Here is a 288,358-nt window from a genome sequence, read left to right as displayed (position 1 = left end):
GAAAGAAGTAAGATAAAAAAGGGCACATACTGTGTGATTACATTTGTATGAAATATCCAGAATAAGTAAATGCATAGAGACAGAAAGATTAGTGGTTACGTAGGTCTTGAGAGCTGGGCATATGGTAAGTGAGGAGGAAAGAAATAGTGATGGTAATATGCAGGGACTTTCTTTGTGGGAGGGTGATGAAAATATTTTGGAATTAGCCTTTATTGTACGACTATCTAAATCATGTATATATCTAAATGCCAAAAATAAATAATGGCATAAGTGAGTTTAATGAGGATATAATTTCCAGTTTCAATATATAAAAATAAGTCATTTCTATATACCAGCAACAAACATAAAAAGAGCTTTTTAAAGATGTCTTTAGAATAGCATCAAAAATAGGAAATATCTAGAAATAAATATGAAAAATATATGTAAGACCTCTCATCATAAAATATATAAAACTTTGTAAACAGATACTTATTAATTAGACTTTAATCAACTGAAGTCTCTGTCCATGTTTACCTCTCATGAAGTAGAAAATACAACATTTCTTTAGTATTTCTTCCCAAATTGATTCTTTTTCTTTTTTTTTTCGCTCAGTTTGCAGCATGTGGGATCTTAGTTCCCTAACTAGAGATAGGACCCATCGCCCCTGCATTGGGAGCTTGGAATCTTAACCATTGGACCAGGGAAGTTCCACCAAATTGATTCTTAAGTTTGATGGAACTCCAGGTTTATTTTGGAGGAAATTGACAAGCTAATTGTAAAATTCATTCAGAAACTCGGAGGGTCAAGGATAGCCAGAACATTTTCCAATAAGAACAATATATCTAGTAGTCTCATATTTTGAAACTTACTGTTAAGCTATGATATTTACAGAAGGTGGCGATGGCACGCCACTCCAGTACTCTTGCCTGGAAAATCCCACGGATGGAGGAGCCTGGTAGCCTGCAGTCCATGGGGTCGCTAAGAGTTGGACACAACTGAGCGACTTCACTTTCACTTTTCACTTCCATGTATTGGAGAAGGAAATGGCAATCCACTCCAGTGTTCTTGCCTGGAGAATCCCAGGGACGGGGGAGCCTGGTGGGCTGCCGTCTATGAAGTCACACAGAATCGAACACAACTGAAGCAACTTAGCAGCAGCAGCAGCCGTAGGATAAAAAAGTGAACTGTAAACTTTATAATTTTTACTGCTATTGTGAATGGTGTTTTGCAACAGCTTGCTTCTGGTGTTTACAAATACAACACATTTTGATTTTTCTCTAGCAATCTTACTAAATTATTTTATTAAAATTATAAAATACCTGTACAGAGGTGATTATAAACTTACTGAGCGACACTAAGGAAGATTTCAATATCCAGAGAGATAAACCATCTTCTTAGGTAGAAAGACTCAATATATTAAAAAAAAAAAAAAAAAAGAATCTGCCTGCGATGCGAGAGACTGGGGTTCGATCCCTGGGTTGGGAAGATCCCCTGGAGAAGGGAATGGCTACCGACTCCAGTATTCTTGCTTGGAAAATTCCTGCCCTGGTGGCTCAGATGGTAAAGAATCTGCTTGCAACGCAGGAGATCCAGCTTCAATCCCTGGGTTGAGAAGGTCGCCTGGAGAAGGCAATGGCAATCCACTCAAGTGTTCTTGCCTGGAGAATTCCATGGACAGAGGAGCCTGGCTGGTTATAGTCCTTGGGGGTCACAGTCAGACACGACAGAAAGACTTTCACTCATGGTATGTTAATTTATCTCAACAAAGCTGTTGTTTTTTTATTTTTTAAAAAATAAATTAAACTCTTGATTTTATTCAACCAGTGTTTTGCAGACACACGCCTCTCCCATCCAAGGTTCTCATCCAGACACCAGAAACTCTGAGCCCTTGGTTGGGAGCTGCCTAGTAACAGCAGGTGGGACCCACACAGAGTGGAGTGGCAGAAGGACCCCACACTTTTATTTGGCAGCACAACATGGCCTGTGGGATTTTAGTTTCCCGATCAGGGATCCAACCTGAGGTCCCTGCATTGGAAGCACAGAGTCTTAACCACTAGACTGCCAGGGAAGTCCCTGTTACTTTTTTTTCTAAGACTTCATTTCCTTTCTATTGCTGAATAGTGTTTTATAGTATATATGCACCACAATTTGTTCAAACATCACCCATTGAAGGACCTTCAGAGATACTTCCAGTTTTGGGCTATCATGAATAAAGAAATATTGCTTGATATGAAAAATTTTAAATATACAAACAACTCTTATTTTCATATTAAATCCACCCAACTTCAGGGGACTTCAAGCCAAAATAATAGCAATAATAATAATCAGTTAGCACTTGTGTTTTTAAAAATCATTTTTATTAATAAAGGCTGAAATACTTCATTCTTTATTTCTTGACTTTACTAAAGCTCTCGTGGCTCAGACAGTGGAGAATCTGCCTGAAGTTCAGGAGACCTGGGTTTGATCCCTGGGTCAGGAAGATCCCCTGGAGAAGGAAATGGCTTACCACTTCAGTATTCTTGCCTGGAAAATCCCATGGACAGAGGAGCCTGGGGGGTTATAGCCCATGGAGGAACATGACAGAGCAACGAACACTTTCAAGGCTCATATACCTTAAAAATTAAGGTTTATGACACATGCATGCTCTGTATGCAGCCATTCTCTGCTTCATCTAGTATCAAGGCCCAGGGTTTTATTAGGGCTTCCCAGATGGCTCAGTGGGTAAAGAATCCACCTGACATGGGTTTGATCCCTGGGTAGGGAAGATCCCCTGAAGCAGGACTTGGCAACCCACTCCAGTATTCTTGCCTAAAGAATCCCATGGACAGAGGGGCCTGGTGGGCTATACAGTCCATGGGGTCGAAAAGAATCAGACACGATTGAAGTGACTGAGCACAGCATACATATGGCCTTTTCACATGTTGGAATTATTTAGTGGATTGACTTTTACTCTTTATTATCTGTCTCCTCCACAAGAATGTACACTCCATTATAAGGGAGACTATGTCTGTCTTTTTCAGCATTTCCTAACATATTGCCAGACAATATTTCTTCTTGAAAGAAGAAATAAGTGAATGTGTTTGGGGCTTATTTGCATTTATATGACAAACACCTGCATTTATAGATCTCATCATTTAGTGAGTTATCTATCTTTGAGGGAGCGCTATTATGGCACCATTTTTTTCTGGTTGTCATAGCAACCCACTGGCCTCCAGAGTTACAAGTTAATTCTGACGCACTTATTTTCCCAGAAGTCCAACAGTATTTTCAATTATGAGATAATGACGCTATTATAAATCACATTTCTCATACTAAAAGGGGCATTTGGGGTTTTCACTTTATCTTTTCTGAAAATGGCAGAGAATTAGAAAGGAAACAAGCCTGTCCATACTGATAAATGCTAGGAAGAGCAGAACAAAACAGTATGAGACACATCTTTACTGCTAATCCTTTCCTATTTCCTCCAAGTCCTCCACCTTTCCATAAGCATCATGAATTTTGTTTAGTTTCCTGTTACCATCAAAGTTTTGAAAAGTAAATACTACAAAACAAACTCTAAAGAGTTCTGCTACAGCTTAAATATTTTCTTGTTTCTCTCCTTGTTGGTATTGCTTTAACATGTCCTGTGAAGGGGCTTCTCTGGTGGCTCAGCGGTAAAGAAGCTGCTGCCAAATGAAGGAGACACAGTTTCAGTCCTTGATCCGGGAGGATGCCACATACCTCGGAGCAGCTAAGCCCGTGCGTGCCCCACAACTGTTGAACGTGTGCTCTAGAGCCCGGGAGCCGGAACTACGGAAGCCCCAGAGTCTAGAGCCTGAGCTCCGCAGCGAGAGAAGCCGCCGCAAGGAGAAGCCCACGCAGCACAACTGCGAAGGAGCCCCCGCTCACCACACCTAGAGAAAAGCCCTTGCAGCAGCTAATACCCAGCACAGCCAAACATAAGAGCAAATAAAATGAGTTTGAAAAATGTCATGTGAAGTAACTTAAGAGTCTAACAAAAACTGAATTTTGCTCTGAAAAGTTCCTAGGTGAGGTATTTCTCTCTCCCTCTCTCTTTACATTTTAGGGACAGGCACTGAGAAGTTTTTTATTTTATTTTATTTTTTTTATCAGGGTATAATTGCTTTACAATGTTCATCAGTTTCTGCTGTACAGCAAAGTGAACCAGCCACACGTATACATATAATCCCCTCTTCCTTAGATTTCCCTCCCGTTTAGATCACCGCAGAGCGTTGAGTTCCCTGCTCTATACAGTCCGTTCTCATCAGTTATCTATTTTATACATAGTAGTGTATATATCGGAGGAGGCACTGGCACCCCACTCCAGTACTCTGGCCTGGAAAATCCCATAGACGGAGGAGCCTGGAAGGCTGCAGTCCACGGGGTTGCTGAGGGTCCAACATGACTGAGCAACTTCACTTTCACTTCACTTTCATGCACTGGAGAGGGAAATGGCAACCCACTCCAGTGTTCTTGCCTGGAGTATCCCAGGGACGGGGGAGCCTGGTGGGCTGCCGTCCATGAGGTCGCACAGAGTCAGACATGACTGAAGCGACTTAGCAGCAGCAGCAGCAGTGTATATATGGCTTTACATGTGGCGTAGTGATAAAGAATCTGCCTGGCAATACAGGAGACACAAGAGACAGGGGTTCAGTCCCTAGGTTGGGAAGATTCCCTACAGTAGGAAGTGTGGCAACCCACTGCAGTATTCTTGCCAGGAACATTTCATGGACGGAGAAGCCAGGTGGGCTACAATCCATGGGCTCTCAGAGAGGTGGACATGACTGAGCCCAACAGTGTATATATGCCAACCCCAATCTCCCAGCCCATACCTCCCTCTCGTCCGCCTTTGGTATCCATATGTTTGTTCTTTACATCTGTTCTTTACATCTGTCTCTATTTCTGCTGTGTAAACAAGTTCATCCAAACTATTTTTCTAGATTCCACACATATGTGATAATATATATTTGTTGTTCTCTTTCTGACTTACTTCACTGTATGACAGCCTCTAGGTCCATCCACTTCTCTGAAAATGGCACAATTTCATTCCTTTTTACAGCTGAATAATATTCCATTGTAAGGATGTGCCACATCTTCTTTATCCCTTCCTCTGTCAGGGGATATTTTGGTTGCTTCCATGTCCTGGCTACTGTAAATAGTGCTGCAGTGAGCATTAGGGGGCATGGATCTTTTTGAGTTATGATTTCTCCAGATATATGCCCGGGTGTGGGATTGCTGGGTCATGTGGTAGCTCCAATTTTAGTTTGTTAAGAACCTCCCTACTGCTCTCCACAGGGCCTTGCACCCGTTTACGTTCCCACCAGGAGTGTAGAGGGTTCACTTTTTCCCACACCCTCTCCAGGCTGTATTGTTTGTGTACTTTAATGATGGCCATTCTGACCTGTGTGAGGCCATACATCATTATAGCTTTGATTTGCATTTCTCTAATAATGAGTGGTGCTGAGCATCTTTTCATATACTTTTTGACCATCTGTATGTTTTCTTTGGAGAAATGTCTACTTAGATCTTTTGCCCAATTTTTATCGGGTTGGGTTCTGTTTTGTTTTGATATTGAGCTGCATGAGCTGTATGTATACTTCGGAGATTAATCCCTAGTCAGTTGCTTTGTTTGCAAATATTTTTTTTTTCTATTCTGTGAGCCGTCTTTTCGCTTTGTTCATGGTTTCCTTTGCCGTGCAAAAGCTTTTAAGTTTACCTGGGTCCCATTTGTTTATTTTTGTTTTTATTTTCATTAATTTAGGAGGTGGATTGAAAGAGATCTTGTAATTTCTGTCAAAGGGTGTCCTGCCTCTGTTTTCCTCTAAGAGGAACATTAGTATCTAGCCTAACAGTGGCACTGGAGGTAAAGGACCTGCCTGCCAGTGCAGAAGACATACAAGACGTGGGTTCAGTCGCTGGGTTGGGGAGAGCCCCTGGAGGAGGGCACAGCAACCCACTCCGGTAATCTTGCGTGGAGAATCCCACGGACAGAAGAGCCTGGTGGGCTATATAGTCCATAGGGTCACAAAGAGTCGGACATGACTGAAGCTACTTAGCAACACACAGCCTAACATTTATGTCTTTAATCCAATACATGGATAGTTTCTTTGGATAGAGCTGGATCTGTAATATCCATGATGGCATGGTTAAGTCTCTCTTAGGCTTCTGTACTGGAACTCTTCCCTTACCCCTCTGGTTGCCATATACTTTACTGTTCTATGTTCACATCATTTCTGTAGCTACATTATGTTCTAAATCAGACTCATAGTAAAGTTGTGTAGTGGGACCTCTGTGCCTCTTTAAGGTTACATATCTTCTCTGATTATTTTCTTTGCAACTGAAGTTTTTGAGGGCCATGTGTATATATACCAGAGGATTTCTCATCTAAAACCAAGGAGAGCAGAAGGAAGTGGGACTGAATGTGTGTGTGTGTGTGTGTGGTTTTTGGTTTGGGGTTTTTTTGTCGGTGGGAGAGGGGATGTAAGTAACAGAACGGGCTTCCCAGGTGGCTCAGTGGTAAAGAGTCTGCCTGCCGATGGAGGAGATGCAGGAGAGCCGGTTCGATCCCTGCATTTGGAAAATCCCTCAAAGTAGGAAATGGCAACCAGCACCAGTATTCTTGCCTAGAAAATCCCATGGACAGAAGAGCTTGATGGGCTACAGGGAGTAGCCGCAGGGAGTCAGACAAACTGAGTGACTGACTACGTGTATTTCCAACTTTTTGTGTCTTTGGGGTTGGGGGACCTACATGTTTTTCTGGCCTCCATACACTAGGTCTTTACCCATCACAAGCGTATCGTTAACCATGTATCAGTGATGTGGTCATCTTGGTATTAACTTTTGTGAAATATCACTATGCAGAGGGGACAGAGAAGGGCATCTTTTATGATTGTGTATATGATGAATTTCATAAATTTGGAGATGGATTGACTATATGATTTTGCATATAAGTTTAGTGAAATATCAAACATAATCCATCCTGTTTCACCATGATTGGAACATATAAATATTGAAAGATTAATTACTATGTTCAGCTGAATTTAAAGTGGAAATCCTAAAACAAAATCTTGGCACAAAAGTGTCAAGCAAATTTATTCTTTGTGTGTAAATGTAGTAATTGTACAAACTTGTGCAAAATTTATCTTTGGATATCTTAGTCTCATTAAATAAATAATATATGATAGCCTATGATAAAATGTTTAATATAAAGTAGATAAAAAACATTAATGCCTCATAATATTATGGAGAAAACGTTCAACATAAAATAACAGGTATTAGTCAGACCAAAAAACAAGAAAATCACAACTTGAATAAGAAAAGACAATCAACTGATTTAGCATGTCAGATGTTAGAATTATGTCAGAAAGATTTAAAGCATCCATCTTAAAGATGCTCTAATAAGGTGCTATAAATTCTCTGGAAATAACTGAATACCGGAAAATCTCAGTAAACAAAGTGAAGTTATTTTTTATGTTTTTTTTGAAGTTATTTTTTAAAAGTTCAAATTATAAAATTAGAAAATACCATAACTACTCTACTTGATGAGCCAAACAGTACAGTGGTGATGACAGAGGACAGAATCAGTGTGTCCTTCAGTCTGTATCAGTGCATATCATAGAATCTGCCCAGTCTAAAGAACAGGAAAATAGACTAGGAAACAAATGAACAGGACCTCTACGCTCTGTGGGACACTAGCAAAATGTTCAAAATTTGTATCATTTCAAGTACCACCAGGGAAGGAAGAGAATAGAACTGAAAGAATATTGGAAGAAATAATTGCTGAAAACTTCCCAAACTTGTTAAAAGACAAACCTATGGATTCAAGAATCTGAGCAAGCCCCACGTGATAAAAACCTAAAGAAATTCCTTCGAAGATACATCATAATTAAGCTTCTTAAAACCAAAGCAAAAAAAAAAAAACAAAGCAAAGGAAGAAAAAAACCCTTGAAAGTAGCCAGAGGAAAATGACAAATTACCTGTAGGACAACATCAATTTGAATAATGGAGAATTTCTCTTTTAAAACCAGGGAAAGCAGAAGGAAGTGGTATAAAATGAGTGTGTGTGTGTGTGGTTTTTGGTTTGGAGGTTTTTTGAGGAAAAGAAAGTGAAAGTGTTAGTTGCTCAGTCGTGTCTGACTCTTTGTGGCCCCATGGACTGTAGCCTGCCAGGCTCCTCTGTCCATGGGATTCTCCAGGCAAGAATACTAGAGTGGGTTGCCATTCTCTTCTGTAGGGGATCTTCCCGACCCAGGGATCAAACCTGGATCTCCTACATTGCAGAAAGATTCATTACCGTCTGAGCCACCAGGGAAACCCTTTTTTTGGCGGGGGGGTGGGGGGTGGGGGCAGTACTCCTGCCTGGAAAATCCCATGGACAGAGGAGCCTGGAAGGCTGCAGTCCATGGGGTCGCTGAGGGTCGGATACGACTGAGCGACTTCACTTTCACTTTTCACTTTCATGCATTGGGGAAGGAAATGGCAACCCACTCCAGTGTTCTTGCCTGGAGAATCCCAGGGACCGGGGAGCCTGGTGGGCTGCCATCTATGGGGTCGCACAGAGCTGGACACGACTAAAGTGACTTAGCAGCAGCAGCAGCAGCGGGGCGGGAGGGGTGTGGTGGTGATGTAAATAACAGAATGGGCTTCCCAGGTGGCGCTAGTGATAAAGAATCTGCCTGCTAATGCAGGAGACACAAGAGACATGGATTTGGTCCCTGGGTCGGAAAGATGCCCTGGAGAAGAAAATGGCAACCCACTCCAGTATTCTTGCCTGGAGAATCCCATGGACAGAGGAGCCTGGTGGGCTACAGTCCATGGGGTGGCAAAGAGTTGGACACGACTGAGTGTGCACACACACACACACACAAATAACATTTATTTTCTCAAAGTTTTAGGGGCTGGAAGTTCAAGATCAAGATGCCAGCAGGACTGGTTTCTGGTGCTGTCTCTCTCCTTGGCTTGGAGATGGTGGCCTTCTAACTGTGTCCTCACGTGATCTTTTCTCTTTTGCTGTCTCTTCCTCTTCTTTTTTTTTTTTTTTTTAATTGAAGGATAACTGACCCACAACACTATTAGTTCCAGATGCACTACATAATGATTCAATATTTGTATGAATTACAAAATGGTCACCATGATAATACTAGTTATTATCTGTCATCAAAGTTATTACAACATTATTGACCATATTCCCATGCTTCATCCCCAGTACTCATTTGTAACTTCTCTATCTCTTCCTCTTGACCTTACGTGTGTCCTTAAATAGGAAGAGTCTCTTATAGGGAACATATAGTGGATTCTTGTTTTTTAAAATCCTTTTCATTGGTGACCTCAATCCATTTATATTTAGAGTAACTGTTGATGTTAGGGATTTACTGATGCCCTCCTAGTCATTGCTTTCTGGCCTTTTGTAGCTCCGTCGTTTCCTTTTCCCTCTGTTTCTTGCTTGCCTTTGTAAATTGGAGATTTCCCAAAGTGGCATGCTCTGTTTCCCCTGTATCATTTGTGAGCCCGCTCTAGGATTTTGGCTTTTTGCTTTCTTTATTTACTTTATGTAATTGATTAAGTTTTGGCCGCACTGGCTCTTTGTTGCTGCACTCGGGCTTTCTCCAGCTGTAGTGAGCGGCGGCTCCTCCAGTTGTGGTGCTCGGCTTCTCATCAGGGTAGCCTCTCTTGTTGCAGGGCATGGGTTACAGGCTGCAGGAGCTCAGCAGTTGTGGCTCATGGGTTCCGTAGTTTTGGCGTGCAGGCTGAGTTCCCCCAGGGCGTCTGGAATCCTCCTGGACTAGAGATCAAACCTGTGTCCCCTGCAATGGCAGGTGGATTCCCAACCGCTGGACGACCACGGAAATCCCACTCTAGGTTTTTGCTTTGTGGTTACTATAAGGCTTCCATAAGATTTCTGATAGATAAAGCAGTCGATTATAAGCGGGTAGCACATTAAGTTCGATCACATACCAAAGCTCCACCCTTTTTGCCCCACCCATAGCGCCGAAGAATTGATGCTTTTGAACTGTGGTGTTGGAGAAGACTCTTGACAGTCCCTTGGACTACAAGGAGATCCAACCAGTCCATTCTGAAGGAGATCAGTCCTGGGATTTCTTTGGACGGAATGATGATAAAGCTGAAACTCCAGTACTTTGGCCACCTCATGCGAAGAGTTGACTCATTGGAAAAGACTCTGATGCTGGGAGGGATTGGGGGCAGGAGGAGAAGGGGACAACAGAGGATGAGATGGCTGGATGGCATCACTGACTCGATGGATGTGAGTCTGAGTGAACTCCGGGAGTTGGTGATGGACAGGGAGGCCCGGCGTGCTGCGATTCATGGGGTTGCAAAGAGTCGGACATGACTGAGCGACTGAACTGAACTGAACTGAACTGATTTATATTTTTGATGTTTTAATTTACCTCTTTTTTCAATTCTATATCCATTAATCAATTTAGTACCTATGGTTATTTTATTACTTTGTTCCTTTAACCATTTTTTTTTTATTACTTATTTATTTTTGGCTGCAGTGGGGCTTTGTTGCTGCGCTCGGGCTTTCTCTAGTTGTGGCGAGCGGGCTCTTGGTTGCGGTGTGCGGGCTTCTCATCCTGGTGGCTTCTCGCTGCGGCTCAGGGACTCCAGAGTGTGTGGGCTCAGTAGTTGTGGCACGTGGGTTTAGCTGCTCCATGGCATGTGGGATCTTCCTGGACCACAGATCGAACCCTTGTCCCCTGCATCGGCAGGCAGATTCTCAACCACTGAATTGAGAAAGTAGTACTGGTTAAGTCCTCTTTAACCTTTATACTACAGTTAAGGGATTAATACACCATCTTCTAATTCATTGGAAAGACTGATGCGGAAGCTGAAGCTCCAATACTTTGGCCACCTGATTTGAAGAACTGACTCATTGGAAAAGACCCTGATGCTGGGAAAGATTGAAGGCAGGAGGAGAAGAGGATGACCGAGGATGAGATGGTTGGATGGCGTCACCAACTCAATGGACATGGGTTTGGGTGGATTCCGGGAGTTGATGATGAACAGGGAGGCCTGGCGTGCTGCCATCCACAGGGTTGCAAAGAGTCGGACATGACTGAGTGACTGAACTGAACTGAAATCTGTATATACACCATTACCAGTGTGTTAGATACTTTCATATGTCTTCATTTCACTAATTAGCATCTTCTCCTTTCAGCTTTAAGAACTCTATGCAGCATTTACTTCAAGACAGGTCTGGTGGTGGTAAACTCCCTCTGCTGTTGTATCTCAGAAAGTCTTTACTTCTCCTTTGTAACTTTGCTGGATAGAGTATTCTGGGCTGGCATTTTTTTTCATCAATACTTTGAATATGTCATTCCACTCTCTTGGCCTGAACAGTTGTTCCTGGAAAATCTGCTCACTGACTAATGGGGTTCAATCAGTTCAGTTCAGTTCAGTTCAGTCGCTCAATCGTGTCCGACTCTTGGCAACCCCATGGACTGCAGCATGCCAGGCCTCCCTGTCCATCACCAACTCCCAGAGTTTACTCAAACTCATGTCCATTGAGTTGGTGATGCCATCCAACCATCTCATCCTCTGTCATCCCCTTCTCCTCCTGCCCTCTATCTTTCCCAGCATCAGGGTCTTTTCAAATGAGTCAGTTCTTCACATCAGGTGGCCAAAGTATTGGAGTTTCAGCTTCAGCATCAGTACTTCCAATGAATATTCAGGACTGAGCTCCTTTAGGATGGACTGATTAGATCTCCTTGCTGTCCAAAGGACTCTCAAGAGTCTCTCAACACCACAGTTCAAAAGCATCAATTCTTCGATGCTCAGCTTTCTTTATAGTCCAACTCTCACATCCGTACATGACCACTGGAAAAACCATAGCTTTGACTAGACAGATCTTTGTTGGCAAAATAATGTCTCTGCTTTTTAATGTCCAGGTTGGTCATAACTTGTCTTCCAAGGAGCAAGTGTCTTTTAATTTCATGGCTGCAATCACCATCTGCAGTGATTTTGGAGCCCAAAAAATAAAGTTTGTCACTGTTTCCATTGTTTCCCCGTCTATTTGCCATGAAGTGATGGGAGCAGATACATAATCTTAGTTTTCTGAATGTTGAGTTTTAAGCCAACTTTTTCGTTCTCCTCATTCACTTTCATCAAGAGGCTGTTTAGTTCTTCGCTTTCTGCCATAAATATGGTGTCATCTGTATATCTGAGGTTGTTGATATTCCTCCCGGCAATCTTGATTCCAACTTGTGCTTCATCCAGCCCAGCGTTTCTCATGATGTACTCTGCAGATAAGTTAAATAAGCAGGGTGACAATATACAATGGGGCTCATTTGTAGATTATAATCTTTTTATTCTGGTTTCTTTTTAGGATTCTGTCACTGTCTTTGATTTTTGGCAGTTTCAGTATAATGTGTCTTGGAGAAGGTTGTTTTGCATTGAGAAAATAGGGTGATCTCATGAACTTGGATGTCTGATTCTCTACCCAGGATTGGGACATACTTGGCTATTATTTTTTTATTCGTTTATTTTTCATTTGGAGGATAATTGTTTTACAATGTTGTGTTGGTTTCTGCCATAGAGCAATGTGAATCAGTCATAATCATATACACATTCCCTCTCTCTTGAGCCTTCCTCCCGCCTGCCCCCACCCCACCCCTCTCGGTCATCACAGAGCACAGGCTGGCCTCCCTGTATTAGAATAGCTGCCTCTGTCTGCTGCTGCTGCTGCTGCTAAGTCGCTTCAGTCGTGTCCGACTCTCTGCGACCCCATAGACGGCAGCCCACCAGGCTCCCCCATCCCTGGGATTCTCCAGACAAGAACACTGGAGTGGGTTGCCATTTCCTTCTCCAATGCAGGAAAGTGAAAAGTCAAAGCGAAGTCGCTCAGTCGTGTCTGACTCTTAGCAACCCCATGGACTTCAGCCTTCCAGGGTCCTCCGTCCATGGGATTTTCCAGGCAAGAGTACTGGAGTGGGGTGCCATTGCCTTCCCCAGCCTCTCTCTAGCCATCTAATTTATACATGATAGTGTGTATATGTCAGTGCTATTTTCTCAATTCTTTAGATAATTTTTTTGACCACTTTCCCCACTCTTCTGCTTCCAGAAGCCTAATTATTCTAATATTTGTATTGTATATTTGATAGTGGTTTACTCACTGAGTCGTGTCCGACTCTTTGCGACCCCATGGACTGTAGCCCGCCAGGCTCCACTGTCCATGGGATTCTCCAGACAAGCTACTGGAGTGGGTTGCCATTTCCTTCTCCAGGGGATCTTCCTAACCCAGGGATTGAACCCAGGTCTCCTGCGTTCCAGGCAGATTCTTTACCAACTGAACTACAAGGGAAGCCCATGGATTTTTGCTTAATTCCCTTTCATTATTTATATTTCTATTAAATATCTCATTTTGTTCATGTATTATTTGACTCATTTCACTGAACTGGCTACTTGTGTTTTCTTTTAGTTACTTGTGTCTCCTCAAAACAGCTGTTTTTAATTCTTTATGTGCCTCTGATTTTGGTTATCGGAGGATCGTTATCTTTTTTTTTGCAGGACGTGTTTCCTTCTCTCTTGTGTTCCTTGTAGTTTTGCATTGCATTTTGCATTTTGCTGCTTTCGAACTGGACGTAGCAGAGGGCTCTTAACATCTTTACGGGTTGCCTGGCGTTGGGATATATCGTTTGCTGGTCCTATTACATCAGAGGTTTTCTCTGACCTTGACTGGGCACACCTGCTTTGCGCTTCTTGCTGTCTCTCAAGGCAGCATTCTTAGGCACTTTTTATCTTCTCCAGCTGTTTTTGTTTGTTTGTTTTTGACCACACCAGGCAACTTGAGGGATCTTCGTTCTCGACCAGGGATTGAACCCCAGCCCATGGCAGTGAAAGCTCTGAGTTCTAACCACTGGCCCACCATTCTCCGGGCTTTTATAACTCACCAGGCTAGCTGCTGAAAACTGCTCCTCCATTTTCCAGCAGGTGGAGTTACAGCTCAAGTTTGTGGGTTCCTCCTTTGTCCATAGACCTGTTTTACTTTTTGAACAGCACTGCCAGACAGAGCTCATGCTCATTGCTGTGTTCAGGAGCACACATGAGGAGCCAGCCACAGATCTGCGGGAGATGGTCATGGCCTATATGGGAGAAGAATCTAAAAAAGAGTGTATGTATGTACAACTGATTCACTTTGCTGTACAGCAGAAGGTAGACTATGCAGTCCATGGAATTCTCCAGGCCAGAATACTGGAGTGGGTAGCCTTTCCCTTCTCCAGGGGATCTTCCCAACCCAGGGATCGAACCCAGGTCTCCTGCATTGCAAGCAGATTCTTTACCAGCTGAACCACAAAGGAACATTTCATGCAAAGATGGGCTTGATAAAGGACAGAAATGGTATTGACCTAACAGAAGCAGAAGATATTAAGAAGAAGTGGCAAGAATACACAAACGAATTGTACAAAAAAGATCTTCGCAACCAAGATAATCACTATGGTGTGATCACTGACCTAGAGCCAGACATACTGGAATGTGAAGTCAAGTGGGCCTTAGAAAGCATCACTGTGAACAAAGCTAGTAGAAGTGATGGAATTCCAGTTGAGCTATTTCAAATCCTGAAAGATGATGCTGTGAAAGTGCTGCACTCAATATGCCAGCAAATCTGGAAAACTCAGCAGTGGCCACAGGACTGAAAAAGGTCCGTTTCATTCCAATCCCAAAGATAGGCAATGCCAAAGAATGCTCAAACTACTGCACAATTGTACTCATCTCACACGCTAGTAAAGTAATGTTCAAGATTCTCCAAGCCAGGCTTCAGCAATACATGAACCGTGAACGTCCAGATGTTCAAGCTGGTTTTAGAAAAGGCAGAGGAACCAGAGATCAAATTGCCAACATCTGCTGGATCATCGAAAAAGCAAGAGAGTTCCAGAAAAACATCTATTTCTGCTTTATTGACTATGCCAAAGCCCTTGACTGTGTGGATCACAATAAACTGTGGAAAATTCTTCAAGAGATGGGAATACCAGACCATCTGACCTGCCTCTTGAGAAACCTGTATGCAGGTCAGGAAGCAACAGTTAGAACTGGACATGGAACAACAGACTGGTTCCAAATAGGAAAAGGAGTACATCAAAGCTGTATATTGTCACCCTGCTTATTTAACTTATATGCACAATACATCATGAGAAACGCTGGGCTGGAAGAAGCACAAGCTGGAATCAAGATTGCCCAGAGGAATATCAATAACCTCAGATATACAGATGACACCACCCTTATGGTAGAAAGTGAAGAGGAACTCAAAAGCCTCTTGATGAAAGTGAAAGAAGAGAGTGAAAAAAGTTGGCTTAGAGCTCAACATTCAGAAAACTGAGATCATGGCATCCGGTCCCATCACTTCATGGCAAATAGATGGGGAAACAGTGTCAGATTTTATTTTTCTGGGCTCCAGAATCACTGCAGATGGTGACTGCAGCCATGAAATTAAAAGACACTTACTCCTTGGAAGGAAAGTTATGACCAACCTAGATAGCGTATTCAAAAGCAGAGGCATTACTTTGCCAACAAAAGTCCATCTAGTCAAGGCTATGGTTTTTCCAGTAGTCATGTATGGATGTGAGAGTTGGACTGTGAAGAAAGCTGAGCGCCAAAGAAGTGATGCTTTTGAACTGTGGTGTTGGAGAAGACTCTTGAGAGTCCCTTGGACTGCAATGGGATCCAACCAGTCCATTCTAAAGGAGATCAGTCATGGGTGTTCATTGGAAGGACTGATGCTAAAGCTGAAACTCCAGTACTTTGGCCACCTCATACGAAGAGTTGACTTGTTGGAAAAGACTCTGATGCTGGGAGGGTTTGGGGGCAGGAGGAGAAGGGGAAGACAGAGGATGAGATGGCTGGATGGCATCACCGACTCGATGGACATGAGTTTGGGTGAACTCCGGGAGTTGGTGATGGACAGGGAGGCCTGGCATGCTGTGATTTATGGAGTCGCAAAGAGTCGGACACGACTGAGCGACTGAACTGAACTAAACTGATAGCAGAAGGTAACAGCATTGTAAATCAACTATACTCCAATAAAATTAAAAAAAAAAAAAGTAGAGCTAATTGTCGTTCAAACACTCAGTTGTATCCAACTCTTTGCAACCCCATGGACTGTATCACACCAGGCTTCCCTGTCCTTCATTATCTCCTGGAGCTTGCTCAAACTCATATCCACTGAGTCGATGATGCCATCCAACCATCTCATCCTCTGTCACCCCCTCTTCCTCCTGCTCTCAATCTTTCCCAGCATCAGGGTCTTTTCCAATGAGTCAGTTCTTCACAGCAGGTGGTGAAAATATTGGAGCTTCAACTTCAGCATCAATCCTTCCAATGAATATTCAGGGTTAAATTCCCTTAGGATTGAGTGAGATTCCCTTAGGATCTCCTTGCAGTCCAAGGGACTCTCAAGAGTGTTTTCCAGCACCACAGTTCAAAAGCATCAATTCTTTGGCACTCAGTCTTCCTTATGGTCCAACTCTTACATCCATACATGACTACTGGAAAACCATAGCTTTGGCTAGATGGACCTTTGTCAGGAAAGTACCAATACTTAAAGGTTTATAGCTTATATTGTATAGAATTCATTCAATTGCTAGTTCAGTCCTGTTCATTTCAGTTCAGCCGCTCAGTTGTGTGCGACTCTTTGCAACCCCATGAACTGCAGTACACCAGGCCTCCTTGTCCATCACCAACTCCTGGAGTTCACTCAAACTAACGTCCATCAAGTCGGTGATGCCATCCAGTCATTCATCCTCTGTCATCCCCTTCTCCTCCTGCCCCCAATCCCTCCCAGCATCAGAGTCTTTTCCAATGAGTCAACTCTTCACATGAGGTGGCCAAAGTACTGGAGTTTCAGTTTTAGCATCAGTCCTTCCAATGAACATCCAGGACTGATCTCCTTCAGAATGGACTGATTGGATCTCCTTGCAGTCCAAGGGACTCTCAAGAGTCTTATCCAACACCACAGTTCAAAAGCATCAATTCTTTGGTGCTCAGCCTTCTTCACAGTCCAACTCTCATATCCATACATGACCACAGGAAAAACAATAACCTTGACTAGCTAAAGAACCTTATAATCTGTATCCTGGAACTGCTCATTGTTCTTGAGTGAGCCTGGTGCAGTAGTCATAGGGTGAAGTACTCCTAGAGGGTCTCGGGTGAAATTCCTACAGAAATTCTGGGTGCAGTCAGCAGAAACTGTGTTCCCTTAATGCCCTTTGATATTCTTTATCTTTCCCCATCTCCTTCCCCCCAGTTATGCATGTCCCACCTCAGTACTCTGGGTGCTGGAAAGAAATGGGTTTCAGCAGTAGCCTCCTAGACAGCTGGAGAAGCTAAGCAGGCAAACACTGCTTTTCTCTCACCGCTGTGCAAGGTGTTGCCGATGGCTGGTTCCGCAGTGTTATCTGGGGGAAGTGGTGGCAGTGGCTAAGTTCCTATCTCTTTCCTATGTGTCCAGACTCGTGTGTGTGTGTGTGTGTGTGTGTGTGTGTGTGTGTTGTGTGTATTTTGCTGCAACAGTGTGCTGGAATCTCACCTTGGGAAGGTTTACTTCAACAAAGTCTCTGTTATCTCTAGGTTTCTGCCCAAGTCAGCACTCTCCAGATTTTACCAGCTGCAACCTAGAGGGGTTGTGTGCATGCGTGCTAAGCCCTTTCAGTCATGTCCGATTCTTTGCGACCCTCTGGACCATACCCTGCCAGGCTCCTCTGTCCATGGGATTCTCCAGACAAGAATACTGAAGTGGGCTGCCATGCCCTCCTCCAGGGGATCTTTCACACCCAGGGATGGAACCCGCGTCTTTCAGATCGCCTGCATTGGCGAGCGAGTTCTTTACCACTAGCACCACCTGGAGGCAGGTTCACCAGCTCTAGCTTTGCCTGCGGCCCCTGCCCAGGGCTGTCTGCCTATCACTAGATGCACAGGTGAGCAAGTTATTCCTACCGTGTCCCTTGGCAGATGGGGCTGGATCCTTCAGCTGGCACACAGGAGCTTTTGTCAATGGGTGGAGGACTGACCAGTGATGTCTTACACCACTCTAATGCTGATGTCACTCCCCAAATGAACTTTAGAATCAGTTTGTTGTTGTCCAGAAAATAACTTGCTGAGATGTTGGTTGGAATTGCTTGAATCTATAGATCAAATCAAGAAGAAGAGTTGCTGCTTTTATTTTAAATGAGTATTAACAAATTATGAAGAATTTGAGTCACTCAAGAACAATGAGCAACTCCAGGATACGGACTATAAGTTTCTTTAGCACTTGAGTGAATTCTATAAAGTATAAACTATAAGCGTTAGTCACTCAGTCATGTCTGACTCTTTGTGACCCCATGGACTGTAGCCCACCAGTCTCCTCTGTCCATGGGATTCTCCAGGCAAGAATACTGGAGTGAGTTGCCATTCCCTTCTCCAGGGGATCTTCCTGACCCAGGGATTGAACCCAGGTCTCCTGCACTGCAGGCAGATTCTTTACTGGCTGAGCCAACAGGGATGTTTAAAGTATTGGCCTTGGAGAGAATAGCATGGAAATGTATACACTACCAAGTGTGAAATACATAGCCAGTGGGGATTTGCTATATGACTCAGGGAACTCAAACCAGGGCTCTGTGACAACATGGGGTGGGAGGTGGGAGAGAGATTCAAGTGGGAGGGGACATATGTATTCCTGTGGCTGATTCATGTTCATGCATGGCAGAAACCCACACAGTATTGTACAGCAATTATCCTTCAATTAAAAATAAATGAAAAACTAAAGTGTTGGCCCAAACTCTACTTTAAAAAGAAATTTATTGGAATATAGTTGATTTACAATGTTGTGTTACTTTCTGCTGTACAGCAAAGCGAATCACTTACATACATACATATATCCACTCACTTTAGATTCTTTTCCCATATAGGCCATTACAGAATATTGAGCAGAGTTCCCTGTGCTATACAGCAGGCCTTTGTTAGTTATCTATTTTATGTATAAAATAATTTATACTTTGTATATAATAGTGTGTATATGTTGGTACCAATCTCCCAATTTATCCCCCCTACACACACCTTTGCCCCCTGGGAATCATAAGATTGTTTCCTACATCTGTAATTCTATGTCTGTTTTTTAATAAGTTCTTTTGCACCATCTTTTAAGATTCCATCTATAAGTGACATCATACGTGTCCTTTTCTGTCTGACCTACTTCACTCAGTATGACCATCCATCCATGGCGCTACAAACAGCCCAGCTCTACTTCTCTGGTTCACTTTTTATTCTTGTTTTTCTTTTAGCTTAACTGAATAAGCATCAACATGCAGTCTAATAAGTACTCTATTGTGTCGTTTTATGGAAACGTCAGTGATCAATAAAATATAGTGCTTCCCTTCAGAAGCTTCCAACTGAGTTCCTATGAAAGTAGTCAACTATACAACAATGTGGCATGATATATGTCTTAATTGTTCTGAGGAATGTTTTTGAGTGAATAGGGCAAAGTTTATTATTTGAAACATTTCTCAGAGAGGAAATACGTGCCAGAGAAGACTAGCTGAAATATTTTCAGCCCTGTGGAATTAAGTGCACTCGAGATATTTTCTGGAGAAGGACATGGCAACTCAGTCCAGTGTTCTTGCCTGGAAAATCTCAGGGACGGGGGAGCCTGGTGGGCTGCCGTCTATGGGGTAGCACAGAGTCGGACACGACTGAAGCGACTTAGCAGCAGCAGCAGCAGAGATATTTTCACCAACTTTTTTTATTTTTTAATTTTTCTTTAACTTTTTATTTTGTATTGGGGTGTAGCCTTATTAACAACGTTGTGATAGTTTCAGCTAAGGGACTCAGCCAAACATACACATGTACCCATCCTCCCCCAAACTTCCCTCCCACCCAGGCTGCATTGAGTCCCGTGTGCTTACAGTAGGTCCTTGTTGGTTATCCATTTTAAATACAGCGGTGTATACATATCCATTCCAAACTCCCTAATTATCCCTTCCTCCCATCCTTCTTCTGGGCCACTATAAGTTTGTTCTCTAAGTCTGTGAGTTTCTTTCTGTTTTGTAAGTATCATTTCTTTTTAGATTCCATATATAAGGGATATCATATGGTATTTCTCCTTCTGTATCTGACTTACTTCACTTAGTATGAAAATCTCTAGGCCCATCCCTGTTGCTGCAAATGGCTTTATTTCATTCTTTCTTAATGGCTGAGTAATATTCCATTGAATGTATATATATACCGGAGAAGGCAATGGCACCCCACTCCAGTCCTCTTGCCTGGAAAATCCCATGGATGCAGGAGCCTGGTAGGCTTAGTCCATGGGGTCACTAAGAGTCGGGCACGACTGAGCGACTTCACTTTCACTTTTCACTTTCCTGCATTGGAGAAGGAAATGGCAACCCACTCCAGTGTTCTTGCCTGGAGAATCCCAGGGACGGGGGAGCCTGGTGGGCTGCCGTCTATGGAGTTGCACAGAGTCGGACACAACTGAAGCGACTTAGCAGCAGCAGCAGCAGTATATATACCACATCTCCTCTATCCATTCTTCTGTCGATGGGTGTTTAGGAGGCTTCCATGCCTTGGCTATTGTAAACAGCGCTGCAGTGAACATTGGGGTTCATGTATGTTTTCAGATTATGCTTTTCTCCAGATCGAAACCAGGTCCCCTGCATTGGGAGCAAGAGTCTAGCCACTTGACCACCAGGTAAGTCCTTGTAGATTCTTCAGTAATAGCCACTCTGACCAATGTGAGGGGGTGCTTCCTTGAAGTTTTGATTTGTATTTCTGCATGAACATTGCCTTTTTGAGCAGTCCAGCAAAGTTGTTTTGTAGAACACTTTACATTCTGGATTTGTCTGGCTGTTTCCTCATAGTGTTTGTAACTGTATGTTTAATTTTATGTGTCAACTTGAGTGGATCACAAGGTGCCTGGATAGTTGGCTCAACATTTTTTCCAGATATGTCTATGAGGGTGTTTCTAGAGGAGATTAGCACTTGATTGGTAGACAGTAACCTATATTGCCCACCCCATATAGATGAGTGTGTGTGGCTCAGTTGTGTCTGACTCTTTGCCACCCCGTGGACTGTAGCCTGCCAGGCTCTTCTGTCCATGTAATTTCCCAGCAAGAATACTGGAGTGGATTGCCATTTCCTTCTCTAGGGGATCTTCCCAACCTAGGGATCGAACCTGTGTCTCCTGCATTGGCAAGCGGATTCTTTACCACTGCACCACCAGGGTGAAAAGGTGTTAGTCGCTCAGTCATTTCTCTTTGAGACCCCAAGGACTGTAGCCCACCAGGCTCCTCCACCCACGGGATTCTCCAGTTGAGAGTACTGGAGGGGGTTGCCATTCCCTTCTGCAGGGGATCTTCCTTCCCCAGGGATTGAACCCAGGTCTCCTGCATTGCAGGCATATTCTTTACCAGCTGAGCCACCAGGGTAGCCTGCCACCTGGGTAGGTATCATCCAATCCACTAAAGGCCTGAATAGAAGAAAAAGGCAGAGGAAGAGAGAATTCATTCTGTCTGACTGAATTTAGGCATCGGTCTGCTCCTGCTTTCTGGCTGGGGTCTGTGCCATGAAGAGCTTCTTTTTCAAGTCTTTGGACTCTGCCTTGAACTGCACCACTAGCTTTCCTGGCTCTTTAGCTTTATACACAGCAGCTCCTGAGATCTCTCAGCCTCTATATTCATTCAATCCATTCCTTTTAATAAATCTCTTCTTCTAACAAAAGAATATGACAGTGAGAGCGGGACATCCCTTCCAAGATCAGGGTATGGAGAAAAGTGTGACGTGGGCTCCATCTCTCTCTCTCTCCGTCTCCCTCTCTCTCCTTTCATGCTGGGATAGCATGGAATGGGCAGAATCTAAGGCCCTCATTCCGACAATATTTAGGAAACTGAAACCTAATAAAAATTTTGAGAAAGAGCTCGTAAACAGACTCTGCAGCGCAAGTGCCGTTTGGAGATGACCGCACCCCTGGCCTACAGCTCGTTAGGACCTCATGAGAAACACGGAGCCAGGAAAAGCCACCTAAATCTTTCTGAGGTTTCCTGGCGGCAGAAACTATAGGGTAATAAAAATTGCTTATTTTAAAGATGTCAACTTAAGTGTTATTGTTTTCCAACAATGAACATTTACCCCAAGCTGTTCAGCTCCTGGTTTTACATTCCACTATTATTGCCTGACTCTATGTTTACAAGCTGCTATTCTTCTGTAAAGAAAGCTTTCTTTTATTTTTTCTTTATTTTTTTTCCTGAGTGGAAAGATAATTACATCTTATTTTCAATCAATATTGTTACTTTCTCTTCAAAAACAAGAAGGCAGATTAAGGGTCCCCAGGTTTCAGACTCCCTCACAGAAAAACCAACAAGCGACTATGCAGGCAAGAACACTTGTGTGGGGACTTCCCTGGTGGTTCAGTGGTTAGGACTCAGCCCTTTGACTGCTGGGAACCTGGGTTCCAAACCTGGTGGGGGAACTTAGATCCCACAAGCTGTGTGATGCAGCAAAAAAAAAAAAAAAAGAATAGCTGTGTGAAAATTCTAGATCCCAGCAGGGAGGATGAAGAACCCCTTGAACAACAAAACTGAGCAAAGGCACATTAGGAGGGTGTGAAGAGTGGTTTCCCGTTGACCACCCTCTCCCAGCCTGGCGCAGCGCCACACAGACAGCGTACGCCTGGGTCTACAGTTTCTCCAGTGGGGAGAGCCCGAGGTTGACATCCAGTTTGGCCAGGATTCTGGAGGGCCTCCCCAGAGGGCACACTTATGTCTCATCTCCCAGGAAACACTGGGGGAATCAGCAGGGCTACACTAAACAGGGTCAGCTTGAAACCAAGCGGGAGAACAGGGGACCCGACAACCAGTGCAGGGATCACGTTGTGGCACCGTAGTGTTCCTGCTGGTGATGCACTGAGCAGAGCTCCCCGGGAGTGATGCCATCCCCCCACATCTGAGCCAGGGCTCCCCGGGAGTGATGCCATCCCCCACATCTGAGCCGGGGCTCCCCAGGAATGATGCCACCCCCCCATCTGAGCCGGGGGCTCCCCGGGAGTGATGCCATCCCCCCACATCTGAGCCGGGGGCTCCCCGGGGGTGATGCCATCCCCCCACATCTGAGCCGGGGGCTCCCTGGGAGTGATGCCATCCCCCCACATCTGAGCCAGGGCTCCCCGGGAGTGATGCCATCCCCCACATCTGAGCCGGGGCTCCCCAGGAATGATGCCATCCCCCCATCTGAGCCGGGGGCTCCCCGGGAGTGATGCCATCCCCCCACATCTGAGCCGGGGGCTCCCCGGGAGTGATGCCATCCCCCCACATCTGAGCCGGGGGCTCCCCGGGAGTGATGCCATCCCCCACATCTGAGCCGGGGCTCCCCAGGAATGATGCCATCCCCTCCATCTGAGCCGGGGCTCCCTGGCTGGCCAGAGAACACAGTCAGTGGTTCTGTCCAGTTTTGGTATCCAGCCAGCAGTCCAGCGCAGCCAAGGGGCTCATTCTACCACCCCAATTGGACAGGGAGTCGAGCTTGCAGCCTTGCCCAAATGCAGAGCATGGTGTCTCTCCCCAGGCACCCAGGGCAGCCTGAGCAAACAGCCTACACGTTATCCCTGTCCATCTGTAAAGCCCCACCTTCAGCACCACATGGATGATGGCCTATGGCCCTGCCCATTTGTTGAGCAGAGCCTGGGGCCTCACCTGGACAGGAAGCTGGGTTGGCAACCCTGCCCAGTCGTGGAGCACAGCCTATAGACTCCCCACCAGGGAACCCAGATGGTAACCTTGTCTGACAGCAGAGCAGAGGCCCACCCACCCCTGCCCCCACCCCCGCCTTAGAGCACAAGAAACAGCCCTGCCCTATTAGACCCCGAAGCAAGCCCTGCTGGCCTGTGGGGGCTGCCAGCTAATACCCACTGAACCCCAGACTGGGTGGACTGCTGAAGGCTTTCTCTGCCAAAGTGAATGTGTAGACCCTGGAAGAGGAGCCGTCTTCCTCAAATAGGCAGATACCAGGGCAAGGATTCAAGAATCACAAGTAATCAGGTACACAAGACACTGTCAAAGGAAAGGAATGAAGCTCCACAAACCCTAAAATATGTAGAATTATGAATTGTATAGGGCTTCCCAGGTGGCGCCTGTGGTAAAGAACCTGCCTGCCAATGCAAGAGACATAAGAGACGCAGGTTTGATCCCTGGATTGGGACGATCCCCTGGAGGAGGGCATGGCAACCCAACATCAGTATTCTTGCCTGCAGAATCCTGTGGACAGAGGAGCCTTGCCGGCTACAGCCCATAGGATCACAGAGTCAGACATGACTGAAGGGACTTAGCGTGTATGCATGCGTGAATTGTATAATAAAGAATTCAGAATAAACTCTTAAAGAAATTCACTGAAGCCCTCCCCCCAAAAAAACACACATAGATAACTAAATGAAATAGAAGAATAACACATAAACAAAATTCCAGCAAAGAAATAGAAACCATCAAAAAAATCAGATTAGAACTCAAGAATGCAATGAATGAAATGAAATATCCAGGAGAGTTTCAACAGTCAGATGAAAGAAATGGTGAACTTGAAGATAAGTCTTTTGAAGTTTTCCAGTCCGAAGATCAAAGGACAAAAGGAGAAAGAGTGACGAAAGCATACAGGACTTATGCAATACCATCAAAGGCCGTGTCATTGGTTTTATGGGAATTCCAGAAAGAGAAGAGAGAGAAATGACGAAAAAAAAAATCAGTATCTCGTCTGACCACGATATTATGAAGCTAAAGATCAATAACAGGGGATAAATTTGAAAATCCGCAAATATGTGGAAATTAAACAACGTGTTCTGAACAAATATGGATCAAAGAAGAAATCAAAAGGAAAATTAAAAAAAATTAAGACTAGCAAAAATAAATATACAAAATACCAAAACTTGTGGGATGAAATGAAAATAGTTCTTTTTTTGGGGGGCCCAGCACAGCTTGTAGAATCTCAGTTTCCCAACCAAGCTTTGAACCTGGGCGACAGCAGTGAAAATGCTGAGTGCTAATCACCAGACCACTAGAGAACTCCTGCAATCAGTTCAACAGGGAAGTTTATAGCGATGAATGTTTAAGAAAAACAAGAATCTCAAATAAACAACCCGAAATTGAACTATACCTCAAGGAACTAGAAGCAGAACAAACTAAACCAAAAGAAGAAGAAAGGGAATAAGAAAGATTAGAATAGAAATAAGAAAAATAGAACAGAAATAAATGAAACAGAAACTAGAAAAACAGACCCCATAATCAAGTGGGAGTTATCCCTGAGATGCAAAGTTGACTTAACATACACAAATCAATAAATGTGATACAGTGTGTTAACAAAATGAAGAATTAAAATCATATGGTCATCTTAACCAATGTAGAAAAATATTTGCTAAAATTCAGATAACCTGATTAAAAAATGGGCAAGGACCTAAATAGACAGTTTTCCAGAGAAGACATACAAATGGCCAACAGGTAGCTGAAAAGGTGTTCAACATCACTAATCTTCAGGGAAATGGAAATCAAAACCGCAATTAGATATAACCTCATGCTTGTTGGAATGTCATCAAGAAGATGAGAAATAACCTGTTGACTGAGGATGTGGAGAAAAAGAGAATGCTTGAGCAGTGTTGTTTGGAACTTAAATTGGTACAGCTAATATGGAAAATTGTATGAAGGTTCTTCTAAAAATTAAAAATAAAGCTACCATGTAATCCAGAAATCCCACTCCTGGTTACATAAACAAAGGAAATGAAATCAGTAGCATGAAAAAATACCTGTACTTATATGTTCATTGCAGCATTATTCACAATAGCCAAGAAACAGAAATACTAAATGGCCATTGATGGATGAATAAATAAAGAAAACGTGGCATATGGGGACAGAATGTTATATTACTCAACCATGAAAAAGAAGGACATCTTGCCATCTGAAACACGGACGAACCTGGAGGACATTCTGCTAAGTGAAATCAGCCAGGCACAGAAAGACAAATACTCTATGATATCAGTTATAAGTGGAATGTATTGATGAAACTCTCAAACTCGTAAAGCCCAAGAGTAGTATAATGCTGGTTGCCAGTGGTTGAGGGTGAAGAAAATAGGGAGAGATTTGAAATGATACATAATTTCAGTTGTAAGATGAATAAGCTCTGAGGATCTAATGTACAGCATGGGGACTATAGTTAATAACAGTGTATTGTGCACTTGAAATCTGCTAAGAGTAAATCTTAAGTGTTCTCACCACAAAAAAATTTTTAAACATTTGAGATGTTACTACTCACTTGATTGTAGTAACAATGACACAAAATATATGAAATCATCATGTTATACACCTTAGCTAGGACATGGAGGCAACCTAGATGTCCATCGACAGACAAATGGATAAGGAAATTGTGGTACATATACACAGTGGAATATTACTAAGCTATAAAAAAGAACACATTTGAGTCAGTTCTAATGAGGTGGATGAAACTGGAGCCTATTATGCAGAGTGAAGTAAGCCAGAAAGAAACACCAATACAGTATATTATCGCATATATATGGACTTTAGAAAGATGGTAACGACAACCCTATATGCAGGACAGCAAAAGAGACACAGATGTAAAGACCAGACTTTTGGACTCTGTGGGAGAAGGTGAGGGTGCGTTGGTATGAGAGAATAGCATTGAAAGGTGTATGTTACCGTATATAAAACAGCTGGCCAGTGCAAGTTCGATGCATGAAGCAGGGCACTCAAAGCTGGTGCTCTGAGACAATCCAGAGGGATGGGGTGGGGAGGGAGAGGGGAAGTGGGAGGGAGGTTCAGGATGGGGGACACATGTACACCCATGGCTGATTCATGTCGATGTATGGCAAAAACCACCACAATATTGTAAAGTAATTAGCCTCAATTAAAACAAATAAATTGACTAAAAAATCATATTGCACAACCTTAGTATATATATATATATAATTTTTACTTGTCAATCATACCTCAAATAAAGCTGGGGAAGGGAGAGAAGTGTATTAATTGTCATGCATCTGGGGATTTTCCAGCCATTTTTCTATCATTGATTTCTAGTATATGCACAGCGATGTGGGGATATATATATTTGGCCATACTTTATGGCCTGCAGCTTAGGGGCTTCCCTGGTGGCTCAGAGGATAAAGCATCTGCCTGCAATGCAGGAGACCTGGGTTCGATCCTTGGGTTGGGAAGATCCCCTGGAGAAGGAAATGGCAACCCACTCCAGTATTCTTGCCTGGAGAATCCCATGGACAGAGGAGCCTGGCGGGCTACAGTCCACGGGGTCGCAAAGAGTCGGACACGACTGAGCGACTTCACTTTCACTTTCATGGCCTGCGGGACCTTCATTCCCCGAACCAGGGACTGAGCCCAGGCCTGGTGAGTGGAAGCACCGAGTCCTAACCACTGGCCCACCAGGGGATTCTTTTTTATGATTTCTATTCTTTCAAATGTGTTAAGGGATGTTTTCTGTTTCAGAATGTGGCCTATCTTCACATATGAATTTGAAAGGAATGTATATTCTGCTGTTGAAGATGGAGTATTCTTTAAATATCAATTAGAGCCATTGATTGATGGTGCCTTTCCGTTCACCTGTATCCTTACTTCTTTTCTGCCAGCTGGACCTATCAATTACTGACAGAGAAGTGCTGAACTGCATTTTATGTAAGTCCATTTCTCTCCTCTCCTGGCATAACAGTCTTCTCAAAAGTGTTTTCAGTGTTTTTTCTATAGTTTGCAATGTACATTTAAAACAAATTTAAGTCCACTTTTAAATGCTTATACCCCTTAGCAATTCCTCCCTCTCTTCCGTTAGAACATTGGTGTTATCCATTTTATCTATTCATACAGTTAATATGACAATACCCTGTTGCAGTCATTCCTGTGAACATTTATCTATTAGATCAATTCAAAATAATAAAAATGATTATTTTAACTACATTCATTCCTTCTTTCACACTCATCTTTGTGAGATGCAAGTTTCTGACCTATATGATTTTCCTTTGCTCTAAAGAACTTCTTTAACATTTGTTTTTTTAATTGAGATACAATTGACATGCCATATTGGGTAAGGTTAAGGTGTGCAACATGTTGCTTTGATATGTATGTATTACAATCAGGTTACCACGTAATGCTAACACCACCATCATGTCCCATGATTATAATTTCTTTTTTTGTGGTGAGACCATTTAAGATTGAATTTTGTAGCCAATTTGAAGTATATAATATGGTATTATTAACTATAATAATAAAGCTGTGCATTAGATCTCTAGAATTTACCAAATTTTTCACTGCAATTTGTTTCCTTTGACTAACATCTCCTTAAATCCCCCACTGTCTCTGAGCTTCCTGACCTGTGGTTTAGTGTCTGACGGTAAGCTGGAGAAGTTCTAGGTTATTACTGTTTTCTTCCTTTATTCCCTTCTCTCTCTTTTCCTTCCACTATTCCCCTGTGTGTGGCACATTTTGTAATTGTCCCACAGCCCTTGTAGATTCTGGTCCAGTTTGTTTTTCCAGGCTTTATTCTCTTTTCTTTTCCGTTTTCTTTTCTTTGAAAATATCTATTTATTTGACTGCACTGGGTCGTAGGGTCTTAGTTGCAGCACGTGGGATCTTTCGTTGACATGTGGGGTCTACTTCCCTGACCAGGAATTGAACACAGGCCCCCTGCTTTGGAATGGTGGGGTCAGCCACTGGACCACCAGGGAAGCCCCCTCAGTTTTCAGTTTGGATTGATAAATCCTCAAACTCAGTGATCCTTCCTTCAGCTGCATCTAGTCTCCTAACAAGCCCATAAAGGCCTTCTGCATTTCTCTATTGGTGTTTTCGACCTCTATCATTTCTTTATTTTCCTCTGTTTCATTAAGGTTTTTTCCTGAAGTTTTATCATGTTTTGTTTGGAACACATATCTGGGTGGCTTCATCTTGCTCGACGCTCTGAGCTGCTTTCTATGCATTAGGTGCCGCAGTCACCTCTCTCTGTCTTGCAGGGTTGGCCTGTGTAGGAGATGAGAGCTTTATTGTTCGAGCTGCGCTAGCTCTTCATTGTTTCCCCATTTCCTTGTGAGTCAAGTGCTATTTCATTTTTAATAGCTCCCAGTGGTTGAGGATGTGCCAAGACCAGTCAGTGCCAAAGGAGAGGATCTTAGTCGCACCTAGGTTCAAGCTGATTGGAAGCCAGATCCCCAGGGAAGTGGCTTTTACAGAATGCAAATATATACAGTCCTGTGGGGTGACAAGCATAAGCCCCACCAGCCACTAGAGCCAAGGGATCCACAGGTGTCCTCTGGGTGACAGTCACAAAAATCAGGGCTCCAGACAAGTGCATTAGTTCCTTTCTAGGAGAAGCCAGTCAGGTGTGGGCAGGCAGAAAGTGAAAGAAAGTGAAAGTCGCTTAGTCATGTCCGACTCTTTGCCACCCCATGGACTATATAGCCCCAGCCAGGCTCCTCTGTCCATAAGGATTCTCCAGACAAGAACACTGGAGTGGGTTACTATTCCTTTCTACAGGGGATCTTCCTGACACAGGATTCAAAGTCAGGTCTCCTGCATTGGAGGTGGGCTCCTGACTGTCTTAGCTACCAGGGAAGCCCAGGCAAAGGGAGAGTAAAAGGTGGGGTCCCCTGGCTGACATTCCCTGAGCCCCTCCGTAGCCTCTTGATGCCTCTGTGTGTGTGTTAGTCGCTCTTTGTGACCCCCTGGACTGTAGCCCTCCAGGTGTCTCTGTTCATGGGATTGATTCTCCATTGGATTTCCAATGGGTTGGGTTGCCATTTTCTTCTCCAGAGGATCTTCCCAACCCTGGGATTGAATCCAGGTCTCCTGCATTGTAGGCAGCTTCTTCTGAGCCACCAGGGAAGCCCCCTCGATGCCTCTAGATGCGTGCCACACAGCAAGCCTGCTCCTAAATCAAAGTTCCAGGACAAGCAAGTTGGCCTCTTTCTCCGAAAGCCCTGGGGTGTATTTCAGGCTGCTCTCTGCGTAGTACCCTGGGGGTGGTGGCCTGCCAAGAGCTGTCTATCGGATTGCTAGATTCTTGTGCATGCAGGAATACAGGGGCCCCTGGCCGCCAGAGCCAAGGAATCAAGCTGCCAAAACCAGAGGACCAGAGGCAAAAACTGGGGCACCAGATAAGCATAAGAGCTCCTCTTGAAGAGATGCTGGCCCACTGGAGCTGAGCAGAGGTAAATCATGAAGATAGCATCACCCTCCAAGATCTCAGCAAAGGTTTAAGGTCAGCCTTAGATGTGCCTTTCATTAGAAGCCTGCCCCTCAGGCAGCAGCTATGATGATAAACTGATAGGCCTCTCCCACAGAAAGACCAAGCTTCTGGGTCTGTTGCCTCTGACCATGCCCCAGGGATGGTAGAGGTTTACGAATTCTTTCTCCTGGATTCCTGCTGTAGGACTCCTGGAGCAGAAACCCCACTGGCCCCAGAATCAGGTGACAGAGGTGTCTTCTAGAAGCAGCCGCAAAAGTCAGGGACCAGACAAAGGTACAGGTTCCTTTTTGGAAGATATTGGTGAGCTGGAGCAAGACAGAGGGAGAAGGCAGATTGCATTCATGGGTCTCCATTCCCCAAGAGCATCTCCGTAGGCCCATATAAGTGAGTCAAAGCAGAAGCCCATCCTTTAGGCCAAAACTCCTGAACAAAGAAAACAGGTCTCTTTCTCAGAAAGTCTGGAGAAGCCGGTGCGGCTCCCTGCCAAGAACTGATTGTTACAGTCCTGTGGGGCCTGAAAATGCAAGTCCTCTCCTTTGGCACTGGCTGGTCTTGGCACACCCTCAACCACTGGGAGCTATTAAAAGTAAAATAGCACTTGACTCACAAAGGAATGGAGAAACAATGAAGAGCTAGCGCAGCTCGAACAATAAAGCTCTCATCTCCTACACAGGCCAACCCTGCAAGACAGGGAGAGGTGACTGCGGTACCTAATGCATAGAAAGCAACACAACGTCAAGCAAAATGAAGCAACCCAGAAACATGTTCCAAACAAAGCAAGATAAAACCTCCAGGAAAAAACCTTAATGAAACAGAGAAACGTAAAGAAATGATAGAGGTCAAAAACACAATGCAAACGAGCGGGTGTGTGTGCTTAATTGCTTCCGTCGTGTCTACCTTTTTGCGACCCCAGCGACTGTAGCCCACCAGGCTCCTCTGTCCATGGGATTCTCCAGGCAAGAATACTGGAGTGGGGTGCCATTTCCTCTTCCAGGGGATCTTCCCGACCCAAGGATTGAACCTGCATCTCTTCCATCTCCTGCACTGGCAGGCAGGTTCTTTACCCCTAGCGCCATCTGGGAAACCCATATACAAGCAAGGGCTCTGGACATATGTAGAAGTCCCCCTTTGGGAGATACTGGTGTTCTGGAGTGCAGCATGGTGGAGATCCACCTACCAGCAGGAGCAAGGTGGCGGGGGTGGGGGGAAGCAAAGATGGCATCCCCCGAAAAGAGGAAGAAAGAAAGAAAAGCGGTAGAAATGAAAGAAAAAAGAGGGAGAGCGGAAGATGGCACCTGCCAGCCTCCATCCCCGGAGTTTCCCAGCAGGCCTCTGCCCCTCAGGCCAACATGGTCAAAGCAGCGAAGTCCTTTTCACAACAAGCCCGGGCCCTTTTCAAAGGGCTGCTTCTGCGCTGGGCCCTGGCGCCGTTGGGTCAGTGCACCAGCCCTCAGTTTGCTAGAGCCGTGTGTCTCCTGTGTGGTCTGCCCTGCTGGTTTTCAAAATCAGATGTTGTGGGGGCTTGTCTTTCAGGAGCAGGTCTTAAAGGCCGGGGTGTCCAATATGGGGTACAAATCCTTCACTCCTCAGTGAGAAGCTCCAGGTGTTGAGATCCCCTCTTTGCGGGTACCCGCGCTGGGGGTGAGGGGCTTATGGTGAGACTGTGTCTCTGCCTCTCCCACCTGCTTCGTTGTGGCTTTTCTTGTTTACCAGGTGTGAAGGGTTTCTCTGCTGGTTTTTAGGTTTCTTTCAGAGGAAATTGTTCCACATAAATTTGGTGTCTCAAAAAAATGGTAATAATAAAGGGACTTCCCCACTGATCCAGTGGTTTAAGACTCCATCTTCCAATGCAGGGGGCACTGGTTCAATCCCTGGTCAGGGAGTTAAGATCCCCCGTGCCATGCAGTGCGGCCAAACATTAAAATAAGAAGAAATTAAAAAGAAATAAAAATCAATTCAGTGTGTCCATGGGAAGAGGTGAGGTCAGGATTTTCCTATGTAACCGTGTTGAATTGGAACCTCTACCACTTCTTTTTTGTTCTTTCTTAGAATTTGCTTCTCTCTGCTCACCCATCAGTTGCCCAGTTCCTGCATGCTGTCAACCTTGTCCTTAGAGCCCTTACCATAATATTTAGAGTTGTTTTCAATTCCTGGACTGATAAATTCCAACATTCCTTTCATATCTGGTTCTTATGTCTCATCAAAGTGTGGTTTTTGTGGGCAGAGGAGCTGAAGTCATCATCAAGTGTGAAATATTTAAAGCAGACACACAAGCGTTTCAGCAGTGCAGACAATATAACTCTGTTGCTGTGGATGACGGAACTGTTGGCAAAACATGTCTTCTGATATCCTACACAGCAAACAAATTTCCATCTGAGTATGTACTGACTGTTTTTGACAGCTATACAGTCAACTGTTATGATCAGTGGACAGCCATATACTCTTGGACTTTTTGATACTGTAGGGCAAGAGGATGATGACGATCTGAGGTACCCACAAACAAATGTAGTTCTAACTTCCATGGTGGCTCAGATGGTAAAGAATCTGCCTGCAATGTGGAAGACCCAGGTTCGATCCCTGGGTCAGGAAGATCCCCTGGAGAAGGGAATAGCTACCCACTGCAGTATTCTTGCCTGGAGAACCCCATGGGCAGAGGAGCCTGGCTGGCTTCAGTCCATGGAGTCACAAAGTGTCGGACACGACTGAGTGACTAACACTTACCTACTTAGATATATTTCTAGTCTGTCTTCCACTGGGCTCTTCATCCTCATTCAAAAATGTGAGAGAAAAATGGGTGTCTGGGACTTCTCTGGTGGTCCAGTGGCTGAGACTCTGTGCTTCCAATGCATGGGGCCTGGGTTCCATCCCTGGTTGGGGGACTAGATCCAGCGTGGAGCAATGAAGACCCGGCACAGCCAAATTAATACATGTTTTTTAAACAGTGAGTGTCAAAGTTAACTCACCACTCCTTTCTTGCTTGTTAGGACCCAAACTGACCTCAGAGATGACCCCTCTCCTGTTGAGAAACCTGCCAAGAATGAACAGAATCCCATCACCGCAGAGACTGCTGAAAAACTGGCCTGTGTGGCCTGAAGTTTGCTAAGTATGTGGCGTGTTCTGTACTCACACAGAAAGGCATAAAGAATGTATTTAACGAAACAATTTTGGCTGCCCTGGAGACGCCAGAACCGAAGAACAGCCACAGGTGTGTGCTGCTATCAACAGCTCTCCAGGAGTGTTTCTGCATAGCTGGTGTCCGCATGATCCTACAAGCAATGTTTCAATCAAACTAAGGGTTACAAATTAAAATTTGTTTGTGCAATAATAACAAAACTGCACCTACTTGCGTGTACTTACGTGAGACAAGGCCCATAGATATGGCCTCCTTCCCTCTCTCAATGCCAGTGAATTTTGAGTAGTTGTGGGTTGTCAGAAAAATGATCAGTGCTAGTTTTTGTTTTGTTATTTCCAAAAAGATTTGTTGCTGTTGCTTTGATTAAAAGCAAGGCATGCTTGTGATGGCTCTGGAACAGATTAATGTGGGTGGTTGAAGGTGTTCCTGAGTTCCACTCGGGAGAGCAGTCTAGGCTGTGCGTGCGACTCTCTTCGAGCCCTCCAGGCTCCTCTGTCCATGGAATTCTCCAGGTGTGAATACTGGAGTGGGTTGCCATGCCCTCCTCCAGGGAATCTTCTGACCCGGGGATCAAACTCACATCTCCTGTGTCTCTTGCATTGGTAGGCAGATTCTGTACCACTAGAGCCACCTGGGAATCTTGGTGTTTTTTTTTTTTTTTTTCCTTTTCCTGGGTTGTGGTGCAGGAAGTGTGTATAGGATTTGGTTTTATTTAGTCTTGTGTTTTTAATTCATTAACCATTGGACAGTCCTTAAAGGGAGGAGGACGGACTGAGTCTACATGCTACTTCCTAAATTTAGTTTAGAAAACATGTTCCCCACATGGTACTCTCAGAAAGGAGTACAGTAAATGCCTCATTTAATAATATAATCCTTTAGGGGAATTCCCTGGCAGTCCAGTGGTTAGGACTCGGTGCTTTCAATGCTGTGGGCCCTGGATTCTATCCCCGGTCAGTGAAACTAAGATATATTAATACATACTCTGTGAAAGTTGCCTTTTCTCTTGAGCCTTAAGCAGGTCCAGTGTTTAATGAAACTTATGAAAGTGGGGAGAATCTGTCTTGCTCCTCCCCTGTTCTAGGATGCACTGTATATGTGTCTGTACCTCTCAAGGAAATTTGTTTGCCATTAGCTGATTTTTTAAGTTACTTTCTTTTTTCACTGATAAATGTAGAAAATATTGTGCCTTTTGAAATACACAAAATGGATTGAGTGAAAGTGAAAGTTGCTCAGTCATGTCTGACTCTTTGGAACCCATGGACTATACAGTCCTTGGAATTCTCCAGGCCAGAGTACTGGAGTGGGTAGCCTTTCCCTTCTCCAGGGGATCTTCCCAACCCAGGGATCTAACTCAGGTCTCCCACATTGCAGGCGGATTCTTTACCAGCTGAGTCACAAGGGAAGTCCAAATGGATTGAGTATACAATTAAAATACATTTTTTCCCCGGTCCAAAAAAAAAATGTGGTTTGGCCTTTTAAATTTTTCCTCAATAGCCAGACTTGATGTGCTAGGTAAAAGGAACTGCTCTAAATAGGCCTGTAGTAATGTGGTGGCCAGGCGGGGCAGGGGAAGTCCTACTGGTCACGATGAGGTTTCAGCCTTTTAGGTCTCCTAGGCTCCTCAACTGTGAACTTCTAGTGTTTTTATTTTTTTTATTTTTTTATTTTTTTACTGTCTTCCTTCCCCTTAGGGTGATATTCCCTGGTGGCTCAGATGGTAGAGTCCCTGCTGCCCTCCCCGCCACCCCCCACCCCAACTCCAGTATTCTCGTCTGGAGAATTCCATGGAAAGAGGAGCCTGGCAGGCTATAGTCCATGGAGTTGCAGAGGAGGACACGACTGAGCGACTTTCGCTTCTTTGCCATGGATAGGACTGAGTGGGCTGGAGTTGTGTAGTTCCTTTTTCCCACTTGAAGGCTATGGTTAAGTGGAGTTGGTTATTTCTCCGCCCCTAGGTGAGGCTCTTATAAGACCCCAGCAGACTAGGGTCTGATTTAACTAATTTCTCCTGAGGGCAGGCCTCATTAAGAGAGAGCCCTGGGGTATTTAAGAACAGGTTCCATTTCCCCTCACCCTTCAGAGGTATGAGGGGATTGTTCTCCCATGTTTACTGTGAAAACTCTCAAGCTGTGGGAGTCAGAGGCGCCCCTGCTTTGACTGGATTCTCTGGCGTTTTTTAACTCTACAGTTATGCACACTGAGCGTCTAGCAATTTAGCAATTGTACTTCGAGTCTTCCGACGTCAGCCCCGGTTCCTGCCACGGCCCTACTCCTGGCTCTGTGCTCGGGTAAGCCAGTAGTCTGTGTTTTCGCCTCTCCAGACTTGGCAGCATGCCCTGTGTCCTCCCTTCCCTCCAGGATCCAAGAAGAGTTGTTGATTTTCAGTCCATTCAGCCTTTTAATTGTTATTAGGACAGAGTGGTGACTTCTAGGCTCTTAACTGAGAAAGGGGAATGGTTTTCCTATTTTTCTTTTGCTTGCGGTTCGGAACGTTCTATCAGAACCTAGAAGGGAGGGTTTGGGGGTTTGGGAGAGCATACCTCACTCTTTTTTTAGTTGCTGGAGAAAATACTGAGCTTCCACCCTCCCAGCTGCGCGCGTGAAGGCGACCCCAGAAGGAATAAGCCTCTGCCTCCTCCCAGGGTGCCTGTTTTGCAGTTTTTTAAACTGTGAAACATAAAGTACATGTTGTGCTCCGTGTAGGTTCGTAGCAGTATTGTTGGTTAGGACACAGTGTAAGATCTCTTCCATTTTGGGTTCAAGATTGGTCTCTGTGTTTCTTTCCAGAAGACTGAATCTCCAATTTGGAGTTCATGTAGGGGCTATGGTGGGAAAGGAAACCTGTCCTGTTGATGATAAATACGAGTGTAGTTAATAAAACAGTATTTAAGGATAGACAGTTTTTTAAAAATTTTTTATCGGAGTATAGTTGATTTATAATGTGTTAGTCTCAGATGTATAGCAAAGTGATTTGGTTATACATATATAACTTCAGAGTCTTTTCCCATGTAGCTCATTTTCCAAATAGGTTGTCATAGCATTCTCTGTGCTATACAATAGGTCCCTGTTAGTTATTTATCTATTTTATATATGTGTGTGTGCTTAGTCACTCAGTTGTGTCTGGCCCTTTGTGACCTCGTGGACAGTAGCTCGCCAGGCTCCTCTGTTGATGAAATTTTCCAGGCAAGAATACGGGATTGGTTGCCATTACCTACACCAGGGAATCTTCCTGACCCAGAGACTGAATCCAAGTCTCTTGTGTCTGCTGCATTGGCAGTCAGATTCTTCATCACTAGCATCACCTATAGTACTGTGTATAAATTGATCCTAAGCTTCTAATTCATTCCTCCTTCCTCCCACCTTTCCCCTTTAGTAACCATTAGTTTGTTTTCAAAATCTGTGAGTCAGTTTCTGTTTTGTAAATAAGTTCATTTGTATAATTTTTTACAATTAGATTCCACTTATGAATGATATCATATTTGTCTTTGTCTTACTTAGTATGATACTTTCCAGATCATTCTGTGTTGCTGCAAATGGCACTATTTCATTTTTTTTAATGGCCGAGTAATATTTTATTGACTAGATATACCACATTATCTTTATCCATCCTTTGTCAATGGACATTTAGGTGGCTTCCATGTCTTGGCTTTTAAAGATAGTGCTGCAGTGAACATTGGGGTACATGTATCTTTTTGAATTATGGTTTCCTCTGGATATACACCCAGGAGTGGGATTGCTGGATCACATGGTCACTCTATTTTTAATTTTAAAGGAACTTCCATACTGTTTCCATAGTGCTTGTACCAATTTACACTCCCATTAACAGAGTAGGAGGATTCTCTTTTCTGCACACCCTCTCCAGCATTTATTGTTTGTAGACTTTTGATGCTAGTCATTCTGACGAATGTGAAGTGATATAAGGATAGATACTAGATTAGATCAAATTAGGGTCACCCACTCCAGTACTCTTGCCTGGAAAATCCCATGGACGGAGGAGCCTGGTAGGCTGCAGTCCATGGGGTCGCTAAGAGTCAGACATAACTGAGCTACTTCACTTTCACTTTTCACTTTCATGCATTGGAGAAGGAAATGGCAACCCACTCCAGTGTTCTTGCCTGGAGAGTCCCAGGGATGGAGGGGCCCGGTGGGCTGCCGTCTATGGGGTCGCCCAGAATCAGACATGACTGAAGCGGCTTAGCAGCAGCAGCAGCAAGTTTCAGAAGAGGTAAGAAATCTTCATTGACCTGCAGTATTTTTTCATAATACACAATTATTCATAAGGGAATAATCAGTGTTGCCTGGAAGGGGAAGGATTTGAGGATCACTAGGACCAAGTGCAAGATTTTGGGTAGGTTGGGTGCCTCAGGTGGTTTGGCTAGTTTGAATTTAAGAGCACAGTTGGTCTGCTTTATTTTTCTAGAGGATGGAGGGTGGTGGAAGTACTTGTTGAATATCCTGAGTGACCTGACTGTTGAAGTGAGTTCCTCTGTCACTAGAGAGGAAGAAAGGAGCCCCCATATATGGAAAATTCTTTCTGGTACCAGCTTAGCTACAGTTGTGGCAGTAGTCGCTTTACAGAAAAAAAAAAAGCTTCTAACCATCCCCCAAACAAAGATATACAGGTCCTTCTTTTTTGTGTGTATAGAAAGGGAAAAGGGTAATGAGTAACTGAGGGGCCCAGAGGTGGGAGAAGAGGATAGAGTTTTTTAGATTTCAAAACACTGATGTGGAAATCGAGTCCACTGTTTAGTGGATCAGTGTTGTTTTCTCTGTTATGGCATAGAAGGGAGAGGCAATCATACAAAAACAAGGGATTGGGCTCAGCGATAGCTACCTAATCCCAGAAACTCTCAGGCTTGTTTTTTGGTCTCAGGAAAGGGGCCTTTTTCCTCTTTAAATTTTTATTGGAGTATAGTTGCTTTACAGTGGCTTCCCTGGTGGCTCAGTGGTAAAGAATCTGCCTGCCAATGAAGGAGACGCTGATTTGATCCCTGGGTTGGGAAGATCCCCTGGAGAAGGAAATGGCAACACCCTTCAGTATTCTTGCCTGGAGAATCCCATGGACACAGGAGCCTGATGGGCTGCAGTCCATGGGGTGGCAAAAGAGTCGGAGACGACTGAGTGACGCAACAGCACAAGAGCAGAGCTGCTTTACAGCGTGTGTTAGTTTCGGAAAGGTGAATCAGTTATGTGTATGCCCACTCTTTTTTAGGTTTTTCTTCTCACTTACATCACCACAGAGCTATAAAACAATAGCTTTCAACAAAATCAAACCAAGAGATGGCAACACCCCTCCCCCAAACCAAATTCAAATCCTTCCCATGCTACTGTGGACACTTGTCTGGAGTACACGGATCAGGAGCTGGACTCCAGCATAAACCACTTCAGGGACACTGCACTGGGGCTCAGAAAGCCTCAGGACCTGGGTGGAGCGGATGGGGGCCTAGAGATGGATTTCCAGTTCCATTCCAGTAATGGCACCAAAGTGCCATCAAAGACAAAAACCAAACAAAATGGTAAAGAATCTGCCTGCAGTGCAGGAGACCTGGGTTCAGGCTCTGGGTTGGGAAGATTCCCTGGAGAAGGGAATGGCTACCCACTCCAGTATTTGCCTAGAAAATTCCATGGACAGAGGAGCCTGGCAGGGCATGGTCCACAGAGTCACAAAAGAGTTGGACACAACTGAGCGACTAACACAGTGGCACCAATCTGTCAAAGACAAAAGCCAAACATGTAAGGAAACTGAGTTTATTCAGACTGTTGCCATTATGGAGAACAGTTTGGATCCAAAATCGGAGTGAGTTTGCCTTAGATTTTTTTTTATAGGGAGGATATAGACAAATTATAGGTAGAGTGGTTTAGTTAGAAGTGCTTTAATAACTTGGGGACGTCTTGGTCAGCTGACAAGGAAATGTGTATCTTGGTGTCTAGCTACTTTGGGTTCATTACTTTTTTTTTGGCTGCACTGCAGGGCTTGTGGGATCTTAGTTCCCCGACCAAGGATCAAACCCATACCCCAGCGAGCTGAGTCCAGTGGTTAACTGGACCACCAGGGAGTTCCCCTCCCGCCCCCCCGACCATGGGTGGTGCCCTTCTAATCTGTTAATCATTAAGACATCATTAAACAAAGGACTGGGAAACAGAGACCCTGTGTTTGGCTTTGTTGGTAGGTTCAGGCAAAAATGGAAAGGTCTGTGTTTAACCTTCTCACAGGTGCATGAGGGAATCTTCTGTGAGCCTTATGGTAGTCGTGAGAAAGAGTGGACAATGACTCTAACATGAGTCATATGGGAAAAGATGGTTTACTGTGGTTGCTGTTCAATCACCAAGTCGAGTCCGACTCTTTGTGACCCCCATAGACTGCAGCATGCCAGGCTTCCCTGTCCTTCGCTGTCTTCCAGAGTTTGCTCAAACTCATGTCCACTGAGTCAGTGATGTCATCCAATCATCTCATCTTCTGTCACCCGATTCTCCTGCTGCCCTCGATCTTTCCCAGCACCAGGGTCTCTTCCAATGAGTTGGCTCTTGTGTGGTTACCTATTTCCAATCACAAAATGGTAGGATGATTTCCAGGGGGTGGGAGAAGTTGAAGCTATTTCTTAATTATCAATGTTTTTCTGTGGTACAGGGATTAGGTATAAAGTTCAACACTGTCAGTTTCAAGGTGGATTTTTTTTTCATTATGATCTAGTTGTTTTGGTAGTATTTGTTGAAAAGATTGTCCTTTCCCCATTGAATTTGTTGCTGCCAATGCTGCTGGATTTTCCAGGCAAGAATACTGGACTGGGTTGCCATTTCCTTCTTCAATACTGGAATGGACTACCATGCCCTCCTCCAGGGGATCTTGCCAACCCAGGGATTGAACCCAGATCTCCCTCACTGCAGGCAGATTCTTCACCGTCTGAGCCACCAGGAAGCCCTGTTGCAAAGACTTTCCTTTCCCCATTGAATTTGTTGCTGCCAATGCTGTGTTTCTAAAATTAAAACTTTAGTTCCTCAGTTGCATTAACCACACTTCAAGTGTTTAAGAGCCACATGTGGCTCATGGCTACCATAATGGATAACACAGAAACAGAACATTTTTATCATCACAGAAAATTTTATTGAACAATGCTGCTATAGGCCATATAGCACAGTGTCTAATAAATATTTTGCTTTTTTGTGAAAAGCAATTGAAAGCAAATAACACTGTTAAAGGCATATATGAAAAAGTTAAAACTTGATGACTGAGCACAATTTATTTTGAGGATTTTATAGTGAGGAACTCCGGGAGATAGTGAGGGACAGGAAAGCCTGGCATGCTGCAGTCCATGGGGTTGCAAAGAGTCAGATGTGACTGAGCCACTGAGTAACAACAACAATAATGAGGCATGGAGAAGGAAATGGCAACCCACTCCAGCATTCTTGCCTGGGAAATCCCATGGTCTGAAGAGCCCAGTGGGCCACATTCCATGGGGGTTGCAAAAGAGCTGGACACAATTTAGCGACTAAACAACAACATAGTGAGGCAATGTTGACAAATACAAATATAAAAACACTTTTGTAAAGCATACATTAGACCAGACTAATTCAAAGGATGTTTGGGCATGTATGATGCTGAGCTCTTAGGAGCTGGCTCGGTACAAAGTCTCTTTGTTACATATTTTTATTTAAAATTCTCCTTAATAACTAGAATTCCAGAATCTTTAATTTGGGGATGGTAGAGAAAGGAGCTGTATTGGACTAGTTATGAGCATTTCTATTAAGAGAATTAATGAAAATACTTTAGCAATACTTAGAACAGGAAACATAGACTTTATGAGACCACCAAAGCATCTATTAATATTCCTGATTTGCATATTTGAGAGAATTCAAACCTAGTGCTCTCTGGCACCACAACTGAACAACCTTGTAGATATTGCTAGATGTTTAAAATATCAGATCCTTCAGAATTTTTTCCAGAGAGGCAAGTTTAAAGGCTGTACACTATAAAATCCAAACCACTGACAATACCAAACGCTAGGGATGATGTGGAACAATAGGCTGCTGCTGCTGCTAAGTCGCTTCAGTTGTGTCCAACTCTGTGCGACCCCATAGATGGCAGCCCACTAGGCTCCTCTGTCCCTGGGATTCTCCAGGCAAGAATACTGGAGTGGGTTGACATTTTCTTCTCCAGTGCATGAAAGTGAAAAGTGAAAGTGAAGTCGCTCAGTTGTGTCCGACTCTTAGGGACCCCATGGACTGCAGCCTACCAGGCTCCTCCATCCATGGGATTTTCCAGGCAAGAGTACTGGAGTGGGGTGCCAGAATGCTCATTAATTGCTGGTGGGAATGCAAAACAGTAGAGCCACCACCTTGGAAAACATTTTCACACTTCCTTACAAAGTTAAACACAGTATTAGCGTGTGATCCAGCAGTCACACTCCTTGGTGTATACCAGGATGAGTTGAAAACTTATGTCCATGCAGAAACCAGCACGAGTGTTTACAGAAGTTTTATTCACAATTGCAAAAATTCAAAGCAAACAAAATGCCATTTAGTAGGTAAACGGATAAGTAAACTGGTATACAATGAAATATTATTCAGAAAAGAAATAACTATCAAGCCATGAAAAGACATTTGAAAAACCCTGCAGGTTTGTTTAAGCTTTTTGGGTTTTGTTTTTTTTAATAAATAGATTTTAAAATCAGATTTTAAGGTTTATTAGAAAATTCAACAGAAAGCTTTATTAATCTGAATTGAATATTGCTAAGTGAAAGAATATATATTGCAACTGCATGATATTCTGGACAATAAGAACCAGACAATAAGAAAATTAATGGTTCCGAGGGGCTGGGAAGCAAGGACAGTTCAGTTCAGTCACTCAGTCATGTCCGACTCTTTGCGACCCCATGAATCGCAGCACGCCAGGCCTCCCTGTCCATCACCAACTCCCGGAGTTCACTCAGACTCACTTCCATCGGGTCAGTGATGCCATCCAGCCATCTCATCCTCTGTCGTCCCAGGGAAGCATAAATAGGTTGAACAGAGGATTTTTTTAAGATTGTGAAACTGTTCTGTGTATTATTGTCATGATATAGGCACATGACATTTATGACATACATGTAGGTCATACATACATGTACATGACATACATGTTATGATACATGACATACATGACATGCCTGTACAACACAGTAAATCCTAATATAAACTACATGTTTTAATTAATGATAGATCACTGTAAGTTCATAACTTTTAACAAGGGCATACACTAATGCAAGATGTTGTAAACATGTGTAACTGAGAGGGGGTGGAGTATATGAGAGCTTCCTGTAGCTTTCTGTTGGATTTTCTAGTAAACCTAAAAACTGGTCTTAAAAATCTATTGGTTAAAAGCAAAAACAAAAAAACTTAAAAGGTATCTCTGCAGAAACCTGTAGGGTTTTTCAAATTTCCCCACAGGCTCATGGTCTCAAATGAGAGGGTACTTCATTCTTCATAAACACTAGAAGAAAAGCTAAAAGTCATTAAGCCTTTATATCATGGGTACTGCATATAAGTACGTTACTCTGCTAATCAACAAATATTTATTCAAAGCAAGGAGAGCCAGCCTACGCGATTTAATGCGTATATCACCTACGCGATTTATGCGTGTATCATCTACGCAATTTAGTTCGATTGACATACGATGCTATAGTACCACTGCCATTAACGTTTTTAAAAAACAAGCGGCAACTCTGAGAGAAGCCAGACAACTGATAAATACAACAACAGGTATTTAGTCTGAATTCCAAACCCAAAGTTCGAAACCACAAAACTGAACCGAAGCGAACTATTTCTAACTCCGTCATCCGAAACAATGAACGGGCGACAAATCTCGCGATGCTATTGAAGTTACTACTACTCCCGATAAGCAAAGCGGTTTCCGTGCCGCAACCTGTGCCGCAGCAGGTGCCGCAGCCTGTGCCGCAGAGTCCGCGGGGTCCCGGCATGCCTCGAGGCGCGAAAGGCAATCTGGGAGTCGTAGTTCTCCTGGATGCCTAGTGGTGTTGCCAGCGCGGCTGTGGCGGATCGCTCGCTTCCAGCCAGTAGGTCCTCTGAGGGCGAGCTGAGGCGGAGAAAGGGCGTGGAACTGGAACCGGGTGAGTCGGACGCGGTCTACGCGATCGAGGGAGGCGGCACCGCGGCAGAGGGCTGACTCAAATAAATGGACCAGTGCTGCAGTCTCTTCGGAGACACCGCGGTCTTAGCGTCAGCGAGAAGAGGGTGAGGAGGCGCCAGAACCTGGTCCTTGCACCCGTTCTCATCTTTCGCTCCCCGCCGCTCTCTCCACCATGCAGTCCCGGGAAGAATCTTCGCGCTCTCGCCGCCTCGCCAGTCCCCGCGGTGGGAAGCGCCCCAAAAGGGTTCACAAACCCACGGTTTCAGCTTTTTTCACGGGCCCGGAGGAGCTGAAGGACACGGGCCATTCTGCAGCCCTGCTGGCCCAGCTCAAGTCCTTTTACGACGCGCGGCTGCTCTGCGATGTGACCATCGAGGTGGTCACCCCCGGCAGCGGGCCCGGCACCGGCCGCCTCTTCCCCTGCAACCGTAACGTGCTGGCGGCCGCGTGTCCCTACTTCAAGAGTATGTTCACCGGCGGCATGTACGAGAGCCATCAGACGAACGTGACCATGCACGACGTGGACGCCGAGTCCTTCGAGGTGCTGGTCGATTACTGCTACACCGGTCGCGTGTCCCTGAGTGAATCGAACGTGGAGCGCCTTTATGCAGCCTCCGACATGCTGCAGCTGGAGTACGTGCGGGAAGCCTGTGCCTCCTTCCTAGCCCGCCGCCTTGACCTGGCCAACTGCACGGCCATCTTCAAGTTTGCTGATGCCTTCGGCCATCGCAAGCTGCGGTCGCAGGCGCAGTCCTTTATAGCCCACAACTTCAAGCAGCTCAGCCAGATGAGTCCAATTCGCGAAGAGTCCCTGGCAGATCTGACCCTGGCCCAGCTGCTGACCGTCCTGCGCCTGGACAGTCTCAACATCGAGCACGAGCAGACCGTGTGTCATGTGGCGGTGCAGTGGTTGGAGGCGGCTCCCAAGGAGCGGGGTCCCAGCGCTGCAGAAGTTTTCAAGTGTGTCCGCTGGACCCACTTCTCTGACGAAGATCGGGGCTACGTGGAAGAGCTGCTGACCAACACCGTGGTGAAGAAGTACTGTCTGGACCTTGTTGAAGGGGCCCGGCAGATGCGGTATGGTGACATGTTGTGCAAGTCTCTGGTCCCCAAACCAGAGAGCAGCGGTGTTAGCAGTGGCAGCAGTGTTGTTAGCTGCGTTGGTGGTGGCGGTGGTGGTGGCGGTGGCGGTAGCAGCAGCGTTGTTAGCATTGTTCTTAGCGGCGGCGGAAGCAGCAGCTCCGTTGTGCCCATGTCTGATCATCTACCCCAGAGGTTAGGTGTGTATGCCAAGAAGATGGTGATCTTCTTTGGCCATCCCAGAGATCCCTTTCTGTGCTGTGACCCATACTCGGGGGACATTTACAAAGTGCCATCACCTCTGACCTGCCTTGCTCACACTAGGACTGTGACCACCTTAGCTGTCTGTGTCTCTCCAGACCATGACATTTATCTGGCCGCCCAGCCCAGGAAGGACCTCTGGGTGTATAAACCAGCCCAGAATAGTTGGCAGCAGCTTGCTGATCGCCTGCTCTGCCGGGAGGGCATGGACGTGGCATACCTCAATGGCTATATCTACATCCTGGGTGGTCGGGACCCCATTACCGGCATTAAACTGAAGGAGGTGGAGTGCTACAGTGTCCAGAGGAACCAGTGGGCGCTGGTGGCTCCGCTGCCCCATTCCTTTATTTCCTTTGACCTGATGGTCATTCAGAACTATCTGTATGCTCTCAACAGTAAGCGCATGTTCTGCTTTGATCCCAGCCACAATATGTGGCTGAAGTGCGTTTCTCTGAAGCGCAATGATTTTCAGGAAGCCTGTGTCTTCAATGATGAGATATACTGCATCTGCGACATCCCTGTCATGAAGGTGTACAATCCAGTCAGAGGAGAGTGGAGGCAGATTAATAACATCCCCTTGGTGTCGGAGACTAACAACTACCGGATTATCAATCATGGCCAAAAACTGTTGCTGATCACCTCACGCACCCCGCAGTGGAAGAAGAACCGGGTGACCGTGTATGAATACGATATGAGGGGTGACCAGTGGATTAATATAGGTACCACATTAGGCCTGTTCCAGTTCGATTCTAACTTTTTTTGCCTCTCAGCTCGCGTTTATCCTTCCTGTCTTGAACCCGGTCAGAGTTTTCTCACTGAGGAGGAAGAAGTACCTAGTGAATCCAGCACTGAGTGGGATTTAGGTGGGTTCAGTGAGTTGGATTCTGAATCAGGGAGCTCAAGCTCTTTATCTGATGATGATTTGTGGGTTCAGGTAGCCCCTCAGTGAAATGCACAGGGCCAGCAGAGTGTGTTACAGATAAATTGAAACACTAAGGTATTTTTACTGCTTTGAAAAGTATCTTAAAGAGATACCCTTTCTCTTTGCTGGAAGAAAAAAAAAAGAGTTGATTAATTTCAAGTTTGGCTTAGAAAGGGTATTGTTTGAAATACTAATATAATATTACAGAATTTAAACATCTTTAAAAGAAATCAGCCTATTTAATAATTTACTGTTCTAAAAGTCCAGTGTGGATTTGTTTGGTATGTTTATGTTTGACAATATAAGTTAATTGTAATCAGTAGTCTTCTATGATTAAATCTTACATTGTCTTGTGCCACAAGTGTTTCAACTTGAATTTTAATTTCTACACTAAAAAACTGATTGGATAGGAATTATGAGGGTGGGAAAGCATATATTTTCCTTCAGAGCAGTGTAGTAGATTTCCAAAACTTTAAAGTAGTGGGTTTTTACAAAATGTGTTCTAAGAAATATAGTCTGCTAAGTTTTATTTCCATTTTCTCGTCTTTTGTGGGGAAAAAAAAAATTATATATGTTTAATGTGACTAAATGGTGATTTCACTTGTGACAATGTATAGAATGGTCATAAACTTACCAAAAGTAAAAACAAAAAAACATGATTCTGTTTGAATAGAAATTTCAGTTTAAATCTGTAACCTAACATGTATTTGCAAATAGTGAGCAATTTTCCATCTAAAAAAATTCCATTCTAATAGTGTCACCAATTATCTAAAAATCTTTAAAAAAAATTAACTTGCTTTGTAGGTTCATATTTTAAATCTATACTTGACAAATGCTTCATTGAATCAGAGGAATAATCCTTTTTTTCACTGGACATGATTGTGAAAATTTTTATCCGTTGTCTTAAAAAGTTTATGTGATTCTTAAAATATTTTGGCTGTATAGTTTTGGTGTTTATCTTAGATTTGTCAACAAGGTGTGATTATTCTTTACTGTTTTGTGAGTAATATTGGTTTTGAAAGTATATACCAGTTAAGAACAGTATTTTATTGAAATCAGTAGTTATTGTGTCTATCAACTCTCAAAATCAAGTGCCAGCAAAGAATTTTCAAACTTTAAGTCGTGTATAGAATTGTTTTGTGTAGCACTGAAAAATTCTGTCCATTTTGTAAGTCGCTAAATGTTATTATCAGCTCAAAGGTATTTTTCTATTAAAAGTTTACAGTTAAATAACATAAGTGGATGATAGCATTTGGGGCCAGTAGTGAAAGTATATTTCGTCTAAAATATTTCTCTATGCAGTGGTGTACAAGGCTATTTTATTATGGTATTTGTACCCGTCCTGTGTTTCTCTATGAACCCTGCTTCAGTCTTTGTTTCTGTCAACATATGTAAGGGAAAGAAAGTCCAGAAACAGAGAATAAATGACACAAAACTTACATTGTTAAATACAAGAAAATGTAAGTGTTTACCTCTTGAGGTTTTATTGGATATAATTGTCATGATACATACACATGATAAGTGACCAAATGCTTATGATGTATAACTTTTTCTACACGCAGTCAGAATTTCCTCTCTGAATCTTCATTCAGTGACATGCTAATTCCTCTTCTGTTTTTTCTCCAGTGACAGAGTGTTAACATTTCTTATACCCTGGCAGAGAGTACAGAGGAATGCCATTTTTCTGGTAGGGAATGGAATTTTTTATTGAAATACCATAGGATGAAAACAGAAAGAGGAGGACATAAAAGGTATTTTTACAAGTTGTTCTTAGACATTTTAATAGGCTGTTTGAAGATTCTACAAGACATTCCTGTTCAACATTTTTAGTGAAGTAAGATGCTCACTTGTCCAACCAGTATGTGTTCCTTCAGAAGGGCAAACCTGCTTTGAGTTGCTTAAGGCTAAATTTTGTTTCATTTGACATCAGGGTGTTTCTGGGCACTGTCCTTAACACAAAGCTGTTTCTCCATAGGATTATTTTTTGGCCAGCTTTTTCTTTGCTAGTTACTTCCTGTTGATAGCTTTTCCTTTTATCAGGTCGAAATAGAACAGTGATGATCTCAACCAGGTCTTAATTCTGCAGAATTAAGGTTTTGCAACTGATAAAAAACATGTTTTCTGCTTGTCATTTTCAACCTTTGGTTTAAAGCCTAAGCTAAATAGTGGTGATATCTTGGTTTACAAAGAGGTTTTCCTAGGAAGAACTTTGGTTTTGTGCTATATTTGTGAACTAGAGAATAGTTGTTAATCATTATTTTATGGATAAGTGATTTGTATGTGATTAGTTACAATAAAACATACTAGAATCCAGGCTTTTCTGACTTTTCAATTCATTGTTTTCTGCTAAATGTATAAAACCCTTGCTTGTACAGTGAATGGCAACTGCTGCTGCTGCTAAGTCGCTTCAGTCGTGTCTGACTCTGTGTGACCCCAGAGACGGCAGCCCACCAGGCTCCCCCGTCCCCGGGATTCGGGATTCTCCAGGCAAGAACACTGGAGTGGGTTGCCATTTCCTCCTCCAATGCATGAAAGTGAAAAGTGAAGGGGAAGTCGCTCAGTCGTGTCTGACTCTTAGCTGCCCCATGGACTGCAGCCCACCAGGCTCCTCCGTCCATGGGATTTTCCAGGCAAGAATACTGGAGTGGGGTGCCATTGCCTTCTCCGGAATGGCAACTAGCAGTGTTGAAATCTGTTCTTAACAGGAAAGTACCCTTGTCCCTGTTTTCCAATTAATCAGCACATCTTTTAGTAAATATGTTTATAGGCCTGCTCTTTGTAAGCTTCAGAATGACCTTAATTATCTTTTGTATCTATCCCTGTAGGCTGAAAAGCTTTGTCAAAGGACCCAAATTTTTTCAAGTTCTTTTAAGTTCAAACGATAAGTGGCATTTGGATTTCCAAAAGGATAAAGCAGAAGTATTTGTACCTGATCTTGTTGAGAATCTGGGGAACACTTTTGATCTACTTCTAAGAAAAAGGCCGATGTCATAACATCCCTGAAATCATACAAGTATGACGACTTCTGGAGCTCATCAGACCTAAGATAAGAGCACTCATGACAGTCTCTCCTCCCCACACTTGCATAAAAGCTCTAACCCTTTTTATCATTTTAACTGAACTTAAAGGAACATTTATAATTACAAATACGATAAAGCCAGGAAGTGTTAGGAGTCAGCTTTGATTATAGAAAATGTGAGTGTCAGTAGAAACTTGAAAGGATCAATGGCATTTTTACAACCAACTAGAGGGTTCAGTATATACAAGCCAGTTGTTTGGGTTTTTTTAAATAATAAAAAACAAAAGACACTATTCACAGAAGTTGCCAAACCTCTGGAATACCATGGAGAATATCATGGAGGCAGTAGGTTTGTGCAAAATAGGAGCAAGGACCCCTCTCTTTTACTCTGAGCCATTGTCACTCACCCATTTCATCAAGCTTGCATTCCATCAAACATTTTCAACTTTGAGGACTCAATATGGTGCAAGGCAAAGGAGAGGGGGAGGTGACAGATACTGTTGTGTAACATTTCATCCATATCTGAGACATTTGTCCTGAAACAGCCTCATCTGTGGGGAGTCACCTGTCTCTAATGGAGTCACCGTTTTTCATTGTCACTTCTAAATCTAAAATTGATGCATAGAATCTCCGTATCAAGAATATTCTTTTGGGCAGACCATTAATTGTGGGGGAACAGTTTAAAAGGACTTTGTAATTGTCAGGCAAAGTACTTTTTCCAAAACAGGTATGTTTGTGCCATGAAGAAAGAGAAGAGCCAGAACTCTTCAATTGTATACAGCATCACCTTCATTTAGATCATGTTAAGAAAATAGAATTTTTTTTTTTTGTATATTGTGACTGAAAAATTCAGCCATGGCACTTACTTCAGGTACAGCTTGCCCCAGAGTCTCAATATCTTCAGGGTTTTCTTTATACAGAGAATATATCACGGGGTAATGTTTTCCCTTGCTTTCTACATTGGTTAGAATATATTGGTAATAGATACCCATAATTGTATAAATATGAAGTTTCTCCTATGAAAGGCCAATCTGTTATTTTATCTAGAAAGTTGACTGAGACCCAGGCTTTTCTGTTTTCTTGTTCTGCTACCCTCAGGGTGTTGTTCTAACCCACAAGGTCCAAGCTGGTTCACCCTTGTGTCCACATTCCAGCCATTAAAAGCAGAGGAAAGGGGAGGGGAGGGCATGACCCTTCCGTGTGAGGGAGGTTATGAACACTGCTTCAGTCACATGACATTGGCCAGATCCTAACTCCAGAGACATACAGAGCTGCAGGAGGGCCTCAGAGAGGTAGTCTTTGTTTTGGGTCAACATGTATCTAGTTAAATTTCAAAGGTTCCTTCCTAGGGAATGGGGGGAAAGGCTGTTAGATTAAACAACAATATTACACCACCTGTCAGGCCAGGTTCTGTCACATGGCAGCCAGGATGATCAGACCATCCCAGGAGTTACTGCCACCAAAACAATGTGGAGTAGGCCTCCCACCCCAGAAACACTCAGAGAGCTCCCTGGGCTCTTGCTGCTACTCTGTACAGAAAAGGCGAGGGTGCCTCATCTTGTTCTAATTAAGAAAAGCCTCCTAGACTCAGTGTGTGCTAGTACCCTAGATCATGAGCCAAAGTCTAGTACTCATTGTATCAGGGAATGTTCCAGCTTCCTAAAAGGAAAGAAAATACCGAGACAATGGGTCTGAATAATCAGCGGCAGTATTGCGTCTGTTTAAAATGTGAGGTATCAGACTTCTGTGGTGGTTCAGTGGTTAAGAATCCACATGCCAGTGCTGGGGACATGCGTTCAATCTCTGGTCCGGCAAGCTTCCACGTGCCTCGGGGCAATTAAACTTGTGTGCCATAATTGCTGAGCCTGTGCTCTGCAGCAAGAGGAGCCACTGCAATAAGCCCTCACTGGCCGCAGCTACAGAAAGCCCGCACAGCAATGAAGACCCAGTGCACCCCAAAATAAAAAACAAAAATTAAAAAAATAAAATGTGGAATATCAATTATACAGTAATGATGAGAATGGAATATTTCTTAGAACAAAATGAGCTATTTAGCAACATTCTGGCATTTTCTGTGCTGTGCTTCTCCCCCTCTGTTGAAGCTCAGACCAGTTAGCCATAATAGTCTATTTAAAACCTCGTGTGTTGCTGAACTTTTTAACTGACTTCAGGTTAATCACAGTTCATGCAATATACACATATAGTGTTATGTTTTGTGTTTGTGAAAACTTCAACTGCCAGAGAACACTTTGAATAATTGTATCCATCAAGTATGTAACTGATCATCATCATTTTCATTACAAATAGCCATACTTATTTTTAAAACACCTTCAAACAGCCCTTATTTCCATATGTAACCCTAATCCCCGCCAGCAAGAAGAGTAAGTAATACTTCTGTTAGTAGTTGTATTTCATTAGAACATTGTTGTTGTTCAGTAGATAAGTCATGTGTGACTCTTTGTGACCCCATGGCACACCAGGCCTCCCTGTCCCCACCATCTCCTGGAGTTTGCCCAAGTTCATGTTCATTGAATCAGTGATGCCATCCAACCATCTCGTCCTCTGCCACCCTCTTCTCCTTTTGCCTTCAATCTTTCCCAGCATCAGGATCTTTTCCGGTGAGTCGGCTGTTATGATCGTAGTTTCTTTAATGTTAAGTTTTGAGCCAGCTTTTGCATCTCCTCTTTCACTCTCATTAAGAGGTTCTTTAGTTCCTCTTTGCTTTCTGCCATTAGAGTGATTACATTAGTACATTAATGAAGACTATAAGACCCCATTCTCTATTTAATTTCTTGTCTAAACACAAGATTTTTGATGTATGCTGTGACTGGGCTCTTCCCCATATTCTGTGCTAGCTACTGCTTGGTGAAGGACAGGGAAGCCTGGCCTGCTGCAGTCCGTGGGGTGGTAAAGAGTCGGACACGACTGAGCAACTGAAGAACAACGACATTGCTTGTTTAGTATCACAAGTTCATTACTTTCTTGGGTGGCCTTCTTACATGCTGTCATTATTCCGTGTATTGATTTGTTTGCTCTTTATTATATGTCTCATGCACTAAAATGTGCACTCTTAGAGAAACCACATCTGATTTTTCCACGGCTGCTAACCTAGCGCCAGGTATATCGTCAGCATTCAGTGACTGTTTGTTGAACAAAGAAATAGATGTATTTTGTGCTTGTTTGCATTTATATAAGAAACACTCACATTCAGAGCTCTCATCTTTTTGTCAATTTTCCAGCTATGAAGGAGAGCTATTATTAAACTCTTTTGTCTGGTTGCCATAGCAACCCACTGGCCTCCAGAGCTACAGGTTATTTCTGATGGGCATATTCTCCTAGACAACCAAATACGCAGTATTTTCAATTATGGAATAATGATGCTATTATAAATCACATTTCTGACACTATATATTTCTCTGTCTTTTATGAAGATGGCAGAGAATTAGAACGGAAACAAATCTGTTGAGATCAACAAAGGCTAGGGGAAATAAAGCAGTATGACTCGTATCTCTTCTCTCAATCCTTTCATATTTCCTCTAAGTTCCCCACCTTTCCATAAGCACTTGTGAATTCATTTGGGTTTTCTAACCAAGTTGTTAAGGAAGTTTGGAAAGTTAATTGCTACAAGACAGACTCTGAAAAAGCTCTGTTGCAGCTTAAATACTTTCTCATTTTCTCCTCCTTGCTTTTTTGTCTTTTTTTGCCTATGCTGAGCCTTGCTGGATCTTAGTTCCCAACCAGGAATCAAACCCGTGACACATGCAGTGGAAGCACTGAGTCCTAACCGCTGGACCACCAGGGAATTCCCAGTCCTTGTTGGTTACTTAACTGTCATGTTAAATTAGCGAATAATAGGCTTGCAAAAGTTGATATTTGCTCTGAAATGTTTCAAAATCGGGCTTTCCCCCAACCCTGTTCTTCTTTCCACATTTTAGTGGCAAGAACTGAGAAAAGTTTTATTAAACTGGGTTAGTCATCATAGAAAAACTCATCAATAAAACAGGATTTCTCCAGCCCATTCAATGAGCCATGAATGTAATTTCTAAGTGAAATAATCTATTTTCTTCTTCTTTTATTGGCTGCTCAGCTTGTGGGATCTTAGTTCCCTAACCAGGGATCGAACCTGGATCCTTGGTAATGAGAACTCAGAGTCCAAAGCACTAGACTGCCAGGGAATTCCCAGCAGAGTTGTTTTCTAATGGTGGATGCCTTAAGGGGATTTTCCATGCTAGGGGAAATCCCCTTAAGGGGATTTTTCTCTGTAGGTTCTGGTCACATGTTGTAGGGAGGGTCAGGCACCACCTAGTTCCAGGTAGATCCTATAATAAACACTTCCTCTGTGCAGGTCTAATGCCTCCTTCCTCTGTGCAAGTTTAATTCTTTTCTTATAACACAGTTGTAATACTCACCAGTAAACAGTCCCATAACTTTATGTAAAAGAAGTGATATTGCATTTAACTTACCTGTTGGGCTTTGACTTTATAAAAATGTAAGACTTTAGTAAATTCAACCATCTTTAACAAATAGTATTATAATGGAGATACTGTCAGGAGGATAAAGAGAGAGATGTGTGATGGTATCAAGTGTGATGTCAAGATTGCAGGTTTTGGTACCTGAACAGCCAGGGTATTTTGATTTACATATTTTAAAGAACTTTATTTTCATCTTCTAGAAATTTCCAGGCATTGTTATTATTTTCAGGAAGCTTTGAATCCTACCAAACATGATCTCAGAGGTCAAAACTCCGAGACAGATGAGCCCAGATATCTGCCTATTGTAAAAATTGAAAATGGCCTAGTGGAAGGGAAGGTTTTATCAGGGGAGGATCAGATGTCCAGCCACACAGATCTTGCAACAATTTTTGATGAAATCACTTTTTCCCAAATCTAGTTCTCTTCTCTAGAAGTTAGGATATTCAGTAATTGCTGTACCTTGATTTAATTGGATTTGGGTACTGAATCAGATTAACCAGACTGTAAAGAAGCAAGTATATAAAAGTCATCGATACATATATATATATATAACTTATATATATGTAAAATAAATATATAAAAATAATATATAATTATATATAAAGTATATAAAAGTCATGGATACACTAACTTGCAGTTAGAAAATAGAGCTTTTGCATTTAGGTGGGAGCCCCCACTGCCCAACTCCTCCCTTGTGAGTGAAGAGTTTGGATCAAGTATCGAGTGCCCCAGGTTTCAAGGATGCCACCCAAGAGCCTGCACCCCAAATCACATAGCTTGGGGAGACTTGGGGAGCCAGCCACCCAGCCTTGTCATCTGCAAGTCCTCCAGGACCACGTTAAACAGAGGAGCAATTTCAAATGGGCATTCAAGCACTTCCATGGCTAGTCACCTCCCAAGGTCAGCACTGGGGAAACAGGCAAAAACACCCCCTCTAGTTTCTCCTGGAAAGGCGCTTTATGGCATACTTTCCCAGCTACTGCCTGAAGGTCCAGCTTCTAACTGGCCTTTGTGTGGATGCCATCTGGGATTCTCCCAGGAGCCCCCAAGCACTGCCCCTGCGTGTTCTCTAAAACTTGCTCCAGTGATAAAAACCAAGTCTCCAACTTCTCTGTGGAAGGAGCTTGTCTACACACGCAGCACCCGAACTATCTTTGTGCCACCTGAGGGCCCAGCTCCCACATCGTCACCTGGCTCTGGGAGCCAACAGCACCCAGCTTTCACAACTACCCTGGGGCCACATGAAACTAAGGGGCGGTTTGACACAAAAATGTCAGCCGGCTCAACACAGAGGGAACTGACAAAACTGCAAGGCTCTCAGTTTCTTCCTAGAAGGTGTTCGAATACTTTTTCAGCTTCTGCCCAAGGACTGGGCTTCAAATTAGCCCACATGCATGTAATTAGTCACCATCTGAGGGACTGAACGGGCTTGTGGCGACTTCTTATGTCTTCTTCCTATAGCTCACCCCAGCCGTGAAGCCAAGTCTCCAGATGCACTTCTCAACATGTCTAGCATGCCATCTATTGCTGCAAGCTGAGGGACTGGCTGCTAAGTCTCCGAGCTCTGGGAGCTGATGGGGTTCAGCGGTTAGTCCCCTGGGACCACAGAGGACAGAATTTTCTATGGGTACACAGGTGTTTCTGGCAGGGATTCCCTCTGGCTCAGCACAGAGCAAGCAGGCTGAAATACCCAGCTCTTGGTCTCCCTTTGATCGGGGCTACAAACACTGTGTACCTAACATCCTGACCTTCCCAGTTGCTGCCTGAAGGTCAGGCCTCCAATTGGTCTGCACTGGGGACTCGAAGGGACAAACATTTAATATAGTCCTCTGGGAGCCTGAATGTGTATGTGGGTATTTCCCATGCCTTTGGTGCAATATCTCATCTTGGCACATCCTAATCTAGAAGCCACCAAGAACAAACACTGACTTGCTGCTGCTGCTGCTGCTGCTAAGTCGCTTCAGTCGTGTCCGACTCTCTGCGACCCCATAGACGGCAGCCCGCCAGGCTCCCCAGTCCCTGGGATTCTCCAGGGAAGAACACTGGAGTGGGTTGCCATTTTCTTCTCCAATGCATGAAAGTGAAAAGTGAAAGTGAAGTCACTTAGTCATGTCCGACTCTTAGCGACCCCATGGACTGCAGCCTACCAGGCTCCTCTGTCCATGGGATTTTCCAGGCAAGAGTACTGGAGTGGGGTGCCATTGCCTTCTCTGAAACACTGACTTAGATAAGCACAAAAGTTGGAGAGGCGACCAGGTGTTCAAGTCATGCTGACTGACAAGATTTATCTTGAACACATGGCCACTCCTTCGCGACTGGTGAAGGGGAATCCCCTGGTGGGCTAGTGTTTAGGGCTTTGAGTTTCCACTGCTGGGGGCCCGGGTTCAATCCTTGGTTGGGGAATTAGGATCCTACAAGCTAAGTAGCAAAAACAAAAACAAAAAGACTGGGAGAGATGACTGCTTTATTTGATGAATAGAAACCAGCACAGAGAGTCAAAGAAAACTAAGAAACAAAGGAATATGTTCCAAACAAAAGAAGATGAAACCCCAGGAAAAGACCTTAATGAAATGAAGATAGATGATTTACATGATAAAATGCTCAAAATAATGGTCATAAAGATGCTCACAAGGTCAGGAGAAAAATACATGAATAAACAATGCATGAATTTCATCAAAAAGAAAACATGAGATACTATCTTATCTTAGTTATATTTTAATTAATAATTATTTTAAATAAATTGATTTTATATGTGATCTTATATATTTTAATAGTTTTATTGAGACTAAGATCATGGCATCTGGTCCCATCACTTCATGGGAAATAGATGGGGAAACAGTGGAAACAGTGTCAGACTTTATTGTTTTGGGCTCCAAAATCACTGCAGATGGTGACTGCAGCCATGAAATTAAAAGACGCTTACTCCTTGAAGGAAAGTTATGACCAACCTAGATAGCATATTCAAAAGCAGAGACATTACTTTGCCAACAAAGGTCCATCTAATCAAGGCTATGGTTTTTCCTGTGGTCATGTATGGATGTGAGAGTTGGACTGTGAAGAAGGCTGAGCACCGAAGAATTGATGCTTTTGAACTGTGGTGTTGGAGAAGACTCTTGAGAGTCCCTTGGACTGCAAGGAGATCCAACTAGTCCATTCTGAAGGAGATCAGCCTTGGGATTTCTTTGGAGGGAATGATGCTGAAGCTGAAACTCCAGTACTTTGGCCACCTCATGTGAAGTGTTGACTCATTGGAAAAGACTCTGATGCTGGGAGGGATTGGGGGCAGGAGGAGAAGGGGACGACAGAGGATGAGATGGCTGGATGGCATCACTGACTCGATGGACATGATTGTAAGTGAACTCCGGGAGCTGGTGATGGACAGGGAGGCCTGGGCGTGCTGCGATTCATGGGGTCACAGAGTCGGACACGACTGAGCGACTGAACTGAACTGAACTGAACTGAATTCATATACCATATAATTCCCTTACTTACAGCATATAATTTAATAGTTTTTGTATATTCAGGGTTGTGCAACCATTGTTATAATTAAAATGTTTTCCCTTCACTCTAAAATAGAAACCCCGTATCCATTAGCAGTCATTTCCCATTTTTCCTCAACTTCTCCCCCTTCTCCAAGACCTAGACAACCAATAGTCTACTTTCTAAATCCATATAAAATAGAGACACAGACACAGAGAGTAGATATGTGGACACAGTAGTTGGGGGGATGAGGGTGGTGGTGAATTGGGAGCTTGGAATTGACACATATACACTCTGTGTGTGTGTGCTCAGTTGCTCAGTCACATCCTACTCTTTGTCATGGACTATAACCCACCAGGCTCCTCTGTCCATGGAATTTTCCAGGCAAGAAATACTGGAGCAGGTTGCCATTTACTACTCCAGGGAATCTTCCTGATGAGGGATTGAACCCTTGTCTCCTGCATCGCAGGTGGATTCTTTACCACTGCACCACCCGAGTGGAAGCCCGAGTGGGAATCTGCTGTATAGCTCAGGGAACTCAGCCTGGTGCTCGGTGATGACCTAGAAGGGGGGGTTGGGGGAGTGGGGGGAGGCTTGGGGGGAAGAGGATATATGCACACTTACAGCTGATTCACTGACTTAATGGACATGGGTTTGAGCAAACTCTGGGAGGAAGTGAAGGACAGGGGAGCCTGGCGTGCTGCAGCCCACAGGGTCACCAAGAGTCAGACATGACTTAGCAACTGAACAACGACCATATTTTATTATACATCCTCATTTGATGGACATTAGGGCTCTCCCTACTTTTCGGCTATTATGAATCATGCTGCTATGAATATTCACATACAATTTTTTGTGTGCATGTATACTTTCAGTTCTCTTAGGCATATATGTTTACCTTTCTGAGAAACTACCAAACTTTTTCAAAGTTGCTGTACCATTTAGCAATTCTATCAGCAATGTAAGAAGGTTCCAATGTCTCCACATTAGCAACTGTTATTTATCTTTTTTATTATAGCCAACCTAGTATGTATGAAGTGCATTCTCATTGTGGTTTTGATCTACCTGGTATCAAATGGCTAAAGACATTGAACATTTTTCCATGTGCTTCTTGACCAATTGTATATCTTATTTAGAGAAATATCTTCTCAGATCCATTGTTCATTGTTTAATTGGATTTTCTTTTTATTAAGTTGTAAGAGTTAAGCCCGCCTGGGCTTCCCAGGTGGCACTAGTGGTAAAGAACCTGTCTGCCAATTCAGGACATGTAAGAGACGTGTGTTTGATCCCTCAGTTGGGAAGATCCCTTGGAGGAGGGCATGGCAACCAACTCCAGTATTCTTGCCTGGAGAATCCCATGAGAGGAAGAGCCTGGAGGGTTGCCGTCCATGGTATTGCAAAGAGTCGGACGTGACTGAGCGACTAAGCACACAGAAGAGTTCTTAGTATATTCTGGATACTATTGCCTTATCAGATGTGTGATTTGCAAATATTTTATTGCATTCTGTATGTTATATAGGCTGTTGTGTCCTCCTCAAAATTCATGTGTTGAAGCCCTAATTCCCCAGGACCTCATTTTGTGTCTGTATTTGGGGATAAGGCATTAATGGAGGTACCTAAGTTAAAAATGAGATCACCCGTAGGATGGACCCTAATCTAATCTGGCTGGTGTCCTTATAAAAAGAGGAAATTATGAGACACATAAAAATATAAGGGATGAGGGTGCACAGAGGAAAGTCCACGTGAGCATGTATTGCAATGGTGGCCATCTGCAAGCCAAGGAGAGAGAGCTCAGTAGAAACCAAACTTTCTGGCCCTTGGGCCTCTAGCTTCCCAGATTGTGAGAAAAAACATTTCTGTTGTCTAGGCCATCCTGGCTATGGTATTTTGCTATGGCAGCCTTACAAACTAATATGTATATTTTGATATTGAAAGTTAGGGCTGTTTCAAATACTTGAAACTGTGAAAGTAGCTTTGGAACCGGGTAGTGGGTAGAGGTTGGAAGACTTTTGAGTTCATGTTAGAGAAAGCCTAGGTTGCCTCAAGAAAACTATCGGTAGAAATATGGATGTTAAAGATGCTTCTGATGAGATTAATGCAGAAAACTCAGCCTCTGTGTTCTAGTGCTGAATAGAATCTTGGAGTCAGAGTTTTGGGTGCAGTAGAAAAGAATAGCTTTATTGCTTTGCCAGGCAAAGGGGTACACAGCAGGGTCCTGGCCTCGAAAACCATGTATCCCCACCTGGGAGGATTTGGGGAGAAGTTTTATAGCTAAGGTTCAAGGGTGGGGTTGCTGATAAGATTAGGATGTGTGCAGGGCCTGTACTCCTTTTATCTGGTCTCAGGTAATCTTTTCACTAGGTTTCTCTGGTTCCTTTAATCTGGCCTCAGGTGGTCGTCTTTGGAGTCAAGAACGCTGATACGTTAGGCATGCGTGCTAAGTTGCTTCAGTTGCTTCAGTCATGTGGACTGCAGCCCGCCAGGCTCCTCTGTCCATGGGATTTTCCAGGCGAGAACACTGGAGTGGGTTGCCAGTTCCTCCTGCAGGGGATCTTCCTGATCCAGGGATTGAACGCTCATCTCTTTTGCCTCCTACATTGGCAGGTAGGTTTTTGTTTTGTGTTTTTTTTACCACTAGCACCGCCTGGGAAGCCCATCCATTTGTTGGGGGGTTCTATAAAAGGTTTAAAGACGTTGTTGTGTGCATCCCTTGCAGTGGAACCAGAATCCTACCCCAAGGCTGCACAGTTGGCTCTTGGCTGTTATTCCCAGGTCTCTGCATACCCTCTTTCCCTGATTAGCAGCTATTTGAACCTGCCCTTTGGGACTGATGGAAGGTCATGGCAGCTGGAGTCTATTCCCTACAAACAAGGAACAGGGAACAGAGAAAGACTTCTTCCCTAGGATCCCCATAGGGCCCTACTGGGTTTCAAGACCTCAGAGGAAAATAAGTGTTAGTCGCTCAGTGTTGTCTGACTCTTTGCTGCCTCATGGACTGTAGCCCACCAGGCTCCTCTGTCCATGGAATTCTCCAAGTAAGAATACTGGAGTGGGTAGCCAATCCCTTCTCCAGGGGATCTTCCCAACCCAGGGATCAAAGCCATGTCTCCTGCATTGCAGACTGATTCTTTGCCTACTGAGCTACCTGGGAAGCCCCAGATGGAAATAAGGAACATGTTATTGGACATTGGAAGAAGGATAATCCTTTTATAAAAGGGCAGTGAATTTAGCTGAATTGTGTTGGAGTGCTCTGTGGATGGTGGAAACATAAGTGATGACCTTGGCAGTTCAGCTGAGGACATTTCTAAGCAAAGGGTTCAAGGTGCGACTCAATTTTCCCTTGTTGCTTACAGTAAAATGTGAGAGGAGAGAAACTGAAGGAGAAAATGTTAAGCAAAAAGGAACCAGAAAGTGAAAAGATCTGGAAAATATCCCTTTTGCAAAAATATGAAGAAGAACATTCCAGAGATAACATCAAAGGTACAGCCAAATAATCCCTTGATAAAGATATGGTAGACATGAGTCCTGGATTCAGTCAGCCTCATCCCTCAGACTCCAGGAAAGGGACACAGTTCAGTTCAGTTCAGTTGCTCAGTCGTGTCCGACTCTTTGCGACCCCATGAATCGCAGCCCGCCAGGCCTCCCTGTCCATCACCAACTCCTGGAGTTCACTCAGACTCACGTCCATCGAGTCAGTGATGCCATCCAGCCGTCTCATCCTCTGTCGTCCCCTTCTCCTCCTGCCCCCAATCCCTCCCAGCATCAGAGTCTTTTCCAATGAGTCAGCTCTTCACATGAGGTGGCCAAAGTACTGGAGTTTCAGCTTCAGCATCATTCCCTCTAAAGAAATCCCAGGGCACAGTGGAGAGAGGCTATTGAACTTCTGAGATTCTCAGAACGAAGGGACGACAGAGCTAATCTCTGTGAACACACCTTATCTTTCAAGAAAAGGGAAGAATGGCCCTGAGGGTGATTTGAAAATGGAAAGGACAGCCATTCCCACCGGTCTCTGCCTTTCAGCAGGCCAGGATGTTCTGGGCCTCAGAGGTGGGGCTGCTCCCTGGAATTGAAGGGGTGGCGCCCGCCCCGGTGGGCCTGAGGTGGGAGGATCGAGCCCAGGAATAATATTCTTGAGCTTTAAAATCAGGGAATTTTTTTCAGGCTTGCTTGGGTCCCCTGGCCCCTTCTTCTTTCCAATTCCTCCCTTTTGGAACAGGAATGTCCATTGTATGCCTGTCCCATCATTGTGTTTTGGAAGTAGTTAATTTGCTATTACAGGTTCAGCGCCAAGGAGGGCTTTTTGCCTCAGAATGAATTAAACTTCAAGTCTGTCTCACACTTGATTTAGATGATATTTAGGGAAACTTGGGATTTGAAACTGCTGCCACAATGAGTTAAGATTTTTGAATTGTTGGGATGGGGGTGAATATATTTTGCATGTGGGACAAACATGAATTTGGGGATCCAGATGATAAGCAGTTATGCACTGAATAATGTCCCCCTAAAAATTATATCTGAAAGCTTAACTCCCAGTACCTCAGAGTATGACTAAAGTGAATAGCCATTCCCTTTTCCAGGGGATCTTCCAGACCCAGGGATTGAACCCGGTCTCCTGCAAGGTAGGCAGAGTCTTTACCGTCTGAGCCACCAGGGAAGCCCCCAAATTTATATCTGAAAGCTTAATCCCCAGTACCTCAGAATGGGACTGTATTTGAAATAGGGCCTCAAAGGAGGAAATTCAGTTAAAAGATTGAGCCCTAATCCAATCTGACTGGTGTCGTTATAATCAGAGGAGATTAGGATGCACGAAGAAACATCAGGAATACACAGCACAAGGAAAGACCAGGTGAAGACACAGAGAAGGCAGCATCTTCAAGCCAAGGAGAGAGGCCCAGAAAATACCAACCTGCTGGCACCTCCATCCTGAACTGAGAGGAAATTCATTTTTGTTATTGAGGCCATCCTGGCTGCAGTGTTTTGTTATAGCAACCCCAGAAAACTAGTACACCGCTGGTTATCTTTTCAGTTTTGTGTGTGTGTGGCTACACTGCGCAGTCTGTGGGATCTCAGGTCCCTGACTGGGGACTGAACCTGTGCTCGCTGCATTGGGAGTGCAGAGTCTTAACCCCTGGACTGCCTGGAGAAGGGATTGGCTACCCACTCCAGTATTCTTGCCTTGAGAACTCCATGGACAGGGGAGCTTGGCGGGCTACAGCTTGTGAGGTTGCAAAGAGTTGGACGTGACTGAAGGACTAACACTTTCATTTTCACTACATTGCAACACTCAGTTCAGTGGCTCAGTCATGTCTGACTCTTTGCGACCCCATGGACTGCACCGCGCCAGGCTTCCCCATCCATCATCAACTCCCAGAGCTTACTCAAACTCATGTCTGTTGAGTCGGTGATGCCAGCCAACCATCTCATCCTCTGTCGTCCCCTTCTCCTCCTGCCTTCAATCTTTCCCAGCATCAGGGCCTTTTCCAGTGAGTCAGCTCTTCACATCAGGTGGCCAAAACGCTCAGAATGATAGACATTACCCTAAAAATTGATCAACCAGTTTTGTCTGTTTCATTTCCACGGCATTCCTGATAGATTCATATTTTGCTTGAATACCACCAGTGGCAGGGAATTCATTATTTTGAAGAAGGCTCTCTCTCTCTCTCTCTTTTTTTTTTTTTTTGCTGCACCAGATGATTTGTGGCGTCTTAGTTTCCACACCAGTCATGGAATCTGGGACTCCTGCAAGTGGAAGCTGGAATCCTGACCATTGGACTCCCAGGGAACTCCCAGAGAGTTCATTATTTCAGTCTTCTAAATTTGTGTCTCCTTGCTTGGATTAAGAAAAGAAAAGGAAAAAACCCCGCAAGAGTTTCCAAGTTGAGGAAGAAGATGGAGTCTAGGATTTAGGATACCACTGGATGTACCACCCATCCGCTAGCCTTTTTATTATTTGTTTTACGTGAGGAACACTGTCAGGCCATCTGCTGAAAATGGTGTAGATTATTAGCTGTACCGTTGACTGGAAAAATCAGGTCAGCGAAGATTTCATGAAATGATTGCATCTGATAGTGCTTTTCAATTTTGAGACCTCCTGTGTCATTATTTTAAACAACCCAGCGATGATAAGCCATAATGTGAGTAAGTAGATAATGATTCCGGTAGGCCACATGTGATAATTTAGCATTATGGTTAAATTGCCTGTGAAGCACAGGAGCCCATAGGAAAGTAAACATATCATACTTCTCTTTGAAGCAAATATTGTTGTATCAAAACAAATCAGAAAAATTAAGAGTATTATAATAATTTTAAGTTTATTTTTTCACGCTATACTTGAGGAAAGATGGATTCAATTCCAGGAGAATGAAGAGGTCTCATGAGGGTTTTCTAGTTTTAGAAATAGACTATGTGTGGAACCCTGTTCAGGACTCTCTAATGTCTTATATGGGAATAGAATCTAAAGAAAGAGTGCATATATGTGTATATGTAACCGACTCACTTTGCTGTACATCTGAAACTAACACAGCACTGTAAATCAGCTGTGTGTGTGTGTGCGTGTGCGCTCAGTCACATCTGACTCTCTGTGACCCCATGGACTGCAGCCCTCAGGCTCCTCTGTCCATGGGATTCTCCAGGCAAGAATACTGGAGTGGGTTGCCATTTCCTTCTCCAGGGGATCTTCCCAGCCCAGGGATCAAACCTGAGTCTCTTGCATTGGCAGGTGGATTCTTATCACTGAGCCACCTGGGAAACCAATACTCCAATAAAAAAATAAAAATAAATTTTAAAAATAAAAGAGATAGATTATACAGATTCTTTTTGGAGTAGCAAGTTATATCCTAAATGTTGGGCAAAATTAAATTCTTTATATGTATATTAAGGAGATATTCAAAGACAATAAAATTTAACCACTCAAAGCAAAACATTCCTGCATTTTTCAGTCTATTCTTGGTTGGTCATTTGCTTGCTTAATTTGAAGATTATTTCCTTTTTGACTCATATATGTGTTTTGATGCTTAACCAAGGTCTTTACCTCATCCTCGTCTCATCATGGGAACAATTAAGATTTTATGGATCTACAATTACACGTTTCTTTCATGTTCCAGTTTGAATTACTTTCATTTTGGCACACTTCCTTCCAGCCTTCTATTGAAGATGTTCTTTTACATGGATTTTATAGATCATCCTATAGACATGATTTTGTATGATTTTGCCATACTATCTTATTTCAAAGAAGTTCTCCCAACACATTTGTACATGTGTGCAAACTAATATGATAAAGAAGCTATATATACAAGGATGCTTATTACAGTATTTTTAATTACCTTATTGCTGTTGTTCAGATGCTAAGTCCTGTCCAACTCTTTGTGACCCCATGGACTGCAGCATGCCAGGCTTCCCCGTCCTTCATTATCTCCCAGAGTTTGCTCAAACTCATGTCCACTGAGTCAATGATGCCATCCAACCATCTCATCCTCTGTTGTCCCCTTCTCCTCCTGTCCTCACTCTTTCCCAGCATCAGAGTTTTTTCCAATGAGTTGGCTCTTCACATCAGGTGGCCAAAGTATCGTAGCTTCATAGCATCATATTTAAAAAGTCATCAATGTTCATCAACAAGCATTCAGATCCTAAACATATAAATACAAATTCAGTCAACAGACATTTATACTACAGAATCTTGTGCAGCCATTAGAAAGAATGAGGCGGGTCTGTGTGTCTTGATGTGGAAACTTGTTACCGTAGACTTTGTTGATGTTTGGAGTGTGTGGCCTCTGAAGCCCCTTCCTGTTTGGATAACCTGAGATTGTGAAGTCTCCCAGGGACCAGGTTTTTTCTACAAAAGTGAAAAAGTTTGAGGGCAGGTACTTTCTCAGACTCCTGGCAGAGAGAGCTTGTAGGCAAAATTCACGAGCATGTACAGTATTTTATAGGACTTTGAGTCCCAAGAAGTGACACAAAGAAGCAGGGTGTTTAGAGTTCTTTCTGGTCATGGCAGCAGTGGTGGAAAGAACGTCTGTGTTCTTGGGCTGGAGGGTAGCAGCATATTAACAGGACCCTTTAGTGGGACTTTTCACTTTCAGCATTTGTATTACACATTTCTGATAAGGGTGGATATTGGGATTATACTAAGTGAATATGTCAGACAGAGAGAGACAGATACCACTCACACGTGAAATTTAAAAAATAAATGAACAAAACAAACATAAATACAGACAACAGAGTGGTAGTTACCAGAGGGGCAGAGGTTATGGGAGAGGGCGATATGGATGAAGGAGGTCTTTTATATGGTGACAGATGGTAACTAGACTCAGTGCAGTGGTAGAGTATACAAATGTCGAATTATGGTAAAGAATCTGCCTGCCATGCAGGAGACACAGGTTCAGTCCCTGGGTCAGGAATATCCCCTGGAGAAGGGAATGGAACCCACTCCAGTATTACTGCCTGGAGAACCATGGACGGAGGAGCCTGGTGGGCTACAGTCTGCAGGGTTGCAAAGAGCTGGACACCACTGAGCGACTAACACAATTTCCACACACATGAAACCAGTATATTATATACCAATTTTACCTCAATTTAAAAAAGAAAGAAAAAAACAGTAAAACAAACAAACGAAACACCTGGTATCATGTTCAGTTTGTTCAGAATTCAATGAGTGCAAAGTCCCCCTGCCCCGCTGCCTGTTTCTTCCAGTCCTTCTTATCTCTGTTCCCTAAACACCTAGTTTTCTTTTTTTTTAAAGCAGTCACTTTTTAACAATTCCATATATTTATTTTTGGCTGTGCTGGGTCTTTTTTGCTCTTTAGGCTTTCTCTAGCTGCTGAAAGCGGGGGCTACTTTCTAGCAGTGCAAGGGCTTCTCTTTGCGGTGGTTTCTCTCGTTGCAGAGCATGGGCAACGGGCAATGGGCAATAGGCTTGCAGGCTTCAGTGGTAGCGGCATGGGGACTCTGTAGTAGCCCAGGCTCAGTAGTTGTGGCGTATGAGCTTAGTTGCTCCGCGGCATGTGGGGTCTTCCCAGGCTAGGGACCGAACCCATGTCCCCTGCATTGGCAGGCAGATTCTTTACCATTGAGCCACCAGGGAAGCCCCTAAGCACCTAATTTTCTTTTCCAATGTTCTTAATTTTGTGTGTGTATCCCTTCAGAAATATTTTATGGACTTATTACAGTGTATATATCTTTTTCTTTCCCCCATTATTATTATTATTATTAACTATGGTAGCATCATACTCAGAGAAGGCAATGGCACCCCACTCCGGTACTCTTGCCTGGAAAATCCATGGGCGGAGGAGCCTGGTAGGCTGCAGTCCATGGGGTTGCTAAGAGTTGGACACGACTGAGCAACTTCACTTTCACTTTTCACTTTCATGCATTTTGGAGAAGGAAATGGCAACCCACTCCAGTATTCTTGCCTGGAGAATCCCAGGGACAGAGGAGCCTAATGGGCTCCTGTCTATGGGGTCGCACAGAATCGGACATGACTGAAGCGACTTAGCAGCAGCAGCAGCAGCAGCAGCATCATACTATGTAAGTTGCTTCTGATCTCGGAGCACATTCTATATCCTAAGTCAAGAGCCTGTTCACTCTTTTTTGATGGCTACAGAGTAGACATTACATTTATTGTTGTTTAGTTGCTCTATTGTGTCTTACTCATTGTGACTCCATGGACTGCAGCACGCCAGACTTCCCTGTCCTTCCCTATTTCCCAGAGTTTGCTCAAACTCATGTCCATTGAGTCCGTGATACCATCCAACCATCTTATCCTCTGTCACCCCCTTCTCCTCCTGCCCTCAATCTTTCTCAGCATCAAGGTCTTTTCGAATGAGTCAGCTCTTCACATCAGGTAGCCAAAGTATTGGAGCTTCAGCTTCAGCATCAGTCCTTCCAATGAACATTCAGGGTTGGTTTCCTTTAAGATTGACTGGTTTGATCTCCTTGCTAGTCCAAGGAACTCTCAAGAGTTTTCTCCAGCGCCGTAGTTCAAAAGCATTAGTTCTTTTGCACTCAGCCTTCTTTGTGGTTTAACTCTTAAATTTGTACATGATTACTGGAAAAACCATAGCTTTACAAATGTATTATAATTCAATCAGTTTGTACTGGTGGACATTTAGGTGACCTACAATCTTTTGCTTTTTACAAATAATGCTGTTGTGAATACATTTGTATTTGTTATCTTCCATGCCTCTGCCAAAATACCTGTAGGATAAATTTCTCAGTTCAGTTCAGTCGCTCAGTTGTGTCCGACTCTTTGCGACCCCATGAATTGCAGCATGCCAGGCCTCCCTGTCCATCACCAACTCCCGGAGTTCACTCAGACTCATGTCCATCGAGTCAGTGATGCCATCCAGCCATCTCATCCTCTGTCGTCCCCTTCTCCTCCTGCCCCCAATCTGAAACAGATGGGAATACCAGACCACCTGACCTGCCTCTTGAGAAACCTGTATGCAGGTCAGGAAGCAACAGTTAGAACTGGACATGGAACAATAGACTGGTTCCAAATAGGAAAAGGAGTACGTCAAGGCTGTATATTATCACCCTGCTTATTTAACTTATATGCAGAGTACATCATGAGAAACGCTGGGCTGGAAGAAACACAAGCTGGAATCAAGATGGCCGGGAGAAATATCAATAACCTCAGATACGCAGATGACACCACCCTTATGGCAGAAAGTGAAGAGGAACTCAAAAGCCTCTTGATGAAAGTGAAAGTGGAGAGTGAAAAAGTTGGCTTAAAGCTCAACATTCAGAAAACAAAGATCATGGCATCCAGTCCCATCACTTCATGGGAAATAGTTGGGGAAACAGTGGAAACAGTGTCAGACTTTATTGTTTTGGGCTCCAAAATCACTGCAGATGGTGACTGCAGCCATGAAATTAAAAGACGCTTACTCCTTGGAAGGAAAGTTATGACCAACCTAGATAGCATATTCAAAAGCAGAGACATTACTTTGCCAACAAAGGTCCATCTAGTCAAGGCTATGGTTTTTCCTGTGGTCATGTATGGATGTGAGAGTTGGACTGTGAAGAAGGCTGAGCGCCAAAGAATTGATGCTTTTGAACTGTGGTGTTGGAGAAGACTCTTGAGAGTCCCTTGGACTGCAAGGAGATCCAACCAGTCCATTCTGAAGGAGATCAGCCCTGAGATTTCTTTGGAGGGAATGATGCTAAAGCTGAAACTCCAGTACTTTGGCCACCTCATGCGAAGAGTTGACTCATTGGAAAAATTTCTCAAGGGATATGCATATTTGGAATTTTAATGAGGTTTTATAAAGTTTCTCCTCAGTAAATTTGTACCAATTTATGCTTTCACCAGCAATGGGTAGCGGTGCCATTCCCCCAAGACGTGTTGTTAGACTTACTAATTTTGCTCTGACTTTATTTTGACCTTTAGTTCTGGCTGCTTGAGAAATTTTGGTCTTCCTGCACATTTTCTGAATTGGTTCTTTGCCTTCCCAACAAATTCTTTTTTCCCAGTCTTTGTTCCTTACTTTATTTTTTCTTTCTTTACCAGAGGAAGTTTCTGTTCTTTGCAACCAAGAATCTGAACTGGTTTGATGTCTGTGTTGCATTGTTCACAGCAAAACCAAGTCAAGGAATAATATGCTTATGTGTGTGTGTGTTAGTCGCTCAGTCAAGCGACCCTACGGGCTGCAACCTGCCAGGCTCCTCTGTCCATGGGTTTTCCAGGCAAGGATACTGGAGTGGTTTGCCATTTCCTTCTCCAGAGAATCTTCCTGACCCAGGGATCAAACCCAGGTCTCCTGCACTGAAGGCAGATTCTCTACCAACTGAACTACCAAGAAGTCCTAATATGCTTATGGTGATTCTTTTTTTTTTTTTTTTGGTTGTGTTGCCCAGCTTATAGGATCATAGTTCCCCAACCAGGAATGGAACCTGTGTCCCATCCCCTCCACTGCAGTGGAGTCCTATCCACCAACTGCCAGGAAATCCCTGGTGATTCTTATTTTCATGAAAACAAAAATCAAAAACAGGGACTTCCCTGGTGGCCCAGTAGCTAAGACTCTGCGCTCCAATGCAGGGGGTCCACGTTCGATCCCTGGTTGGGGAACTTGATACCACAAGCCGAAACTAAAGATCCCATGTGCTGCAACTAAGACCTGACTCAGCCAAATAAATAAATATTTTTAAAAAATCAAAACAAAATCACATGCATGTAGGTGTCTAAGAGAAATACCCAGAAGGACACATCCTGAACAGTGGCTGGTTACTTCTGGATAGAAAAGTGGACCGGGGACTCCCTTTAGGAAAACACTTTAGATTTCCCCCTCATACACTTGATTGTGGTTGACATTTTTTACAATGAGAGTGTGTAATACTTTTTGAGATCTTAAATTAAAAAATTAGGACCTTAAAAACTCTTCTCAAATGTCTCAAATTGCAGTGCTGCATTAATTTGCTTGGGCAACCATAACCCAATACCACACACTGGGTGACTTCCACAGCAGGAATTTATTTCCTAAGAGTTCTGGAGGCCAGAATTCTGAGACAAGGTGCCAGCAGAGCTGGTTTCCCCTGAGGCTCCTCTCAGGTTGCAGATGGCTGCCTTCTTGGTATGTGCTGGTTTGGTCTGTCCTCTGTGGTTATGCATACCCAGGGTCTCTCTCTGTGTATCCTAACCTCCTTCTTATAAGAACGGTAGTCATGCAGATTATAGCCCATGCTAACTGCCTCATTTTTAACTTAGTGAGTGAGTAAGTCCCTCTTTAAAGGCCCTGTTTCCAAGTTCAGTAATATTGAAGTACTAGGGGGTTAGGGCTTCAATATATTCATGTTGGAGAAACACGATTCTATTCATAACAAATGTCATTTAAAATTGGTCAAGCTAGACACTTCCCTGGCAGTCCAGTGGTTAAGACTCTGTGCTTCCACTGCATGGGTTTGACCCCTGATCCGGGAACTAAGATTCTGAATGCTCCCCTGTCCTCTGCCAATATAGATAAAAAATAAAATTGGTAGAGTTTTTTATAGCTTTAACATGTAAAGAGCTTACAGTCATCACTCCGTCCACCACAAGGAGAAATAAGTTGAACAAACTTTAAAATCAATAACTTAGATCAATCAGAAAACTGAGGTCAGAGGACAACCCACAATTCCCTAGACTGGAGAGACAGATAAATACAGAGAACAGAAGTCAGCTTACCTGAAATACTGTAAAAAAACACTGGAGCCAGGACTTACAGAAACACTCAAAATGTAATTGGCAAGTGGCTGGAGTGTGGATTTGTTTAGAGTTGACTTCTGGGAACCCAGTCTTTGATTTTACCTCTGAGAACATTATCAGTTCTCACCGTGAAGATTCCCAGTGGCTCAGAGGGTAAAGAATCTGCCTACAATGCACAATTCACAGGAGACGCAGGTTCGACCCCTGGGTCAGGAAGGTGCTCTGGAGGACGAAATGGTAAGCAACTACACGGTATTCTTGCCTAAAAAAATCCCATGAACAGAGGATCCTGGCAGTCTACAGTCCAAAGAGTCACGAAGAGTCAGACACAACTGAGCACGCATGCACCAAAGGTGCCTCGTAGTGAGACCATAGTGAGAAAAGTTCCCTCTTGTTTGGCCAGGGAAAATTAACTCTTTTGAAATGTGCAAAAGGGGAAAAAGTAGTGTTTTGAAATACCCCTGAGAGCTTCACTTTTGCACATTTTTTTTTTTTTTTTTCACTTTTGCACATTAAGACCAGCTGTCAAGGGAAATTGTTTTATCAGAGCCATAGCTAATGTAGGACGAGGGAAACAGCCAATTCCAGTCCCCTCCAGTCTCCCGTGTCACCTAAGTGGGGAAAAGGGGAAGCTGAGAAGCATTTGTGAAGGTCACAACCCAGGGCAACAGGCTCACAGAAAGACCGAGACTTACTCATCAGGCAGGTTATAGACTGCTTTCGTTCCCACCGTGTTGATGAGGTTCCTGTATAGTAACGGTGGGTCACAGCTGAAAGAAAAGCAAGGCTCACATTCTATTGAGGAAGGATTTCTAGGGGACTCTCCCTGGCGGTCCAGTGGTTAAGATTCAGCATTTCCATAGCAGTTGGTGTGAGTTCAATCCCTGTTCAAAGAACTAAGATCCCACATGCTGTGCAGCCAATAAAATGAGATAAAGTAAAACAAAATAATAAAATAATCCAATTTTTTTTTTTAGTAAGACAAAATAATAATCCAATCTTTAAAAAAAAAAGTGGGGTGGGGAATTTCTAGAGAAACCCAAGACAACAGGGGAAACAAAACAAGGGCACTTGTGCAAATTGAAACCGCTGACACAGCTTTGCGTGCGTGCGTGCTAAGTCACTTCAGTTACCTCCAACTCTTGCGACCCCATGGAGTGCACCCTGCCAGGCTCCTCTGTCCATGGGATTTCCCAGGCAAGGATACTGGAGTGGGTTGCCATGTCCTTCTCCAGGGGATCTCCCAGACCCAGGGATCGGACCCACGTCTCCTGCGTTGGCAGGCGGGTTCTTTACCACTAGTATTACCTCAGAAACCCACTTACAGCTCTAGGAAACATAAAAACAGTGCTTAACTCCTAGTGAATAAACATAAAATCGCGCACTGCAGCTCTGCTTACTTCTTTCTTTTATCCAATATACCTTATGTGGCTTTCAATGGAAAATTAAAAGGCACGCTAAAAGATAGAAACACAGTCTGAAGAGACAAAGTGAGCAGCAGAAACAGGCACAAATAGGGCAGAGGTTTTGGGATTATCTGAACAAAATTTAAAATAACTATGATTCATGTGCTAATGGCTCTAATGGAGAAAGTGGGCAACATGCAGGAACAGATGAGTAATGTAAACACAGAGATGGAAAGTCACCGAATCCAAAGGAAATGCTAGAAATAAAAACACTGTAAAGATGGGCACCTCCCTGGCGATCCAGTGGTTAAGATTCTGTGTTTCTAATGAAGGGGGCATGAATTCAGTCCCTGGTCAGGGAACTAAGATATCACATGCCACAAGACGTGAACAAAACAAAAAAAACCAAGAACACAAGACACTGTAAAATGAAGAATGGCTTTGATGGGCTCATCAGTAGACTGGACATTGTCAAGTTAGCAGCTAGCTTGAAGGTATGTCCATTTCACGTCCCAAAGTGAAATGCAAAGGAATAAAATGAAAACAAGCAACCAATCACAGCCACAACCCTGGAACTGAATATCTGAGACCAGTACAATATTAAGAGTGAATGCTAATGGAAGTTACAGACCGAGGGTGATTGTGAGGTGTCAGCATGGGTCCATCAGCTGTAAACCGTGTCCACTCGGTGAAGGATATCCGTAACGCTGGAGTCTGTGCGTGTGTAGGGACAGGTCCACAGAGGAACTCCCTGTACCTTCCTTTCAAATTTGCTGTGAACTTAAAAAAACTGTTCTAAAAAAATCCGTTTTACCTAAGAAAATGGAGGCACAGAGGGATTAAATAACTTCCCTGAGTTCTTACCAAGGTCCATTTGGTACAAAATAGGATTTGGCCAATGGTTAGTCTGGCACGAAATCTTTTGTCTTTAACCAGCACACCTTTCTTTCTTTTCTGAATCTTGCTGCTTTTTTTACCTAACAGTGTATCTTGCAGATCAATCCAAAACCACAGGAAAGGCTCTCTCCCACTTTATTTTTTATTCTTGCTGCAGTCTGAGGGACCTAAGTTCCCTGACCAGAAATCAAACCTGTGGCCCCTGTATTGTGAGCACAGAGTCTTAACCACTGGACTACCAGGGAAGTCCCCAAGGAGAGCTCATTTTAGAGCGCTTTTTAATTTAACCAGTTATATATATATATATATATATATATATGTAATATTTTTTCTTTTCCATTATGGTTTTTAAATATTTTTACTTTTTTAATGCCTGCTTTTTATTGACTAAAAGATATTTTAAAATATTTTTGAGCCTAATATGATAACAAATTTATTTGACAAAGCAAATGTCCTATCCACTCTGGTTTATTATAGGAGATTGAGTGTAGTTCCTTGTGCTGTACAATAGGACCTTGCTGCTTATCCATTCTATATATAATAGTTTGCATCTGCAAATCCCGAACTCCCAATTCACTCCCCCTGCCACCCTGGCAACCAAAATTCTGTTCTCTATATCTGTGAGTCTGTTTCTATTTCCTAGGAGATACGTTTGGAAAAGATCCTGATGGTGGGAAAGATGGAGGGCAGGAGGAGAAGGGGGCGACAGAGGATGAGATGGTTGGATGGCATCACCAACTTAATGGACGTGAATCTGAGCAAACTCCAGGAGATGGTGGAGGACAGGGAAGCCTGCTGTGCTGCAGTCCATGGTGTCACAGAGAGTTGGACACGACTTAGTGACAACCATAACAACAGGGTAATCTTATTTGGCTTCCCTGGTGGTTCAGTGGGTAAAGAATCTGCCTGCAAAGTGGGAGACCTGGGTTTGATCCCTTGGTTGGGAAGATCCTCTGGAGAAGGGAAATGCTACCCACTCCAGTATTCTGGCCTTGAGAATTCCATGGACTGTATAGTCTGTGGAGTTGCAGAGAGTCCAACACGACTGAGCGACTTTCACTTCAAGTTTATTTGTGTCCTCTTTTAGATTCTGCCTATAAGTGATATTGTATGGTATTTGTCTCTCTTTCTGATCTACTTCACTTAGTATGATTATCTCTAGGTCTATATATGTAGATGCTAATAGCATTATTTCCTTCTTTTTTTATGGCTGAGTAATTTTCATGAAAAAAAGTGTTAATCACTCAGTTGTGTCTGACTCAGTGTGACTCAAAGGACTGTAGCCTGTCAGGCTCCTCTGTCCTTGGTTTTCTCCAGGCAAGACTGCTGGAGTGGGTGGCCATTCCCTTCTCCAGGGGGGTAGCTTTCATGTATATATATGAAAATGCCGCACCACATCATCGACTCGTTGATGGACAGTTAGGTTGCCTCCATGTCTTGGCTATTGTGAATAGTGCTTCTGTGAACATAGCGGGTGCATGTATCTTTTTGAATTACAGTTTTGTCTGGATATATGGTTTGTGGGTCATATGGCAACTCTTTTTAAAGTTTTTTTGAGGAAACTCCATACTGTTTTCCATAGTGGCTGCACCAATTTGCATTCCCACCAACAGTGTAGGAGAGTTGGTTCCCTTTTCTCTACACCCCCTTTAGCATTTGTTATTTTTAATGATGGCCTGGTGTGAGATGGTACTTTTCGGACTGGTGTGAGATGGTACTTCATTGTAGTTTTGATTTGCATTTCTCTGGAAGGAATGATGCTAAAGCTGAAACTCCAGTACTTTGGCCACCTCATGTGAAGAGTTGACTCATTGGAAAAGACTCTGATGCTGGGAGGGATTGGGGGCAGGAGGAGAAGGGGACGACAGAGGATGAGATGGCTGGATGGCATCACTGACTCTATGGACGTGAGTCTGAGTGAACTCCAGGAGTTGGTGATGGACAGGGAGGCCTGGCGTGCTGCGATTCATGGGGTTGCAAAGAGTCGGACACGACTGAGCGACTGATCTGATATGCAAAATAATGTAATAGAAAGGTAATGGAAGAAAAGATATCAAATATTTAACTTCTGCAAAAATCTGACTCTTTGCGCCCTGTTCTCTGTGGAGGTTTTATTGTTGTTACTGAGCTGTATGAGCTGTTTGCAAATTTTGGAAATTTAGCCCTTGTTGGTTGCATCATTTGCAAATATTTTCTCCCAGTCCATAGGTTGTCTTTTCAGCTTGTTTATAGTTTCTTTTGCTGTGCAAAAGCTTTATAAGTTTGATTAGGTCCCATTTGTTTATTTTTGCTTTTATTTCTATTTCCTTGGGAGACTGACCTAAGAAAACACTGGTATGATTTATGTCAGACAATATTCTCTTCTAGGAGTTTTATGATGTCATGCTTTATGTCTTTAAGTCTGTGTCTTAATGCTTTAAGTCTTCAAGCCATTTTGAGTCCTTGTGTACGGTATGAGGGTGTGTTCTAACTTCATTGATTTACATGCAGCTGTCCAGCTTTCTCAACACCACTTGCTAAAGAGACTCATTTCCCCATTGTATATTCTTGCTTCCTTTGTCAGAGATTAATTGACTGTAGGTGTATGAGTTTATTTCTGGACTCTGTTCTATTGATCCATATGTCTGTTTCTCTGCCAATCCCACACCGTTTTGATTGCTCTAAGTTTGTAGTATTGTCTGACGTCTGGGAGGGCTATGCCTCCTGCCTTGTTCTTTTTCCTCAGGATTTCTTTGGCAATTCTGTGTCTTTTATGGTTCCAAGTTAATTTTAGGATTATTTGTTCTAGTTCTGTGAAAAACATCATGGGTAATTTGACCATGAATCACACTAAATCTATACATTTCTTTTGGTAGTATGTCCCTTTTAACAATATTAACTTCTCCAATCAAAGAGCATGGGATATTTTTCCATTTCTTGAAAACCTTCAATTTTCTTAACACTTTATAGTTCTCAGCTTATAAGTCTTTCACCTCCTTGGTCAGGCTTACTCCTAAGTATTTTTACTATTTATTTATATATTTTTGATGCAATTTTAAAAGGGATTTTTTTTTTTTTTTTTTGCTTTTCCTTTCTGAATATCATTGTTAAAGAAATGCAACTGATTTAACCAGTTTTATATTGAGAGACACTAAGGTTGCTTCCAATCTGATTTAGGAATAATGTTAGATTAACCTTATACCTGTCATTTCTAGCATGTGTGAGAGTTCCTATAGGATAATAAATTTCTTGAAGTGGAATGACCCGCTATTACATTAATAGATATGTGCTTTTAAACCTTGGTATTTTGAAAACTTGCTCTGTTGGAGGTTGTATCCATCTGTACTGCTCTCTATATGTATATGTTGGATATGACATGGTAGAAGTAGGTGTGGCCACATGAGACTGAGGCTTGGGAGGACAACGTTTATTATTTGGACAGATCTCAAGAGTGGAGGTGACCACATGCCACTTGGGACTACAGGGCAAGCGCCAGATTCTGGCAGAACACAGGAGCAAGGGAAAGGTCTGGGTCAAGGTCTTTGTTGGAGCTTGCTCAGGAAAGGCAAGGTAGGGGAGAATGAACAATTTAGGATTGGCTAGTCTGAACAATGGGTCTTCCCTGATAGCTCAGTTGGTAAAGAATCTGCCTGCAATGCAGGAGGCCCTGGTTTGATTCCTGGGTCAGGAAGATCCCCTGGAGAAAGGACAGGCTACCCACTCCAGTATTCTTGGATTTTGCTTGTGGCTCAGCTGGTAAAGTATCCACCTGCAATGCAGGAGACCTACGTTTGATCACTGGGTTGGGAAGATTCCCTGGAGAAGGGAACCCACTCCAGTATGCTGGCCTGGAGAATTCCCTGGACTGTATATAGTCCATGGGGTCGCATAGTCGGACACAACTGAGCGACTTTCACTCACTCACTCACTCACTCATTCAGTCTGAACAATTCCAGTGGACTTTGAGCTATAGAAGTGGTCTCTAGTTGCCTGGTATTTGGCCCTGTGATGCCTTAGGGCAGAAGAAATATTGGACTGGTGAGTGAAAATTTGATAAAGGGGTGGTTGGGGCAAGAGATGTGGGATTGGCTGCTGTGTATATGAAAGATGTGCTCCTGGGCAAGCCCTTTGTTCTAAGCGCTAATCCTGGGAGAAGCTGTCTCTCCAGGCTGCAAACTTTTTAAGATGTAGGGACATCATAAAATACAGAAAAAAAATTATTGCATAGGCTTTAATTAACAGCATACAAGATCACCTGTTTTCTCACAACTTCACCAACACTAACAAACTGATGTTTGGTAATCTGCTGAAAAATGACAGCCAGTTGTAATTTCGAGTCATCTATATTTCTTTTTTCCCTCCTTTTCTTCTACTATTTTTCTCATTCACTCCCTAAAAATATTAAGTGCTTACAATAGGCCATGTACTTATGATGTGTGAAAGATCCTGATGCTGGGAAAGATTGAAGGAAGGAGGAGAAGGGGACAACAGAGGATGAGATGGTTGGATGGTATCACCGACTCAGTGGACATGAGTTTGGGTAAACTCTGGGAGTTGGTAGTGGACAGGGAGGCCTGGCAGGCTACAGTCCACGGGGTGGCAAAGAGCTGGACACGACTGAGCGACTGAACTGAACTTTGATTATAGTTTTTCAGTCCTTAAAATTTTGGGGGACTTCCCTGGTCATCTGGGCTTCCCTTGTGGCTCAGTTGGTAAAGAATCCACCTGCAATGTGGGAGACCTGGGTTCGATCCCTGGGTTGGGAAGATCCCCTGGAGAAGGGGAAGGCCTTCTGGCCTGGAGAATTTCATGGACTAAGTCCATGGCGTTGCAAAGAGTTGGACACAACTGAGCGACTTTCACCTTCACCTTCCCTGATCATGCAGTAGTTAAGATTCTGCTCCCAGTGCAGGGGACCTGGGTTCGATCCCTCGTCGGGGAACTAAGATCCCACGTGCCACAATTACAGAGCCTATATGCTGCAACTCCTCAGCTCACACTCTAGAGTAGAGCTCAAGCACCACCAGTAGAGAAGCTTGCGTGCTGAAATGGATCCAGGTGTCCTAAGGATTATCCACATGTACCCACAGTGTTAAAAAGCTTAGGGGGAAAACACCCCACAGCGGCAATAGGGGAAGAGGTCATAGATTATTGGGACTTTTTTTTTTTAAACCCTTACTTCTCTGTTTAAATATATATATATATAATAAAAATACATTGATTTAATAATCTACCTGCGTGCGCGCACACACACACACACACACACACACACACACACACACGGCCTTCCCAGGTGGTGCAGTGATAGCACAGAAGACACAGGACACAGGAGATGTGGGTCAGGTAAATCTCCTGGAGAAGGACATGGCAACCCAGTCCAGTATTCTTGCCTGGAGAATCCCATGGGCAGAGTAGCCTGTGGGCTACTGTCCATGGGATCACAGGGTTGGACATGACTGAGCTTCTGCATATGCATGTTTTAGAAAAGGCAGAGGAGCCAGAGATCAAATTGCCAACATCCGCTGAATCATAGAAAAAGCAAGAGAGTTCCAGAAAAACATCTATTTCTGCTTTATTGACTATGCCAAAGCCTTTGACTGTGTAGGATCACAACAAACTGTGGGAAATTCTGAAAGAGATGGGAATACCAGACCACCTGACCTCCCTCTTGAGAAATTTGTATGCAGGTCAGGAAGCAACAGTTAGAACTGGACATGGAACAACAGACTGGTTCCAAATAGGAAAAGGAGTTCGTCACGGCTGTATATTGTCACCCTGTTTATTTAACTTACATGCAGAGTACATCATGAGAAACGCCGGGCTGGAAGAAACACAAGCTGGAATCAAGATTGCTGGGAGAAATATCAATCACCTCAGATATGCAGATGACACCACCCTTATGGCAGAAAGTGAAGAGGAACTAAAAAGCCTCTTGATGAAAGTGAAAGTGGAGAGTGAAAAAGTTGGCTTAAAGCTCAACATTCAGAAAACGAAGATCATGGCATCCAGTCCCATCACTTCATGGGAAATAGATGGGGAAACAGTGGAAAGTGTCAGACTTTATTTTTCTGGGCTCCAAAATCACTACAGATGGCAACTGCAGCCATGAAATTAAAAGACACTTACTCCTTGGAAGGAAAGTTATGACCAACCTAGACAGCATATTCAAAAGCAGAGACATTACTTTGCCAGCAAAGGTCCGCCTAGTCAAGGCTATGGTTTTTCCTGTGGTCACGTATGGATGTGAGAGTTGGACTGTGAAGAAGGCTGAGCACCGAAGAATTGATGCTTTTGAACTGTGGTGTTGGAGAAGACTTGAGAGTCCCTTGGACTGCAAGGAGATCCAACCAGTCCATTCTGAAGGAGATGAGCCCTGGGATTTCTTTGGAAGGACTGATGCTAAAACTGAAACTCCAGTACTTTGGCCGCCTCAGGTGAAGAGTTGACTCATTGGAAAAGACTCTGATGCTGGGAGGGATGCTGGGAGGGATTGGGGCCAGGAGGAGAAGGGGACGACAGAGGATGAGATGGCTGGATGGCATCACTGACTCGATGGACATGAGTCTGAGTGAACTCCGGGAGTTGGTGATGGACAGGGAGGCCTGGCGTGCTGCGATTCATGGGATCGCAAAGAGTCGGACACGACTGAGCGACTGATCTGATATGCAAAATAATGTAATAGAAAGGTAATGGAAGAAAAGGTATCAAATATTTAACTTCTGCAAAAATCCAGGAAGTTAAAGCTGGTATATTTTCTACTTATTCTTTCAAAGCAAATAGAAAAGTATTATTTTTCATGATTTGATTTACTAAAATTGTTTGTCAAATCTTTCCTGAGCAATCCTTAAAACCAGTCTCTGTTTAAGGCAAACTGACCTTTAAACTTGGGAATACTGTCATCTTACAAAGGTAAAGGAGATAAACAATGCATCAAAGAGAAACACTTCACAGGATAAGGTGGGGTTTTGAAAATGTCTTTAAATTTGCATATTTTATATAAGTTAAATACATGTGTGAAACATAGCAGTGTTCCGTTTATAGTCTTATTATCTTTTCCAACTGAGGAAAGCCTAGTAGCAAAACCCACTGCTTATTAACTAGATGACAAATGGGTTCCAGAATGCACTTCTCCATAATGCTATACATTCGTGAAATACTCAATTAAGTACACTAGACAATACAAGTCTCCAAATACTCTCTCACCAATGCTAAGTTGACACTGATCAGTATTAGAAGAAAAAATAAAAACTATTTAATTGACTTTCATAAAAGTTTTTAATTAGCTATAATTTTCTTACATGTACACTAGTAACCTTAAAAAGACAAATATTTACTGCCAAATGTTAACTACTGTACAACTTATAAAAATATAATCTTAAGAATTTGGAATAATAAAGGGAAGGTACCTATTTCAAATGGATTAAATAAGAAAGGTCCACTTTTTAAGAAATTTAACCAGGAAATGGGAAATTTCCAATCTGTCTGAAGAAATACCACAACTTTTCACCGAGGTCAGAGACCTTACTATTTTTGTTCAAGACTTCATCTACAGAGTTTTAAATAAACCCTAAAAAATATTTTCCAGTACATATAAGGCCGGTGCACAGAGTGCATGACTGGGGAAAAAGATTCTGTTTGAATGAGAAGTTGTGAAGACCAGAGACATATCTTGTTCACCAGTACACCCCCAGTTCCTGGCACAGTGCCTGGCTGAAGCTGCAAATGCCAATGCAATGGCTACTGCTTTGCGCTGAACCAGGCAGATACACCTATCTTCCTTTGGTCCGATTTTCATTCCCTGTTAACCACAACCTGAGCTACAGTCCTGGCTCTTGGTCCTTGACCTTAAGTTGAAAAAATTAAGCAAGATATGCACATACTTTCTATACCAGCCTTTCTGACAGGATTCTCAAAACTGAATCATCATGGGCTATGAATCTTCTCTTTTGTGGTATAATTCTTATTTCTTGGATAATATCAGTATGCAAAGGTAATTCATTTTCAGTGCAGTACAAGTGTGTTCATAAGAGGAAGAATGGGATAAACGTTTTAAATAACAGATACATAGCATCTTATATTATGACATAATTACTAGTTTTTAGACACTGAAGATAATACACTGTATTACAATGCAATGTGGTAGGCTTCCATTTTAGGAACAAAAATCAATTTCACATGAAAAAAGATTTATTTTAAATTCACATAAAATACATTCAGAGTAAGTCTAAATTTTTATCACTTAAATAATGTAAAACAAACACAGAGGAGCTTTTACAGATGTACAGTCTCTATTATGTCCAAAAAACACACATTAAAAGCTTTCTTATAATTATTGATCATCACCTCGTTGCCTTAAATTTCTAGACTTTCCATTTTCAATTCTTCTCTTTTTGAAGACTGGGGCCACTCCATCTGCCACGACTCCAAGAGAAGTGACTGTTTTTTCTTTAAAAACCAGTTGGGGTTCCCCAGCAGCATCAGCCTCTGAAGTTGATACATATTCATTTTCAGCGCTTGGAAGCTCCAAATCTACCTCCTCACTGGAATAGAAAGAAAAAAAATAAAACCACTATTTGACAGTGTAAAACAAACTTTTACATAATATATGAGTCCACCAAAACCTCAAGGTCATCTTTCTAATGATAATACTGGAAATTAGAAGCTGGTCATTTTGGAGAAGGTGATTATTTTAAAATACTGATTTTATAATATTACTTAAGATACTGAGCATCCATATAGGTGGACACACAAGGAAAAATCCCTTCTATTCTTTCGTTCCTACTGGGTATATCATTGAAGGAAACGTTTGTACTTATATATGAGAATATATGGAGAAGGCAATGGCAACCCACTCTAGTACTCTTGCCTGGCAAATCCCATGGACGGAGGAGCCTGGTGGGCTGCAGTCCATGGGGTCACTAGGAGTCGGACACGACTGAGCGACTTCACTTTCACTTTTCACTTTCATGCACTGGAGAAGGAAATGGCAACCCACTCCAGTGTTCTTGCCTGGAGAATCCCAGGGACAGGGGAGCCTGGTGGGCTGCCGTCTATGGGGTCGCACAGAGTCGGACACAACTGAAGTAACTTAGCAGTATGAGAACATATATAAATGAGAGTGTCTATGAAAAGGGATTTTGTGATGGACTGAGAATTCTGAAGGCTTTCACAGCACACGATGAAAACCATGGAATCTCAATGTCCTGGTGTAGTAGGACTATCTACTTGGCTGTTATAATTAATCAGATGACTAGTCCAGAGATCATTACCCGATTAATATGAGCCTATCATAGACTCTACCCTCAACATAGTCAACCGGTCTCTGAAAGAGCATTAAGTCACACCATAGCCATTCATGCCACCCATGAGCTTTTTGAACATGGACCAGGAAGACCATTATATTTACCTCTCTAGTGGCTAAGCATATAAAACTTGTTGGGAACCATACACTGTCCTACTCAGAGAAAGGAGTTCTGTAGAGATAAGAGAATAAGGCCTGCAAAGAAAAGCAGGATGGGAGACGGAAAATCCTGCCAATGTTTCAGGCCTGGTTCCAGTCATCTGTGAGGCCCAGCCCAATTCCTGCCTCTCCTGTGGCTTGTAGGAAGAACCTTTCTGGGAATTTTTGAATAATAACCTTCTTCCTTTCTTTTTTTCTTGTGAGGATGTTAGTTCCCCAACCAGGGGTTGAACCCAGGCTCCCTGCAGTGGAATTTCGGAATCTCTAACCACTGGACTGCCAGGGAACTTTCATTAACTTCTTCTTAAAATTTAAAGTAACTCAAGTTTTTCACTTGAAACCAAAAGATTATCTGGTCAGCATGAAACGAAGAGTGATGACAGGAGAGAAAAAGGAATAAAAAGGTAAAGGGATGATTTAAATGTTAGAAGTCTCAGATATCAAGAGTTGAGAACTCCCCATCTAAGAACAGTGAAGATTAGTAAAGATCACACCCCCCCAATCTCAGAAGAACCCGTGTAATGTAGTCATTCATCTTGATCCTTGGAAACAGAGGAAAACCTTTCCCAGGGGCCAGGAGAAGTCTGAAAGGTAATGGTAGATCTAGAGTAGTAGTCTTTTTTTTTTTTGGCCACACATTTGGGATCCTTTGTTCCTTGACCAGGAACTGAGCCGGCATCCCCAGCACTGGAAGCACGGAGGCCTACACTGGAGCGTTAGGCAAGTTCCTCAAGTAGTAGTCATCCTTACAGGAGCATCCTACTGAATGTACACTACAAACCAGACTATGCACTAGGCACCTAGAGTAGAATAATTCCATTTTGGCTTTTCTAGTGTCTTTTTTAGTACTAGAACGCCTTAAATTTTCTTCCCCCCCCCCCCCCCCCTTTTGGAAACGACCTCTTTCTTCCTCTCTGAGTTTTGAGCTTAATTCAGGTCATGTCCTGTCAGAATTCACAGTGGTTAGCTCAGGAGTGGGAACTGGGTATCTGATCAAAGCTAAACAGGGCCACTTTGGGAACTGGTAAAGCAGCACTTCTTTATCGCTGGAATCTTTGTCAGTATGAGATAAGTCGAGAGCTTTGCTACCGAGGGGGGAGACCTTGCCTGAGAAAGGCAGGCAACTCAGAGGAAAGTGGAGACAAAAGTCAGAGGCCTTCACAGTGATTTCTCATCAACTATGGCTCTTGATAACTGCACAGACATGATTTCTATGTGTTTGCTTAGAATTTAAATTTAATATATGCTCTTCCATTCAATTATCTGAAAAGTACATGTTAACAAGTTTGTTTCCCTCTCACATAGACTGTGCAGAGAGGTCCATGGTGACAGTACTGAGAGATCCTTTCATGGTCCATTCTATATACACATAGAAAGCTCACAGGCTTAAAGGGGTCTCTAAGCACTGTAATAATTTTAAAAACTGAAATAGGAAGCTTGCTAGGACTGCAAAAAACAACATAAAAGAAAATATGTAAATACAAAGAATATAAGAACAAAGAAAATTTCAAATCTGTAATGTATAGTTCAAAACTAGAAAAAGCAAAACGTGACAAAGAAGCTATCTCAATAGATCCTGATGTTATATAACATTTCCTCAGAATCTGACGAGGGGATGCAGGAAACAGGTGTGCTTACTGGAATAGGTCTTAAATCTGATTTGTTCTGAATACAGATGCCTTCCAAACTTTTCTTTACTGTATTAAACATATATGACAAATGCAACTTTTATTGGCTTTTCCTACTTCACTATTTTCCCTTAGATTGCCAACAATGGTGCTTTCCAAGAAGGCTAGCAGCCCCTGAAGTTGATGGGGTATTCATTCTTGGCTTTTCATTATTTTTACAGAGGCTGAGGCTTAGAGAGAAGTTAAATAACTTGGTCAACCAAACCACTACAGCAGTAATATTACCTGGATTAAAACCCAGGCCAGGGACTTCCCTGGCAGTCCAGTGGCTAAGACTCTGTGTTCCCAATGCAGGGGAGCCAGGCTCAATCCTTGGTTGGGGAACTGGACCCCAAGTGCTGCAACTAAGAATTCACAAGCTTCATTAATCTGCATGCCACAACTAAAGGTCCTGCACGCCACAATGAAGACCTGGCACAGCCAAATAAATATTTAAAAAACAAACAAACAAAAAACCTAGGCCTGTGTTGATCTAAAACCTATATCCCTTCCCCTAGACTCCTCTGCTTCCAGGTGAAAGTAAAATATTCCATTAGCCAAGCAAAGAAAGATTTGAGAAATGAAGGGTTTGAGGGCTGGACAAATGAATCTCTATCCAAGAAAGTCTATGACAGACTCACTTATTTCACCATCTTGGTGTTTTGTGTTGTATTTTGATAAAGTGATCAAATCGTAGTATTACTTCCTAACTAGGATTATGGGAGAGAGAAAATAAAGAATGAGTCTGTTTCTGAAATCATGGTCCTAGGAAATTCCTAAGTGGAAGCTAACAGAAGTGGCAATGAAGTAGGGAATAAACCCTTGTGACATAATCAGAGGAAAAGATGTTTGAAAGAAAGGAAAGAGACTATAAATAAAATATATTACAGAGAATATATCTTCCTTTCAAATAAGTTCAAAAGTAATTACATAAGCACTTCCTAAAAACCATAGTCATTTCCAAATTAAAAATGCAAACATTGTAAAGGTTATAGTATCTGAACACAATGTAATAAAGGTGAAAAAACAAACCAACCTACTTAAGAGTTTGAAAAATAAGTCCTTTTGGAAAACCACCAAGTCAAAAAAGTAAGCAAACACATGATATTAAACTGTTTCAAAAACAATGAAATCAAGAAAGCATCTTTCAAAGTTTATGTGATATATGGACAGAAATACTAAGACACAGTGTGTCAGTGTTTAGACACTATTGTGTCTATATTAAGACACAATACTGTCTTAATCAATTTCAGTAAGAACTAAGAACAGACCCCTTCCTCACCCCGTCAACAGTCTTAAGTGTTCACCTGAATAAAGAACAAACACAAAGAAACTTAAGAGGAGTCAGAGGAAGAAAATTACAGAGGTAGAAATGAAGCAGCAGAAAAATCCATTAATAAATGGATATGTAATTCAATAGACAATTAAAAATAAGAGCTGTTTCAATAAGGAAAAACATTTAAAAAACCTTTAGTGGAGACCCCAGTCTCCATCCCCACAAAATGATCAACTATTAGACAGCTATCCTTGAAGAAAAACTGCTTGAGTCCATTTAGGAAACTTAAGCAACATAATGGGATGAAACACCATGAGAATAATTGCAAAAGAAGAGAAGAAACACAACTTCCCTTTGTTTGCATCCTCCCATTCCCCAGGCCGACAACGCTCAGAGACAAGAGGAAACCTCCCAGCTGGAAAGAGTTCCCCTCACCAAGAAAAGACGACAGGGATAAGCCCAGCTGATGCAATCTTTTGGGCCACGTCCTGCTTAGGTTTCATCCCAGCCACGGCAGTGAAGCTGGGACCTACAGAGATGGATAGGAAAAGGGAAAAAAGCCCGGGACTACAGAGAGCAGCCAAGGAGTGGCAGTGACTGCGGCCCACAGTGGCCTGTGCTACGGACAAACAAGCCGCTTCTGCCGCTGCAGAAAGCACCAAGAGGCCTCACAGCTGCTGCGGGCGCCCCAGATTTCAGCAGGTACCTTGGTGCACAGCTATTCGTGCTCGCGGATGCCAGCTGCCTCCGTCCCTCTGCCCTCCTTGCTGCAGTCAGCTCAGGGTGCTGTGCAAGATGGCAGCCTGGACTGCCCTCCCACGGCTGACGCCACGGCTGCTGGCATGCTGGAGGTGAGCTCCTCCAGTGGTGTGCTTGCACGCTGCTGTCCTGCCACCCATCACCAGCCTCCACTGCCCAGAGGGGAGCAATGAACACAGGAGATGATGCCAACAGTCCAGGTCTCTGCAGTTGCTGGTTGTGGGCCTGAATCAGGTCCTGTCTTCTCTGTCGCTGGCCTGCACAACCCTGCTGTGCTGTTCAGGAACCATCCCTGTGGCAGCACACAGGCATTCCCCCAGCCTGACCCGACACCATCCTCCACCACAGTGTCTATACTCACGGGGAGATTGTGCAGCCATGAGGAAGCACCCCAACAGCCAGGGTCCCTGAAGCTGCCAGTGAACCTGTAGCTGACCCTGGCCCTTGCTGCCTGCCTGCCCACTACACACACAGGCATCTCAGCTGGCCCTGCAGCCGAGTCTCTGTACCCTGCCAGAGCCAGCCACCACCACTGCCTGTCCCAGCCGCTGGCTGCTGAACCTGGAAGTGCTCCTGAAGACCCCAACAGCCCCTGGGGAAGCCCTGCAGTGTCTGCTGAGGACCACATAGCCGTGGGATCCTAGTGACTGGAGTTAAAGTGGTGACACACCCCCTGGATCCAGGGTTGCCACACGCCCCTGTGTTTGGTGCCCTGAACCACTAGACAAATCCCATGGACAGATGAGCCTGGCAGGTTATAGTCCACAGAGTCCCAGAGAGTCAGACATGACTGAGTGACTGAGCTCACAAACACCTATTATGTGCCCGTAACTGTTTTTAGTCCTGGGGTTGCAAGCATGAGACTTACAGACAAAAGCTGGATAGAAAAGCCTACAAAATGCCATGAGTAAAAAAAGTAAAAGTGAACAATATTTTTTTGATGAAAATATGAAATACTGAAAACAATATTGTTGCCATAATTTATTTGTAATATTTATATAAATTCTATACTTGTTGAACACTTGCAAATGACTAACTGGGAAAAAATAGGAAGAGACTACTTAAAAAATTTGGAAAAAAAATATAGGGATAAACCATGAGATATCAATATGCATCATATAAAAGGATATATTAAATCACAGTAATTAAATCTTTATGGTACTGTCACAAAGACAGATGGATTAATGGAACAATAGGTAGTCAGAAGCAAATTGGTAAATTTAAGAGTTAAACACAGATTAAAAAAAGGCCACTTAAGAATGGGGAAGAATGAAAAAAAAAAGGCGGGGGGAAGAATGGTACTGGCAGAATTGGTTTGCCAGGGAAGGTAAACAATTATTTTAGAATCTTATCTCATACAATGTTTCAAAATTATTAAAGATGGATTAAATAATTACACAAAAAAGAAGTAAGGCCATACAAATCAGGAGGAAATATAAGTATAAACTTGACTTTTAAATGAAAATGGGTAATAGCAATAAAACCGATCACAAAGGAAAAGAAAAGAAATCAACTAGTTAAACATTACAAAATCCGACACATCTAAAACCATTCTAAGCACAATTAAAAGTCAAACTACAAATTCTTCTACTAATAAATGGTTAGCTTCTGCACTACATAGAAATCTTATGCAAGTAAGGAAAGACTAATACCTTAACAGAAAAATTTGCAAAGCATATGAACAGACAATTCACAGAAGAGTAAATACAAAACACTAATAAATACAGGCATATGGAAAAAAGTTTCAACCTCACCAGTAAATCTACTTAGGAAGTCAGACACAATCTATCACCTGTTAAACTGGTTGATGTTAAGAAAAATGGCTTTTCAGTAAACTTATCACAGGGAAAACAAGATACTCAAATTTTAAGAAATCTCAACTTTAAAGTATAGGTGATGTTGGTACAGGAAGACCATTCTCCTATTGTAAATCACTTAAGAGCCCAAGTAATTAATGCAGTCTATTATTTCTGCAACTTCAATATACATAGTCGATATACTTTGGTCCCTGGCACTATGCAGCATTAAATACATATTTCCTAATATTTCATTAAATAACATAAATAAAACCTGAATATTAACTAAAGACACTTTAATAGTTCAGGTATATTCTGTATGCTATCACTAAGGAATCACTTCTCATCAGCACCGTATATAAAGTTGCCCAAAACTTGCACTCCTCCACCTTGTGAAAAAATATGACTTTTCCATCAAAGTACAGTTTAACAGTGAATAATTTCACTATAAAAGTATCCACAGCACTAGTGTTTTGGAGAAAAACCGTTTGATTCATACAGATACTTTTTTCCCACTCAAAGATATTTTTTAAGCATTTAAGAAACACCAGTGTGAGAAAGCGTGGGTGACGTTTTCCTTTCACTGTGTAAATGATCCAAAGACAATAAGTGATATGAACACATAAGCTAATCATGTAAACCAGGTAACATTTCTACCATGACCTTGTTTAGCTGATAAAACCATTCTGCTTTATGAATAAAAACCTAAAACCTTGGGTGAAGTGTCATAAGCCATTTTCAATACATTAACAAAACAAGGGCTGTTTTCTTGCCTTTAGATAGATTCCATGAAGCATGCACTACATATGCAGACATTTGCTTCTCTGATAGAATAACCATGGTGAGTGTGAAAATACTCATATGTATATGGCATGTTAGTATGGTCAAGAGAAACGTCATGTCTTTGTAAGAATGAAAACAATGCTTAGTTTTACTTTAAAAAATAAACATTAGTTTACATTTTAAAATATTTAGAGAAAATAAAACCACTCTAGAAATGAAATGAGCTACACTTTTTAATGAGCACCGTATTCCTGAAATTAAGTACTACAATTACAGAAGTACTGGGACATAAAATACTTATAATAATATGGGACAGGATTAAGTTATAATTGTTGGATTAAGTTTCAGGTACTTACTGGGACTCAACTTCTGGTTTAATTTCCTGCCATTCTCCATATGGGTTTGGCTTTTTATGAGCTTTGGGTTTTTCTTCATTTGAACCTGATGAACTCTTCCCTTGGGTATTTTTTTCTTTGGGTTTTTCTTCACTTGGACCTGATGAATTCTTCCCTTGGGTATTTTTTTCTTTCTGTGTTTCTGGTTCAGTTCTTTTATTACTATTTTTATTTTTTTCCTGGAATGTCAAAGTCAAGAAATATTAGTAACAAACCTCAAAGAAAACTGCCAGGACCCAAAATTTCTTTAATATAGTCTTGCTACTGATCTATAAATAATAATGCATTAAAACAATAGTTCAAATTTGCACGTAACACAACAAATGAACATGAAAGGACTTCTTTAATGCTTGATTAGGTTTTTCATTATGTCTAAAATGCTAACATACCATGGCCAAGGCTGTTGAAATATACCATGACCCCTCTACCTGTTCGACACTTAAGAGACATACACAGACCTTATTTATCCTCTCTCCTCCACTTCACTGCTTTCTCTCCTTCCTCACATGTCCCACAGTGACCTTCCTTTATACTGCGCCCCTTCTGAATTTAATGCCATGTCACTGGACCCTTCTATACCCATTACCTACGTAAAGAACTTCTGGTGGCTCAGATGGTAAAGAATCTGCTGGCAATGCAGGAGACTCGGGTTTGATCCCTGGGTTGGGAAGATCCCCTGGAAAAGGGAATGGCTACTCACTCCAGTATTCTTGCCTGGAGAATTCCACGATCAGAAGAGGCTGGTTGGCTACAGTCCATGGGGTTGCAAAGAGTTGGGCACGACTGAATGACTAACACTCAGCCAATTAAAGTTAACTGAAATCCATCTGCACATTGAGGACACTGCCAGAAATTGACTGGCCTATACAACTGGTAATGACATGAAATTAGGAAAAGACACATCCCTGAAGGAGAAGCAGCTTCTGCAGAGCCCCTGGGGAGAGCTGGTGCTTTTACGGCACCCCTTCAACTGGGATAATAAAGCCCTGTGGCTCGGTTTAGCTGCTCTGCAAACTGTACTACCACGGGTGGCAGTCCTGGGACTCTGTTTTGTTTGCAATCCTTTGAATGGATGTTAACACATTATCTTATGCTGCTGCTATCACAGAACCAGGACACAGCATCAGCTTTCTCTAGCAATCATGACTGCTTCCAGACCATGTCATTTTTAAAATAAACATTTTTACTAAGGACGTGAAACTTTTTACTTTGCAATAAACGCCTCCTCTGAGACCTGTACCACCTTCTATACAGTTGTCCTCCAAACTTGGTGATCTAATGACCTCTGGCCACTACTCCATGGAAGTGGTGACACTGGTTAACTCAGGCAACACGTTCTCTCTATTCAAACTCTTGTGGTCATCCTAGAGCTGAAAAATTCCCGACCCTCAGTTTTGTGATGCACAAAACCATTGACTTTGGCCTTCACTATATTTCAGTGACCTAGTAAGGTATTTTCCTCACATGTGGCACCTGGTGCATAGGTAGTAGTCAAATATTAAATCCTCACAATTCTGTTCCTGTTAATTTGAATTAGGTCATCACTCAGAAATTCCCCACTTGTGAAATCTTTTTTTTCTTTTTGCTGAATAACATTTCCTTCAAAAATATGCTTTATTCATGATTTTTCTACACTTGATTTTAAAATTCAACAATAATTTGTGAAATCTTACAAATCCAACACAATGTTACTCCGCTGGCTTCCTGGCTCCCTTACTTCTATACTTCCTGTTCAACCTTGCTGCTATCTCTGCTACCTTAATTTCCTGTGCTCTGAGTCTGCTGGTCTCATCTAGACTTCATATTCTTCATTATCAGGCCCCAGCCCACAGAGAATCACTTCACAGACATTCCTTTGCTATCTCCCTTAAATATCTTTGTCCCTATGCCTGTCTATTGTAAAAGATCTAAAAATCTCCAACCTAAAAATCTATCCAACCATCGGTCTGTCAAGTGTTACCACAAAAAGAATCACACAACATACAAACTGATTAGCCTTCAGAATTTATGATATCCAATTTCAGCAGAGACTGTAACACACTGCTAAGTAATGTGCCTCCAGTTATTTCTTCTCCTGGTCCCTTTAGTGATTATTCAAAATAAATATACAGCTCCACAGGGCTGAATTAATCACTGTATATTCATAACATGGAATACTATTCACCCATTATTCCAGTGGATGAAGACTTAATGATGTTTTCTGTGACAGATTAAATTGCAAAGTGATAATAAAACCTTATTACAGTATGACTCCATATTTTGCTTAAAGCAATGTTCAAATCTGAATATAGAAATATTATAGACCAGTAACACCAAGGTGTTTACTGATTTCTCTGGCAAGTGGCCGGATACTTTGAAATATTTTGTTTGCTTGGAGTTAATAATTCTGTCCCAAATTGGATGCTGGGTTACCTATAAACACTGAGATATGTGTTACACAAAAAGCGTTGCTGCTGCTCTTTTACAAACTGGATACGTTCTTCACCCTAAGTTCCACCAAGATTTATGGGGTGGGTAGAGAAGTTGCAGGCAAAGACAAGACCCTAGGGAAGGCTGCAAGCGCCCTCTCTCCAGCATCCTGGATATTCATTCACCTCTCAGGCCAGTACTCAACCATGGATCAATGTTATGTATCTTGTCCACTTTGGCATCCAGGCTCCTGACTGTTCCTAGAAAGGTCACAAAAGCAGGAGGACTAGCAATACTACTGTGTATGAGTGTGCTCAGTGGTGTCTGAGACCCCATGGACTGCAGCCCGCCAGGCTCCTCTGTCCATGGGATTTCCCAGGCAAGAGTACTAGAGTGAGTAGCCATGCCCTGCTCCAGGGGATCTTCCCAACCCAGGGATCAAACCCAAGTCTCTTGCATCTCCTGCAAGAGACTGCATTGGCAGGCGGATTCTTTACGTGCTGTGCCACTGGGGAAGTCCAGCAATACTATTAACACTATTAAAATGTTGGTTTTACTTTCCCACCACGGCTGGGCACTCAGCACCACCACCTGTCAATCCTCTTTCTTGGTTCATTTCCTCTCCCAACCTGGCTCAGGGATTATTTGAGTCTGTTAATGTTGTCAAGCTCCCCAAAGTTCCTCTCAGCAAACAATCTTGATTTCTTTACACATGAGTAAGCTGAGGCTAAAAGGCATGACTTCTTCCCTGACAGCAACTCATCTACAGTCAAGCCTTATAGAAAATGAAAGCCTGACCTTTCCACAGAGAATGAGTAACCTATTCACTTGCCCCTGTTGGTATTCTTTTGGAGTTCCTCTTAAGGAAAACATCACCACTACAGACCTCTCACAATTAAAAGTCAGTATGTAGCCACCATCCTATCATTTAATTTCTACTTTTCATTTCATACCCCCCCACACACACACTGTGCACCACTTTCCATCCTCTTGTAACCTGAGTTTTACCTCCTGAAACTCTGGTCTAACCACTAAAAGGATATCAAGGACTTCCTGTCTGCAAAATTCAAAGGACATTTTTTCTTTTCTAGACCAAGTTAGCCCTTGATGCTCTCTACTCCAGGGCTTCCCCAGTGGCTCAGTGGTAAAGAATCCGCCTGCAACGCAGGAGCCGCAGGTCCAGTCCCTGGTTACCTAAACCGAACTACTGAACCGCTCTAGTTTTCTTCCCTGGAGAATCCCATGGACAGAGGAGCCTGGAGGGCTACAGTCCACAGGGTCACAAAGAGTCGGAAACGACTGAAGCGACTTGGCATGCGCGCTCTCTACTCCATTGGCTTCTGGGATATTGGATTCTTCTGCTTCTCTGCATACCTTTCTAATCATTCTTTCCTCATTCTGCTTTGTGGGCTTCTCTCTCACTTGAAGTTAAATGTTTCCCAAAGTAATTTTTCTAGGTTACTTCATCTGTTCTAAGACTTAAATTACTACTAGTATTTTGATGATACTCAAGTTGACATTTCTAGCCTTAGACATTCATCCATGCATGTTCAGACAGCTCTCTGGATGTTACAGAGGCAGCTCAAACTTAGGAGGTCTAAAAATCAATTTACTATCTTGCTGGTATCATTTATCCAGGTGCCAAAAGTCATGCATATCTTGGTTTTATTTCCACCTTCTACCAGAAAGCTGAAGAGTCTATAGATCTTTTTATAAACTAACAAACTGTTGTAAAGAACCAAGAACCTACCTTAAACTTTATTATTAGCTTCTGTGTTTCTGTTGGGATCTCTTCTTTTTTCTTCTCCTTTCCTGCCTCCTGTTCGCCATCAGACTCACCATGTGAATCTGATGATTTGGACTCTTCTAAGGTGCCAAGTGACTTTTCATTGACTTTACTAGAAGGCAGATCACCGGAGTGTGGAATGAAATCATCAGGTTTTTCCCATCTGGATTCTATTCAACACATTTTAACAGTCATCTTATTTAGTTACCAATTCTATTTAAAAGTAATTTCCAATATAATGTTTCCTACCACTTGCAAGATATTAAGTGACAACACTGCATCTGTTTCACACCATCACTTGATCAAGAAGATAATAAGCATTCTCAAAGATTTTGCTATTAGCTTTCAGAAATTAAATTCAAGCAATCTGGGTTCACTAGATGTTCACTAGATCAACTACAGCCCGAATGGAAAGAGACCTAAAAACTGGGTAATACATTCTGAGGACTCAAAATTTAACCACCACCAATTTCAGGAAACGTGGTAATGGACACACAGGAGATTTTCTGAAATTTACTTATTACAAAATTTCCCTGGGATCTTCACAAAGTGAAATAATATGGCAAGGATCTGAATAAATAAGTCATTTTATCGTAAGAAAAGAAAAAACCCTCAGTTGAACTATACTGCCACCCAGTGGTTTCTTGGGCTTTTAGTAAAATGACAGCAGCTCTTATTATCTTGCAGTTATTCTCTATTTTCAGTTTAATAAAAGTGACTCTAAAATTTATTGTTCAACTGGGAAAGGTTTTTTTTTTTTGAATCAAAAGTAGGTAGTTTATTTTAGTGAGAGTAACTGGCAGCAAAAACCAAGCCAAGAGAGGGTGGTATGATCATGCACGTGTGGTTAAACAACAGATGGCTAATATAAAAAATAACAACTAAAAACCCGAAAATATTCCACTTGGTTGAGTTTTCAGTAAAATCATGTGGTTGAGAGAATACCCTAGTTGGTGTTGCACTAACTGTAGGGCTGCCACATAAGGAGTTTGAGTTCCAGTGCTGTCTGGAGGAAGCCAAGGTGGGGATGTGGTCTTCTCAGCCTGCTGGTGAAGCCATCTGCAAAATTTTCTGAGACTTGGGTTGTAACCTTTCAGATGTAAAGACCTGATCTAGACTTGACCTGTAGCCCCTCTCTTTTAACTATTGTCATACCTTCCTGACTGACCCTTTGAACTTCTCTGTTTAGCCTCCTACAGGATTCTGTGTAGAAACTGGCAACTCAGTAAATGTCTGAGAATTGAGGTGGTTTTTATTCAGTCATTGCTATTGCTATTGCTAAGTCACTTCAGTCGTGTCCGACTCTGTGCGACCCCATAGACGGCAGCCCACCAGGCTTCCCCGTCCCTGGGATACTCCAGGCAAGAACACTGGAGTGGGTTACCATTTCCTTCTCCAATGCATGAAAGTGAAAAGTGAAAGTGAAGTCGCTCAGCCGTGTCCGACCCTCAGCGACCCCATGGACTGCAGCCTACCAGGCTCCTCCATCCATGGGATTTTCCAGGCAAGAGTACTGGAGTGGGGTGCCATTGCCTTCTCCTTCAAGTGGGAAAGTTTTAAGAGTAAAAGGGGCTCTATTCATAATCACATTGGTAGTTTTAAGAGTAAAAGGGGCTCTATTAATAATCACATTGGTCCAGTCCCTTATTAACTGCAGGGAACTTTCTAGCACTAATGAAAAACATTACTTTTCCTTGCCTCTATTTCACACAAGTAACAAAAGAGCTTTCATGAAAAATTTGTTAAACATCTAATATGTACTAGGCACTGTTTGGCGAACCTTACAGACACATGACCATCATGACCTCACAGAGTACACGATCGACTCTACTTAAGAGCAATTGTAGGTTCAGTGACTTGCCCACAATCACAGAGCTAGTAAGGGAGGATGCCCAAAATCACAGAGCTAGGAAGGGAAGAAGGTGTGTGCTGAGCTCACTCAGATCTAGCCCCTGAGTTATAAGTTATTTTATGTCTATACAGATTTAGTGTATCAGGTTTACTGAGATAGAACCACGGTCATCATTGGGCAGACTGGGTATCTACTTGGAGATGAAAAGGGCCTGTTCCTCCTAAAAGACTTAATGTTATGTAGCAATCTTTGGATAGCAGGAATCAAAAAACAACAACAAAAACCATCTCAGAGTTACACCAATACTATAGCTATTTTGGTAAATTTAACTGTAGAAGAAATCAACTATAATTACTGCAGACTAGTTTTATGAAATTAGATAAAATCTTAATTTGAAAGACTTAAATAATTAGGGAATAATAATTACATGTTTTCTAAATATTTATGTAACTGAAAATTATTAAAGTAAAAGTGAAAATTAGACAGTCTTCACCGCTGCTAAAGTAGCTTCAGTTCTGTTTTTTGAAAAAGGAGAGGGCAAGTTGAATGAGGTGATCTTCCAAAGTAATGACTATATTTCTAAAATAATCATGATAAAACCAATCACAGTGGAGAAAGTAAAAATGAGTTTCAAAGTAGAATTTGTAATGCAGTGTCACTTGAGAATAATAATGTACAGCTCAGTATATTATAGAAACCTCTTTGCTTTTCCATTGTATTAATGCTTTTAAATTATAAAAAATAATACATTGGAGAAGGAAATGGCAACCCACGCCAGTGTTCTTGCCTAGAAAATCCTGTGGGGAGAGGAGCCTGGTGGGCTGCTGTCCATGGGGTCGCAAAGAGTCGGACACAACTGAAGCGACTTAGCAGCAGCAGCAGCAGCAGCATACTAAAATTCTCAAGTTCAGACAGTTCACCAGCAGACTAATGAACAGTGTCAGGTACAATTTTAGACAGTTTAAAAGATCATCAAAAGTACTACTTACCCCCTGTTTCTGTATTATAATAATAGGTATAGCCATCTTCACTTAACCCTTCTATCCACACAGTCTTCCCTGTTGCCTAATGGGAGGGAAAAAACCCAACATAAACTGAAGATGTGGTTATATATTAGATAACTAAGACAGTCAGCCAACCTTTCCTTTCCTATGGAAACCTGGGAATTGGTACTGATCATGGCCAGAAAGCTGATTTGTGTTAGTCATGAGCCACCTTTCATGAATGGAATATCTCACTTCTGAACATCTGGACAGTTCTTTGCAGACTGACTGGGATATGTAAATGGAAACTGACTGCAAATCAACTAATAACATTCGCCCTGCATAGACTTTTAGGGTAGACAACACTTTTCCACTTCCATCCACCCTTTTAACAAAAGGATTATAGAAAGAAAGGAGCAAAGTGCCTGGGGGGATTGGGAGGCTTATCTGCAACCAAATCCGATTAACTAAACCCAACAAAAATCCCAAACGCCAATCACTTTAAAGAATAAAGAAAATACTATTAATGTGCTTCAGTTACCTTTTTTAAGTTTCCTTGAAATCCTTCAGGTTTCTCCCACTGAGATGCTTAAAGCAAAATATACTGTATTTGTAAAATCTTTCCAAAATAATTTGGCAAATATTTACAATATATTCAACATGAATATTATGTGTCTGTGGTTTAAAACATAATTCAAAGATAAAAGAAACAACATACACCCTAGTAGTATTGTGCAGCATACATGTGAATGCTATGTAACCAAGAAGGGAGGACAGAATGAAGGATAAGAAGTTACTGGTGCTTCCACAAGAAGTATTAGAGCCAGGTAGGGCTCCCCTTAAAGACTTCTTAGAATTCAGGTTTGATAAATTTTGAAGGCATGAGAAGGCCTTCTGACATCTCAGGGCAGGGGAGAGTGAAAGATGGAATGAATGACTCAAGACAGAACTGAAATACACAGGAATGAAAAACAAGCATTAATAAGAGAAACAGTATATAAAGTAGGATGGTGAAGAAAGGCAGCAAGGAATAGGCTGCAGAAGGGGGAAAATGTAATTAATAAGTAATTACTATGTAAATTTAAGACAATATTTAGCATATAATTACGGTTCACTGCTGAACTACAACATGCACTTCACTAACAGCTCAGTGCAAACTCTCAAGAGATTATTACTGTTTCTGCGTAGTCAAAAATTGACTATGACTAGAGATCTTAATAATTTCCACAATATTGGTAGCCCAAGGTTCTTCTCCTCATTAACTCTCTAGTCTCATTTCCTACCTTCCCAACCATTCTTAACTTTTCTTCTACCCATTCCTTGAATATATGTACCATCCACCCTTTCTATTTCTTGTTCTCTACTTTCTCCATGTGAACACCCCTAAAAGTTAAAATATTTACAAAGTTTTAGCGGGAAAATATAAAGCTACATAGTTTATCTATATTTATAGTATACAAGGAACCCACTATTAAGTCTTTAGTGATGACCTTGAATCACTATGAAAAGGGTACATTTTTAAAGGGCACATAGATGTTTTTTTTTTTAACCATTGTGGCAAAAATGTAAAGTTAGTCTCTCACTGTTGAAGTGTTCTGATAATAACTGAAGTTCTAACACAAAATAAACTGTCAGTTATCATTTTCTACTGTCTTTATGTCTAAATGACGCACCTCCTGTGATAAGATCATAATAGTAATGGTGACCCTCCGAGGTTATGCCTTCTACCCATCTGCCCTTTGAAGGGTCTTTTTTCTTTTTCTTCTTTTCTTTCTGCTGATTTGATGCAGAGGTGGGTGGGACCGTGCTGGTTACTGGTGACACGCTTGGCTCTGAGATCTCTAGAGAAAGGTGAAGGAAGGGTGAAGTAGCTGATGTAAAGTTTTCCTTTCTGGTTTAATAATTTTATTCCAATCAAAAGCTTGACAAGATTCCTTTGGGAACCTGATACATTATTACAAAGCCTATATGGAAAACGAAACATGCAAGAATATAAGACTATCCAGGAGAACATCCCAAAATATATATATAAGTCAGACAAACGATAAATCTTTATAACAAATAAGACAGAGAGTTAATGTTCCTAACAAAGGTCCCTTACAAATCTAACTTTCTAACTCAAAAATGGGCAAAAAGTCAAAGGTAACTCAGAGAATTAACATTATCTTCACTAATAATCAAGGAAATGCAAATACATACAATTGTTTTTGCATTAGATCAACACTGAAATGAATGGCCAAACCCACTGTTAGTCTTATCCATCAGGTATTTACATGGGTGTAAAAAATAGGTAAGTTTTTACGGCTTTGCTTTTTTCCAAAGGAATAGTTATTTCCAACATCAGTTAATAAAATAATTTCTAGAAAAAGTGTAAATCAGCCCAACACTTGTGAAGACAGCTTGATTTCATCAATCAATTTATAAAACATTTGCACTGCAAATCTGCAGTCTCACTTCTTGAAATTGAGCCTACAGATATAAATTGTGACAACGTGCCTGCGTAAGGGCGCCCACTGAAATAGTCTTTCTAACTGCAAAAAACTCTAAGAATCCTAAATGTTAATCAGGAAGAGACTAATTACATAAACTATGGCATTTTAATACACACATATATACACATACACATATATACAATTCAGCCACCAGAAAGGACTGTGCCATTTGCAACAACATGGACGAACCCTAAACACATTATGCTAAGTGAAATAAGCCAGATACAGAAAGACAAATACCGTTATCACTTATATGCGGAATCTAGAAAAGTCAAACTTGTAAAAAACAGAGCAAACAGGGGTAGTTAACAGGGGATGGGGGGGAGAGGGATAAGACTGACGCTGTTTAAGGGTACAAATTTGCAGTAAGTAATAAATAACCCAGAAATCTACCTCACAGTTTGAATACAGACAATGATTATCATACAACTATGTAATATAAATACTACTAGAATGCAATCACATTACAATAAATCTATCACGCTAACGTACTGTAAACCTTAAATTTACATAATGTGTCTAACAGTAAATAAAAAAATTAAAAAGTAAAAAAAATAAATAAAAATCTACTTTCTAGTAGTAAAGTCAATTATCTGTCCACAAAAGGTTAATTCATTATAATTCAACTACATAAACAAACATGATTCATAGTTTTGATGGTATGGATAAAGTGAACTGGGGTTATAAGGCAAGGCCTATTTTTTAAATGAATAGATCCATTTAGCCAAAAAATTAGGATCCATAAAAAACTCAAGTGTCTCTGAAATGAACTACTGGCCTAAGAGCAAGGGCTAGGTAACCCCTAGCGTAATACAGTTGTTGTGAACGGAGGTACTGAAAGATGAAGCTTCAAAAGCAAAATGAAAAGTGCATAAGCAAAAGTCCCACAGTCTAAATAGGGCTGTGATACACAGCCTTATTGATACACAGCCCTAGTGATATACAAAGCACTAGGAGTACACCGAGCGTATAACTTCTCTATGGAAACGGTAAGAGCTCACTTAGTACGACCTGTGATGTTACTTTTAAAACATGCTGGCTGCTTTTTTACCTGACTCTAAGCCAAGCCTTTTCAAATCCTCCTGGTATGCTTTCAGGGCAGCTGCCTCCATTGCAGCAAACTCCTTTGATGCCTTTTCTTCTTCCTTTGCCTTTTCCAGGCTTTTCTGTTTAATCTATGTAAGACACATATAAAAGTGAATGCTAGATAAAGGGCTGATATTTATAGAGAAAAACTGGCAAAGAAAGAAACAAACTAGATTACCTCACTGATCCTCTTCGCCACATTTTCTTTGTGATTCTTTCCTCTTTCATGAAATTCAATGCTCTTGAAAGTTAGAAAAAAAAGACAAAATACAAAGGAAAACTACACATCATAATGTTCACAGCAAAGTAACAGTAAATAGGGAAATGGGACATAACAAAATTGAAGTACAACTGGCAGAAAAGATAAAATTAATGTTCATGCAAACTGGCCCTTTTAATCAAATGATGCTAAGGAACTAAACCACATTATTTATTATTATGCCCTCTGACAAGGTTTCCTTTGGTGCTTAAAATAAACTATGATGACCATATTAACAGAGAAGAATACAAGGTACCCTGGATGACTAATCTAGTGAACATGACTGTAATGAGGGCTCAAGCAAGACACAAAGCCAAAAGAGGAGTGGAAAAAAAAAACAAACACCTCACACTTCAAGAAACACCTCTTGGGGCTTCCCTGGTGGCTCAGTGGTGAAAAGCCTGCTTGCCAATGCAGAAGATGCGGGTTTGGGAAGATACCACACGCTGAGGAGCAACTAAGTCAGCGCACCACAACTACTGAGCCTGTGCTCCGCAACAAGAGAAGACACTGCAATGAGAAGTCCACGTGAGGCAACGAGAGAAAGTCAGAGTGTAGCAACAAAGACCCGGCAAAGGTAAAAATAAATAAATAAACTAAATTAAAAAAACAACGAAAAACACCCGTCAACATAAAATGTCACAACCGATGAGTCTAGAATTTGTACCGCTCTATTTGCCACATTATGCTAAAAAAAAAAGGAATAAACAATGACTCTCAACTTCTCCAAATTGAGAGAAAAGTAGGCATTAAAAAATGCCTTCTAAATTGTAAACAAATACTATTATACAATGTGGTAATAGTACAAAATGTAAAACTCCTATGCAGGGCAATCTAAAATTAGGATGCTGTAATAGAGAACAAAGGAGCTCCTTATACACTGACGAAAAAAGAGCATCCAGATATGCTGTCCAATTAAAAAAAATAAAACTGTGGTGAACGACAGTGTAAACAGTATGTTACCTTCTATGCACGTTGGAATCTACAGAAACATTTAGATACAGATATGGAAACACAGACAAGAAAATGAAAAGAGGGGTAACCTATGAGGAATGATGGTAACTGGATGGATGGGGACTGAGCTGATGAGTGAATATTATTACCTATTTAACAGCCAGGATGCTCTCTAAATTACAAATGTGTTGTATGAAATAACAAATTTCTGGTTAACTTTGCAAAGTTCTGTCAATCAATTCTTACCTAATGCACGTGCTGAGTTACTCTAAAGTACTGCTGTGAATTCCTCTTTAAAGTGTGACTTCGTAAAGCAAATATTCATCCTCTATTTTTCATATCTTGGTTTCCTAAAGTTGGTTTTACTATACAGAGAATATTAAAGGCCCAATCAAAAATAAAATTGTTTCTAGTTAAAGGTTAAATCAATGTGTATTAGCCATTCAAGGAAATGAAGAAAGACAACCCTAGAAAGAATTATTTTCTCTAGGTAACTCAAAAACTTCACTGAATTGCTTGCATACTTCAAGGAAGAGAGGCTATCGGTGATTTATGTAGCTTTGAAAACTTGTGACTTTTTTTTTTTTGGTAAGGATGGGCAAAATCAAACAAGACAGTCAAGAACTTTAGCAACTATTCAAAAAGAAATAAAAAAAGACAAAACTGAAAAATTCCTCAAACTCTTTGTAGATAATAATGTCTACCAAAGAAACATAACACTGTTATAGATGATGTTATTATTCTTTTACCCATCCACCTCTACCAAGTAATAAGGATACAAATATACATCTAAAAATACCCTATCATTTATCTACTATGTACTGCATGAGATGGGGTAAAAAAAAAATCAATGGTGCCTTTCGTTTTATGTCTTAAAAGGTGAATTTGGACTAAAAGATATACTAATAATGTGCTTAAAGTTTGCTATGTTCATATTCCATGACAAAGATAATGATGTCTTTCAAATTTAAGCATTTAGAAATATAAAGCTCTACATCAAATATATTTAACTACCTATAGAGCAGAAATATACAAGAAAAACTACAATAACGTTTCTTTTTACACGTTAAGGACTTTCTGCTTTTACTTTTCTTTGTATACAATACTACAAACAGCACTGTCATAACCTAGGTGTTTCATAAACATGAATGTGATTACCCACTCAATGTCCAGTTCCTGAATGTGACTGAAGGGCCAGAGAGAAATAATTTGGCTTAGTACATAATCAAATTTGGGCTGATGATAAAGAAGGCTCACAACTTTCCTACAAGGAACGAAAACACAACAGAAAATTTTCGATGTTTTGAAAAATCAAGAGCAACGCATATGAAAGTACTTTGTAAGCTCTCAGTTGAGATCAACAAAGAACATCTCACATGAACACAGTATTAGGAGACTCTCTAATAGAGGAATCATCATACAGGCCTATTGTCCGCGATCCAACACTTGCAGTAATCACAGAATTTCTTTGGTTGTGACTTCCAGTAGTCTGCCCTGGAAAAGAAAAAACAAGTTTATTTAGAATCTAAAAAGGTAATGTTTGCATGATTTACATCTTCTTAGAGTCCGAAATGCAAGCTTCAGAATCTTGTTACACACAGCACTGTTACACACAGCATCCTGTTTTATTATTTAGCTGATTGAAAGCAGTCAACTGAAATTCTGTTGCCACTAGAGTAAAAAAGTCTGCAACGGATTTAAAACTCCCTTAAACAAAATAGCTTTTAAAAATGTATCATTTGTTATTGTCATCAGTGTTAAGAAATAAGGAACATGTTGGAGAAGATCATCCATTCCTTTCTGGCATTTTTGGAGGTGAGGTTACAGTAACGGATACTTGAAGAAACTCATAAAGTTCACGTTAAATCAAGTTATTTCCACTCAAATTACTAAACATAAGACGTCTCTGGTGGGAGACTGTGGCTCCTCCGAGACTATTAGTTAATACAGTTTGTTCTTGAGCCTCAAGGCAAGAGACAGTTGGAAAAGCCAACAGATCTCTCAGCTGGCAAGACCAAAAATTAAAGTCTTAAGCTAACCAGGGCTGGCCGCTTCTAGCAGGCGGAGGCGGCAGCGGTGGCCGCAGTTCAACCCTACGGTTTCACAACACCCCACGGTTCAAGCGCCACCAGAAAGAGGATGCTCGCGGCCCCCGACGGTGGAGGCGGCGGTAGCCCTCCGTCGCTCCACGGCAGCCGTCCTACCTGCAGGGGCCGCCAGGCTCCTTGCCGGAGCCCGCGCGTCCCCACCCTGGGACGGGAGAACCGGCTCCGCCGGTCCGCAGCCGGCCCCGAGCGAGTTAAGGGCGTCACGCCCCTGGCCGAGGGCGGGTGGGGGGGAGAGGGGCGGTGGCAGAGGGAGAGACCGGCGGGCGAAGGGCCGCCCGGGGAAACAAGACCTCGTTGTTTGAGAGCCTGAGACCCGACTCACATGACTGGACCAGGCGCTGCGCGGGCCGCCCCCGGCCCCGGCCGAGGCTCGCGCTCTCCGCGCGGGGAGAACCGGGCCCCAGCTCACCACGAGGCCCACCGCAGCCTCGGAGCGCGGGCGCCTCCCGCCGTCCCCGGGGCCCGCGTTCCGCCGCTCCCAACTACGGGTGCCCCGGCGACCCAATCCGCGTTCGCGCTCTCCTCCCCTGCGCTCCTCCTCGAGGGGCGGGCCTCCGGCTCCCGGAGAGGTGGGGTCGTTATAAGCGGGCTGAGGTCGCCGACGAGGGGCGAGAGCGCGACGGGACTTGAGGGGAAGCTCAAGTCTCGCGTCCCCGCGTCAGCTCGCCTTCTTTTTCTCTCTTTTCCCTTCCTGAGATCCAGAACCTCCACTCTCCTTCTAGGCTCGCTGGCTCGGGGCCCGAGGAGCTCGCGCGCCGCCTCCGCCCCGAACGCAAACAGCTGTTCCCAGAGACGTCGCCGCCCTCAACTTTGCCAACTGGTCCGCACGCACTTTGACCGGCGGAGCAGCCCGGACCCGTAGGCTGGGGAGGGGGCCGTCGGCGGAGTTTAAAAAAAAAAAAAAAAAAAAAGGTGAAACAGCTGTTTTCAGGGCCAAGAGTCGCTGGGCTTGGCCGCAGAACTTTTCCTCAGGCGGCGGAGCGACCCCGCCCCACCACTGGGAAGCCCGCGCGCTCCTGCCGGGCGCGCTCCCGGGCTCGCGAGCGCGTGGGGAGCGGGGGAACAGGCGGCGGCGGCGGCGGCTGGGGCGGCCCCGAGGCAGCGGCGGGTGGTGGAGCTGGGGCGGCGGCGGCGGCGTTCGCGCTTGTCAGGTGAGTCACCGCGAAGCTCCTCGCAGCGCTTCCCATATGGTCTAGCGGTTAGGATTCCTGGTTTTCACCCAGGCGGCCCGGGTTCGACTCCCGGTATGGGAACGTGGTAACACTTTTTAGAAACTGACAGGCGAAACCGACTTGTTTTATTTCCAGTGGCTCTGGCTCTTTTTTTCTTTTTTTTTTTTCCTGAACCACCCCCCACCCCCAGGTGATTTTTATAGAGAACGGCCCTTAGAGCCGTGTGGTTAGATCTGAGCTGCCTCGAGTGCGGAGCCGGGCGGGCGGGAGGAGCGGGTGCGCTTAGGCTGCCGCTGCTGGCGCTGGAGGCCGGGGGGCTGAGGCGCGGGGCACGGAGTTTCACTTCTCCCGGGGCCGTCCTCCCGCCGCTGCGGGCCCGGGCCGTCCCCTCCCCAAAGCTCGGGAGGCGATGATTAACCCCGGCCTCGCCTTATCGGCCCCCAGCGCCCCCCTCAGGCCCACACCCTCGCCTCGGACGGTCCCGGGCGACGCGGGGCGTGTTCGTCCTCGCCTGGCTCGGAGCCCCGAGTCATCGCGCCCGGGTTCTTCACTAGAAACACCCCGGCCGCCCCCCGGACCCCCGACACAAAGCAGCCCCCGGGCGGGGTGCGGGCTGGGGACCCCTGACGCCCTCCCGACCGCGCCGCTGCCTCCCGCCCGGCCGCGGGTCTCCCGGGGCGCCCGAGCCCGGCGCCGAGGGCACCCCTGCTTGACATGTGGGGCGCCGGCCGCCGTTCACAGAAAGCACCCCAGACTCGGGAGCCGCAGACCTGAGTGCTTTGGCTCGGGAAGGGCGAGGGCATCCGTCCGGTTCTCCGCGCCCTTCTCGCCGCCCAACACACACGCACACGCGCACGCTCTGCAGAAGAAAAATAACCACTGGGATGAGATGTCTTTCAAGAAGAAATGTAACTTCTCCAAAGGGTCTATAACGTTTTGAGCGCGGCGGCTAGCAAATCCTGGGGTGGTGGGGGGGCTCGAAAGAGAGAAAATTGGCCAGAGCCTGGGGAGGGGATGTTATAACAAAGTTTCACTGTATTTTTAAATATAGAAGCCCTGTGTTTATTACAAAGAAGGGGCAGCTGTGTCAGCAGCATGTGAGTTGTAAATGAAACAAAAGCGTTATCTTAAATGCAAGCTGAAATTAGAAAATGGGGTGAGCTATATAATGTTTAGCCTATTGGGCCTCTGGGAACAAATGAAGCAGGAAGAAGTGGCTCTTGTGGATGGGTTTCTGGGCAGTGCCGTGAGGAGCAGCAGAAACTTCAGTTGTATGTGCCTTCCCAAACTCTTGTTTTGATAGTTTTAGCTGTACTGTGAGTTTTGAAGTAATCTGTTAGTGTGATCTGCATGATTAAGAATTAATTACTTTCACATTGTAAATAAACTTCCACAGCTAAATATGTTTTAGATCGTCTCTATTAATTTAAATATTTGGACGCTTACACCAAGCACCCTCAGATATTTTGAAAGTTGACTGATGTTCAGGTTTTTTTATGTGAGGAGGTTGTGGAGAGAATAAAAGTATATTTTGGCTCCTTTGATCAGTATGACTTCGTGTAGCTCTTTCACTTCTTTACGCTCTGGGTTTGGAGCCATAAATTCTTGATAATGCGTATCACTCACAAACTTTAGAGCTTCAGGAATTGTTGAGCAATTCTTGTGTCGGTAATAAGAGTGGAAAAGTTTTGTTTAAATAGAGAATTGTGTCATTGTTCAGAAACCATTTACTGAAGAATTAGGCTCGAATTTGGAAGAAAGAAAAGAACTCTCTGCCTTAATTGTCTCCATAGTGCTTCATTCCTGATCTTGCATTTCCTAATGACTTGGTGTTATACTCTACCAAATTGTGCTAAAATGGATGTGATTTTCAACTGAGTACCAGCTATAATTGCAAATGGCTTTATATGTACTCGAGGGTATGCTGAGAGGAGTAGTCTGATGACAGTTTCTCTGTGTCCAAGACATAGACTTATAGGGCATCCTTGGTGGCACAGTGGATAAGAATCTACCTGCGAATGCAGGAGACATGGATTTGATCCCTGGTCTTGGAAGATTCCACATGCCTTGGAGTAATTAAGACTGTGTGAACAGTTAGAACTGGACATGGAACAACAGATTGGTTCCATATAGGCAAAGGAGTACGTCAAGGCTGTATATTGTCACCCTGCTTATTTAACTTATATGCACAGTACATCACGAGAAACGCTGGGCTGGAGGAAGCACAAGCTGGAATCAGGATTGCCGGGAGAAACATCAATAACCGCAGATACGCAGATGACACCACCCTTATGGCAGAAAGTGAAGAGGAACTAAAAAGCCTCTTGATGAAAGTGAAAGAGGTGAGTGAAAAAGTTGACTTAAAGCTCAATATTCAGAAAACAAAGATCATGGCATCTGGTCCCATTACTTCATGGGAAATAGATGGGGAAACAGTGTCAGACTTTATATTGGGGGGCTTCAAAATCACTGTAGATGGTGACTGCAGCCATGAAATTGAAAGACGCTTACTCCTTAGAAGGAAAGTTATGACCAACCTAGACAGCATATTAAAAAGCAGATACATTCCTTTGCCGACAAAGGTCCGTCTAGTCAAGGCTATGGTTTTTCCAGTGGTCATGTATGGATGTGAGAGTTGGACTGTAAAGAAAGCTGAGCACCGAAGAACTGATGCTTTTGAACTCTGGTGTTGGAGAAGACTCTTGCGAGTCCCTTGGACTGCAAGGAGATCAGCCCTGGGATTTCTTTGGAAGGAATGATGTTGAAGCTGAAACTCCAGTACTTTGGCCACCTCATGTGAAGAGTTGATTCACTGGAAAAGACTCTGATGCTGGGAGGGATTAGGGGCAGGAGGAGAAGGGAAGACAGAGGATGAGATGGCTGGATGGCATCACTGACTCGATGGACATGAGTTTGAGTAAACTCCAGGAGTTGGTGATGGACAGGGAGGCCTGGCGTGCTGCGATTCATGGGGTCGCAAAGAGTCGGACACTACTGAGCAACTGAACTGAACTGTGTGATGCAAATACAGAAGCCCGATTGCCCTAGAGCCTGTGCTCCACAACAGGAGAAGACACTGTGGTGAGAAGTCCTCTCACTGCAACGTAGAGTAGACCGTGCTCCGCAACTGGAGAAAGCTCTTGCAAAGCAATGAAGACCTAACGCAGCCAAAAAAAAAAAGACATAGATTTATATATTGTTGTGTACCAGGCAGAGTTGGATAGGCCAGTGTCTGAGTTACAGATTTGCTTCAGGAGCATATGGGTGAGAAATCAGTAGAGTCCAGACAAGGAGAGAAGAGCGTTTGTCCTGGACCTTGAAGAATGGGTTGAATTTCTCCTGGTGGGGATTGTGTATCAAAGCTGAGCATGGGGCAGGGGGGACGGCGGGGGAGTATGAGGCAGGCAAGTAGCCTGGTTGGGCGAGAGTACACAGTACCCAGAGGGAGAGTCATTGGGATCAGGCTGGGACATTAAAAGAGAATTTTAACTTGATAACTTTTGACTGAGTAACAAGTTGTTTTGAGTTTGAGCAAACTCCAGGAGATAGTGAAGGACAGGGAAACCTGGTGTGTAGTCCATGGGGTTGCAAAGAGTCGGACACGACTGAGCGACCAAACAGCAACACAAGTTGTTTTAAGGGAGTGGTATTTATGTCAGTAGAGTTTTTAAAACATTTTTTGTCTCTTTGAAAAAACTAAATATAGCATAATATGTGAGAAACTTTTGTTGTTTTATGAGTCAAACTATATAGAAACATGTAGAATGTTTTGTGCTCATGTTTTATGTTTAGACGTTAAGATATTAAGTTTTAACTAATGGAATGGAGAAAAATCAGTCAACTAGAATTACATTTAAAAGAAGGGGTTCTAGGTTTAAATTATGAGAATGATCTGCACTATATTCTTACTGAGTTGCTTTGTTGAAAATGACCTTAATATTCTAAAACAGAGCTGCTAGTTACTGTCTGGGAAGTGTACACCTTAAATTGGTCAAGACTAGGTAATACATTGGTCAGTACTAGGTAATACTAGGTAATACATTTGTAAGGATTCACTCATATGTTTGTGTCTTGTTTCCAGAACACAATTGGTAGTCTTATTTCACATGTTTTCTCTTGAGCCACAGAGTCATTCTAAGTGATGTGAATTATCCAAATAGTCTCTTTACTATTTGCAACTGTTTGGTGCAATTAGAAGAGAAGATGTATGGCAGATCAGTAAGTGTTTGCATAGATGAGCACTTAAAGCAATATAAGGGATTAAAAAAGTATGATGGCATTTTAAAACCCAAAGACCTTTACCATGATCTCTGAGCCCAACATTGTCTGACCTCTGCTTGCCTCCCCAGTGCCACCTCCTACCTTGACCTTATCATCATACTTTAGCCACACTGGCTTCTTCCTTTTTGTCTCTTGAATGTGCCAAACTGGTCCTTTTCTCAGTTTTGTATCTTGCTGTTTGCACTGCCTGCAGTATTCCCTCTCTAGCTCTGCACATCTTACTCTTGTCCGTGTTACCTTATCAGAGAGACCCTAGGTACTAGAGATTCTCCCTTTTCTGGTTACTGTCTAGTTACCTTATGCTGTTTTATTTTCTTCTTATCTAAAATAAACATTTTTGCTCCTGTTTATTTCTTGTCTTGTTCTATTTAGAATATAAGTTCCAAACATACATGCTTAGGCACTAAGTCATGTCTGACTCTTTGCAGCCCATGGACTGTAGCCCGCCAGGCTTTTCTGTCCATGGGGTTCTCCAGGCAAGAATACTGTAGTGGGTTGCCATTTCCTTCTCTGGGGGATCTTCCTGACCCAGGGATTGAACCAGAGTCTCCTGAATTGCAGGTGGATTCTGTACCACTGAGCCGCCATGGAAGCCCTAAGTTCCATGAGGGTGAGGATATTGTATTGTAAGATCACTTCTGTTTTGTAAGAGTCAAATGGTAATGAAGAAGTTGGTACCCTCATACATTGCTGGTGGAAATATAAAATAGTGCAGTGACTTTGGGAAACTGTTTGGCTGTTCCCTCAAAATATCAAACATAAAGTTACCATGTGCTGTGCTAGCCGCTCAGTCATGTCCGACTCTTTATAACCTACGAACTGTGGCCCGCCAGGCTCCTCTGTCCATGGGATTCTCCAGGAAAGATTACTGGAGTGTTTGGCCATTCCCTCCTCCTGGGGATCGTCCTGACCCAGGGATCGAACCTGAATCTCCTACATCTTCTGCATTGGCGAGTGAGTTCTCTACCACTAGCACCACCTTACAATATGACCCAGAAATCCCACACCTAGGTATATACCCCAGAGAAATTAAAACATGTCTACACATAAACGTGTACACAGATGTTTATAGCAGCATTATTTATAAGCAAAAAGTGGAAGCAACCCAAATGTCCATCACCTGATGAATACATGTATCCATACAATCACATATTATTTGGCAATAAAAAAGGATGAAGTACTGATACATACCACATCGTGGATCAATCTCAAGAACATTGTGCTAAACGAAAGAAGCCAGGTTCAAAAGACCACACTTGATATAATTCCACTTATATGAAATACCTAGAATAGACAAATCTGTAGAGAAAGGAGATTGATTATCATTGTCTAGGACTGGAAGGAAGGAGGGAGGGGAACACAGAGGGATGGAAACTGATTGCTCACGTAGGTACAAGGTTTCTTCTTAGGATGATACAAATATCTTGGAATTACTTTACGATGATGGTTGCACAACTCTGTAAATATACTAAAAAGATTGAATTCTACTGTGTCGATGAACCTCATGGTTATGTAAATTATATCTGAGGAAAACTGTTAAAAAGGATTGAGGCAAATAAAAAATATGGAATATTTTGTCTACATTTTACACTTATTCGAATATTGAATATCTAAAAATGGAACGATTTAACACTGCAACTCTAGATAGTCCAGGAATGTAGCAAAGAGCTCAGTAAATAAAAGATGAAGGAGGTTAAAGTATACGGATAATTATGATACAGCACATAGTGTGTGAAATGCCCAGAGGAGACCAAGCCAAGGGTTACAGAGGTTTGAAGGTCTCTAAAACATCAGGTCTGGGTTTGTGTGAAGGAAGTGGGGAAAGGCCTCTAGGAGGCAGCATTTGAGATTGGCTTGGAAGGCTGGTTAGGCTTTGCTAGTAGAGGTAATTTGGTGGGAGGCAGGGCAATAAGAGGAGCTTCCCTGGTGGCTCAAACGGTAAAGAATCTGCCTGTAATGCAGGAGGCCCAGGACATGGGAATGGCTTCCCACTCCAGTATTCTTGCCTGGAGAATCCCCATGGACAGAGGAGCCTGGAGGGCAACAGTCCATGGGATCACAGAGTCGGACACGACTGAGTAAGTAACACTTCCACCTTTTTCAAGGCAATAAGGGGGAAGCAAACAGGAGCAGAGGTCCTTTAATAGTTGCTAGCACAGTTTGGCTGAACTGAATACGAGTTGTGTTAAGAATGGACTAGCAGTGGCAGTCGGAGAAGGCAGTGGCACCCACTCCAGTGCTCTTGCCTGGAAAATCCCGTGGACGGAGGAGCCTAGTAGGCTGCAGTCCATGGGGTTGCTGAGTCGGACACGACTGAGGGACTTCACTTTCACTTTTCACTTTCATGCATTGAAGGAAATGGCAACCCACTCCAGTGTTCTTGCCTGGAGAATCCCAGGGACGGGGGATCCTGGTGGACTGCCGTCTGTGGGGTCGCACAGAGTCGGACACGACTGAAGCGACGCAGCAGCAGCAGCAGCAGTGGTAGTAGTATAGTAGCATAGTGTAATACTGCAAAAATAGGCTCAGGTCTGTAGCAGACAGTGTCACTGGTGGCAGATCTCCTCTGATGTCTTTATATCACCCCCCCGCCCCCCAAACATTAGTGTGCTTCTGATGGCTCACTCTTGGAAAGAGTTGTATCCCTTACCAGCAGAGAGCCGGAAGTGCTGGGGGCTTCTCCCTCTTCCACTAGCAGCTCTCAGTATCATCGGAGCAGGGACTTTGGTGCTTTTCCCGTCTCTGTATCATCAACACTTGAAACAGTATCTGGCAGTCAGTGAGCGTTCAGAAAATATTTGAATGAATAAATGAACAAAAAGCAGGAAATGGCAAGGTATATTCCAAGTGAAGTTTATTTCATAAATCCTCTTGACTTTTTTAATATTTATTTTTGTTTATTCATTTATTATATTAGCTGCTCTGGGGTCTTAGTTGCAGCATACGGAATCTAGTTCCCTGACCGGGGATCTAACCTGAGCTCCCTGAATTGTGAGTGCAGAGTCTTAGTTGCTGGGCCACTAGGTAAGTCCCTCCACCTTGACTTGCAGAGCATTTTTTAGACAGGAGATTATGAAAGGTTCTGATTGTGAAGGCCCTTGGATTTTGGAGTAAGGAGTTTACTTAGCTGAAAGAAGAAAGAGTGTTTTGATGAAATTACTTTGGCAGTAGTGAGCAAGATGAACTGGAGCATGGAAGGATTGTGTCTGTGGTGTCCACATTGACCAGGACTGGGGAGGTCTTCTGCAGTATAGTAATAATCCAACAGCTTGCTTTGACTCTAGTATCTCCCTCAATAGGGTGTAGCAGCAGAATAGAAAAGATGAGATAGAAGAGGTACACTGAAAGAAAAATTTAAGATGTCAGAAAGTAAATACTCCTTAAACAATAGGGAAATTATGAAGGGTAGATTTTTTTTTTTGAAGGGACAATTTTTGCAATTGCTGATCAGACAGTAAAGTGTTATTGCTTACCTGTGTATGTGTCTTTTTGAACACTGAAATTGTACATTAAATTTGGAGATAAAATTATGACTCTGAGACTGCCACCCTGTGGATAATAGAACTACAATCCTCAAAAATTATAATAAAACTTCATTCATTTGAAGTTTACTATTATAAAACTGATTATGATTCTTCCACATTGGTATATGTAGTTATGCTTGTTAAATAGAAAGTTGAAATTAGTTTGATTTTTTCTGGAGCTTTTAAATGAATGGAAATGAAATCAACAGCTTTAAAATGTTGCAAAGAAAGTAAAAAATGCCTTTTAGATGACATACTTCTTTCTCTAGAAATTTAATGTTAAAAGAGTGTGCTTTTATAAAATATTGTGGCATGTATGCCTATTATAAAATGGTATTTTTTCTTATTGTATTTTTTGGTCTATTTTATATGTATCTCCTTGAGAGTGATATTTCTTGAAAAATAGGTGAACCCATACCCCATCGTTTTTTTCCCCCTAAGTGAAAGTGGCTTTCCCTTCTCATTTTTGTAGAATTGGATTTTATTGTTAGAAATTAGCCATGCTTTGATGAATTGCCTTCATTGTATTTATGTAAATAACTTGGATTTTATTATAGGTTGTTTATCTAGAAGGACAGTCTGTTCACAAATTAAAATGGTAAGCTAGCTTGAATCAAAATAAAATGGTGGTTGTGAAAAAATTGTTTGCTCTTTGCAATTCAGAAAATGGTTCTGTCTACATTTCTGCAAAATAAAACTTTCCCGGCAGATGAGTTCTTTACAGCCTAATATTGTAAAGGGCTTACACACTTGTTTTCCCTAAGGGATCTGGAGGCATGGGGTAGCCATTTAGTGTTGGAAATTTGTGTTAGCAATAAAGCAGAAGTGGGCTGACGCCTCATTCTGAAGTCACAGTCACACATCTTTTCTGCATGTGATGTCCAGACTGAGGGAGAGAATGAATGGCGCACCTGCTGAACCCCCTCACTTCAGGGACCTTAAGTGTTGGTCATGATTAGATTTTCAAATATAATGTTAATGATGTTAAATATTCAGATATTTCTCAGTTATTTTTCTCAAAAGTGTAGTATGATAACATACTTTCTGTTTTTAGATAAATTTCTTTTTTTTTTTTTTTTAAATATTCCATTTGGTTTTGGCTGAGCCAGGTCTTGGTTGCTGCGTGCAGCTTTCTCTCGTTGCAGAGAGTGGGGCTGCTCTTTGTTGCCTGTACAGGCTACTCATCGCCGTGGTGGCTTCTCTTGTCGTGGAGCACAGGCTCTAAGTGAGCGGGCTTCAGTGGTTGTGGTGCAGGGGCTTAGTTGCTCCACGGCATATGGAATCTTCTGGACTAAGGATCTAACCTGTGTCCCCTGCATTGGCAGGCAGATTCCTCCTGTGCCACCAGTGAAGTCCGATAATGTACTTTCAATGTTTGGTTTCATTTAATCTTTTCGAAGTAAATCAATGAGTTGTGGATGACTTTTCTGAACTATTTTTTGCTGCGTTTATATCTTTTATGCCCCAGTTGAGGTATAACTGTGTAATTTTAAGTGAAATAGACTATTAATGATGAAAATACAAATGTTTAATCTAGGTCCCTAAGGTATGTTACCATATAAAAAACAGTATTATTTAGATTTTGTTTAAGGAAAGTAACTTTCAAAATACTTCATGGTTTGTTTTTTTTTTTTTTAGTCTCCTTTTCTGAGTATTGAAACAAAGAGTCAATAAAATTAGAGACCTGTTTCTGTTTTGTAACTTTCTTTATTGGTGTCATTATCATACCGTTTTAAAAACCATGACCCTGAACTTATATAAATAAATTTTTAGTTTACTGTTTAGCCTCCACTTAAACTTTATCATGTGATATCTGTTGTGTGATATGGTAGAATGGTGATTGTTTTAGGATTAATGGTCGTTAATATTCCCTTTTAGTTTTTACTCAGAGTTGGACATGAGTGAGTGACTAGCCCACTTAGTTTTTACACATGGGTTCATTTTCATAACTGTAAGTATAAAACATTTTGTTCTTTGAAAAATAATTCCAGCATCGATGACTTAAATTTTGATGAAGCAATAACAACTATTTCATAAGTTTTGACTGTTTGCTGGGTGTGTCTTTACAAATCTTAATAGATCTTTTATTTTTGAATGCAAACCATTCAGTATTAAATGCATACCTTTGTTTTGAAACTTTTTTTTTTTGGCTATACTTTAGATCTCTGGGGAGGTACTTAGCTAGTGACTTCTAGGTCCAGAGAATCTTCTAGATTGTCTGAAATCTTTGTTATTGTTTAGTCTCTTAGTCGTGTCCAGCTCTTCTGTGACCCCACGGACTGCAGCCGTTCAGGCTCCTCTGTCCATGGATTTTTCCAGGCCAGAATACTGGAGTGGGTTGCCATTTCCTTCTCCAGGGGATCTTTTCAACCAAGGGATTGAACCTGCATTGGCAGGCAAGTTCTTTACTACTTAATTAAGGTTCCCTTTGGATTCCTTAGACCCAAGGAATCCCAAGACCAGGATATATTTCCCATTTAGGATGTGTTGATGTATTGCTTTGTGTGAAGCTTTTTATGTTTCCAAATTTAATTAGGCATTTAATTCAAGTTTTCAGGGTTGTAATGGGATTTGTTTTGCCCCAGCTCTCCTACCGTCTGTGCTTATCACTGATACCCTCCAATGCCAAGGAACACAGTGACCTTGCCGCCTGGGAACAACAGAGCCCTGCCACTCAGTCATCCCATATGTAAGGCAGGCACTGACCCAGTAGCTGGGTGGAGCTGAGACAGAAAGGAAGACTATCACAGGAAGGGACTGGTCCAGAACACAGGTAGCAGGTAGGAGGGGAAAGGAAGCATTCTAGTAGAAGGCTGAACATCAGCTTATGGAATTCAGAAGGTCATGCAGGCAGGTGGCATTTGGAAATTTCACATTTGAATGGGAATACCTTCCCATTATTTTTTCTCCTTTTTTTTTTTTTGCCATTTCACATGCATTACAATTTTATTGTCCCTTAAATCTTGCTTTAAAAGACTATTTCTTCTTTTCTACTTTCAATAAAGAAAGCGCCAAAGAGTTGATGCTTTTTGAACTGTGGTGCTGGAGAAGATTCTTGAGAGTCCCTTGAACTGCAAGGAGATCCAACCAGTCCATTCTAAAGGAAATCAGTTCTGAATATTCCTTGGAAGGACTGATGGTAAAGCTGAAACTCTAATACTTTGGCCACCTGATGTGAAAATCTGACTCATTGGAAAAGACCCTGATGCTGGGAAAGATTGAACGCGGGAGGAGAAGGGGATGACAGAGGATGAGATGGTTGTATGGCATCACTGACTCGATGGACATGAGTTTGAGCCAGCTCCGGGAGGTGGTGAAAGACAGGGAAGGCTGTGTGTGTGTTGCAGTCCATGGGGTCACAAAGAGTCAGACATGACTGAGCGACTGAACTGAATTACTTTCAATACCTTTTGGAATTGTCTTTTGCTAGTTCATGGAGCATATTTTAGAGGGCTTTTAGCACATGTTTGTAGGAGAAAGAAAGCACATAAAATTTATGTAAAAGCAAATCTAGGGCTTCCCTGGTGGCTCAGTGGTAAAGAATCTACCTGACAGCGCAGGAGACACTGGTTCGATCCCTGATCTGGGAAGATTTCACATGCCTCGGAGCAACTAAGCCTACGTGCCACTACTGTTGAGCCTGTGTTTTAGAGCCTGGAACCACAGCTCCTGAGCCCAAGAGCTGCAACTAGGGAAGCCCCTGCACCCTAGAGCCTGTACTCCGTAAGAAAAGAGGCCACTGCAGTGAGAAGCCCCTGCTCACCGCGACTAGAGAAAAGTCCCCGTGCAGCAGTGAAGACCCAGCACAGCCAAAAGACAAGCAAGTCTTCCACCTGCACTCATTAGGGTGGCTACTATCAAGAACCCCAAAACACAAAACCCTAAATAACAAGAGTTAGTGAGGGCGTGGAGACAGTGGAGCCCTGTGTGCTGTTTGTGGAAATGTAAAATGCTACAGCCACTGTGGACAACAGGTTGGCGGTTTTTCAAAAAATTAGAAATAGAATTACCAAATGATCCAGCAATTCTGTTTCTAGGTTATCCCCAAAGAATTAAAAGCAATCTCAAAGAGATCCTGTGCACCCATGTTCTTAGCGCATTATTGACAATAGTGAAAAGGTAGAAGGAGCCCAAGTGTCCATGAATGGACAAGTGGACAAACTAAACGAGGCATACACTTACAGTGGAATGGTTTTCAGCCTGAGGAGGAGGGAAGTGCTGACCCAGGTTATGACATGCGTGAATCTGGAGGGCATTATTCTACGTGAAATGAACCAGTCCCCAAAAGACAAATACTGCGTGATTCTACTTACCTGTGGTGCCTCAAGTAGTCAGAATCATAGCGAAAGCAGTAGAGAGCAGGGACGGGGGGGCGGGAGGATGGGGAGTGGTTCAGTGGGTATGGACTTCTAGTTTTGCTAGATAAAATGAATTCTGGAGATTGGTTGAGAAACACTCTGAAAGTACTTGCTATTCCTTAACGGTACACTTTAGTGGTTAATTTTGCCATGTATTTTTTTGAAAAGGTAAATCTGAATTTCTATTTTTATATGCAACTTGTAGGAGCTCCCAGGTGGCCCTAGTGGTAAAGAATCCACCTGCCAATGCAGGACACCCAAGACATAGGGTGTTCGATCACTGGGTCGGGAAGATCCCCTGGAGTAGGAAGTGGCAACCCACGCTAGTATTCTTGCCTGGAGAATCCCATGGACAGAGGAGCCTGGCGGGCTACAGCCCACGGGGTTGCCAAGAGTCAGACACCACTGGGCACAAGCACACACACGTGCAACTGGTAAGAGAGTGAAAAGCAAATGTAATGAGACTGAAGTTACTGATTGAGTCAGTGTTCAGGTGCCTGGGATAGAACAATGAAAAAAGCGGGTACGATCCTCCTGAAGCTCCTGCATCTTAGGGGGAGAGACAGACTTTGATCAAATAAGTGAAAAGCGTTTGAGTGTTCGGTACATAACTGGGAGACAGCTAACAGTGGGTGGAAAGTGGCTGTATTGAAAAGGCTTCCCTCAGGAAATGACATTGAAATGGGATTTGAAGGATGGTAACCTTTGGCTGGGAGAAAGGGGGGGATGGGAAGTGATGGGAGGCTGAGGGAGTAGCATTATGCAAGTACTACAAAGCAGGAAAGAAAGGATGTGCTTTGGGAAATGGAAGAAGGCCCTGAAGGCTTTAATGTAGTGGAATGTGATGGGAGACAAAGAGGGCAAGTATCAGATTATAGAAGACAGGGGTCCCCAGGCTCCGGGCCGCTGACCAGAACCTCTTGTCAGATCAGCGGCAGCATTAGATTAGAAGCACGATGGGCTTACTCCGTGGCTCAGTAGTAAAGAAACTGCCTGCATTGTGGGAGGTGCAGGAGACACGGGTTCGATCTCCAAGGCAGAAAGATCCCCTGGAGGACGGCACGGCATCCCTCTCTAGCATTCTTGCCAGGAGATTTCCATGGACACAGGAGCCTGGTGGGCTAAGGCCTGTGGCATCCCTCTCTAGCATTCTTGCCAGGAGAATTCCATGGACACAGGAGCCTGGTGGGCTAAGGCCTGTGTGGTCACAGAGTCAGCCGTGGCAAAGGGACTGAGCACACATGCCTGCACAAAGTGCACGGTAAATGTACTGCTCTTGAATCATCCCTAAACCATCCCCCTACCCCTGGTCTGTGGAAAAATTGTCTTCCACGAAATTGGGCAGTGGTGCCAAAAGGGTTGTGGACCACTGATACAAGGCATGTTAAGGATTTTGAGTTTTATCTTAGAGGGCAGACATTGCTGTGTTTCAAGCCATGGCTTACGGAGGTAAAATGGAGTGAAGTAATGGGGAAAATTGTGTCTTTTCATACAGTGTGCCCTTTAACTATAAATTACATTGTTAATCTGGTGTTTGAATGTGAGGAGAAAAAGTGTTTCAGTTATGTTTACTGAGATGATGTATTGGTTGCCATTGTGGCCTGTTAGGTGGTGCTAGGAGAAGGAAATGGCAACCCACTCCAGTGTTCTTGCCTGGAGAATCCCAGGGATGGGGGAGCCTGGTGGGCTGCTGTCTATGGAGTTGCACAGAGTCGGACATGACTGAAGCGACTTAGCAGCAGCAGCAGTGGTAAAGAACCCGCCTGCCAATGCCCATAAGAGGCATGCATGAGTTTGACCCCCGGGTCAGGAAGATCCCTTGGAGGAGGACATGGCAACCTACTCCAGTATTCTTGCTGGAGAATCCCATGGACAGAGGAGCCTGGCGGGCTGCAGTCCGTGGGTCTCAGTGAGTCTGACGCGACTGGGTAGGCACGCACGAGGCCTTTTAATGTGGTAAAATGTACCTAAAGGGTGGATTAAAGGGGATTGTGAAGGGTAACTGAGCAGAGGTGAATTTCACCTTTATGCTCTGGCTTTGTAGTTGAAATCCTAGAAGTGGATGTCTTCGCCCAGGGAGACTCTGGAGTGAGAAGAGGCTTTTCCGCCGAGCCTTTAGGGTGTTCAGTCGTGAGGTGGAAGAGGTGGGCGGAGAAGACAGGAGGAGCGAGGCCCTGGGGGAAGCTGGGAAGGAGAGTGTGTTGGTCTAGCGCAGCAGGTTCTGAAAGTGTTCGTTGGATTTAGCCCAGTGTGGTCGTTGACTTTATTTAGGGCAGGTTTAGTGGCTCAGTAAGGGCAGGATTAGGCTAGACAGACTGGGATGAGTGGGAAATGAAGTGGAGTTAGGCAAATCTTTGAGGAAGGCTCTTAGTGAAGGGACTGAGAAACGATGTTAGAAGGGATTGAGGTGTATGTGGCACTTGGAGTGTCAAATAATGGAGTTTTTTTTTTTTTTTTTTAAGAAAGCTTGAATTAAAAATTTCTTTACATCTGTGAAATACTTGAAAAGTATATCACACACCTTGCTGATTCTCTGAATAGAATCTACTGAGAACAAATGTGACCCCACTGGCTTAATCTAGGTACAGAGTTGTGGGACTGTGTATACACAGGTGCAGTCAGGTTTGCCTGCTGAGGTTCAAAGGTCTGTTTGTCACTATACTAATTTCTGATCATCTGGGCAATAAAAAATAGAGAATCTTGGGTTCACTTGTGAGCTACTAGTTTGAATCTTAGGCGTAGGACTCAGAAGTGTGTGTGTGTATATGTTATGTTTGTGTCTTTGGATAATTCTCATACATCTGTTCTGTGGACTGGCTTTGGAGAACTGTGGTCCCAGGAATGTTCTATTGATACTTTGATGTGTTCTGAATGCTTTTTTAAAAAAAAATTATTTTACTTTCAATTAGATGATAATTACCTTACAATATTGTGATCGATAATCACTTTATAGCGTTGTGCTGGTTTCTCCCAGACATCAACATGAATCAGCCATAGGGATACACATGTCCCCTCCCCCTGGAGCCTCCCTCCCACCTCCCTGCCCATCGCACCCCGCTAGGTTGTCGCCGAGCGTCTATTTGGGGTTCCTTGCATCATACAGGAATTCCCACTGTCTATTTTTACATATGGTAATTATATGTTTCATTGCTGCTCTCTCAGATTATCCCACCCTCTCCTCCCCTCACTGCGTCCAAAAGTCCGTCTTTTATCTTTGCGTCTCCTTTGCTGCCCTGCAAATAGGATCACCAGTACCTTCTTTCTAGATTCCGTATATATGTGTTAATATATGATATTTGGCTTTCTCTTTCTGACTTACTTCACTTTGTGTAATAGGCTCTGGGTTCATCCTCCTCATTGAAACTGACTCAGATGTGTTTCTTTTTACAGCTGAATAAGATTCCATAGTGTTTATGTACCGTGTCTTCTTCATCCATTCATCTGTTGATGGACATCCAGGTTGCTTCCAGGTCCTGGCTGTTGTCAGTAGTGCTGCTGTGAATATTGGGGTACGTGTGTCTTTTTCAATTATGATGTCCTCAGGGTGTAAGCGCAATAGTGGGATTGCTAGGTCATATGGTAGTTTTATTCTTAGTTTTTAAAGGAATCTGCATACTGTTTTCCAGAGAGGTTGTATCCGTTTCTATTCCCACCAACAGTGCAAGAGGGTTCCCTTTGCTCCACACCCTCTCCAGCATTTATTGTCTGTAGACTTTTTGATGATGGCTGTTCTGACAGGTGTGAGATGATATTGTGGTTTTGATTTGTATTTCTCTAATAATGAGCAGTGTCGAGCATCTTCTCTTGTGTTTATTAGCCATCTGTATGTCTTCTTTTGGGAAATGTCTGTTTAGGTCTTCTGCCCACTTTTTGATTAGGTTGTTTGAGCTGCTTGTATATTTTGGAGATTAATCCTTTGTCATTTGTCTCATTTGCTATTATTTTCTCCCACCGAATGCTTTTGAATGGTTCTATCATGAGGATTAAACGAGACATTTATGTTAGGCTTCCCAGGTGGCGCTAGTGATGAAGAACCCATGTGCCAGTGTAGAAGCCTTAAGAGGTACGGGTTCAGTCCCTGGGTTGGAAAGATGCCCCTCTCTGGGTTGGAAAGATGCCCCTGGAGGAGGGCATAGCAACCCACTCCAGTATTCTTGACTGGAGAATCCCATGGACAGAGGAGCCTGGTGGCCTACAGTCTGTGAGGCTGCAAAGAGATGGGCATGACTGAAGCGACTTAGCACAGCACATGTCAAGCCCTCAGCAAGGGAAGATTTTTGTAATTTTGTCCACCTGTATGATTGGGGTAGTGGTAAAGGTTTTTGTTTGTTTTTTAGGATGAAACTAGCTTGATCTTTTTTCCTGATTGTAAGGGTGATACTTGTTTAGTGTATGTACTTCTCCAGCCACTTTGCATACTTCTCTCCTCCCTGCTCTCTGAGAGCCGTGGCGCTTCCTCTTGTTGCTTTGCTCCTACAACTTCCTCTGCTGATAATATTCTGCCCCAGCCTCCTGCTTTTACATGCCTGCCACCTTATCATTAGTCTCAGAGCAGTTGTCACATTTTCTGAGAGGCCTTCCCTTATCTAAGGTTTTCTTGGTCACCCTTTATGTTGCTTTGTTGCTTTCCTTCATATGTGGGCAGGGACTGTGTCCGAATTGTTTACTTGATTCCACAGGTAAACTATGTCTTGAGTCTACACAAGAGTGCTCAGCACATGGAAGCTACTTAAATACCAAATAGCACAGACAAATATGCAAATCATAAGAATTTTACTAACTAGCATATGTACTGTAAGCTTTCAGTTGATCATTACTTTGGATACTGAAATGTGGACCATCTATGTATAAATATCGATTGTGCAGTGATACACACTCTTTTCTAACTTATGTATTTCACGTACATATACAGTGGAGATTTTTTCAGTCAGTTCAGTTCAGTCGTGTCCAACTCTTTGCAGTCCCATGGACTGCAGCACGCCAGGTTTCCCTGTCTATTACCAACTCCCACAGCTTACTCAAACTTATGTCCATCGAGTCAATGATGCCATCCAACCATCTCATCCTCTGTCAACCCCTTCTCCTCTTGCCTTCAATCTTTCCCAGCATTAGGGTCTTTTCCAATGAGTCAGCTCTTCGCATCAGGTGGCCAAAGTATTAGAGTTTCAGCTTCAGCATCAGTCCTTCCAGTGAACACTCAGGACTGTTCTCCTTTAGAATGGACTGGTTGGATCTTCTTGCTGTCCAAGGGACTATTAAGAGTCTTCTTCAACACCACAGTTCAAAAGCATCAATTCTTCAGCGCTCAGCTTTCTTAATAGTCCAACTGTCATGTCCGTACATGACTATTGGAAGAACTGTAGCCTTGACTAGACAGACCTTTGTTGGCAAAGTAATGTCTCTGCTTTATAATATACTGTCTAGGTTGGTCAAAGCTTTTCTTCCAAGGAGCAAGGGAGATTTTTTATTGGTATATTATTTTATATTGATAATCATTCTTTAACAGTTCAGTAATACAGTATGCTCCATATAGTGAAATATGATTTCTGTAACACCTAATTTCTGTAACAGTTTATTTCCAGTTTTTTACTGTTTTGAACAATGATACTGAATTTCTCTAATCTTTGCATACCTTATTTGTTAGAATAAATTACTGGGACTGAAAAAATACATGAAGTCCTTTTGGTTGTGAAATTGCCTTCTGGAGTTATATTCTTGTACACTGATGAATGTATGAGACCATTTATTTCTCCTATACCTTCTCTATTCATTTTAGTCTTTGCTAATAGGTGAAAAATGCTATTGTTTCTCTGCTCTGAGGTTGTGAGAGTGAACATCTTTGAACATCTTCTCTTGTGTTTGGCCATATTCTGTGAAGTGCCTCTTCATTCCCAATGTCCCTTTTTCTATTAGAGTGTTTGAGTCAATCAATAATAGTTGTTTCTTTCCTCATTTTATTATAAAAGTTTTTAAACATGTAGCAAAGCTGAAGTTTTTTAATAATCACTCATATACTCACCTTCTAGATTTTAGCATTAACTTTTTATATTTGTTTTCCCACACTTTTATCCTTCTATCTAAAGTGAATTGCAGACATTAGTGCATTTCCACTTAAATACTTTAGCATCCTTATCACTGACTATAGTTTCAATATTTGTTTACTTTTTTCCTTGTGAGGTACAATTTGCATAAAGTTAAATGCATGAATCTTTTTTAGTTTAAACATTTTATTTTAATTTAAAACAGGATTGGATGCTCACTGGTCAGCCTTTGAAGAGACAAGGCTGTTTTCTTTGAGAATAAGCCCACTGCTGCAGTTCCATGTTGTACTGTTTTTCTCGCACACCCACACTGTATTGACTAAGATTTCTAGTTGGCTTTTTGAATGGAGCAGCGGCTTTATTTTTTGTAAAGCATTTGTTGAGTTTCAACACATTCATTTGCCAGGGTAAGCCGAACCTTAGACTAAGTTTTATTTACCTACTTTTTGTTTTTAAAATGTTGTCATATTTTCCCCCTCGTTTATCCTTTGCCTTACCTTTGGTTATGGTGTTTTCAGATTGTTAGGTGGTCAAATGCCATTCTTTTCCTTATCTTTTTTTTTTCCCTGCCCTTCGTGTCACATAGAAGGATGTGGCACTAGTGGTAAAGAACTCGCCTCCTAAAACAGGAAACACAGAGGACGTGGGTTTGATCCCTGGGTCAAGAAGATCCCCTGGAGGAGGGTGTGGCAACCCACTCCAGTATTCTTGCTGGAGAGGAGGATCCTGGCGGGCTTTGGCTCATAGGGTCACAGAGTCAGACGTGACTAAAGTGACTCAGCATGCTCGCACTGGGTAGTATATAAATGCTTATATTTTCTTCTGCTCGTTTTTTAATTGGAATAATGTGGTGTAGGCTCTTTTTAGAAAAATGATTATCAGTGGTTTGAAATTATTAGCTAATACTGTCTAATGAACACTCTTCCCCTCTGTGGGTTTTTCCCTCCAGACAAAGCTGAATTTAATGTTTCTGTTAATGCTATTTTTATTATAACCTAAATTTGTATATAAGTATCATATCTTTTTTAAAAATTTATTTTATTAAAGTATAGTTTATTTACAATGTTGTGTTAATTTCTGCCGTTCAGTAAAGTGACTCAGTGATACTCATACGTACATTCTTTATCATATTCTTTTCCATCATGGTTTATCCCAGGATATTGAATATAGCTTCCTGTGCTATACAGTAGGAACTTGTGTATCTCTTCTGTATAGAACAGTTTGCATCAGATATCTTTTTCAAAATATTGTATTCTATTTAATCTATTTATTACTACACTTAGCTACTTGAGATAATATATTATCTGTATTAAGTACATGTCTTCTTGCTGTACCAGGGATTGAACCCGAAACCCCTGCATTGCAGGCAGATTCTTTACCACTGAGCCACCAGGGAAGCCCTGTAAACAGTTTGTGAAGACTTTAATGATGACTTACTTTTTTGTGAAAACAGGAGCTATAGAAAGGTTTTGAAACAGGAGAGTAATATGATCTGGATGTATCTTTTTAAATGGATTACTTCTGATTGCTGCTTTGAGAGTAGATTGTAGGGAAAATCAGAAATAATCCATTTAAAAAGATACATCAGGCCACTTGGACTACAGTGGTGCAGGTAAGAGGTAACAATGCAGTTCAGTGGTGACAGGGTTCTAGGCTGAAAACTGAACTGATAGTATTTCCTTTCAGATTGGATGTAGGTCTGTGACAGTCAAGAAGGAGCCAAGATTTTTGGTCTGAGCAGCTAGAAGTGTTAAGAAGCCACCCAGAGGACTGGAGAAAACTGGGTACAGTACATTTCGGAGGGGTGGTCAGGAATTCAGGTTTGGATATGTTAAATTTGTCAATCAGACATTGGAAGGCGTTGTCAGCTTGGGTAGAACCGTCTGTGTGGTACAGGAAGGAGACCTGAAAATAGAAATTTGAGAACATTAAAATACTAGCATCATATATCCAAGAAATATTTTATAAAATGATAAATCTGAACTACTCTTAAAATTTTCATGTTCCATTTATACCAGTGATGTGGGTTCAGGTGTGAAAGGGGAGTAGCAGGGCAGTTTGCCGTAGCTAAAGTGTGTCCGTTATGCTGATATTAAATTATCAGTGCAAAAGGCATCAACTGTTCATCCGAATGGTGTTGTGAAACACGAATAAAGCCTGCAGTCTAAATATTTTATTTGAATATTCCTTTTACTGAAACGTTTACTAACATTTATAATTTGAGAAGTTTGTTGACAGGAGGCTGTGTAAGTAAAAGCCTGAAAGAAACGGAAGACCCAGAAGTCGAAAGAAAGGGCCACATTTGGCTAATTGGTCCAAATCTGTTGGGCGTCTCCTCCTTTGTTCTCTGTCTCTAATTTTATTTGTAAACTGTTAACATAATGAGGTATTCAGGTATAAGCACGGGGACTCATCTAGAAGTTGTTGTCTGTCAATAAACACAGAGCTTTGCTGCTATGGGCTTGTTGTCCATTAAATGGGGCTGCCAGAGCCAGCTTAACCAACTTATTCACAGGAATTGGACTGTTCAGGAAAGGGAGAAAGGGGCCTTGCTTTTTGTGTCATTTCGACTTGCAGAAATGACCTGAAAATGGCGTGGATTGTGTGGAAGAGAAAAAGCAGATTTATCATTGAACCAGTGTTTACTTGAACCTTCAAATGTTTTCTTTCAACAAATATTTATTAAACACTGTTGTGAGTCAGGAATGCTATTTAGCTGAAATAAGTAACCGGTGAGACATGTAAATAAATGGTTAAAAACAAAAACAGTGTCTTCACCAGAAATTCCAGTAGAGTAGATGGAATTATAAAGGAAATCAATTCACCTTGAGGTCCCCCAAACCTAGAGTGTTTTGTGTATTGTAACCTTGCATAAATTTCTGTATGAATGGGTAAGCAATGTGATTTGTTGATCTATTAGATCACTTACAAAATACTGTGGGAGCACAAGGAGGAAGTGAGCAGTTCTTCCTTCTAGTGGTGGAGGAGAGAAGGGTTTTGCAAGAGATTTCCTGGGTGGAGAAGGCCAGCAAATGTGAGGTGAGAAGACATGACATGATCTGAATTAATAGTTCAGCAAAGCTGAATTATAGGGTGAACATTGGGAGGTGGCCTAGTCTCACATGAGGCTGTAATATGGTAGACCAAAGTCAAAATGCAGAAATGTCTTGTATTGGAATTTATTCTGTGGGTGTTGGTAGACCATTGACTTTTTAAATTTTTTTAAATAAGAATATTAAGAGGTAGAATTTATGAGAAATTTCTTAAGAAGGACTTCCTTTTTTTTTTTCCCCCACTGTGCCTTGCAGTCTGTGCTATCTTAGTTCCCTAACTAGGTATTGAACCTGGGTCCCAGTAAAAGCACCATGTCCTGACTGCTGGATCATTGGAGAATTTCTGGAAAGAACTCCATTCTTCAATTAGGAAATCAAATGTTGATAGAATTTTTAGTTATAAATGTATACCCTGAAGATGGGCACAACTAGTAAGTCATATAATTTATGGTAGAATCTATTTTCTCTCATTCAGAGAACATGTATGCTCTTGGTGTGGGTATGACCTACACTAGGTAATCAAACTTACACTGAAGTAATCAAAATATGCAGGATGGCATTGATTTGTTTTTGAAAGAGAAATGTATTTTTGCTTTATGAAATTATTGCAAGCATTTTTCTTAAAGATTCGGCATTTAACTTATTTTGAAATGATTTTAGGCTTGTGGAAGAATAGCAGTAAAAGTACAGAGAGTTCCTGTGTATTTTTTATCCATCCCACACTACTGTTAACAACTTATAGAGTGACAATACAATGATCAAAATTTAAAAATTAGCATTGGTACAATGCCATTAATTAAATGTAGACCTCAGTAGGATTTTTAGTTTTTCCACTAATGTCATTTTTCTGTCCTAAGATCCACCCAGGATACACACATTGCATTTAGTTGTCATTGTCTCCTTTCAAATCTATGATGGTTCCTTGTCCTTTTTGACCGTGACACCTTGAAGAGTACTGGTCAGATATTTTGTAGACTGGCCCTCAATTCGATTTTAATATTTTCTAATGACTATGGACTGGAGTAATGAGTTTTTGGAGTACTGGAATTAACAGTAATTTTTGTTTCATTTTTTAACTTAGGAAGTAAAATTGATATTTTTTGCTATACAATTCTGTGAACTTTAATGCAAGTGTAAATTTGTGTAGCCACCGCCATAATTAGGTTACAGAACAGGTCCATCACCCTCAGAACTCTCTCATGCTCCGTTTCTATGGCCAGTCACCCTCCCCCAGTCCATCCCCTTCAGCCACTGATCTGTTCTCCAGCATTATAGTTTTGTTTCTTCAAAAATGTCGTTATGAATGGAGTCTTATAGTAGGTAACCTTCTGACACTGGCTGCTTCTTTCACTCCACATAATGCTTGTAAATGTCATCCAGGTTGTGTTTATCCACAGTTAATTTCATTTTATTGCTCAGTATGGATGTACTATTAGTATCTGTGTGTTCTCCTTTTTTTGATAGGTATTTGAGAACACATTATGTGTCCTGGCACCATAATAAGCAGTTTAAGTCATTTTTTTGTGGATTTACATGGTTAGTTGCTAATGTTAGTTTCTTCCATATCTCTATTTTGACCAGCAGTGTGATTAAGAGAAATTGAAGTTCTTGTTTCTTTAACATATCCTAAAATGCCCCTCGGAGAAGGCAATGGCACCCCACTCCAGTACTCTTGCTTGGAAAATCCCATGGACGGAGGAGCCTGTTAGGCTGCAGTCCATGGGGTCGCTAAGAGTCGGACAGGACTGAGCGACTTCCCTTTCACTTTTCCCTTTCATGCATTGGAGAAGGAAATGGCAACCTACTCCAGTGTTCTTGCCTGGAGAATCCCAGGGACGGGGGAGCCTGGTGGGCTGCCATCTATGGGGTCGCACAGAGTCAGACACGACTGAAGTGACAGCATAGCATAGCAAAATGCCCCTACTTTTCTGTTTATATTTGGGTTTTCTTTTTATTAAAGAGCAAAAATAATAGCAAGGTAATCTTTTTCATGTTGCTGGGTTTTAATCTTCAGGGCTAAATGTGTGATTCAGGCCTATAGCAAAAAGTCAAACCAAATAAGTCGTTGGTCCACAAACAGTGATGAATTTATAGAGTCCATTTATTTGTAAGAAAGCCATAATACTTTTTACTAATCTCTTTGTAAGTAGAACCTTTGTTTTATAGACAAATAATAAATATCAAATGAAAATAGACATAGTCTAAATCAGGCTAGTTAAAATAAGAGGCTTGACCTCTGTCATACTGTCTTAAGTTTACTAATGGCAAAAGATAGTTGTCAGGGACTTCCCAGGTGGTCCAGTGGTTAAGAATTTGCCTTCCAATGATGGGACATGGGTTTGGTCCCTGGTGGGGAAACTAAGATCCTACGTGCTGCAGAGCAACTAAGCCTGTGAGCTGCAACAAAGATCCCACACCTGAGACCCAAATTTAATTAATTAGTTAATTTTTTGAAAAGATAGTTGTCTTTTTTTAAGAGCATGGAGTTTTGGCATATTTTAAGATGAACTGTTTTGGACTTGTGTTAGAAGACTATTTACTTAAATATCCTACTACCATAAGATACAAAATATTTCTAGAATGTTAGTATAGATTTGGCTTCCCTTGTGGCTCAGTTGGTAAAGAATCCGCCTGCAGTGTGGGAGATCTGGGTTCGATCCCTGGGTTGGGAAGATCCCCTGGAGAAGGGAAAGACTCTCCACTCCAGTATTCTGATCAAAGAATTCCAGGGACTGTATAGTCCATGGGGTCTCAAAGAATCGGACACGACTGAGAGACTTTCACTTTTCTTTTTTTAAAAAAAAAAAACAAAAAACCTTTTATTAATAAAGTGTAATAAGTGAAATTGAATTTTTGGAGGACTTTATAAAGTTTCCAGGTTGTTCTGAATATCTGATAGTTTTGTGTATTACTTTCAGTCAGCTATGTAAAAATTTGATGAGGAAACTTCTCTTTTAAATGTAGCCTTAATGTGATTTTTGTTTTCAGTTCCTCAAACACTATTTAGAGGACTTGGAGAGGCTGTGGAACAATAAAATGTCAGAACTAAAATAGATTTTCAAAATTATCAGATCTCTAGATTCTCCCAGTATTTTACAAAAAAGGGAAACTGAAATCCTATGGTGGTGTGAAGTAACTTGCTGTTCACAGCCACAGTTGGTTGTAGAAGCTGTATGATACAGTTCCTGCCCTCAAGTGGATAACTGGTTTATAAATGGAGACACAGAGTTGTGCAAACTTAACTGCAGTACAAAATGGAATGTTCTAGGCAATGGGAGAAGCACCGTTTTTCTTAAACAGCGGTCTCCTATCACCCCTAAAATCTTTTCTTGGCCTGTTCACAACAAAATTATTTTTTGTCTTGAGTTTCTCACCCCTCATTCTCTGCTAAACTGTCTCTCATCTGATATTGTGCTTGTTTTTTTTTTTTTTTTTAATCTCTATCACACAATGAAAATTCTTTCAAAATCAATAGTCGTGTCTGTGTTGCTAAATCACCTGTCATTTTCCTTTCAGATCTCATCGGGTTTGATCTGTTGTAAGCCTCTGGCACAGTTTCTTCCTCCTGGAAATACCGCCCCTCCAGTGTCAGGGTAACACCACATTTGCCTTATTTTCCTGCTGTGTTGCTGTGTGCTCCTTTTCAGAAAGCCTTCTTTGCTAGTTCCACCTCATCTCCCCTACTTCTAAATAGTACAGTGTCCCAGAGTCTGTCACTGTTACCTTTTATATCTGTACCTTTCATATCATATATGTAATGACTCCCAAATTTATATACCTAACCCAGACCTCTACCCCAGGCTCCAGGACTATATCATACAGCTCCATGACAGTATACTTGTTTTGACATTTTTATTTGGATAGCTGATAAGCTTTTCAAACTCTGTGTGTTTCATAACTCCTGATCTCCTCCTACCCCACATTGTCGCCGTCTGTGTTCACCTTTCTGTGTTCAGTAACTCCTGATACTCTCTTACTCCTAACCTATCAGTTTTGGCAGCTGCAGTCTTCCAGTTGCCAAAAATTGAGTTTTGAAGCCTTCCCCCTCCTCCATCCCCAACAACCCACTTTTGTCCATTAAAAAATCTTATTGGATATTCCTTAGAAACATACCCATAATTTAATCATATCTTCCTTGTCTGCCTCCTCTGTCTAAGTCATTGTCATCTTTTCTGCTATTGCATAAGCTTCTCTTTCTTCCATCCCTGGTTGTTTGCAGTCTTTTTTCAACACAGCAGTCAAGTCTTATGACTCAGCTACTTAAAACTCTCTAGCTAAAGTCTAAACAGTGAGGCTCTCCCTTAGTTTCCAGTACTCTTCCTCCTCCTATTATCTCTCTTCCTTATTTTCTCTTCGTGAACCACACTGGCCTTCTTGGTTTCCTAAAACGTATCGGGCTAGCTCCCTGTTTGTCTTTGCATGGGCTTTTTTTCTGCCTGGAATGTTCTTCCTTAGGTAAGGTTGGAGGTCTCTACTTAGAAGTGATCTGGCAAATGGAAACTTTTCCTCGCTAGCTGTGTAAACTGTCATATTCTTCTCATTGCTGTTTTATTTTTTTCTAATTTGTCCTTATCCCTAACATACTATACACTTTATTTGTATCATTTCTTTATAATCGCCACACTGTATATTTAGTTCATAACATTTCTCTCTTCCTAGCTAGAATATAAGTACCGCGTGAGTGGGAATAATTTATCCCCTAGGTGTCTTTCTGCACTGCTGTATAAAAAGGGCCTGGAGCAGTGCCAGGCTCGTAGCGGGAGCTCAGTGAATATTTGCTAATGAATGAGTGCCTGAGAGTACCTCGCCTCTGTTACTAACTTGACGTTGGTCAAGTCACTTCTTTCTGTAGCCCTGCTGTGTGAATGTGTGTGCTCAGTCATGTCCAACTCATTTGTGACCCCACAGACCTGTTTTCCTTATTTTTAAATGAGACTGGATTGTATCGGTATTACGGATTTTCTTAACACACTGAAGACAAATGCAGTAGTAAGGTTCCTTGAAGACTTTTATAAGAATTCAGCTACTTAACAGGAAAGTTTAAAAACCACTGGACTGAAAAGAGGATCTCTCAAGTTCTCTTTCAGCCTCGTGGTCAGTTCTTGTAATAATTGTAAGTGGAGCAACACGGGGGAACCGTCATGCAGAGAAGGCATTTGAACTGAGACTGTGAAGGGTGGACGAGTAGGCAGAGATAAGGGAAAGGGTAGGAAGTAACGCAGGTGCTTTCCAAGCTCAGAGAAGGCAAACGAACAGGAATGAAGCCATCCAAAATGTTTCAGTAAGCCTGGAGTGTGTGTGTGTGTGTGTGTGTGTGTGAGTGAAGGGGGATGGGGAGGCCAGAGGGAGGGAAGGACAGAGAGAAAAAGAGCCCCACGAGAGACAGTGGGGACGTGCAGAGAGGGGAAGACAGGGCCGGAAACAGGTGATTGAGGTCACGGTATGAGAACTGTGAACACCGGGATAGGTGGTCCAGCTTTCTGCCCGCAGGAAATCAAAGTTGGTTTTTCAGCCATGAGTGATCATCACATCACTTGCAGAGTTGTTCTTTAGGAAGATTTCTCTGATGGTAGTGAAAGGTGAATTGAAAGTAGACAGTTGGTGGTAGAGAAAGGGACAGTTAGGATGTTGCTGAGATGGTATTTTCCCGTGATGTTACTTTTACCTGAAGAGTAGCACAGGAGGAACTGGAGTCGCACTCTAATCTCAGATTAAAAAATAGAAGATTTCCCCTCCACAACATTTGGAGATTGTTGAGCAGTAAGGTGGCCGTCCTTCGGAGTGGCTGCCGGGTGAAGAGCACTGACTGCGTTGGGTCTAGGGCTGCAGAGCAGCAGAGCCGTGGCTCTCAGAAGCCTGGGCTCCACCCATACCGCTGATTCTGCTTCTGGGAGTAGGCATGCGTCTTCACAGACTAGGTTATCTGGAGGTGCATCCCTGGTTACAGTCCACTGAGGTAGAAGACATATTGTCTGTAATACTGAATTTTAGATTGTAAGAGATACAATTTCATATGATACGAAACTTGAGATTGCAGTTAGCCTGTTACTTGGAAGCATCATAAAGAATATAATTGTACAGTTAAATCTTGGTTATTTTTGACAAGAAAGGAAAACCACCCAAAGTAATGCCTACAGTAGAATCTGGTAACATAGTTACATGAATTCAGCTGTATCAAATCATGGATCAAAGTAAGTGTCTACTGATGGATGAAGGGATAAGGTAGAGGTGGTGTGTGTGGTTGGGATAGTACTCATGTCGCTGAGCTTCTGCTATGTGTTGGACCTTGTCCTTTTCTTTTTTTGACAGAAAAGTAGGATTTATTCGTGGGCATGAGTAAGGAGGGGACAGCAGCAAGGCTCTCATGACTGCAGGGCCCACCATTTGTCCAGAGGGCCTTCATTAGGGATGATTTGACTCCATAGCCATCTGGGATGAGCCATGTTTCTGCCACCATATCTTCAAATTCATCTACATTAAACTTAGTAAATCCCCACTTCTCGGAGATATGTGTCTTCTTGTGGCCATGGAACTTGAACTTGGCCCAGCGGAGGGCCTCAATCATATGCTCTTTATTCTGCAGTTTAGTGAGGATGGACCTTATGACTTGACCAATGTGGACCCTGGCCACTGTGCCCTGGGGCTTTCCAAAGCACCACACGTATCCCAATCTGGAGCATAGATTGGGAACACCATGCCAGGCATGAATGTCCACTGAAAAGGACTGTCTCCAGGTCCCCTTAGGGCAATCTGCACATGTGTACACACTGAGGCGGGGTCTGTGTGTGGCCATGGCACACTGGATCCCCATGGGGAATAAACATAGTCCACCTAATTGGCTGCAAATGGACCAAGCTGGTTTTAGAAAAGGCAGAGGAACCAGAGGTCAAATTGCCAACGTCTGCTGGATCACGGAAAAAGCAAGAGAGTTCCAGAAAAACATCTATTTCTGCTTTATTGACTATGCCAAAGCCTTTGACTGTGTGGATCACAATAAACTGTGGGAAATTCTGAAAGAGATGGGAATACCAGACCACCTGACCTGCCTCTTGAGAAACCTGTATGCAGGTCAGGAAGCAACAGTTAGAACTGGACATGGAACAACAGACTGGTTCCAAATAGGAAGAGGAGTTCGTCAAGGCTGTATATTGTCACCCTGTTTATTTAACTTATATGCAGAGTACATCATGAGAAACGCTGGACTGGAAGAAACACAAGCTGGAATCAAGATTGCCAGGAGAAATATCAATAACCTCAGATATGCAGATGACACCACCCTTATGGCAGAAAGTGAAGAGGAACTAAAAAGCCTCTTGATGAAAGTGAAAGTGGAGAGTGAAAAAGTTGGCTTAAAGCTCAACATTCAGAAAACGAAGATCATGGCATCCGGTCCCATCACTTCATGGGAAATAGATGGGGAAACAGTGGAAACAGTGTCAGACTTTATTTTTGGGGGCTCCAAAATCACTACAGATGGTGACTGCAGCCATGAAATTAAAAGATGCTTACTCCTTGGAAGGAAAGTTATGACCAACCTAGATAGCATATTCAAAAGCAGAGACATTACTTTGCCAACAAAGGTCCGCCTAGTCAAGGCTATGGTTTTTCCTGTGGTCACGTATGGATGTGAGAGTTGGACTGTGAAGAAGGCTGAGCACCGAAGAATTGATGCTTTTGAACTGTGGTGTTGGAGAAGACTCTTGAGAGTCCTTTGGACTGCAAGGAGATCCAACTAGTCCATTCTGAAGGAGATCAGCCCTGGGATTTCTTTGGAGGGAATGATGCTGAAGCTGAAACTCCAGTACTTTGGCCACCTCATGTGAAGAGTTGACTCATTGGAAAAGACTCTGATGCTGGGAGGGATTGGGGGCAAGAGGAGAAGGGGACGACAGAGGATGAGATGGCTGGATGGCATCACTGACTCGATGGACGTGAGTCTGAGTGAACTCCAGGAGTTGGTGATGGACAGGGAGGCCTGGCGTGCTTCGATTCATGGGGTCGCGAAGAATTAGACACAACTGAGCGACTGAACTGAACTGAACTGGATCCTGTCTTGGTGGTAGGAATGTAGTAATGAGCAAAGCCAGATGCAGTTATGGTTCTTTCGCCTTCACCGTGCCTGTGAAAACACATAGACACTTGACCAGGAGAACATTCTTGTGGATGAGTCCTGGTAATCTGCAGAAATGGGGAGGGGGCCTTGGTTTAACAAATCTAGTGATAGACAATAGAGAATTAACTATGTTTTACATTTAAGCTCACAGTTGGGAGTGCTCCGGGAGTTGGTGATGGACAGGGAGGCCTGGCATGCTGCGATTCATGGGGTTGCAAAGGGTCAGACATGGCTGAGCGACTGAACTGAACACATTGCTCAGAACCTAGCATTACCCTTTGAATAGCAACCCACTCCAGTACTCTTGCCTGGAAAATCCCATGGACGGAGGAGCCTGGTGGGCTGCATGCAGTCCATGGGGTCGCTAAGAGTCGGGCACGACTGAACGGCTTCACTTTCACTTTTCACTTTCATGCATTGGAGAAGGAAATGGCAACCCACTCCAGTGTTCTTGCCTGGAGTATCCCAGGGACAGGGGAGCCTGGTGGGCTGCCGTCTATGGGGTTGCACAGAGTTGGACACGACTGAAGCGACTTAGCAGCAGCAGCAGCAGCAGCAGCAGCAGCATCAACAAAACTAATGCTATCTCCCTGAAAGATTTGTCTAACACTGAATCTCAGTCTTTAAATTTTTATTTTTATATAAAAATAGTAGAGAAGAGTGATTTTAGTCATTTGTCATTTTAATGGTTTGATCTTTTATTTTTCCATCTCTGAATGGAAGCATGTTAGCTGCTCACCCAGAAAGATTCACAGCATACCTTTTTTTTTTTTTTAGCCCAGGTTTCCTAGATATAAAACTTAAGACTGTTCTGTATTTTTATATACTCAAAGTTCTCAAATTTGAGGTCAAGGAGAAGAGGTAAAAATAAAAAGGAAGAAGAGAGTGCTTGCTTACACAGTAAATTCTTTTCATGAGTTCCATCTTAAAGAAATAAAGAGCGTCTTAACTTTAGTTGGCATTTAATACATTCATTCAGTTGAAATCTTTCTCAGCTAATAGTTCAAATATCAATGTTGGCAATTCCCCCAGGTGTGATAACTCTATATTAAGATATATACTGACTTTGATATATATATCTAATTTTAGAAATAAACATACGCACAGTATATACAGGTACATTGTATTTCCATCACAAATCTGAGATGCCACATTTTATTTATATAGAAATTTAGAGATCTAAAATTTGTCTTCCTGAAGTATTTGATACTGGTTGCTTCTACTGTGAAGCATAGTGATAGCAGCTCATATTTATGAAGTGTTTACTAAGCACCTGCTACTGTATTAATCACTATTACCCATGAACTGGATTTCTTTTTAAAGTCCGGTTTATTGATGTATAGTTTATAATACTATATTGTTTGCCCTACTTAGTTATGTAGTTCTGTGACTTTTGACAGGTACAGATCTTATCACCAATACCACAACCAACCATACGAGATATAGTTCCCTTGTTCTTCTTTGTAGTCAACCCACTCTCCTCATTCCCAACCCCTGGCAACCACTGATAGGATTTCTTCTGTCTGTATTGCCTTTTTGAGAATGTCATATAAATGGAATCATACAGTATGCATTTTGAGTTTGGTTTATTTAATTTAGCCATTCTGAAGGAGATCAGCCCTGGGATTTCTGTGGAAGGAATGATGCTGAAGCTGAAACTCCAGTACTTTGGGCACTTCATGTGAAGAGTTGACTCATTGGAAAAGACTCTGGTGCTTAGAGGGATTGGGGGCAGGAGGAGAAGGGGACGAGAGGATGAGATGGCTGGATGGCATCACCGACTCCATGGATGTGAGTCTGGGTGAACTCCGGGAGTTGGTGATGAACAGGGAGGCCTGGCGTGCTGCGATTCATGGGGTTGCAAAGAGTCAGACACGACTGAGTGACTGAATTGAACTGAACTGATGCTTTTAGATTCATCTGTATTGTGTCATCATCAGGTGTAGAAGTTCATACCTTTTTATTGCTGATAGCATTCCATTGTATGGATATGTTATTGTTTAGTTGCTCGGTCGTGTCTGACTCTTTGTGACCCCATGGACAGTAGCCTGCCAAGCTTCTCTGTCCATGGAAGTTTCCAGGCTAGGATCCTGGTGTGGGTTGCCATTTCCTCTTTCAGGGAATCCTCCTGACTTGGATTGAACCCATGTCTCCTGCACTGGCAGGTGATTCTTTATTGCTGAGCCACCACGGAAGCTCTTGTATGGATATACCACATGTTTATTTGTTCACCAGTTGGACATTTGCATTTCCAGTATTTGTTGATAGTATTTATGTAGAAGCTTATATATATTTCTCTTGGGTAAATATCTAGGAGTGGGACAGCAGGATTGTATGGTAAGTATATGTTTAACTGTATAAGAAATTGCTAAAGTGAAAGTGGAAGTCTCTCAGTTGTGTCTGACTCTTTGCGACCCCATAGACTTTACAGTCTGTGGACTTCTCCAGGCCAGAATACTGGAGTGGGTAGCCTTTCCCTTCTCCAGGGGATCTTCTCAACCCAGGGATCGAACCCAGGTCTCCCACATTACAGGCAGATTCTTTACCAGCTGAGCCACAAGGGAAGCCCTAAATTAGAAATTGCTAAATTGTTTTCACGATGGTGTGATCACTGACCTAGAGCCAGACATCCTGGAATGTAAAGTCAAGTGGGCCTTAGAAAGCATCACTACGAACAAAGCTAGTGGAGGTGATGGAATTCCAGTTGAGCTATTTCAAATCCTGAAAAATGATGCTGTGAAAGTGCTGCACTCAATATGCCAGCAAATTTGGAAAACTCAGCAGTGGCCACAGGACTGGAAAAGGTCCATTTTCATTCCAATCCCCAAGAAAGGCAATGCCAAAGAATGTTCAAACTACCGCACAATTGCACTCATCTCACATGCTAGTGAAGTAATGCTCAAAATTCTCCAAGCCAGGCTTCAGCGATACATGAACTGTGAACTTCCTGATGTTCAAGCTGGTTTTAGAAAAGGCAGAGGAACCAGAGATCAAATTGCTAACATCTGCTGGATCATGGAAAAAGCAAGAGAGTTTCAGAAAAACATCTATTTCTGCTATATTGACTATGCCAAAGCCTTTGACTGTGTGGATCACAATAAACTGTGGGAAATTCTGAAAGAGATGGGAATACCAGACCACCTGACCTGCCTCTTGAGAAACCTGTATGCAGGTCAGGAAGCAACAGTTAGAACTGGACATGGAACAACAGACTGGTTCCAAATAGGAAAAGGCGTACATCAAGGCTGTATATTATCACCCTGTTTATTTAACTTATATGCAGAGTACATCATGAAAAACGCTGGACTGGAAGAAACACAAGCTGGAATCAAGATTGCCAGGAGAAATATCAATAACCTCAGATATGCAGATGACACCACCCTTATGGCAGAAAGTGAAGAGGAACTAAAAAGCCTCTTGATGAAAGTGAAAGTGGAGAGTGAAAAAGTTGGCTTAAAGCTCAACATTCAGAAAACGAAGATCATGGCATCCGGTCCCATCACTTCATGGGAAATAGATGGGGAAACAGTGGAAACAGTGTCAGACTTTATTTTTGGGGGCTCCAAAATCACTACAGATGGTGACTGCAGCCATGAAATTAAAAGATGCTTACTCCTTGGAAGGAAAGTTATGACCAACCTAGATAGCATATTCAAAAGCAGAGACATTACTTTGCCAACAAAGGTCCGCCTAGTCAAGGCTATGGTTTTTCCTGTGGTCATGTATGGATGTGAGAGTTGGACTGTGAAGAAGGCTGAGCACCGAAGAATTGATGCTTTTGAACTGTGGTGTTGGAGAAGACTCTTGAGTCCTTTGGACTGCAAGGAGATCCAACTAGTCCATTCTGAAGGAGATCAGCCCTGGGATTTCTTTGGAGGGAATGATGCTGAAGCTGAAACTCCAGTACTTTGGCCACCTGATGCAAAGAGTTGACTCATTGGAAAAGACTCTGATGCTGGGAGGGATTGGGGGCAAGAGGAGAAAGGGATGACAGAGGATGAGATGGCTGGATGGCATCACTGACTCGATGGACGTGAGTCTGAGTGAACTCCAGGAGTTGGTGATGGACAGGGAGGCCTGGCGTGCTTCGATTCATGGGGTCGCGAAGAGTCAGACAGGACTGAGCGACTAAACTGAACTGAACTGAAACTGTTTTCCTAATAGGCATTCCCACCAACAGTGTGTGAGAAGTGGAGTTGTTTCATATCCTTACCAGCCCTTGGTATTGTAGATGGTGGTGGTGTTGTTAATCTACTCTAATGGGTATAGTGGTCCTGTGACTTTAATTTGCTTTTCTTTATTGAGTAACAATGTTGAGATCTTTTCTGTTCTTACTTACCATCTGTGTCTCTTCTTTTGTAAAGTATCTGTTCAAATCATTTGAGCATTTAGAAAGTTGATTTGTTTTCTTTTTTTTTGAATTGTGAAAGTTCTTTACATGTTCCAAATAGTAGTATATGAACTGGCTTTAATTCTCACAATAATTCTTTGAGGTGGATACTGTTACTCTAAATTACAGATAAAAAAGTTTAGGCAGAGGTTTTAGTAATTTCCCAGGATTTCACAGCTAATAGGAAGCAGAGCTGGTATTGGAACCCATCCTGTGCTAAACTGTTTGCCAGTTTTTTTTTTTTTTGGCGGAGGTTGATTATGGGGGGCTGTGAATAGAACCAGGATCCAATTCGTGTAGGTGGTAAAATAATGGTTATAGAGACACCCCTGAGCAAAGCGGCAGTATATTACGGTAGCAACTCTGCATCGCATTTTTGGGAACAGCTGCTTGTTTCTGTTGAAAAAAGTTAATTACTTTTACTTTACGTCTCTTCTACTGGTGGCCAAAAGTACTTTTTCTAAATTACAGTCCAAGTATCTGCCATTATCAGGTGATGAAGTACTGTATATAAATGGATTTTCTAAACAGCAGAAGTTTACCCTTTTATGTATCTATACTTCATAAAAATGTTGATGCATTTGATGTTGGTCATCTGTTTTTTAAAACCTTTATCATAATGCTGACTTGTAGGCGCTTGCTCTTTGGTGACATCCTCAGATATCCTGAATATCCTCTGACATTTCAGAGTAGCTTCAGACCCCAGTACTCTTTTTTTTTTTGATATTTATTTTATATTGGGGTATGGCCAGTTGACGATGTGCTGATAGTTTCAGGTGCACAACAAAGGGACTCAGCCATCCACATTCATGTATCCATTCTCCGTTCAGGCTGATACGTAACATCCAGCAGAGAGAGTTCCATGTGGTATACAGTGGTCCCTGCTGCCTGTTCATTGTAAAGTAGCAGTGTGTACATGTCCATCCCAAACTCCCTAACTATCCCAGACTCCAGTACTTTTAAGTTACATTTGTAGTGACTGACTTTTTTTTTTAAAAAAAAACCTTTTCTTATGATCCCCTCTGTCACTTGTTGGCTGAAATCATCCTTCCACTAGCCCCGCTTTTACCATTATAATTCGATTGGCTAAAAGATAATCAAATTAGGCTTATGTGGATATTATCTAAGATAAATTTTAACTCTGGGAAACAGCTTGGGGATTTTCCAAGTGATAATCTCCCGTGACTGCTCAGAGGGCCTCTCTTGGTGTTTGGGTTCCAAAGAGTCCCTCTGGATCAATGAGCTCTAAATCAAGTCATGTATGACATTTGATGGCAGAACATGTGATGCATTTTTCTTTCTAGCCTAGCTTTTATTAATAATTTATTAAATCGTGGAGATTATTTTAGTAAAAAGATTAGGCAGTGTTCAGTGACATGGAATAAACAGGCACACAGCGGGCAGAAAGTTGGTTCACAGTCACTGTGTTTTGTAGCAGTTTACAAAGTTCCTAAGTCAGTGACAGCTTGTCCCCTCAGCTGTGCCTCTAGTAGGGCAGAATGATTACTTCCAAGTAATTAACTGAGGGGAGGAGACCTTGCTAAATCCTGTTTATTTTTTGTAAAAGATTAGGATGAAGGCTAGCCAGTGAGCTGCGCTTTTAAAGTACTTTTGGAAGTGCTTAATTCTTTCAAGCCATTCTGATCAATTTAGGCTCTTAGAAGAAATTAATATATACGCAGCCAGGGACAGGGTAAATATCTGTAGTGACTGCAGTTTCAGCTGCTTGGGCACCTTGTCAGATGGACAGGGACTTGGAGAGCAAAACTTCACCAGCCACGTGTTGACACCCTGGGGCTCTCCAGGGCATACCATGGTTGGCTTTTATTTGTGGACAGTTCTGTTTGAAAGGTCAAGAGAACTGTGGCTACCACTTGGGAGTAGTAGAGTTATGAACCACGATCGTATTGATAATCTGATTCAAACAGGGTTTCATCAAGCTTGCAGTTTTATTTAAAATCATTTTGCTGTATTGGACTTTAGTTCCTTTCTAACCCCAAGTTTACTTTTTTTAGTCTGAAAGCCAGATTAGTAATTCACACTTATTTTTCCACTGAACTTTGAATTTTCTAGTGGATTTTATCTGTTTAGCGAACTTATAAATCTGCATCTGGTATTTCAGTGTGCTGGCTTTTCCAGATTACATAGCAATATACACCTTTTATATAAGAGTTAATGAGTAGCCAGGTTAGGCTTCCCGGGCCATTGTTACATTCAAAGGCAGAAAGTTTGCTGTCTCCCTTCCATCCCCTCCCCTCCTTTTTTCCCTTTCATCTTTATATTTAGTTGCTATATTAAAGTAACTTTTAAAAGTTGCTATTTGTATTTTTTTTTAAACAGCATGCAGGTTTTTCATTTTGCTTCCTTCTAGATTCTGACTCTGTTTTATTGTGAATTTTAAATCATGGTAATTAACCTGGGCTGAGTAATAGTTTAATCAAGGGAGGTCTGGCTGCTTGGCTCTGCCTCTCCCCCTTTGCTGTCTCTCTGCCCCGTTTTTACCTGTGGATTTGCATGTTTGACCTAGCAGAGTAACTGGGTCCACAGCAACATGGGCGTGCCTCCCTCAGAAACACTCAGTTTCACGTATGACTCATAAGCTGAAGCACAGACACCACTTCCCCAATCTACAGGAGCCATTTTAACAGCACAAAACTTGCCGGATAGCTTTTTACTTTCCAGCCCAAAGGACAGTGTCTAAGGAGAACGAGAATATTGGAAGGTAACACATTAAGATTTTGCGTGTCTGCTTCTGGCTGTTTCCTGGGCTGGTAAACGGGGAGGGTGCTTCTTACCTGTCGGAGAACATGGCTGAATGTGATCTTTAACTCTCTGGGAAAATGTGTGTCGCGGTCCCATGCCTGATTGCACTTTCCTACTAGGGGGAAACAAAGCATTCAGATTCTGGAAACTTTGAGATCTTCTTGATGAAGCAGTTTATTTTCTGTGATTTCTTTTTCCCCTCTGTGTGACTTGAGAATAAAGGAGACTTTTCTTGATTTTTTTTTTTTTTTAATACCACAAAGGAAACGAGGTCAAATTCTAATTTTTAAAAATGTGACTATATTTGTGAGGGTGCCCTGTAAATTACAATTAAGCAAACTGTATTATTCATGTGTGATTTGAGTGTTAAGGAAGAAGTTGAAGGGCAATGCTTTTGTTTTAGCATTTTAGTTAAGGGGAAGTGTGTAGACAACTCAGTCATAGGTGTTGCTCACTGACTGTAATATTCTTTGTAATTTTTTTTTTTGTTTCTTTAAAGTTAATGAAGTTTATACTAAACATTTAATTTTGAAACCGAATGTAAGTTTGGATAAAATGCACGGTCATTTAGATAACAAGTAAAAGTGATTATTAAAGAGGAAGAAAGGCTAGAATGATTCATTTACAGTTAGGAAAAAATAATAAAGTTTTATAATTCACACTAGAAATTTGTTCAGAGTAGCAACCTTAGAAGCATAACTAGTTTCTGAGGAAATGCAGGATTTTGATTTGTGTTAAAAAAAAAAGAATGTTGACCTTCCGTCTATACAACTGTTCTTAAAATTTGCTTGTTTTGAATTAAAAATTAAAAACTAAGAAAAGATTACTTAGTCCTTTCCTGAAATAGTTCTCATTATGGAAATTAGGAGATTTTGTCAAGTGTATATAACGCTGTCCCTTCAAATTCTAGGTGCTCTGAGAAACTGGATGCAGCAGTATATTACTTAAAAAGTTATTTTGTGAAACTAAAATCTGAATGAAAGTAAAGTTTGAATATGCAGTGCTTCCAAATACAGTTTTCAGAACTCAAACTTGGCAAGTCATTTATTGTTGACTGTGATGATATTTAGCTAGCTCATCGAGGATTCGCTGTTAATAACTTTTATAAGTGACTGAAGGCCTGTCAGATGAAAGGGAAGATAGAAAGGCAGTCAATTATTATTTCTTACTCTTTGAAAAGATTGTTCCTGTTATCAGATCTCAATTGACAGGCATAAGCAGACATTTTACCAGTTTAGCTCTGAGCCATTTGCTATCATCTTTGTTTGCATATTGCCGGTTTAGTCAGCTTTTGAGTAAGCAGAAGCTGTATTTACTTCTGGTCTGCTCTGTGTGAAAAATTTAATGAAACTTTTGCCTTTCTTTCTTTTTATTGAGTTTTTAAGGCCAGTGACCCACAGAGAAAAATCAAGGGGCGCACAAATGAGCAAATAATTAAGATTTCATTTATTAAAGTAGAAGAATTTAGTATATTAAAATTAAGACACCATTGCAATTTAAATAAAGATAAATACGAATCGTATATTTTGGTTTCTTGTTATGTGGAGAAGACTGAAGTGGGGCTTCAAGGAGAGGGAGGGAAAAAAAAAAAAACAGAAGCAAAGGCAAACCAGTATGACTTATTATGTAGTCCCCTTCCCACCCTTTTCCTTTCATAAAGTTGAATAGAAGTTAAAGTGAGTCATCAGAATTAAACTTAGAATGACCAGTTTGAAGAACTTCGCATTAAAAGATTGAAGATCGTTCGGCTGCCTCACTTTTAAAGTTGAGACTGTGGCCCAGAGAGGTCTTGTGACTTGCTCAAGGTTAGGTCGTGCTGGACTGCAGGCCTTCCAGACTGCAGCTGCTCAGTTGAGCCCCCACCAACAAATGATGCTTTGTTTGAAATGGTCTGTGTTGCCTCAGGAGTGAATAAAATCTTACATTAAGTTCCTTGGTGATGATTTTGGTGATAAGGTATGGCCAAATGAGTTAACCAATGATTTTGAAAATTTGTTCAGACTAGTTTCCTTTTTCATCAGAGAGAGGACAAGGCATTTGTTTAATTTCTACAGCAGCTTTTTTCTCACTATTAGAATTTTTTCATAGTTGAAGTGTTGTGACATTACCTGTATAAGATGGGCCTAAGGAAGATGGGAATTTGCTTTGAACTCCTAGATACGAAGACAGATTTATTTCCACTTTAATCTTACCTCATCTTCTTTTGGTAGGACAAATACTGTTTCATATGATGCCTTGTTCTATTAAAGTGTGTGTAAAACTGCATATGTTTGCAAAACCTGGAGGCCTCTAAACTCTAACATAAGTATAATCTTGAATTTAACCTTCCCATAAGTAATAATCTCATTCCATTTGTTGTACCTTCTTCTTTGAAGGTTTACTTCATATACCAGGCACTTGATTCTTAGAACTGTCTGGGGAATACAGAATCTTTGTCTATTAACTTTTTGATATGTTTTATTGTGGTGGTTGAAATTTACCTTAGATCTGCCTTTCTTTAGGTCTGAAATCTGGATTTTTAAATTGCTTTTCATATGACTGTTGAATCCTTAAATTTCTGAGTCCCCTAACCTAATTTGCTATCAAATTTTCCACAATGTGGTGGTCATCCTTGTCCTAAACAATAAACAGGGCACACAAGTCTACAAAATCTGGGCTCTAGTCTCACAAACTTAGAGTCTTACCGAGAAAATAGGTTGTGGTAACATAGGTGAAATAAATAAAGAATGAAACAAAACCACAGAGTTATTAAATTTTGGTTCAGATTGCTTGCCTAGAGGTGACAGGTGACCGAGACTTAAAATGGGCATGAAAGGTCTATGAGTCTTGAGGAATATTGAAGAATGAGTAGCCTTTATTTGTACAGGTTTGGAAGAGTATCTTCAGTGAGAGTAAGAATGTATAGGAGAAACAAATATAGCATATTAACACAGATATATGGAATCTAGAAAAACGGTATTGATGAAACTATATGCGGAGAGGAAATGGAGACCCCGAGGTAGAGAATGGACTTGCGGACACAGCCGGGGAGGGAGAGAGTGGGGCAGATGGAGAGAGTGGCCTCAGCGCACGCACACTATGGGGTAAGGTGGAGAGCTGGTGGAAGGTGCCGGGTAGCACAGGGAGCCTGGGGCGCTCTGCCGGCCGGGACGGTTGGGGGAGGGGGGTGGCAGGGGAGGAGGGGATGTGTGGATAATTGTGGCTGTATAATTATACAATAATTCACAGTATTGTGTGGCAGAAACCAACACATTAAACCAAACATTTAAAAAACCAAAATTTAAAAAAAGAATAAGAATGTAAATTCTTAGAGGGCAGAGGTGTTGTATTCTGTTTCTCCATCTTTTTCAACCTTGGACAGAGTATCAGGCACAAGTGTACAGGCCGTTACTATTACATTTGCGGCATTAAACCCTTGCTGCTCGGTTGGGCAGGTCCTGCTGTAGTGGTGGCAGACCTGTAAAGGACATGTGGCCCTTAGCTTAATCTTGGATGCATACACATTGTAACCACAGAAATAATTAACACCTGCCTGGTAATATGCTACATTTAAAGTAGTAATTTTTGACCTTTGTTGTAACAGAGAATCACCTGGTTTCAACTTAGAGATTTTGGTTTATTAGGCCCTGGGGTTTGGCTTATCCATCTGCAATTTTAATAAGTACCCTAGATGACTTTCTCAGAAAGAGAGTTTGCAGGTTTAAGAGCTGTGAAGAGTGATTAATCAGTTACTTAGCATTTTAATGTCTGAATTTTTAAGGAACAGTGGCATTTGGAAACCCACAGGCTCTAGGAAGTATTAATAAGAAGAATGGCGAGGACTTACCTAGCCTCAGCTCCCTGCGCAGTGCTCCCTTTCTCTATTGGTTTTCTGCTGGGCTTTGTCTTTCAACGTTGTGGCTCTTCTGTGTCCTTTTCTCTAATTTGGCTTTTCTTCCTCTGGCTGTCCACTGACAGCCATCTTGACCACATTATATAATTAATTGTTTTTGTTTTTCAGGCTTAATTAGCCTCTTTATCTCTCAGTGAACCATCACTCTCCCAGTGTTAGTATTTGGTTGTTTTTTTTTTTTTTAGTTCCCTTTGGTGCCTCATGGTAACTCTCCATTCCCTTTTCCTTGGGATAGGGCAAAAAAAAAAAAAAAAAAGCCCCTTCTTGCTGTGGGGTAACATTCACAGTCTTTGAAAACTCTTCTTTCCTCAGAGATACTGTTATTATTTGTTATCGTTTGAGTCTGGGAGGGAGTAACTTTTTTTTTTTTTTTTGCCATGTAATACTTGAATATGGTTTTTGAAATTTCTTTGGACATTTAACTGCATAATGGATTGCATATTTGTAGGCTTTGCATGACATATTGTCTAGACTGCACAGACTCTTAAATGAGAAGAAGAGTCCCATCAGTTGAGTGGTCTGAATGTAATTTTGCCTCCATCAGTTGATCAGAATATTTTGTTCCTTTGCTTAGGAGCTGCTTCCTTTAAATGGTAAGAATTAAATTAGTAATATCATTGAGTCAACCTAATTGATTTGGGCAGTTTTCAACTTTCTGAGCAATCTTTCTCCCGTTAGTAAAGAGGAGCTCCTAATGGGAAAGTTATTTGTCACCTCTACCTTTGTGTCTTGTCAGTTGATCTATGTACTAGAGTAAAAGTGGCTGGTGATCTATACAATAAATGTATAGGAATCCACCCTTTTTGAAAAAAATAGTTCCTGTGCAGTTTGCTTTGTTGGTAGAGGGGATAAATTAGGCAGCTGAGCTTTGGTTGTATAAATTTCTGTGCTGAAACATTTCTTATTCCTTCTCTTCCAGTAATAAGTATCTGAATTAATAACCCCATTGTCATCATCAGAAAACTCTTCGTAAACTTGTCTTTTCACCTTCGTTCATTTACCCCTATTGGAATTCAGAGGCCTTTCCATGTGCCTGTTAATGCTGCATGGCGAGGTAGCAGGGGCTTCCCAGGTGGTGCTAGTGGTAAAGAACCCGCCTGCCAATGCAGGAGACTTAAGAGACTCAGGTTCTGTCCCTGGGTCAGGAAGATCCCCTGGAAGAGGGCATGGCACCTCACTCTAGTATTCTTGCCTGGAGAATCTCATGGACAGAGGAGACTGGTGGGCTAAATCCATTGGGTCGCAGAGTTGGACATGACTGAAGCAAATTAGCATAGCATAGCAAGATATCAGCTCTTTTTTGTCTCCATATTTTGTAGCTTGAGATTGATTGCTAGCATCAAAAAAAAAAAAAAAAAGCACAAATGTAAACAATATGAATGCCTTCTAGATTTATGAAGATTGATTTAATAATTTTTATATTAAAAAACTATCAAAGTGTTGCACATTTTTAAAAACCTAATAAAAAGCCTTTAGTGAAAAGCAGCCTCTCTCTTCTACCACTTCCCCATCTCAGTCCTCCTGCCTAGAGGCAGCCACTTATACAAGTTTTTGATTTCTTGAATTTTCAAATTTGTATTTTCTTGGATCTATCTTTTCCCCATCTTCTATCCTATAGAATAGAAGTTCTTCAAGGTAGCAGGAACCAGTGTGACTTTAAGTGATGTCAAGTCACATAGAGGTCATAATTTATGTGGTAGATGCTCAATAATTCAGTGGTCATTGTATTTGTGCAGAGTTGTATGGTTTTAGAAATTAAATGAAAGAAAACTGGTTAGTTTCTGTGTTTTAGAAAACAGTCCTGTAAACACCGAAACTAGAAGATTTTATAATAAAACAATAAAAATGAGCTGTTGATTTAATAACTTAGTTTCTGTGCATCTTGTTTTTTGTATCAAAATACTCAATGGAACCTGTGTGTTGTAGTAAAGCAATTCTTTATCCTTTTTTCTTGAAAACTATGAAATGTGAGTGTAGGATCATGTATAAAACATACACAGTTTACTGTGATGGATTCATTTTGATATTTGGCAAAGCTAATACAATTATGTAAAGTTTAAAAATAAAACAAAAAAACACACACACACACACAGTTTAAATGTTCTTACATAGTGTTTACCCATGTCACAACAGCCTAGGCTAAGAAATAGAGCATGTTTATTAAGATAAAAATCCCCAACTCTGCCCATGTTTGTTTTTCCTTAAAAATAACTATTATTCTGGTTTTTGTGATAACCCTTTCTTTATAGTTTTACCCCTTTGGATTTTACTGAAATGGATCATACCATGTATACTCTGTAGTGACTTGTTTCTTTCATTTATGAGATTTATCTTAATTGATTTTAACTGCAGTATAATACTGCATTGTCTGGAACGTATTTACCATCTCGTTGATGGTGGTAGAGTGTGTCCAGTTTGGGAACACTCTTGATGTAATTCTTGGAACATACGTGCAAGAGTTCTTTATTATATTGTCACAATGAGGTATGTGAAGAGTTTACAATGTGTATGGGGAGAATGCAAATTAAAGATAATCTAGAGCTTCTCATTGTCTTTCCTAAGAAGAGATGCTATCGATGCCTTCTTGCTCCTTCAGCCTCTTGTCATGGTGGTTTGCCCTGGGGGCTCAAACCTTCCAGCGTGTGCTCAGTTGCTTCAGTCGTGTCCGACTCTGCGACCCCGTGGACTGTAGCCTGCCAGGCCGCTCTGTCCATGGGATTCTCCAGGCAAGAATATCGGAGTGGATTGCCATTCCCTTCTTCAGGGGATCTTCCTGACCCAGGGATTGAACCTGAGTCTCCTGTATCTCCTGCATTGTAGGCAGATTCTTTATTGCTGAGCCACCAGGGAAGCTAGGACCCTAAAAAGTGGGCAGGTGATGTCTTTAGAATAAGTTGTGGGCATTAGTACATTTGACCACTAAACACTCAGCGGTTTAGCATGCCTCCCATTTATAAACTAGAGTTTATTTCAAACAATTTTGAGTAAAAATTTTGTGATAGATACATTAAAATCACTGTTACGTACATAAAAACAGTACTATCATTGATACATATGAAGTAAAGTTATAAAAATATAGGCAGTTGGGCAACAGCAATTTTAGAATGGTAAGAAGAGATTGGAGAGGGATATATGCATATTTATATTTGACTTTTTTATTCTTAAGACTCTGAAACAAATTATGGAAAAATGTTAATATAAAGCTGGGTGATGGGCGTGTCATTGTATTCTTTCTTTGGTTGAACTACTTCATAGTAAGTTGTGCTATGTAAGGGGTAGATTATTTTCCCTCCACATTTATATATAACTGAGAAATAATGTTTAATTTGATGAGGACCAGAAGTTGATTTTTAAAAAAGAAGTGGTGAGTAAACTCTACATCAGTTTAAAAAATCATCATTTCAATGAAGGAGATGAGCTAGATTCAGAATTAAGTTATACGTAAGACTGTATATCTGTCCCCTATAACTAACAAGATGGCTCTAGGCATACTTCTGATGAGTAAATGATAATTTCCAGTTGACATCCATTAACCAGTTGGAGATAATAGTTTGTTTGAAATAATTTAGCCTTTAGAATCGTCACTTTCAAATATTTTTCAAAAATACATTTTAGAACAAAGATTCTTAAAACATAATTGATATAGTGTTAATTGACATTGATAAACTTTTTCCCCCCCCAAACTTTAAACTTTTTATTTCGTATTGGGGTATAACCAATATACTGATAAACTTTTAACTAGCAAATACCTTGAATTAGACTTTTACATCTAACCAGATTTATTGCCATAATTAGTGTTCCGTCTTGCTTCCTGATATGTGTTTCATCTTGTTTCCTTAAAATTCTTACTTATGATGATAGTAATTCTTGCATCTTTAGTTATAAACTTGATATGGAATCTTTATATAAGATTTCCAAAATTCAATAATGTAAATGTGGGATTTGCTATAAAAAGGGAAACATGGACCTTTCTTTCAAAGTCATCCCCTGGCATGTGCGCATGCTCTCTATTTTTAATTGGGAATGAACACACAGTGGTTTATTATCAAAGAAATGCAAGCCCTGGGTAAACACAACTTTGCATATGTGTCCATAGTGGGGGAAGAAAGAAATCAAAGTTTTCATTAAGTTCTCAAAATATCAAATTGCCCTGGCTCTCTTTTTTGGGCTGTTTTCCAGGGCGTCTCTATTTGTAGTAGCAGGAACACAGAGGAACAAATGGAAGTAGAAGTCATAGGATTTATGGAATTGAAAGGGTTCTCCTAAGTCATGCAATTCAGGGGTCTCCTGGATTTTTTTTTAATTATATTACTTTTCCTCCTATATAATTTACCGATTCATTCAACAATTGTTTATTGCCTGTAGTATTCTTGACGCTGGGGAATACAGCAGCCAGAGATTTTCTTACTGCAATTTAGAACGTAGCCATACTGATGGAACCAATGCAGTGTTGGTGGTGGTGTGTAGACTGCACCTTTCACGCAAGTTAGAAAGAGACTACTGGGGTTAGACCCCTGAACTTGTTAAGATCTCTGCATAGGACATTCTTAAGGTGAGCTACCTTTGTTCTGCAGAAGGTCAGAACATGTTGTGAGAGGCATCGTTGAAGATGGGCTGCTTTGTGTATCTAAGATATTTCTCTTTGTTACAGTGGAAGCCAAATAATCATGACTTATCTTTTTTTGGTAATAATATTTTTCTAAGCACTAAATCCTCGCGAATGTTTAAAATTCCTTTCCAAGTAACCTTTGTATTTATTCAGAATTTTATGTCTTAAAGAAGCTTGTTCAAGTATGCTGGAAGAATATATACAGTATCATACTATTTATATAAGGTTTAACATATACCACACAAAACACATATATATATTAAACCATGAAGAAGAAGAATGTGAAGATTTTAGATTTAAATTAGAATTAATCAGAATTAAACTTATATGTGTTTTAGTTTCAGAGACAGTTAAGACAATTTGTATTTAGAAATAGAAGATTTGTGTAAGTTATTTGTTTATTCAAAATACTTTATGGTCTGAACTGTTAAAACTGGGTGTTATATTTGATCCTTTTGTCTATGGACCAGAGACAGATATGTGGTTGTTATGGGCTAATTTATAACCTGTTAGTCTTAGAAATAAACTGAAAGGAAGACATACTGTTCATCTGCACTTGGTAGAATAAAACAGTTGCCTGCCTTTGTTAGCAAATGATTGTCAAGAAGGTGGTACACACTAGGTTCTCTGCAGACGTCCTGAGACTTTTCTCACCATTTAGAGTGGTTCGAGGGCATCCCAGGTGGCACAGTGGTAAAGAATCTTCCTGCCAATGCAGGAGATGCAGGAGACTCAGGTTTGATCTCTGCAGTCGGGAAGATTCCCTGGAATAGGAAATGGCAACCCCTCCAGTATTGTCGCCTTGGAAATCCTACGGACAGAGGAGCCTGCGCGGCTACAGTCCACGGGGTGGCAAAAAGTTGGATGTGACTGAGCACCCTCACACAGGGTGGTCTGACAGAGCATCAGAGCCACAGGCTGTGGCAAGGGAGCTAATGTGTAAGGAAACGGACACTTCCCTTAAGGCTCAGGGAGCATGTATTCCCTAGACACTGGGACAGTTGAGGGCAATACACTGACAAGCAAGAGCAGAGATATACTACAGATATGCTGGGAAGGCGCTAGGCTCTTACTCTGCTGAAAAGTATATTTTCATTGAAAAATACTGAATAAAAACGCAGTTGTTATCCAGGATACTCATTTTAAGAAATGTTACTTACTTTAGGAGCATGGTGCCATGCTTAAAGTTGATTTTTATGTGTATATTAAATTCTCTTAAATGACTTACTTAAAACAGCAAGACTTGACCTATTAGGAATGGAGTTCTGTTTGGTTTGTTTATAGTTGATGGGTGAGCATATGTGAATAAATGGTATGAGCCAAGTTTTGGATATTCTGAGAAGAGAACAAGCGGGTAGAGATCGTGTGATTGGCAGGAGGGACACGAATGGCGACCTGGAAAAAGTGCTTACCAGAGCCATGGCAAAAATGGCCAGGGATCCAAGAGGCAAGCTATCCTTACTGCTGTTTTGAGTTGCCTGTTGGAAGGATTTTTGTTTCCGTTTTGAGTGGTGGTTATCTTTTATGAGAGGTAAAAGCTGAATGGGAAGGTCTTCTATCCAGGTGGTCAAATGTTATTTATCTAACCAGTTGGGTAAAATAGTTTGAGGGCTGTTCTGTTGTTCAGACATTTCATTTTGTAGTCCATCATTGTGATTTTCAAGTCTTAATTTGAAAGGTGTTTACTCCTAAAAATACTTCTCGAGAAAACTATTAATAATGAGTCTTCATGTGTGAAATGAACTTAGATCCCCACCTCAGAATACCTTTTTATTTGTTCTGTTTTCATAAACAGTCTTTACCAATTACATCTTTATGCTTCTGGCACCAGGCTTTGATACATTTTCACATAGATGATTGGACTATTTATAAAACAAGACATAAAGATGTAGCAGAGAAGGCAGGAAGTACTTGATGTTTGTATGCCATATCTTGTTCTCTGCTTCCTGTCAGTTAAACCACGATGAGAGGAACAGAGACACAGATGTACAGTTGCTGCTCTAATTTCCCATTAGGGGACACGTTAAGTGTAAAGCTTGTTTCATTAAACTTTTGTCACTTGTCAATCCTAGGCATGTCACAGGCTTGTTTTGTATTTATGGATTGTATGGATCACAGTTAGAGAAAATATGAAAATGTGTTTACTTTTTGTGAAATTTTTGTAGGTCATAAAAAACTGGCCTTCAATATGAAATGATAAGCTAATATATTGGTCTCAAATTTTGATATGCATTCTTTTTTTTTTGGTGTATCAATATTCTTTAAAAGTTTTAGAGCACTTGGTGGTTTACAAAGTAAAATCTTAGTAGGTACAACTTTTAAGATGATGAAAGAAAGGTCACAGAGGTTGACTTACCCAAGGAAATAAAGTTATTAAATGGCAGTACTAGGATTTGAACACAGGTCTTCTGATGCCAGATCCTGCGTGCTTTTAGGAAAAAGTTTGTTTTCATTAAATTCCCATTTCATCTTTATTCAGTGATTTAAGCTTTTAGGTTTACCTTAGCTCCTTCTATCTGGAATGTCCCCCCAGCAAATAATTACTGAATAACATGGGAAAATAAGTTTTGTATCTATTTCTGCTGCATCTTTGGTCTCAGCTTATAGACTGATTGTCCATAGTGTCTTAGCTACTTGTCTCTTTCCTGTCAACTCTTACCCACCGGTGTCTAGCAGGTAGGTCCCTCGTGAGTCCTTGTGAAATAAATAAAAGAATATAGATAGTACTAATATGACTTCTGAAGGCTACCTAGTATATAGGAGAAGACAATACAAGGGGAATGTAATCTTCTCCTTGAAGTGTTTATGTTTGTGAAGGGAATGGTTTAAAAAAGAAAACTCCCCAATAAACCTTTTGTTAGTCGCTCAGTCGAGTCCGACTCTTTGCGACCCCATGGACTCCAGCTCACCAGACTCCTCTGTCCATGAGGATTCTCCAGGCAAGAGCACTGGAGTGGGTTGCCATCCCCTTCTCTATAAGCCTTTCAGTTGTTGTTAAATTTCAATTAACTCAAAAGTCAAATTAAAAATTAAAGGGAAATAGTAGCCTTGAGGTTTGCCTGTAAGAAGTTGGCCATTGGATTTAGCTGTATCTGTTTTCACCTCAAATTTTCCCTTCCCCTCTCCTTATGTACCTATAGACTGTCTGAAAGGTAAGAAGTTATCCCACAGCTCTTCCACTTAGAGAGGTCACATTTTCTGTGTCCAGTTGTCAGGGGTTTGGCGGTAGCTGGGAGTTAGATGTGAAGGAGAGGGGCAGGGCTTCTGTTTATGGGTTGTAGGACAGCCATATTGCCTGACAATCCCACATTTTTAAAGCAGAATTTTTTGAGGGGGATCATCAAGATCACTAGATTAGAAACCCTATGAAGGCAGAAATGGTCTGTTTTTTCCTGTATTCCTGCCACCTAGAACAGAGTCTGACATGTTGTAGGTACTCAGGGGATATTTGTTGAATGGATGAGTGAATGAATGAGTGTGAGCTGAGGTCAGACATGTACTCATACTGTCTCTGAGCATCTTGAGTATTTCTTTGACAAATATTGTTCATGACCCTCTAGGTAAGCTGTGGGGGTTTGGTGGTGACCATGACAAAGTCCTTGCTCGTATTTGGTTGGTCTCTGAAGCCGTGGTTGTTACTGACATGACGATTAAATGACAGATACAGCAAAGTACTTTAATATGAAGCCTGGTACCTGTAGCTATTATTTTCTTATTTTTTTTCTAATTTGTTATTATTATCTCTCTCTTAATTCCTTGAGGATAAGTATCATGGTTTTTTGTCTGTACAGCAACATCAGTGGTTGTAAAGATGTTTAAGAATTAAGCAGTATGTATATGCCGGGCTTCCCAGGTGGCACTAGTGGTAAAGAACCTGCCTGCCAGTGCAGGAAACGTAAGAGATGTGGGTTTGATCCCTGGGTAGGGAAGATACCCTGTAGGAGGGCATGGCAAGCCACTCGAGTATTCTTACCTGGAGAAGCCCATGGGCAGAGGAGCTTGGAGGGCTACAGTCCATAGTGTTGCAGAGTCGGACTTGACTGAAGTGACTTAGCACACGTGATATGATATGTCTTGTTTTGTAAATTAAGGCTGAGCGCCGAAGAATTGATGCTTTTGAACTGTGGTGCTGGAGAAGACTCTTGAGAATCCCTTGGACTGCAGGGAGATCCAACCAGTCCATTCTGAAGGAAATCAGCCCTGGGATTTCTTTGGAAGGAATGATGCTAAAGCTGAAACTCCAGTACTTTGGCCACCTCATGCAAAGAGTTGATTCATTGGAAAACACCCTGATGCTGGGAGGGATTGGGGGCAGGAGGAGAAGGGGACGACAGAGGATGAGATGGCTGGATGGCATCACTGACTCGATGGACATGAGTCTGAGTGAACTTCGGGAGTTGGTGATGGACAGGGAGGCCTGGCGTGCTGCAGTTCATGGGGTCGCAAAGAGTCGGACACGACTGAGCGACTGATCTGATCTGATTACCAACAAATTATGATATAAGTGGACCTTATTGTGCTGTTGTAAAATTTCTAAGTGTGTCTTCATGCTAAAGTATTTTTAAAAATCTAGTAAGTGCCCACTACATCTACTAAAGCAACTTTGAATTCTTGAACTTCTGAAGAGTCAAGCAAAGCCACAAAGCAGAAAAGGCATCTAACAAAGAGCCAAGTTTAATGCAAATAGACATTTTTACAGGAACTTCTTTCTTCTAAACATTGTCCTAGAAGAAAGTAAAGGTGCACTGAAAGTTGGTGCCAGAAGTCTCTATTAAATGAGTAAGAAACTTTCATCAGTCATGGATGTCATATCCTTCCTCACTAAATAACTGAATCAGCATCATCTTTTCAAGATACTTAATACTATAAGCTGCAATATGCAGTCATCCACAGATGCAGCGAGTTCATATATTTCAAAGTTTCTGTAGTGTCCAGATGGATATAGGACAGTTTTGAGGTTCAGTTGATTAACTTGTAAGAAAGGTTGTATGGTAATGAGTCATATCTTTTTTTAAATCTTATTTTTCTATTTCTGCCTTCTTTTAATCCTTAGGCAAAGCATAAAAACTTGATGTAAACTAGTGAAGTAATTTTTGCTTGTTTTAAATAATTTTCCTATACCCTGGGTGATTTATAAACCATTGTGGAGAATCTCTGTTACACGTAATTAATGAAGAATTTAAGGAGGATAGTATACACATCAGCGGCTAGAAGTTATTAATATCAGTGTAGAAGTCAAGCTATGGGATGTTTGTTTAAACTGTCCTCATCATTTTTAGATGGTAGTTACCCGACCCCCTTGCTTTGGGCTTCGTAATCTTGGGGACCACACAGTATTGCTGCAACCGGATTTGAAAACCTCCAGGAACTTTCCACTTCTTCTTTCCAAATCAAGCCTGCATTCCACTGCCTGACTTTCAAGACTCTCCATAATTTGGTTTTGCTTTGGTTCACATTTTCTACTGTTTGCTGTTGTCAACTCTTAGCTCTGGTCAGCCTGTTAACTGTCTCCAAACTTACTCTGGTCATTGGTTTTTGTTTATTCATTCATTCATTCATTTTTGTTTTGGGTATGCTGAGTCTTCGCTGCTGCTGGGGCTTTTTCTTCTCTGGTTGCAGCGAGCGGGGGCCACTCTCCAGCTGCGGTGTGGTGGCCCTTCTTGGAGCGTGTGCCCTCGGGTGTGAGGCTCAGGAGCTCTAGCGGTTGGGCTCCGTGGCTGGAGGACAGCTCTGCAGGGGTGTGCCACGTGGGCACAGCTGCTCCTCAGCACAGCTTGGGGGATCCTCCCAGATCAAGGATCCAACCTGTGTTTCCTTCGTTGGTTGGTGGATTCTCCACCACTGGGTCACCAGGGATGCCCACTTTGGTCGGTTTTAATTCTCTTTATTCCTTTGTGTCTCAGCCTTCACACAGATGCGCATCCATGCACATGTGCACGCATGTACACATGTATGCCTGTCTAAGGAAACATGTGTGCACACACACTATATCTGGCTGTCTTTCCCTTTCCGTACAGTCTCTCCACATCCTGCCTCACTTGAAGGTTGAGTTTAAGGCCTTCACTGTCTAAAGTGTTTCCTTGACCCATTTGCCCGTCCTTTCTTCAGAAATGCTGCAGTATTGGCCCGCTTTATTAACGTTTAATTAAATGCTGACTTTCAGTGTTCAGTTATTTTCTCTCCTGGTCTTGTTTCCTGAACTAGATTGTAAGCTCCATAGAAGGCAGCCCATGCGTTATCTCTTCGTCTTTCCCACAGTGCTGAGTTTAGGGGAAGTTCACTAAGTATCATCAGTTGTTTTTTTAACCACCAAGTTGATCAGTAGAGCATGGTTTCTTGTGAAAATGGATGTTGTAAGAAGGCCTAAAAATTGAACTGTTCTGTATTATAATTCTTTTTTTTTTCCCCCTGCACTGCATGGCTTGTGGGATCCTAGTTCCCCAACCAGGGATCGAATTCATGTCCTTAGCAGTGAAAAGCAGTCCTAACCACTGGACTGCCAGAGAATTCCCTGTGTTACAAATCTTTATATAAACTGTGAATAGTATTTAAAGTTTGCTTCAATCTGAGATTTGTGCAATAGGAAAATATAAAGTTACGTATGTAATTTATACTCAGCCCATGCCCTTCCACTGTCTCATTTCTCATCTTGTGGTTTTGCTGCTTCTAGGTTTTTTGGTGTCCTCGAGTTTACCATCATAGGCATGAGCCAGGTCATTATGAGGATGATTATAGAAAGAATCCCATTTTAAGGATCCTGACATGGAGCACCAGGATCGTTTGATTATAGCCAAACTTACTGAAAATAGATTTTTATTGTTCAAAGAAGAAAGGGGTATGCTATGAAATTGGAGAGCTTCTCACGCGTAGTGACCAGGAAGTTCTGTGCGTGAGGATGAGTCCATCAGACTTGCTGGTGACTTGGGAAAAGGTAAACGTGCTTTGCTTCTCGAGAGTTTGTGTCCTTGACTCAGGTCCCAGTGTGACTTGGGAGAGGCACCTAAAATGCCACAGGTATAAAAGGCTATGATCACTCAAGAAGATGTGGAAAGCTCTGAACTGAGCCAGCAAGCCTGGGACAGGGTGGGATGTACGGGCGCTGGGGGAACTGGAGCAGGACGGACTCTGGCTTCTTCACCTCAGGGGTGGGGCAGTGGGCCAAGAGGGGCTATGAAATGCAGAGATGCCGGTGTACTTGTTTCTGAGATGGGAATGAAGAGTCGTAATATTGTGGCCTGGGTGTCCTTTTAAACTTGGTCGGTGAACGATTCCCATTCACTCTTCTGTGCAGGTGTTCAGATATCCTGCTTTACGCATCTGATGGCCACCGTTTTCTCATACCTTTTGGGGCATCATGAAGAGCCACTTCAGCCCTGTTAACGGACTTGAAGTTTTTCTTATAGGCAGTGGAAGCCACTGATTAGTTTTTTAAAATTGAAGTATAGTTGATTTACACTGTTATGTTGATTACTTTTAAGTAGAGAAGTCAGTTGGTTCTATTTTCATTTTTGGTGAATTATTCCTATTGCAGGGTGAAGAGCCACAAGAGGAACTAGACTAAAGGTAGTAAGGACCCCTCAGTTGAACACATGGAGCAGCTGTCACCTAATAATGCAGTCTGTGGCCATTAAGCTTTCTATGTGACCTTCAATTTTGTTTTCAGCTGATGGTGTATCTCTTCCTAAGAGTGAAAACTTCCTAGGACAGAGTAACAGTCTCTTCTAGAAGAATATTGTGCATTGTGGGAGTTGGAGTTGGGGGGAGGCGTGTCCTTAGCAAGATATCCTGTGAGCTTTTCAGCAGTATCCCTGGCCTTTTCCCCTTCACTCTGGGCCAGAATGAAGCAGTGTTCTGGATGGGAAAGTGCTGTCTTCTGGAATGGGGGACCCGCTGCTCTACAGCATGTCTGTTTTAAGAGATGAAAATGTTAAACAGGAGAGTAAACAACCACAGAAATGAAACAGCTTTCTTGCAAGCTGTTTCTTGTTTGTTATAGGAAGAAAATTGTTAACTGCCCGAACAGGTCTTGCTGATAAGCACATTTCAGCATATTTGTGTTCCCAAGCAGGTGTGTTTTCATCAGCATTCAGATTTAGCTTGCTTGGAGGAAAGAAAACTCCTTCAGTCAGTTTATTTGCATAATAAAAGCATCAATTAATGACATTTTGACAATGATCACTTTCAGTCATTTGGAGAAAGTAAAACCTCTTTCATGACCCAGGATTAAAACAATACCTGATTACTGTTGAGTATTTCTCTTTGGTTTTATTTTTTTCGCTTCGGTTTTAAATTTTCTTATTTTCAGACCAGGCTCAGAACAAGGGTTAATCTTGAGACCACAGGTATGAACAGGTCTAGGTATGTGATCTGGTTTTGCAAGGTCCTGTGGCTGCTGCCTGAATGTAACCTGACACCAGGTAGGCCCGAGCGGCCAATGGTGGGAAGAGGAGAACAATGTGAGAGAACTGGCCCTTCAGGTCTGGGTGAGTGAGCAATCGCAGCCTGCCCTCCACGTCCCGGAGCTGTCCTGGGGTGTCAGTGAAAAGGCCAAGCACAGGGAAGTCAGCCTGTTGCCTTGATCATATTGACTTTGTGGGTTTGGGGTTTTCTCTCTCTCTTTTTTTTTTTTTTTCATTTAACGTGGTTGAAGCTAAGGTGAGCTTATTCAGGTTTCTAAGGCATGCTTCAGTTTTGCAGATGTCATCAGAATACAGAAAACATCAATTTGGGTTTCATTCACATGGAAAGAAAACTATGTTCTGGAAAAAGATCTAGGTACTTCACTTCCCCTGCCTCCCCTCACTTTCAATGAAAGATGCCTAAAGCTGGGGAGCTACCTAAAAGATTATTGTTTAGTCGCTAAATCATCTCCGACTCTGCGACCTCGTGGACTGTAGGCCTTTTACCTTTTTCTCTGTTTTCTTAAATTCTTGAATATTTAAAATATTTGAAGTAATTAAATTTAAAGGTTGGAGTGTAGGAACGTTTTCTCTTTGAATTAGAGACCCGTGAGTGTGGCAGGGGATGGTCTGCTCCTCTCGTGATGGTCACTGTGTTTTTCCTCCACTGTCTTGTTTATGCCGCTCAGTCGCGTCCGACTCTGTGCCTGCATGGACTCTGTAGCCCACCAGGCTCCTCTGTCCATGGAATTCTCCAGGCAAGAATACTGGAGTGGTAACCATTCTCTTCTCCAGGGCATTTTCCTGATCCAGGGATTGAATCTGGGTCCTTGGTTTAGAGAGGACTGTGCAATGAGATTTATTTCACAATTGGTGTCTTTTGTTTCTTTGTTTGTTTCCTCATTCAGTAGGAACTTAGAGACTTGCTTGGGGAAGTGTTAAGTTTGGTTACTTAACTGTAACTACATTTTGGTAAGTTTTAGTAATTTTTTCTCACCTACGGTATTTTAGTTGTGATAGCAGTATTGTATTCAAAGAACTAGCAAGAAAAATGTCAATTAAAGTTTAAAGTATATTAATGACCTACTAAATTGTGGTAGCTTTATAAAAACGCTTAATAATGTTTCCTTTTCACTTTAGGCTGAATGAAGGTAAAGCAAGATAGTAGGATATGATAGAACTTGGGAAAGAACAACTAAAGTAAAATTGTAGGATTTAAAACAATAATAGATCTAGAAACTCCTCTGCATCAGTTATTCAATGTAAAAATATTACTGAAAATTATTTTCCAGGTATCAAAGAGGTTGCACAGAATAGTATAGAAACTGTACTATACTATACAGATATTTTTCTACAGATACTATACAGACCTATTTCTGCTTTATTGACTATGCCAAAGCCTTTGACTGTATGGATCACAATAAACTGGGGAAAATTCTGAAAGAGATGTGCATACCAGACCACCTGACCTGCCTTTTGAGAAACCTGTATTTAGGTTAGGAAGCAACAGTTAGAACTGGACGTGGAACAACAGACTGGTTCCAAATAGGAAAAGGAGTATGTCAAGGCTGTATATTGTCACCCTGCTTATTTAACTTATATGCAGAGTACATCATGAGAAATGCTGGGCTGGAAGAAGCACAAGCTAGAGTCAAGATTGCTGGGAGAAATATCAATAACCACAGATATGCAGATGACACCACCCTTAAGACAGAAAGTGAAGAAGAACTAAAGAGCCTCTTGATGAAAGTGAAAGAGGAGAGTGAAAAGGTTGGCTTAAAGTTCAACATTCAGAAAACTAAGATCATGGCATCTGGTCCCATCACTTCATGGGAAATAGATGGAGAAACAGTGGAAACTTTTATTTTTTGGGGCTCCAGAATACAGCGGATGGTGACTGCAGCCATGAAATTAAAAGGCGCTTGCTCCTTGGAAGGAAAGTTATGACCAACCTAGACAGCATATTAAAAAGCAGAGGCTTAACTTTGTCAACAAAGGTCTGTCTAGTCAAGGCTATGGTTTTTCCAGTGGTCATGTATGGATGTGAGAGTTGGACTATAAAGAAAGCTGAGTGCCGAAGAATTGATGCTTTTGAACTGTGGTGTTGGAGAAGACTCTTGAGAGTCCATTGGACTGCAAAGAGATCCAACCAGTCCATCTTAAAGGAGATTGGTACTGAGAGTTCATTGGAAGGACTGATGTTGAAGCTGAAACTTTGGCTACCTGATGCAAAGACCTGACTCATTGGAAAAGACCCTGATGCTGGGAAAGATTGAGGTCAGGAGAAGGGGACGACAGAGAATGAGATGGTTAGATGGCATCACCGACTCAATGGACTTGAGTTTAGGTAAACTCTGGGAGTTGGTGATGGACAGGGAGGCCTGGTGTGCTGCTGTCCATGCGGTCGCAAAGAGTTGGACACGACTGAGCGACTGAACTGAACTGATACGGATATTTGTGTAATGGATTTCTTACTTGTCCAGATACTTTGCTAATGAAAAATACTAATGAAGTTCTATTAATGCAGATAGAGGGGCCTGAGTAGAGAATTGGGCTGGGAATTGGAGAAAAGCAGAGAATTGTTGCTTTCTTTGCCATCAACTGTGTGTGACCTTGGACAAGTCAGACTGCTCTGGGCCCAAATTCTCTGAAGTGTTCAGTGAATACATTTTCCTAGGTAATCCATACATTCTTTTCACCTCCAAGTGTGTGATTTCATACTTTTTAGATTGAGAATAGACAGGTCTGTGGAAGATTGTATAGAATTTATCTTGATAACACTGATTTCTTATTTTCATTTCTGCTGAGAGCTAATAGAGCGCATTCTGCCATACTCAAAAAAATTGAAAAGGCCTAACTATCATCTGTTATGTAAGAATCATTCCATTCACTACAGTTTATGGACTTACTGCTTGCTTCTCATTTCTAACTTAAATAGCTTTTCTTCTCTCACTTTTCTCATTCTTTTCAAAAATTTTCATTGTATTTCTTCTAGTTTCATGGTTTTTCTAAACTATTATGATGAGTATGTCTGTATGTTGAAAAGGGCAGTTTATTAGGTTACCACTTCATATAAAAATACTTTCCATTCAAGTACCTGGCATCTGGAATTACTACGTAATTTCACTTCTTTAAATATTTCCAGCCTTATGAACACACACACACACAGTCTGAATGCTTTATTAGAGATAGTCATTCAAATTAAAAGTAGTCGTTCAACCATCCATTGCTCTAAGCCGGTGCATTTTACCTTCTTTGGGCCAGAACTGTCTCAATCTAAAAACTTTGCTTTTTTGTTTAATTAGTTCCCTTTATCAGTGTTCATGTTAAGCGTAATGAGTTGGTGGCCTAGTAACTTCCAAAGGGTAGCAGTAATTTTTTTTTTTGATTGATGAATTGATGGATTTATAGACTCTTGTGTTTAAAGCCCTTTTGAAGGAAGCTTAAATTTGAATTCAATTAGCAATTAAGGAAGCAAATGTGAAAAAGTATTAAAAACTGATTTTGACTATCATATGTTTATTATACCTGAAATCTTTTATAATAAATTATCCAAAAATTAACCACTGAATTAGTTATAGTAGCCAGTATTGTGGCTGAGGGTTTTGTGTTTACAATCAGTAAATTTGTTTTGTTTGGATTAGGAGCATAATGGAACTCTGTCTTAAGGGAATCTTGCCAGACAGGGTGTGGTCCCAACCTTGAAGCAACTGGATTTATCATATAGGTGCCAAATTTTTAGACACTGAAATAGAAGTATACTTTTGTTGATATGGTGTTGTTTGTTGGAGTCTAGCAAATAACTGTTAATGGGAGTATGATATAAGATAACCATACTCCAGGGAGTATGGATATAAGACTTAAGCACCTGTTACATTATCTCTTGCACTATACTTAGATTATAGTGAAGCTAATCTTTATTGAGTAAAATTTGTATGCCAGGCATTTCTGCACATACATTTACATCTCACCTTCATAGAAAATCTAGATTTTGGTGGTGTTATAATCATTTTACAGAATGAACAAACTGTGGCTTATAGCTGATTTGCAGGAAGAAGGGACTGATGCTAAGTAAGTAACTTGTCCATAGTCACAGTGCAGAGGGTTCAAACCCAAGTGGTCTGATGCCAGAGCCCGTGTTCTTCTCTTTCGCTTGAGCTAATGCTTCACCTTAAATGTGAAGCTTAGTTTGATGATAAGAGCTGAGGAACCTCACTCATGAGGTATTTCTCTGGCGTGACTCTTTGAAGAGTAAGAATATGGTCCTTCCCAACTTGAAAGAGATGAGAGCCAGCTCGGGGAATTTTCATTATTTGGTGGATTCCTATCTATATGACCTCTCAAAACTGTGCAGATAAGTTAACTGTTTTTGTGCTGAATGCATTGTTTTCATTTTTTACTTATTATTTTATAAAGACTGATGCTTTGAAAGTTATGGAATATGCTTGGTAACGATTAATACTGCAGTGTTTCTGAATGTAATACATATAACTGCTGCTGCTACTGCTAAGTCGCTTCAGTCGTGTCTGACTCTGTGCGACCCCATAGATGGCAGCCCACCAGGCTCCCCCATGCCTTGGATTCTCCAGGCAAGAACACTGGAGTGGGTTGCCATTTCCTTCTCCAGTGCATGAAAGTGAAAAGTGAAAGGGAAGTCGAAGTCGCTCAGTCGTGTCTGACTCTTAGCAACCCCGTGGACTGCAGCCCACCAGGCTCCTCCATCCATGGGATTTTCCAAGCAAGAGTACTGGAGTGGGGTGCCATTGCCTTCTCCGATACATATAACTAATGGTTAGTAAATTCAACCATGTTTAAAATTTACTGAAGACCTTATAATTTTGTGAAGTAGATAAAAGGCCCCTACTTTATTCTAAGAACCCATGTTTTTTCCATTCTAGAGCAAATTTGAGGAACAAAAATGATAAGCTTAGTTTTGAATGTTTTAGACACATTGACTCTGACATGGACTTATCCAGTAGATAATCTAGTGAGTAGATTTAGGCATCAGGAGCTAAACAAAAGATGGAGATTTGTTTTTTCTAATTTGATACATGTGTTTACTTAGAAACCTGTGTCCTAGGGAATTCCCTGGTGGTTTAGTGGTTAGGACTGAGAGTTTCCACTGCAGAGGACATGGGTTCCATCCCTGATCTCAAAGCTAAGATCCCACAAGCTGCACAGAGCAGCCTAAATAAATGACTAAGAAGAAAAAAAAAAACTTAAAAAAAGAAAGAAACTGTGTTCTAAGCTATTACAGTATGAAGGATTTGAGTAGATTTAGACACTGTGTACTTTAGTCATGGACAGAGTCCTGATTGAGGAGATGAAGCTTCTAGTTGTAATTCTGTTATGCTTTCAGATAGTGACACCTTGGGCACAGAGACTTAGTTCACTCATGAAAAATTGAATCATCGATCTGGGTGTCTCGTCTTATCTCTTACTGAAAAAATGTTAATACACTGAGACTGTTACTTTAAGTACATCTAATATGGGTGGGTAGACTTACAAGGTGGTGCTGGTAGTAAAGAATCTGCCTGCCAGTGCAGAAGACACAAGAGATGTGGATTCAGTCCCTGGGTTGGGAAGATCCCCTACAGTAGGAAATGGCAGCCCACTCCAGTATTCTTGCCTGAAGAATCCCATGGACAGAGGAGCTTGGTGGTGTACAGTCCATAAAGTCGCAAAGAGTTGGACATGACTGAGCACAGCACAGCAATATGTATGGGTAGTACCTCTGGATCAGGAATTAGAAAAACTCCCCAAGAACAACCTTGGTGCCGTAGGCTGTATACATACTCAGAGAAAAGAAAGAGCGGTGGGATAGAGTGAAAGAAGACAGAGGGTCAGAGGCCTAATAAAGCCAATAAAAGAATGCAGGAGCTTTCCTTTACTTACACATTCTCAGTATGTGAATGAAAGTGTAGAAATGAACAAAAGCTACTCACCAGAATAATGGTGTCTCTTTCTACCCTAACAAAGTCTTAGTGATCATGGGCGATCATTTCAGTTTTGGTTGATTACTGTTGGTTGCTGCTGCTGCTGCTAAGTCGCTTCAGTTGTGTCCGACTCTGTGTGACCCCATAGACGGCAGCCCACCAGGCTCCCCCGTCCCTGGGATTCTCCAGGCAAGAACACTGGAGTGGGTTGCCATTTCCTTCTCCAATGCATGAAAGTGAAAAGTGAAAGTGAAGTCGCTCAGTCGTGTCCGACTCTCAGTGACCCCATGGACTGCAGCCTACCAGGCTCCTCCATCCATGGGATTTTCCAGGCAAGAGTATTGGTATGTACTATAATTTGTAAATATGTTGATTGCTTGTCCATATTTTTGAAATTAAAAAAAATTTTTTAAATAATAGCACTGTGGAAGTGCTGGTAAGAAAAAGTTTGTGACTGCAGTGGAAAAGAAAGTGAAACTTCACTTAGATGTGTTCACATTGGTCATTGGAACAGTGTCCCTTTTGCATTTACGAATAAATGGATTTTGGACTAGTCTTTTGGAATCCAACGTTTTACAGAAAAAAACACAACTTTTAAAATCAGGAAACATCCCTTGATTCTGGTTATCTGGTTATTCTTACTGTGGTTCATCAAGTTTAGAATATTGGTTTCCTCATTATCAAAAGTATTATAGTCATTGTTTATAAAGAATATACATAGAGTTTAAACATGTATGATAGATTGTAAACATATGATAGATTGATGACAGAAAATAGTTATCTGTCATCAATATCTATGTTTTATTATGGGCACATAGGTTTGGTAGTTACAGAAGAAATGTTAAAAACAGTGGTTACTTACCAGAGAAGTTTTGCTCTAATTATCATGGTGCCTGGCACATTGCTCTGCAAATAATAGACACTGAAACATGTATTCAGTTGAATGAGGGGGACATAATTTTCAAGCGTGAGACAGTATACAGTTAGTGCTAATTTTGTGGTAGGGGCAACAAGTGTTGTATTTTTGAAGGCCCGTGTAGGTCAAATCACAGAGGTTGGGAGGCTGTGAAAGAAATGGGCCTTGAGTTGAGCATTTTGAAGGATGGAGAACATAGAAATGGCTGCTGAGAAGTGGGAGAGGAATTCCAGGTGTAGGGGATACTAAAAGTTGAGAAGGGAGGCAAGAATGAATGTGGTTTATGTGGGAAGACAAGCCTAGTGCATAAGAATTGGATGAGACTTCAAAGGGGACCGTAGTGTGTGCGTTCTATGTATCTGTCTGTCAGGGGCTTTTCCCACCTCTAGACTTAGTGCATTGCTCCAAAACTGCCTGACTCAAGAGGGAGGGGGATGTATGTGTACATAGCTCTGACTCATGTTGCTGAACAGCAGAAACTTACACAGCATTGTAAGCAATTATACTCCAATTAAAAAATTTAAAAATGCCTGAATAGTAGTGCTAAAAATATTTCCCCAACGTTAGAGTTGAACTCATTATTAAAAGAAGTGGACTAGGTGAGTATGGGAAACCGCTGGGTAAGAAGTTAATGAGTAGAAATATCACTTGAATTGAATTGAATTCTTAACCGTTAATTTTTTTTTTAAATTTTTAATTTCCTGTTAGGGAAATCATAGTCATCCATGATAACCCGTAGAATCTGGAATATATAGGAAATTGACTACTGAAATTAGGAAAATGAGTGTGTGATTTAGCTAGCACACAATGGCTGGTTTTCAGGAAAAGTGATTCGTGAGATCAGCTTCATTCCTGAACTTGCCTCTTTAAAATTAAAATTGTAGATGCTGTTTCAAAGAACTAGATGTTATCTAATGTGATTATTTGTATATCTTTGTCTCTTTATGTCATATTTGTGGCTATAACCATATGATGCAGTGTGTAACAAAATTGTGATCAACTTTTAAATTAAATTTTCCTTTGAGTTTTGTTAGTAATAGTACCTTAAAAAAACAAAGAATTAAATAGACAGACATCTTTGCAGGCACTTTGTAAAGCTTTTCTCCCTCCACTGTGAAATTGTTTTCACTCTTAAGTTGCGCTTCTGTTTTTCTATTGTAAAGTGCAGTTCTTTGCATGTTCTAATTTGCCATGACGTGGTCAAGTACTGTTTCCTTCCTGTTGCTCACAAGCCTGTGCTGGAGATAAGGGCACATTTCAGTGCGTTAAAAAGAAGCCACTGAAGACAGACTTAAGCATGGTAAAGCGTTCTACTTACCAGAAGCCTTTCTAGAGAACAGAAAGAGCAGGCTTTAATTTCTGCTTATTTTTAAAAGCTCTTAAAACAGTACTTGTTAAACTTTAAATGTATTAGACCGAGTTTAAAGCCTACCAAGGATATTGTCTGAATGCTTATATCAGACCTAATGAGGATATTGTCTGAATGTTTCTATTTAGGCAAAAAATATGTATTATGAAATTACTCATGGAGTACCAATTCCTGTGTGTGTGGTTTTCTAAGTTAGTAGAAAGAAGTTGTTTATCTATCCTTTATTGCAATTACAAGAACCTAGTTATGGCTGGGTGGGATTTTTTTGTTTTTAATTAATAGTACTTTGTAGTTTAATAGGGAGTTGGAGGACAGATGGCTTCATTTTCAGTAATGAGAGGTGACGTTTTCTTAGCAGGAATGAAATCTTAAAAGAAAATACATATCTAGTTTTAAAAAAATTCACTAGTCATGTTGCTTTTGTTTAAAAACATTAAAAAATACTTTGGAGGCATTGCCATCTGTATTGATTGTTATATTCTAAATAATATGCTTGCTTTCTCATAACTAACTTAAGCTTTATGTTTTTCAGGTCAAGAAGTTCCAGAGAAGAAAAATTTCAGAAAAATTGCCTCAGTTTAAGTAAAATCTCAGTGAAGCAAGAAGATCTGAAGTACCTTCCTTAAAGAAAACCTGGGCATACAGTAACTTCACAGGTCTAGCTGGACTTATTTTCGCAGATTGTTCACTGGTCTCTGCTGCCTGGTCCTTGAACCTGTTTGGAATTTTTCTCATGTGGATCTAAGGGGAATGCTTCATTATGGCTGCTGTGGTCCAACAGAACGACCTAGTATTTGAATTTGCTAGTAACGTCATGGAGGATGAACAACAGGTATGAATGATACTTAGAGAAAGTTGGATTTTAATAAAAGTATTATAACGATTTTTCTATTTGTCTCAAGATTACTTCCTTTAAAAGAGAGCAAGAGAAACTTTATTAATACAAGCACTCAGATATCTAAAATGTGAAAGTAATGTGATTTTATGTGTTAAGTACTAGTTAATGCACTAAGAAAGAATCTTATCTTTAGCTTTGATGTGGTAGCAAGGATATAGTACTTTGGGGGTTAGCTCGTTTTTTTGTAAAATGAGAACTTAACAGTAAATATCTTAAGTCATTATTTCAAAATACTTTGAAAAGTTCTAGATGACATACTGAAAAGACATGTATATTTTTCTTAGGACTGGTGATTGTAATACTTGCTTGCAATTACACAGTTTTAATGTTATGTGGTTAGTTACAATTTCTAATACTGGACTGTGCCTTGGATGGAAAGATGTTAGAGTCTCACCATCAGACATCATTTCAGTCCAAAGCATGTGACTCTGAGGAAGTTACTTAACTTCTCTAGATCCTGATTTCATCACCTGCTGAATGAGGGCATTGAAGGGGAGAATTTCTAAATTGGCTTTCTTTTGTTGAATTTATACAAGATGTGCGAGTTACTGTTTCTAGAATGAAAAAGATTCAAGAGATAATGAGAAAAGGACTGAGTTAATTCTGCTGCCTCCCCTCCCAGGGGTTCTTGGGACTTTATAATCTACTTCATTTTGAACAGGTTACTTGGAAATGTAAGATGTGATGTGAGAGAAATCGTGTATAAGAGAGATTCAGTATACTGGGAGAAATATTTTGAGAGCTGTTAGGTTTAAAATATGTCTATAAAGTTGATATAAATACTGAAATAGGCCCAATTCTAAATACCTGACTTTAATAGGCCAATGGTAACCTATCATGATTTTATTCTAGGCGATTCTTACTTTTGGCAGGGCATTGTAATTTCTTAGTTCTTGCTATTGTACTGTCGAATGAAGAGACAGAAGAAAAATTTATAAGTAAGCCCACAAAGGGTGAGAATTTGGATTAAGGTGCCTTAAAATCAAGATAAACTTTTGCTAGGGAAAGAAAGAGTGTGAGGAAAGGGATTGCATCCCAGTGAAAAATAGTTTTATCTAGGAACAATAGAAAAGACATGTTAGGAGGAAAAAGTGTTTTGAATTTGTCTTAAAATAGAATGTCTCTGTTAAGATTTGAAAGCAGCGTGTTTACTGTGCAGGCCTGGAAGATGAAAGAGCGGAGGCTCGATGTGGTGAGGTTTGCTCTTGGGGTGTGGCCATAGGACAGAGCTCAGAGCCTCTGGCTAGCACACTGCCACTGCGCTGGCTTTGATGCTCTTTGGCCACGAGAAACATGTTGTATGTTACTGTGAGGTATTCATACATGTGTCTGCATAGCCTTAGGAAACAAGGTAGTACCACCCTTACTGTGATGAGATGTGTACTTAGTTTAACTTGGAGAGGTTATTAATGTCTTTGGGTAGGGAGATGTACACATACCTTCAAACGTATATGATTTTTCTTAAGTTATTTATTCGTTTAAAAGTCACTGGAAGGACACTGATGCTGGGAAAGATTGAAGGCAAAAGGAGAAGAGGGCGGCAGAGGATGAGATGGTTGGATAGCATCACCAACTCAGTGGACATGAATTTGAGCAAACTCCGGGAGATAGTGAAGGACAGGGAAGCCTGGAGTGCTGCAGTCCATGGGGTCGCCAAGGGTTGCACACGTCTTAGCGACTGAATGACAACAACATCATTTATTTTTTGTCTAACAAAATGAATATTTATTAGTTTTTGCAGAAGTTACTCTAAGGACTTTACAAATGTGAAACGTGGGCAAACATTCTCATCCCTATTTTACAATGAGGAAATTGAGAAAATAGGTGTACTAAATTGAAGTCATACTGTTAGTAAACAGTGGAGCTGCAGCTTGAACCCAAGCAGTTTGACTTCATTAATGATGCTGAATACTGTTACCATGATGAATGCTGATCATACGGTATTATAATGAACTGGCCAGGTTTAGGGTTTTTCCATCTGTGGCCAGGAGCATAGGAAACTTGACTTGACTCATGCAGGTCAAGTAGTATCAGGCTTATTAGCATCTTATCTTAACTATTAGGTAGATACTGCTCTACTTCCTTGCTTTTCATTTGCTTCAGTTTGTTTTTGGTTTAAAAGTAAGAACATGCCAATTGTATAATAAGTAGCCTAATACAAAGATACCAAGTAAATCATGAAAATCCTTTTTCACTTACTCCCTCTAATCCTATTCTCAGAAGATGCCATTAACTATGTGATATGTAACTTTTTGAACGAATGTCTAAAGGAAAGAATAATATATATACATACCAACCTATATACAGAAGTTATTTTTAAGATACAAATGGAAGAATGCAATATCTTTTTTGTGACTTATTTTCACTTAAGTATTACAAATACTTGCGTGTACCTACGCCAGCACTACGTCATTTGTTTTTCTACATAGTGGACGGATCATAATTTATTTTACCAGTATTTGATCATGGACAATTAGCTAGTCCCAGTATTTTGCTATTATATTATATATGAATATCCTGGTTTGGGAGGCAGTAAACTTATAATTGGAGAAGGCAATGGCACCCCACTCCAGTACTCTTGCCTGGAAAATCCCATGGATGGAGGAGCCTGGTGGGCTTGCAGTCCATGGGGTCGCTGAGGGTCGGACACGACTGAGCGACTTCCCTTTCACTTTTCACTTTCATGCATTGGAGAAGGAAATGGCAACCCACTCCAGTGTTCTTGCCTGGAGAATCCCAGGGACGGGGGAGCCTGGTGGGCTGCCGTCTATTGGGTCACACAGAGTCGGACACGACTGAAGTGACTTAGCAGTAGTAAACTTATAATGGTTAAGAGCTCAGATACTGAAGTCAGAGCACCTGGATTTGAATTCTTGCTCCATTGCTTATTACCTCTGTGACTTTGGGCAAGTTACTTAACTTCTCTGTGTCTTAGTTTCCTTATCTGCAAGAGGGAGATGATAATAACAGACTTGATTCTAAAGGTAGAGTTATTATGAAAATTAAATGAGTCGATACACATAAAGTTCTTAGAACCATGCCTAGCATATAGTAATACTAACTGAGCCATATCATTTCATTATTACACACGTGTGTTCACATGTATGTATAGTATATCTTTATACACTTGTATGACTATTTCTGTAGTTGATTTTAAAAAGTAGAATTACTGAGTTTACTAAAAGTATAAGCTAAACGTACTACCAAATCATTCTTGAGAAAGCTGTATCAGTTTCTGCTACCATAACAGTTCAGTTCAGTTGCTCAGTCATGTCCGACTCTTTGTGACCCCATAAACAGCAGCATTCCAGGCCTCCCTGTCCATCACCAACTCCAGGAGCTTGCTCAAACTCATGTCCATCGAGTCGGTGATGCCATCCAACCATCTGATCCTCTGTTGACCCCTTCTCCTCCTGCCTTCAGTCTTTCCCAGCATTAGGGTCTTTTCAAATGAGTCGGCTCTTCGCATGAGGTGGCCAAAGTATTGGAGTTTCAGCTTCAACATCAGTCCTTCCAATGAACATTCGGAACTGATTTCCTTTAGAATGGACTGGTTGGATCTCCTTGCTGTCCAAGGGACTCTGAAGAGTCTTCTCCAACACCACAGTTCAAAAGCATCAATTCTTTGGTACTCAGCTTTCTTTATGGTCCAACTCTCACATCCATACATGACTATTGGAAAAACCATAGCTTGGACTAGACAGACCTTTGTCGGCAAAGGAATGTCTCTGCTTTTTAATATGCTGTCTAGGTTGGTCATAACTTTCCTTCTAAGGAGTGTTTTTAATTTCATGGCTGCAGTCACCGTCTACAGTGATTTTGAATCCCCCCAAAATAAAGTCTGTCACTGTTTCTCCATCTGTTTGCCATGAAATGATGGGACTGGATGCCATGATCTTCATTTTCTGAATGTTGAGCTTTAAGTCAACTTTTTCACTCTCTTCTTTCACTTTCATCAAGAGGCTCTTTAGTTCTTTGCTTTCTGCCATAAGGGTGGTGTTGTCTGCATGTCTGAGGTTATTGATATTTCTCCAGGAAATCTTGATTCCAGCTTGTGCTTCATCCAGCCCAGCGTTTCTCATGATGTACTCTGCATGTAAGTTAAATAAGCAGGGTGACAATATACCACCTTGATGTACTCCTTTTCCTATTTGGAACCAGTCTATCGTTCCATGTCCAGTTCTAACTGTTGCTTCCTGACCTGCATACAGATTTCTCAGGAGGCAGGTCAGGTGGTCTGGTATTCCCATCTCTAAGAATACCGTAACAGTATATCACTAATAAATCTGTTCTTCTTTTCGGTCAGTCTTTTGGGTGAAAATTACATTTTTCCATTTAATTTGCATTGACTACTAGTAGTGGGCTGCCGTCTATGGGGTCACACAGAGTCGGACATGACTGAAGCGACTTAGCAGCAGCAGCAGCAGCAGCAACAGTGAGGTTATGCGATGTTCCATTAACTTTATTGATTGTTCACGTGAATTTTCTTTGAATTGCTAATGTCCTTTTGCCTGGTAGGAGTTCCTTATATGTTCTGAATTTACATCAGTGTCACTGTCTTCTAACTCATTACACAGTTAACGGGTAACTCCCTTTTAGTGACACACAGTGTGCATATATCGTCCAAATCTGGGCTGTCTTTTAGCCGCATGGTGTCTTGTGCCCTGTGGAAATTTAAAATATTTCCATCATGTGTTAGTTGCTCAGTCACGTCAGACTTTTTGCAGTCCCATGGACCGTAGCCCACCAGGTTCCTCTGTCTGTGGAATTCTCCAGGCAAGAATAGTGGAGTGGGTTGCCATTTCCTTCTGCAGGGGATCTTCCCAACCCAGGGATCAAACCTAGGTCTCCCACACTGCAGGCAGATTCTTTACAGTTTGAGCCACCAGAGACGCCTATTTATATCATAAAATTTACCAATTTGGGGGGTGGTTTTTCTTTAGGCAAGCTTTACTTACCCCTAACACTATTGACTAGTCTTTTTATGTTTTATGGGTTTAATGCCTTCGTCCATATGAAAACTGCTTTTATAGGATGCAAGGTATAGGAATGTGACAAGTCTCCTCACCTACAAATGGGGATATTGGCTCTTCACCATTTACTGAGTTTTATGATTTCTACACTAAGACTGCTGCTCTTGTTATATACTAAATTACCATATGGATAGACTAGTTTTGAACTTGTCTAGTGTATTTTATTACATTTACCTGTTTTGTATTGTGCCAATATCACGTTGCTTTTTATTAGTATCACTTCATAGGTTTGATATCTTTTCAGATATTCTTCCTCCCCTTCCAAAAATTGGGGTAGAGTTTTGCATGAATTTTAGGACTGACTTGTTAAGTTATATAGTTCTATTGGGATTTTGACTTTTCAAAGTTAAAAAATATTTGTGTCTTTAAAATAATTTGCTCTATTTTTTGATCCTATATTGGCTTAATTTGTTGATCTTTATAAAATCACTGTTTTGAAGGCACCAGATGAGAATATATTTCCTGCTTTTAGTTATGGTTTGTGGTTATTAGTGTATTTGTCTAAAGAAACTGACACCATTAATGTGTGGTTGCGACCACCTTGATCATTTCCCCTTAAATCAATTCCTACTCTTTTCAGAATTGCATGGAAGGATTCCTTTGGGCAAGGATGAAGAAGGGGGTATTGGAAAGGAAATACCAATATTGTGGATCCTGACAAGCCATATATTTATTTTTTAATTAATGTATTTAATTGGATAATTACAATACTGTGATGGGTTTTTTTTCATGTATGCGTCAGCATGAATCAGCCACAGGTGTTCTCCCCCCGCCCCTTCTTGAACCCACCTCCCCCTTCCCTCCCCACCTTATCCCTTTGGGTTTCCCTGGAGTACTAGTTTTGGGTGCCCTGCTTCATGCGTTGAACTTGGCAGCAGCCATCTGTTTCACATATGGTAATATACATGTTTCAGTGCTTTTCTCTCAAGTCATCCCACCCTCACCTTCTCCCACTGAGTCCAAAAGTCTGTTCTTCACATCTGTGTCTCCTTTGCTACCCTGCATGTAGGATCGTTGTTACTGTATTTCTAAATTCCATATATATACATTAATATACAGTATTTCTGACAAGCCATTTAGAAGTGTATTCTTGCCGTCTGTTCCAAGCTAGGTCTGTTTGTTCAGTGAGATAAGGTACTTCTGTGGGATAGCCACACCATCAGTAGTGAATTACAGTATACTTTTATTTGAAGGTGCCTTGTTTGACCTTATTGAACAGGTATGTTTTCCTGGTGAATGTATGAGAATAAAAAGAAAGCTGAAGGTAGCGGACATAAGTTTCTAAGGAGAAGGAAAATTGACTATAAGCTCAAATATTCTGGAAGTTAATTGTGTGAAAAACAGCTGGTAGTTTAATGCTTTTTATAACTTTGATATATTAATTACACTTTGGTTTTTTAGTTGTTGGTTCTAAAAGTAGAATTTAGCGTATAATAGTTATTTGTGCTTAATAGATTTAGCTCCACCAGGGAGAAGGTTGGTGACATGCTAGGGAAAATGAAACAAATATTTTTATAAAATCCCATCTGTGAAAGAACACGGCCTTATGGCTTTCATTCTTAGGGTATAAACTAGTGTGGTCTGACTGCTGATTCCCAGAGGCTAAAGGATAAACAGTGCTTGCTGTCTTTTCACCAAGCTTCCCATTAATTCTCATGCAGTGTTTCGGAATCACTATTCAGTGTAACTTCCCTGGGGCTCAGATGGTAAAGAATCAGCCTGGAGACATGGGTTCGATCCCTGGGTCAGGAAGATCCCCTGGAAGAGGAAATGGCAACCCACTCCAGTCAATTCTTGCCTGGAAAATTCCACAGACAGTGGACCCTGGTGGGCTACAGTCCACGGGGTCGCGCAGAGTTGGGCACGACTGAGTGACTAACACTTTCATACACAGTGCAGCAGAGGTTAGCCCAAAATGCTGTGGATACAGATGAGGGAGCCTTGGACTGCACTGCAACTTTGGGAAAGCTTCCCTGTGGAAATTACATTTGGTGAGCTGGATCTTGAAGGAAGATCTCATTTATTTGACAGATGAAGAAGAGGAAATGTTTCAAAAGAGTAGAATATACCAAAACTTTTGATAGATTTCTCTTGACTGTATAATCAATCTAAAAATCTTAACTTTCGGTTAGAAGCTTTTCATAGTGCGACTGTTTCAGGCTCTTTTCTTTCTTGTACTGTGTTAATTTTGCCAACCCACTGTATAATTTTCCCAATTGCCTTCCTGCTTCCCCACTGTTTGTCCTTCCACATCCATACCTGTTACCTGTTCTAAATTCTAACCATCTTTCAGAATCTTAGGACAAAACCTACTTTTTCTGGGAGCTTAACCTAAAATAATCTCTTAAGTGATTAACAAGTTTATTCTGTTATTCCTGCATGACTTAGTGTCATCGTCATACATTTGCCATGTTAAATTTTTTATATATACATTAACTTCCCAGATAAGTGCTACTTGAAGAAAGGGCTGCCTTCCCCTCTTGGTAGTCTCCATGCCTTTAAAATAATTTATATGAAGCACAAGCTGAAATCAAGGTTGCCAGGAGAATTATCAATAACCTCAGATGTTCAGATGACACCACCCTTATGGCACAAAGTGAAGAGGAATTAAGGAGCCTCTTGATGAAAGTGAAAGAGGAGTGTGAAAAAGCTGGCTTAAAACTCAACATTCAAAAAACTAAGATCGTGGCATCCGGTTCCATCACTCCATGGCAAATAGATGGAGAAACAATGGAAACAGTGACATACTTTATTTTTGGGCGCTCCAAAATCACTGCAGATGGTGACTGCAGCCATGAAATCAAAGGACACTTCCTTCTTGAAAGAAAAGTTATGGCCAACTTGGACAGCATATTAAAAAGCAGACCTTTGCTTTCAAAGGTCCATCTAGTCCAAGCTATGGTTTTTTTAGTAGTCATGTATGGATGTGAGATTTAGACGATTTAGACTATAATGAAAGCTGAGCACTGAAGAATTGGTGCTTTTGAGCTGTGGTGCTGGAGAAGACTCTTGAGAGTCCCTTGGACTGCAGGGAGATCCATCCAGTCCATTCTGAAGGAAATCAGTCCTGAATATTCATTGGAAGGACTGATACTGAAGCTGGAGCTTCAGTACTTTGGCCACCTGATGAGAAGAACTGACTCAATTGGAAAAGATCCTGATGCTGGGAAAGATTGAAGGCAGGAGGAGAAGGGGACAACAGAGGATGAGATGGTTGGATGGCATCACTGACTTAATGGACATGAGTTTGAGCCAGCTCCTGGAGTTGGTGATGGACAGGGAGGCCTGGCATGCTGCAGTCCATGGGGTTGCAAAGAGTTGGACACGACTGAGTGACTGAACTGATAATACATTGATTGGCTGAGTGGTCTTAAAGATTTTTCTTCTCTTAATCCTATTGGCAAAATGATGTGGGCTATCTATGTATGTTTCTGTTATGGCCCTTATTGCATCAGAAAGCCTTTGAATGAAAGGTGATATCTTGCCCCACAGCTCTCTTGACTACAATTTTTTCCCCCCTGGGACCTGTTTGTCCACATTCTCACTTAGTGCATGGGCAGTGTGGCGTGTCAGCACCATTCTGAGACCAGAAGCAAATATTCATGGAGTTTTTTTTTGTTTTCTGAAAATGTATTTGGAACTATTCTGTTAAATGTGTTTAGTGAAAGCCACCTCATATAACTTTTGTTATTGAAATTATCAATAAGTAAGTATCCATTGAAAGTTTTCATATTTCTTGAGATACTCATTCAAGTTGTAGAGAAGGAGTTTTTGACATGATTGTGTCTTGAGAATAAGGTCATATTTTGTTCACTGATAAAAGTATAGATCACGTCAACCTGCCATTTTTTAGTTGCAATGGTAAAATTCTGTTAAGCCAGGAAGTTAGTTTACCTTCGAGTAGAAGGAATGTGTTGACAGTGTTCCGTGTGTAGCTTGTTCAGCACCAGTGTTGTGGAGGCAGGAAGTTGAAATCATGTTACTAACCTGTACATGGATAGATAGATCCTCTGTTATTTACTTAGAGTTCCAGGTATACCAACTGCTCTGTCTGTTCCTGTCATCCTCATTCTTAATCTTGGCAGTTCACATTTATCAGATACATTAAAAGTTTGACCATCTGTAAAACTAACATACAGAGATTGCTTGTTTCTTTTTAAAAAGTTTTTCTTTTTTGGCGGCACTGAGCCTTCATTGCTTTGCATGAGCTTTCTCAAGTTGCGGCAAGTGGGGCTCCTCTTGTTGCAGTGTGTGGGCTTCTCATTATGGTCATTTCTCTTGTTGCAGAGCTCAGGCTCTGGATGCATGGGCTTCAGGAGTTGCAGTTCCTGGGCTCTAGAGCACAGGCTCAGTAGTTGAGGCACACGGGCTTAGTTGCTCCACAGCATTTGGAGTCTTCCCCGACCAAGGATTGAACCTGCCTGCACTGGCAGGCGGACTCTCATCCACTGTGCCACCAGCGATGTTGATTGCTTGTTCTGTACATTTTGCAAAGCCTTTATCAAAGGGGTTATGCAATACAGCCCCCAGTGACAAGCCTTATTATCTTTTGGAAAAGTCTGACTTTGAATAAGGCAGATTATGTGAAGGGCCAGCCCTACCCGTGGCCTGGAGTTTGGCCTGTCTTACCTCCCTACCAACTATTGGCAGCAAGAAAGCTGATAGTTGGTAAGAAAGAAGAGTTAGTGAGGGGAGTAGGAACTTATTACTCTCTTTTGCAGAGGTTTCCTCTAAATGTCCTCCAACCATCACACTGAGGCCCTGTGACAACGTCTTAAAATGAATATGGATGAGATCATTGTATAGGGTAGGACATGGACCAGTTTGGCTCCAGAAGCATTCAGTTTTGAATTTTAGTAACTGATGTTCACTAGCATTTTGCTCTGCATACTCTCCTATGTGCTTTGCATAGATTATCCTATTTAATCCTTACAACAATCTTTGAAATACGTATTCTAATTCTTCCTTTACAGAAGGGTAAGTGAGGCTCAGAGGAGAGCAACTTGCCTATAAATACTAAAGCCGGGAGTTGCAAGGCAGCTTGTGCCTTACACAACTGTATTTGGATAATGTCAGCCCGTGATACACATAAATGGTAAAAAAAAAAAAAAAAAGGTAGTTTTAAATGTGGAAAAATTATATTTTGCATTTTTTATATTAGCAAAAGGAAAATGTTATTCATTCTATTTGATAACAGGGATTTCTTCAGTTTTGCCTTTTTTTTTTTTGGCTGCACCACCTGCCTAGTTCAGTTCAGTTCAGTCGCTCAGTCATGTCGGACTCTTTGCGACCCCATGAATTGCAGTATGCCAGGCCTCCCTGTCCATCACCAACTCCCAGAGTTCACTCAAACTCACGTCCATTGAGTTGGTGATGCCATCCAGCCATCTCATCCTCTGTCGTCCCCTTCTCCTCCTGCCCCCAATCCCTCCCAGCATCAGGGTGTTTTCCAATGAGTCAACTCTTCGCATCAGGTGGCCAAAGTACTGGAGTTTCAGCTTCAGCATCATTCCCTCCAAAGAAATCCCAGGGCTGGTCTCCTTCAGAATGGACTGGTTGGATCTCCTTGCAGTCCAAAGGACTCTCAAGAGTCTTCTCCAACACCACAGTTCAAAAGCATCAATTCTTCATTGCTCAGCTTTCTTCACAGTCCAACTCTCACATCCATACACGACCACAGGAAAAACCATAGCCTTGACTAGGTGGACCTTTGTTGGCAAAGTAATGTTTCTGCTTTTCAATGTGCTATCTAGGTTGGTCATAACTTTTCTTCCAAGGAGTAAGCGTCTTTTAATTTCATGGCTGCAGTCACCATCTGCAGTGATTTTGGAGCCCAAAAAATAAAGTCTGACAGAGGGATCTTAGTTTCCTGACCAGGAATTGAACCCAGGCCCTTGGTAGTGAAAACGCAGAGTCCTAACCACCAGGGACTCCCTGGACCACCAGGCAATTCCCTAAAAAACAGTTTAATAGAGATATAACTTATATGCCATATAATTTACCTATTTAAAATGTGTAATTCAGTGGCTTTTAGTATGTAAACAGAGCTGTGCATCCATCACCATAACCAACTTTGGTACATTTTTATTACATCCAAAAGAAGCCTGTACTCATTCATGCGGTATTCTTCCCTCCATGTCCCCCCCCCTCCATTGGCAACCACTAATCTGCTTTTTGTCTCTGTGGATTTGACTCTTCTGCACATTTCTATAAGTGGCATGCAGAGTGTGGTCTCCTATGACTGACTTCTTTCACTTAGTAGAGTGTAGAGTTCATCCCTGTTGTAGCATCGATCAGTACCGCCTTCTTTTTGTTACTGAATAATGCTCCATTGTATTGTTAATACTATGTTGCAGTTATACACTTTATATACCTTTCAGAAGAATGCTGTTTTTTCAGTGAGGTTTGTGTTCTGTGTTCTGTTTGTGTTTGCATCAGATTTGTGTGTGTGTGTGTGTGTGACAGAGAGAGAGAGAAAGAATAGAATTAGCAATCTCTGATCTCCCAGAAAGTAAGTACTCTGTCACCCAGAGCTGCCTTGCTGAGTAAATAGTACCTCTTTGATGTAACTCAGTTTATCTATATAATCTTGAAATTTTTTGCCCCCTTTCTATTTCACTTAACACATAATGCATATAGAATAAGACATATAAGCAGATGGTATTACTGTGTTACTGGCCTTTCCCTTTTTTAAAGCCATTGTCATCTTCAAGACTATTTGGAGATTATTGATGAAGATAATGTCCTTGATTTAGTGAAGTAAAAAGAAAACTGATTGTTAAAGGTTTGTTAAAATGTGAATTTAGCAAGTGATGCCCCTAATAATGTTCATAAATCTAATATGCCTGATATTAAATAAGTAGAATACAGGCAGAATTTTTTTGAACACAGTAACCAGAATTCTTAATATTATGCCATTATTTTCTTGGAAAGAAGAATTGTGATGACCAGCGATCTATCTATATAATCTGTTCCCACCTCTTGTCAATGAAGAGTCTTTGTGATGTGGCATCAAGAGTATCAACTTGGAAACGGGGCTCCGCCACTTACTATGTGACTTGAGACGAGATTTTAAATTGCACTGAACTCTGATTTCCTCTTCCAAAAGTGAAAGCTATGTCCCAAGATTATGAGCTTTAAATGTTTACGTAAAACATTTAGTCAGAGCCTGGCACAAAGGACACAGTCAGTGAATGTGCTGGTTGCCGTGTTAATGGCCTGAGGTAAATAACAGAGAAGCCTTGAAGTTTGTCGTGTTGCACTCTGAGCTCTCTGTCACTCAGTTGTCTTGGATGAGGGAGGAAGCGAAGGCAGTTTCTATGACTTGAATACCAGACAAATTCATGCACTCTGTTTTTATAAAAAATGTTTTCTGATTTTTTCTTTGATACTTGAATATGACTGATGTGTTTCTAGGATAAGCCAATAAATTTGTCATTCAGGATTTTAAAAATCTGGGAGATTCATTCTGTAGGGGAGCACTGTCCTTTGACATTGTAACATGTTAAGTTTCTTTTGACATAGTGTGGTCTGGAATTGTTCAGTGACTAATTTCTGTCATTGTCTGTGATCAGCTAGTGTCACATTTCATTCTTAGTTTCGTTGTAGCCAAACTACTATGTTTGCAAATGCTGTGCTTCATTTTATTTTATGAATAATGCGGATGTAAGAGTCTTGTCAAGCTTCATCTTTTAGAAGTAGAAATTACCTCTTTAAATATGATTATACTTAAATTCTTTGAGTTATATGGAATCTGCATATTTTGAACATTTATCAGTCCAGTAGTGACTGTTGTGATGTTGCCTAGTTAGTTTGCAAGTAAATATTTAAACCTGGTTAAAACTTACTGCTGCTGCTCAGTCGCTTCAGTCATGTCCGACTCTGTGCGACCCCATAGACGGCAGTCCACCAGGCTTCCCCGTCCTTGGGATTCTCCAGGCAAGAACACTGGAGTGGGTTGCCATTTCCTTCTCCAATGCGTGAAAGTGAAAAGTGAAAGTGAAGTCGCTCAGTCGTGTCTGACTCTTCTTGACTCCATGGACTGCAGCCCACCAGGCTCCTCCGTCCATGGGATTTTCCAGGCAAAAGTACTGGAGTGGGGTGTCACTGCCTTCTACACCTCCCCAAATTTACCTTTTTTTGGTTAAACCCAATTTTGTAAAATTGACTCTGTTCATACTTAGCTAGCTACACACACACACACAGATGATACACACACATACACAGATAACATACCCCCCGCCGGTATATTAAACTTTTTAAGAGGGCACTCTAGTTAAAAAAAAAAAAACAAAACCTAAGGTTGTTTTCAATTATTATTTTACTTTTTTCAAGATTCATGGCCAAATTGTAATTTATCCTGGCTGAAGAGAAAACTCTGGGCAAAGACTAAATAAGGCCAATTGTCATGAAAGACCTAAAAAAATGAGATTAGACCTAGCTAAGTCAGCTTCACAGGGGTTTACAGTGAAATTTAAAACATTATCTTGGGGAAGTCTGGAGAAAAGAACATTTTACTTAGACCTTTCTAGTTTTCATGGTGCTGTGCAAGAGAAAAGGCTTCTTTAGAAACACTCATGTCTACTAGAGCCAACAGAAATAACTAATTTTTTCAGCTGGAGCTCTAACGCAGTGTACATTAGGAAATATGTGTGTGTGTGTGTATGTGTGTGTGTATTTACAACCCATACTTTAGCTGTGATGAAACTTTCATTATGACTGTGATTTATCTGTAGGATCCTGTACTTGTAGTCTACCAGTGATTAAGCTTGTGGACTCTGGAGTCAGATTGCCTGGGTTCAGATTTCAGCTCTGCCTCTGGCTGACAAGTGTCAGCAGGACAGCAGCACAGTGTTGTGGGGGTAACTGGCATGAGCCATATGAAGTACTTAACATAGTAACTGTTTTCATCATCATCATCACCACCCTTACCGCCTTCATATTAAGAATATCATTTTATTTTTTATTCTAGTTTATCATTTAGTGACGAGCTCTCAAAGATAGAAACTGGAGGATACTTTTTACACAGCATCATAATGAGTTTCTTTTTAATCAGACTAAGGAAGGACTTTGACTATGGTAATTATTACCAGGAATTTGAATCATTTTTCCCTTGTACAAAGCCACTGGCTATAATGTAATATTTATCTACATCATGATATAGAAGGTACATAATTATAAAGAAACTAGGACATTGGAGAAGTGAGGGGACTGATTGAAGCATGTACTGGGACTTCCCGGGTAGTCCAGTAGTTCAGACTTGACCTTCCAATGCAGCGGGTACAGGTTCGATCCCTGGTTGGGGAGTCGTGTGCGTGCTAAGTTGCTTTAGTCATGTCTCACTCTACTGACTGTAGCTCGTCAGGCTCCTCTGCTCATAGGATTCTCCAGGCAAGAATACTGGAGTGGGTTGCCTTGCCCTCCTCCAGAGGATCTTCCCAACCCAGGGATCGCACCCACGTCTCTTGCATCTCCTGCATTGGCAGGTGGGTTCCTTACCACTAGTGCCACCTGGGAAGCACTAGATCCCACATACCTTGTGGCCAAAACATAAAACAGAAGCAATATTGTAACAGGTTCAATAAAAGACTTTAAAAATGGCCCACATTAAAAAAAAAATCTTTAAAAGAAGCATGTATTAAAATTTTGGGCCCTGATGTTGCTTTGGATATTAATCTCTGTGCCAGGAAAACATTACCTGTTGTATTGTAAAGTGTAAAAATAACACTGCCTAACTTTTGGTAGGGGTCTATATAGCTTACAAAGTCTTCTCCACATACACTTCGATTCTCACAGATCACCCTGTGATATAGTGCTTTTTGCATTTTCTCTAGTAGACTATCATCTTGAATTTATTATTAGATAACCAGAAGAACTATATTCGGAGGAGGCAATGGCACCCCACTCCAGTACTCTTGCCTGGAGAGTGTCCCATGGATGGAGGAGCCTGGTGGGCTGCAGTCCATGGGGCCGCTAAGAGTCGGACACGACTGAATGACTTCACTTTCACTTTTCACTTTCATGCATTGGAGGAGGAAATGGCAACCCACTCCAGTGTTCTTGCCTGGAGAATCCCAGGGACGGCAGAGCCTGGTGGGCTGCCGTCTATGGGGTCGCACAGAGTCGGACACGACTGGAGCGACTTAGCATCAGCAGCAGCAGCAGCAGCAGAACCATATAGATTTCCAGAGCAGGGTTACAGAGGTACCCAGAGTTGTGTTCAAAATAACCTGGCTTATTTACTAAGGTTATCTGGATTCCTATTCTGATTTAATAGCATCCTTTTAGAATGTGGATAGTTTGCCTTATTATCCACTTATTTATTTCCTTATTAATTTTTTGACAGAACTTGATTTGTTGGTTTATATTTCTATTAAGAGATGATACAGGCTTCCACAGCTGGGATACCGGGGGAGACTTCCCTGACGGGATGGTCCCCCGGGGCCAGGTGGAAGTGTTGTATTTTGCAAAAAGTGCTGAAATAGCAGGAATTCACTCAGAGACCATTTCTGTGCCACAAGAAATAAAAGCATTGCAGCTGTGGAATGAGATAGAAACACGCCATCCAGGATTGGCTGATGTCACAAATCAGGTGATATTTGCTGTTTGTCAAGAATATGTCGAGCTTGGAGATCAGCTCCTCCGGCTTCAATCAGGAGACGAAATTGCCATTATCTCTCCCATTAGTGCAGGGTAGTGCTTTTGAGCCACCTGGAAAAGATATGAATGAAGTTGAAGAGAAATCTAAAGATATAATAAAATGCATACCTGAGAAGCTTTCAGTAGATGAAGTCTCACAGCTGGTGATTTCTCCACTCTGTGGCGCAATATCCCTATTTGTTGGGACTACAAGAAATAATTTCGAAGGGAAAAAAGTCATTAGCTTAGAGTATGAAGCATATCTACCAATGGCAGAAAATGAGATAAGAAAAATTTGCCGTGACATTAGACAGAAATGGCCAGTCAAACACACAGCAGTGTTTCATCGACTTGGCTTGGTTCCAGTGACAGAAGCAAACGTTACCATTGCTGTGCCCTCAGCCCACAGGGGAGAAGGCAGTGGCACCCCACTCCAGTACTCTTGCCTGGAAAATCCCATGGACGGAGGAGCCTGGTAGGCTGCAGTCCATGGGGTCGCTAAGAGTCAGACACGACTGAGCGACTTCACTTTGACTTTTCACTTTCATGCATTGGAGGAGGAAATGGCAACCCACTTCAGTGTTCCTGCCTGGAGAATCCCAAGGACGGGGGAGCCTGGTGGGCTGCCGTCCATGGGGTCACACAGAGTCGGACATGACTGAAGCGACTTAGCAGCAGCAGCAGCAGCAGCAGCCCACAGGGCTGCATCCCTTGAAGCTGTGAGCTATGCCATTGATGCTTTAAAAGCCAGGGTGCCCATATGGAAAAAGGAAATGTATGAAGAATCATCATCATCTTGGAAAAGAAACAAAGAATGCTTTTGGGCAACCAGTGATTAAACCACTTAGGTTTTTAGAGCCCTAAAATTTAAACTTGGTAAATTCTTACCTTTGATCATATTTCCATTCTTCTTCTCTAGAAGATAGTTTAATGAGGCTTATCTCTTATGTTGTATCAGTGGAACAAAAGAGAGGAGAAAAGAAAGCAAAATAAATGAGTGTTTAGGACAAGGGCTTATATGGGAACTAGAGACAGAGGAAAGAACGGCTTTGGGGGAAAAAATGGAAGAATAATTTAAATGTGAGGAATGATGCCTGTGGTGGACAAACAGTTATATGACTGAGTTCCAGTTGTAATTTGACTCACACTGAGGGGTCGCCCCTCATCAGTGACTATCTCAGACTGCCCCCTCTGTCCCCACTCCTGCCCCCAGCACCCTGTCCCTACCCTCTTGCCCCTATGCCCAGCGATATTGTTGTCAGGGATGCATTTTGGGAATGTTGGAAGAACTGAAAGTTATAAAAAGTCCTTATCAGATACTCTTGATATATTTTTAGAATTTATATATTTTAAAAATAAGCTAAATACGATTTTAAAGGTTTAAAAAAAGATACAGAACTGTGTAGGAATTTTATACACAGCTTGAGCTAGTGCATTGAAATATTTTTAACTTTTTACAATGTGCAGTAGTGATCAATATTTGGTAATTTGTTTAAAATGAAAATGTACTCGTAACAACAACCTGAAGAAATTGCCAGGGAACAATCTCCAAATGCATAAAACTGGTAGCCCCGAAGAGGTTTTGGTGCATGAGTTATCTTAAACTTTAGTGAATCATTTAAACAGTTTCAAGTCAAAGAGAGAAGTTCCCTAATTCGTTTTTAACCTGGCAAAACATATGCATGCACACATGACCAGTATGCTAATTTCAAGATGGGTGTTTGTCTAACCATATGAAAGTGTTCGTCGCTCAGTCATGTCCAACTCGTTGCGACCCCATGGACTGTAGCCCGCCAGGCTCCTCTGCCCATGGGATTTTCCAGGCAAGAGTACTCGAGTGGTAAGCCATTTCCTCCTCCAGGGGATCTTGTCGACTCAGGGATGGAACCCGGGTCTCCCACATTGCAGGCAGATTCTTTACTGTCTGAGCTGCCAGGGAAGCCCATCTAACTATATAAAGTGCTGTTTATTGTCTCTTAGCTTTACAGGTTCTGTAGGCAGTGTGCATTTTCTCTTTTGATCCTCACAACACACTGTGTACAGTACGGCAACTGATTTTCCTTTTCTGACTAAAGAGCGTCTTTGTAGAGAGGCATCTCTGGAGGAATGAAGGGTATGTTTGCCCAGAAACACAGCTGTAAAGTGACAGCACCTGCACTGGAGTTGAGTCTTTGACTTGAGAAAGTCCAGAGGCGTAACCTATATCAGAGATAAAAAGGAACCTTGAAGGAAAAAAAGAATCTGGAAGAATATTAAGTAGGTAGCCTTTTATAGGATTACACTTGTGATAAGTAGGATTTTTGCTTTTCCCCCAGTACATTTAAGTATTAAAAAATTTAAAAACTAGATTTATGCACTACACTTTCAGTCAGAAAAACTTTATGGATTAGACCAGTGTGTGGTGCACTGCAGCTCCCTAAGACTTGCTGCCTGGTTGCTAAAACAGCTTTTCCTTTTCTTTTAAAATGAGACTAGAAGGGTTCAGTTCCTATAAAGAGAGCTTGAGTCAGTCAACAGAAGTGTTTCAATTGCAGATAATGAAGCTGTTTTAATGACAGACTTTGAAAGTATGCTGAGAATCTGGCTGTGAAGAATCCTTTTCCAAGGACTTATTGCTGAGTCCCAGAGACCAGTTGCACAATCCTGGCTTGTTTTATGTGCATCAGTTCCTGAAAACATTTAAAATGCACTTTGGAAACTGGTAACAGTGGAAGTTATTGGGGATGGGAAACTATATAGAAAGGGCAATGGTGATATTTTATACTCTTGGAATACAGGTATGTTCATATATTAATCTATCCCCTAAAATAGTATTTTTTTATTTTATTCTTGGCTGTGCTGGGCTGGATGCAGGCTTTCTCTAGTTGCAGTGCGAGGGCTTCTCATTGCAGTGGCTTCTCTTGTTACCAAGCACAGGCTGTAAGGCACGCGGGCTGGAGTAGTTGCTTTCATGGGCTCCAGAGTACAGGCTCACTAGTTGTGGCCCATGGGCTCAGTTGCTCCATGGCATGTGGGATCTTCCCAGACCAGGGATCAAACCCACGTTTGGCAGGAGATCAAACCCTGTATTGGCAGGAGAATTCTTATCCACTGCATCACCAGAGAAGTCCTCCAGAATAATTAAAAAAAATATACCATGGGAGCTTGTATAAAGGATTATGATTTTGACTCATGTTGTTCCCCAGTCACCCTAATTTTGTGCATGTGTATTCACCAAGATGTGCTGTGGCTAAAGGTTTTCTTGCATTTTATTGCGTTCCGTAGGAGGGGATAAAGAAAGGTTACTCCAGTGTTTGGCCTGGTCTCAAGTCTCCTCCCCCTAGCTTCACTCCTTTCACCTCTCTGGGAGGACAGTGCTCAGAGCTGAGGGAACTAGAGAATACTGAGTTGAAGACATTTTCAAGTTTTGTTTCTCCTAGCATATGAACCTCTGCTCTTTAAACTTTTTATTGGAGTATAGCATAAACACAAGGATACATGGACCGTAAGTGTGCAGTTTGATAAATTTGCGTAACATGAACACACATATGTATCCAGCTTTTGCTTTTAGTTGAAGCTAAATGTTATTTGCTGGTACTGATAGCCACATTCAGTTCAGTTCAGTTCAGTCGCTCAGTCGTGTCCGACTCTTTGTGACCCCATGAATCACAGCACGCCAGGCCTCCTTGTCTATCACCAACTCCCGGAGTTCACTCAGACTCACGGCCATCGAGTCGGTGATGCCATCCAGCCGTCTCATCCTCTGTCGTCCTCTTCTCCTCCTGCCCCCAATCCCTCCCAGCATCAGACTCTTTTCCAATGAGTCAACTCTTCGCATGAAGTGGCCAAAGTACTGGAGTTTCAGCTTTAGCATCATTCCTTCCAAAGAAATCCCAGGGCTGATCTCCTTCAGAATGGACTGGTTGGATCTCCTTGCAGTCCAAGGGACTCTCAAGAGTCTTCTCCAACACCACAGTTCAAAAGCATCAATTCTTAGGCTCTCAGCTTTTTTCACAGTCCAACTCTCACATCCATACATGACCACTGGAAAAACCATAGATTATAGTATTTCATGCACTAGTTTTCTGAGAGGACTTATTCTTACCACAAGCAAAACAAAAAGGACTGCCTTGGCTATCCAGTGGTTAAGATTCCATGCTTCCAATGCAGAGGGCTTGGGTTTGATCCCTGGTCAGGGAACTAAGATCCCACATGTGGAGTGTCATGGCCACATTACAAAACAAAACAAAAACCATGCTTGTCAGTGTAAGATTTCAGTAAGTCAATCCCCCACTCACACACACAACAAACAGCTATATTGAGATGCAGTTTACATGTAACAGTGTTAAAGTGTGTACAGTGTGATTTGATTTGTATGTGTGTGCATATATATATGTTTGTGGTAAGTCAAGTTTTAAGAGTGCTTGCTTTTATCTAAATCAAACATTGAAGGATTTTTAATCATCAAGAAGATATATTGAATGCTTAATATATGCCATGCAGTATAAGTGATATATTTACATGTTATTGAATTTTTACAGCTTGAAGATATTCTTATTCTTATTTTAGTTGGACACAAAAACTAAACCCTAGAGAGACTGAATAATTTGCCTGAGTTCAAGCACCCAGGCCACGCTGTACAGTCTGGCCTTAAATAGGGTCATTCTGACTCTAGAGCCTGAGCGCTTAAAGTTACATCCTGTTTTCACTGTGTGTATTTCTGGTGCGTTTGCTGCATGGTAAATATTGTCAGATCCTGTTCTGATAGAGTAAGGTCTCGGGTTTTTGTTTTTTAAATCAAAGGTGAAGGAAGTCATTTCGAAGTGGTGTCTTCATAGGATGAGGCTTCGACAGCATTCTGATCGGAAAAGAGGGCACAGGAATTTCTCTGAAAGAGAGGTTTCTGGAGCAAGTGCACTGTGCTTAGTCTGTGTGTTCTTTGAAGTGGCCGAGGAGTGCAGGGGGACACTGAAGGCTGTGGGAGTAGTGGGCCCCCAGCCTGTTCCCGGTATTGCCTCAACTGGAGGCCCAAGAAATGGTACAAGCAACTTGGAAGTGTGCTCATTTTGCATCTTACCTTTGAGAAGGATTGTCTTCATTGGGGAATCTCTTTTCTTTTGACACCACACACAGGATCAAGCCTGTGGCCCCTGCCGTGGAAGTGCAGAGTCTAAACCTCTAGACTTCCAGGGAAGTCCCTGCATTGGGGAGGTTTTTAAAGACTGTTTTTAATCAGCTTTTCATTTAGGAAAGCATTTGATAGATATTTCATTTTAAGCCGTTTCATAAGGGATCTTGGCAGGATGTTTCACAACAGCCTCTGACAAGACTGAGCTCTGCTGTTGGAGAAGCTTGGCAAACAAGTTCTTTGAAAATTCTTTTGCTTTTTTATATCCCAAAACTTGTTGAATAAACTTAATAATTGAGTTGGAATAGTGATCCATAGTTCCTTAAATATCTGCCTAGGGCTTGGATTGTGGTATACCGAGGAAATAAGCAAGCTCTCTCAGAATAGTACCATACTGCTTAGAGACTGGTATCTTCTCTTTTTTTTAACTTGATGGTATTGCCACATATATCATCACCCACAACAAATAGTCACTGTATAGTGGACACTGTTGAAATTTGGGGAATTGTCTCTCTCCTAACACTTGGTTTGATTTTTATTGTTGCTGCTAAAAAAATTATTAATTTTGTTTTCATCACATGTCATAAATTTACCTGAAATTAATAGAAACGGAAACTGGTATTTGCATTTTTCTGTCTGGAGCTGTTAACACTTTCACTAAAGTTGCAAAACAGTCAAAAGCCAGTCTATTGTTTGTTGTTGTATTAGTCATTTTATTTCTACTACAGTTTATTACTGTAGTTTGTTTATGGAAATAGTTGAAATCGCTCAGTCTGTTGGACTCTTTTGTGACCCTGTGCATTATACAGTCCATGGAATTCTCCAGGCCAGAATACTGGAGTGGGTGACCTTTCCCTTCTCTAGGGGATCTTCCCAACCCAGGGATTGAATCCAGGTCTCCCACATGATAGGCAAATTCTTTACCAACTCTAAGAAGCCTTCCCTCTCTCTTCCCACCCATCATTTGTGATTTGTTTTGATTCTCTTTCAAAAGCAAATAGGAAAGTAATCAGCAAGTGCCAAATAGCAAAAGATCTCATAACATAATAATATAACTGTTTGTCTCTTTGGATTACTAGGAAATCAGACATTGGCACAAATAATAAGAGTTGACTCAATTTAGGCAGTGCAGTTTATTTTTAAATTTTTAAAAAATTTATGTGAGCACACTGGGTCTCAGTTGCAGCATGTGGACTCTTTAGTTGTTGCACCTGGGCTTGGGCCCAGTTGCCCTGTGGTGTGTGGAATCTTAGTTCCCTGACCAGGGATCGAACCCCTGTCCGCTGCATTGCAAGGCAGAGTCTTAACCACCAGGGGAAGTCCCAAGAATGCAGTTTAGAATCTTGTAATTCTCAGGAGCAGTGGTTCTGACCTCTGCATTCTCATTGGAATCATCTGAGAAGCTTTGATAACATGTGCTGGTCATATGCTTAGATATTCTGATATATTTGATCCCATATAGGGTAAGGTACTGATATTTTTAGATGTTTCTCAGTGTATAGTCAGGGTTGATAACCACAGATAGAGTTTACTTAGATTCCCTGATTCAAGTGAAAGGTACCGAAGAGGAGATGCTTATTTAATATAATTATTTAAAAGAGGAGAGGTTTTAAAGTTGATTTAGAGGATTTGGAGAAAAAGATTTTTTAAGTAGCCAGCCAAATAAAACGTAGTATTTTTGTGTGTTCATCAGTAAAGTGTTGACTCCCTTATTTCTTAAAGGAAGTTTACATCTTATTGCTAACTATTAGAAATGTGGCCATTTTATGATTAGCTCTGGCCTTCCTGAAATTCTTGTTTTAAATAAATCTTAGGAAGGAGTCTGGTTGAAGTGATATGGCAAAACTAGGTAGATAAACTTTGATGGTCTTCAGTAAAGAAACTTGGATACTATCTAATCTTAATTTAGGAATAGTAACAAGTGTGTATATATATATGAATATATTCTTATATAAGAATGCATTTATATATATAAGAATATGTTATATAGATCATATAATGTTATGTAATATATAATATATTCTTATATAGTATATATATAATATATATTCTGTCTATATATTCTTATACATATTATATGTGTTCTGTATATATTATTTTATATATATTCTTATATATTATTTTTATGATATATGTAGAATATGTTTGAATGTTACTATTGTTACTATTGATTGTTACTATTGTTAACATTCCTGAATTACTTGTTACTGTTATAACAAGTTACTATTGTTACTATTGTAACAATTCCTGTTACTATTCCTGAATTACTATTTTGTTGTTGTTCAGTGGCTCAGTCTTGTCTGACTCTTCTCCATCCCATGGACAGCAGCACACCAGGCTTCCCTGTCCTTGGCCATCTCCCAGAGTGTCTCCCGGAGCTCATTCAAACTCGTGTCCATTGAGTTGGTGATGCCATCCAACCGTCTCATCCTCTGTCGTCCCCTTCTCCTCCTGCCCTCAATCTTTCCCAGCATCAGAGTCTTATCAAATGAATTAGTTCTTTGCATCAGGTGGCCAAAGTATTTGAGCTTCAGCTTCAGCATCAGTCCTTCCAACGAATATTCAGGATTGATTTCCTTTAGGATTGACTGGGTTGATCTTCTTGCAGTCCAAGGGTCTCTCAAGAATCTTCTCCAACACCACAGTTCAAAAGCATCAGTTCTTCAGTGGTCAGTCTTCTTTATGTTCCAGCTCTCACAGTCATACATGAGTACTGGAAAAACCATAGGTTTGACTATATGAACCTTTGTTGGCAAAGTAATGTCTCTGCTTCTTAATATGCTATCTAGGTTTGTCATAGCTTTTCTTCCAAGAAGCAAGCATCTTTTAATGTCATGGCTATATATATATATGTATTTTTTTTTAATTGCCATAAAGATGGTAAAGAATCCACCTGTAATGCAGGAGACCTGGGTTTGATCCCTCGGTTGAGAATATCCTCTGGAGAAGGAAATGGCAGCCGACTCCAGTATTCTAGCCCGGAGAATTCCATGGACAGAAGAGCTTGGCTGGGTACAGTCCATGGACATGACTGAGCAACTAGCATTCATTGTCATAAGCTACTGAGATTGTTTAGGGTCAAGGGACTTAGTTGTCAAATGAGAGACTTAAGGCTAAATTAACTTGAATCTTGTTATAGTCTGAATTGCTCTCCACGCCTCAAATTCAAATGTTGAAGCCCTGACCCCCAGAATGTGACCTTACTTGGAAACAGGATTGTTGTGGATACAACATGAGTTTATACTGGAATAGGGTGGGCCCCTGATCCAATATGATGAGTGCCTTTATAAGAAGAGAAAACTTGGACAGAGACACGTACAGGGAGAGCACTGTGTGAACACGAAGAGGGCCGTTTACAAGCCAAAGAGGGAGGCCTGGCTGGACCCTTCCCTCACAGCCCTCAGGAACTGACCTTGCCATCGCTGTGATATCAGCCATGCAGACTCTGGAACTGAGAGAGAGTACATTTCTGCTGTTTCAGCCATGTAGCCTATGGTACTTTGTTATAGCAGCTACAGCAAATTAATACAACAAGTCCCCATATTTTATTTATTTAAAAAAAATTGAAATCTAGGAAAATTCAGTATTTGAAATTTTACCATCTTTGTTTTCACTCAAGAGATTAGGGTCCATTTCTTTATCAGGGATTTTATTACTTAAAACAATTTTTGTTTTTAATTTATTTTTGTTTGTGCCGGGCCTTCATTGTTCCTCTGGCTTTTCTCTCGTTGCGCGAGCAGGGCGTGCTCTCTAGGTGCAGTGTTCGGGCTTCTCTTGTAGCGGAGCTCAGCCTCCAGGGCACCTGAGCTGCAGCAGTTGCGGCGAGGGGCTTAGTTGCTCTGCAGCATGTGGGATCCTCCCAGACCAGGGATTGAACCTGTGTCTCCTGCGTTGGCAGGCAGATTCTGTACCACTGAGCCCCCAGGAATGCTCTACAAGGAATTTTAGAACGTGTGGTTATGAAGTTTTAAAGTTCCTAATGACTCAGTCAGTAGTCAGTGAGTTTAGTCAATCAGTTTATAAGGCAGGAGTTTACCATGAGCCCAGATCAGCAGCAGGCTTTTCTGGAGTATGTATTTTCTTTCTCTTTATGGTTATAGAGGGGAAGTGTCTTTCCAGTCACCTGAGAAGGGTTTCCTGGATCTATTTTGTGTATACAGATTGAGGCTGGTTACCTGAGACACAGAGTTGGTCTATTTATTGTACATGAATTAACAGCACCCTGGAGAAATTAAGAGTTGAATAACTGTGAATACACATCTCAGTGGACTAGAGAAGAGTGGCCTGTGTTTTTCATGAGACGAGCCAGTATCTAGAAGGAGAAGACGGTATGGCCAAGTTGGGAGTGATCCTGGGAAGTCCCTGGGAGTGGCAGGAGCTGGCTGTGCCCTCTAGGTGGTTTATAGTAGATTTGGATTGGAGAAGTCCTGGAAAAGATAACACTGAAAGTCATGCCCCAAACACAGCTCCTCACCTATTCTGTGTTTCTAAACAGAGCTAAGTAAATACGTAAAAGGGGAAAAAAGTTCCAGAACAAAACAGCATCATGTTTCAGGCTGGCTGTAATAGTGAAAAGGTAAAGAACTTGGTCTCTGGAGTCAACTTTAGGTTAAGATTCTTCCACTTACAGTGAACTGTTTTCCTTCTCTTTGAGACTTCATTTTCTCGTGTATAAGGTAAATCATCTGATGTGCCTTTCTTATTGGGTTTTTGTGATGATGACATAAGGTGGTAATCCGTGTGAAGCAGTGAGCAAAATGCCTGGTGCTAATAAATATTAGCTAATATCAGTAGCAAAGCCAGAAGGTATGTGACCACTGTGCGTAGATGACTGCCTCCCCCTCCCCCTGCATTTAGCCCATTAAAAATGAGTAATCTCTTCTGATGTAAGTTTGTAAACAGACAGTTTTCATATCCGTGCGTTTAAAGTACATCTTAAAACCTGGAAGTGCCCTAGAAATGATTGTCTAAAGCAAATTAGAATATACTTGACTATGCATAGACTGCCTCTGTTACAGAACAAAGATACTGGCTTCAGTGGTTGCTTCTGGAGAGGGGCACTGCTGTGCTGTGCTTAGTCGCTCAGTCACGTCCGACTCAATGCGACCCCATAGACTGCAGCCCGCCAGGCTCCTCTGTCGATGGGGATTCTCCAGGCAAGAATACTGGAGTGAGTTGCCATGCTCTCCTCCAGGAGATCTTCCCAACTCAGGGATTGAACCCAGGTCTCCCCACTTTGCAGGCAGATTCTTTACTATCTGAGCCACCAGGGAAGCAGTATTGGTTATAGGAGTACATGACTGGGTGTCTCCTAACACCTGTATACCTGGAGAACAGAGCCATCAGCTCCAATCCACTTCCAGGATAAGAGACTGGGATGAGGTAGAAAGTAGTAACAAGCAGCTTTAGTTATTTGAAACTTGGGAACTGTATGGATTCAGAAAAATTTTGGAGCGATCCCTCTTAATAGCCACAGTCTAAATACTCACTCTCCAAATTTCAAGAGCCAAATAAATGTGGGTAGGGAGGAATTCTTTGCTTCCATTTGAGGGATTCTCTTGTGAATTGCATTGATCTGCCTCTGTCTCTGACTTAGTGCTGCTGCTGCTGCTGCTGCTGCTAAGTCACTTCAGTTGTGTCTGACTCTGTGCGCCCCATAGACAGCAGCCCACTAGGCCCCTCTGTCCCTGGGATTCTCCAGGCAAGAACACTGGAGTGGGTTGCCATTTCCTTCTCCAGTGCATGAAAGTGAAAAGTGAAAGTGAAGTCGCTCGGTCGTACCCACTCTTAGCGACCCCATGGACTGTAGCCTACCAGGCTTCTCCGTCCATGGGATTTTCCAGGCAAGAGTACTGGAGTGGGGTGCCATTGCCTTCTCCGGACTTAGTGCTAATCTTGGGTAAATTTTTTTTTAATATTTTAACTTTTTGGCCACATAGCATGGCGTGTGGGATTGAACCTGTGTCCCCTGCGTGAAAGCTTCAAGTCTTAACCCCTGGACCACTAGGGACACCCCCTTGGGTAAATTTCTTAGTCTAATTCTTCATTTGCCAATAGATAGAGATAATAAGCCATATCCTTACCTGATGTGTAGAGTTGTTGTGGCATAAAATGAATTCATGAAAATTAACTCACTCTGGGCTTAGCCTTGTTAGATGAGGAGCTTAACTTGAGCTCTTAGGAGAGAAGAAAAGAAGTGTTGTGACAAGCACGGGCCCTGCTGGGTTGGGTTGCTTGTGCGACAGTTCATTCGCCAAAGAGAAGTGCAAGGCAGTGACTGTCCTGGGGCCCTTTATGTGATGCTCCCTCTAGCGCCTCCCTGTGTGTGTTTTTCTTTGTAATGTTTGAGCCTCTTTCTATTCCAAAACTTAGGATTTGGACAGCTGGTTACTTCTCACTAACTTCCTCTTGAAATAGGAAGAAACATTTGAAAATAAAACCATCCAAATATGCTTTAGTATTAATATTATTTATAAATTTCAGAACATAGCATTCTTGAAGGCATGGATGGTATTTAGTACCTATGATATCATATATTTAATTTGGGTGATTAAATTCTTATGTTTGCAGTAGTGTTTAACTTCTGTGCACTGCTACAAACATATTAATTTTAAAAGATTGAGGATGCTTAAGTTATAATGAAGTCATAAATAATATTTTCTCCCTACATATTTTAAGAAAAAGGATATTTACATGAGCTGTCTTCCCATAAGATATTTACTAATTATAAAAGGAAATACAGTAATAATGGTAGAGAAGTCTGGTAGACCGCATCCAAACTAAATAAATGATCAAAGTTAATATCACTCATAGTGAGACTAATTGGTATTTTGGACCTCCTGATAAGATGTATTTGAAAGGACACAGCGTTGCTTTTTTGGTATTCTTGCTGAGTTACTAACACAAACCCAAATTGGGAGACATTTTATGAAACAAATGGCCTTTATTTTTCCAGTGTCAAGATCATGAAAGACAAACTGAAGAACTGCTCCAGATTAAAGGAGAAGAAAGGAATTGTTCTAAATTAGAGAAGTTGTCATGAAGAAACATGATATTTACCAAATGAAAATTATGATCTTGATCCCAATTTAAAAAAAAATTTTTAAGACATTAGTGAGACAATTGGAGAAATTTAAGTAAATTCTATAGATTAAATAATAGTGCTGTATCAAGGTTACTTTTTGATAATTAAAGCACAATTAAAGCACAATTTTGATAATTGTGCTATCTTTATATAAGATAATGATCATATATTTAGAAAATATACGCTTAAGTGTTTAAGGTTAAAGGGTCAATATGTTTTCCACTTTCAAATAAATCACAAAAACTATAGATATAGAAAGAATAATATAGAAAGAGGATGATAAATGTGATTAAGTATTAACGTTTGAGGAATATGAATGAAGGTTGTAAGAGAATGTGCTACTTTTACAACTTTTTAAAGTCTGAAGTTTTTTAATTTTTAAAGTAAAAGAGGTAGAAACTTAATGAGGTCTATCACTAATTGATTTTTTTAAATCAATGGACTTTAATATGTATTAGTGGCTTAGGAGATGATGATTTGCAGAGAAACATTAATATGAAGTGTAACGAATAATACTCTTACCATATGACAAGGAGAGCAATATGAGACAAGTTAAAAAGTGTCTGCCTTTTTACTTTAAGAAATAATTATTTTGTAGACAGCCCTTATTATATAGTATTATGATTCATATATACTTAGATTGGAGATTTCCCTGATGACTCAGTGGTAAAGAATTCACCTGCCAATGCAGGAGACTCAGGAAGATCCCCTGGAGAAGGAAATGGCAACCCACTCCAGTATTCTTGCCTGGGAAATCCCTTGGACAGAGGAGCCTGGCAGGCTACAGTCCATAGAGTTGCAAGAGTCAGACACGACTTAGCGACTAACAACAATGGAATACTTAGAAAGCATATTTTATTTGGTTTTCATTTTAGCATTGAATTTTTTTTCATGACTAACTGATATTTGAGTAGGCTATTAAAAAGTCTCTCTGGGTCAGTTTCCTCATCTGTGAAACGAGATTCCCTGATCTTATGACTGAATAGAAAGTGAAAGTTAATTTTCCCATTTCAGTCAAAAGCAATTGTTAAACACAGCCTGTGTGCCAAGTGACGATGTAATATTTATTAAGCTCACAGATCTTTTTCTGTCCAAGAAACTTTGGTTGAGGTTTTATTTAATTGTATACTTATTCGTATGCCACTTCTTATTCATGATACTAGTTTTTGTTTTTAGTTTAGTTCACTTTAAAAACATACTTTTATAGAAATTCCTGGTGAAAACTTGGCTATTAAGACCCAAAATTGGATAGTTAGGGAGTTAGAGATGGACATGTACACTTCGCTATATTTATTTATCTATTTTTAAAATGTATTTGACTGCACTGAGTCCTAGTTATTACACATGGGATCTTTCTTTTTCCTTTTTGCCACACTGCATCTTCGTTGCTGCGTGCGGGACTTTCTCTGGTTGTGGCAAGTGGGGGCTGCTCTCCGGTGCAGCGTGTGGGCTTCTCGCTGCAGTGGCTTCTCTTGTTGCAGAGCACTGCCTGTAGATCACGCGGGCTCCGTGGTTACCGTGCATGGGCTTAGTTGCTCCACAGCACGTGGAATCTGCCCGGAGCAGGGATCAAACCCACGTCACCTGGAATGGCAGGCGCAACTGAGCCACCGGGAAGTTCTCCACTGCGTTTAAAATGGATAGCCAGCAAGGGCCTACTGTAAAGCACGGGGAACTGCTCCGTGTCATGTGGCGTCCTGGATGGGAGGGGGTTTTGGGGGAGGACAGATGCACGTGTATGTATGGCTGAGTCCCTTCGCTGTTCACCTGAGGCTGTCACAACATTGTTAATCGACTGTACCCCAACCCAAAGTAAAAAGTTAAAAAAAAAAGACCCAAAATTATTTGGTCATAGTAGATGTATATTCTCTGTAGCCTAGGATTGTCAATGTATGTATTAGTACATACATTGTAGTACATACTACATTGTACATACATACAAGTAGCTGATGATGTGAAAACTAAATTGATGTCCAGTATAAATCAGTTTGGGTTGTATTTAACAAAAGCAAAACTTGGTTAATCTTTTTTTCCCCTTGCCTTCCCAGCTTGGTGATCCAGCTATTTTCCCTGCCGTCATTGTGGAGCATGTTCCTGGTGCTGATATTCTTAACAGCTATGCAGGTCTGGCCTGTGTGGAGGAGCCCAACGACATGATCACCGAGAGCTCCCTGGACGTCGCTGAGGAGGAGATCATCGACGAGGATGAGGACGACATCACCCTCACAGGTCTGTGCACCCCAAGCAGCGTCGTCGTAGGCGTTGGCTTCTCTCTGTGACTTGGGGGCTGGAAGAACATTCCCGACTCGGTTTTGAGTAGCGTCATTAGTGGCAGAAGCTAGAGCCCTGCAGGGAGAAGGAAGTGCCGTTTCCCTTCTGGTCTGCCTGTGGCTCGTAGCACCTGCTCACCTCCCCCTCTTCTTTCCTATATAGACGGAGATGAAGGCGACAAAAGAGGAGGTGTGTGAGAGGAGCCACACCAGCTCAGTTCACCAGGCCTTCACTGAGCACTGTGTGTGCCTCGCTCTACACTCCTGGTGACAATGAGAGGTTGCCTGTGGGGCAGAAGATAGGAATGCTCTTTTGTTATTGCTGCCGCAGAAGGCAGAATAGGAGGCCATGACCCAAATGAAGGATAAGGTGCTGGGGTTTCAGGAAGATTTCTTCAGTCAGAACTAGCAGGGTATTTCAAACCAAAGAGTTCACTGTGTGCGTGTTGAGGTGGTACTTTTTTCATCAGTTTTGGAAACTGGTGCATGCATTTTTATTTTTATACATTTAAACTTTCCTGTATCTTGGCCAGAGATGTTGGAGGTGTTTGAGAAAATAAACTATTTGGAAGTAAAAAGTTATTTGAATATTTATTATTAATTTAAAAACCAGAAATTAACATTTTTCACAGTATTATCAACTAAACCTGGCCTTTCTTTATATTCCACGCATTTCACACTAATGTCCTTTTTCTGTTCCAGGAGCCTATCTAGAATCTCACACTGCGATTAGTTGGTAGTCATTTTCTCCTAGGCACTCCCAATCTGTGACGGTTCCTGTGTCTTTCCTTGTCTCTTATAACCCTGACGCTTTTGAGGAGTACTGGTCAGACATGTAGAATGTCCCTCAGTTCTATTTCTGTGATGTTTTCTCATGATGGGGCAAGAATACCACCAAACTGGCATTGTCTACTTCTTATCGTATCATATTAACATAGTAGATCTTTGTAAAAGTACGTTATCTCACTTAACTTTCAGCAGAAAAAGAAATTGAAATTAAAGAAGTTCAGTGACTTGCCTAATGTCACACATCAAGTGACTGCACCCTCACTGATAACATTGACCAGCAACACTTAATTTTTGTATTGTCCTCTTATATTTTGCAAAGCATGTTCTCATATATTCACATCTTTGTCCAGAGCAGCTCAGTGAAAGTTTTTAATGAATCTAGACTTGTCTTTCCCTTATCAATAAGGGAATCAGATTACTTCAATTAGAGGTTTCTACTCATCGCTGACTGTGGTCTTTGTGTTTTGTATAACAGAGTGACCACCTCTGTGCATATATAGATGTGTTGTGTAGCTAACGGGGTTTTTGCAGTGTGTTCTGATCTACTTTCTTGATGCATTAGGGTGAGGCCACACTCTCTGTGGATTGGGAACCAGAGTCTTCCCTGAAGGAGTGTTTATTCCTGGTTTTAGCGGCCAAGGAAGATACTGGTCCTCAGAGGAGAAACAGAGAGTAGGAAAGCAGATCCTGTGTCTTTAGGAGAACGAATCATTTCTTCCTTTCAGTGCTTCACTCCTGGGCTTGGACTTGAAGACAGCTGATGATGAGATGCAGACAAGCGCCTAGATCCAGAAAATAACCCATATTTTGACAGATTTTCTGTTTTCGTGTTTCTTCTCTCTTACCTTTCTTATCTTCCAACCCAAGCCTCTGTTTAACTCTTCCATGCCTGTCTGAGTCAGGTCATGAGAAATGAAGGGATGTTATAGCTCCCCTTACTCCAGAGTGGGGGAGGGGAGAGTACCACGCTTTTGAGAGGCTGCAGGGTTGGTGGTGAGGGGATAGAACAGGTTATAAGCTGTAATTATGAGACCTAGGTAGCACTTCAGATAATGAAGAAAGTTGTTAACATTTTTAGGTATGATAATAGCATTGTGTTGGACTCTTTAGCTTTCAGATACATATGCTCAGATACTTAGAGGTAAAATATGCTGTCAGAGATTCCTTCAGAAAAATCCTGAAGGTCAGAGTGTGTCGGGAGGGGGTCCTTGGGCAGTAAGTGGAGGATGCATGAGATGAAAGAACATTGACTATGTATTGATAACAAGTGATGCTGAGAATGGGTATGTGAGAATTCATTTTACTGTGTCCCAGAATTTCAATTCTGTTTGAAATTTTTAATAATAAAAAGATCAAACTGCTTTTATGGATGTGAGACTTACTTTAGGTGGCCGCTGTCATCTATAATCCTGATTTCAAATTTTCCTGTTCATAAACACTGTTTTAACCTATGAAATATGCAATGTGAAAATACCACTTTAATATGTTTATATGTTGGGGTTTTATATAAAATTTCCTTTGAAACAAGGTTGTGTTGTTAAAAATTTTTGAAAAGCATTTGACTAAGAACTCCTATGTGGCGATTCTTCTTCTTTACCAGTCTTGAGGATCTGGAAGTGAAATTATTAAAGGAGATGGACCCCTTTAGACCCATCAGCCCAGCTTCTCTGGGATCCAGCCCCATTCACCAGTGGGTCAACACCAGTTAGGGGACACAGAACCTGGGACCCACAACCAGCTGTGCCAGGAACTGGCCCTGCCTCTAGCAGGTTAACCCTAGATCTGGGGCCCCAGGCCCCACAACTCCCCACTCTAGAACCTGACTCTGACCATTTGTGAGCCAGCACTAGCCTTGGGACCACCTGGGGTCTCTGGCAGCTTCTGTGCAAGGCTGGTCCTGGCAGCCTACCCAGCACCAGCCAGTTCACCCACAATAGCCAGCCTGTCACAAGAGGAGCCACACAGTCCTCTAGGGGGCGCCCCAGAGCGCATAGCTTTGGTGACCAGAGGGGAGAGTGCTGCTGGGATGCACAGGAGGTCTCCTACGAAAGACCACTTCTCCAAGATCAGGAAATGTAACCAACCTACCAGATACACAGAAATAAAAAGAGCAAGTTAGGCGGAATGAGGTGACAGAGAAATAATCTTCTAAATGAAGATGAAACTCCAGAATAACAACTAAGTCAAGTGGAGATTGGTGATGTACTATAGAGAACTCAAGGTAATGATTGTAAGACATGTTCAAGGAACTCTGGTGAAGAATGGATCCATAGAGCAAGAAGTTAGAAGTTTTTACCAGAGTTAGAAAATGTAAAGACCAACCAAACAGACAGCAAGAGTACAATAACTGAAATGAAAATGTGCTAGAAGGAATCAGCAGTAGATTAAATGATATAGAGCATTGGATCAGCAAGCTGGAAAACATTGTTGGAAATCATTGAAGCTGAATGAAAAAGGAAAAATGGTAAAAAGAAATGAAGACAGTTAAAGAGACCTCTCAGACAACATCATGTGTACTAATATTTGTATTATATGGGTCCCAGAGAGAAGAGAGAGAAAGGGGCAGAGAACATATTTGAAGACATAATAACTGAAAACTTTCCAATTCGGAAAGGACACAGACATCTAACATGCTTTAGAAGTGTGATCTTACTGATTGATTTCTGAATTTGAATTTATTGATTGATTGACTTGCCTTGCTCTCTGGTGACTGAAAATTTGAAAATCAGCAAAATCGAAAGAAGGCAGAACAAACTGATAATTGTTATGATAAAACTAATATGGCTGTAGCAGCAGTAATTTCTCTTATTACTTTTGTCACCGTTTTCCGAATGCTCCTTAGTCCTATTCTGAACTATTTTTTTTAAATTTTATTTTATTTTTAAACTTGAACTATTTTAATGTCTATGCATTGTAAACTGTCATTCATTTATGATGGTACCTTCTAATTTCTTGCTTGGTTTTCTAGTAGTTACTTCTAACATAAATGTAGAACTTTGTATCAAAACCCAAAATTCTGCAGAAGGTGTCAACATTATAATATCTTAACAGAGACCTGAATTCACCCTACTCTGATGATCAATTATTATTTGACAGGAGAGGAAGACATGCATTTGCTCATTCTGATCACATATTCATTTATTCTGAAGGCATTAAGAAGAATTCAGGAAATGCATATTTTAAATGAAGATCCAAATCAGAAATAAGTGATGGTTGAAAGGAAGGTGATAACCATTATATCTTCAGCATTCCATCCAAGATTGTGGATTCATTTTAAGTTCTTGCTTCACGCTGCTCATTGTGCAGGGTCAGGACCTTTTTTTTTTTTTGCTGTTCAATTTTACCATAAGGAAGGGGTTGAGTGGACTGAGAGAGGGAAATCACTGGTTTTAGAGCACCTGTAAAATCCTGAAGACACTTTTTTTTTGGCTTTCAAAAAAAAAAAAAGAAAGATAAAATAAGGATTTTAAAAGCAGCAAGGGCAAAGCAACAAGTTACAAACAAGAGGACTTGCATAAGGCCATGAGGTGACTTTTCAGCAGAAACCACGCAGAACAGAAGGGAATGGTTCCTTATATTTAAAGTGGTGAAAGGGAAAAATCTACAGCCAAGAACACTCTAACCAGCAAGGCTTTCATTCACATTTGGTGGTGAGATCCAAGTTTTACAGACAAGCAAAAGCCAAAAGAGTTCTGCACCCACAAACCAACTTTATAAGAAATGTTACTTTTCTAACTGAAAAAGAAAAGGCCACAACTAGAAACATGAAAATCCTGAAAGGAAGGCAAAGATAGTGAATTAGCCGTGTAGAAAGGTTGAAAGACAAGCAGAGTGAAATTATCTGTATCCACAATAATTGTAGTTGAGATACACAGAACAAAAATATGTAAAGCATGATGTCAAAGAACAGTAAACGTGGAGTTGGGGAGTAAAAATGCAGGGTTGTCCATGGCTGATTCATGTTAGTGTATGGCAAAAACCACTGTAATATTGTAATTGGCCTCCAATTTAAATAAATTAATTTTTTAAAATGCAGGGTTGTTAAAATGCATTTGAATTTAAGTGATGAATAGCTTTATGTATATATATCTATATATATGTGTATTACTATGTACAGTGTGGGGAGTATAGTAAATAACTGTGTAGTGTCTTAGTATGGTAACATTTCATAACTGGACATCATAGTGATCATTTCGAAATGTATAGAAATACCCAATCACTATGTTGAGGAAGTAACAGTGTTGTAGGTCAGCTGTACTTCGAAAACAAGTACACAGACTCACAGAAAATGAGATCAAATTTGTGTTTACCAGAGGTTTGGGGAGAGGGGAATGAGAATTGGACAAAGTCAAAAGGTACAAATGTTCATTTAAAAGATAAAGTACTAGGGATATAATGTCCAGTATGATAAATATAAGTAACACTGAGGCATGTTATATATAAAAATTAAGAGTAATTCTTCGGTTCTCATCCCAAGAAAAGTTCTTCTGTATCCTTAATTTTATATCTATATGAAATGATGGATATTCACTAAACTCATTGTGATAATCATTTCATGATTGAAATGATCAAATCATTATGCTGTACACCTTAAACTCACACAATGCTGCATGTCAATTATATCTCAGTAAAACTAGAAGAAAAAAAAAGCTTGTGGGTTTTAGTGTTGCCTGCAAGAAATTTTTGTAATCCATTTAATGATGGGAAAACATTTTCTCTGTATTTTTAAAAGCTTAGTTGTACTGTTTTTTTGGTTTTCATTCCGGTTTTATGTAGGACTCACCAATTTATTTTGCATTTCCTGCCCTGAACACTGAAACTGAGTGTAATAAACAGACTTTTACAAATTAGATCACTGATATTAAATTTGCTTTATGTTTTTTGAAATTCGAAAGGTAGTTTGATTTCTGTATGTAGCTGTGGAATGATTTCTAGTGTATATGAAGTTTAAAAAGCAAGGGTCAGTACAGCATGAATAGTTATTTTTTATTTAAGATAAGGGAGAGAATAAAAATGATATGTATGTGTTTGCTTATATTTAAACATAGAAACATAAACTAGAAACTAACAAAAATCTTTTAAACTCAGTGGTCACTTTTGAAAGATCCCGTTTTTTACTCTGAAATTAGTGAATAACAGAAAAAGATCCAGGCATTTAATTTGCCCTTATTGTATAAACCGTGGCTCAGGGTAACCAGATAGTCAATGACAGCAAGTTCTTCTTCATAGAGAATTCTAGCTAATAAATGCGAGAGGAATGATAAGATTATGATTATCACCATTTTGGAATCCCTAATGAACTCCTGGATCTAGGCAAACTGTCATCAATAACTGCAACGCCTTTAGATGAGAGGCTGTTGGGAAATTTAATGGTGACCGGATCAGGCTGACAATGCTTGAAACTGATTCTCGGTCTAGCAGTCCTGAAGAAAGACTACCTACTTTCAAAAAGCACATGGAATCACACAGCATTACCTTCACGTATTCTTGGCAAAAAACTGAATGTGAATCAAGTCATTCTTACAGAAATATCTACCAGTTTACAGGAAATACATGGGGGAGGGCTGTGGTAAGTGACACCACAGAGATATAATCAGCAAAATCTAAAATGTGGGAAACTACAAACAGATTGACCCTGTTTCTCTTAAGATAAACAGCAAAACAAAACAAAATAGGAAGGAAGGTGTATGCCACCAAGTGTAATGCATGAACTTTGTTTGAAATCTGTTGTGAACAAACCAACTTTTAAAAAAATCTGAGACAGAGAAATTTCAGTATTAAATGGATATCTGATTTAAAGAATAATTAATTTGTAAAAGATGTGACCATGGTATTGTCTGTATACGCTAATATTTACAATGAAAGACAGGCTGTCTGAGGTTCACTTTGAAATAATCTTGTGTCTTTATTGAGCTGGGGAGTATAGATTAAGGAAAATTGATTATTAAATATTGAAGCTGGGCCCTTGATACATTCAGTTCATTGTATGATTCCCTCTACTTTTGTGTATGTTTGATATTTCTCATTATAAAAGCTTGACAAAGAAGTGATTTGAAATTCTTCTTGTAATATTTTCTTAATTGCTATGTAATTAAATAGTTACACAAACTAATTTCATCATTTTCATCTACCTAGTAGAACTTTAAAATATTTATAAAGCTTATATAAATGAATAGCTAGAGTTACATAAATGTTTAGAAGATGGTAATTGATTATTGACTTATCTGTGCCTTACTTGCCTGAGTTTTTAGAAAAAAATTAGTTTTAGTGGGATATTTCCTTCAATTCATGAAATTCCAGAGCCTTGACAGAAGAGTAATCTGCTTTTCTACTATGCCTTAAATCTACAAAATTTTAAATAATTTAAATAGAAGGCTTAAGTTTTTAATAGGAAGTGTTACAGTGCCCTGTTTTAATAACTTTACTAGGCTTATTGAAGTATTTATCTTTTCTGGTTTTAACTATTATGGAGGAACTGGATCTTAGTTCCCCAATCGGGGATCAAACCTGGGCCCCCGCAGTGAAAGAGCAAAGTCCTCATCCCTGGACCACAGGAGATTCCCAAACCTGTGTTTTTTAGAACAACAGATGTCTCGTGCTAATTCTGTTTTTCTGTTTAAATGTATTATAGTAGAAGCTTCCTGTCATAATGGGGATGAAACAATTGAAACCATCGAGGCTGCTGAGGCACTCCTCAACATGGATTCTCCTGGCCCTATGCTGGATGAAAAGCGCATGAGTGAGTGTTACGGCTGTTTACTTTCTTATCCTTTTTTTTTTTTTTTTTGAAGTGTAGTTGATTTACAATGTTGTGTTTATTTCTGCTGTACAGCAAAGTGATTCAGTAACACATATGCATATACATACATTCTTTTTCATATTTTCTGTTATGGTTTATCACAGGATGTTGAATACAGTTTCCTATGTTCTACAGTAGAACTATGGTTTACATGCTTTGAAAAACCTTTCCTGTCATCTCTCTGCTTTAGATGATAAACATCAAGAGACCAGAGTGATGTTTTATTTTTTTAGCATCCTAAGTGCATTATAAGGTATAGTACTGGTTGAGGTACCTTTGCTAAAGTGTTCAGTCAAACAGGATTTTTTTTTTTTTAGATTTGAGGAATGAAGACTTTGAGAATAAAAAGGTAATTTAGGTGTCAGAGAGGTTATGCAGAGTATCTTCTTAACCTCATTGGTGAAGTATTAGTGTACTTAGGGTCCAACCAATGAAAATTTAGTGATTTCTGTCAGTATTCATCAGTGAATAGGCAAAAAATCCACTGAAGACTTCATGGCATACAATTTCCTATCACATTTATTGATTTGCTTTTAAATCCTTGTTCTCCTTTGGACTTTTCTGACAAGGAAGTATCAGACTCAAAATGAATTATTATTAAATCAATTTAAGATGTTTATTGAGGATTTTCTGTATGCACAGCAATACATTAGGCAGTAACATGATATGGAAATGAATAGATTTTTTTTTTCTTTCCTCAAGCTTACAGTTTTCTTTTGAAGATATTTATGTAAATAACTGTAAAAGCTAAAAATAAAGGCCAAAAGAAGGGATAGCAGAGTGTTCTGGAAGGAGAGATTTCTCTAGCTGAAAATACTGGTGACTGACTTTTTGGAAGGAATGTTCTGGCATGGGCTGTTAGTGGCAAATAAGCTTCTCATGTGTAGAAGACAGGAAAGGGCATTCAAGGTAGAGGGAGTCAATTGAACCAAAGACATAGATCTGTGAAAGAATGAAATGTTTAAGATTCAAAATGCTTTGGTATAACTGAAGTAATGTTTCATAATGGGTTATATACTGTGGATGTTCAAAATGGTATGCTATGGAGTTTGGTTGTTCTTATCTTTTTTCCACCTGTAAACAATGAGAAGATATGTCAGTTTTATTTTTCTTTCTAATTTTCACTCTGTAAAGTTTTTGTAGAGAGGAATGATATGGTCAGGTCAGACTTAGGTTGTGGAGAAAAACCTTAGCGGCAATGCAAAAATGCAGAAGAGAGACAGGATGGACTGGGGATAGGAAGTCAAGTCAGGAAGACATTGAATGGGCCAGTCAAACCTGGACTGATCCAGGGAACTTGACTTAGGGCAGAGGAAGTAAAAACCAGGGGCTAGATTCAAGATTTCATTTCTCCTTTAATCTTCACAGAAATAGGAAACATGTTATGAAATTATTTTGATTTATAATACAAAGTTGATTTTATCCCATTAGATAATAGTATATTTAGCTCCTCTGAAGATGACATGGTTGTTGCCCCAGTCACACATGTATCCGTCACATTAGACGGGATTCCTGAAGTGATGGAAACTCAGCACGTTCAAGAGACATATGCACACTCACCAGGACCCTCGTCACCAGAACAGCCTAAGAGAAAGAAAGGTAGGTGGTCAATCTGTTTAGGGAAAACAGTCCACTCTTGATGTGGAATCCAAAGGTAACTTTTAGTCAAGGGTATTTCTACACCAATTAAAACATCTGTAAGATAAAATTGGTATAAAACAAATTGAGTTATTTCTTCATGTTAGATTCATTTTTTTAAGAATTGTACTTTTAGGGAGTTCCCTGGTGGTCCAGTGGCTAAGACTCTGTACTCCTAATGCAGGGGTCTGGGTTCGATTCCTGGTCAGGGAACGAGATCCCACATGGAACAACTAAAGACTCCGCATGCTGCATCAAAGATTGAAGATCATGTTTGTAACAACTAATGCCTGGCACAGCCAAATAAATAAATTGAAAAAAAAAAAAAAAGAATTATACTTTTAAAATATTTGGTCCGTCTTATAGAAAAGGGATTTTCCCAACTTTTTAAGCCTCAGTCTTGTATCTACAAGCTCCGAAAGAGCTCAGGGATAAGACCTGTTTAGTTTTCTCCTGGAGAACATAGTTTGAAAACCACCAGCATAGATTCTAATAAAAGATTCCAGTGGGAAGAATCCAAGTGGTAAATCAGCAGGTAAGTAATTGAAGAGGATACAACGTGCCAGAGGGAGTTTTAAAGTATTCACAAATTAGAACCATACTTACATCCTAACACTGACACGTTTCCCTTTCTTTGCCTTTTGATTCTGCTCCAGCTTGTTTAATATGTTGAGTTTAATATCTTGGTTTATGGCATCACCAGCCACTGTGTAACCTAATTTCACATGAAATTAAGGGACGTTTCAAGAGCCACAGATGAAGAGGAAAATAACAACAGTAGGAATGAAGCTGACACTGCAACAGCTCTGAAGGGCTGAGAGGCTATGTCAGTCTGGAAGTCCAGGGGACTTGGTTTTATATTCCAAGTAGAGGCACATGCTAAAGTCTTGGTCCAAAGCAAAATGGGGTATTAGAGAACTCAGCATATAATTCATGGGGTCCTTGGAAGGCTATACCCTAAGGGGAAAAACAGTCCACCCATTGGCACAGACAGATGTTAAGGAAACTTGTATTTTGTAGCTGGGTGGAAAAATTGTTCTTTTGAGAATTCATAATCCTAGGTTTACCTTAACCTAGGTTTATGACTAGATTTTAAATTATCACTGACTCTAGGAATTTCCAGCCAAGTAATTAACATAACAGTGGCCCCTGACTGGCAGTAATTTTGGGCCCCAGGAGAATTGCTTTGCCACATCATATATTTAATCCAAGCTGCAGAGTATTTCTTCAAATGAAACCCTGTTGAAGGTGAACTGACATTTCAGTATCACAGAACACCTAAGAAAGATACCTCCTGAATGAAAAGCAGCAGACACAGGAAATTCTCAAGTTTCCCCCACTGGCTGCTCTCAGGAGCAGTCTTTGCATTGTCCCCGCGCCTGGCTCCTCACTCGCTCAACCACCTCCAGCTCCGCCTCCACTGTGGACTCCGGCAGCTTCATCGCTGGAGTTCTCGACCTCCTGCTTTCTTTTCAGTTTGCTGCATAACATCACTGGCCCCATCGTGCCCAATGCAGCCATGCACACCAGCTCCAAGATCACTGCCAAGGACTTAAAAGAAAGAAGCCACGGGGGAGATGGAGAATGGGAGCGAGGGCCTGCTGATGGGAATGCTGAGAAGGAGGAAAATGGGGAACAGGAGGCTGACAGTGAGGGGAGGAGGAAGAGGAGGAGGAAGGGGATGGCGAGGAAGAGGGTGGCGAGGAAGATAAGGCGTCCGCGGCAGCTGTGGGCAGAGCAGCAGCTGAAGATGACGGGGATGGTGACCCTGACACGAAGAAGTGGAAGATGGGTGAGGATGACCAGCAGCAAAAGAGAAGTGAAGCTCACAGAGAAGGCTGCTGTAGCCCATTCACCCTCCTCTTCGCGCCTCAGACCCTCAACTGCCAGGTGGAGTCCGGCCTGCCCGCCGCCTGCGCCGCGCCTGCTCCGCCGCGGGCTCTCCCCTGTCCACCCAGAGCCACACAGCATGAATTTGCGACAGGAGAGGAAAAAGGAGCCGACACTTCCAAGGCCCTAATTTTTTTTCTTAAAGTACTTTTAAAAGGAGAATCGGTATTTTATATTTACATTTTATATATTTGTACATGTTGTTAGGGGTCAGCCATTTTTAATAATGATCTCGGATGAGCAAACCAGCCTTCCCAGCATTCTCTCTCCTACTTCTGACTTTCCTTGTGGTGTGAACATGTTCATTACAATCTCAAAGGAGAAAGAAAATGTTAAAAAAAAAAAAAAAAGCAAAGGCTACAACAAAAAATCAGTCTTATTTCGAGAATGCCAGTAACCCTTTTTGTGCATGTATGTAGCTTACTATAAGGAGCTGGTTTTTATGAGATGGTTAAAAAGGCCAGTGATAAAAGTTTTCTTTTTTTTCCTTGATTATGAAGTTATGGTTTATTATTATTATTTTTTTGGCCTGCTTGATGTGTGTGTGAAACACTGTTGTCCAACAATAAACCAGAATTCAAAAAAAAAAAAAAATCCTAGGGTTAGTTCACTATGAACCTCAGATAATAGAATTATCAAATAGAAACTTCCAATGAATATTATTATAATTATTAATGCAAAAGAATAGAAAATATGGTCAAAGAATGAGACTATTAAAAAATACCATGTGAAACTTCCTCTTCTAGTCAAGATGGAGTAACAGCTCCTGATGTGACAACCGTTTTTTGGATATGACACCAAAAGCACAAGCTTTACAAAGGCTAAAATTAATAAGCTGCTGATTGGGTTAAACATGTGGTAATACCCATACAATGAAAGACCATTCAGCAATAAAATGAAATGTACTGTTGATACATAAGACAAAAATGGATGAACCTTAACATAATTGTACTAGAGGAAAAGAGCCAGATTCCCAACCCCCTGCCATAAAAGAAGAGTATGATTCTGTTTATATGAAATTGTACAAAATGTAAATTAATCTATAATGATAGAAAACGAGTGGTTGGTTACCTGTGGATGGGGCAGGGTGGGGAAAGAGGATTACAAACGCACTTTACGGAGTGAAGAATATGTTCATTATCTTGAGTGATGGTTTCACAGGTGTATACATATGTCAAAACTTATCAGATTATAAACTTTAAACATAAGCAGGTTAATTGTATGTCAGTTATACCTCAATAAAGCTGTTTTTAGAAAGTAAAAGACTAATATCCTACTTAATGGTGGAAGACTGGCATGATAAGGAACCAGATAGAACACATAATGTTTGGGGATCTATTTTGCTATTTAAATAGCAAATGAGTCACTGCTGAAGAGAGAATCAGTGAGCTCCAGTCTAGAGCTGATGTATAGTAAAAGATAATAAAAGAGAGATGTGAGGATTGCTTGAGAAGATCTACACGTTTAATCAGAGCTCCAGGAAGGGAGAATGTGTAGAGTGAGGAAGAAGCAATATTCAAAGATAATGATTGAGAAATTTTCCAGAATGATGTTAATCCCATCATAGTGAATCCTGAGTAGCATAAGTAAAATAGATGCAGGCTGAAATAGATTATGCTAAAAAAATGTGGAACATCAAAGACTCCCTGCAACCCACAGCCAAAACAAGAGAAAAAAAAAAAAAAGAGGAAGAAATGGACCAATCAGGGAGAAACTGCATTACCTGATGAGGATTGATTATTGAATTGGCTACAAGCTCCCATGAAAAACTGGAAGGGCTGGATATGTTCAAAGTATTAGGAGAAATAACTTCACAAAATTTATATACCCAATTAACCTATAGTTCATGTGACGCGGTGTGCATCGTCACCGTAACAGTGAGGAAGGCAGTGGAGAGGATGGATGCTGGGTAGGCTACTGACGGTATCTGCCGTGACTGACACTAGCGGAGGAAAACAGCGGGATAAAAACAGCACTATCGGGACTTCCCTCTGGCCCAGTGGCTCAGACTCTGAGCTCCTGATGCAGGGGACCCAGACTCTGTCCCTGGTCAGGAATCTAGATCCCACATGCGGCAACTAAAGTTCCTGCATTTGCAGCGAAGATCAAGGATCCCACATGCCACGGCTGACCCAGCGCAGCCAAATAAATAAATATTTTTTAAAAAGAGAAAAAATTAGGGAAAATAAAACAGAAGGATAGCAGCTAACTGAAGTCTGGCTTCTAATCCTCACAGTCATGAACACAGTTAACTAGAAATCTCTGTAGGTTCTCTGCAGATGTCTGCAGTGATGGAATTTGAGGCACCAGGCTGCCTATTTTCCACGTGTATACATCTGGTAGTCTCAGGAGGGGCCAGGCCTGAAGAATGACTCTTTTGACTTTCTTCTCCTCATAGCTCAGTTGGTATAGAATTCGCCTGCAATGCAGGAGACCCCAGTTTGATTCCTGAGTTGGGAAGATCCCCTGCAGAAGGGAAAGGTTACCCCCTCCAGTATTCTGGCCTGGGAATTCCATGGGATCACAGAGTCAGATACGGCTGAATGACTTTCACTTTCACTTTTCACTTTCCTTGACTCTTACTCACCTTAACTTCAGAAGTGTTTTCCTATTCAGTTTGTCTTGGGATGTATTACTATTAACAGACTGATTCCAGATTGGGAAAGGAGTACATCAAGGCTGTATATTGTCACCCTGCTTATTTAACCTATATGCAGAGTACATCATGAGAAACACTGGGCTGGATGAAGCATAAACTGGAAACAAGATTGCCAGGAGAAATATCAATAACCTCAGATACGCAGATGACACCACCCTTATGGCACAAAGTGGAGAGGAACTAAGGAGCCTCTTGATGAAAGTGAAAGAGGAAAGTGAAAAAGCTGGCTTAAAACTCAACATTCAAAAAACTAAGATCATGGTATTGCGTCCCATCACTTCATAGCAAATAGACGGGGAAACAGTGGAAACAGTGAGAGACTTTATTTTTGGGGCTCCAAAATCACCGCAGATTGTGACTGCAGCCATGAAATTAAAAGACGCTTGCTCCTTGGAAGAAAAGTTATGACCAACCCAGACAGCATATTAAAAAGCAGAGACATTCCTTTGCTGACAAAGGTCTGTCTATTCAAAGCTATGGTTTTTCCAGTGGTCATGTATGGATGTGAGAGTTGGACCATAAAGAAAGCTGAGTGCCAAAGAATTGATGCTTTTGAACTGTGGTTGAGTTGGAGTTAAGAGTCCCCAACCAGTCCATCCTAAAGAAAACCAGTCCTGAATATTCACTGGAAGGACTGATGCTGAAGCTGAAACTCCAATATTTTGGCCACCTGGTGTGAAGAACTGACTCATTGGAGAAGACCCTTATGCTGGCAAAGATTGAAGGCAGGAGGAGAAGGGGATAACAGAGGATGAGATGGTTGGATGGCATCACCGACACAATGGACATGAGTTTGAGCAAGCTGTGGGAGTTGGTGATGGACAGCGAGGCTTTGCATGCTGCAGTCCGTGCAGCCGCAAAGAGTCAGACACGACTGAGCAACTGAACTTGTCTTGTGTTGCTACTAACCTTGTGACTTTAGCCCTAAAAAGTTCTTTTTTAAGTCACTTCCCTAAATTACCTCAGCATTTGCCCTTGTGATCTAGATCAGAGAGAGTCAAATTCAAGAACATCATGGTTAGAAGTGCTAACTGAAGCATCCATTTATGCTTAATCTCCATTGTCTCTCCCATGCAGGGTGGTAGTCTGTTCAGATAGCATCATCACCCCAACCTAAGTCATAGGCAGCATTGCTGCCAGGTTGTGGCTCTAGATAAAGGGAGAAGAGATCACAAACACGGCTTTAGAATAGTTGGTTGACCCAGACTAAGGCTGAACAAAATACACTTTTAACTCTGACTTGTCTGGGGCTGGGTGATGGATAACCATAAAGTTTGTTTACTGTAAATTGAAAGAAATATAGAATAAGATGTTTAAAAATACACAAAATAAAAATTGAGTATGTGGTTCACAAAAATTTAACCTCAATTTTACCTTATATTTTATATCTAGAAGTTTTGGGTAGTTTCCAGTATTTGAGAACCAACCAAGAGGCAGACAGACTTAAATGGCTTGATTTTGGAGCCCAAGTTTTATCAATATCAGTATGTTCATCCAAATTTTAAGAATTGTCACCTGAAAGATAAAGTTTCAACTTAATCTCATTTTAACAAATGAGCCAAAGTATTGTTTTCTACATAAAAGTGTCTGTGATCTAACCTATATTAATGTTAAATTTTTACTGAAGTTATTTTCCTTTTAATAAGTAGTATTTAAGAAACCAATATGTGTTCCATGTATAAAATCAGATCAGATCAGATCAGTCGCTCAGTCGTGTCCGACTCTTTGCGACCCCATGAATAGCAGCACACCAGGCCTCCCTGTCCATCACCAACTCCCGGAGTTCACTCAGACTCACGTTCATCGAGTCAGTGATGCCATCCAGCCATCTCATCCTCTGTCGTCCCCTTCTCCTCTTGCCCCCAATCCCTCCCAGCATCAGAGTCTTTTCCAATGAGTCAACTCTGCATGAGGTGGCCAAAATACTGGAGTTTCAGCTTTAGCATCATTCCTTCCAAAGAAATCCTAGGGCTGATCTCCTTCAGAATGGACTGGTTGGATTTCCATGCAGTCCATGTATAAATACTTGGCACTTAAAATTGAAGATGCTGCTAAGTCACTTCAGTTGTGTCCGACTCTGTGCGACCCCATAGACGGCAGCCCACCAGGCTCCCCTGTCCCTGGGATTCTCCAGGCAAGAACACTGGAGTGGGTTGCCATTTACTTCTCCAATGCATAAAAGTGAAAGTGAAGTCACTCAGTCGTGTCCGACCCTCAGCGACCCCATGGACTGCAGCCTACCAGGCTCCTCTGTCCATGGGATTTTCCAGGCAAGAGTACTGGAGTGGGGTGCCATTGCCTTCTCTGAAATTGAGGATAAATGACCAAAAAAAGCTTTTATAAACAGCTAAATTATCCATTCTCTCTCACTTTTGAGGGCAAATATTTATGTAGAGCCATTGTGATTTCAGGGAGAAAAACTAAACCACCACGTCCAGATTCCCCAACCACTACACCAAACATATCTGTGAAGAAGAAAAACAAAGATGGGAAGGGTAAGTACTACTACTGTAATTTCCTTATAATGTTTATAGATCAAGTAACATTCAGATTGCTCTAAAATATCTGCATACTGTAAGTAGAAACCATTAATAATATCTGCATACTGTAAGTAGAAAACACCAGGTTTTATTGAAATGGATCTTATTGCTGCCACCTGCCACATGCACAGTTATCACTTTCTGTAGAAATACTGGTAATAATGTAGCACAAGAAATCCATTAGGAGATTTTCAGTTCCCTGTCAAAATACTCCATCCTTTCATTTAATAATGAGTCCCTTGGAAGAATTCAGCTACATTAGGTTTTCGGTTCATAGACACTTTATTACGTTGTCTTGGAGTTTTAATATTTTCATAACTGCTTCCCAAATTTGAAGAAAATTGTTAAGGCCAATCTGCTGGCTCTTGATATAAAAAGAACAACTATTGAAAGGTTTTTTACATTTCTTTTTCCTTTTCTTCTATGTAATAATGGTTCTTAAAGAGGCTGAAAGAAAATTTCTTACAATGCTTTCTCCCTAGGTCATCACAAATCTAATTGGCAGGATTGCTCTATTCAGATAACTTATGTGGGACTAATAAAAAGATCTATATTAGACTCTAGAAATTATGACCATTATATCACCAGTACTAACTGAACTGTGTAATTTGTTTTATATAATTATAGATGGAACTTAATAAGACCTTTAGTTGTGTTTTATTGTGCTCTTTCAAATAAAGTTTTGGTTCAGTTAAAAAGAAATTGCTTTTGTTTCAGGAAACACAATTTATCTTTGGGAGTTTTTACTGGCACTGCTTCAGGACAAAGCTACTTGTCCTAAATACATCAAATGGACCCAGCGAGAAAAAGGCATTTTTAAATTGGTAGATTCTAAAGCAGTATCCAGGTTGTGGGGCAAGCACAAAAACAAACCTGATATGAATTATGAGACCATGGGAAGAGCTCTCAGGTACGTGAAATTTCTGTAGTTCGTTGTGTGAAGAATATTGTTTCTTAAATACTAGAAAGCAGGTAAGTTCTAAAAAGTCAGAGGGTTTTCTTTAGAAATGGTAAATCTTACTTTTGAAGTGCTAAAACCACACTACTTATAGAACTGAGTATTTAAATCAAAATATTATTTCAGTCTGGGAAAATGTTCTCCTTCCCCCCAAAAATCTTCATGCAAATAATGGATATTTTATTTATGAAGAGATCAGAAAATGTTGAACTATCATCAGGCATTATACATGGACCACAAATCTCCTATGTTTTGAGCCATTAAACTTAAATTCAGCACAAAATAACAAATATTCGTAATGCAGGTACTTAATAAGAGGGTGCATTTTTAAGCATGAACCTCAGGTATAATATATTACGTTGGAATAAATTAATGCTTCAAGAATAATGTTAACCATTGTGAAAGTGTTGAACAGAGATACCTCTTAAACCCACTTTTAGTTTGTTTTTCTTTGATCATGTCATTTAATCGTCAAGATCTGGGGATATGTTTGAGAAAAACTTAGTGGAAACATCCAGATCTGATAACTTGATAACTTTTTTAAACCATAACTATTTAGTTACAGTTTGCATTTTATTTTTTTAGCTCATAGTTGTTAGGTTCTTGATCTAATTAGAATCAGTGACAAAACTTGAATCACATCTATTTGTGCATCATTAAGTTTTATATAGAAAATTGTTTCAGATTTACTGAATCGACTTTAAAACAGGTAGGGACATTATAGTAAGCTATGGAAGAGAAAATAACTACCCTTCATTTAGAAATCCTTTTCTCACTTGTTTCCAACTTTAAACTCTTGTTTATGATTATAAAAGTTTTGCTGTGTTGAATATTATTTTAGTTTATGTTTAACCGAATACAATATTGATAAAATTGTCTGTTTCGAATAGGTACTATTACCAAAGGGGTATTCTGGCAAAAGTAGAAGGTCAGCGCTTGGTGTATCAGTTTAAGGATATGCCGAAAGACCTTATTTATATAGATGATGAAGATCCAAGTTGCAGCATAGAGTCTTCAGATCCCTCACTATCATCAACAGCCACTTCGAGTAGGAACCCAGCAAGTCGATCGAGAGCATCTTCAAGTCCAGGAATAAAAGGAGGAGCCACTACAGTTCTGAAACCAGGGAATTCGAAAGCTGCAAAACCCAAAGATCCCATGGAACCTGTGCAGCCGTCCGAGGCTCTGAGGACAGTACAGTCCACACAGGCTCCGTACCCTACCCAGCTCTTCCGGACTATTCACGTGGTGCAGCCGGTACAAGCTGTTCCAGAAGCAGAAGCAGCCAGCAGCATGCCAGAGGAGACGCTCAATCCTTCCGTTCCGAGTATTAGGTGAGAAAGCTAGTGACCGGTGCAGATCGTTGTGTCATGCTCTGACAAGAGTCATTATTGGTTAAATGTGTCAGGATTCAGAAATGAAAATAAAAATGATACAGATTTCAAGCTAGAACTTTTAGTCAACAGATTGTTTCAGCAGCAAGGCATCAGTCCTCTGATTTTATCAGTGATTTGTTGTTTTTAAACTTTGACAGCACTTGATGTGATTCTCCCAATTTGAATCAGTCCTGTATAGCTTTGTATAACTGATTGATCCATATAAGAAGAGATCCACATATAAGAAAATCCAGGGAATTGTTTCAGATCTTTTTGGGGACAAAGTTAGAAGCTGTGAAAATTTAATATAAATTTACGTATAATGACCCTTTGGTCATTGAGTTCTAAGAAATTCACATTATTCCTTGGGAAGATAACAGTCTTCTCAGATAGTATCCAGAATAGTCAAACAGGTTGGGAGTCCAGGAATCAAAGGTCCTCTTTTTCAGGTTTGTAGAGTGGCAGAGTTGGAGGAATAGTTTTTTGGTTTAATCAGATCAAATCTGCCTCATAACCCCAGAGACGATATATCTTAACAAAGTCTAACAACAACTTAGACTGTTTTTTTTGCAGAAACTTGTGACTGGTTTTGACTGATTTAGAATGGGGAAAAAGGAGGAAGGCAGAAAATTAGGTGGACATTTTCAGGGTTCTGTTTTTTAGTTTCTACTGCTGTGAATTTCTAGAACATGACTTATAAGAGCCATTCCAAACCCAATAAATATGATTCTTTTGATTGTTTCATTAGCTGACTCCTGTCTTACAGTTGTATATTCTCAAGTGTAAATGCTGGATTTTTATTCAGTTGACCTTGAAGTAAGCATTACCTGGAGTCAACACAGACCTACTAGACCATTCAGGCTTCCTTGTACGCTCCATTCAACTTTTGACAAGTTTAAGAGAATTGAATGATCTTAAATTATTGACGTGTGAGGGGTGTAGGTCACATTTTTCCTATCTTAATTAAACAAGTACTTATTTAACTATGTTTTCCTGTTAATGCTTTGTTTTCCTCTAAGTTCTGTTGGTTACTTACGATGACTGAGTATCTAATTGGAATTATTTGGTTCCGCCCATTGTTTTCCAGGCTCTTGTCACTCTTTGTTGTCATTGTGTTTGTCTGTGTTGATAAGAAACATGCAGATCACTGGGACTCCCTTCTTGGATGGATTCAGTTGTGTTTTTTTTTTTTAGCATCTCTGACCAAAGGTTCCTTTTTAGACCTTGAGAATAAAAACAAACCAGAAGAAAAACAACAACAACAAAAACACACAGCTCTAGCTCAGAAAGATAATAAATTATGGTATTATATTGGATACTTTATTACTGTGAATGTCAGTTTCTGAATAAGACTCAGTGCCAGGTATTAAAGGGTTGTAATTAAAAAGCTTCCTTCCTGTGATTTTCAAGCTGTCTTTGGTATACCTTTCAGAATCTTCATTTTTACATTCTCTGAGAGTTCTATGGGCTTCCCTTGTGGCCCAGAAGGTAAAAAAGAGTTCTGTGGACTCTCTGCCTGATTCCTCCTTCTCCTATTTTTTTCTTTTCCAACTTCTGTGTTATCGATGCCTCTCATTATATGATGTTTCTGACCAGAGCCATCCTTTGTTTAATGGGTCAAGAGCCAGCATTTGTGGTATTGCCTTCTTGCAGCTGTTGTTAGGTCTGTGTTGCATACAGACAGAGTGTTGTCCAGTTTCTATAGCTTCCGCTGCCAGCTCTTGCTCTGCTCAGAATTCCTTCCAGCTGAAGCTGACTGCTTCCCTCTATCATGTTCTGGTACATAATCCAGGTTTTCAGGTAACTTTAATGCCTGTCTCATGCTATCCATTTAAATCTGTAGAAGCTACCTTCTATCCACTATCCTTTTTCCAGCACCTAACACAGTCTGACACAGAACACTCCTTCATATTCATAGAATTTGTTTGGAAGTAGTATATATAATTATTCTTTATCTCCTTTTAGAATAATGAGTTGTCTAAGTGGACTACTTACAAAATGAACAAATATAAACTTTAACTCTTCAAACTTTAAAACACAATTTTTTATTCTTTTTTTTTTTGACTGTGACTTGTGGCTCACAGGACGGGTATTAGTTCCCTGACCAGGTATTGAACTAGGCCCGTGGCAGTGGAAGTGTCAAGAACTAAAACCACTGGACCACCAGAGAATTTCCAAAACACAATTTCTTCTTGTAGAAATTATCGTGTATTTATATGACTATCTATGTATCTACATTCAATTTTTAAAACCGGGGTATAGTTGCTTTACACTGTTGTATTAGTTTATGTTATACAGAAAAGTGAATCAGTTATATCCACATACATTCTTTTTTTTATTTTTTTTATTTTTAAACTTTACAATATTGTATTAGTTTTGCCAAATATCGAAATGAATCTGCCACAGGTATACCCGCGTTCCCCATTCTGAACCCTCCTCCCTCCTCCCTCCCCTACCCTCCCTCTGGGTCGTCCCAGTGCACCAGCCCCAAGCATCCAGTACTGTGCATCAAACCTGGACTGGCGACTCGTTTCATACATGATATTATACATGTTTCAATGCTATTCTCCCAAGTCTCCCCACCCTCTCCCTCTCCCACAGAGTCCATAAGACTGATCTACACATCAGTGTCTCTTTTGCTGTCTCGTACACAGGGTTATTGTTACCATCTTTCTAAATTCCATATATATGTGTTAGTATACTGTATTGGTGTTTTTCTTTCTGGCTTACTTCACTCTGTATAATAGGTTCCAGTTTTATCCATCTCATTAGAACTGATTCAAATATATTCTTTTTAATGGCTGAGTAATACTCCATTGTGTATATGTACCATAGCTTTCTTATCCATTCATCTGCTGATGGGCATCTAGGTTGCTTCCATGTCCTGGCTATTATAAACAGTGCTGCGATGAACATTGGGGTACACGTGTCTCTTTCCCTTCTGGTTTCCTCAGTGTGTATGCCCAGCAGTGGGATTGCTGGATCAATAGGCAGTTCTATTTCCAGTTTTTTAAGGAATCTCCACACTGTTCTCCATAGTGGCTGTACTAGTTTGCATTCCCACCAACAGTGTAAGAGAGTTCCCTTTTCTCCACACCCTCTCCAGCATTTATTGCTTGTAGACTTTTGGATCGCAGCCATTCTGACTGGCGTGAAATGGTACCTCATAGTGGTCTTGATTCGCATTTCTCTGATAATGAGTGATGTTGAGCATCTTTTCATGTGTTTGTTAGCCATCTGTATGTCTTCTTTGGAGAAATGTCTATTTAGTTCTTTGGCCCATTTTTTGATTGGGTCATTTATTTTTCTGGAGTTGAGCTGTAGGAGTTGCTTGTATATTTTTGAGATTAGTTGTTTGTCAGTTGCTTCATTTGCTATTATTTTCTCCCATTCTGAAGGCTGCCTTTTCATCTTGCTAATAGTTTCCTTTGTTGTGCAGAAGCTTTTAAGGTTAATTAGGTCCCATTTGTTTACTTTTGCTTTTATTTCCGATATTCTGGGAGGTGGGTCATAGAGGATCCTGCTGTGATGTATGTCGGAGAGTGTTTTGCCTATGTTCTCCTCTAGGAGTTTTATAGTTTCTGGTCTTATGTTGAGATCTTTAATCCATTTTGAGTTTATTTTTGTGTATGGTGTTAGAAAGTGTTCTAGTTTCATTCTTTTACAAGTGGTTGACCAGTTTTCCCAGCACCACTTGTTAAAGAGATTGTCTTTAATCCATTGTATATTCTTGCCTCCTTTGTCAAAGATAAGGTGTCCATATGTGCGTGGATTTATCTCTGGGCTTTCTATTTTGTTCCATTGATCAATATTTCTGTCTTTGTGCCAGTACCATACTGTCTTGATAACTGTGGCTTTGTAATAGAGTCTGAAGTCAGGTAGGTTGATTCCTCCAGTTCCATTCTTCTTTCTCAAGATAGCTTTGGCTATTTGAAAAAATATGGAACGCTTCACGAATTTGCGTGTCATCCTTACATTCTTAATCATTTGTTTGATTTTAAAACAATTCTTCTCTCATTTGGTTGTATTTTATTTTCCTCCCTCAAGTCCTACTTATTTTCACTGTAATTATGCCAACTTTTAACTGTAGAAATTTCAAAATATGGAAGGGTTGAAATAGTACATTGAACCACCTGTTTGTCATCCAGCTGAATTTACAATTGGTATTTGTTTCTTTGCCTTTTTTGCTTTCTCTCAATATTTATTTATGCCCTTTTTTTGTTTGTTTGGGTATTTGTCAAGTCAGTTGTGACATTTCACCCCTAAATATTTCAATGTACAACTCTTTAAAAATACAGACGTCCCAAGTAACCATATTATCACTCCTAAGAAAAGTTACAGAAATTTGGCTATATCTTTCTTGACTAGTTTTTTAAAAAACCAAAGACCTTTGAAATATTTTTTTTCTGTAGTTGAGAGAAGGTACAATACTTACGACTTAGTTCAGTTCGGTTTGGTTGCTCAGTCGTGTTCAACTCTTTGCAACCCCATGAATTGCAGCACACCAGGCCTCCCTGTCCATCACCAACTCCCGGAGTTCACCCAAACTCATGTCCATCGAGTCAGTGATGCCACCCAGCCATCTCATCCTCTGTCGTCCCCTTCTCCTCCTGCCCCCAATCCCTCCCAGCATCAGAGTCTTTTCCAATGAGTCAACTCTTCGCATGAGGTGGCCAAAGTATAGGAGTTTCAGCTTCAACATCAGACCTTCCAGTGAACACCCAGGACTGATCTCCTTTAGAATGGACTGGTTGGATCTCCTCGCAGTCCAAGGGACTGTCAAGAGTCTTCTCCAACACCACAGTTCAAAAGCATCAATTCTTCGGCGCTCAGCTTTCTTCACAGTCCAACTGCTACATCCATACATGACCACTGGAAAAACCATAGCCTTGACTAGACGGACCTTTGTTGGCAAAGTAATGTCTCTGCTTTTGAATAAGCTGTCTAGGTTGGTCATAACTTTCCTTCCAAGGAGTAAGTGTCTTAATTTCATGGCTGCAATCAGCATCTTATGAATTAAATTTAGATTAATTATTAAATTAATGTAACAGGAACTGATAACTTTCAAAACACTCTATTTTTCATATACTTTACATATATTAAAGTATAGAATCCTTATTGCACAATGAGGTATAGGTAATATTCAGTATTCCTATTTTATAGTTGAGGAAACCGACGCAAAGAGAGGCCAAGGAGCCTGGTCACAGGTGGAGATAGTGGTGGAGATAATGTTTTAATACAAGAAATTTAGTCTAAAGCAGTAAACTTAATGATCTGACATACTCTCAGTTAATTCACACAATCACAAGAATTATTACTTATTTACAGAGAAGTAGCAACATATTTTTTCTCCATTTTTTCCTTTACTCATTTCTTTTTATCTCACACAATTGCCCATAGAATTATCCCTCAGTATCCTCAGGGGATTATTTCCAGAATTCCCTTCAGACTCCAAAATCTGAGGTTGCCCCTTATGTAAAATGGCTAATATTAGCATATAACCTCCATATAGCCTCCCATATACTTTAAATTATCTCTAGATTACTTATAATACCTAATACAGTATAAATGCTATGTAAGTACTTGCCAGCACGTAGCAGATCATTCAAGCTTTGCAATTTGGAACTTTCTGCAATTTTGGGGGAGGTGAGGCTGGATATTTTCACCTGGGGATATCCAGACTCACCTGGATATTTCTGGGGGAGGTTGGTGGAATACGTGGATGTGGAGCCATGAGTATGGAAGGCCAACTGTGTCTATGTTGAAATTGATTAAACTTTTCTTAATTGATTTATGGTATATATGTTCAGGTGTACAAATCTTAACTTTGGCTTCACAAAAATAAACCTCTAGTAAAGTATTTTCCTAAAATTGTCCCTTGGTAAACTTGGAAGTCCATATACCTACCAAGTATAACTTGTTTCTCTACAAGGTTTTTCCAAGCACTAAGTTTGTCTTAGGGTCTTTTAAATAAATTAGCCTCTAAAAATATCAATATATAATTTATAGGTTACTTTAAAAGCAATATAATGGAGTAGGAATTGTTGGGCATAAAATTCTCACCCTACAACCCTTGTCAATTATTGGATATGACATTGGATTGTATTAACCAACTATTCTGTTTCCTCATCTATAAAATAAAGATGATATTATTTAACCTGACAGGTGGTTGTAACAATTAAATGACACTTCCTGACAGCTGAGTAGATATTTAGCAAAAGCCAAATATTATATTGTATATCTTTCTTAGCTTCAGAAAGTTTGAAGAATTTTAAATAACCACTATTGTACCAGTTGGTTACAAGCAGCTTGGGCTTTTTAGAAGTAGTTAACTGTAATGCAACCTTTGTTGTACAATATAATTATAAGCAGACACAACTGACAGTTTAATAATTAACTAAGAAAAAAATGGTTTTAATTCCTGTGGTTGGGAAAAGGCTGCATAATATTTAATCCTTTAATCTCTGAATTTTTTATTAGTAAAAATTTATTGTTTTATAATTTGTTCAAATAGCCAGTATATTTACACTGCAGGTATTTTAAGTCAGTATATATATTTTCTGGCAGATGGCAGTCAGATGCCCAGGAAAGGGCCATCTTTTTCTGACTTCAGTAAAATGCATTGAATGTCTCGTGGTAGCCCTGATTAACAACATGGAACTTTTCCAAGTAGATTATTGGTTATGCCATACCTGAGAGAGGGAAAGAGAAAGGGGTGTGTGGGTATATTAGAGTTGTAACTCCCTACTGTTTACAAATCTAATAGTAAGTATCCCTCTTTACTTGAAGTTATTCAGGACTTACGTGACAGTATGTTGTAATGGTTAAGCACATAGGCTCTGTAGTTGATCCCTTTGCTTATCTAACTGCTCACCTTATGTGAGCTATTCAGCTTCTTTCTGCATTAATTTTTTTCATGTGGAAAATTGTGATAATAATACTTATTTGGTGGCCAGGCTATACATATTTATAGATACATTCTGTATGCTTTCTATGTGCCAAATTCTATTTTATCTGTATGTACATGTACATGAGCTCTTGGCATGGGAAGCTCTTGGATCTTTTTTATTTAAAAAATGGTATCAGTCTGTAGGGTCAGCTACCATTTGCAGGCTTAGATTCTACCCAGGATATCCTGATTTTAGGCAGGCAGGAAAAAAGGGAGGTACAGCGTATTTTGGAAAAGTGCTCTAGTTCCCAGAGTTACTCTATACCCTTCCAACTCATCACCGCCTGCCCAAGAGTATTAGTATACCTGGCCTTTATTCCTAGCCGTACCCTGCCAACCTAGTACATCTTCATTACTGGACTCATATTCTCCTCTAGCAATGTCCTGCAAAGGGGCTGCTGACATCCTGGCGTGGACTGATTCTCACAGTGGGGACTGTGGTGGCGAACTGAACCTGAGAAATGGTGTCCTGCGTGTGTGGGTGTGGCCCCAGCTCGCCCGTGTCTTTCTGCTTCATCTTACTTTCTCCTGAGTTGTACTGAGTCATCTTCCACCTTACCCACTTGGTTTCTGCTCTAGAATTTCATTTTTCACGTGAGACAGGCCACGTAACTGTAACTTGCTAAAATTTACCTGTGATAGTCTCAAGGCAGTAATTAACATTTCATTTATGGGGACTAATCCGGCTCTCAGCCATTTGAAGTAGCAATCCTCTCCCTTTTGTCAAATAGCTTTATAGAATTCAGAGGAAACACAGTTGAGATCCAGATGCTGAGTTTGTTCAACAACATTTGTTTTGTATTGACTACAGCCATGAGTATAAATTTCACAGCTGTGAACTTTAAATTAGATTGACTTATAATACCATTTATGTACCTCTTTTCTTCAATAAATAGAATTAACAACTTAAACTGGATTTTATGTTAAAATTGTATCTTTATGATTAAAATTTGTGCAGATTACTTGAGCTGAGAAAACACACCTCAAAAACAACCTTTGTTAATTTTTGTCAAGATTTGGCCTTACCTTTTGTTCTCTCTGCCATCCTAAAGAACCCTCATGAGTTATATTCATGACTTGTTTTATGTAATATGAGCCGTGAATTATTAAAATTCTTCTAATAATTCTATCACATATACGTTTAAGGTTGAAGTATTGTTTAATTTTAGTTAATTGAGTGTTTTCTCTATATAATAGAAAGGTGAAGTCGCTCAGTCGTGTCTGACTCTTTGCGACCCCATGGACTGTAGCCTGCCACGCTCCTTTGTCCATGGAATTTTCCAGGCAAGAATACTGCAGTGGGTTGCCATTTCCTTCTCCACGGGATCTTCCCAACCCAGGGATCGAACCCAGATCTCCCACACTGCAGGCAGACTCTTTACCATCTGAGCCGAAACATGTTGAAAACAATTATAATCGTGTGAAGTTTGGTAATTTGGTTGGACTTATAGATGACGTTATCCCTCAAATATTAAAATGATAGTGGATCCAATGTTTATTTAAAAATTCCTAATTTTCGAAAATTACCTGGCAGTCCAGTGGTTAGGGCTCTGCATTTTGCCAAAGGCTGGAACTGATCCCTGGTCAGGTTACTAAGATCCCACAAGCTGCATGGTGCAGCAAAAAAAAAAAAAAAAAAAAAATTCCTATTTTCTGTCAGGCAGCTTATGTATAACTGCCTTGGGAAACATTTTGATATCCTCCTTCAACAAAAAATTGCTTCCCCATTTGTGTTAATACAGTGCTTTATACAGACATTTTCCCACAGATGGCATTACAGTTAATGGACTGAGACTTTTTCGTTGGCCATTTCTGTACGTGCAGTGTTTAATGCTGGGTCTGGCACAATGTTTTCGTTGCGTTGGCAATAACGGGAAGGAGCATTTGAAATGAATAACTCATGTTTTGTTCAAGTGACTTGTCAAGTGTTGTTTTCAACAATGTAGAATATGGTTATTTCCTCACTTTTATTTTGTAATCTCAACAGGACCATACAGACTCCAGCCCAAGTTCCAGTGGTGGTATCTCCTGGGAATCAGCATTTGCACACGGTAACACTCCAGACAGTGCCAATCACAACAGTGATAGCCAGCGCAGATCCATCGTCAGCTGCTGGATCTCAGAAATTCATCTTACAAGCCATCCCATCCTCACAGCCCATGACAGTCCTCAAAGAAAACGTGGTGCTCCAGTCGCAGAAGCCGGGCTCCCCTCCCTCCATCGTCTTGAGCCCTGCCCACGTGCAGCAGGTCCTCACCAGCAGTGTCCCGACCGTCTGCAACGGGACCGTCAGCGCGGCTTCGGCGCCGTCCTTCAGTGCCACCACACCCATGGTGACCTTTTCTCATCACAGTTCACAGCTGGTTGCTCACCCACCTGGCACTGTAATCACTTCAGTTATCAAAGCTCAAGAAGCAAAAACTCACATACAGGAAGAAGTGAAAAAGGAGGTTGAAGATAACGAGAAACAAGGCACTGAAGACGCCGAGCAGCAGCTGCAGCCTTACGTGATGGTGGTGTCCAATGGATTTCCTTCTCAGGCAGCTATAAAAAACGAACTACTGGAGCCCAGCTCCTTCTGAGGAATACGCCAAAGGAGTTACAGATGGCTGTTTTTTAATTGAACATTTTCAATTGTATGCAAACTATTGATTCTAAGATAAATCCTCCAAACTTTCCTCATTTTGTAGTTACTTGTTAAAAATTAGTAACAGTTAATTTTGACTTTGTTAGATGAGGGGGGAAAAACCCAGATATTTCTGTTTGTTCTCCAAATATTTCAGAATTCAGTTGTGAAGGAACAGGCGTTTTATACTATGAAGACATTGAGTTTTTTTTCAGTGGTTATATCATAAGCATTTTACAAGCACCATTTAAAATTTTATATTGCATTAGCTTTTCTGATTCTTTTGTAAATACAATACTTAAATGTAAGACATCAGGAAATTTATATAGGAGCTGTTTTCATTCCACTTGTATCAAAGGTTAAGTCTTGACTCTTTGAAATGCAAGACACCTATTTTATGCTTTGTTAAAATTATGATTTCACTTAGATTGACTTTAGTTTGTTGCACTGTATGTTGAGCTATGCCTATGTAAAATATAACTTTAAAAACTGAAATGTGCCCATGATAGGGCTGAACCTGTTTCAGAAGCAGGCTAATAGAAAAGTATCAGCCTGAGTGGTTCTCCTGCTGACTAGCTGTGTAACCTTGGGCAAGCCACTTGATCTTCTGGGCCTCCTAAGAGGAATGGTGTATTGGATTAGACTCCACCTCCTATCTAGTTCCTATCTAGTTCTCCGTTTCCCATCTAGTTCTAAATTTTATGATTCTAACTCCTACATTTATCAATTTATCAAGTTTATCAATTTATCGAATTTATCAATTTATCAAAGTTAGTATCAATTAAACATTATCAGCTTATCTCCTAATGTAAATATAACTAAAATATTACAGAAAATTAATGGCCCTAAAAAATTCATTTTTCTATTATCTGTAAAACCTGCTATGAACCTGAATTCTCCCTAAATAGTTTGTTCATTAACTCTTTAGGCCCCTGTGCACTGTGATCCACTAGTAAACTTAGGTTTCTGAGTGCTAAATGATACACTGCTATTCTGAAAGAGTCAGGGCTCTTTAAGGGCCCAGACAATTGGCTAATCTGACTGAGTAGTCAGTTGCTATAAAACTGTAATTGCTTTATATTTTGGATCTTTTTTTTAATTGGGAGTGGGGGAGGGGGAATTACATACAAAGATAATCTACATTATATATCCATGTTTCTAGATTACTTTTTAGATTACTTTTTCATCTGTAAATAATGTACACTTAATTTCACAAGAAAAATTGTTTCCTGCAAATTTTTTAGTATAGCAAAAAGCAATTTTTGTAGACGAAAAAATCATTATGTTTAGAGGTCTAATGTTATATGTTTTCATATTACAGAGTGAATTTGTATTTAAACAAAAATTTAAATTTTGGAATCCTCTAAACGTTTTTGTATCTTTAATTGGTTTATTATTAAATAAATCATGTAAAAATTCTGTGTTTTTTGTTTTCAAGCAAGTGTTTCTTAATAGAAAATGTTACTAGTATAACAATGTTACTAAATGTTTATATAATAGCTTCCATTAGTCAGATAAGATTTGCAGAATGTTATCTTCTCAGTTTTCCTTTCTACAATGCCAAATGGCAGTTTCCAGACATGACACCATGGATTACGAGGCTCCAAAAACTAGAAAATAAAATATTCCCGACAATAATATTAAACACACTTAAAAAAACAAGTTTTCTAATTAGAAATTAGATCAGTTGTTAAACTCAGAAAACATAGAAAAACATAAGAAAATGAAAATCTCAATCCAATACCTCTATACCTAGTAGTAACTTCCACTTACTCATTTCTTCATGTCACTTAATATTTTTCTGAAATATGGTTTTGAAAGGAGCATTCTTGTCTCTGAAGATGGAAGCAGAGAAAAATGTGAAGGGGCAGGCCTCACTGGTTTTCTTGTTTACTACCCTTAGCTTATACCCTTCTGTTCCACTGTTTTTCTACAACTTTCCATTCTTCATCAAACCTAGTATATACATGTATATTGGGGAGATGGGTGATCAAAGTGTATATATATAATATATATACACTTTCTTATATTCTTTCCCATTGTGTTATGTCACAGAATATTGAAAACACGTCCCTATGCTCTACATTATGAGCTGGTTGTTTATCCATTCTATAATGGGTGGCTTGCCTCCGCTAATCCCAAACTGCCGCTCCTCCCCTCCGCTGCTCCCCTCCCCTTTGGCAACCACTAGTCTGTTTTCTATCTGTGAGTCTGTTTTTGTTCTGTAGATGTTACTGATTTTTACCATATTTTAGATTCGACATATAAGCAATATGATAAGGTACTTGTGTTTCTCTTTTTGACTGACTTTGGTTACTATGGCAATCTTTCAGTCCATCCGTGTTGTTCAAATGGCATTATTTCATTCTTGTTGATGGCTAATATTCCATTGTATATATGTACCACATCTTCTCTATCCCTTCATATGTTGATGGACATTTAGTCCATTCATTCTTAACCCTCTGTAGTAGTTCATTTGCCCTATTACCCTGGAATTACTGTTGCAAAGGTCACTAAATAGCCATCAGTTTCCATATTGCCAGTTCTCTTTTTTGACCTTTCCAATATTTGATAACCTTTTAAAACTTACTTTTTCTTCAAGTCTCTATTGCCTTTACTTTTGTGCCAACTCTTTCCTGTCCTCTTCTTACCTTCATAGTCATTTCTTAGTGCTGTTCTTGGGCTGCTCCAGAGACTCTATCAAAGGCTGGAGTTCTCCCAAGTTTTATCTAAAGATCACTGTTCTCCGTCTCTGTGTCTTCACCTTGTCCCCCTTCAATGCGTTCTTCTCCAGTGCAACAGGTGAACATATTAATAGATAGATAGAAATAGATATATATTTAATTATACTTAGCCATTCAGAGAAGGCAATGGCAACCCACTCCAGTGTTCTTGCCTGGAGAATCCCAGGGATGGCGGAGCCTGGTGGGCTGCCATCTATGAGGTCGCACAGAGTCGGACACGACTGAAGCAACTTAGCAGCAGCAGCCATTCAGTGGTTCCTTACAGTCCTCAGATGGAGCTGAGGGCCTGCATTGTCTCACCTTTTTTTTTTCCCCCTTGGTCTCACCTCTTCTGGATCCCAGTAGCAGTATCATCCAATTTTATTCTCCAAATCACACCATGAGGGAGGTTTGCTGCTTCTGCTGCTGCTGCTAAGTCACGTCAGTTGTGTCCTACTCTGTGTGACCCCAGAGACGGCAGCCCACCAGGCTCCCATCCCTGGGATTCTCCAGGCAAGAACACTGGAGTGGGTTGCCATTTCCTTCTCCAATGCATGAAAGTGAAAAGTGAAAGGGAAGTCTCTCAGTCGTGTCTGACTCTTCGCGACCCCATGGACTGCAGCCTTCCAGGCTCCTCCGTCCATGGGATTTTCCAGGCAAGAGTACTGGAGTGGGGTGCCACTGCCTTCTCTGCAGGTGCGGTAGGTTTGGGATGCTTTCAATTGCAAGGAATGAAAAACCCTATTCACAATTATTAAACAGTACGAAACTTGTTAGGAAGTTTCCAAGTTGGCTAATTCAGGAGCACAGTAGGGATCCTGAGCAACCAGCTTGCTTCCCTCTTTCTGCTTTACCACCCTCAGTTATTTGGGGTTTGCTTCCAGAATGGCTCCTGCTATTGGATGCGAGATATCTACAGTCATTCTTCTGTGTTTCTGTTTATCAGTAAGGAAACCTTTCCCAGAGCACCCTGAGCAGCCATCTTTTCAGAGCTAGATTGGTCATATACTCCTTCCTAAGGCTAACCACGGCTGGCCAAGGATGCAGGATTACCATGGATGAGTTAGTCAATGTGTTGGGGAGATAGGCAGTCAAGCAAAAATTGGGCTCCACAGCAAGGAATAAGGGAGGAATGGTAGAGCCCATAAATGTACTTCCAAAAATGCTCACACCTACAGGAAACATGATTTCTCTCATGTTTCCTGGAGCTGTGAGATCAGCCAAAGTTTCATCCAGTTGCTTGACCCAGTTTCATGACTGGGACCTTTTGAGGTGATGCAGTCCTCTTTTTCAGACCAGCTGTGGCTCCCTGGTTTCTTGTCTTCCACAGCCACACCTAGTATGAGCACTGGGGAGAAATCCCTTCCCAAGCCGTCTCAGCTTTAGCACACATTTCTTGATGGTGCAAGTTTGATGTCCTATCTCAGGGTCACCCTTTCCCCTTGTGTGTTGCATCTTCAGTGTCCCCCATCCTGCCTCTTTCATCCGCCTGGTTATACATACCAGAATGTGCTCTGTAGCATCACACTTCTGAACACCAAACTGTCAGTTTAGGTTCCTGGTCTTCAGCAACAGAGATGGATTCTGATTTTCAGTATAAAAGAAACTTCATCAGAAGAATATTGTGCAGTTCACAGAATAGAAAGACTAGAGAATCAGGGTCAATCTAAGTCACATAGCTAAGAACAAATCACAAAACTGTACCGCACAACTGGTCTACCTGTAGCCACTGTTGGCAAAGCACCTGAACACTGAACTCTGTACCGCTGTCTCTACTGCTTCAAAAATCTGATCTTGAAACAAGCGCTGCTTCATCCAGAAAGAATAAGCAAGTCCTTCCTTGACTCCTTGTGTTAACTACAAATTTATGTGATTGGCTACCCCAAAGAATGACTGATACCCTCTTTCAGGGCAAACCCAGATTTCTGTGGGATATACAGCTTGGTGATTGGATGGGTGAGGGGGCCTTAATTTAGGGAAAACAGAAAATCAGAACACGAAATTAGAGGGTCTGATGGGGCTGGACTTCCCAACTCTGTGTGCTCCCTTTACTTTCTGGGCCTCTGCACGTGCTGTCACCCCGCTTGGTACCGTGGCTCTCATTCTATTTGGCTAACACCCATCTGTTCTTCAGGCCTCAGCTTAGATATTACTTCCTCTGAGAGCTGTCTCTGAGTTCTTAAAAATTCCACACTACTGTCATAAAGCCCTTTTTTAATTTTTAACATATATTTTTAGCCACACAATGCAGTATGCAGGATCTTATTTCCCCAACCAGGGATCGAACCCAGGCCTCCATCAGGGAAGCACGGAGTCCTAACCACTGGACCACCAGAGAATTCCCAGAGAGCCCTTTAGTTTCTCTCATTTGGGCAGATTATACTATAATACTTTTCCTACTGTTCATGGGGTTCTCAAGGCAAGAATACTGAAGTGGTCTGCCATTCCCTTCTCCAGTAGACCACATTCTGTCAGACCTCTCCACCATGACCCTCCCATCTTGGGTGGCCCCACATGGCATGGCTTAGTTCCACTGAGTTAGACAAGGCTGTGGTCCGTGTGATTAGATTGATTAGTTTTCTGTGATTAGGTTTGCGTGTCTGCCCTCTGATGCCTCTCGCAACACCTACCGTCTTACTTGGGATTCTCTTACCTTGGACATGGGGTATCTCTTCACAGCTGCTCCAGCAAAGCACAGCCGCGTTCTTTGGAAGGACTGATGCTAAAGCTGAAACTCCAGTACTTTGGCCACCTCATGCGAAGAGTTGACTCACTGGAAAAGACTCTGATGCTGGAAGGGATTGGGGGCAGGAGAAGGGGACGACAGAGGATGAGATGGCTGGATGGCATCACTGAGTCGATGGACATGAGTTTCAGTGAACTCTGGGAGTTGGTGATGGACAGGGAGGCCCGGCGTGCTGCGATTCATGGGGTCACAGAGTCCGACACGACTGAGAGACTGAACTGAACTGAACTGATACTATAATAACTGACTGGTGATATGTATGATTCCAACACTACATTATAAAAAGTCAAGACTGTAGTCATTTTAGTACCCACCTGGTCTCTAGCACAGTATCTCCACATAGTAGTTACTCAGTATTTATTAAATACATGACTAAGCTACATGTTCTTACCTATTTTCATGTTCATGTTCTCAAGCTGCTAACCACCATCTATGTGCCTATGACTGTCCTTATCTGTAGCTGCAAACTTGTTTTATAGTTTTTGAGCTATAACTGACATACAATAAATGGCACATATTTAAATAGTATAAACTCATGAAATCATCACTAATCGAGTAGTGAAACTACTCATGTTCAGTGAACACTACCCTAAAATTTTCTTGTGCCCGTCTGTAACCAGTCCCTTCCTGCTGATCTGCTGTCTCTGCATATTAGTTTGTATTTTCTAGGATTTTATGTAAATGGAATCATACACTATGTGCTATTTTTTTGTCTGGCTTGTTTCACTTAGCGTAATTCTTTTCAGGTTCATGCCTGTTGTAGTCTGTTTCAGCATATTATTTCTTTTATTGCTGAGTATTTTAGTCTATGTTACATGGATATACTGCAGTGTATCCATTCATCTGTAAATGGACATTTGGGTTGTTTTCTGGTTTTCAGCTATTATCATTAAAGCTGTTATGAATATTCTTGTACAAATTTTTATATTGGATATGTATTTTCATATCTGTTGGACAAGTACCGAGGAGTGGCCTGCTTAAATCATATGATGGTTGTATGATCTTACATTCAGCAGTATATGAGGCTTTCATCTGCTCTACATTTTCTTTTACATGGTCTTTTATTTTTTTGCCTTTTTAATGGGTGTGTAGTTATATCTCATTGTGGCTTTGATTTATATTTCCCTAATGACTAATAATTTTGAGCAATTTTCATCAGCTTATTTGGAATCTATATATCTTCTTTGATGACTTGGTTGTTCAGTTTTCTTGCCCATTTAAAAATACTGTTGTTTTCTTATCACTGAGTTTTGAGAACTCTATTCTGAATACAAGCTCTTCATCAGATATATGACTTGCAAGTATCTTCAAAGTGCAGAAACTTTTAAATTTTGGTAAAGTCTCATATCAACTTCTTTTATGGAGCATGCTTTTGGTGTTGTATTTAAGAAATCTTTGTTTAACCCAAGGACACAGACATGTTTTTTCCTAGAAGTTTTACAGTTTTAACATTTAGGTCCAGAATCCATTTTAAGTTAGTTTTTGTAGATGATGCAAGGTATGAATTGAAGTTCACTTTTTTTTCCTTTTTATATCAAATTTGTTGAAAAGATCAACCTTTTCAATTGAAAAGTCCAAGAAGACTTATTCAACAATCTTTTCTGCCCTGAATTACCTTTGGACCTTTGTTGCAAATCGGTTGTATATATTCATGTGATTCTACTTAGGGACTCTCTTTTCTTTGCTATTGATTTGTCTATCTTTGTACCAACACACAAGGTGGATGTGTTGAAATCAGCTAGTGTTAATTCTCCAACCCTGTTATTTGGCCATTCTGAGTCTTTTACATCTCCATTTGAATTTCAGAATCAGTTTGTCGACTTATAAAATGGAAAAAGTCTTTGAGATTTTGACTGCGATCAGGTTGAATCAATAGATCAATTTGGGAAGACCTGACATTTTAATATTGGGTCTCATATTCATGAACATAGAATATTTCTCCATTTGTTTAAGTGTTCTTTGATATCTCTCAGCAACATTTTGTAATTCTCAATGTATATGTTTTGTACATATTTTGTCAGGTTTAATTTTCAGTATTTAATAGTTAATGCTATTGCAAATATCATTCATTGCTGATTTTGTTTTTGTATTTTCTCCCTATTTTATTTAAGCATAAAGTGCACAAATCTTAAACACGATCATTTCAGTTCAGTCGCTCAGTCATGTCCAACTCTTTGCGACTCCATGAATCGCAGCATGCCAGGCCTCTGTCCATCACCAACTCTCGGAGTCCACCCAAACTCATGTCCATTGAGTCAGTCATGCCATCCAACCATCTCATCCTCTGTCGTGCCCTTCTCCGCCTGCCCTCAATCTTTCCCAACATCAGGGTCTTTTCAAATGAGTCAGCTCTTCGCATCAGGTGGCCAAAATATTGGAGTCTCAGCTTCAACATCAGTCCTTCCAATGAACACCCAGGACTGATCTCCTTTAGGATGGACTGGTTGGATCTCCTTGCAGTCCAAGGGACTCTCAAGAGTCTTCTCCAACACCACAGTTCAAAAGCATCAACTCTTCTGTGCTCAGCTTTCTTTATAATCCAACTCTCACATCCATACATGACCACTGGAAAAACCATAGCCTTGACTAGATGGACCTTTGTTGGCAAAGTAATGTCTCTGCTTTTTAATATGCTGTCTAGGTTGGTTATAACTTTCCTTCCAAGGAGTAAGTGTCTTTTATTTCATGGCTGCAGTCACCATCTGCAGTGATTTTGGAGCCCCCCCAAAGTAAAGTCAGCCACTGTTTCCACTGTTTCCCCATCTATTTGCCATGAAGTGATGGGACCAGATGCCATGATCTTCGTTTTCTGAATGTTGAGCTTTAAGCCAACTTCTTCACTCTCGTCTTTCACTTTCATCAAGAGGCTCTTTAGTTCTTCACTTTCTGCCATAAATGTGTAACTTGAAAAATTTGACACCTGAATGAAAGTCACTTGGTTGTGTCCGACTCTTTGCAACCCTATAGGCTGTGGCTACCAGGGTCCTCTATCCATGAAATTCTCCAGGCAGGAATACTGGAGTGGATAGCCATTCCCTTCTGCAGGGGATCTTCCTGACCCAGGTATTGAACCTGGGTCTCCTGAATCATTAATGTAATTATCACCCTAGTCAAGATATGTAACATTTCCCACATCAAGAAGTCATTCTCATGGGCCTTCCCAGCCACGAGGTCATTCTGTGACGTCCCTCACAATGTTTCTTCTCTTCATATAAATGGGACTCTACCGGGATGTACTCTGTCTGGCTTCTTTAACTCAATATTATGTATGTGAGGTTCATCCATATTGTTGTGTGTACTGATAATTTATTCTTAGTCTTTGCTCTGTAGTATTTTTCTTCTGTGAAAGAACATTTAGATTATTTCCAGTTTTTGTTGGTAATTCTACAACCAGTATTTTTGTACATGAACGTAAGAATTCTTTTCTCTTGGGCATATGCCTACTGGTAAAATTCTTGGGCAAGATGGTATGTGTATGACTAGCTTTAGTAGATAGTGTCAAAGTTTTCTAAAGTAGCAATACCAATTTACACTCTTACTAGCAATATATGAAAGTTATAGGTGCTCCATATCCTTGTCAGCGCTGGGCACTGGAACTCCTTTTAATTTAAGCCATTTTGGTGGGAGTGTTTGCTGCTGCTGCCGCTGCTGCTAAGTCGCTTCAGTCCTGTCCGACTCTGCGACCCCATAGATGGCAGCCCACCAGGCTCCTCTGTCCCTGGGATTCTCCAGGCAAGAATACTAGAGTGGGTTGCCATACCAGATTATTATTTTACTGTCCCTCGATATAGCTATTGATGTTGAACTTCTTTTCATATTCATATTGGCCATTTAGAGAACATCTGAAAACCAACCAAACTAATTAATATTAACATACTAAAGAAAAATACACATGGACATTTCAATAAAGGCAGAAAAAGCATTTAATATTGAATGCTGTCTTCCTAAGTGTTACAACCAGGACAGGAAGTCCATATCACTACTTCTATTCAACACTATAGTAGACATCCAAACCAGTGACAACCAGCAAGAAAAATCAAAGGTATAATGACTGCATAGGAAGACGTTTACCCATCTATTCACAGATGACAAGACAGTGAAATGACCGAAATTCTAAAAGAATCTACAAAACATTATATAATAAGGGAAATTACATATAAGAAATAATAAATGAAATTATCAAGATTGTTGACTATAAGGTCAATATGTAAAAATCAGCAGTGTTTCAACAAATACTAGCAACAAACAAATAGAATATTAAAAACCTAAATTGCCATTTAAAAAGCATTAAAAAACCCAAATACCCATGAATAAATATAATGAAAGATATGTAAGACCTCTCCACTGTAATCTACAAAACACTGCCAAGAGAAATTAAAGACTACTTAAATAAATGGAGAAGTATATTACATTCATGGATTGGAAGAAATACAAAGATGTCAGAAAAAAAAATGGAGGCAACTAAAATATCCATTGACAGATCAATAGATAAAGAAGATGTGGTATATAGATATACAATAGAATGCTACTCAGCCAAAAAGAGAAAGAAATAATGCCTTTTTTTTTTTTTTTTTTGCGGCAGTATGGACAGATCTACTAAGTTAAGTCAGGCAAAGACAAATATCATATGGTATCACTTATTTGTGGAATCTAAAATATGATACAAATGACCTTATTTAAAAAGCAGACAATGACAGACATAGAAAACAAACTTATGGTTACCAAAGAGGAAAGTGGAGGAGGGAAAAATTAGCAGATCCAAACTGCTATATATATAAAGCAAACTGCTTGTACAGCACAGGGAACTATATTCAACACCTTGTACTAAACTATAGTGGAAAAAATATGAAAAGGAATATTTATCTATCTGAATCACCTGTGTACAACAGAAAGTAACATGACACCATAATTAACTATATTTCAATTTTAAAAAATACTAGGATGTCGGTTTTCCCCAAATAAATTGATCTATAGATCCAATGTAAGCCCAATTGAAATCCTAGTAGAGTTTTTATAATTGTTTTTCTGGAAATTGACAGGTTCATTCTAAAATTTATAAACAAATGGAAATAAGTTTTATAAAATGTATAAAATAATGTAAATACAAAGGATTTTGACTAGCCAAGATTACCATTGCAATATTGAAAAAGTTATAGGGCTTTAAGACTTATAAAGCTACATTAATTAAAATAGTGTGGGACACGATTAGGCAGACCAATGGAATGAGAACCTGGAAATAGACCCTCATATATCTGGTTATCTACTTTACAACAACCATGCCATAAATATTTACTGGGGGAAAGAACAAATGACAATCTTTTCAGTAAATAGGGCTGGGTCAATTGGATATCCATAAGGGTGGGGGGAGGGAAATTTTGATCCTGACTTCAAACCTTTCATAAAAATGAATAAATCTGGCTGTGAAAGGTAAAAATGTAAAGCATTCAAGAAAACACAGGTAATTAATTTCATGATTTTGAAGCAGGCAAAGCCTTATGTATGATAGAAAGAGTATTGATGACAAAAAAGATCAGCAAATCCAGTTTTACTTCAATTATTTCTATTATTCTCACCATACCCTACAATCACTGACCTATTTAAGAGACATTTTGGTTCAGGGGTAAAGAATCCACCTCCATCAAGCCCTAGGTTCGATCCCTGGGTGGGGAAAATCCTTTGGAGAAGGCAGTGACAACCCACTCCAGTATCCTTGCCTGGGAAATCTCATGGACAGAAGAGCCTGGACGGCTACAGTCCCTGGCGACGTAAACAAACCCCACTGAGCAGTGAGCACACGTTGGCCTGTAGCGCAGCAGTTGTCTCCCAACAACTGTTCTGGTGCCTTTAATCATTCTTCTATTGTTGTTGTCCAGTCGTGTGTCTTCCATAGTACAGACAGAATAACAAACAAAAATGTAAATTTAACCGTTAATGCCTTTTTCAAGTAAAAATCCTATAATGCTTTAGCATCTTTAAGTGAATTCCATTCAAACTTCTCAGCGGAGTACACCTAGTCCTTATGACCTAGCATGTACCTACCTCTCCACCCAGTCTGCTGCTAGCTTGAATTTTGGCTCTACAATTTGAGTTCACATCATCACTTTCTAACACGCGTCCTATTCTGTCTGAATTGCCTTTTCCCTTTCTTACCAGACTGAGGCTCAGTTACAACCTATGAGGACTCCATCCGTATACACTATATTCAGTTGTGTCCCTGCTTGCTATCACATCAGTGACTACTGCCCTTTCTTTTTTAGCCTTTAGAACAAAACTGGAGGGTGTTAACACCACTGAATCCCCGGACTTTAAGTTTAGATTTCGTATGGAGGAGATACTCCAGTTCAGTTCCTTGTTCGTCTCTATGAACGAGCGGCTCATTCCCACGCCTTCTTGCTCCCCGGCTCCCGCCGCGGTGGCATTAGCTCTAAGTTTCTTCTATTGGAATTGCACGGGTCGAGGGGCACTGAGGGAGGAGGGCTGGACCCGCTGAGTGAGCACTGAGACAAAATTCAGGCTCCCTTTCTCCCTTCAGCGCCTTCGGATGGAACACATTTTTCTTTTATCTGGTAAGTCAAGTGGGGAGAAAGCCTCGGCCTGTGAAGTTCTGGGGAACCGAGCGGTCCGCCCGAACCGGAACCAAAAGGCGTTAAATCCAGTCTAGCCATTACGAGGGCAAAGCGACTCCCGGCGAGCCCCTCAGGGCTCTCGGCGCCAGGATCCCAGCGTCAACGGGACACCCTCCGGAAGTGGCTCCCGGAAAAGAACACGTAGCCGAGAGCGTCACGGGTCGCGAAAGCCTTGGCTGCCTCTGGGGAGCCATGATGAGAGCCGTAGGGGAAAATAGAGCTCGATGTGCCGTGTGTAATTGACAGACGTACAAACATCTCCCAAACGCCACGCGTTCCTGAGGGTAACTGTACGGTACAAGGGTCCTACTGAGTTACCGCGCCCGGAGGCTCTCGGGTAGTGCGCGCGCGCACTAGGACCGAGGGCGAGCGTGGCCCGCCGCGGCCTCCGTAACCATGGCTGCGGTGGGGCGGGGCCTGCGCCGTCGGTCAGCGGCCGGGGGGGCGGGGTCCAGAGAGTCGGTCCTCCAAGGTCCCAGCCCGCCCCGCGCCCGCGTTTCGCCTCTTCTCCCCCCTCCCCTCAGCAGTCTGCGCGGCTGCTCGTTGGCTACTTAGGACGGAAGCTCGGTGGGTGATTCTCCAGAAGTTTCCCCCTTGGGCGGCGGCGGCGGCGGCGCTGGTAACCCCGGGAAGAGCAGCTCCGGCAGCGGGAACCGTGACGATTAGAGATGGCGGCGGCGGCGGCGGGCCCTGTGGCGGCCGCGAGGTGCGTGTTTTTCCATCTCTTTGGTGTAATTGGCATCCCCCCGCCCCTTTCTTTGGTTCGTGATCCCTGCTTGAAATCTTTCTTTTCCTAGCAGGTTGTTCCGGAGCTTCTCAGATGCCCTCATCGAGCAGGACCCCCAAGCGGCGTTAGAGGTGAGACAGCCTTTGCCCCCGGGCAGGCGGCCGCGTCGGGTTCCTCCCGGCTCTGTCTTCCGGGGGTCGGGGCCGCTGCTTCTCCTTTGGGTCAGCCCCGATGTTGACAGCCTCCGCCCCTTCTTTTTCTGCCCCGCGGCGGCCTGGTTATATTAGATCCTTCGTCTTGTCCCCTTTCCACCCCTGGTCCCTTTATGCATCCTTGGAGCTCCTTAGCGTAACCTTCTTCTGTCTTAGGGGTAGAGCTAACCTGCATTGTGGGCCTCAAGGGGCATGTTTTTTTTTTTTTTTTAATGGCATTTGTGACTGGAACAAAAAGTGAAATCTCAGCTCGATGTTTGTTCATTCGGGTTTTCGTTTGGCGGTCATCCTTGATTATTTTTATGTACCAGGTGCTGAGTGCCTGTCTGAACTCACACCACTAGGACAGAAACCTTTCCCCCTTGTGTGCCTGAAAATCTCCAGGTGTCCCTGTTTCTGTTTATTATTCACTCATTTGTTTTATTTCTCAAAACAGTTTCTTGGCGGGGGTGGGGGTGGGGGGGCTGCTGTGTGGAAGGCACTGGTTGCTATGGATTAAAGTCTTAATTTATACAGTTAAATGACTTACAAAGCACTTTGTGTGCAGTGAAAGCTTATAAAGCTGTAAAGGAATCCAAAAGAGTGAGTTAAGTAATAATTTGAAGTAATACAGAGAGCCCAAGCTAAGAATACATGATGCAGTGGGTCTCAAAATTAGCCAGGGGTTTCTTGTTTTGAAGCTTAAAAAGAGAGGAGACTTTGTTTTGCTGTTCTAATCTAACATACGTAAGGTTAGGGTTTTGAGGCAAGAGAACCTTTCTCTTGGCTGTGATTTCTGAAAGAAATTGACTCATGGTTAGTAGAGGAGGTGACATTTGAGAAGAGGCACGAGGGAGTGAGCTTGGAAGCTCTGCAGAAGGATTATTTCGGGCAGGAAGAGGAGCCAGTGTCAAGATCCTAAAGTAGGAGTGAAGTAGGTCTGAACAGGGAGCAGCAAGAAAACCCGTTTGGTTGAGTGGGATGGACGTAGTGAGAGAGGAGGTGGAGAGGAAGCCGGGCGGAATCCATCGGTGCTTTTTATCTGTAGCTTGGACTATGTTTTGGGGGGGTTGGGATATGAAGACCTTAAAATGAAGCAGTTGATTACACATGTGCTGGGATGTTTTCTAGTGATTCTTGTGGGGTCACTGTTAGAATAATGTTACCAGAGGCACTGAGAGTTTTTCTCTACAGTTCCTTATTTCAGCTTAGTATCTGTATTAAGAGTCTACATTTGTGTGGTCCTCTTAGGCCCTGTGCCTCCTTTGGAAATCTAGTTTATATAATAGTTGCTATTAAAAAATATTAATATAATGGATTCTTGGTCATTTTATATCTGACTTATTTTACTTTTAAAATTACGTATTGACGTGTGGTATGTAACACGAATCTAAATTACTTCCCAGCCAATGATTCCTCTTACCCATCTGTTCTGAACTCCATCACCATCAGTTAGTTTTCCTTGGATTTCATACAAACAGTATCATATAGTATCAAACAGCATCATACTTCGTTGAGTGTAGCTACTCTGTCTTGCTTTAAACATTATGTGAGATACATCCATAAGTTTGTGGGAAGGGACAGTTCTTTTTCATTGCTGTGTAGTATTCTACTGTATTAATATAGCACTGTTTAACTGTGGACATTTGGGATATTTCTAGTTGTTAGCTAGTATGAATAAAACCACTGAATTTTCTTATACATGTATTTTGCTGAACACATGCATATCCTTTGTTTTAAGAGTGCAATTTTTTTTTTCTTTCTAGGAGTGAAATTATATAGTATAGGTGTGTGGTTAGCTTTAGTACATTCGTCCTTAAAGAGTGGTTCTTGGACCAGCAGCGTTAGCATCACTTAGGAATTCCTTAGAAATGCAAATTCTTGGATACCCTCTCCCTCAGATTTTCTTTTTCTTTCCTCTTGGGGCGGGGGCCACTACGTGATGTGGCATCTTAGTTCCCCAGCCAGGAATGGAACCCATACCTGCTGCAGTGGAAGTGAAGACTGCCAGGGAATTCCCCACTGCAGATTTTCTGAACGTACTAATGGTTCCTGTAGGCCAGTACTCCTTACCCTTCCTTTTTACAGAAGGAAACAGACCCAAGGAAATCCAGGTGATCCGTCACAGAGATGTGTACAGCCAGGGAGAGGCAGAATAGGGGCCTGAGGACAGGAGATTCCTGCTCTTAGTCTAGTGCTCTCGTGGTTTCCAAAAGTGTAATCCCCAGACCCTCTGCAGGAGCATCACCTGGAAATTTGTTAGAAATGTGAATTCTCAGGACCTGCCATGGACCTGAGTCAGAAACCCAGAGTGGGGAGGATGATTGTGGTAAGAACCAGCCTGTGTTAAGACGAAATGTCCTTTTTAAATCTTGAGATGATCTTCTCACTGAGTTAAACAGGTGAATGTTAATTACTAGGTAATTGGTAATAATGAGTAGGGCTGGAACCTTGATGAGAAGAGTCAGTTTCCCTCTTGCTTTCCCCAAGGGCTGGTTTAAAGTAACTGTTTTGAAATTAAGGTCATTAGATATTATAGGAGTTAAAATGTCACATTTTTATATAACACCATCCTATTAAGAATAAAGAGAAAGTATATAAAGCTGATGACATGTTTCATTAAACAGTGTATATTAGTGAACAAGGCTGTACTGGGAGCCAGCAATCTAAAGATGAAAATACTGTAGTGAGGGCATTTGCAGTCTAGAGGAGAGAGAGAGGCAGGTCAGCAGGTCATTAGAATATAAGATAAATGCTCTAGTGGAGTGGTATATAAGGTACAGTAGAATAGAGGCCACTGGGGAAGTGAAAAAAAATCTTTGCAGAGGAAGTCTCAATTCAGCAGAGAGAGAAAACGTTTATGTGGATTATAAGGATCTTTTGAGGCCCAATATGAATGGTGCTTAAGAGCACTGGCTCTGGAATCAGACTGCTTGGGTCTACCATATCTTGGTTTCAGAAAAGTTCTGGCTATCACTCTTCTTGATCAGACTTCCTGTCTGTAAAATGGAACTAACTGGGTCCACTGGAAAGGATGATTATAATGACAAGTACCGTAAGGTCCAAGGGTGAGGCCCTTGAGGTAGGCATCTTGGAGAGCCTTGCTCTCTAGGTTCTCACCCCACCGGCTCTCTTCTGTTACTCAGGTGTGTCTGACTCAGGCCTGGTGCAGTGCCTTTGGACTTGCAGCAGTTCTTTTGCCTAGAATGTCCTCTCTATTGACTGTTTATTGTTTTGCTTAGAAATGCTTGTCACTTTAGATTTCATCTGAAATGTCACCTTCTCAAGGAAGCTGTCTTTTCTGACTACTTTATCTGAATGAGGCCGCAATGTAAGCTTCAGGGGAGCAGGGGTTTTGTGTATCTGGTTACCACTGTCTTCTAGGTGTAGTGCCTGCGATGTGGTAGGCACTCAGATGTATTAAATGATTCCTACTGTAATTCTCGGAACAGCTATGCAGTGCATTTTACTAACAAGGAAGCTGAGGCTAACTTACTCAGGTTATGGAGTTCAGAAGCAATGAGTCTTGGGTTCAGGGCATGAAGCTGATCCTCTGGAGGAGTGGGTAGGATTGAGGTGTATGATATAATTAAATGTTTGTGAGCTGACTTTGAAGTAGCTGACCACAGATAGCTTTGTTGAGGGCATAGCAGGTTGGAATAAAACATTCCAGTCCTACATGATTATGTGATTTTTCTCCAGCACTGCTTTTTAGGAAGGGAGAAGGCTTGGTATTCTTGTTTATCCATGATTGGGGATTAGGTGTGACTGGAAGAAAGTGGAAAGTGGAGATAGCATGAGACACCTAGAGCTAAAGGCCTTTAGACCTTCGGTCAGTCTGAGCAGTCTGCTTTTGCTTTTAATCTTAACAAGTTACCTTTCTGGTTAGCATTTTAAAAGAGCCTAAAGCTCTAAAGATTTGGAAGTTAGTTTTCCAAGATCGCAATCTTAAACAATGTTAATTCCTTAAAAAGTAGTTTTCCCCCTGTAGTTCTGTGTTATCAGGGTACTTACTTTCTTTACCATTATCTTGGTAAAGATTTCAGTGTAATTATATTTTACACTTCAATAGATTTCATTACTTTTGAGAACGATAAATTGCTCAACTATAACAACTCATGTGAGAAATACTGTATCTTTGGATATGTTTCATGTAAGTCTGCGTTAAAAAGCCTTTTTGCTGCTGTGATTCAAGTGTCAGCACCGAAGTCCTTGCCTTTTGTGATACCTGCCTTCAGTCAGCAGCCAGTGAGTAGCAGCTGTTGTCACAGAAACAGTTGAAACACTGAAAACGCGCCCCAAGTCAGAGGTAGTTCAGACAGCACAATTATTTTAACTTAACCTTTTTTGGCTTTATTATATTGTATATTCCATATTCAAAATAAAAATTTATTGTTGTATTTTATTCATGACATACAAATTGGTGTGTTATAAAGTTCAGTTTGTGTTGGGTGATTTGGGGTAACTTCTTTTTTTTTATTAACACCAAAGTAAGTCAGTTGCTTATTTAACCTAATCACCCTAATTGCAACAATTGGTTGGTGTTTTTAAAGGTCATTTGCAAGTGGGTTGTTCAAAATTCCAAAGTTTATACCTGACTCCTTAAGAAAAGGAATATTTTATGCATCTGTGAACCTCCAGTGTCTGGCCTGTGTTTATTCCAAAATATATGTTTAAAAATACTTTTTGAATTGATGAGCCTGATGTTATTATAATACGACAGCCTTTTTGACCTATAGCATACCTGTTCTTGGTGAGGAGAGGTTGGAAATTTGATTTTGGGAGTAGGTACATAAGAAGCCATCAGCTGTGTTCCAAATTGTTTGAAAGTTTAGTGCAAGGTGGTGTTTTTAGCTTAAGTATTTCATTAGGAACTGTTGTGTTAATACAGATGTTAGATGGTGTGTGAAAGAAACTTGGAGTAAAGGAATTTTACCAGGAGGCCGTGTATAGTGGTTAAGATTTGATTTGGAGGCAGTCAGACATGGACTTGAATCTTGTCTCTGGCACAGTCCCTGACCAGGATGTGAGGGAATGGATTTTCGCCACACACTGTAGTGTGAAGAGCATTGTAGTGAAAAGGTGGAGGGTCAGGAGATGTTTGAGGAACAAAGAGAAGGCCATTGTGGAACAAGGAGAAGAGTTTTAAAGAGATGGGATAAGAAAGAGAGTGGAGGGTTCTGTCAAGGAGGGCCTTAACTGATCATGGGAGCACTTGGGCCTTTGCTCTGAGTCAGCTGGTAAGGCATCTGTTTTGAATAGAGATATAGTAACAAGATCTAGTTTTCATTACTGCTTGAATCAGGGTGATAGGGGTTAAGATGGTAAAACATTGCTTTCGATTTTAGGTATACTGGATTGCAGGTATCTGATTACCAAGTATAATATACATTTCTTTGTGAGAATCACACTACAGGGTTTAAGCAGAACCCCATGTATGGCTGTTGAAGGAATTTTGCTTAACTAAGAAAGCTGCCAAAACCCTTAGGATGTGTGGGTAAATGGCTGTGGGATCAAAGCCTTCCTGTCTGCCTGCGTTTGTCCTTGGCCTCACAGATCGTGCTCTCTGTCTTCTTGCATCATTATTGTTCCAGCTAACACATACTATGACTACCCAGAGTGGCAAAAGTTTCAATTGTTCTGTTAATTCTTGATCTGTTGATAGTAGCTACCTATGAGATACTGTATCTGGCTGGGCTTTTGACAGAATGTTGTAATTTCTTAGGCCTTTGACAAGAGGATAGGAGAGGGCCAGGTAAGCTTGCTTATGAATTTATTGGTTCCATTAACCTCCTGAGCTCTAGATTTAACTTTCAGTTCTTAAAAATTATTGGACAGCTTCACATTTTCTAGGGATCTTAAATTCTACATGGTCTTTGAATCTTCTCCAAATTAGAAGAAGGAGAAAATCAGTGATGGTCAATGTATATCAACTAAACTCTTTAGGATAAATGAGGTGATAATAATTACCATTTATTGAGTTCCTACTGTAGGCTGGAAACTGCTAAGTGCTTTGCATAGATATTACATTCGATTGTGGGCCTTCAAGGGGAGAAGGGGGGATATTGATCCTCTTGCAAAGAAAGGCTCCAAGCTTGTTTCCCTGTTATCTTTCCTCCAAATAGCTTGTGATAATAGGTTATTTTATTAAAGATCATGTTTAATTAGAGTTCAGTAACTTTTAAAAAACATTTACTGACACTCAGCATGTTTGTATTTGTAGGAGCTGACTAAGGCTTTGGAGCAGAAACCAGATGATGCACCGTATTACTGTCAAAGAGCTTATTGTCACATTCTTCTTGGGAATTACAGTGGTAACTTTCCTTACAAAGTACATTGTCTCTATAAGTAACTTATACACTTTGCCCAGGATACAGTGAATCAAATAAAATAGAGGTTATCTTCTAGGACTTTTAACTTGATCTTTCGTACAAGGTGAAGTAGCCAAAATATGACAAGCATTATGTTGCGCATCACTCATTTAAATTTTACGGTTGTCGATTCTTTCTGCAGTGGGTGTAGAATTTGTAAGATTTCATTTTTGGTTCTTGGATATGCTAAAAAAGGATAGCATCACATTTACTAATTTACAGAGCATTTGAATGAATTCTCTTGTTCTGTTTTTTATGAAAAGAATGTATTCTATATTCTGTAATTTTAATTATTCTGGATAGATAATCTGAGTAGGGAAAAATTAAATACCTTGAGTCAAACTACATGAATGATGTTAATGAAATTATCTGAACTTTGTGATACGGAGCCTTATTCATTTCCTGAAGAGCTTGAGGATTAGGTCAATAGGAATGTATGAGGGTAATTTTATCTCAGATTAGCTGTTCCTATTTTAAAGTCATTTGTCCATTTCACCAGCTTGAAAACTTAAAAATCTGAGACTAATTCAAATTTTGTGTGTAGTATTTCTTAGGATCCATAAGTAACTGACCAAAAAACCCACTTTTTCATCTGCAGATGCTGTTGCTGATGCAAAAAAATCCCTTGAACTTAATCCAAATAGTTCCACTGCTCTGCTGAGAAAGGGGTAGGCAGCAGCTACTCTTCCTGTGGGGTCTGGGCTAGATATGGTTAAATGGATGAATTGTAAGCTTTTTTTCCCCTCTCTTTAAAAAAAAAAAAAAAATTATTGTAGTTGGAAGATAATTACTTTACAATATTGTAATGGTTTTTGCCATGCATCAGTATGAATCAGTCATAGGCATGCATGTGTCCCCTCATCCTGAACTTACCCTCCCTGTAAACTTTATGTAAATAGTAAACTCTGTGTTTATACATTTTATAGCTGAGATAGGATTCAATTTTTGGTATATTTTATACTTTTATTGTATTAACTGCAGTATGCAATGAGATACACAGTTTGTATGTGTGTATATATAGTTTAAAATAGTGATGATTGAAGTAACTGCAGGGTATAGATGAAACTGAATGATTTCAAATCCCTTTTTTGTGTCATCATTTGAAACCTACTGTGTTTAACTGACTAGAGAACATCTATTTCTTGCCTAAGCTGTACAGACTACGCTTAAAGATGACTCTGTGTCTGTGTACTTTATATCCCAGCTTGTTTCTGTTAATAAGTGTAACTTTATTCTTTAAGAATCAAAAGCTTCTTTAATTCCTTAGTGTAACTATATTTTGGAATAAGCTGCTAAGTCACGTCAGTCGTGTCTGACTCTGTGCAACCCCATAAACGGCAGCCCACCAGGATGCCCCGTCCCTGGGATTCTCCAGGCAAGAACACTGGAGTGGGTTGCCATGTTCTTCTCCAGTGCATGAAAGTGAAAAGTGAAAGTGAAGTCACTCAGTCGTGTCCTACTCTTAGCGACCCCATGGACTGCAGCCTACCAGGCTCCTCTGTCCATGGGATTTTCCAGGCAAGAGTACTGGAGTGGGGTGCCATTGCCTTCTCCATTGGAATAAGCAAGTATGTACAATTAAGAAATTCCTTCTGAAATGAGTTCCACATTTTTAATGGGAATTAGATGTTATGCTGGTGACTCAGATGGTAAAGAATCTGCCTGCAATGCAGGAGCCTGGGTTCAATCCCTGGGTGAGGAAGATCCCCTGGAGAAGAAAATGGCAACCCACTCCAGTATTCTTGCTTGCAAAATCCCATGAACAGAGGAGCCTGGCGGGCTACAGTTCATGGGGTTACAAAGAGTCAGACACCACTGAGCGACTGACACACACACAGATGTTAGAGTATTTTAGAACATCTGTTGGCTTGTTGACATGCTTAAGTTCTTTTAAAAGATGAGAAACTTTTTTTTTTAAGAAAGCTATGTTTCATGATCTTACATGTGTGTGCTTATTTTTAATATGCTCATACAGGATATGTGAATACCATGAAAAAAACTATGCTGCTGCTCTAGAAACTTTTACAGAAGGACAGAAATTAAATAGTAAGTATTGTAATTATATGTTAGTAAACTAGTCCATTATATCTGTGTATCTTAAATACCATAACTGAATCTTGTTAGTATAATCTCAAGTTAATTATAGAAACACTTTTTTCTCTCTTAATGACATTTTGTGTTGATTGCAGAGTTTGAGTTTACTTAAAATTTGATTAAACTGGCCTTTCTTAGCATTTAAATCACAGAAAAACTATTACCATTAGAAGCAAAAGAACTGTTTAAACACTTGGTGTGCTCCCAGTACTGGTCTGGCTTTTAATTTTTTCCTAATGGACAAGTGAAAGCTTAACTTGCGCTCACGTTCTGAAGTCTATTTAAGTTGTTATTCAGATTATTGAGATAAGGAAATCTTAGAACAAAGATTTTTATTGAGAGGTGAAGTGTAAGTTTGGGTAAAGTATGATAGGGTATAGAAGAAACATGGAACTTTGAGAGTATTGTGAATTTCTAATACTGTCTTTTTGAGAGAAATAGATGAAAATTATGCCAACAGTCTATGTATAATATACAGAACTTGTTAAGAGCCAAGTATCAAAAAAATCTGCAAAATACAAAATGTTGTCAGTAATCTCGTAGATAATTATAGACAACATAGTCTTAATTGTGTTCTCTCATTTTATCTCCATCTTATGTTAGAGTGTTACCCATAGTTCTTTAAGGCAGTAGTTCCTAGCTGGGGATGATTTTCCTCCATTGGGGGTGTTTGGAGTGTCTGCAGTGATTTTTGACTCTCCTGACTGGTGGATGGGGGTTATACCATTGACATCTCATGAGGGATGCTACTCAACATCCTGAACAGGACAGTCCCCACAACAGAAGCATCTGGTCCCAGATGTCAGTAATGCTGAGATTGAAAACCCTTATACAAAAGTCATACATGATTATACACTAAAATATATACTGCTTTGAATATTTGCTTTTCTGCTGTGTACCTACTTGAGAAGGGTGACAAGCCCAACCTTGCAAACAAAACCTACAAATTAGGAAAGAAGAGATCTAGGCAGTAGGAGGTACTCTCAAACTTGGTTACCCCAAGCATGGTATGTGAATAACAGGGCTATTCAGTCACCAAGCCAGCATGTATACACTTCGCAAATTCTAGAGTCCAGTTTTCTTGGTGTCTTGATACATACTTGAAAACCCTGATGAGACATGAGTCACTTCATCTTTAGATTTCTAAGCCCTATTTCTTATTTTTTTTTAGAGAAACAAAGTTCCCTGCCTAAATTCCTTCCTTGATACTTTATTATCATGCCGTTGACTTTTATCCTAGAATTATTTCAGAGGTGGCCTCAGAAGAGGGTGTCTGCTCTTTGGTAAAATTTCTGTTGAGGATATTTAATTTAAAATCAAATTCATCTTTTAATTCCAGGAAAATCTTATGTTAAACTGTTCAGCTTCCATTTTATTGGGGTAAAAAATTTTTAACTCCATATTACCTTTTTCCCCCCTTGTATGATAGGAATCAGCTTATTTACTGATTAATTTGAATAATCGGTTCTTCACATTTAGAATTTTTATATAAAGGTTCACCTCTAAAATGTGTGTGTATGTATTTTAAGGCCTGTGTAGTTGAATTCTGTCTGTAAATTAAGAATTAGAAAATTTCATCTTAAGAAATTTTAAACTTTGTGTTTTTCAGAATAGTGGTACCTGCAGTTAGCTTAAATTAATAAACTTTTATTACGATCACTTCTAATAATCTTTCTTAACATTCTAATTTATTAGATGCTATGACTTTTTAGATACTGTCATTGCCCTGAGTCTTCAGAAATAATTTGCTTATGTACATGCTTGCATTGCTGTCTATGCAGTGAACTATGATTCACTGTATGTAGTGTCAGTGGATGTCATGGAACTTAGAGATACTTAGAGTACAAAACTCGGCCGAATATAAAGATGCTTCTTGGTGTTGAAGGCGTGGTAATAAGTAAAGCTGCTGAAAAAATAGTAGACAGGATAAGCAACTTCATTAGATAGCAGACAGGTGGACAGAGGCTTCTGAGCTTTAGCCCAGTTGCTGGTTGCCAGGTCTGCAGACCTGTCCTCCCCCAACTGATGGCGTATTCGGAATCTGATTCAGGTCTGATTTTGTTGTGTGAGAGGAAGCTCTTTTAAGAGGAAAAGGGTGAGGAGAAATGGAGATTATCTGTATCTAGGAACCAATAAGGTTGACTGGTTAAAATCGATTTTTTAAAAATCAGAGTTCTTCAGGATAAACATAATAAATATTCAACCTAACTAATAGCTATAATATTAAGGCTAGCTACACACTATGAGGACAGATGTCTCCGTCTGACTCATGTTGGATCCGTAGCTTCTGGAGCCGTGACGTAGCCTGGCGGTGTGCAGTCAGCATGTGGTGAGTGAATGTGTTGGGTTGTGCAGGTGAGTGTTGTTACCGTTTGTTCTTTCCAGGTGCGGATGCTGATTTAACTGCTTGGATTAAAAGGTGTCAAGAAGCTCAGAATGGTAAGTGTGCAGATTTCCCATGGTCTTTCAATTTAAGAAGAAGTCAATGTTTGTCATTTTTTTTTGTTTTGAACTTTATAACTTATAATTTAAGTAGTGCATGTTCTAGTAGATTGGGATTTCCAAAGGTATTTTCATTTTTTTACCTGATTCCTTATGTTGAAAGGGAGATTCAAACGGATTTGTTTTGCAATGGTAAGAAATTACTGAGGAGTCTCAAGTGACTCCAGACTGTAAAATTAAACCAGTTTCTCTTATTAGATATGCATGGAGAATTGGTTTCCGTAATAATATGTTTGTGCCTTAGAAATCATGTATGTAATTTTGTCTATACATGTACTGTTATCTGAAAATGTTTCTTTTTTATGTTTTTTAACAGGATCACAGCCCGAGGTGGTAAGTCCAAAGTTTTTAATCCTTTGTGTTTTTACTTAATTATATTACTATTGAATATATTTGAGACAGTACTCTGAATGTACTTTCTGGCAGTTCCGCATGTCTCTAGGACAGTTTTACTTATTTTCTCCTCCAAATGCTGTCTCTTCCCTTCTTCTTTAGGAACAAGTTAGAGGCCACCAGTGACCCAGGGCAAGTCCTTTAGATTTATTAATAAGTAGTTTAGGAAAATCTGAATTGGTTAAAAAGTCACTTGTTTCTCAGTGGTCAACATAGATTGTTGCAGAGAGGCCGGGACCGGGGTCAGGCCGTATCAGGAAGGCACTGTGGAAGCCCTCCTCCATGGGCTTTTCCGGGGCAGTTTTGCCATCGTTAAGCCTGGAGGTGTTAACACTGCATTCCTGAAAATGGTTTTTTAAATGTTACTGTTATTTTCAGTTTAGAGCATTGCTGAATCCTGGAACTGGACATTTTATCTGTAATCTTTTCCAAACATATCTTCTGAAATTTTTCTCTTTTTTTTTGCTGCTTTTATTTTAGAAGAAAAATGATCTTTGAAATGGAAACGCATAAAATTTTTAAAATGTTGAATATTCTGATTTTTGTGAAGATGAATATTATTTAACATTAATGTATACCATGCTTTCTAGGAAGTTTTCATGTAATTATTCCATATCAAAGTAACTATAGCACTGGGTAAATTAATAATAAATACATTTTTAATATGCAGTTACTAAACTAACTCGTAAAAATCTTTCTCTTTCGATTTGCCCAAATCAGTCTGCATCCCAGAGGACTCATCAGTCAAAAATCAAGTAAGGATTTCTTTTTCATAATGCATGATAAATATGCCTAAAGGGAAAAGAAACCCTGTCATTTAATAGTAAGCAAGTCCCTACCTGTGGTTTAAGTGTTTCTTAGTTTTTAAGATAAATCTTACTAAGCCTTGAAAAACTATAGTTGTAAGACCATTAACCAATTTGAATTAGTGTTCATATTAAGGTTAACTTAAAACTTGCTTCACATGGTTGCATATTATGTCATCTTTCCATATATTAAGAATAACCTCTTACATTTAAGTTATTGTTATTACATAGGTCAGTAAGTTAGTAGTAGACTTGATAATATTGTAACTTTACCTGCCTTTTATATTTGGAGTAAATTTTTCATGGGATAATTCTGCATGAATTGAAAGTTACTTGCTGAAGGCAGCAGTTACAATCATGAATATAAGTAGCAAGTGAGGATCCCTGATACATGGTGTGTTCACTGAGTCAGTGTGGGGTTATTTTATATATATTCTATACTCCAAACACCGTACTTATTATTTAATAATTATAATTATGGTGTTTGGAGTATAGAATATATATAAAATAATCCCACAATGGTTTAATAAATATACCACATATCAGGGCACCGTGCTTCATCCTGGGAATGTAATAGTGGCAGAACAGATCAATAGCTCTTCTCTCATAGGGTCAATCTAGTCTTAATTTGAAAGTGAGGATCCCAGCTTTCAGAGGGAAAGATACACATGATTAGAATCTCTTGACACACTAATCTTCCCACATACTTGGAGATTGAAGGTAGATGCTGTATTTAATACTGTGCCTGACAGAATGAGTTGAATTATTTTAATTTTAGCTCATTTACTCCTTCTCCCTGTGCTCAGGACTGTTTGCCCCAAGCTTTGGTAAAGAGATCCTGGAATATCGGGTCGGGTCCAGTGTATCACCTGCTACTGACTTAAACTGATTGCCAGATCCTTCTGAGCCTTTTTTTTTTTTTTTTTTTTGTAAAATTGGGATAGAACCGTTTACTTCTTAGTATTAGGTTGAAATGAGAGGATAAAACTATTGCTGATGTATTAGAACTATGATCTGTTTAGAATAAATTTTATTGTTTACTTTTAAAATCCCCTGGCAGTCCAGTGGTTAAGACTCCTAGCTTCTACTGCAGGGGGCATGGGTTTGATCCGTGGTTGGGGAACTGATCCTGTGGCCATGGCGTGGCCAAAAAGAAAAACAATTAGCCTAAGCACAACACTATTGGGGATACTTTAGAACCTAAAAAATTATGTGAGTATTTAAATCCACTGGAGAGAGTTGGGACATCATCTACCTTATTTTCTCTTCCATTAGTACAGATCATGTGGAATTGGTTACATAAAATTATTTCTGTGAGCCAGCAGCTGCTTTGCTCTTTTGTTCCTCAAGGTGGAGCTCTTGTTCATCAGATTGTAACTTTTATCTTGACAAACCAAAGAAGCAACAACTTTAAGAATTTCAGAAGTTCTAAGTTTCCTTTTTCTTTTTTAATAGGTATGACTGGTATCAAACAGAATCTCAAGTAATCATTACACTTATGATCAAGAATGTTCAGAAGAATGATGTAAATGTGGAATTTTCAGAAAAAGAGGTCATTATAGTCTTTGAGTTATTTTTGATTGAGATTGAATAGTTTTATTTATAAATGTGTGTGTGCGTGTGCGTGTGTGTGTGTGTGTGTGTGTGCTCAGTTGAGTCTGACTCTTTATGACTCCAGGGACTATAGCCCACCAGGCTCCTCCGTCCATGGAATTTTCCAGGCAAGAATGGTGGAGTGGGTTGACATTTCCTACTCCAATTTGTAAATATAAATAAATTATATTGCAGAATAATTTATAGCAATCTATCAAATATATATCATTTCTTCCTGAGATAATATGGAAATGCTGATGAAAATCTGAAGCGTTCTTTTCCATTTGCATCATTTTAAGTTTTGAGACTAAGAGTATATATATATACTGTAGGTTATAGCTTGATGTGCGTTGTTTCCTCTTTAGATTTGGGATTTAAAGCAGAACTTGGTTGGTAAATATAAAAGACACATTTGGGAACTTTAGACACATTATAACCACGCTTTGGTTACATTTGTGTGGTACACTTAATGGAAAAGGTCTGCTTCTTTGTTATGAGTTTAACCATATTAAATGAGTATGACTTTTAATAACTTGGTTTCTTAGCATTTAGTGGAAAACCTTGTGATAGAGATTTAAGAGAGTTTGTGGTAGAACTAGATGTTTTGCACAAGAATGCTTTTGTTGTTACATGCTGTACTATTTGGCCCTTGTATCTTGAGTTTCCTTGAGATTTAAATGTATAGTGTATGTTATGAAACATACTCTGTTCTTTAATTAGGTATATAAGAGTTTCTGTGACGAATACCAGGTTTTGTTTTTTTTTTTTCTTTTGATTGGAGCATTTAGTCCATTTACATTTTTTTTTCCTTTTTTTTTCATGGGCAGTGCTATTTAATTTTGGAGTAGAATTGCTTTACAGTGTTTCTGCTGTGCAACAAAGTGAATCAGCCATATGTATACACACATCCCTTTCCTCTTAAACCTCCTTTTGCCTTTCCCCGTCACACTCCTAGTTCATTGCGGAGCACTCGGCTGAGCTCCTTGTGCTGTATAGCCGCTGCCCCCTAGCCGTCTCACACGCCATAGCACACGTGTCTAACCTGCTTTCCCCATTCGTCTCCCCTCCTCTTCTTCCCTTCCCCACCCTGCCATGTCCACATACCTGTTGGCTATGTTTTCTTCTTTATTCCTGCCCTGCATACAGGCTCGTCTGTTACCATCTTTCTGCATTCCAGATACATGCATTGATACATGATAACTTGTTTTTCTCTTTCTGACTGACTTCACTATATGACAGACTCTAGATCTATCCACATCACAAATGATCCAGTTTTGTTCCTTTTTATGGCTGAGTAATATTCCATCATATATGTGTACACACACACACACGTATGTATATATACACAACACATTCTTATCCATTCATCTGTTGATGCACATTTAGGTTACTTTCATGTCTTGGCTATTGTAAATATTGCTGTAATGAACATTGAGGTACATGTGTCCTTTTGAATTATGAAGGACACCAGATTTTTAAAAAGGATTATTTTGAGATTCTTTAATCTTATATTCCATATAAGGTTTTAAAAATACTCTGCAACAGTACTAAAGTTCTGTAATTATAGTCAGTTTAAGTACTTTACCCTTTTTTAAATTAATTTATAAAATGTGCCACTAATTCTATGTTCATTAGTTGTCTGCTTTAGTGAAACTTCCTTCTGGAGATGATTACAGTTTGAAACTGAGACTTCTTCATCCTATAATACCAGAGCAGAGCACGTTTAAAGTGCTTTCAACAAAGGTAAGACCATTGGAACGGGTTGTCACTGGTAATCTTTTCAAAACACAGAAACATTGGTCATCTAATTATCTCTGTGGTTGTAAACTTATAGATCCTTCTAGCCACACATGTTTAAATTAAATAAGAACAGTAGTTTTTGAATAATAGTTTTTCCCCCTCCCCTAATTCTAGGAAAATGGAGTTTAAAAATCTAACCTCAGCAGTGTTTATATGCTTACTAAGATAGGTATAGTACTTCTTGATAAAACAGTTGCCACTAAAGATACAATGATCAGCATCTTCTTAAGATTTGATACTGACAGTGGTTCTTGGACTTGTCAGTTTGGTCCATTGTGATACATAAATATTTTTCTCACACTTCCTTACGGAGTTAAAAATATAGACTATTAGAAACATGAATCTGCTGTCTTGCTTTTTAGTTAAGCTGAATTTTAGGTTACTGTGTTATGAGGGATTAATTACAGTTTGAATAACTAATTTATAGATTTCTTTATATTTTCAAAAAGAGTAAAAATGTGCAATAGAATTAAAATTCATGGAATGTATCAGCTACCAGTCAGAAGGTATAGTAAGAGTATAGTAGGATAGAAGTGTAATTTAGCAGAAAAAATACTGAACTGAAAATCAGAAAACCTGACTCTGGTTCCTTGCTCGCTCTGTAAGTGTAGACTAGTGATTCACATAATCACACATGATCATAGGGCATGATTTCCATCATCCTGTGAAAATGAGAGAGCTGTGGACTCTGAAATCCTTTCACCTGTAAGATTGTGTGAGGGTGTATGAGGGGAAAGAATGATATGCATAAATTTTCTGCATTACTACACCTTTTCTATACACATGTCCTCCAGCGTAGTTGGTTATTTAACTTTTGAGCTGTGTGAATGTTCCACTCATGGACTAGAATCAGGGTTGGCTTATGTCATGAAGAATGATAATTGGGCCTGTAGGAAGAAGAGAGCGTCTGCAGAGGGTTGGAGCAGGAAGTGCAAAGTAAAGAAGCAGTAGTTTTTGCATCTGGTATAAAAATGATATGCTTAAAACTGTTTGAAGAGTGAAACATACAGAGCTGTTTACTTAGGAGGCAGAGACAGGAAACAGTTGCTTCGACGACAGAAAGTGAGAAAAAGGACGACATCTTCTGAAGATTTTAGTCTTACCGGCCCCGTCTACATTGGACAGAATTTGTTCAGTAATATTGGGTGAAATAAGCGGAGAACTACAACTCGATTTGACAGGGAGATAAGTCAGAATATTAGGAGTTGGCATTTTTGCACATCTTTTCTATTGAGAGGTGTTAATGCATGTCTTTTTGAAGTAATTTAAATTGATTTGTGTGAAAATATTGCAAATAACTTCAAAACCTGTTTCCACCTTGTATAATGGAAGAGGGTATTTGGTGACTACACAGGTCTGTGTGGCCAGAATCGGGCCTGTGACTAAGCACTGTCAGTTTTTTATTCTCCTTTGAATCTTGTGAGTGCTTGTTGAGTGTAACCATTCCCCAAGGCCCTCTTACTGTTTTCCCAGCTTACCTTTTTCCCCCCTTGGTCTTTTCTTTAAATGCTACATAGCTACTACCCTTCCCTGTATGGTAGTTTGTTTATATATACATTGATTTCCCTTACTTTTTGTAAGTCTTCTAAAGATGAGAAGCTGTCATACTTGAATCTCTGTATGTGCTTCAGGGAAAGTTGCCAGATAAAGTACAGGTGGTGGTGGTTTAGTCGCTAAGTTGTGTCCAACTCTTGCGACCCCATGGACTGTAGCCCGCGACGCTCCTCTGTCCAAGGGATTTTCCAGGCAAGAATACTGGAGTAGGTTGCCATTTCCTTCTCCAGGGGATCTTCCTGACCCAGGAATCGAACCTGGGTCTCCTGCATTGCAGGCAGATTCTTTACCAACTGAGTTATGAGGGAAGCCCTAAAGTACAGGGTAAGCAATTAGCTTTTACATACAGTAAATAATTTTAAGATACAAATATGTTCCATTTGCTAAATTTGGCAATCCTAGCCCTGTACACTGTATGTTGTGAGTAGGTGGTCAGTAATTGTTCAGAGAATGAATTTAAATTGGGTTCTGATATTGGCCTTACCAAGTTTGCAGAGTGTAGTAAGTGCCTTCATTCTTAGGTTTACAGGTAAAAAGAAACTGAGGTTCATGGATTTTAAATGCTTTCCCCAAGTTTCAGGTTACTGAATTGTTCAGCATGGCCCAGAAAGAATACTTAGATTTTTGTTTCTTTTCTTAGGTTTGTCTAAGTTCTGGACTAAAGAATTTAGATTTGAGGGATATATTCTGGAGGATGATTATTTTTACTGTCCTAATCCAGAGTAATATATTTTACTTTGTTAAGCTATCTGTTTTTAAGCTGTGTTTTATGGGAAACAAATGGAAAGAATTGTACCTAATTAGATCCTAAGAGAAATGACATTTTTGAATCCTTTTTTATACAGCAGAGGGAGTCAGTATTAAAATACTGAAAATAACATCTTTCTCTGGGTTACTGAGGCTTATTTATTGATGTCACTAGAAGGGAAAAATAGTAATTTTCTTTTCATATGTTTGCAGGTGGATTGAGAAAAGGGTACATTTTGCTTGGGAAAATCTGCTTGATCCTAGAGATTCTGTAAAATCTGTGGTTTTAAAAGGGCTGTTTCTTTGCCTTTTGAGAATCCTGTTTTCTTTCCCACCTTCAAATAAATAGTGCATGTTGCATATTTATGTATAACTGTTGGTTAGGTGTTATTCAAGTGAAATATAATTTGCAATGAAGATGGGAAGAGTTAGTACCCTTCAATTATTGAAATAGCATTTCTTAACTATTTTTTTTTTTTTTTTTTGCCATGCCACACGGCTTGCAGGATTTTAGTTCCTTGACCAGGGATTGAACCTGGCCCCAGCAGTGAAAGCGCCAAGTCCTAACCACTGGACTGCCAGGGAATTTCCCTTAGCTAAATATTTTACAGTATAGTATGTAATGTCTTTTTTTAAAGTCAGAATTCTTATATATATATATATATATGTGTGTATATATATATATTTTAGTACCACTGATAGTTATTTCTACCTTCTACTGAATACCAGCTTAAATATCTGCCTGCTGATCCATTTTTTTTAATTAAGAAACTAATTTTTTAATTTCATTTTGTTAATCTCATGACATTATTCTCTCAACACAACCACAGGATTTATCTTCAGTAACAGCTATGCTGTAAAATACTCATTTTAAAGGTTAATATTCACTCCAAGGAAAATTGCTGTTGCAGAAATGTTCTTGTGTTCCTATTTTTAGTCAGAGTAATTTTTAGTATTATGTCAATAAAATATGAAACTTTTAACTGGAATTGTGGGAAATAAAGATGTGTGTCTTAGAGACAGGTAGCCAGCCTCCTTCTCCCTTCTTAACCCGCTAAAATTTTACAAGTTTTAGTATTTTTTTTTAAATATTCATGAAAGAATCTTAATTATGATATGAAGGGATTGGAGGTGTCTGGTCAAGATACTCCTGCTTATTTAAACACAGATGTGTGTAGCGTTTTGGATTATTGTTTCGTTAGTGCTGTTTGATGTGGTAGTGCTGATGATAAGGTGTGTTTTTTTTTTTTTAAATAACTGTCTAGTTGCTGATACCCACAAATTGCAGATCTTAGAGTATATTCTTGCTGCCTTTTCTATGAATGGATATATGTATATTTTCAAAAGAAAAGGATTTTACTGTCCATACTATCTGTAGCTGTCTTGTTAAATTTAGTGTGCATTATGGATTTTTTTTTCATGCTCTTAGATGTTTTTCAGCAAAGTATTTCATCATATGCATTTACTGTAGCTTTTTTAGCCAGTGCCGTGTTGTGTGGCCTGTAAAGAATTAACAGTAGCTAACTGTTCTGATAGCTGTGTATTAGCCTATGAAGTCCTCACAGTTACTACATGGTGCCAGTATTGTTACTACCTTTTTAAAGGTATGGAAACCAAACCCAGAGATGTGAAATAATTTGCTCAGATGTTTGAGCCAATTGTAGCAGTGATGAAGAAGATACTCATAATAGCATTCACTTACTTGCCAGACACAGTGCTGTATTGTTTCATATATGGTTTTGTTTAATCCTCATAAGAGCCCTAAATGAGCTATGCCCTTGTTGTTACTCAGTCACTGAGTTGCATCTGATCCTTTGCAGCCCCACAGACTGCAGCACGCCAGGCTTCCCTGTCCGTCACTATCTCGGAGTTTGCTCAGATTCATGTCCGTTGAATTGGTGATGCTGTCTAACCATCTCCTCTGCCGCTGTCTTCTCCTTTTGCCTTCAGTCTTTCCCAGCATCAGGGTCTTTTCCATCAAGTCAGCTCTTCACATCAGGTGGCCAGTGTATTAGAGCGTCAGCTTCAGCATCAGTCCTTCCAGTGAATGTTCAGGGTTGATTTCCTTTAGGATTGACTGGTTTGATCTCCTTACAGTCCAACGGACTCTCAAGAGGCTTCTCCAGCACCACAGTTCAAAAACATGAGTTCTTCAGTGTTCAGCTTCTTTATGGTCCAACTTTCACATCCATGTATGACTACTGGAAAAACCATAGCTTTAACTATATAGACCTTTGTCAGCAAAGTGATGTCTTTGCTTTTGTATAATACTCTTGTCTAGGTTTGCAATAGCTTTCCTTCCAAGGACCAAGCATCATTTAATTTCATGGCTGCAGTCACCATCTGCAGTGATTTTGGAGCCCAAGAAAAGAAAATCTGTCACTGCTTCCACTTTTTCCCCATCTATATCCCTTGCTTGATGGGACCAGATGCCATGATCTTAGTTTTTGAATGCTGAGGTTTTTTAAAAAAATTGATTTTAATTGGAGGCTAATTACTTTACAATATTGTATTGGTTTTGCCATACGTTGACATGAATCTGCCATGGGTGTACATGTGTTCCCCATCCTGAACCCCACACTCCCACCTCCCTCCCATCCCATCCCTCTGGGTCATCCCAGCACACGAGCCCCAAGCACCCTGTCTCATGCATTGAACCTGGGCTGGCGATCTGTTTCACATATGATAATATATATGTTTCAATGCTGTTCTCTCAGATCATTCCACCCTCGCTTTCTCCCACAGAGTCCAAAAGTCTGTTCTTTATATCTGTGTCTCTTTTGCTGTCTCACGTATAGGGTCATCGTTACCACCTTTCTAAATTCCATATATATGTGTTAATATACTGTATTGATGTTAAGCCAGCTTTTTCACTCTCCTCTTCTACGCTTATCAAGAGGCTCTTTAGTTCCTCTTCACTTTCTTAATAGGTAGGCCCTATTAATCCCATTTTACATGAGAAACTAGGCCTCAGTGAGATTTGTCATACGTCCAACAAGTGACACCTGTTTGACTCATCTCTTTCAGAATTACACTACTGGCTGTTTTTGACTTGTTCACAACTTCTGCTTATGTGGCTCCCTCCTCTCTAAAATGTGGATGGTTTTCCTATTACAGGGTTTTTCTGTTGAGTGAGGTACATGAAGCATGTAGTACCTAGGGCATGTAATAAGTACTCAATAAGTATTGCTGCTGTTATTTAATTTTCATTATTTAGATTTTTATTTGGGTTGTAAAATCAGTAAATGCACATCATAGAAAATTTGGAAAAATATCAGGGAGCTGAGAAAGTAATGTCTCATTACTGATGACATTTTGGCAAACTTCCTTCCAGATAATTAGGTATTTCTCAAAACTTAGGTCTGTTGCTTACAGAATGGACACTGGAATTTTTTGTTTATAGGAGTGTCTCTTCTGATTGATTTCTTCCAAGAAGAATCAAGGTGGTGAGGGGCCCTATGCACCAGCACAGTGCCTGGCTTACAGTAGGCACTCAGTACTCATTTGAACTGTGCTGTTAGAACATTGGGGAAGGTTATTCATGCATTACCATCCTTTGCACTAAAAACATTATAAAATGATTTGAAAATAAAAATAAAGACGGTAGATGTGCATTCTGGCCTCAGGGAGACTGAGCTATTCTAAGAGTTTTGATACAGAAGTTAAATGTGCAAAGAGCTGAGTGAGAGAACATTGGGAAAGCTGCGTTCTAAAGATCAGGGAACACTAATGACTGCATCTTTGAAACAGATGGTTCCCAAAAGTTTGCCAAAAAAAAAAAAAAAACCTTTACCAGTAAGCTGCACAGCTCTCTAGTCTCTGGTAAAGATTCCTTCACCATCAATCTGTAATAGTAAAGACTCACCTTTTTTTAAGAAGATGGTCTCTGGATGCTGTGACCCTTTAGAAGTAATGGCTTTTCTTTAAATCTAAAGTTCCTTTCATTGGAAAAAATTAAATTTTCTTCTGTGTAAAGGAGAGCTTAGAAATGGGTGGTAGTACACATGCTATTGAACACTGACAACCCAACACACAGGGATTCTTACTAGTAGTCTGTGAATGCTGCTTGGGACCTTGTGGTGCATTGAAAGCCTTCTCTGTGCCTGTGAGAGCTGCATTCACGCAAATCATCAAGGTTTTAAGTTATCTTTAAATTACTTTTGACTTAAATGAATAGAATGGCTGATTAATAGTCCCAGTAAAAATATCTGAAGTTGGACTGGTGGTATTTTGAAAAGTATCTGTCAGAATCACTTTTAAGAGCATCGGTTCAGTTCAGTTGCTCAGTCGTGTCCGACTCTTTGCCATCCCATGGACTGCAGCACGCCAGGCCTCCCTGTCCATCACCAACTCCCGGAGTTCACTCAAACTCACATCCATATGTAAGCATTAAAAGTGAAGTAGATAAAAAAGGAATTCATAGGAAATTAGTCTCTCCCCTTTTGCCTTTTAAGAAAGCCGCTTTAAATGCTTTATTCTGTGCATTTCTTTTAATGAATGGAGTAAGTATAATTTCGAGTTCAAGTCAGCTTGTCTCAGTTGAAATAGAGCTTTGACTTGGGCTTTATAAAGGCCTCTTTGTTCATAATGCACAATTACTCAGGTTGTAGTGGCTTTCAGAGATGCCAATGCTAGTGTGTGCTGCTATTCAGGTGAAGCGAGGGACTTTTTATAGACAGTTCTTAGTACAGGAAAATGTGGTGTGAGCATGGGGTGCCCCATGGCTGAAGTTAAAGGATACTGGTGATGTACACACTGCTTGTGAAGTCTTCATTTCTAGATAAGTTGAAAATTAAAGGAGTAAGATGCAGTTTTAAATTTTACTATAATATTAATAGTCCTTTTCAGTAATTTTTTGTGTCATTGCTGACTGTTGGATTTCTGTCCCTTTTTGATAAAGGTTGCAACAGTGACAACTGAAAATGACCAGAGTCCTCATACTGGGTGTGAGGAAATAGTGGCAGTATTTCGCTTTATGCACGTTAAGTCATAGTTCACTTTACAGAATTCTGGAGATCCTTGTAAATGTTTGTTTTTATGCATGTAGAATTTAAATACGTGTGTTACATTTAAAAGACTGATTGTTTTGCTTCTTTTCCAGTGAGATTTGTTTCATGTTTTCTCTCATGAACACATTTTTTGTTACATTTCTGGGCACCTTAAGAAAATACTCAGTCCACACCCCTTTTATACCCATCACTTCATATCTGACTGAAAATACTGACAGATTACTGTTAGTGTTTTCTTAAAGTATTTTAAAATGAAGATTTTAAGGATTTTCTCCCTAAACTCTTTTGGTAGAAAGATTACCAGCAATTGCTACTTTAAATGATTCATCTTCACCAAAGAGATCAAAGAACCAAAGTGGACATAATAGGCTTGTCTTTTGGGTGTTTTTCTTACTTAAAAAGTCGTGATTATTTTCTTAGAAAAAACATTAGAATATAAAATTCTAACTTGATTCTTAAAACTATTTGCATAATGGTTATTACTGTGTTTACCAGCACTATAAATGCTGATTTCTGCTAGGCTCAAATTGGGGCTGAGCATTATTTGAATAAGGAGAATGTAAGGTGATAAGTGCTCTGTGAGTGTGTGTGAGGGCTAACACAGTGCTCTGTGAGTGTATGTTAGGTAGATTCTAGGGGACCAGCCTTGATTAGAGAGTAAAAGATGCTTTTAGGGAGCTCTTAACATTTCACTGTAATAAGCGGCCTTAGTTTAGCCCTCAGAAGTCTTCATGGTCTGTCTTGCACCTTTTTTTTCCGTCTATTTTTCACTGCTTTAACGAAAATCCTGGACTTGAGGCAAACTGGTCTTCTCTTTGCTGCCTGATGACATTGTCCTTTCTTACCTTGGGGCTCTAGTTTTTGGCAGTTCCCTTTGCTTCTGGAGACCCTTGCCATCACTGTAAATGCTCCTGCCTCTCACAGCCCTCAAGGTGCCTGGAAACCTTCCTGTTCACAGCCAGTGTGATCTCTCCTGAGTGTTTAGAACATTTAGTTGCCTTTCTTCAAGTGCTTCACACACTAGTGAGTGGTCAGGGATGACCACATATTATTTTTTAATATGTAAAAAATCCCTCACATTCCTGAAGACTATACCTTGCTCGTGGTAGATGTTTGATGATTATTGAACCAGTGATTGTAAAAATGTTATCATTACTTGTGTTATCAAAGCAGGCCCATTTACCCAATGCACAGTAAGGCAAACACTAAGACACTGATATTTGCAGAAGAGAACGAGTTTATTCATGAGGCAGCTGAATGAAGAGACAGGAGAACAACAACAAAAAATCTTATATCTGCCTTTCCAGAGGCGACAGACTTGGGATATTTATGGGATAAAGAAGTAAGGTGGTCTGAGGGGTGGGGGAAGGGAAGGATGATGAAGTGAAGTCATTGGTGTCCTGCATAGGCATATCTGAGTCACACGTTTCTTCATGAGATGCATGTTCAGAAAATGGCATTAGCATGATCTGAGGGTGACATTTTTTGGCCCTCTGAGGTCAAACTCATGGAGGCCCAGTTGAATGGTCAGTGGTCTTGACCAGTTTTAACTGGGCATGACTAGCTCTATGTTCCAGAAAGAGTTACCATTACTGTTGTGTGTTAGTTACTCAGTCATGTCTGACCCTTCACAACGCCATGGACTGTAGCCCCCCACCAGGCTCCTCTGTCCGTGGGATTCTCCAGGCAGGAATACTGGAGTGGGTTGCCATTTCCTGCTCTAGGGGATCTTCCCAGCCCAGGGGTTGAACCCTGGTCTCCTGCATTGCAGGCGGTTGCTTTACCGTCTGCAAAAGTAATTGTTGAACTTTGCTTTTTGATATTAGAATACCTTCTTATATAAATGTGGATATGTTATACATCATTTTAATGCACATTTCTTTCATTTTTTTTTGCTAATGACTTACTACTTGCTGTTTGTATTTATTTTAGACTAGGGAAATGATGTTAGATAAAAAGAAAAATTAGAGCAGTTATCTTATTTGAGTTCAAAATGGGTCATAATGCTGCAGAGACAACTCAAATCAAGAACTCATTTGGCCCAGAAACTGCTAATGGATGTGCATCGAAGCTGATCTCTTCCAGCTATGTGAGACGTTGCCGAAGGACTCGGTGTTGACTGTTCTGTGGTCGTTTGGCGTTTGAAGCAAATTGGAAAGGTGAAAAAACTGGATAAGTGGGTGCCTCATAAGCTGACTGCAAATCAAAAACTCATTGTTTTGAAGTGTCATCTTCCCTTACCCTTTGCAACGACAATGAACCATTTCTCAGTGGATTGTGACGGATGGAAAGTAGATTTTGTACAACTGGTGATGACCAGCTCAGTGGTTGGACCAAGAAGAAGCTCCAAAGCACTTCCCAAAGCTCAACTTGCACCAGAAAAGGTGACGGTCACTTTTTGGTGGTCTGCTGCCTGTCCCAATGACTACAGCTTTCTGAAACCATTGCATCTGAGATGTATGCTCAGCAGATGGATGAGATGCACTGCAAACTGCTGTGTCTGCAGCTGGCCTTGCTCAACAGAAAGGGCCCAGTTTGTCTCCATGGCACTGCCCAGCTGCACATTGACAACCAGCACTTCAAAAATTAAACGAATTAGGCTATGAAGTTTTGCATCATCTGCCATATTTACCTGACCACTCACCAATGGACTACCACTTCAAGGATCTCGACAGCTTTTTGCAGGAAAAATGCTCCCACAGCCAGCAGGAGGCAGAACGTGCTTTCAAGAGTTCATTGAATCCAAAGCACTGATTTTTACGCTACAGGAATAAACACACTTATTTCTCGTTGGCAAAATGTGTTGATTGTAATGGTTCCTATTTTGATTGATAAAGATGTGTTTGAACCTAGTTATAACGATTTAAAATTCATGGTCCAAAACTGCAGTTAGTTTTTCACCAGTGGGTCACTAACATAATGACCCATACGTCAGAGGCGTTTTATATAGTTGGTGCTTAAAGGTGTCTTCATGCTACACGAAACTTGGAGGGTATGCAATTTGCAAGAACAATTAAAGTGACTTCAGTCAATAAAGGCAAGTTACAGGATGTTATTATTAAGCAAGTTATAATTTAAGGGATCTAACTGATGACTTCCCTTAGTTTTACTTGTTTTGATATTTTTATACAATGAAATAAGTTTTTCTACTTTGAAACAGGTTAATGTACACACATACATAGTAACTCCTTTAGAACAGTTTCTCAGTGGTGGGCACTGTTAGCATTTGGGGCTGGGTAATTCTTTGTTGTGGGTGTTACCCTTTATGTTGTAGGATATTTATATTTAGTAGCACCCCCTTTCCTTTCCTCAGGAGCTTCCCAGGTTGCTTAGTGGTAAAAAAAAAAAAAAAAAGGCCACCTCCAAATGCTGGAGATGCAGGAGACACCGGTTCAACCCCTGGGTGGGGAAGATCCCCTGGAGGAGGAACTGGCAACCCACTGCAGTATTCTTACTAGGAAAATCCCACAGATGGAGGAGCCTGGTGGGCTACAGTCCGTGGGGTCGCCGAGTCGGACTGAGCAACTGAGCAGACACACACACAGCCTCTCCTCACCTGTGCCTCAGTTGTGATGACCCAGCAGTGTCTCCAGACATTGCCAAATACCCCTCGGGGACAAAATCACCCCAGTTGAGAACACCGCTTTAAAAGAAGAAAAGCATGTGGATTTCTAGACTCTTAATTGTAATTTATAGTGTGTATGTGTATTGTTTTTGAAGGTGGATTTTAAGTAGAAACAAAGTAATTGTTTCAGAGTTCTCCGAATTTAGCTTTTTAATTTAGCTTTGGAAGCAAGGACACTATTAATTCTTACAAAACATTGATAACTTAAGGAAATTGCTTTTTCTTTTTAACTGTTTTCTGTATTTTACATTGAATAATTGATTTTGTTTGGTGTCTCCTCCAGATTGAAATTAAAATGAAAAAGCCAGAGGCTGTGAGATGGGAAAAGCTAGAGGGGCAAGGAGATGTGCCTAACCCCAAACCGTTCATAGCAGGTTTGTTTTCTGGCCTTGATGAGCTTTAGATTCATATCGTGTTATATAGTTGAAATTAAATAGTGATGAGTATTCTTTCTACTTTCATTATTTATGTTCTCAAGATAAAATACACGGAGTATAATATGGTTGCTCTGTAATGAATACAAAATATTTCTTAATGATGGTTCTAACTTCTTAAACTCCATAAGAATACAAATGAATGGCATCAGAGCCCAGAGGGAATTGGAGTTTATTGTTTACCATGTCAGTTTGTGACATTGGCTGGGGATTGTTTTTGTGTGTTGGCCTTTGCTGTTTTTTATGTGTAATAGTTTTACTCTGCTGATATATTTCCCGCTCTTCCTTTCTCCCCTCTTATTTATGCCTTTCTGTTTCTTCTAAAATAGTCAACTCTAATTTCCTGGAATTTCAGGGCTTCCCAGAGAAGTGTCTAGCACATTTCACTATTTTTCTAAGAGGTGGAGGCAGACAGCTAATGAAGACCTAAGGCAAGCCTATGAGTAGAGTAGAAAACAAGGGTTGATTGCTTAATCCTTTAAGGAAAAGACTACTTTATGTTGGGGTCAATTCTAAGCATAGGCAGTAGACAGGTGTTTTTCTAATGCAATGATTAATCTGTGGGACGCACTTAGACCTACAGTCTAAGGCTGTATTTTATAGCAATGACCTCATTAATGAATGGAGAGAGATTACCTTTTGATTAGAGATAATGCTCTGATTTGATGACTAAAATGAGGTGACTTTGTTTCAGCTACTTTTTGATTTTTCACTGCTTTCTTCTGTAATACAGAATACAGCTTCATTGTGGCACCTTGTAGAAAATGCCAAGTTCGCCAGTAGAGCATTCATCTTCAAATTTTATTTTGAAATAATTTTAGGTTCTAATAGAAGTTGCAGAAATACTCGAGTCCGATGTACCCTTCACCCGGTTTACTTGCATGATACTGTCATAGCTAACTGTAGCTAACCTACAGCAGAGCCAGGAAATTTACCCTCGCAGGTAATTTTTTGGAATCGAAATGCTTCAAGTTGGTATATAAGCTGTTTATTAAGCTTCTGTGCCCTGCTGTATGTGAAAGATTTGGTAAAGATGTTATGTGCTTCTCATGGGGCCGACTCCCAGAGATTTTTGGATTGAGGTTTATATATAGCTTAAAGCATTTCTTTAAAGAAATATTTTAAATGTAGTGTCTCACCTAGTTCTAGCAGCAGCCCTGTATAGCAAGTGACCTCGTATTGTTCCTCCTATCTTACGGGCTCAGAAAGGTTAGACATCTTGCCTGAGATTACCCAGCAGTTTCCATTGTCCAGGACTAAATCCAGGTCTTCAGAGTCCGGGTCCGGTTCTTCTGCCCCATGTGTGATACTGCTTGTTGCTGCGTTTTCTAACAGTGGGAAGTCTGTGCTGACATGAGTAGCTTTACAGTTAGTTGATGTTAGAGTGAATAAGCAAGAAGTTAGGTTACCTGTCTCTGAGTAGCTCATCTGCCACCTGCAGGTATTAATGTTTTCTGAGATTAAAGATTTTTTTGGTGTTATAGATACAAACTCTTTTTAAACTCAATGCCTTGAATATTCAAGATGGTATTCCTCCTGACCGGTTTTATATTTTGTAAGGGGTTAATGTGCTTGTCAGATTGTTTGACAAGCTGGAGACTGCAGATAAGGGCAAGTTGTTAACCTATCTGTGCCAGCTTTCTTATCTGTAAAATGGAGATGAGAACTGTGGTCCCATCTGGCAAATCAGCATCAGGATTAATTAAACCCGTGTGTCCTAAGTTCTTAATTTACCATTGGCATGCGTTTTTTGTTTTCTTGGCTCCTAGTGAAAAATGTACAAAAGATAGAGATTACTGGTAGAGGACAGGTGGATAGAATTTGGAAAACAGTTTGCTTGCCCTGTATAAAACTGGTGTGTTGTCATTTTGTTTTGTTAGGGATTGGGTGGTGAGATGGGCAGGGAGAGAGGTGAAGAGAAAGGATGGAAAACAGAGTGAACGATGAGTTTCTCAACTCTTTTGAGAAAGGGGATATATAGAAAGGCAATAGTGGAAGAGGGACATGTAGACTAGCATTAACATGTCCTAATTCATAGGGAAATTTTGAATGTTTTTTTCTAAGGCTCTCTAGCTGTACCATCCAGTGTAGTAGCTGCAAACCACCTGTACCTGTTGACCACTTGGAATATGACTAGTCAGGATTGCGATGTGCTCTAAGGGTGAAATACATACCAGATTTTAGACTTAGTGTGAAAAGTATATACAAAATATATTAATACTTTTATATTGATTTCATGTTGAACTGATACTGTTTTGGATGTGTTAGGCTAAATAAGACATTTTTTTAGACTACTTGAAATTTTAGAATTATATTTGTGACTCACATTTGTGGATTATATTTCCATTGAATAATGAACAGAACTGCTCTTAACGGTTCTTAGGTAATCTGGTTAGTTTCTTTTAAACTATTTGTGTGTCAAGACCTTGTTTCCCTTGGTCTTTGGGGCAGCTTTGGCAGTGCCCTGAATCTCCCTGGGCTGGTTGCCTCTCTGGCTGCAAGCAGCCTCTGTTTAATCCCTATGTGCCCTCCAAGTAATACTATTTCCTGTGTGCATGTGATGTGGGCACTGACCTCTGGATCATCATGTAGTATTTTTCAGCATTCAAGAATTCTTTATTGTTTCCTCCTGTTGAAGTAATCTGGTATTTTTAATGTGGTGAGAGGATGGAGTCTTAACTCACTGTCAGATGGCATGGCAATGTCAAATGGCATGTCATTGTTTTCAGTTTCAAATTAAAAATATAAAGATATAAGTACCTTAGGAGAAGCTGCTTTATACACACACACACACACACACACACACACACACATCAATATCATTTTATGTATTTTTGGCTTTGCTGGGTCTTTGTTGTCACACGGCCCTTCTCTAGTTGTGGCGAGTGGGGGCTGCTCTCCAGTTGGATGCGCAGGCTTCGTCTCTTGGGGCGCGCTGGCTCTAGGGTGGGCAGGCTTCAGTAGCTGAGGCGCATGGGCTCAGTAGTTGCAGCTCCCGGGCTCTAGATCCCTGGCTCAGTAATTGTGGCACACAGATTTAGTTGCTCCGTGGCATGTGGTATCTTCCTGGACCAGGGATCGAAGTGGTGTCTCCTGCATTGACAGGTGTATTCTTGACCACTGAGCCACCAAGGAAGCCCTAGAAGCTGTATTTTCTAACATTTGTTAAAGCTTTGTTTAGAGAAAGTTTGTTAATGAAGTATCTATTTTAAAAGTCAATATTTTTAGAATTGTTGGTACGATCTTTGCACCTTTTCTGTAAACATCAAAGTTCCTGTATGTGGGCTTCCCTAGTGGTCTGTTGAGTGATTAAGAATCTGCTTACCAATGCAGAGTGCACCAGATTGATCCCTTATCTGGGAAGATTCCACATGCTGTGGGGCAGCTAAGCCTGTGTGCTACAACTACAGAGCCAGCACTCTGGAGCCCGTGGGTTGCAACTCCTGAGCTTGTTTGCCACAACTCCTGAAGCCTGCATGCCCGGAGCCTGAGCTCAGGAACAAAAGAAGACACTGCAGTGAGAAGCCTGCACACGGCAAGAGTAGCCCCCAGTCACCGCAATTAGAGAAAGCCTGCAGCGGTGAAGACCCAGCACAGTCAGAAATGAATAAAAATAAATGGGTCTTAGAAGTTCCTGTATGCTTCTCACACAGTTTCTCCTATTAGTAACATGGAGGGTTTCTTTGTTAATCTAGTTTTGCATAATGTACCAAAAGTTTACACTATGAGTTATTTTGCTCAAAAGAAATTTACAGATTTTACATTATGCTTACTGATTCAGTCTTTAGAGGTTTTAAATGTTAATTATTGATTTATATATCAGAAAGACATCTATTACAAACATGAAATCTTTAATGACTTAAACTATTTGCTGAGATGTGTACACCATGGTCACAAAGTTACGTGTGCTTGACACAATTGACAAATGTTGATTAATCACTTCTTTTTTTTACTCCATAGATGTAAAAAACCTATATCCATCATCATCTCATTATACAAGAAATTGGGATAAATTGGTCGGTGAGATCAAAGAAGAAGAAAAGAATGAAAAGTTGGAGGGAGATGCAGCTTTAAACAAATTGTTTCAGCAGATCTATTCAGATGGCTCTGATGAAGTGAAACGTGCCATGAACAAATCATTTGTAAGAACATAAACTTTAAGAAAATCTATTATAGTAGTAAATTTCAGAAATTAAAAATATAAGTAAAGAGATCAGATTGTATGTACTGTAGTTGGGAGACCATTTTAAATGGGCTTTGTCTGACCATGTCTTCTTGCTTGAAACTTAATTATCTTTCAAGAAAGTTGGGGACTTGTGGAAGAGGTGAGAAACAAATGGTGTGGTCCACATAAATTTTTTTCATCAGGGAGTTAGAACTGGAAAGACTTGAGATCCCAAGATTAGAGTGGGTGATAGGAGTTATTCTAGTCAGATTTATCACAGTAGCTGAGTGAGTGTCCAGTGTTTTCCATCTAGTAGCATATGTAATCTCAGTGTCAAGGATGAGGAAGATAGAAGGGAGACTTCCAGAACAGTGCTGGGCAAGTGGTCGGTGCACTTTGATTATCCACTGGTTTGTTAATAATTTCTGTTAAGAAAATTCAGGCTCTTTGCCAAGGCATGAATACCACCTGAATTAGGCCTCAGTTCTGTAGAACTGTGTAGATTTTGCTTGAAGCTGTAATCATTGGACTTTCACCTGTAGCTCTGGAAGTGTCACTGTCTTCTTTTAAAGCATTTATTTTTACAGTAGAAAGTTAAAGTTAATATTTAATAATTAAAATTAATTAACATACGGGTAATAAGTGTGTTTGAGGCTTAGATATTCCATATCAAGTTACCACGTGGTAACTGATCATGACTGTGCTTTTCACTATTGCTTTACAATTTTTTTATATTAAACTTTTTACATTGAGATAATTGTAGATTCACATACAGTTGGAGAAAGTACAAGAGATGCCTTCTATCTTTTATGGATTTCCCCAGTGGAAACATCTTGCAGAATTAATATTACAGCCATGATGTTGACAGTTAAGATAGAGAACATTTCTGTTGCCGCAGGACTCCCTCATCGTTGTCATCTTATACCCATTCACACCCTTCTTTCCTACCTGTCCTTAGCCCATGGCAGCCACTAATCTGGCGAGTTTGTCAGATACGGAGTTTGCAAATAGTTTCTCCCAGTCTGTAGCTTGTCATCTTCTTTTCTTTAGCAGAGCTGAAGTATAATTTTGATGAAGTCCAATGTATCAATTTTTGTTTTAGGATCATGGTTTTGGTGTCAGGTTCTAAGACCTCTTTGCTTAGTTCTAGATCTCAAAGATTTTCTTCTGTGTTCCTTTTTTTTAAAAAAAAAATTTACCTATTTGGCTGTGTGGGTTCTTAGCTGCTGATCTTTGTTGCCTCCTGCGCCATCTCGTTGCAGCACGCGGACTCTCTAACTGGGGTGTGCGGGCTTCAGTAGTTGCAGTGCACAGACTTCGTTGCTCTGTGGCATGTGGGATCTTAGTTCCTTGACCAGGGATCGAACCCACATCCCCTGCACTGCAAGGCAGACTTTCAACCCCTGAACCACCAGGGAAGTCCCTGCGTTCTTTGTTTTAATAAAAGTTTTTCTTACTTACTGCATCTTAGTCCATGATCCATTTTGAGTTAGTTTTTATATGAAGTATGAGATGCAGGTTAAGCTTTTTTTTTTTTTGACCTGTGTATGTTCAGTTGCCCCAGCACCATTTGTTGAAATGGTTGTCTTTCCTTCCTTGAATTGCCTTTCATCTTTCTCAAAAATCAGTTGAGCATATTAGCATTGAGTCTGTTTCTGGGGTCCCTGTTCCATGTTCTGAGTGTCTGTTGCTCTGTTAATAACACAGTCTAACTTACTCTTGCTATTTTAAGTCTTGAAATTGGACTGATTTATTTCCCCTACTTTATTTTTCATTTTCAAAATTGTTTTGGATATTTCAGTTCCTTTGCCTTTCTATAAATTTTAGAATAGATTGTCTAATGTGGAAAAAGTCCTGTTAGGAATTACATTGAGCTGTATACCGGTTTGGAGAAATTGACATCTTTACTGTGCCGAATCTTCCAGCTTCATTTATTTAGATCTCTTATTTCTTTCATCATTGTTGTACACTTTTCAGCATTTAAATCCAGTATGTGTGATACACCAAAGTATTTGGGTCTTTCTTTGAGTGATTGTCAATGGTATTATATATTTAATTTTCTTATGCATGTGTGTGTTGCTAGTGTCTAGAAATACAGGGTTTTGTTTGTTTTTTAATGTTTATCTCGTCTTCTGTGACCTTGTTGAACTCACTGGTTCTGGGAGATTTTTTTGGTAGATCGCTTGTGATTTTCTGTGTAGACAGTCTTCAAATAGGAACAGTTTAATTTCTTCGTTTCTGATATGTGTGCTGTTTATCTCCTTTTATTGCTATACTGATTGACTAGACCTCCCATTATTATGTTGAATAAGATTAGTGAGAGTAGACATCCATGCCTTGTTCCCCATCTTAAGGGAACAACTGTTCAATGTTTCACTGTTAAGTATGATGTTAGCTGTAGGTTTTTGTAGATGCTTATCAAGTTAAGAAAATTTTGCTCTGTTTTTGTTTTCCTGAGATTTTTTTTTATCATGAATGGCTGTTGACTTGTGAAATGTTTTTTCTGCTTTGAATCAGTATGGTTAGGTAGGTTTTTTGTTCCTTTAACCTGTTTAAGTAGTGATTTTATATGATTAATATTATTTTCTTCATGGAACCAACTTTGCACCCTTGGGATAAACCCCACTTGGTCAGTGTATAATTCTTTTTGTAGTATATTATTCAGTTCTGTTTTCAAATGTTTTAAGCATTTTTGTATCTGTGTTTATGAGGGATATTGGTCTGTAGTGTTCCTTTTTTTGGTGCCATTCTTTTCTGGTTTGGTATCAGGGTAATATGGGTAATACCTCATAGAATGAATAGGAAAGTGCTCAGTCCTCTTTTTTGAGGGGAATGGATTTGTAGAATGAGTGATAATTTGTCTTTAAAGATTCTTTAAACCAATGAAGCCATCTAGGCCTTGATACTTCTTTTTTGGGGAGGTTTTAAATTATGAATCTCATTATCCTGATAGCTTATAGGACTGTTCAAGTTAACTATTTCACATTCAGTGACTTGTGGTAGTTTGTTTTTGAGGGATTGGTCTGTTTTGTTTAAGTTGTTAGTATGATTTCCTTCTTAGCCTTTTGATGTCTTTGGGGTCTGTGCTGCTGCTGCTAAGTCGCTTCAGTCGTGTCCGACTCTGTGCGACCCCATAGACGACAGCCCACCAGGCTCCCCCGTCCCTGGGATTCTCCAGGCAAGAACACTGGAGTGGGTTGCCATTTCCTTCTCCAATGCATGAAAGTGAAAAGTGAAAGGGAAGTCGCTCAGTCGTGTCCGACTCTTAGCGACCCCATGGACTGCAGCCTACCAGGCTCCTCCATCCATGGGATTTTCCAGACAAGAGTACTGGAGTGGGATGCCATTGCCTTCTCCAGCATGGTCTGTAGTGATAACCCATTTCATTCCTGTGATAGTAATTTGTATTTTCTCTCTCTTTTGTCTTTGTCTTGTTAGGGTTTGTCAGTTTTACTGACTTCACCCTCTTTTTTCTTGGTTCCCCCAAAGAATCAGCTTTTCTGTTGATCTTAAATTTTTCCTGTTTTTTATTCTAAATTTCATTTATTTCTGCTTTTAACTATTTTCTTCCTTATGCTTCAGTTCAGTTCAGTCGCTCAGTCGTGTCCGACTCTTTGCGACCCCATAAATCGCAGCACACCAGGCCTCCCTGTCCATCACCAGCTCCTGGAGTTCACTCAGACTCACGTCCATCGAGTCAGTGATGCCATCCAGCCATCTCATCCTCTGGCGTCCCCTTCTCCTCCTGCCCTGAATCCCTCCCAGCATCAGAGTCTTTTCCAGTGAGTCAACTCTTTGCATGAGGTGGCCAAAGTACTGGAGTTTCAGCTTGAGCATCATTCCTTCCAAAGAACGCCCAGGGCTGATCTTCAGAATGGACTGGTTGGATCTCCTTGCAGTCCAAGGATTTGGGTTTATTTTGCTATTCCTTTTTTTAATAGGTTCTTCAAATGTGTGCTTAGATTATTGATTCAACTCTTTAATTTCTGTTTTCTATTATATGTGCTTATGCTCTATGTTTCCCTCTCAGGAATTTTAACTGTCTCCTACAAATTTTTATTTTATATTTTCATTTTTATTCAGTTCAATATATATTTTTATTTCACTTGAGACTTCTTATTTTAAGTATATGTTCCACTTGAAAAGAATGTATATTCTGCTCTTGTTGAATGGAGTGTTCTGTAGATGTCAGTTAAATCCTGTTGATTGATAATCTTAGTGAATTTTTAAAAAATATTCTGAGTGGATTTTCTGTCTTACTGTTCTGTTCATTGTTGACAGAGGGTCTTCAGCTACAATCATGGATTTATTGATTTCATATTTAGGTTTTGTGAATTTTTGTTTCACATATTTTGCAGCTCTGTTTAGTTCATATGTGTTTAGGATTGTTACATTTTCATGGTGGATTGCTTTTTTATCATTATACAATGTCATTCTCTAGCTCTGGTAATTTTTTTGCTAATATTAATATAGCTGATTATGTCTTTTGTTTAATTTTTGCATGATATATCTTGTTCCATCCTTTTATTTTCAGTCTGCCTAAGTCATACTTTTTTAAATTTTAGTTTTTAAAAATTTTATTGGAGTATAGTTGATTTACAGTGTTGTATTAATTTCAGGTTTACAAAGTGATTCAGTTATATATACACACACACATATATTCATTCTTTTTCAGATTCCTAAGTCATATTTAAAGTATCTTTTGGACAGCATGTATTCATGTCATGTTTTTGTTTAATTTACTCTGATGCTACTGCTGCTAAGTTGCTTCAGTCGTGTCCCACTCCGCAACCCCATGGACAGCAGCCCACCAGGCTCCTCTGTCCACGGAATTCTCTAGGCAAGAATACTGCAGTGGGTTGCCATTTCCTTCTCCTAATTTACTCTACCAGGCTCTTTTAATTGATGCATTCGGACCAGTTACATTTAATTATTGATACATTAGGACTTATGTCTGCCAAGGAAGTTTTCTCTTTGTTCTGTATTTCTGGTTTTGTTTTTCCTGTTTTCCTGTGATTACATGAACATTTTTTAGAATTTCATCTTGATTTATCTAGTATTTTTTAGTGTATTTCTTTGTGTAGCATTTTTAGTGGTAGCTCTAGGTTTTATATTAGCTATATTATACTTCTCTTAGTCTACTGATATCATTTTTTGAAACCGAGTGACATTTAGAAATGTTACCTCTTTATGTACTTTTACCTTTTCTCATTTATAATTTCTTAAATATTTCTTGTGCGTACATTTAGAAATCACATCATAAAGTGTAGTAATTCAGAAAACCTAAAAGAGGAAAAGCAAGTTCTCCTGTATTTCTCTGTCTTGTGGCCTTTCTTTATTCCTTACTGTGTTTCAGGGTTCCAGTTTCTACTGTTTCTTTTCTGTCTAGAGAGGTTCCTTAAGGCATTCTTTCAGAGTAGATCTGTCTATGACAAATTCTCTGTATTGGCAAGGATTTCTTTGGGTTTATACTGATTGGGATTTGCTCAGTTTCTTGCAACCATATATTTATGTTTTTTGCCACTTTTAGGATATTTTCATTCATTGTATGTTTGAGTACCTTTTCAAACCTGCCTTCTTTGTTTTTTTCTTCCTGAAACCTGATGACACAAATATTGGATAGTTTGTTATAGTACTACATATTCCTGAGACTCTTCATTTTATCTCTCTTCTCTCTGTCATTCAAATTTATATAGGTTCGTTTTCCAGTTCACTGATTCTTTATTTTCTCTATTCTGCTCTTGAGCCTGTTCACCGATCTTTTTATTTCAAGTGTATTTTTCAATTCTAAAACTTCTATTTGGTTCTTCTTTATATCTTTCTTTACTGAGGTTTCTATTTCTTTTATTTGTTTCAAGCTAGTTCATAATTCTTGTTGAAACATTTTTACCCTGACTGCTTTAAAAGTATGTCAGATAATTTTAACTTCTCTGTCATCTCTGTGTTAGCATCTATTGGTTGTCTTCTCTTATTAAACATATAGTCTGAAATCTTTCTGGTTCTTGGTGTTTTTCATCAGTGCCAAGTGGTACCTAATTGAAACCTGGACATTTTCATGTTATGAAACTGTAGATCTTATTTAAACCTTCCTTCTGAAGTAGCTTTCTCTGATAACCACTCTGGCAAAAGAAGGGAAGTCACTGCTTCACTATAGCCAGGTGGCGGTAGAAATCCACGTATCCCACTCTGCCTCTGTAGACCCCCCAGGGCCACTCCTTGTTACTGCTGGGCATAGGTGGTTTCCACTGGGCCCGGTCAACAGAGGAGGCCAGTTCATGGTACCATAGCATGGATCGAAGTCTAGGCTCTTCACGGCGCTGGTCTGGGTGGAGATGGACCACAGTCTTCACTGTGGTCTTGACTGGAGTGATTACTGTCTAAAAGATTTCTGTTTTCCTATTGGTCTTCATCCTTTGGCTAGAGAAAGCAGCCTTTTGTTGGGTTTTTTTGGTCACACCCTTTGGCATTTCCAGCTTCTGCAGTTCCAACTCTTGAAAAAATGAGGCAAAAGAAAGCCCAAAGAACTCACCACCATGTTGTTCCTTTGGTCCCAGGGTCTCTAGCTGATTTGTCCTCTTATAGTTGTTATTTAAATGACATACAATGTTTTTAGTTGTACTTAGTGGAAAGAATAGGAAAAAGTATATTAATGCCTCCAAAAGGAGAAAGCAGCCCCCCCCACCATCCTGCTCCCCACCCCCCCCACCCCCCCCCCACCCCCCGGCCACACACACACTCTGCAGTTTGTGGGATCTTAGTTTCCTAGCAAGGGATCAAACCTATGCCCCCTCTAGTGGAAGCATGGAGTCCTAACCACTGGGCCCGCAGGTAATTCCCAGAAATTAGTTTAAATACTGACTTTTTAAGAGCTTGCTAGACAAAATAGTGTGTAAAGTTTCAAAGATACAGAATCTGTGTCCGTTTTCATATAGAAACTTTGCTAATTGTAATTGAACTATACACACACATAAATAAGCCCTCTGGCAACATTGATCTGGAACATAGCAAGGACTTGGCTTCTGTCCTTGTGGGAATACCAGCATACGTTGGAGAACTGTGGATTTAATTCTAGACTGCCATTTTAAAGCAAATCTTGCAATAAAGTGAGTCATACTGTTTGGTTTTCTAGTTTGTATGAAAGTTACATTTACACTATGCTGTAGTCTGTTGAGTATGTAATAACATGTCTAAAAAACAGTGTAGGTACCTTAATTTAAAAATACTTTATTGCTAAAATATGCTAACTTTATCATCTGAGTCTTAAGCAAGTCATAGTTTTTTGTAGGAGTAACGTCAGAGATCACTGGTCACAGATTCTCAGAACAAATATAATAACAATGAAAAGTTAGAAATAGAAGAGACTTAGCAGAATGTGACAGAAACATGGAGTGAGCACACACTGTTGGAAAAGTGACTTAGCAGCTCACTTGATGCAGGGTTGCCACAAACCTTCAAGTTGTAAAAAATGCAGTACCTATAAAGTGCAGTAAAGGGAGGCACAATAAAATAAGGTCTGCCTGTACAGAGAAGCAACTGTGTCTCATCTGTAATCTCTCAGTCTAATTGGGCAAGAAGACCAAGTGTACAGAATAAATCAGGGGAGTGCTCAGATGCACTGCAGTCCATGAGAAGAAAGGGGAAGATAAATGTCATCAGCAAACATGATCAGGTTATAAATTAAATCTGCTGTTTTCAGTTCTGTTAGGAGTAATTTATTATATAGACTTGTCCCATTTTATGCAGTATTTTATTTGAAGCCTACTATGTGCCAGGCTACTGCATTTAAGTACTGGTAAATATGTATGGTGTGTATGGTAAAGTGTTGATCTAGCATTTGAGTATTGGTAATATATATGGTAAAAATATGTATGCTAAAGTATTGATCTAGCATGGAAGTATTGGTAAAATATGCTCCTTGCCTTTTAGAAACTCTCAGCTTTAGTTTGAAGCTAGGGGTGGAAAGCAGGTATAAGAAAGCAGATCCTTACAATTTTAACAGAGCAGTGTCATCCAATTTATATTAATGGTAATGTTGCTCACCCAGTAGACAAATCTTACGAGAGAAAGTAGCTAGGATCCTAAATAGGGTCAAAGGAGGCCACAGAGAGACGGTGCCATATCAGACTTGGAGGATGACATGTCAAGCATCTCTCTCCATGGGAGAAGAGCATCCCATGCGGAGGAACCCAGGGGAAGGAGCTTGGCAGAGAGTGTGGGGCATTGGCATTGTTTTGAGGCTCCAGTATAGTGGTAGCATGTACAACTATACATTCACCAATAACACAAGTTGGTTATTTTTAAATGTTTAGGTTTTTAACAACTTACTTGCTGTGATCTAAGTCAGTGATTTTTTTTTTATTGCAGTAAGATTACAAATGGTAGTGGTGTTTAGTCACTAAGTCATGTCCAACTCTTTTGTGACCCCATACGCTGTAGCCCACCAGGCTCCTCTGTCCATGGGATTTCCCGGGCAAGAATGCTGAAATGAATTGCCATTTCCTCCTCCAGGGGATCTTCCTGACCCAGGGATTGAACCTGCATCGGCAGGCAGGTTCTTTACCACTGAGCCCCCTGAGAAGCCCCAAGATAACAGTATCTAGAGCTTTATATTTTTAATATATTTATGAATAGGATTGTTGGTAGCTGTTATATTCAGTGGGTAGTAAATAGATGGCAGATTCTTTCCTGAGATGCTATATCTGTATATGTATGTACCTTGATTCAAAAATAATTCCAGTGTACACTTGCATGTATTTGGCATAGAACATTAAGAGACTCCTAGAGTTCTGTCCAACCAGAAAGTTTACCTTGCAAAATCTTTATTAAGCCCTGCAAAAGAGATTATATCATCATTTTCCTTGGGAGCCAGTTTCATCTGAAGGTAGTTTTTCCATACGTATCTCTATGCTGAGCAGCAAGGAGACATGGTGTTTTATACGGCAGTGTCTGTGGACATGGTCCTCCTACGTAACTAGAGTTTCCTTTTCAGGTTTTTACAAAGTATAGTAACTTACCTGGAAAGCCTAACGTTAAAATATTGTGTGTGTTGAGCCAAACATAGCTTGTGTTTGGTGCTCTGTGCTTGGAACATTTTTTGAAAAATAATTGTTTGGATTATATGGTCCAAGAATTAATCTATTTTTATTTCTTATTGCAGATGGAGTCTGGTGGTACAGTTTTGAGTACCAACTGGTCTGATGTAGGTAAAAGAAAAGTTGAAATCAATCCTCCTGATGATATGGAATGGAAAAAGTACTAAATAAATTTGTTTTCACTGTATTGCATATATTCACCTAACGCCCATTGTGTATTAATATTGCATTCTTGAATTTTGAACACTGAGTACATCTTTTCAAAGATTATACCTCTTTACCTCTTTGTGCTTTAGAAATTATTTTCCTTCAAGTGTTCTAAAAGTCTAATGAAGATCATATTTTATCACTTTTGTCCTTAAGGATTTCAGATATGCTAAAATGGAATGAAGTATCATTTGCTACTAGACAGATTATTTCTACCTAGTAGTGGGAGTGGAGAAATCATTAATGGTTGTATCTTGGGTAATTGCCTTATTTTTGATGCAGTATTCTATTAATAATTTATGAGACCTGGCAACTTTGGGTGAGCATAGATTTCTCAATTTCAGTGTTAGATCATTTGCTTTTAAAAACTGCTTTTGAATGGAGTTGTAAATACAATTTTTCTATGAAAAAGTTTGGTTTATTTACCTTTTTCTTAAGTTTTTAATGAAAACTTTGAAAAATTATTTATCACAAGGAATTCCCATTTGATTATTTTTATGAGAAATATTTGTAATTGCACTGAGAATTTTGGTCCTTACCTGTCAAATTCCTGTGTAAAACATTGACACCCGAGTTTTCTATTCTGTAAATTAACTATTCTGAAGTCTAATCTGTAAAGCTGGGTCACACAGTGATTTAGAAGAGCCCAGCTCCACTTCTTGCTGCTTTTGCCACAGCAGGATTCCTGAAATTACAGCACTGGTGGCTTGATTTGGTTTTTGTGTTTTTTGTCTTTATTAGAAAATCTCTCTTCTCACAGCCCCATGATTACTTGTGGTTTAGGGCAGCTGTTGAGAGGGTAAATTAATATGTATATATTTAGTATGTATTCTGTTTCTAGAATAAATAGATACCATGGGAATACAAAAACCAAAAGACATGATCATTAACTTCAAAGACTTTATAATATAGCAGAGAGAGAAAATTAACATTCATGAAGGAATTATGGAATGGTTGAGTGGTGAACTTATTATAAATAGAGGTTTCAGATAGAAAAAGTGTTCTATGATTAAAATTCTTGGCAGTCTAAGCTGTTGCAAAGCAGAGGCCACGGATGACCGTAGGCCTGATCGGCTTTCCTGTTGTAGTTTCGGAGCCATAGTGCCCTCGAGGTTGGCGTCTGTTAGGTCTTAACTGACGTTTTGTGGCAGAGCAGTACCATGTACTTGGAGAAGGAAATGGCAGCCCACTCCAGTGTTCTTGCCTGGAGAACCCCAGGGACGGGGGAGCCTAGTGGGCTGCCGTCTATGGGGTCGCCCAGAGTTGGACACGACTGAAGCAGCAGCAGCAGCAGCAGCAGTACCATGTGCCCTCACAGCAGAGGATGGTGTAAATGGGAGGCAGATCGGCCATCATGTCCAAAGAGTGGGGACTCAGCCTTTTGATTTGGATCACTCGGCGTGATGTGTAGGAGAGTTCTTGAGGAAGGAGTTGGGGTGATACTGACCACGCCTCGGCCTGTTGTCACTGCTCGTTTATGCATGCCGCAGTTTTCACTTATCCTTCTGCCCCTTCGAGTTATATGGGCTACTTTTTTTGTTGTTCTTGAACACTGAAAGAAGGCAAAATGAAGTTGCATGTCTGAATTTCTAAGATTTTCTGCTTGGGAAACAAGGCAGTGATGATGTTTTCTCAGTACCGTTAGTCCTCGGGGGCTCTCGTTACAGAATTAGTAAGTCAGAGGCCTGCAGCACCACCCCAGAGACAAGACTCCTGGCTCCAGCAAGTCCCTGCCACCCATTAGCTCTAAAATCCTTAACAGGCTGACAGCCTTCCTGTGTCTTAGGTCCTTTATCTGTAAATAGTCTAGAGGGTCTTAAAGTTTAATTAAAAGTCCATGATTCTAAATACAGAAGCATTTTTTCCTCTTGAAAGCAGCTTCTTTTTTAGGAATGACACTGTTATAACAGAAGTCAGGTTTTTGAAAAGGTTCTAGTACTATTAATAGTTTTGCTTGCATTTTAAAGGATGTATTATCTAAAGTTTGTTTATCTGTTGCCTAACTATGTGGGATTCAGGATTTTGCTGTGCCACATGGCGTTCCTAATATACATGACTATGTTACACAATGCCTAGTCTAAATAGGGTAGGTTTATGGGTGAAGAAGGGAATTTTAAGAAGTGGTTTGGATGGCTTGCCTTAAAGTAACACGCTAAAGTACTACTTCTCTTTTACCGTTCTGTGCAATGAAAATTTATGACTCCAGAAAGTTTAAAAACTTCATCTTGAGCCTCTTATTGTCTACTATCTCAGCTTGGTTATTAATTAGTCCCACTTTCTTTCTAGGCTCCCATTTTCTTCCTCCCTGCCTGCTCCCTCCCCTCCTCTACCCCTTCCCCCCACCCTGCTCTCCCCTTCCCTTCCCCCTGGGTCATGGCAGTACCATGGAGTACTGGAGTCCTAACCACTAAGCCACCGGGAAACTCCAACACTCCCATTTTCAGTTCTCAGACCTTCATTCCTGCCCTAGTTATCCTTTTGTTTCTTCAGAACTTACGTTTTTCCCCTCTTAGCGTTTGTTTTCTTTTTTGATGTTTAGTCTTGGAATACGTTTTTTTCCTTAGATTCTTTATCTCTTCTGTGTGTGTGTGTGTGTGTGTGTGTGGCTTCAGTCGTGTCTGAATTTTTGCGACCCTGTGGGCTGTAGTCTTGGAATACGTTTTTTTCCTTAGATTCTTTATCTCTTCTGTGTGTGTGTGTGTGTGTGTGTGTGTGTGTGTGTGTGTGTGTGTGTGGCTTCAGTCGTGTCTGAATTTTTGCGACCCTGTGGGCTATAGTCTTGGAATACGTTTTTTTCCTTAGATTCTTTATCTCTTCTGTGTGTGTGTGTGTGTGTGTGTGTGTGTGTGTGTGGCTTCAGTCGTGTCTGAATTTTTGCGACCCTGTGGGCTATAGCCCACCAGGCTCCTCTGTCCATGGGATTCTCCAGGTTGCCAATCCCTTCTCCAAGGGATCTTCCCGACCCAGGGATTGAGCCCGCATCTCTTGCATGGCAGGCAAGTTCTGTGCCACTAGCACCACCTGGGAAGCCTGTCTCTTTTCCTATGTCTGTAATTATTTGCACTTCGATGGCTTCCCAGAATTTTACTGTCTCCAAAGAATCTTGAACGGGATAATCTGCTGCTTTAAGTTTTGCTATAACATAGTCTCTTTAGTGGCTACCCCAACAGGTTTGAAACACCCGGGTCAGTTTTGGTAATTTGCTGTCATGTGTCCTAACCATTCAGAGTTAATAGCTAGCAAGTTCAGTCTTTAACAAAGGCAGTGAGTGGCTGCTTTAATAACCTGGTTTCTCTATCTTTATTTGGAGTGAAGAAAAAGATAGGTTTGTACTAATAACTTATAGTTTCCCCTGACCCCAGCATTTTCATTCCTTTGATTTGTAGTGTTCACTAACTGCAAAACATCGATTCATCATTGCTGTTGTCTCCCTGAGTTTGGAAAAACTTGTATGTTCTTAGCAGGTTAACTGTATAGGATAAGGAAGAAAATAATTGACCTGTCCTAAATAGATTGTTTAGATAAATTTCAAGTGAACATTTAAAATGAAGTTATGTCACTATGCTATTATGAATAGTTTAGATAGACATTTTAAATCAGTACTGAAATATTTTTTGGCTCTCCTTTCCTAGTTTACCTTTCTCTCCTTCCCCACTCATCTACATGTCAGATTAGGTCATTGATCTGAGAGATACATCATTGACCCAGAGCAGCATTGCCTATTAAATGACCCTCTGATCTGCCCAGCGAACTTTCATTTTATGGAGACCTTTGTTATCCAAATTAGAGTGCGTGTTTCTGACTTGTCGCTATTACCAACATTTCCAAAAACAGGTGAACATTTCTGGGTGTTTTGTTTGTGTTTTTGTTTGTTTACTCAAGCTGCTTTTTTTTGTACCAGCTAGCTATAAAAAGTTTACCTTTACACTCTTGCCTGCTATTTTAGCCCCATAGAGTTATAGATATCTTGATGACCGCATCCTCCATCCAAAAAAATAATATATATATGTATATATCCATTATCTCTGCATTGGAGGAAGCAAGGGGGAGGAAATGTAAAAGCTAAAAGGACAAAATAGTGGTTTCTGGGCCAGGAGGGTCCATGCAGTGTTTATCTTTGGCTGCACCGTGTGCTTGTGGGATCGTAAGTGCCCCTGAAAGCAGGGATCAAACCAGTTCCCCCTGAAATGGAAGTACGGCGTCTTAGCCTCCAGAATAGCAGGGAAAACCCCATGTGTAGCTCTAGATGAGAGGGGTTTGTCAGCATTGATCCAGTTTCTTTTGTCTCCAACAGTGCATATTCTCTTGTAAAATCATCTTAGACATACCACAAGATTTTACTTTGGAAACACTTGGGAACTTGTGGGTAAATTGGAAATAGTGATTGACTCAAAAGGGTAACTACTGGGGGCTACACTTCCGATTTGCTTCTGAAATGAATTTAACTCTTAGCCTCTCCTCCTCCCTCAGTAAACTTACCCCCCAAATCAGCTAAAATCATACACATTGCTAACCCGTGAGGGCAGTAACAGTGGTAGCTGTTTGGTACTAGGGCTGTTATGGGCCAGGTGTGTTCTGTCTGTGCTGCCTTGTAACAGCCTTGTGAAGTAGTGATGCCATCCTATCAGATCAGGGAAACCAGGCCCAAGTGAAGTTCTTTGCCTAGTTCACGCCACTGATCAACGGTGGAGCTGGAATTGGAGCAGAGTGCGGCCCATCAGACTTCAGTTCCCATGCTTTTTACAACTGAATGAATTGGGTGACTGAGTGATTTTTATTAATGAATCAAGTGTCTGACAGTGAAGCAGAGAATGTGCAAGTTGAAGTTTTAAATTCTTATACATGGGCTGGGAAGTACATTTCTTAAAGATCAGAGTATTGTCATCAGTTTCTTGAGTAGGAAAAGTTACTAGGAGTCTAGATCTCTTGCCCTTTGAGGAGGTAATTACAAGCAAGTGGTCCTGACTTGTGTGAAAGATTTTTATTTTCTCAGATGCAGATAATTACAGAGAAACAAGATACGCTTACAGCTGTACAGTTGAAAGAAGACGAGCACATTATTCCTGACATACTCTTGTTCGTTAAACTTGGGAGCTCACGCTAGTTTTCCTTGTTCAAATGCTAAAATTGTCTTAAGGTTTTTCTCCTACCTAGTTACACGTTTTAGAATCAGTGAATCCCTGATTTTTTCAGTAAAATTGAAATGATTCAGATTTAGTCTATTTGTTCCAATCATGTTAGCATTTTACATAAGTTCTCAATTTTGGCTTGTCTGAAATCTTCCAAATGTTACCTTTGCTGTGCTTTTAATTTGATTTTTTTAACTCTTACGTATGCATTGAGACTTCTCATACATATCTCATTGACTTTATTTTCTCTTACAAGGTTCAGTTATAAAAAAGATGTTTCAAAAACAGTATTGTTGGCCCCAAAATAATTCTTTTATATTAACTTTAATAAGTATAAAATAGCCACCAAATAAGTAACCCATCAAAGTAAATATTGACACCTGTTATTTATGGTTAAGTAAATTTAGGTTTTCTTCTGTTAAGACTTCAAGGCTGGTAGGTTTTTAGTAAAATGCTCATGAGTGTGAAACCCCTCACATCTGCCGTTTCTGCAACAGCAGCTCCCCGACGGCTGCTGAAGTTGTGATGTTCAGTAGAAGGAAGCTTGAGCTGTCTGCTGAGTGGGGGCCAGCTCCCCGCCTTCCCCACTCCCGTGTGTTTCACCTGAGGGGCGGGAATCAGCAGTCAGCTTCCAAATCTGAGATCCCCAAATCTGCTGTGTTTGTTGATCTTTTGTCACTTGTCAACAGCCCCTTCTCAAATTCCTCTTCAGTAAGTTTGCCTTTTTAAAACTTTTTTGAGAGCCTTGTGTCATTCAGAAGTTCCTCCATGACTTCAAGGAGGAAAATAGGAATAAAATAGTCTTCAGTGCTTATAGATGGGCATTTGCAACTATACTGCTCCACAGTACAAGCTATGAGCGCTCTAAACAACAGTAAACGATTACACGTGCTGTGTGCTCAATGCTCCGTTAAGTGCAGTAAGTGGCAGTGCTGCATAGTGGTTAAACGCGTGGACTCTGAAGACCGCCTACTTGAGATCAGTCCTGGCTACACTGCTTACCAGCTGTGTGACAGCGGGCCAGTGCTTAATGTCTCTGTGCCCCAGTCTTCCTGTTGATGAAACTGGGCTAATACCCACCTCGTGGGCTTTGATGGGTGGAAGGCATTAATTCTACAACTATTTATCCTAATCCAGATGGTTCTAAAAACTAAACTTGTGTGTGTGTGAGTCAGTGGTTAAAAATAAAATCTAAACTTAAAATATGAATAGTCATACATTTTGCTGCAGAAATATTCATTTGTTCACAGAATGCTAATGCTACTGCAGATCCTGCTGAGGTTATTATAGAATACATAATATATCTATATGACATTCTAAAACTTCTGAATTCACAAACACATCTGGCCCCAAAGTATTTGAATCGGGTTATATGTACTTACATATGTAAAGTGCAGAGAGCGGTTGCTTAATGTTGTGGATAACACCAACATGCTTTTAGGCTGAGAGGTTTAAATACTATAGAAAGCCTTTCTAAGTTCAGTCCTTCAAGATTCAGGATTCTGTCTGAAGAAGGTATATCAGCTAGTTAAAAATAATGTGTAATTTAAAAATTTTTTAGCAAGAGCATAAAAGCTGATTGAGAAACTTTTATTTTGAATCAGTAGTTATTTTAATTTACTTAAGCAGAGCTTAAATATGCACGTGTTGTCAGCATTACTTTAAAAAGAATCATGAAGTGTGGCCAGAATATACAGACTGTGTGTAGACTGTTAAGGGACTTCCTTTCAGAAGTTCTTTGATTTTAATTCCATTTTAATTTAAGTCTCAAGACAGAAGAAAACTATTAGGGCTTATAAAAGCAAGTTGCAAGATCTCAGCACTTGGAGCCCACCACATTCTGTCCTGTTATTTCCATCCGTGTACAGAGGCTGACAGTTGCTTTTTGCAAGAGTTAGTTCATTGGTCTGTTCCCTCTCTCCCCTGCTCCCTGCCCCTCAGACGGTCAGTGGGGAGCAGGATGTCTGTGCAGTACCTTGTATATACACTGCATGCGCAACTACAGACTCAAGTTCAGGGGGCTTCTCTCTCAACTGCCACTTCTTGTCAGTCATTTGTACTCTAGCATTGACCTTTTCTGTGACCCATTTTACATAGATGAACACTTTGCTAATTTAGCTGGTTTAATGTAGTGCCTATGAAATATGCTAAGAAATTGAATGTATTTCCTTGGAAATACTACTTAACTATTTTGCTGTTTATTAGTTGCAAAGTGATCAGTTTCTTTCATTTTGACTACCACAGAGGTAACTTATAGCAGAAAGGATACTAAAACATGAATCTGAAATCTTAAAATCCCTATTTTGATGTTCATAATGGTGTTTTGAGGACAGTGACTTAACCCTTCTGAACTTTTTTTGCCCTCGATGCGGATTACCTGTCAGGGCTGTGAGGGCTTAGTTGTCCTGACTCAAAAGAATGTGGCCAGCAAATGCCAGAAGTATAAAGTCCTTGATTTTTTTTTTCCCCCTCAGTGCTGTTGAGTATTGGAATTCCTAAAAAGAAGATAACAGATTTGTTACCTGTGCTGTTCAAGGGCTTTTGTAATTGAGCCTCAGCCATCAGTATATAAATTTCTTCAGGTGTATCTCTCACTGCTTCATGGTGCACCTGAGATCCAGGCACACAGGAATAGACTAGGGGTTTGCATACTTTTTTATGTAAAGGGCCATGTAGTGAATATTTTAGACTTTGCCACATAAAGACTACTGCATGTTCTTCTTGTTTTTAGCTTGTCTTTTGTCTGCTGTCTCTCAAATATCCCATGTGTTTTCACCCCTTGCACCCAACCTGGAAAGCCTGTTGCCTTCGTTGTGTCAAAACTGGGCTCCTGTGCTGCCTCCAGGAAGGCTGTGTGATCTTGTGCCGCTCTGTCCGCCACTGGCTTTGCAGCAGTTGGATCAGGCTGCTTGCTTTTGGTTGAGGCACCTGTTAGAGCCATTGATAGGGAAAACCAAAACCACCGTAGCATGTGAGCATGTTTGCGAGCTTGATCTGTCTTTTATCAAGTCACTGCAGTTGACTCATTTCTTCACTCATGTCACTGGGCTGCTTTGGGGAGGGTGGCGCGGGCTGGCTTCCAGCTTTGTATCTGCAGTACTTCCCTGGTGCATAGAGAGGAACCCTTCACAATTTGGTAAATGGTCTTGATGTTGCACGCTGCAGAGAGAAATGTCCTTGTTTTCTTCTCTTCGTTCTTGAAGTGTCCTCAGTTAGAATACTCTTGTGAAGTCCCCCGTTCCACACCCCCTCATTCACTGCCACTCCAGCTGTGATGTGGAGGGGTCTCGCGGACGCCTTTGTAAGGCACCTCCAGAGTGTCACTGGTTTTAGGGTTAGTTGTGTGGTATCTGTTCTACCCTGCGTGTCCTACGTCTTTATTCACTTACTTTTGAATCTTTGATGCAGAGCACATAATGCCTTTCATGTAGTAGATATGCAAGTGTTGGAACTGTTATTTTACACTAAACAGTTTTAAAAAATTGTACTTTGTTTTTAATATGTGACCTTGATATTATTTATTCATCTGCATATAAAATAGTGATTTTTAAAACAGATGACTAACCTCCGGTCATGAGAAAATCTGATTTATTCTTCGGTTATCTTCATCACTAGAGGGAACAGCAGTTATGTAACTAATCAAAAACCATGTGATATTCAGGTGTGTTGTGATTAATTCAAATTTTTAGTTTCCTTTTATTTTCCCCTCAGTGTTTTAAAACCAAAATATGTGGATTTCCTAAAAGAACGGACTGACATTTACTTTTTTATTAGGTTAGTTATTCTTTGAGAAGAGATTTTGAGCCCAAGAAACTTAGGTAGAGTAGAAGAGGCCAGAGTTTTACGAATCTAGGAATTTGTGCGGAGATATGCACAGGTCTAGAAGCCAAGAGTGAATCAAGCAGTTTCATTTATAAGCATACCAACTTCTGGAGGTGAACATTTGAGCTGCTTACTAGTACGTTTTTTTTTCTGGAAAACCCCCAGAGAAATGCTGAGATACTGAATACTATATGAACCTCTTTGGTGAGAGTTGCATACTTTATTTTTGTAAATAATACTAATACCTTTGTGGTCTTTCTGTCAAAAGCCATACTTTTTTCTTGGAGTGGGTTTTCACTTTAATATAGGTAATGGAATAATATATAGAGTAATATAGATATGTGAAAAATTCATATTCATGGCATCATACCCATTCTCATCAACACTGAAGGCCAGGTATGTACCAGACACTGTTTCCAAAGCAGGGGGCTGCACTGGTGGATGAATTCTCTGCATTTATGGAGCCTAGCTCGTGGGGGAAATAGGCAGAGTGCATGTTAATGGTGTTAACTAGATGCTGAGGGAGAAAACGGCATATGCAAAGAGGACAATTGGTGGTTGACACTTGATGTAGGAGCCCAGTTGAGAACTCAGTGAGCAGGTGATGCCTAAATACAGACTTGAAGGAAGTGGAGGGAGCCGGGAAGATGCTTGAGAACCAGCACTGCCAGCAGAAGGAGCAGAGGCTGCTGGGGATGCGGCGGTGCTGGGGCGGAGCGAGTGAGGGGAGACGGGGTGGCTGGAGGTGGTGGGGGCCTCCGTCACCTAGGGCCTTGCTGGTGGTCCTGGTGAGGTGATGGTAGCTAATGCCAGGGCTCGCCCCAGCTTAATGTGGAACCCTGTTGTTCTCGGTGCTGTCACAGTTTATGTCTTCACATTTTATTAAATGTACATGCAGTCAAATGTAGTTTATAAATCTAACAGTGATTGCAGTGGAGTTTACTTTGAACACCTGATGATGTGAATGAATTTGACTTACAGTTTATGACTTAATGGTTATATGTGAAATCCTTAGGGTCAGTATTTTATTGAAATATTTATTTCTGTTCTTTTCACATTACAGGTGATATTACATTTCAGTTTAATCTTTGTTTAGCAAAGCTGTTTCCTGTTCTGGAATCTAAGTATAGAAGACTAGATACTGAGGTGAAATTGGGTTAATTAGAACAGCTGATGATGAACAGAAACTTAGTAAGTGTGGTACAGGATTAGATGTTGAATAGAATTGTCAAAGATCAGCAGGCATGTTTTTATGGGCCATCTGGCAAGACTAGAAGTAGTTTTGGGACCTATACTCCCTTAAACATGTATTTGCATTCCATTCCTTGTCAACATGAGACAAAACAAAAATCAGAATTTTAGAGCCAGAATGAATCTTAAATACTGACTAGTCTAAATCCTTAGTTTTACAAAGGAATTTTTTCCCAGACACACTTGTATATACTTTGTTCATAAGCGTTCTTTCACTTAGACAGATAGAATTTAACTTACATAAAACTTAAGCTGTTTACCCCAGTCTTGAGCTGATCTTCTGACAATTGTCCCAAATGCCAGGCAACTAAAAATTACAGCTTTGGGAAGGTATTCTGTGTAGGCTTGAGGGTGAACAACCTCTGCCTGCGAAGCTTGTTCCTTACAATGTAGGCTCTCACTGCTTTCCTCCCGAGATTTGAATCAGTAGGTTTGTAGGGCCCAGTAAATCTGTTTATTGTGACCTGGTGACTTCAAA

At 40.8% G+C, this 288,358-nt stretch overlaps 5 protein-coding genes, 2 long non-coding RNA genes, 2 other non-coding genes and 1 pseudogene across 19 annotated transcripts in view; 7 read left to right on the top strand and 3 right to left on the bottom strand.

The window, feature by feature from the left end:
* The window catches only part of LOC139186176 (uncharacterized), an 18,535-nt gene extending 14,587 nt beyond the window's left edge, over positions 1-3,948 (top strand). The window contains exons 1-2 of the long non-coding RNA XR_011569667.1: positions 1-1,723; positions 3,611-3,948. The exon at positions 1-1,723 is cut by the window's left edge and continues 14,587 nt beyond it. This is a non-coding gene — a long non-coding RNA (uncharacterized lncRNA). The remainder of the gene's footprint in view (positions 1,724-3,610) is intronic.
* Positions 3,949-41,975: 38,027 nt separating this feature from the next.
* On the top strand, positions 41,976-48,021 carry LOC109566670 (kelch repeat and BTB domain-containing protein 6). Its single transcript, XM_019971198.2, has one exon. It carries the CDS (start codon positions 43,618-43,620, stop codon positions 45,733-45,735), a length of 2,118 nt encoding a protein of 705 aa, XP_019826757.1. The 5' UTR covers positions 41,976-43,617; the 3' UTR covers positions 45,736-48,021.
* A 32,286-nt stretch (positions 48,022-80,307) lies between these two features.
* On the bottom strand, positions 80,308-102,669 carry WBP4 (WW domain binding protein 4). Of its 2 annotated transcripts, XM_070799992.1 has the most exons (10): positions 102,526-102,669; positions 101,517-101,589; positions 99,061-99,123; positions 98,848-98,971; positions 96,978-97,145; positions 95,846-95,892; positions 95,311-95,386; positions 92,434-92,639; positions 88,236-88,453; positions 80,308-80,678 (listed from the first exon to the last, which is right to left on the bottom strand). In XM_070799992.1, coding segments are annotated over exons 1-10 (1,188 nt in total). In that variant the 5' UTR covers positions 102,528-102,669; the 3' UTR covers positions 80,308-80,467. The 2 variants fall into 2 exon arrangements, with proteins under 2 accessions (XP_070656093.1, XP_070656094.1); XM_070799993.1 differs by lacking the exons at positions 101,517-101,589; positions 102,526-102,669 and adding an exon at positions 100,342-100,466.
* Positions 102,670-103,216: 547 nt separating this feature from the next.
* On the top strand, positions 103,217-225,692 carry ELF1 (E74 like ETS transcription factor 1). Of its 8 annotated transcripts, none has more exons than XM_070799986.1 (9): positions 103,217-103,354; positions 165,552-165,851; positions 195,828-196,008; positions 203,470-203,577; positions 205,069-205,236; positions 212,236-212,319; positions 213,082-213,274; positions 214,213-214,656; positions 223,635-225,692. In XM_070799986.1, exons 2-9 carry the CDS (start codon positions 165,780-165,782, stop codon positions 224,227-224,229), a joined length of 1,845 nt encoding a protein of 614 aa, XP_070656087.1. In that variant the 5' UTR covers positions 103,217-103,354; positions 165,552-165,779; the 3' UTR covers positions 224,230-225,692. The 8 variants fall into 8 exon arrangements, with proteins under 8 accessions (XP_070656087.1, XP_070656088.1, XP_019826755.2 ...); XM_070799987.1 differs by lacking the exon at positions 103,217-103,354 and adding an exon at positions 118,655-119,047; XM_019971196.2 differs by lacking the exon at positions 103,217-103,354 and adding an exon at positions 139,575-139,857 and having other exon boundaries at positions 203,473-203,577.
* Positions 103,385-103,456, top strand: TRNAE-UUC (transfer RNA glutamic acid (anticodon UUC)). Its single transcript has one exon. It is a non-coding gene; the product is annotated as a tRNA-Glu (tRNA).
* On the bottom strand, positions 131,355-131,477 carry LOC139186313 (small nucleolar RNA SNORA70; annotated as a pseudogene).
* Positions 165,859-181,787, top strand: LOC109566668 (molybdopterin synthase sulfur carrier subunit-like). Its single transcript, XM_070799996.1, has one exon. It carries the CDS (start codon positions 181,380-181,382, stop codon positions 181,644-181,646), a length of 267 nt encoding a protein of 88 aa, XP_070656097.1. The 5' UTR covers positions 165,859-181,379; the 3' UTR covers positions 181,647-181,787.
* On the top strand, positions 205,417-205,488 carry TRNAR-CCU (transfer RNA arginine (anticodon CCU)). The gene has a single exon. It is a non-coding gene; the product is annotated as a tRNA-Arg (tRNA).
* LOC139186175 (uncharacterized) lies at positions 225,245-236,700 on the bottom strand. 2 transcript variants are annotated; one of them, XR_011569666.1, is made up of 3 exons: positions 229,650-236,700; positions 228,500-228,580; positions 225,245-227,058 (listed from the first exon to the last, which is right to left on the bottom strand). It is a non-coding gene; the product is annotated as an uncharacterized lncRNA (long non-coding RNA). The 2 variants fall into 2 exon arrangements; XR_011569665.1 differs by having other exon boundaries at positions 228,500-236,700.
* Positions 236,701-236,826: 126 nt separating this feature from the next.
* Positions 236,827-277,663, top strand: SUGT1 (SGT1 homolog, MIS12 kinetochore complex assembly cochaperone). 2 transcript variants are annotated; one of them, XM_019971191.2, is made up of 13 exons: positions 236,827-237,074; positions 237,166-237,226; positions 243,510-243,600; positions 244,256-244,325; positions 245,633-245,703; positions 248,137-248,190; positions 248,570-248,586; positions 249,367-249,401; positions 250,908-251,004; positions 252,681-252,788; positions 264,064-264,154; positions 268,175-268,356; positions 277,537-277,663. In XM_019971191.2, the coding sequence occupies exons 1-13, from the start codon at positions 237,037-237,039 to the stop codon at positions 277,636-277,638; spliced, it is 1,017 nt and encodes a 338-aa protein (XP_019826750.1). In that variant the 5' UTR covers positions 236,827-237,036; the 3' UTR covers positions 277,639-277,663. The 2 variants fall into 2 exon arrangements, with proteins under 2 accessions (XP_019826750.1, XP_019826751.1); XM_019971192.2 differs by having other exon boundaries at positions 236,828-237,074; positions 237,169-237,226.
* The last annotated feature ends 10,695 nt before the right edge of the window (positions 277,664-288,358 follow it).

Source organism: Bos indicus, chromosome 12 (genome assembly GCF_029378745.1).
Source record: "Bos indicus isolate NIAB-ARS_2022 breed Sahiwal x Tharparkar chromosome 12, NIAB-ARS_B.indTharparkar_mat_pri_1.0, whole genome shotgun sequence".
Lineage (NCBI taxonomy): Eukaryota > Metazoa > Chordata > Mammalia > Artiodactyla > Bovidae > Bos > Bos indicus.
The sequence above is the reverse complement of the archived record's forward strand: the minus strand, read 5'-3'. Positions and strand labels throughout refer to the sequence as shown.

Coding starts and splice junctions, on each gene's coding strand:
- LOC109566670 (XM_019971198.2), top strand. CDS start 43,618: ATGCAGTCCCGGGAAGAATCTTCGCGCTCTCGCCGCCTCGCCAGTCCC.
- WBP4 (XM_070799992.1), bottom strand. Junction 99,124..101,516: donor GGATCGCGGACAATAGGCCT/GTATGATGATTC, acceptor CTAACTTTCAAG/AGCATTGAATTTCATGAAAG. Junction 95,387..95,845: donor TTCAAGGAAACTTAAAAAAG/GTAACTGAAGCA, acceptor CCCTCCCATTAG/GCAACAGGGAAGACTGTGTG.
- ELF1 (XM_070799986.1), top strand. CDS start 165,780: ATGGCTGCTGTGGTCCAACAGAACGACCTAGTATTTGAATTTGCTAGT. Junction 205,237..212,235: donor ACAGCCTAAGAGAAAGAAAG/GTAGGTGGTCAA, acceptor TTGTGATTTCAG/GGAGAAAAACTAAACCACCA. Junction 214,657..223,634: donor CCTTCCGTTCCGAGTATTAG/GTGAGAAAGCTA, acceptor TAATCTCAACAG/GACCATACAGACTCCAGCCC.
- LOC109566668 (XM_070799996.1), top strand. CDS start 181,380: ATGGTCCCCCGGGGCCAGGTGGAAGTGTTGTATTTTGCAAAAAGTGCT.
- SUGT1 (XM_019971191.2), top strand. CDS start 237,037: ATGGCGGCGGCGGCGGCGGGCCCTGTGGCGGCCGCGAG. Junction 237,227..243,509: donor ACCCCCAAGCGGCGTTAGAG/GTGAGACAGCCT, acceptor TTGTATTTGTAG/GAGCTGACTAAGGCTTTGGA. Junction 268,357..277,536: donor GTGCCATGAACAAATCATTT/GTAAGAACATAA, acceptor TTCTTATTGCAG/ATGGAGTCTGGTGGTACAGT.